At 41.4% G+C, this 228,478-nt stretch overlaps 8 protein-coding genes and 1 long non-coding RNA gene across 23 annotated transcripts; 4 read left to right on the top strand and 5 right to left on the bottom strand.

Annotated features, from left to right (window-relative positions):
• Positions 1–10,307: 10,307 nt before the first annotated feature.
• Positions 10,308–12,298, bottom strand: LOC115335924 (cytochrome c oxidase assembly protein COX19). Its single transcript, XM_030002279.2, has 3 exons — positions 12,080–12,298; positions 11,812–11,923; positions 10,308–10,842 (listed from the first exon to the last, which is right to left on the bottom strand). Exons 1-3 carry the CDS (start codon positions 12,159–12,161, stop codon positions 10,755–10,757), a joined length of 282 nt encoding a protein of 93 aa, XP_029858139.1. The 5' UTR covers positions 12,162–12,298; the 3' UTR covers positions 10,308–10,754.
• Positions 12,299–16,463: 4,165 nt separating this feature from the next.
• LOC115335663 lies at positions 16,464–33,380 on the bottom strand. The gene is made up of 4 exons (XR_003921493.2): positions 32,456–33,380; positions 26,436–26,719; positions 19,490–19,639; positions 16,464–19,099 (listed from the first exon to the last, which is right to left on the bottom strand). It is a non-coding gene; the product is annotated as an uncharacterized LOC115335663 (long non-coding RNA).
• LOC115335657 (cytochrome P450 2K4-like) lies at positions 19,237–29,479 on the top strand. The gene is made up of 9 exons (XM_030001668.2): positions 19,237–19,598; positions 21,743–21,905; positions 22,105–22,254; positions 22,541–22,701; positions 23,950–24,123; positions 24,654–24,795; positions 25,350–25,537; positions 26,018–26,159; positions 26,542–29,479. Exons 1-9 carry the CDS (start codon positions 19,401–19,403, stop codon positions 26,727–26,729), a joined length of 1,506 nt encoding a protein of 501 aa, XP_029857528.1. The 5' UTR covers positions 19,237–19,400; the 3' UTR covers positions 26,730–29,479.
• LOC115335656 (cytochrome P450 2W1-like) lies at positions 31,477–43,411 on the top strand. Its single transcript, XM_030001667.1, is given in 10 exon segments — positions 31,477–31,660; positions 31,662–31,865; positions 34,317–34,479; positions 36,383–36,532; positions 36,626–36,783; positions 37,591–37,764; positions 38,769–38,910; positions 39,304–39,488; positions 40,015–40,156; positions 41,917–43,411. Coding segments are annotated over 10 exon segments (1,659 nt in total). The 5' UTR covers positions 31,477–31,510; the 3' UTR covers positions 42,108–43,411.
• A 2,629-nt stretch (positions 43,412–46,040) lies between these two features.
• LOC115335658 (cytochrome P450 2W1) lies at positions 46,041–57,738 on the bottom strand. 3 transcript variants are annotated; one of them, XM_041120280.1, is made up of 9 exons: positions 56,888–57,738; positions 53,221–53,383; positions 51,785–51,934; positions 51,517–51,674; positions 49,440–49,610; positions 48,253–48,394; positions 47,762–47,946; positions 46,998–47,139; positions 46,041–46,481 (listed from the first exon to the last, which is right to left on the bottom strand). In XM_041120280.1, the coding sequence occupies exons 1-9, from the start codon at positions 57,215–57,217 to the stop codon at positions 46,294–46,296; spliced, it is 1,629 nt and encodes a 542-aa protein (XP_040976214.1). In that variant the 5' UTR covers positions 57,218–57,738; the 3' UTR covers positions 46,041–46,293. The 3 variants fall into 3 exon arrangements, with proteins under 3 accessions (XP_040976214.1, XP_029857529.1, XP_040976215.1); XM_030001669.2 differs by lacking the exon at positions 56,888–57,738 and adding an exon at positions 56,273–56,864; XM_041120281.1 differs by lacking the exon at positions 56,888–57,738 and adding an exon at positions 55,004–55,337.
• A 16,097-nt stretch (positions 57,739–73,835) lies between these two features.
• Positions 73,836–209,150, bottom strand: C25H7orf50 (chromosome 25 C7orf50 homolog). 5 transcript variants are annotated; one of them, XM_030001677.2, is made up of 5 exons: positions 208,916–209,150; positions 207,215–207,360; positions 101,435–101,610; positions 79,959–80,040; positions 73,836–75,582 (listed from the first exon to the last, which is right to left on the bottom strand). In XM_030001677.2, exons 2-5 carry the CDS (start codon positions 207,341–207,343, stop codon positions 75,400–75,402), a joined length of 570 nt encoding a protein of 189 aa, XP_029857537.1. In that variant the 5' UTR covers positions 207,344–207,360; positions 208,916–209,150; the 3' UTR covers positions 73,836–75,399. The 5 variants fall into 5 exon arrangements, with proteins under 5 accessions (XP_029857537.1, XP_029857539.1, XP_029857541.1 ...); XM_030001679.2 differs by having other exon boundaries at positions 208,899–209,070; XM_030001681.2 differs by lacking the exon at positions 208,916–209,150 and adding an exon at positions 208,621–208,642.
• GPR146 (G protein-coupled receptor 146) lies at positions 109,042–185,036 on the top strand. 6 transcript variants are annotated; one of them, XM_030001672.1, is made up of 4 exons: positions 109,042–109,922; positions 134,868–134,909; positions 174,600–174,798; positions 181,579–185,036. In XM_030001672.1, exon 4 carries the CDS (start codon positions 181,625–181,627, stop codon positions 182,642–182,644), a length of 1,020 nt encoding a protein of 339 aa, XP_029857532.1. In that variant the 5' UTR covers positions 109,042–109,922; positions 134,868–134,909; positions 174,600–174,798; positions 181,579–181,624; the 3' UTR covers positions 182,645–185,036. The 6 variants fall into 6 exon arrangements, with proteins under 6 accessions (XP_029857532.1, XP_029857533.1, XP_029857535.1 ...); XM_030001673.2 differs by lacking the exons at positions 174,600–174,798; positions 181,579–185,036 and adding exons at positions 147,685–147,793; positions 160,184–165,027 and having other exon boundaries at positions 109,242–109,922; XM_030001675.2 differs by lacking the exons at positions 174,600–174,798; positions 181,579–185,036 and adding an exon at positions 160,184–165,027 and having other exon boundaries at positions 109,242–109,922.
• On the top strand, positions 189,007–195,366 carry GPER1 (G protein-coupled estrogen receptor 1). The gene is made up of 3 exons (XM_030001671.2): positions 189,007–189,526; positions 190,078–190,224; positions 191,598–195,366. The coding sequence occupies exon 3, from the start codon at positions 192,027–192,029 to the stop codon at positions 193,098–193,100; it is 1,074 nt and encodes a 357-aa protein (XP_029857531.1). The 5' UTR covers positions 189,007–189,526; positions 190,078–190,224; positions 191,598–192,026; the 3' UTR covers positions 193,101–195,366.
• Positions 209,151–212,848: 3,698 nt separating the features above from the next.
• Positions 212,849–216,094, bottom strand: ZFAND2A (zinc finger AN1-type containing 2A). Of its 4 annotated transcripts, XM_030002438.2 has the most exons (6): positions 215,935–216,091; positions 215,186–215,280; positions 214,416–214,547; positions 214,063–214,214; positions 213,441–213,530; positions 212,849–213,004 (listed from the first exon to the last, which is right to left on the bottom strand). In XM_030002438.2, the coding sequence occupies exons 1-6, from the start codon at positions 215,987–215,989 to the stop codon at positions 212,995–212,997; spliced, it is 534 nt and encodes a 177-aa protein (XP_029858298.1). In that variant the 5' UTR covers positions 215,990–216,091; the 3' UTR covers positions 212,849–212,994. The 4 variants fall into 4 exon arrangements, with proteins under 4 accessions (XP_029858298.1, XP_029858297.1, XP_040976298.1 ...); XM_030002437.2 differs by lacking the exon at positions 212,849–213,004 and having other exon boundaries at positions 213,030–213,530; positions 215,935–216,094; XM_041120364.1 differs by lacking the exon at positions 212,849–213,004 and having other exon boundaries at positions 213,469–213,667; positions 215,935–216,093.
• Between the last annotated feature and the right edge of the window lie 12,384 nt (positions 216,095–228,478).

The raw sequence follows: 228,478 nt of genomic DNA, 5'->3' as shown, positions 1-228,478 counted from the left end.
CTGTCTCTCGACTGCTAAGTGACTTGTTAAGTCTGATATAAATTTATATACATATGTATATAAATACTTACATATTTATGTGTAAAATGTGTTTGTTTGTAAACATGCACACTTTTAACTCAGTCTTTTCTAAATCGCAAGGTTGTTGCCTTAGAAACGGACGTTATTAATGCAATCTCCCGAGGTGCTAAGCACAGTGGCAGCAAGGGCAGCCTCTGGAAATGCCAGACGCTGAGGTCAGGGCAAAGGATGCTCAGAAATTCCTGGAAACCTTTTCATCATCTCTGTGGTGACACCCTGAAAATGCACAGACGTAACTATACCTTTTCCTTGCCCCTCCATATTAGCTCCTTTCACCCCGGGACTGCCTTGTTTTGTTACAAAAGACCTGTTTACGCTGCTTTTTAGTTAATTTTGCAGCCCTAGCCCTGAAATGGCCAAATCAACGTCACAACCATGGAAGTAAAAGGGTGTCAAACTCAACCCTTTATGTGACCTGGGAGCACATTCACAGCGTAACGTGGGGAAGCATTACAAATTCCTGCTTGAACAGCAAACCTTAACAGAAATATCAATAATTCATGCCACCGCAACTGCATTCAAGCAAAACTCTCTGGAGTAGTAGATACACCAGGCTGGATGCTTTTGGCTTCCTCAACATTATAGGGGAGGCAGCTTTCGCAGCCGGAGGTTTGTGTGAACAAGCCATAGCACTGGTCACCCGCACCCATGCTAAAGCAGCTAGTTTCCGCTGCAGTATGGTTTCCTGTTCAAAAGAAAAAAGAAAAAAAAAAAAAAGAAAGAAAGAAACTGAAATCCTAGAGTTTTTTCTTTAAAAAAAGAAAAAAAAAAATCTCTTATTTTCTGAGTTATCCAGTTAAATCAAGAGTGGCTACAGCTGGGAGGGAGGAATGCCACAGAGCAGAGAGCTCAGACCGGGGCAATTAAAAACTCTTGAACTGAAAATCCGATACTGATGCTAATTTTCTCCGATTTTGAGAAAATTGCTTTATGGACCCTGTGGGATTTTTCTCCTGTATAACAAGGAAAAGTACACTCACTGCATCTGCATGGTTAGGATGCATTGGTCGAGTTGAAGAGGATGATGCCACCGAAAATGATGCAAGGGTGCAGAAATAACAGACTGAAGTCCTACGTATGCAGAGCTGCTCTGCACCTGCACTGACCCTCAAAGAAGAAAAGGTGTTGTGCAACTCCAGAAGTTGCGGAGTAATTTGCAGATCAGGGTTTCATTACATTTGCATAGTGGTTAACTCTGTTGCAAAGCCCAGTGTGAAAAAAGGGGAGTCCTTTACTCCCATGATTTAATAGCTGAGCAAGTAACAGCATGCAGACCAGACCACAGAGATCATCTGTAAGGGAGAAGAAATGGGGAGAATAAGGACAAGAAGGGGGTGCAGAGCAAAATCTCTCTGCTGATTGATTTAAACACCATTTTTTTAGGCTTCTGCAACATCCTGGAGCTGGGAACTGCTCTCTCGTGGCCACGCCACAGCAAAAAGGAAAGTAGCTCCAACCACTTTTCTGAGTCTGCCCATCAAGTGCTCAGGGCATCCTTTCAGTTTCTTTACCGCCTGCGCCCTGGCCAGGCTCGCTGCAGCAATGGGCTGGTTTGGGAATCGGTATACGGTTGCAGGGGCTGCTTAGTTGCTCTGACAGGGTGGTTGGGAGCCAAGAGACATCCCAGAGAGCAAAGGGGTAATTGATAGCTTGAGGATGTTGGATATTTGTACGCTCCACGGCACGCAGGGAAATAACGCAAGGAAAACCGCGCTGCGACAGTCCTGTTGCTGTTGTACCAAACCCATTTCATACGATGTAAAATATGACACGGAGGGGGCACCTGGGGGAATTGGCTCCATGGCAGCTACCAGGCACCTGACTGGAGCTATGCTGATTTCTACAGCCTAATGACAGGCTCTCTTCTGCTCTCAGAGAAGATGAAATTAGACCAATGAAGTCAATAATTCACCTACGCCAGTGGTAGACCACTGCTTTTAGCATTATTCCTGATTTATACTAATTAAAAGACTTAGGCCTGGGGAAATTCTGTACGGAGAAAGCCAACATATGTGTGAAGAGATTCATACGTCAGGGTATCAGCTCTTCCAAGAAAAGTCAAAGTGATTATTCAGAGCTGGCCATCATCAATTCAGTCTGAGTCAGAGACAGCAGCAGGACAGGTTCGACGTGCAAACCGCAGGGCAAGCGCTTATCATGGAAATTGCTTTTGCTCAATTCCAATAATTTAATCTCTTCCTGGCTCAAATGGCTCATCCTTCCAGGAACAGCTTGGAGACATTCAAGCGGGAGCCTGGACCGCATGATGTCCCGTTTCAGGGTGGAGACAGAAGCAGCCCAGCCAACTGCTGCCTGCTCTGGAGGTCCTGGGAACCGGTGGCTGCTCCTCCCGGGGACCCACATCACTTCTGGTCTGCAAGTCTCTGCAGCAGAGCCCGAGTCCCTCGGAAGATAAACCATTTTAAAAGGGCACAGAGGAAAAGAGAAAACAGTGCAATTATAGGTCCCAGCAGTCAGTCTCGTATCACGGACTGCTGCCTTCAGCTGCTGGTCTGGCTCAGACACCTGAGACCACATCACTTTCTGTAACATTGCTCAGCTGTGATTTGAATAAAGCATTAGATAGAAACAAAGCTGTGTTTTTTCTCTAGAAAGAGATTAGAAATGATGGCCTGAAGGAAGCTGCAGAACAGCTGGAGAGGGTAATTAAGCCTCCCCCCAATTAACTTTGTCCACAGAAAGTTGAGGACCATGTCCTACCCTTCCTCTGGCTGCTGATGGAACTGTTTGGATGTCACTGCATGCCTCCTAAAAGCTCCCACAACATCGAGATACAGAGCATGCTGCTCACTTACTTATTTCAATATGTTTTGCCAAAGAAAAATCAGCAAAGAATTAATTAACAGCAATTATTTCTAGCAACAACAGAGCAGGCCTGCTCCAGAAGCCATGAAAACAACATCATGAGACCCCTGTGGCCGAAAAGCCCTTATAAACAGGTGCAAAAATAAACAATTTTATAGCAGGCTATAAAAAGAGTCCAAGCCAGGTTGGGGAATGGCAGAACAGCCATTTTGATGGCTGAGTCAGAGCAGCCACCCAGGTGACTTTTGTGAAGGAGCTTTAATAAACAAACCAGAGCAGAAACACCAACCTGAGTCAAAGAACCGGCAGGACCAGGTTACTGCTGCAATAGAGGGTTTACTATACCCGTCACTCTGTGTTGTTAGTGCTGCTGAAGTGATTTACTGTCTAAGTCAGTCCAACCGATTAGAGCTGTGACTAGCCAGCTCTGCTTTCAGTGATAAGCATCACCCCCCTGCCTATTACTTGCTAAAATAAGCTGAAATAAAGCCATAAATCCAGACATCTCTCTGCTCAAATGAGCCCTCCTAGCTGGCACCACCACACCTGCAAGTCTCCCACCGTGCACGCTGAAAGGATGGAGGTAGATGTTCCAGACACCCTCTCATTTTTCACCCACCTGGTTCTTTTTCAGCAGCCGGTAAACTCGGTGTTTCTGTCCCTTCGACCAGAACTCGCACATCTCCTGTCACCAAAGCCCTGCAGTGACCTGGTTCCTGTTACATCTCTGTGCTGCACATGCACACGCTGAGCATCTCACCGCGCGGGGAGGCCAGGATGCATCTCCTGCCAGAGATGTTCACCTCCGTGCTGCATCCTAGTAGGTGGCAGTGGACAGTCCCTCTCTTCCACCGGACTCTGCAGCACAGTTTGGGGAGGGGGGGAACTAAATCGAAACCCACTCTCCGTTCACCTGTACCACGCACGCTGATGTCTGTGCGCACAGACCGTTAACACCTGATCCGTGGCATCGCCTGTGCTCTCCCATACAGGTACCGGTCTGGGACTGGGCTCCATGGACCCAGTACACCTATACCTCTAGATCAGACAGAAAATTGAATGCAGAGAGAGGGGGGGACAGACTTACGCTGCCTTAGCAACCGCTCTGAGCATGCACAGGCACACCGGAGATGTGCCGAACAACAGGCACACCCCGGAGCATGTGCTCTGTAAGGGCTGGGAAGCAGCGATGGGTGGTGAGGACAAGGGGTTAAAGACAGCCTGCTAAATCCAAGGGTTGAAGTCAGCACAGCCTAACTCCCACGTCCACACTAAAGAGCAAAAGCTGAGGGAGGCAACCCCAGAGATGAAAGCAACCAGCCTCATTACACTCCTGAGATTTTCTCTTTGGTACTTGTTCATGGGGATGCAAAGGCTCATTTATCAATGGGGGGGGTTTGCTCCTGCTTGGTTCAGCATCCTGAGTTGCCAGCAATTTTCTCAGCACTGATCTGACCCGCAGCTTCTCTGCAATTCCTGATCGGCAGTGGGAATTTTTTTGCCCCTTTTGGGTCTGCCTGCCCAAAACCCGCCTTCTTTAGTATGGTGAAATCCTTTTGACCATCCAGCAAGCCATGCTACCATGGGGCTATCAGAGCAACCCAGAGAGAAAAGCCCTCTGCAGATTGGCAGCAGATTGCTCCTCTAAGCAGGCTGCAGCACACAGCATCACATCAAATCCTCAGGGTAGTCCTGGTGTCCCAGATTCTGCAGTGCTATCGTTCTCCTGCCTTGTCCACTAAGGAGAGATTCAGTGCTTCCAAACCCTACTGAAACCCAGAACATGGTTTGATAACAGAGATAAGTAAATTGAGCAAACAAAACTGGGCCTGACTCCTTTGCAGAGCACCTCCTCCCATGCAACTGCCTTCCCACATGCTATCCTCGATTAGCAGCTTTGCAAGCAAGATCAGAAGGAGGTGTGTGAGCGGGTTCTTGCTGAGCAGGGCTTGCTAGCAGGGAAGAAACTAGAAATCCTCCAGAAATCAGAGCTGTCAACTCCTAGAAGGTTACTAAAATAGTCAAAGGACTCAGTTGCCCAAAGGGGCTGCAGAAGCACCCCCCACTGCCTGCTTTTTAAAACCGTCAAGGTGAAGTTAAAAGCCTGGGTCATTCTGGGTAGTCTCATCGATTTCTTCACACACACCCCCGCTCCCTTTTTGCAAGGCTACTTTCCACCACTGCTCCTATCGGAGTTTGCCATAATTCATAAGGACCTGAACAGAAAAGCATCTGCAATACTGGATGGTTTAAGGTATTGCTCCTTACCAGGCAGCAGGACACACAGCCAGATGGACCACAACATTCCCCCCCCCCCCCCACTAGTGGGAACCTACCTTACTCTGTGTGGGAGGTGGGAAAAGCTGCTTGTGCAGACAGCTACACATCCCACCGGAGGCAGGGAAGCATGGGAGAGTAAGGGGGGCTGGCTTCAGCCCACCAGATTTGATGCACCTGAACTGTTTTGCACTCCGAGATAACCGTGGCCTTTGCCGGGCTATATAGTGAATAGCCAGGTTTGTCTGGGGTGTTTTTCATCCAGCCAAGCTCAGCAGGAATCAGGAAGCATAAGATTGATGCACCTGCTAACGCAAGTCCCAAGATCTCCTGGAATAATGGGAATAAACAATCCAGTGGTGAAACAGTCTGCGCAATGCTGGAGAGAGAGCACAAGCATCAGAACCTCTATGAAGAGCCATAAAAACCTGTTCCTGTATCATCATCAGGCCCAGGAAACAAAAAAATGCATCAAGGTCTATCAAGTCCTCTGCACACACACATTGGACTTCTAGGTGACTTTCTATGAAGCTCCTATTTTGAGCAGTGATCAATTATGCATTTCAAGCCATATGGCACCTTCATTCCAGAAGGAAGGCATTTTGTCCTGAAATCTGTAAGCTAGAAAATCTGCTGCATCCTGACGGAAATGCAGCATTGCCAGCTATTCACAGAAGCAGAATCATTAAGAGAAAAAAAGAGAACCAGGATAAGATTAATCAGACATGCAATTTCCATTGAAATACCCTGAAAGGGGAAATGGACCCTTGCATGTGCCCTTCCAAACAGTCTTTTTTTAATTAATCTGAGTTAGAGCTTTGATTTTTGTGGGAAACCTGACAGAATATGCAATGTTCCCAATTTAGCAGAAGGATCTCTTCCAGAAGGGATCTCCTCCAGGCAGAAAAGTAACTAAAGTCCTCTGGGGTCACTGGATATACTACCAGAAATGACTGCACCATTGCCTAGTAGCAGATACATCATTCCCTTCCCAGGAATCATGGAAGAGAAATGTAGAAACATACTGCTCTCCAGCGGAACCAGAACCCCCAAGGCACCTTTCAGAGCCTACAGCAATAAGTGATGCTACAGACAGTTTTTGCGTGGGGAGCAGGCTGCTCCTTCTCTCATAGCCTCAAATATCTAAGGTTTAGTTCCAGCAGCTTAGTGGAAATGGCATTGCCTCCCAGTGTTCTCCAGGCCTGCTTGGAGTGAGATAACAACGGGGTGAAACTCAAGAGGTGCTCTAACTGATCTAGTTCCTCCCACAGTTAGCGCTGGTTAAGCCGAGCCTACAAAAGCAGCAGTAAGTGAAAGCTATTTTGATTGCTGCCACGAAGGGCAATTAATCACCAGCAAAGGCCAGCAAGTCTAGTCTCCAAAGGAAACCAAGTGGGTGACTACTCACCGTGGCCTTGAAGCTGGCAGGACAAATTGGGCAGAATGCTTTGGAAGAAGACCAACTGTGAGGGTCAGCTGGCTACACCCATTGCCTGCCTGTAACTGTGCTCAACCCCAAACACTCACTTTACAGGTGCTGAGAGATGCGACCCTTCTGCTACACCAGGTATCCCGCTTCCATGCGGCAGATGCAGCAACAATCCTTCCTTAGCTCAGAGGCTCAGGCTCATTGTGCTCCTACAAAGGACTTTGGACCATGGCCCACTTCCAGCGCAAGCACAGGAGGCTCTCTTTGTGTAGGCTTTTCTATGAAAGAACACCCAGAGCTTTGGAAATATTTATTAAACCCTTTCTTCCTCATTCTGCAGGTCATTGCAGTTGTTTGGAGAGATACACCTAGAGCTCAAAGTCTCCCAGGAAGACATAACGACGGTTGGCTTGCAGCAATGTTCTCTCTGTAAATAAATGCGGCGATCAAGGTTAAGCTCTTTGCGGTTGAACGGATTCTAATCTGAGCAAAGAAAGGGGAAATGTGTGGGCAAGGCTCTCCTAAGTGCCAACATGCAAAGCTCTGCTGACCCGGAGCCCTCCGGGGACTCCCCGGGACAGGATCCCAAGCAGCAGGGTGCCTAGAGTCACGGTGTGAACGAGGCTTTGCCAAAGAAAAGCTACAGGAAAGACAATTGCAACTCCCTTGCTTATTGATTTCTATTGCTGTGTTAACAACTTACATAGCTCTTCACTCCAACACAGTCAACGCTTTCTCCCGCTTCGGGCTATCCCTTCCACACCTGTACAGTTACATCCAGGCCGGCAGTTTGTAGATCAATCCGAGCCAAACCTTGTTTCGCAACTGTTTGCATTTCTCCAACTCCCAGGGTCTGTCAGCAGGTGGTGCTTTGTGGCAGCGCGGGTGGAGGCAGCACGCAGGCAGGCTTCTCACATGAAGATTAATGCACTTGTGTGGGACTTACCTTGCTCCCAGTGCCACACGCAGCAGAGCAGCTCATCAACTCCAAACTGCTCCATAAAGAAATCAATGCCCCTGACAAACCACCTCCCACACAGCACACACGCCTCAGCTCAGCCTTTCCAGAATACAGATTTTCCCAACTGGGTGTCAGGCTTCTGGAAAGGTTCCTCCTTGGTACAGGAACAGGAGAGAGCTACAAACTTACAGCTTTCCTTTGGCTTATACACCGGGAGCACAAACCTGGATACCACAAGCAAAGCTAAAATAAAGAGGTTTTAAATGGGAAGGCTTTAATTTAATTAACCAACTGTACGTTGGCAGGAATAAATTGAAGAGCATTCTGGGAATCCTCTTCTCCCAAATGACTCCGGTGTTGCACGGGCTTGTCCCATAGAGCAAGTTGGGAAAATTGTTTGACCCCAGGCTCAGCATTAATGACTTGTTTTTCCACCACTTCTCAGTTACGTTAGATCTCAACCACGATCAACTGATGGCCCTCACCAGCCCTGAGCTCACCTTACAGCTCCACTAAACGTTCTCTTCTCCAGCTAATGCCTTACAGCCAGGAAGTATGTGCCTCTGCCAATTCCCTGAGTTTTCAACTATCCGCTCACAGCCCTTTTCTTGTTCTGGCATGAAGGGAACAGCGCTGTGAAGCTCACTCACCATGCTGGGAGGCAGGATGAAACATGCCCATGGATCTGGACAGAATGAGGATGTTCTCTTCTTTGGGTTGGTGAAAGGTGCAAAACCCTCAACCCAGCATTCCCTATTAGGGTGGCAATTATTATTTCTGTAGTTATTTTGTGAAGGATGAAGCGTGCTCTGGCCGTTTTGGTGGCTCAGCAGCAGTCAAGTCTGTGCTACCCAGGGTCCTGCTGGCTACATCGCTGTAACGCTACAGGAGGACTCCAGGCCTACAAGTAGCACAGAGCACTGTTCACTTCAGCATGCCATGTTTTTTTGAAACTGCTTTTTTCCCCACCATCGCTCCTGCAGCAGGTCCAAAATTTGGGCCTTGGTCACTATAAACAGAGTCCCCAGTGGTCCCTCCTTCAGTGTGTAATCTGAGACATTTCATTTAAATGGCAACTATCGCTCCAGCTCAACAGTCAAAATTCACTCACTCAAGACTTCAAAAACTTCACCCCTTTTACTCTATAATAACCTGGAGGACAGAGCTGGTATCAACCGTCTCAGGAAAAACATGCATCTAACTCTTGAAGTAATTGTTTGGCCAAACAACAGTGCAGAGTAACACCCAAAAGATGAAACTACCACCGGTAACAGCCCGGATTACTCCACCACCACTGGTGGGTTCTTTCATACCTACCAGGGATTCACTTCACCTTCTAATATTCAGGGAGCAGAGAAGCATGAAATTTGATTTCTTTCTTCCGAAGATGCTGGAGATTATTTTAATAATTCTTACTTGGTATCACTGAAAGGAAGCTCTTGTTCAGTGGTTTAATATGAAGTCTTTTAATATCTGTTTCAGCAATAAAATCTCTGCTTTCTTTTCTATAAATGTACTAATCTCACCAAAGGATATAATTTAAACAGTAGAATGAAGTAGAATAAAAATATGCAGCAGCAAGTGAACATTCTTTTCAAACATGAACCCGCTCTGAACTATGTGCAGTCTGTTCAATCAGATTAGACCTGAGCAACAATTTAAATCCCAGCTCCAACCTTCAATATGAAGAGCAGAAAACGTTCTTTTACCCTTTCCTGCATCTCTGTGTGAACAGATGCACAGTGCAGAGAAGCAGGAGCAAAAGGAATAATAGCAGACAGCAGGAAAGGTGAGATGTATCAAACAGAGGACACCAAATAAAGGAGAAAGTGTAGAAGAACTGCTTTGGCAAACAGTGCGTGTATGACTATCTGTAGGCTCTGACCCTAAAGCTTGCCGTTTGAGAGCCAGATACACAGAGAAATGATTCACTGGGTTAAAAAAAAAATGACAAAAAAAAAAAAGAAGCAGGGGGGACAGGGCAGGAAATACAGTGGAAAATACATCCAGAGGATTTACAAATGTATTGTCTGCTTGAAACATATTTCTAGGGGGCTAACAGGCCAAATTATTTTGGCTTGAACTCAGTATTAATTAAGAAAGGCTCATTTGCATTAGTGTATCTTAGAAATGTCACTGGGCTCTGATAATTCATGATGAAGTTATACAACACCTATCAGGGATCTTAAAGACATACTCAGACCTGATAACTCACCTACTGTATGGCCTGCCGCATTACCTTCTCAATGTATGGGCTGCAGCTGTGTGTTTTGGAAAGAAATACAATATTTCTTAGATAGCCAACTCTTGATCTACTCTGGTTTTTAACATAAAATATTTGTTTTTAAAAGAATAAAACTGTCCAATCACATTAATATGTACATTTCACAATTCCTTAGAATGCAAATAAATACCATTCCTCTCTCCACACTGATTTGCCCATAAAGTTATTAAAAAAACATATGGCAGCTCTACTTGGAGAAATTAATATATTCATAATGAAAGATTCCCAGTTAAATGATGAAATAAAGTTAGGTGAACACTGTTGGCATGGTAAATAAAAGCAGAATCACCACCTGACTTGTGTCTGGAACTAGAAATACTCTCCCAACAATGATGAAGGTTAAAGGACTGAAAAAAACCCCACCCCAGTACCCAAGTACTTTCTATAGCAGGGCGAGGAGGAGATCACCCCAAAGATGGGGATTAATATCAGTATTTAATAAAAAGCAATTTGCAAGTACCACAATAGCTTTATTGCCACCTGACAAGTAATTGCTGTAAGCATATTAGTAATGCCCCCATAAGATTAATCTATAGCTCAAGATCTACACAATAAAGGGTTTGGGGGTTTTGTCTTTTTAAAATAAGACTTCGCTGTTCTTACAGAGACATGGAGAACACTTCAGGCAATAATTGCTTACTCCGAGGCAAAATTTTCTTATGGATCTTTAAGAATAGGCTAGAGAAACCAAAAGAAAAAAGTTAAGAAATACTTGAAGAAAGCAGACAAAGACAGTACTTTTGCTCATTTAAAAAAAAAAAAAATCTTATTTTAGGAAAATTAAACTTTGAAAAAAGGTTCCTTCAGGAAACACTTCCTATTGCAACAGAACGTACAATATGTACTACATAAGAGTTATGCTTTCCATACATGAGGAGTGAAGTTGTCTGTCTTCATTACAACTTTTCAGGTTTTGCTTCTGATTTCTCATCTATCAGATCTTTAAATCCCAATTTTTCCAGTGGTTCATTTGCCATAAGTTGCCTAAGTTAAAAACAATAAAACAACAAAAACATTATGCAGAACACAGTCTATAAGCAAGAGAACAGCAGCATTTTCTCTTTCATTTAATATTATTTACTCTAAAGAAATCCAAGACATCCATACAGAGCGACTGCTGTTTGGCAAAGCCTCAGAAGCTTCAGTTTTGGGAAGGCAACATTCAGGGATTTTTTTTTTCTTAACAGCAGTTTTCCAATTAAATCTGTTGTTTCCCAATATTAGATACTGAATAAGAGTTTCCTCTGAAACTGACCTGACTCTTGGTTATCTTTAATTAACAGACCGCACAAGAGCTTCCTAAGATTCTACCGGTGTCATTTACCACATTTTTAAGTGAACGTGGTTTGGAACAGCATTTGTGTTGCTGCTATACTTTGCTGTAGTAATTTTCAAATGGTTTTTGATTCGCAGCCTTCCTCACCACCAGCCCATGCAGCCTATGCAAGCGTCCTTGTATTTAAGTGCACTTAATAACGCCCTTCGTGCGTTTCCCAGTGAGCTCCCTGACTCACCGCTGAACAGAAAGCATTGCAAAGCAATGCAAGAACAGAAACATCCCTAGAAAACCAACCACCAACACTTTTTTCAGTTGAACTGAGGAACAAGTTAAACTTTTAACTTGTAACTATAGCTAGAAAAAAAGAAAAAATAAAGCTTCACATTTGAGAAAGTCGGTTGTGCACAGTGGAAGCTGGCTAAGTCTTGCAGTTACGCCACCCTTCGGGCAGGATATCTACATCCCATCAAAAACATAAGCCAAGTAAACTGCTGAAGCCACAAAGGACACCTGCTCCTTACAAGCACACGAGCCTCCCGCACGAACGCCTCCACTGCGGGTTCCCTTCCCCTCCCCGCAAAGGCAGCCCCGCTGCTTCCCCACCCCGGGGGCCACCCGGCTGCCCCTCACACCCCCCCCCCTCCGCCGCCGGGCCGGGCCGGGCTCCCACTTGCCTCTCCATGCGGCACTCCAGGTAGGCCATGGCGCGCTGCCGGCAGGCCCCGCTCTCGTAGCCGCTGTGGCGGAGGCACTCCATGAACCGCTCCTTGAAGGCGCTGCACTCCCCTGAAAGAGACAGCGAGGACCGCGCTACCGCGGGGCTCGGGCGGCGGCCCCGGGCCCGCGTCCCCCTGACCGGGCCCGCGGAGAGGTGAGGGGAGGCGGGGGGGGGGGGAAGGCCCGGTGCTAGGCCGCGGGGAGGCCAGGCCCGCGTTACCGCACCGAAGTGATCCAGCGGGAAGGCACCCTTGTCCGGCGGCCGCGGTTTGAAGCTTTTGCTGCCGAAATTCATGGCGGTGGACATGTCGCCGGCGGTGGAGGGGACGGACAGACGGACGAACCGGGGGTCCCTCCGCTCACACACTGGCCGCCGGGGGGAGCCGAACACCGAGCGTCGACAGCTCCGGCGAGCGCCGAGCGCATCGAGCGGGCCACGTGACCGCTGCCGCTCCGCGGCGGGGGGGGGGGGGGCGGAGCCACGCCACTGTGGCAACGGCATCGGCGTTGCTGCGGCAACCGGAGCGGGGCCGCCGCCTTACCCGTGCCGGGGGGCAAGAGTGACGTCACTGCCGCAGGCCTCGGCCACCCGCGCGGGTCACCATGGAGACGCCGCCGCTGGCCGCCATGTTGGCCCGGGCCGGCGGCCTCCGGGGGGCGGCGGGGTCGGTGCCGCCTGAGCGGGAGGGTCGGGCCCCTGGCGGTCCCGCTGTGCTTCTGCCTCCCCGGCGTCCGGGGCGCGATCAACCTCTGAGAAATAAACCCATTTCTTCTCAGAAAAACAGTTGGTTTTTCTCCTAATTCGCCTCCGGATTCTCTAATCGGGAAGGGTGAGAGCGATGGTCAGGGGCGGCCTGCCTGCTGAGGGGCAGGGAAAAACGGTTTGTCCTCTCGCGTGTGTTCGTTTGGAAACGAAGGGGAAAAGAGCAAAACTCAGAACGTGGTGTCAGCAAATCGGTTTATACAGGATCCAGCCTCATCCGAGCGTCTCCCGTCTCTGTCCGGGAGCCGACGGACAGGGCCCGGGCTGAGGCCGGGCTCCTCCTTCCCCTCGGCCACGAAGAACAAGTTCCTCACCCGTCACTGCTGAGCAATGGGGCTCGACTTAAAACCACATTTTTCAGGACCCCGCTGTGGCTGGCGGTGTGATCCGAGAGCCCCGGGGATCAGCACACAGAGCTGAGGCACCCCCGGGAAGCGAGGACCAACTTCCTTTAGAAATCCAGCAGGATTTCGGAAAAGCCATCCCCGTCCCACTGCAGTGACGTGAACTCGGCCATCAGCCGCCATGGCGGCAGCGACGTGATTGTTCGTCCCTCGTTAATCCTCACGGTTTGACACCTGTGCGCAAACCTGACGGACAACACCGAGTTATTTTATGCCTCCTACAAGCGATGGGTGAGCTGGCGGCTGCCCATCACGCGGCACGAACGCCGATAAGGTCGGTAAAACCAAGCGGTCATCGGCAGATGCTTGGGAAATGGTGAACTTCCAGATCCTCAAGACAGCTAACTAAGAAAAACACCCCTTTTGCCCGCAGGTTTACAGCATGCTCTCTACAGAGCCTCGGATCTCATCCTGAAAAGAGGATGAGAAATGGTGTTAATCTAACCCTCCCGAGTGTTAACCGTGGATTACACTGTTAGAGTCTTTTTTCTTCTTTGCCCATAGCTGCCATTGCTTTAAGATGGTCTTTCATCTGTTTTAAGTTGGTTTTCTTTTAATTAAATGACTGAGATAAGTAGAAAGAATTTGAGGCTGGGTAAAAAAAAGAAACAGCTGCAATTGTTAAGGACAGCCATTATGGAAATATTACCTGCAGCCCCATTTAAAGTGCATTTTTTTTATGCTTTGATTGCTTCCTTATTACAGTATTGAAATTGTAAATGGAAAATTACACCATGTTCTATTGTATAAGCAACTGGTTTACACAGCCTGAAATATAAGGTTTTATTTATTATTATGTTTTCAGGGCTATGAACAATAGATTTTTTTATTATATAGTAAATAGCACTTTTCCACTTGACTTCGTTATAACACTTAACAGTAAAAGGGAGATACTCCTCTTTCATACATACATGCAGCAAACTGTCTCCCGGATCTCGGGGGACTGAGCAGCAGAGAAGCAGCTTTGGTTTATCTGGACAAGTTTAACTGAAGCGTCAAGGCACTTGATTTTAGCAAGCTGCCCAAATTACGTTCCTTAGTTTCTGGCACAGTGGTTGACTTGCCGATTGCCCATGTGATGAAGGAAGAAATCAAAGGAAAAAGAGATGCAGGGATCCCACAGTGGAATTATTCCCAAACAGTGACAATCCTATGCAAAGGCTATATCAACTTGCTGTATTACATTATATCCGAATGTTTTGATTACCTATTGATTAACTCGGTGTCTTTCTTTGACGTCTTAAATTTTGTAGTTACCCAAATTCAGGTCAGGTATAGTAGCAGGTGTTTGGTTATGCTTACTTAATGTTTTTATTGCAAATGTCAGTTGTGTCTTCTAGAGTTTCCTTTAAAAGTACAGTTTGTCTTAGAATCTAATACAAGTACTTTAGCAGTTTAGTATGTATTTTTCCCAAGGAGATCAAATGAAACCCCCATTAGATAATCAGTGTGAAGGAAAAAAATCTCATTTGCAGATTAAGCCAAGCAGTTCCAAAAGAATTCAGTAAAAACAGTGCCACAAAGAGCAGTGCCACAAACAGAGAATTAAATGCTTTTCACATACTATCTTTCAAAGAAGTGAGAGACTTTCACGGCATCAGGGAAATCTGAAATAGCTGTTTCAGTAAAAAGGTGCCCATTGTACAAGAGAGATCAGATAATTTGTAAAACATGCAGTGTTTTACAGTATCTCTAGTCTGGAGTCCTGAGCCCTTTCCAACAGTTAAAAGGCTCCCCAAACTAGGGAAAATCTTGGATCTCCCCCTTTCAAGTTACACAACTTGATAGATTAAAAAAAAAAAAAATTCCTTTGGTTGAATCAGAGTTGTTAGTCATTAATTATGGACTAAAGAGTCATTAATTATGGACTAAAGTAACATTTAAAAAATGTTTGCTCTTTTACAATGTTGTCAGATCACACTGAAAACTTATTCCACTATTGGTGCTTATCCATCAAATGTACCCTCAAAAGGAGTTTTTACACACTCAGCATTACTATTGGAAGCACCAAATTGAATAATACATCAGAGCAGAACCTTTATTCCTTTTTATAGGCAGGGTGAAGTCCGGGACTTTCATTATTTTCTCTCTCTCACCATGCTGCATCTTTTAAGAGCCTTCAGATTCAAATTATCGGGTAGTTAATTTGAAGATAATTTATTGACAAGCCATGAAAGGCTTTGAGTAAAGTACTAGGGGATTTTGTAGCTTGATTTGGGATAGCTGTAAGAAATTAATCAGTTGAACAAGACCAAGCACATTCAGACGCTGGAATTTGTGCCCTTGAGACTGCTGTTCCCAGCCCAGGCACAGAACACACCTCAGAGAAACATCCTTCCAGGATCACTCATTCCTACGCCTCACCCTCGCGCGGCAAGCACGCCGCCAGCTCTTACATAAGGTCTCTTGCTACATCACTGCCACAGGCTGTTGTAAACCATTTTTCTCCCTTTTAATTCAGGTTCCTAGACAAGCAAAAATGCAGAATATTGCCAGAATAGTCTGGGGAATGGGGATTTCTGTTGTGGATGATTAATGAAATATTATTGTTTTGCACTTACAGGGAAATCATAGTTTCATGCCAGTAAGGTCAGGGCCTTAATACGTTATGTGCTCTACAAAGATGTACAGAATGATAGCTCATTTTCTGTTATGACTGAGCCAAAGCCTCATCAGGTTAGAGGGTAATGTGGTAGAAATAGTAACACTGCGCTGAAAGCTAAAGAAAGCTTTTTTCTTACATTGCTAGTTGCAATTCTGTTATATCTAAATCCACATCTCTATCTGCATCAAGACGGGGGGCCCAAAAGTAAGATGCTGGGACCCTGGCTTGGTAGATACCTACCAACTAATCATCCTTTGTGATATGCCCCAAATTGCCCTTGGATTAATATAATTTCTGCAATACTGTGGTGAGACAGACTTGGAGCTATGTCGAGGCATTTGGTCTGTTCAGTTATATTTTGAAAATACATTCTTCATAACCTGACCTCCTCACTGCTCACTTCCCAGGTCAGGCTGCCTTGGCTTGTTGGCGTAAGTATGCGGTCTGGAAGATCATGCTTCTGGCTATAGTCACAACGGATTTTACTGCAAATATTTTTATAGATATGCATATTATAAAGTACATTGCCAGCACCAAATCCCAGGATCTCCCACGTATTTTGTCACTGAGTGAGAATCATGAAGGAATGACATCTATTCAGTCCAAGAACAAGGCTTTTAAAAGCAACAAAGTTCCTGAGAATGGTTTGTTGCTAAAAGGGGTAAATGCTTAACACGAGTGGGAAATACTGTCACCTTAGGCTCTACACAGAGACAATGCACTAATACCATGCACAGATTTTATTTTCTTCTCCCAGTGACCAGGCCCATCACATACAATCTTTCATCTCAGAATGGAGAAAACCCAAGAATCTTTCATTGAAATTTTGCAGTGAAATAATGATTTTTAAAAGTATTTTTCAGGAGTCTTTCTTCCCAAAGTAGATGTGCAACACACGCTGATTTGACAGATAAATTAAAAGTTATTTGTATCAAAATGAAAGTAACGAACACTTGAGATACTGATCACTACCCTGAAGTGATCCTATCGAAATACCAATTTGCAGGATGGGAAGAAGTGGATGTAATCCAATAAAACAAAGCAATAATTATGAAAAAATTGAAAGAGGTCAAAGTCAGAAAGCTCTTGACTTCTTTTTGCACTGGCATTTGTCAAGGTGAGCAAAATCCATTAGCAAGGAGCAGCCTGAGTTTTAACACATCTGAGTCTTTAAAAATGTTAATGTTTAATAGGGTGTGCTCATGCTTTATATATCCCTGGTAACAATGCACAGGCTGATAGGAATCTCTTGAGGTTGTAAATCAGTGGCAGAGCCTTGCAAGGCACACAAGCACTTGCTGTTCACTTTCATGGTTTATTATGTTATCAGAACTCATTGACTGAATTATGGCCTTATAACAGCTCTTTCTCTGCATTATCCTACTATTACTGTAGCATTATTGACCTATGTCCCATTAGAAGATTATATGCCCTCCAAATGAGCACACAGAAGTTAGATGACTCTGTGGCTGTTTAATGTACAGGCTCATTTTCTAGGAGGAACCATTTCCCTGATCTATGCCCACAAAATCTGCTTACCTGAAGATGCTATCGGTTCTGTCTTGGGCTGATAGAAAGACAAAGACTTGTGAGTGGGGAGCAATGTTTTCTCCCCAGTCCTGTGTGGGATGCCTCATCTGCAAGCCAACAACTCAGCTGCAGGCTGTGTTCAGGATTGCATACTAGAAGCCAAGGTATGTGAGGAAGAAATGGAGGTGAGGACATCACGTTAGTTGGATTTTAAAACTGCAATGATTCCCTCCCATTGGAGAACTCGCCCATCATTTCCCAGAGTGCATACATCAGTCCAGCAGGTTGCAAGTCCATAGGTTCACTACTTGAGAAAGGATTTCACCCTATGTTATCAGCAGGTACAACCTGAAGCTTTAAACAGTCTGAAAGCCCTTGAGAAGGTGCTTTTGCTTTCTGTGGCCGTAGCCAGCTCTACTCCATCAGAGCAGTGATGGCTATATTAAACAGAAACAATAAATTTCCTCCATTGGTACCCAACTGGGCTCATGCAAGGTTTTTTTCCTCACTCTTACTGTACCTTATAAAGTCTCAAGAGTCCTGGTAGTTTTTTCCATTTTTTTCAGGGAAGAGTCTGGCAAAACAGCATATTTTTGGAAATGTCTGGGAGAAGAGGGTGCAGACCAAGACCTCATAGTTGTGCAGCAAATCTTGAGATGGACATGACCATCCATTGCCCTCCTTTCTTTGCCCACCCTGCCTAGCCCTCTTCTGCACAGGGTAATTCCCCCTTGTGAAAAACTCCACTCCTGATAACAAGCCTTGGAGAACAGGCAGACATGCAGGCACCTTTTTCATGTCAATCTAGTTAGAGTTTATTGATTCCCCTTGCCTTCGGCTAATGTACTTTTATTATTATTAATAAATAATCATCATTTTTTCCATCAGTGGAGCCTGCACCCGGGAGCCTTGGAGGATTCTAGCAAAAGTATTATTAAAACTAAAGATTTCTAAAGGGTTGAACAGCAGCATGGCCAAGTAATCTGACAGAATCTGCAGCTGGGGAGCAAAATATCCCCACCTGAGAATATGTGATAGAGCATCAAATTGACTCCTTCCCTCAATGCCACCATTTAAAACCGTGGCCTCCTGTTCATGATCACTTCTGCTTTGTTGTCATCCCCCAAGGATGCGGGTGGGTGGCTGCTGGGGAGCTGTCGCCCAGGCATGCGGGCTCTTGCAGGACCCTGCCCTGGCATGGTGCATGACTCAGTACACCTGGAGTGCCAGCGCTGTTGCTGTGTGCTCCTTCTGGCTGGCACCCCCTCTGCAATAGCTGCCCAGGCAGCCCCTGTCCTCCATCCTCTGCCTGGCCGGCTGCAGAGCCTGGTCCTCGCTCCTCCCAGGTTACAAAGATCCGGGATCTCTTTCCCAATCCAGGCAGAAGGATTACCTGGAGGGGATGGTTTCTGCTAGAGGATTGCATGCATCTGCTCATAAACAGGCAGGACAGCGGGGAAGGAGTTATCACCAAACTCAGAGACGGAGATGGACATGGAGGCGCACAGTCCTCTGGACAGTAAGCTGCAAAATAGTGACTGAAGTGATTTCAGGGGCATTTGGGAATTACCGGTAGAGGATTTGGGGGACAAAGATCAGTAACAGTGTCAGCAATGAAAACACGGTGTTGCTCAAAGAGGTGATTTTACTGGGGTGGCAGGCAAGCAAAGAGAATTAGAGCTGTCACCTGTAAGTAGACCTACTCCCGCCTGCAATCCTGAATTAGCACATCTTCATGCCACCATCGTTCCAACTCCTCCTTGGTCAGCCTCGTCTTCCCTGAGGACTTTCTTGCCAGCTGCACTCTGGGCCATGCATTATTGTGGGCTTTCCCTGCTGCGTCCTGCAGGATCAGGACCATTGCATCACCAGTGGTCCAGCTGAGTCCTGTGACCTGGCACGTGACAGCAATCCAGCACGGGTCCTGTCCCTTAATGCTGCCACTGAAATCACATAGACCACAACATGTCCATAACACAGATTTTCACTGGAAAACAAACACCTTGCCCCAGTGTTGTAGATGAAATAGGAGCTCCAGATTAAGATAATCCGTGTTTCAGAATAAAATAGGGTGCTTTATTTGGCAGGAAAAAAAAGTACATCTGGTCCAAATGGAAGTAAACAAGACCTCAGAGTCCTTTTCTCTGTGTAAAGCCACTTCCTCAGAAGGTGTGTTCAGGCAATGACAGAAGGGCTATAAAGGGAACCCAAGATGCTCATATCCATGCTTTCTTTGATTTAGACATGGCCCTACAGAGTTTGCTGCAGTACGTGGGCTCTAGCTCGCTGCTGTATTTGGCAGCAGGGCTGGTTGCTCTTCTTTACTTTCTTACCAGCTTGAAGAAGTCGGTTCGCAGTTTGCCTCCTGGGCCACGACCTCTTCCTCTGATCGGAAACTTGAATGTGGTGGACCTGAAAAAGCCGTTCCAGTCGCTGACAGAGGTAGGGTCTGAGCGAGCAGGCAGGAGGAAAACAGGCAATTCCTGAAGCAAGAAATGCAACTAGTGAAATGGAGATGTAATTGTGTTTGCGTTGTGTGGAGGGCAGAAATGAGATATTTGGCGTATAGGCAGACTGGCAGAGTGACTTTACCTTCAGAGGTATACACACATACATATATTTATATATATAAACATAATACACACATTCCTTCCTTCATACACACACAAGTGTAGACCCCCACCTCTTGCAGCTCCATATTGTTGGTTTTTTGAGCCCCTCAGAGGCTGCAGGTAGAAGACTCGAGTTGGGCCAGCCTGCTGACAGATCAGGACTATTTGCCATCAAGAGATGTCTCACTGCAGACAGACCTCTCCCACTGAAGGCGGGTAGGAAGGAAGAAAGGGAGGAAGGAAGGAAGGAAGGAAGGGTATCATCCCCTGCAATGCAAAGCTCAACTCTGCCTCCCCAACCCTTCCCCTGCACACACACACTGGCCAGGGTTATTTAAGATTTGATGCATGGCTTTTATATGTCTAGGTAAACAAATTGCTTTTTCTTATGCAGCTCCATGGATACTTATATTTCTAAAAGAGAAAAAAAAAGACTTAACTAGTATAAAGCCAGGTGCAATGCTCGTTTCAGAAAGTGCCTGCTGTGTTCCCATAGGGAGGTGGGGACAAGCCAATGTGAATTCAGATTTCTTCTGGTTGCTGTAGGGACGGTTGAGGTGCTGTGAGTGAGCTGTGTGTGTGCTTACCAGACATCTATGACCGGGGAAACCCAGTCCCCAGTGAACTCCTTCAGCCACCTGAACCGCAGTGAGGGGGCAGTGCAGACACTGAGGTTCTCCAGTTAGTCATAGAAGAAAGGGCATCCTGGGCTGCAAAAGTACAGAATTCCTATAACAGTAATGCAGTATTCATCTGCCTTGATTTACGGTGCAGAGGACTGTGCAGAGCACAGTTTTGATGGGCTTCTGGTTCTGAGCTCCCATCTGATCATAGGTATGTTTGAGGCTGCTGGTATGGAAGAAAAACTGGTTTTGGTGGTACTGGAGGATTTTATGATACAAATGTCACAGGAAGGCACCAGACTCATTTCCTATAATCTGCCAAGCAGCTTTCTTTAGCCTTTCAGGCCTGCCACATCCAATACTTACGTTGCTGAGAAAAACCAGGTTTGATGCCAAGAAGTACTAATGCAAAGAAATGACCGAAGGAAGGCTACGAGGCAGCTGTGATTCCCTGCCTCTGGCTCTGCCACACACTCTGTGAGCTGATGGGGATGAAAGAACCAGTGTTAATATTATCTCCCAAGCCGTCAAACCACCGTTTGATGAAAACAAATTCAATTTGTCTGGTGTAATAACAGGAGCTGCTTCTAATCTGAAATTCAATTTTCAGAATGTATCTAATGCATAGCAAATGGTAACCCAGGCACATCGGAAACAAGAAGACATTTGGAGCGGATGGCTTGCAGTGTGTTTAAACGAAGTCTAAAATACCGAGTGAATGATTAGATTGTCAAAGCCACCCTTCTGTGTAACAGATGATTCATATTTAATTTGCTATAAAAGCCTAGAGCTCCTGTGACATTATCTACAAGAATATGCTTCCTAGCTGGATTCAAGTTTCTGGTGGCCAGCAAATAATTTTGCAATGACTGCAACACTACCCGCCTTGCCATAATTAGAGACAAGTGCTGTCCTGAAAGAAAGAGTTATTGTCTAGCTTTGTTTTTGTAGTGTTTGTGGCTTCAGCCTCAAAGATGTGTGCACGCCCGCTTGCCTCAGGTCAACAGCATTAAAATAAACAGGCCTGCCTGCTACAGCATTTTCTAACCAGCCTCCGAATGGCAGTATCACTACGCTGGCCTGTTACTGCAGAACACCACAGGAATGCAATGGCATTTTATTGACTTCTCTGATAGAAGCAGTGATAGCAGACACCTTGTTGTGCAAACAGGGTGCAAGCAGAGATGCTGGCAATTGATAGCTGTTGCTCATTAGTTGCATTACGGCAGCGCCTGGAGACTTCAGGCAGGGCTGGGAGGCTCCTTTTGGGCTAGAAACCATCTGGGGTGGCTAGTGCTAGCATTTGGGTCCAGATCTGGTTTTGAAGGAACATATTTATTCACCTTGACAGCTCTCCAAGATATACGGCAATGTCTTCACTGTGTATTTTGGACCCAGGAAAGCTGTAGTACTGGCTGGATATGAAACCATCAAGGATGCCCTTTTAAATCATGCTGAAGAATTTGGAGAGAGGGCAGAAATACCCATATTCAGGAAAATGACACAAGGAAATGGTAAGTGACTTTTTGGTTGGTTAGTTTTTGCAATTTGTATACGTTCATTATATTTTTACAGCAGAGAGTATCATCCTCTTACAGATTGCTTTTTGTTTATCTAACAGTATATCAAGCAGCTTTGGTACCAGTGTGTAAGAAGGCCTTACAAATGTTTATTAACCACAGGTAACATAAGGATGTTATCCCTTTATTTTAGGCATAGCATTCAGCCATGGAGAGCTATGGAAAACTATGAGAAGATTCACCTTGTCCACACTGAGAGATTTTGGAATGGGAAAGAGAACCATTGAGATCCGAATCCTGGAGGAAGTAAATTCCCTTATCAGATATTTTGAATCCTATCATGGTGAGTGTTAAGACTTTCATCCAGAGACAGAAAACTTGTCTAGCAGAACAATAAAGATTAATGAAAGTTTAACTCGGAGCAAATGGTATCTCATGGTTAAAGTTCAGCATACGTTGAAGTAGGTTATTAAACCAAGGCCTTAAAACATTGAAACCAAGTTCCCTGCTATGCATTCTGGGTGGTGAATGAGTTTTTTCTTTGGGAGCTCAGGACGACATTTCCATAGGAAACCACATTGAAATAAGCACAATCACACCATCATTTGTTTTCATTGCTTGAAATACAGGGAAGCCGTTTGATACGAAGATGATACTCAACAATGCTGTATCGAATGTCATCTGCTCTGTATTGTTTGGAGAGAGGTTTGAATATGATGATCCTGTATTTCTAACTTTGCTGAAGCTGATAAATGAAAACACTAAGCTGTTGGGCTCCCCTATGGTGCTGGTAAGAGCTTGATTTTATGTTTTAGCTTTTAGGTTTTGGGGGGATATCCGGTTGCCCACGTTTGTCCTCCTGGCCTCCCACATCTTGCTTCTTGAGAACAAGAACATTATCAGCCAGCCAGCAGCCTGTACAGAACACATCTGCAGTTCTGTATCCACAATGCACGTATTCCCAGGCTCCTGCGCTTAGTCTGTGAAGCTTATTAGTAAAAGCAAAAACCCAAAGCCTTCACAAAAGGAACTACTTCACCCTCTCTGAAGAGCGGAAGGACAATATGTCTTTCATATCAGAGATCGGCCTTGAAATGCCATCTCAAATCTGCCCACCTTCTATTATACCTTCAGCAACTGTCTTAGTTCTGCCTCCCCTAGAACCAGGTTTGACAAACTTCTTTTTCTTTTATTTTGGCCACTGAAACTCAATCTTAGCAAACTAACAGCTGATATAAGCCTGTTCCTTCCTGAGACAAAGCTTCTGCTTTGAACGACAGTGGAGTCGTCTTTCTGAGCCGCACTGAAGTCTGCAGCTGGCTGTAACTCCAGACCAGCTAAGCCCAAAAAGCACCACCTGAGCACAGGTCAGAGTTACACACCATGTACAGACACTGTCCCAGGACGAGGCACCAGCTAACATCGGGTGTTTGTTTAATTGTCTGGCAGGGCAGCTAGTGGTCTCCTTGAAGATGTGCACAGCTCTCATGGGATGATGGGGGTGAGACCCCTCCCTTCTCCTGACAGCACATATCTCCATATGACATACCGCAATGCTGTGCTCAGTCCAGCTCCTAGAACAGTGTAGTTGGGTTAGGTCGGTGCTGTGCCTAAGTTAATTGGCTTGGAAAGCACGATGTTGACCTAGCAATATTGTCTGTCTGTGGAGGTGGCCAGTTCTACTCCCTTCTGCCATAGGATGTGACACACCTGAGGGCTTCCCCTGGAATAGGTACAATTCTCACTTTCCAATCTTTCACATCTGAGACCCTCTGTCCCACCACCTACACAGCTGGAAGCCCTGAAAGAAGATTAAGTTGATGAGTCTCCCAAAAGTCATGGCGAGGACCCAAGCAGAGGTGTAACAGAGAGAACACTATTCCTGCAGCAATTCATAGCTCTTTGGACTGTACAAGAGAATGTGAGGGAATTACAGCCTGAAAAGTCAGGGCGTGGGACAAGGGACCAGCAGTGTGATTTGAGATATCAGTATGTGTTCAAAATGCCAATTAACAGTAAGACTTCTCTTGCTCCACAGTTATATAATTTCTACCCATCCCTTGGATTCCTCTCTGGAGCTTCCAAGACCGTGCTACAAAATGTCAGTGAACTGAGCGCTTTTCTCCAGAAGCTCTTCCAGGAACACAAAGAAGAGTTTAATGAAAATAACTTAACAGGCTTTGTTGATGCCTTTCTGATGAAGCAACAACAGGTACTTTAAAGCTAAGTCTCAGAGTCTTTCTATTCTCTTAGCTCTGACTTAATATTAGGACTGACCATCTGTCAGGGACTGGCAGTGAGTGGAAACAGAAGAACTGCAGTAAGCAGAATATGTCAAAGCTCGTACTCACAGTGAGCTGTGCTGTAGTTGCTCCATAGCTCCACTGAAACTGCTGGTTAAAGGGATCTAGTTGTCAACATGTCCCACGTGGGGGAAATAAGTTACCATTTATTGGGAGGAGATCATCCCAAACCTTCCTTCAGGAATGGTACAGTGATAAACTTCACTGCAGTAACTAAATTCCAACTAACCTAATATCTAGACCTGGGGATTGCACATACGCTTGGGACCAGACAAATTCCATACAGCATAGGCCCTAATGCTAAAATGCTAAGCATTTCATTTCCCAGAGCATATAAAGTCACAAAAAGCTAAAAATACAGATAAAAATGGTGGCAACACAGTCACATATTGGTATCACTTGCTGTAGAACTTATGGCCATTACCTGTATGTTTTGAAGGAGTCAAAGAAACCCCACACTATGTTCAACAACAGAAACCTGTTGTTTTCAACCCTGGACCTCTTTGCCGCTGGGAGTGAGACTACTTCTACAACTGTGCGCTGGGGTCTTCTTCTGATGATGAAATACCCAGAAATTCAGAGTAAGGCTGAGAAGTCCTCTTGTACAATATACTGTTGCATGCTTAAGGCTTTGGTTGTGGAAGGGAGTGGAACTCATTCAGTGTTGTCTAGAGTAATTATTCTGAGTACTCTGAGAGAGATAACAACCGTTGACTTTACAAAGGAATTTTATTCAGCTGGATTGCAATAAACCAGCCCAGCCAAGTGGGAAAGGCTAAGGGCCAGTCTACAGTTACAGTAAAGCTCCCCCATCGTTATTCTCCTGCAGGCTATGGGCTTACGTCACTAAAGGTCTCCTCAGGAGCTGATTCTGATCTGGTTTCTGTTGAAGGCTATGGGGTAACAAAGGTGTGTGATCAGAATCAGGCATGGAGTGTGCTGTAGTGACTCCATTCACGCTCCCTTGGCTCAACAACAAACCTGAAAAAACCACGCCATGCCCTGACTTACCCCCTTCTGCTCTTCCCAAACACCCCTCAAAGTTTTTGCTTTTCTTCATCTTGGCCAAACTGGAGGCCATTTCAGTTACAAGATAAGAGGGTTATCAGCTTCTTAATCCCTTCCTCCCTCCAAGGAAAGATTCAGGAAGAAATGGACCATGTCATTGAACCAGGAGAGCTGCCTAAGTTGGAGGACCGGAAAAAAATGCCTTATACAGATGCAGTGATACATGAAATACAAAGGTTTGCCAATATTGTACCAATGGGTGTATCACGATCAACTCCTACCGATGTGAATTTCCAAGGCTATGTGATTCCTAAGGTGAGCTTTGAGGCTAGCAGCTTACACTGCACAGATTGCTTACAGTTTTAGTTAAAGCAGACAGGAAGAAAAATATAAAAATCTAAAGATAGCGTGATGTGTGGTTCAATCTATGATGTGATCCTTTGTCTTGGATCCAGGACAGCTATTATAAACATGCACTGGACTGTGGTCTGTTACAGCTGTTTGAATCCAGAATAACCAGAGAGTTAATTACATGCCAAATATAGAACCTCTACTTCAGTATCTTTCTTGAAAGATCTGACTCTGTAAGAAGGGAATGTTTTGTGGTCCAAAAGGAGAGCAGCAGCTACTGATAACAGGCAGAGCCACAGTGGGGCAGGGAAGCAGCCCCCAGCTCTGTCTGCCATGGGTCAATCTTATTTGCCTCTTCACATTAGAAAAAAGAAAGCAGCCTGGATCAACTAGGAAAGTGATCTGCTCTAAACAGCTACTGTGAGTTTCTTTGATCCCTTTTAGGGTACAGAGATCATTCCGCTGCTGACCTCTGCTCTGAATGATGAGTTACACTGGAAAACCCCGGATCAGTTCAACCCTTCCCATTTCCTGGATGCTGATGGGAACTTCATTAGGAGAGAGGCATTTATTCCATTCTCCATAGGTGAGAGGGGTAATGTGTGCACCACCTGGGGCACAGTTCCCACGGATTTTAGGAAAGTATGCAAGTTGGGGATACAGAACATAGGATAAGGGATTTCTGGTAATTTGTCCTGTCGACCACTGCTGTAGGTAACCACTTCTTCCTTGGAAGATCTGGGAGACACCGGTTTACCCATGGTCACTGAATGGTCTCACATACCTACAGGCTTCTGTGTGGTTTGAGACCAAGTCAGTAGCACCTCTAATATACAGAGAGAAGGAAGGAAAAATTTCCTACCTCAGCAGCCTGCTCTTACAGACTGTACATCCAGTTTAGAAGGTCTCAGACATCAACACTAACAGTTACGGTGCTGATCATTTACTTCTCTCCTGGTTGTTTTCAGGACGAAGGGCTTGCCTTGGAGAAGGACTGGCCAAAATGGAGCTGTTCCTCTTCTTTGCAGGCTTGCTCCGCAAATTTGTTTTCCAACCCGCTCCTGGAGTGGATAAGTCAGACCTAGATCTCACCGCTGATGTTGGTTTTACCTTGAACCCCATGCCTCACCTGGTCTGTGCTGTGCCCTATGAATGATCAAATGACATGGAGTTAGAGTAGTGAACACTTCAAGCTTGAAAGCAAGTCTAGTTACAGGGGAAAAAAGCTGTCTGTACCTGAGCTTTAGGGGAATGAAGACACCGGGCACTGCTATTTTTCTCTCATTCATGCAATTCTTTCCAACAGCTCTTGCGGTGCCTGTATAAGGCAAACCCTTCAGACACCCCTGAGTACTGCTCTCAGAAACAGTGTGATTCATTCCTGGAACAGTCCATCAGAGATGCAGTTTTCAGGGCTGTTTGAAAGAATGAAATGGCTTCAAGCCTCCTCTATAGATGTAACCCATTAGAGGCTCTCCCCTGAGAGCCTCCACAGAGAATTTCTCAGCCCAAAGTCCAAGCTTTATAGCAGAGCTGATTATCGATGGCCCAGCTGGAGACAACAGACACTTAATGGATCTGGAAATCTCCCCAGGACGGTTGTTCAGCTGAGCCTCAGACTGAGCTTCCATTGTGCGATACAACCTGCCTTATCTTTATTACAGAGTCCCAGACACGAGGGTGTAACGTGGGCTGATGCCAAGAGCCAGGCAAGGGACAGTTATCAGAAAACATCTAAGTGGTTTGGGAAGCGGGTTCATTCCAACTCACACTAGGCACTTTATGCTGAAGAGCCTATTTATGATGGGGCCAATCTAGCAGCTTTCTGCTTCCACTAAGAAAGGCATTTCTACCACTCCGTCACCTCTCCTGGCTTCATGCTGGCCCTGGCTCTTGTCTGATCCCTTACTGGGCCATCTTAGATCCCTAAACTGGCAAAAAATGACCAGCCACAGAAAGTGAGGAGTTTCTGAATTGGCATGGCTAAAGCTGAACACAAGCCCGAGGCAGTGTGAGGGTGATGCAGCCTGGGGCTGGACCGCAGGACTGCCATGCTCCCATGAGAGAGCTGAGAGAGGCTCAGCCCTCTTCTCTGCTTGCACCTTAGGAGCCGTAGTTGCTCTCTAGATCCTCTCTACCCTCCACAGAGAGAGAGAAGATCCTTCAGTGGATGATTTAACTGCCATAAGGTCTGAATTGCTCACTCTCTCCATTGCCTGCAGGGTGAACCATCATCCACAGGCTCCTAATTCAAACTTCAGTCTCATGTATCAGGTGTGTTGAGATGAATAGGGACAATATTTTCCATTTGACTGAAAATGGGGCTTCAACTCTTTAGAAAATGTTGCTGTCTGTCTTCAGCTCTACACCAGATACATAGCCCCTGGCATTTCAAGCTGTCTTCCTCTCCAGACATTCCTTGTGTCAGGGTTAGGCAGCAAGGTCTCCAGGCAGAGTAACAGATCAGCCTGCACTACTGAGCAAATACCGCTGCCACAGGCTCCCATGGAAGTTATATGTGCTCAGTACTCAGCAGGAGCAGGGCCATTGCAATAAGAACTGCAAGCCAAATTTTGGTACTTGCAAAAAGTGCTTTGGCCACTTACATAGGAACCGAAGTCAACAAATTCAGAGCTGATAATGCTCACGTTCTGCCAGCAGAGATCCTGCATCACTCTCAAGGCTAATAGGATTTTGAATGTAGTCACTGTGAAAATAGATGTAAAAACTGGTAATAGAGTCTGGAAGGAGAAGCGGGTTAGACTTTGTTACCAAGTTGCTCACCTGTACCATTAACTTGTCATATGGGGGTCTCTGTAGAAAGCTGGTGACACCCCAGAGACTGCAGCTGTCCTAGAGCAGCTGTTTGATTACTACAATTAATGATTTATTTCATGTAGCAGCCATTAGGAGTAGGAACAACTAGCTGTACCCGCAAGGCTACACCCACTGAGGCAAGTGTGATATGTATGTGAAATCTGAATGGTGGTGCAGGTACAAGAGAGGAGGCTGCTTCATGTGCTGTGAAACAGGCAAGAAACCACATGTGGGCTAGGGAGCAGTGAGTCACTGAAGATCTTTTTGTGTTGGTTTGGAGGGAGGAAAGGCAGGTTAGGCTGAAAAGAAAAAAGGGAGAAACAGAAAGTTCCAGAGACTGAGGGGGCAATTACGGTAAATCTAGAACATAAAACTAAAGTTGCTGTCATCTAAAGCTGATCTGTGCTGCAAATGGAAAGAAAGAAAGGAAGAGAATATGAAGGGATGACAAAGTAGAGCAGTCTTTGGCCAAGACACTGACTCTTCGCACTAGCTTTAGTTCACGCAAATAAAGGCAGCACTCTAATAGTTGTACTGTACCTTGTACTTGTACGGGTATTGCACTTCTACGTGCATTGTACCACGGGTACAGCTCCAGCTTCTGGTTACATCTCAAGGAGTCTGCTTGACAAGCTATGTAATAAGAAAGCCTTTGCTGCTACACTTGCTTACGTTTATTTTGCTGTTGCTCTATTTGCAGTCTAACTACTGCAAGCCTGACCTTATCTCCTACTTAATAAACAAATATTTTACTCTGTTTCTGTTGATCTATCTGGTGTTGCAGGATGAAGTTGATTTTGGGTCAAACTGATAAAGTTGGGCTGTACCACCTTTAATACACTCACACTAGAGAGGCGAGCACAGGGATCCCTGGGCAACACGCAGCCAAGACGTGTTTAGCAATGCAAAGAGCGAGCAGTACTTATAGCCGCAAACAGCTCAAAGGAAATAATTGAATTTCTAACTCCAGAAAATCACAACTGCTGTCTGAGACAGGACATGGCTCTGGATGGCTCTCTGATGTGGCCTCTTACAGTGATTCCTGCCCTTGCTTAAAAGGAACTCATCACAGTAAAAGCCAGCAGGAGTTATCTGAGGCTGCAGTCCTGGATGCACTGCTGGTCAAGAATGGGACTGGCAGGGAAGGCACAGAGATTTGGGGGGATTTAAATTAATTTAAAGGATGCAGGGCTGGCGCTTTACTGGCTGGATCTCCCCAGGCTGGCTAACTGGCAGCAGAGTGGCTGCGCTTCGGGGTCGGTGGGTGATGCCCATGCTCCACGTCCTCACCAGCACCACCTGGTTCACATGCTGTGGCAGGGGATCGCCCCGTGGCACGGGGGGACCGAGGACAACCCGGCTTCGAGCACCCTGAGGGGCCCGGCTGCCCCAGGAATGCACCCGGAGCGGTGTCAGTGCCTGGCAGGTGTTTTGTGCTCGGCTCTGTGTGCTCGGGCAGGGGAGCACGTAGCAGCCCGGCTCCAGAGCGAAACACGTACCAGACACATTACTGAGACAGGAATTTCTTGTCATCGCAAGAGCTTGACTTACCTTTGTCATTTTAATGCATTGCATTCAGAGCCTGGTTTAAAAAACCCCAATACGCTCCTCCCTGGCTTTTCAGAGATAATTTAAGTCTCTTTCTGAAAGGCCTTTTTATGATTTCAGCAGCTCCCAGGGCAAGGATGAAATACCAGGAGAGTGGCAGCAACACGTAACTTTTGCACTGCAGGGTGCTGCCGGTCAAACAAAACCCTGCAGGAACAAACATTTTGCACAGGGCGCAGAGCACGTGCCATTGCAAGTTCTCATCGCAGTGCCCGCGTTCTCCATCCTGTGCCAGCCCTGATCCTCCTTGCCTGTCTTTACAGCCCCTCTGCCGCTTTGCTCACTTGAGCAGGCAGGGCTGAGTCATCCTAGGCATGCTCTGGGGGAAACCGTTGCCTCCAGCCCATTTCTTGGAAACTAATAAAAAAAAATGCCAGAAATGTTGCGACACACTTGCTTCTGCTTCTGGGCAGCTGGTGTGCTGTAACATCTCCGCACCGCGCAGGCAGCTCCAGCGTGCAACCAAGCAGCCGTTTGGTCTGGGACCGTGCTAACCATAGCTATGCCCCAGTTCAGATTAGGTTCACTTCCTTCCCTACCTTTGCATTTGCAAGGCTGAGGACCCATATTTGCTGAATAATGGCCTTTATATGAGCTAACCTTTGCATAAATGTACCTTCAGCCTTGCATTTCCTGATCATGTAAGACAGCTCTTTCTTCCCTGAACAACCTTATTCCATTGGCTGTTTATTCCCAATATCCTCCTGAAAACGTCTATTCAACCCGGTAGATCTCAATTTTTTTCTGTACAAGATTTAAACCTTTATGAGGGATGCAAGCTCCAGGTCTTTCGTATCTTTCACTTAAAATAATGCCATTTTCCTGTCTTGTTCCCTTCTGAAGCCTGCCAGGTCAGCTGGCTTCATTAATTTCATTAACTTCTTCCCTCTATCTCTTAGAAGCTGCTCTTGCAAAATGAAGAATCCTCCCAGAAGTTTCAAATCTAATTTTGTCTTCCCATTCCACTCATGAATCCAGTCATGATCACTTGATCCAAGCTAATTTTCCATGGCTAGCTATTACATGTCCTCTACTTCAGACACAAAGTCTGAAATCACATCCCTTCTGGGCAGTTCAGAGCCGACTTTATGAAGAAGTTTCTGGTCTACAACCCCCAGGGATACATGGGCTTTACCATTATTAACAACCTTTGATCTCCACTTGACATCAAGAAAGCTTAAGTCTCCCATAACAATACTATTTTTCTCTCTAGTAACACAGAGACCTCAAACCCTACCCAAATCTGAATGTGGAGGTTTCTAATAGGATTCAGAGAAACCTTTTTATTTCCCCGTGTCAGCGGAGTGTTTGGAGGGTCACAGTACTGCTAATAAAGGACCTTGATGTCTCAGGGGGAGGAGGAGGTTATAGAGGAATGCCAAGCACCTTTTCCCATGTATATGTTCTTGCACACACATGCATGGGTTTGTAATTTGAAACTCTCTTTACTTCTGGACAGGCTTTGCAAACTGCTTAGACCACATTCTCTGAGGTGTTTAAAGAGGGTGGAGTATGCAGTATTTATTTAGGTACTCTACAAACCTTAATAAGAATCGAGTGCTTGTAGCAATCGCAGAGAGCAAACAGAAAGCCAGCTGGCAGAAACTGAACAGTGCCACTGCATTTTTATTGCTTCTAACCCCCCCAAAACAGATTATTACTAAAAAAAATGTCTTTTTTAATTTCATTTATCTCTGATCCTGCATTAATTTGTCTGCTATGTGCAGCGGTATTATTAGCTGTACTCTATTTTTCAACTGGCTATAAAAATTCAGCTTTTAAATTTCCTCCTGGTCCAACTCCTCTTCCGATCATTGGTAACCTGCACTTGGTGGATCTTAGAAGGCAAGATAAATCACTAATGAAGGTAGGACAAAAACTCCCAAACCCAGACCCTCATAGATTTTAAAGCTGCCTGAGATGTATCAATGAAAGCTTTTTGTCTTTTTTTAATTCAAACTAAATTGTAAAGGTGTGAAAATTGCTTTGTAATATTTTTGTGGGCTTCTTCCAGCCAATGTCTGTGTTGATGCAATGTCATTTATGAGCGATGAACCATTAAAAAAAGACCTCTGGGTAATATGGGATTTCTTCATGTAATTGTGATGAGGTACATGAAGTATATAATGCTTGTGGGATTTGAAATATTAATTTGACAGCTCGGACACCCAGAAATCTTTTAAAGCATTAGGACATAACTAACATGAAATGAAATTGCTTCCCTCCCCTCCGCCCTGGAGAACTGGCAAGGGGAATTCCACAATGCAGTGACCCCAAAACTGCTTCGGAGGCGGCCAGATCTAGATGCCCCACTGCAAAATCCAATTCCCTCTTGATGAATTGGATATGCATTAAAATCTCGACGGCAGCACAAGCGAGGGATGGAAAAGTTGCGCTAAGGAACCAGAACGAATAGCCCGTAAGCTCTTCTATTAACCTGTAATTAAGACAACTTACCCCACCGACGGTGGTAAACTGTTCTTCGGCGCAAGACGAGGCTGGCACAGCCCGGGGTGTTTATGTCAGGCTGCCGAGCGCTCCCCCCTTGCTTTAGCAGACTGCACCCTCGGGGATCGACGTGCACCAGGGTCAGGGAGAGAGTGAGCAAACAAACAGCGGCGGTTCATGACCAGGCGTCGACACGGCTCCCGTAACACCGGTGCTCAGCAAACACCGGCGGGTCTCGGGGAGCAGCCGAGCGGGGGGTTAGCACTGCCGTGGGGTGAGGCTCTCAGCACCCGGTGGTGTTACGGGCAATGTCAGGGCTGGGGTCAGTTTACCCAGTGGGGCTGGGCAGACGATGCTGCAGCCTCTGAACGGCAGTTTGGAATTACCTCCGCATGCTTTCATCACCTGCTAGGCTATATTTCGTATTGCCTATGTTTGCCTTTACTTTCGGATTACTCCAGAGGGGTTATCCCTCCATCTCACCCCACAGAGAGCAAAAAACGGGGATTGTATTGAGCAGCAGGCACCAGTGTTTTGTTGGCTGGGCACCCTGATGGGGTGCTCCCCTCTCCCCTGCGAAAGCTGACGGTGGACTCGGCGCGAGCTGAGGGTGCCTGCATACACCCTGTGTTTGCTTAGGCGGCAGATTGGGACTGTGGCTTCCCATCACCTTGCTCGTGCTCAGCCCAAACTCTTCTCGGCTGTCCCCAAGTTCTGTTTTCAAGCTGCCGGGGAGCAAGGTGCAGCCTTGGGGGTGGAGGTCGGCAGGAGCAGTCAGCTTCCCACGGTCCCCAACGCAGCGCCGAGGAGATACGCAGGCAGGGGCTGGGGGGAGACGACAGTCTCACCCTTGTAAAACACGGGCATGTAGCAGCAGGCACACACACGACGGTCCTTACGGAGCGTGGATTCCTCCGTCAGCCTGCCTCGCTTTGCCACAGACCCCTTTTCTCGGCACAGACGAGCGGGGATGTGTGCACAGCGCAGCGGCTCCGGGGGCACATGTAGGATGTGCCAGCGGGACTGTATGCTCCTGGAGGGATTTTCAGCCCCCTGGGGCACTGTGTTGCCTTTGAAAACTGCCCAGCAAGGCAGAGCTTTGGCAGGGAGCTGCGGAGAATTTGTCCTGGGGTGTATGGCGGTGAAAGAGCCTCTCCGGGTTATGGCAAAGATACATCCAGAGCCGCCTTCTGTGCAAAACGAGCATCACTTTGCGTGCAAGCATGGGGACAGCCAGCAGTTCGGGCAGCGTCCTCTTCCTGCTGTGGGTTTCCCTGCTGTGCCCGGCTAAGCTATAGGTACCAAAGCCAGGTCCGAGCAGAAGGGCATGGATTTGCAATTTGCGGTCATCCAGGGCAAACTAAACACCTGGCATGGGGCAAGCAGCTCCTCTTGTTTAATAGCAGAGATGCAGGAGTGCTTTGGTGCAAGAGGAGCATCGTACCAAAGCTTTCCTGTGCGACAGCATCATCATTTGCACTGAAATGTCTTCTCTGTTTTCGTCTTTCTCTGATTTGCCAATTTGTGTTGCCATTTGAGGTCCAGTCTTTAACTCTAGGTGGTTGTTTTTTGTTTTTCGTTTCCTTTCTCCTTAGCAGCAAAACCAGATTAGTAATGCATTAATGGGGGTGGGGGTTCTTTCATGGCAAGAAGCCTAAAATTCATACGGATGCCAGCCAGGCATCCATACAAAATGCCTTGTGTTTGACAGTGATGAGCTCCGGCTTACAGGTGCCGTTCTGCAGGTAGCGGCTCTGCAGCCGTTCCCCGCAGGATGCCAGGACGTAATATGTCCTTTCAGAAAGCAACGGGCGTTTACCCTGTGCACGCTCCTTCCCTTCCTGACCATCACAGCTCACCTCTTTTTCAGCTTGCGGAAAAATACGGCCCCATCTTCACCCTCCACTTTGGGTTCCAGAAAGTTGTGGTCCTGACCGGGTACGAAGTTGTGCGGGAGGCGCTTGTGAACTACACAGAGGAGTTTGTAGACAGACCATCCATCCCAATATTTGACCAAATTCAGAACGGAAACGGTACTAGAGAAATGAGCGGGGGCGGGCGGGAGGGACGACACCGTCGCTTAGTGCCAGCCTAACTGTGCATCCCTGGAGCCCGGCTTTTAAACATCCCCCTTGGACCCTTCTGAAGCCAAGCTGACAGAAAACGTTTGGCTTTCCTCGCTTGCACGCAATGCCTCCTGGCTTTTCGTCGTTTTTGCTAATGCGCTTGCGGCTGATCCATATCCTAAACGTTTGAGGGTGAGGAGTGGGATTTTTAAAGGCACTGTGGTAATTCTGGGGTTAATTTCCATAAGATGTCAATGAAAGCAGCTCACCGCCACCACCACATTTACAGACCTTCCCCACGGTCTCAGGGGACTTTGGACTAACTGGTTTGGCTGTTTGGAGCTGTAGGGTTTTTCCCTTTCTCCCACTGCCAGGTGCCACAATTTTGGACGTCATCAGTGCCCTGCGCCTTGCCTCCCCACAAAGGCTCTTGGGTGGACCGATGTGAAACAGGTTGAGGCAGAAGCAATAGGCTGAGGCTGGAAGTTCACCTCCACAAACAATCCCATAGTTTTTCCAAGGCAACTCTGTATCCCCGAGTGTTTCAGAGGACTTTTTGCCTTGGTTTTCCATCCTCTGCTTCAGCTGAAGCTTTAGCTTTGAGCATCCAAAAGGCAGCTTTATATGCTGGTCACAGGCTGAAGTTGGGATTACAATTAGAAATTAAATTACCCAGCCATAATATCAATAGATTAATTTATCGCTACATAAGGAAAAGGAATCGATGGGGAGAAAAGCATTTTTCAGAGCTAATTTACATACAAAATATCCCTGTGGGAGACTGTCGGTATTGCGCTATAAGTCCTTTCACACTTACCTTCTCAGCCCAAGACTGAGCCACTTAGAGGTGACCCAAAGCTGTAAATTCCCAGGGACTGTTAAGTAACAATGGTCACAAATTTTCCCACAAAACATTTTTTCTTCAGAAAATGCCAATTTGTTGACTCCAAAGCTGTTTGTAGAAAAGGAATGATCCAGATAAAATTGCATGAATTAAAGAAAAATTAAAAATGAAGTTTGGAAATTTGCTTTGACATTTTTAGAGCAAGAAGTTTTGCTTTCCAAATTAAAACTACACTGCTTTAAAATAGTGCTTATTCTAGAAAAAGCAAACACATTTAAAAACCTTGCAGCCAAGATGGAGATGTGAAGTGCTGGAGTCCAGGCTTTCGACTGACACAATCTGAGATAGTCTTTGGATTATTGGCACAATTTTTTCCTTCACTATTTCCAACACTCTGATGGCATGAAATACCCATCCCTGCTTGGTGGTGTTAGTGATCATCAAGGCATGAGCTCAGCAACCTCCACAAAATGATAGTATTTTTGCCACTGCTGAAAGTACAGTGTTGCTGGGAATCTCAATAAAACAGTTCAGCACTGACCAGGGTTGAGGAGACTGAATTATCCCATCCCACATAGACAAAATATCTTTATGACTGTAATAGAACAAAGGGAGAAGCTTCAAAGATACAAGGTTGTTGCTTGAGGCCTTAGACTTGCAGCCAAACAGGGTCAGAAATGTTGCATGATTGACTTAGACCAACATCTCTACCCAGCCCTACAGCCAACCCGTACTGGTCTGAAAGCCATACTTGCTTATCTTGCACTCAGGAGAGGGCTGGGGTGAACTGGGTTGGGTGGGAGCTTGTTTTTCCCAAACTACAGGCTCAGTGAGACTGGGAGAATGGAACTGAGAGGATATGGATGGGGCACACAGAAATGGGAGACCCGTAGTCCCTAAATCCATGGGAAACTGGGCAGCAGAAACACTTGTGGAGATCCCTCCTCATCCAGTCCCCTATTTTGTTTCGTGCGGTGGGGGTCCTCTGTGCATGAGCCCAGCGGCGATGTCTCACGGCCTCCCCAGGTTTGTTCTTCTCTATTGGGGAGCTGTGGAGAACAACTCGGAGATTCACCGTGTCCAGCATGCGCAACCTCGGCATGGGGAAAAAAATGATAGAAGGGAGAATTTTTGAGGAGCTTCACTTCCTTATCGAGATGATCAAATCCTTCAAAGGTGAGCTGGAGACCACCACGGCGCTTTACAGCCTCCTATGCGTCACTGTTGCTGCAATGTCGCACTAACATTTCCATCCTCCTCCCATTGCAGGGGAACCTTTTAGCCTAACGTCCTTCAACTGTGCTCCAATCAACATCACCTTCGTCATGCTGTTTGGGGACAGGTTTGACTATAAGGACCCAACATTTCTCACTCTCTTAAGACTCATAGATGAAGTTATGATTCTTCTGGGATCTCCATATTTGAGCGTATGTAACCTGTCCCACAGATTAACTTTTTTTTTACACTGGCACATTACATTTGTGAGCTACACAAACCATAGGATTTAGTTCAGCAGTTTTCAAATGTTCAGAACCAGCCATTACACCTAAAATGTGACAGTTCTCCACGTACCACCTTGGTTATCACAAATGTGCTGCCAGATTCCCCTTTGCTACTCTCCGTTTGAACCATCCTGCACATCTGTGTGGAGCTAAAATGAGAACTCACCTATGGTTATTTTAGCTCCACAGATATTTTTTTTGGCTTCTTCAACCTAATTACACCATCTAGGCTTTCTTTGCCTTTCTTTGCCTTTGCTGCATTTTCTAAAAATTCAACATTCAGTGTTGATGTCTAGGTGAGTGAGATTTCACAGACTGCATTAAAAATGCTTCCTTGGAGAGTGCCAAGAAAACTTTGCTTATCTTCAAACTATCGTACCCAGTCCTTCATAACTGATGTTGGAAAAAACTAACTAGTCTCATACTGATCTAAACTGGGTGGTGGCCTGGCACACTGGAGCCCCAGCTGTTGTGAGGCTGACCAGGCTGTTACTGGTAGAGGATCTGTTCCCACAGAACAGCATAAATGCTTAAAATTAGGTAGCACCAAATAAAGGCTCAAAGGTTGCAAAGCCCTCGCTTATGAAAATCTGCCCGGGAAGTCCCCGGAATGCTAAGATACTACTACTACAAGACAAAACTCAACTGATCTGTCATGCCTTCGGAAGAAGCTGTTTCAGCATGCTGATATTCCTGCAGACTTAATGCTTCTCTTTTTTAATTCCTCATTAGTATTTCAACTTCTACCCATTCCTTGGATTTCTTTTCAAAACCCACAAGATTATGCTTGGGAAAATAGAAGATGTGCGCGTCATTTTAAGGCAATACATGAAGGCAAGCAGGGAGGATATCAATGAGAACAGCGTGAGGAGCTACATTGATGCACTGATATTCAAGCAGCAAGAGGTATTTGACTGCTTAGTTCTGTTGACTGTTTGCAATGTCTCCTTTGGATTTTCTAGCTAAAACAGTTACTGAGTCTTGATTTCAGTCTTTGCATGTAAACCTATTTGAAATCCATGCTGTTATTCTGGTGGTATTGAAATCAGATGCCAGTCTCTTACAGTTGGTGTTATTTACTGCAGGGATTTTTCTATCAAAATTAAGATATGAAAGCCACTGTCTCAGTCCACTCCTGAAACAGCAGCACTAATAATGTGAGATCAACTCCTTGTTCCTAGTAGAAAATGCATGAATTCACATGAAAGCTGACTCTGCCTTTCTTTTTATGACAACAGATCAATTAATCATCTACACTGTTGCTCCAAGATGAATGATACACTTAAAGTACTTGAATGATAAATCATCAGTACAAGTCCTAGCCCTGCCCTGCATCTTGCTTTAGTAGAGACTCAGCAGTTTCACACATCAGTTGATTTTGTTCAACACAAAATATTTGGGCTCTGAGTTTTTTCTTCTTTCCAACTGGATCTGGGCCAACCTTAGGCGCTAAGTATTCTACCCAGCTACGTGGAGGAAGGATCAGTGCAGTCCTAAAGCCCAGCAGAAATGGCCTGAAAGGTCATTTTGAACATTGCTGGGGATTCAAACCTGCCCTTGGGCAGGAGGAGTTCCTCGCAGCTAGGCTTAGCTGAATCTCCTGTACAGGGGAGAGAACAGGCTCTTTCCAAACGTGTGAGGCTGAGTCCGTGAACAGCACCTGGCCCTGGGCTTCAGCCTGCTTCTGGGTGGAGATCGATGCCGAACCCAAACTCCACTCCAAACCTTCCATCTTTGGTGCTCCCATCTTTGGCAAATGCTGTGCATTCAAGATCAGGTCTATTTTATCACCCGGTTCACAAACACAAGATCATAGTCAACAGCGTTGTAGGCTATGCAGTATTTCCCTAGCTTGCTGAATATGAAGACTGATGGTTTTAAGACCTTTCTTACTACTTGTGTTTTTCAAGGAGAAAAACAAGAAAGACAGCCTCTTCCATGATGACAACTTAATAGCATCCATACTTGACCTGGTCATGGCAGGAACAGAGACCATAGCCACAACGCTCCAGTGGGCCATCCTGCTGATGATGAAATACCCAGAGATTCAAAGTGAGCTCCTTTTACCTACTCCCAGTCTGTGGCATGGCTGATATGGGGAGGGGAGAGGCCTGGCCTCAGATCCACAGAAGCTCTTTTGCCTTAAGAGCTGAATCCCATCTCTTTGTTGTTATGAACTCCTGATGTAATTAGATGCTGATCAAAGTCACAACAAAATAGTCCCTTTGCCTTGCTAGGAGAGAGGATGAGTGGAGATCAAGGTATGATGCCGGGGAAACAACGCATCCATGTGCCTGAACTAGAAATAGAGTGGGGAAACCCAAGCTGTCGTTTTAAGAATCCTCTCCTTCCAGACCCTGGAAAAATATGTTTTTCCCAAAACCGAATCTGAGGAGGGAGTTGGCTTCCTTGCTGGGGCACATCCCCTTTGTTTGTTCCTTCCAGAAAAGGTGCAGGAGGAGATTGGGAGAACCGTCCAAGCTGGAAACTGGGCCACGTATGAAGATAGGAAGAACATGCCATTTACAAATGCGGTGCTACACGAAGTGCAGAGGTTTATCACCCTCCTGCCCCACGTTCCCCGCTGCACTGCTGTTGACACCCACTTCAGGGGCTACTTCCTTCCCAAGGTAGGTAACTGCTCCATCTCAGGAACACGCCACCCTCCTCATTTTTGCTAGTGCCATTAAAGACTGGTTTCTTTAGAGGGAATTATAGGACTGAAGCCCAAAGCAAGCATCCAAAATCACTCCTAGAAGAGTTTCTTCCTCTCCAGTGACTATGCTGAGTCCAGAGAGACTGGTATTGTAGGACTCAATTCAGTACTTCTCATGCCAAGGAGTTCCTCACTCCACGAGTGACTCTGGTTTACCTCCTTCATGCCATCTGCACAGTGAAGTATCTGCCAGGGAATTTACAGGATCTGACCCTCTGCTTGAGGTTTTCACAGCACTTTGTGGGGTTTGGCTTCAATCCTTGGCACTGCTGGGAAAATCTCACTGCCTTCTCTCTTTACTGGCTGATGGGATAAAACCCTCAGGGTCTCCACCTACCCCAGGTGGAACAAATCTCCTGGGACACTGAAGTCTGTGTCACAAAATGAACTAAAACAGAGCACTTTTGCTTCTTTTATGCCTTCATGTACTTTTCTTCCAGGGTATAATTGTAATCCCATCACTCACCTCAGTGCTGCTGGATAAGACGCAATGGGAGACACCACATCAGTTCAACCCCAACCACTTCCTCGATGCCGAAGGGAATTTTGTAAAGAGAGAGGCTTTCCTGCCCTTCTCCACAGGTAACTAAAGGGCTGATCTGCACAGAGATGAGGCTATGGCAGGACCATTTTATTACCATGTACACGAATGGGGTCTTCATGGCCAAGTACTGCCTTTAACTCGGTCAATAAGCAATGGAGTTAATTATTCTGCATCCAGGCAAATGGCTCTCAGAGCACACCTCTCCCATGTTGGTTCCCAAAGGTTCAACAAGAGAGAAGACAGAGAGATATATTGCATCCAAAAGAAGGTGGAAAAATGCCTGAAAGCCATCAGGAGTAGGTGGATAATCAGACAGGACTGGTGGGGCTGCCAGCACAGCTATGCATGGGGTTTCAGGAGCTCTCCTGGAAGTGAGGGTACAATCCAGGGACCCTCAAGTCCTGTCTTGAGGCAAGGCTCATGTGTGAGTGGGTCTGATGGACAAGGCCTCATCCACTGCCCACCAGAGCCAAGGAAGAGAGTCCCAATAAGCCTTGCACCTTGGCTGGGTATTACAGCCAGCAGAGACCCAATATAGGACTGAGTACACCAAACCGTATTGCTCTCACTGTGAAATCCTAAATCCAAGGCCCTGGATTGTTCCCAGAAATCACCTTGGACTGTGATTCTTCCAGGGGCACTTTTGAGAGCTGCCAAGGATTTCCAGCACAACCTGTTCTTTTAGAGGAAGAAGCACAGCCCTGTGGTTGGGGGAGGTGATAGGACACTTGGCATCCTGACGCTACCTCCAACTGTCGTTTTGGTCAAGTCACAAAGTTCTTCTTTTATTTTTTTTAATCTCAACTTCACCTGCAAAATACAATTAACGTTCTCTCCCTGGAGGCTTATAAACCCAACCCCCCTGGGACTTAAACTGAGCTAATGGTAGGAACAGTTGTTAGATATCAGAAACTCTCCCCTGAGCCATCCTAAAAGAAATATCACTTCCACAGTGCCTTCCTGACAGCCATAAGTGCTTCCAAAGGTTGCTTATTTCCAGAAATGCTTGCCTCCAGCCCATGCCCTCCATGGCTGCAGCAGCGTGCATTACGAGAGGGGATAGCTGGATGGAGTAGTCTTGCTGGGAGTTTAACAAATCCCAACACTGCAGGTGCCCGTAAGTGCTATAAAGGGAGATTTCCTGCAGAATCCTACAAATCCTACCATGTAACCTTACACCTTCCAGCTGTTCCTCTGAAGGGATGGCTTGAAGGGATTCCAGAACGTGCTCCAGCCACAGACCCTCAGCAGTGACTTTGGTCGTTAAGAAGCCAGTTCTCGCTGTCCACCGAGTGCTTCAACGGTACAGAGACCACCATGCAAGGGCTGGGAATCTAGCACAAAGAGGGGGTAGGAAAGAAGAAACACAGTCTTTTCTAAAAGTGGGATGTTAGGAAAAATTCCACAGGAAAAGTGAGTTTCAAACCATTCCACTTTGGGAGGAGGTAGCATTTTTCTATCAGGCTGCTTTTCAAAGAGAAAGGGTTAAAGATGCTGAGAGGGTTGGAAGAGCTCAGGAGAGGAGAGGGTACCTCATAAATGCATAATAACCCTGTAACACGGCTGTGACTTGCTGCTGCAGGTAGCTGTGTGACAAGAGAGACCAGGCAGGCACAACGTGCCAGTGGGACTGGGACAGCAACCTTTAGCAACACAGGCTCCTCTACTCCAAAATGCCCTGGTGCCTTTCAAGGTTTCACTCCTGCTTCCATCACAACATCTCAGATGCTAACATGTCCATGGCAAACATTCTAGTTTGGTCTTTCCATCAAGTAAATACACTGCTTTCAATCTGCAGGGCGAAGGAACTGCATTGGAGAAAGCCTGGCCAAGATGGAGCTGTTTGTCTTCTTTGTAGGGTTGCTTCAGACATTTACTTTTCAACCCCAGCCAGGAGTTTCAGAGTCTGACTTGGACCTTACCGTCCCCCAAACGACTTTCACGTTAAGGCCTCAGCCTCAGGCAACCTGTGCTGTCCTGCGTGAATAACCACAGCCCTGCTGAAGAGCAATCCAACAAGTGGGGCACCTGCTTAGACCCAACTTAGCTATGCTAGGACTCGCCATTCCCCCATCCTGGCACACCACCCTCTTTCACATCCCCTTCCCACTGTCTCCATCCACTCCCACTCCACTGCTCTCCACCGCTACATCTGCCCCATAGGTTGCTGACCCCCTCTTTGCTCCCATGCTGTGAGGAGGTGCGTATGATCAATTAGAAACCATGATGGTGGTTGACAAACACACACTTCTTCTCAAGACAGAGTGCATGGAGCTGATGGAAGGACCACGGAGATGGTCTGGTGAAGGGAATGTAGCCCATGAGTAGTAGGTATGTCACCCAGGCTCCCATGGCAAAGCAGTGAGGTTCGTAACATCACAGAAATCTGCCCAAATCCTGAGGAAAGACACACTGCTCTTTGCTGGAAGCCACAGAAATACACTGTGGGTCACATACTTGAACCATCCGTAGGTACCTCCTGAACTTTTCCGAGCTCACTAAAAATGCATAGCTTCTAGCAAAATCCTACCAGGCTAGGCAGCCAAGTCAAACACTGAGAGTGAAAAAACAGATCGATTCGTGATTTGAGGACAAAGTTATTTCTGCCTTGGAACAGTGTCCTGAAAGATGCCCCAGAGTCTGCAAACCTATTTAGATAAGCAAGTGCTGCTACCACCAAGTTCAACACTGCTCCACAGTCTGAATGAAAACAAAATCTACATTTCCAAGTTTGCAGTCCAAATCATAAGGCCACGTGAGATTTGTACCAGCAACCAATCATAAAAGGCTAACCATACAGAAAAATAAACTAGACCTATTTCTAGTTTTATGCATCTCTGTCTTTCCTGATGTTGTTAAATAGGAGCAAACACTGTTCCTCTCTTCAGACCTCCTGGTTAATGTTAAGAGCCAACATCAACAGTCAGTCTAGTATTTGGGATGGTCTGGCCACTGGAACCAGCCATGCAATTTCCCTGCAAATGACGTCTAATTTCACAGTGCTTGTATTGCACACACATATGCAAGGAGAATTGGGATCAGGGATTAGACAAGACCCAGTTTTGGTTGTTTTCCTTTCCGCTGAAGCTTTGTCTGGCTGTTGTCCCTGTCTGTAGCACTCTTACCTGCCATCATATTCCACAATCTTATTCCAGTTGATGTATAGCTCAGGTGATTTTTCATCCGTTTATCTGCCTGTGAATTGCCACTTCTCCATATGCATTTTCTTATCATGTACTTTATTGTATCGTTTGTTTCCCTCTTCATGGGAGTTCAATAAAGTTTTAATCCCATGCCTTCATTATATTTCATATGCCTGCCACCCAACTTTGCATTACACAGAAATGCAAATGCAACGAAAGGTTGATCCTGAGACCAGGGTGACAATGAGTATTATAATTTCACTTGTATCTCACAGGTGAGAGGTTCTGCATACCCTCATCCTAGTAAAGAACAGCTCAACAGGAGACCCTCCATATCTGCAGAGTGGCTTCTCCAGGGCAAAGAGCTTTCCCTTTGTGCTCAGCTATGGGGATAGTCCTGGGGATAGCCTTGGTTTTCACTTTTATGTCTTCAACTCCTGCTTGCAGAGGCTGAATGAAAGTTTGCCACCACAGCTTCACTGATGCTGGTGCTGTCCCTCTGCTTAGCGCCTTGGACCCTGAGCCTCTCCCCTCTTGCCCTTCCAAAGTGTCACCTGCTGGCAATGTCACTCTTGAGGAGTGGTGGCAGCAGGATGGGGTCTTCTTCAGGGAAGGCAGGGAGAGACAGGTAAAGCGACTGAGGAGCAAGCCACGTATCAACTCAATGAAGGAAATCTTGGCCTTCCTGAAATAAAAAAAAGGCTTGCCTTTGGCTTCAGAGAGGCTAGGACTTTTCCTGCTCTAGTCCCCTCCAAAAGTAATATGAAAGCAAAAGACAGGTATGGCAACAATCTGGTGCTCCGGGGGACAAAACTGGGCTGGGTTCAAATCTGCACGAATTTACTGGTGGAACCTCAGACCCGACCCCTTGCCATGGGCTCTCGGATTCTTGGCTCTGAAAGAGAGAGGTGGATCCCTTCCTACATGACATAGCAGTCTTCAGATCCTGCTCTTTTTGGACATCACCTTCTGCGCTGGCACTGCCCGGCAGGCAGAGCAGAGCCTGCAGCAGTGCTGGCCGCATACAGAGGTTCAGCAGACCGTGCAATACCCGTGCCTCAACAAGAGCCATGAGCTACCAGGTGCAAACATCCAAGGAAAACAGGTTTCTTTGATTCCTTTGAAAAGTGCATCCTCCTTGTGCCTGCGTTAGCAGATGGGTGGAAGTGATGACTCCCCAGCACACTGAATTAGACAGCTGAATATATCTCCGCAAAAGAAATTGCCTGCCTCCCATTTATTTGTTCAGCCAAACGATGGCAGAACATTGATTATGACTCAGCTACATATTTATCTAGCAGAAAACATTAGCTCTCAGGGGTGGAAACACCATTTCCACATTCCTCAGTGGCCCCAAGGGTCTTCCCTCTAGCTGCAAAACACATTTATGCCTTGCGACGCACTGACCCGAATTGAAGGCAATCATCTTGGGGCAGGACAGGTGGCTTCGTTTTTAAAGTACAAATCCGACTCATGCCACATGCAGCTGGGGAGCACGTCCCACAGCCCAGCCTGCCATCCCTAGGCTGGATGATGCTGGGACCAGGGACTCCCGCTCTCACAGGGGCAACGGGCAGGTGTAAGGATTGCAGCAACCGTATAGATAATGTAAAACGAGGGCTGCCTTGTATCTGCAGCCCCTCTGCGCGCTGGCCAGAGCAATAAGCGCTGTGCAGAATATAATTTCTATTTTCTTTTTGCCACGAGATGGCACCACGATCCCTCTGAGTCACAGAAAGCCCAGCCCTGCAGTCCTTCCTGGGGTAAAACACCCTGCCAGCCACAAATTCCTGCTGTCTAAGGAGGGCAGAGCTAAGCCTTGAGGCTTTATGCACCCCCAATCCAACTGCATTCATCTGCGAGCAAGGCTGGGAGCAAAGACATATGCACTATTTCCTTACCATGGACCTGGAAGAATCAGGTAGTATGCAGGGAACAGGAGGAATATTCTCCTCCCCATCCTACAGCAGACTGGGATCCCTCCCAGGGCTTAACCGGCTCAAACACTGTGGAGCAATGGCTCAACCCAACTCCCACTGCAGTCCTATCAGCATTTCAGACCAAGGAAGAAGCCAGCTGCTGTAAAAGCAGCCTGTTGCCTTCACTGATGAGGGAATGTGATGAGGCTCCATCTCTACTCATCTCAGAGGAGGAGGAGAAGAGATGGGAATGCTGGGAAAAGATAGGGTCCTGACAAATCTCACAGAAAGCTGGGAGAAGTAAGGAAAGGGGACATGGACAGGTTTTCTGTCACTTTGCCTGGATCTGCGCGGCTTCTGTGCTGCGTAAGGAAAGAACATTTTAGAAGTATCTTTGCAATGTTCGCACTCTTGCTTGTTCACACATGGTGCTCTGAAAAGAAGTTGTGCTTACGTATCTGAGCTACCTTTGTAAAAATGTAGGGGAGGGAGGGGAGTGTCTTCACTTCTCTGGGGAGAGCACATCAGTGCAGGCGTAGCAGAGCCTGTACCCAGAAAGGGCCAAAGACTCCCAAGGAACCATGCTAAGGTTCCTTGAACCTTGCTCAGAGCAAGGGGAACCTAAAAAGTCTGGCGTTTGGCATCTGGGATTCAAAACCAGAATTCTGGAAAGTGTTGGAAGAGCATCCATCAGACATAGAAAGAGCAAGTATCTGGGAATAATTTATCCCATGTGCAGTAGGGAATGGGAAAAGAGCAGGGGTTAGATGACGACCAACATTTGTATCTAATATTGCTCTCCAGACGAAGAAATGATCCACTCTTGAGAAGCATCCTCTCCCAGAAGCTCAGAACTAGAGTAACTTTCTTATGTTTTGTATTTGATGTGTAAAGTAGTGGCTGTTCTGTCATGTATCAGGCTGGAATTTTCCAGGTAACCTTACCCACCAGCCCTCCTCTGCTTCTTAGAAAAATACTTGTTCAACAGGTATTTTAAGCATATAGCCAGTACTTGCAAGGCTTTGAGTAAGAAGACACTACCTGTCTCTAATGCGTCTGCTACGCTCTGTACGAAACTACTACGTGGATTTGTCTCAGTTCAGAGCCTTGGCCTTATTGGCGTAGCACAGCGCAGACACACTGTGGATGGGGTCTCATGGTGAATCCAGCCTCTGCGGTCGTGTCCAGCTCAGATTCTTTGACCCCAGGTGGAGGCTTAAAAGTAAATTTCTGGATCAAGCCTGTGAAGAAGATGAAGAGTTCCATCGTAGCAAGACTTTCTCCGATGCAGTTTCTCCGCCCTGCAATGCCAAAAGCATGGCTGTTGGTGGAATGATTGGGTAAGTGGTGGCTCAACCCGACACCTCTTGCCAGCTACTTGGTAGCAATAGTGTGAAGGACAGTATAAGCCTCAGAAATGCAAAATAGCATGGCATGATATTCAGCAGCCATCACCATTGGTCTCCTACAGGCATCTGAACAGAGGTGTTTCACTCTGAGCCTGCAAGGAATTGATCTGGGACACCCTAGAAACCAGCCTTTCCAAGGCAGAGGGAACGTTGAACTCCTGCTTGAAGGTGTTGAATCTTTTGGAGGTCCCAGTGATGTCATTAAACACCCGGGCCCGGTGTGCCTGCCGGTGTGGGCTGAGGGGCTGTCTGCAGGTCATCAAACCCCAGGGCAGGCATTTCTAAACCATCCCCACCACTGATGTCTGTGCTGTTCCCAACAGAGGCTCGGATCCTGCCACTTGGCCAATATCTTCTGAGGGGCACTGGGAACTCAGTGCCCTGTGCGGGATCAAACAATTCCGTTACCTGTGGAGAAGGGCAGGAACGCTTTCTTCTTTACGAAGTTCCCATCCGCATCAAGGAAATGGTTGGGGTTGAATTCATCTGGCGTCTCCCATTGCGTTTTATCCAGCAGCACGGAGGTGAGCAGAGGAATCACTGTTGTTCCCTGCAGCACAACCACGCTCTGCTTTAGCATGTGTGGATGTAGCAAACTTCTGGCTTTGCCCATTCAGCCACATAACCGTTCCTCCCTTTGGGCTGTGTCTGCAAACAAACTTCTATCTCTGAAGAACTAATTTCTGGGCTTGCACATGACCAAATGACCCTTAGTTAGCGTGGATACCCAGTTCACTGGAATTACTGACTAATATGTAATTAAACAACAATGGTTGTTGGCTGTTCCTGAGTTATGAAGCAGAAGAAAGACGTGGGCCAGGCTTCCTTCCTGCCCAGCTGCTCTGCGCTTGCCTTAAGCCGGCAACGAGACAATGCCGTGGGACTTTAGAGGCAGAAGTGCTCTACAGGGATTGAATGGCAATGGAGAGTGAAAAGGATAAGGAACAGACTCCAGATCACAAAGATTGAGCTATGGGAAATGGGAAGTTGTGTGCATAACGCTAAAGTCACACTGACATCAGCGTGAGCACAGAGGAGATGGGCGATTAGGGAACTGGCTCTTCCCCACCAAAAGCCCTGTGCTTCAAGCTCCCCCACTCCTTGTGACGTTTTGCCCTGTGGGTCACTGGTGTGCTGCACCCCCCTCTCTTGGTCCGGAGAGCAGCAAGTACCTTGGGGATGAAGTAGCCTTTAAAGTGGGTGTCAACAGAGGTGCACCGTGGAACATGGGGCAGGAGGGTGACAAATCTCTGCACCTCGTGGATCACCGCATTGGTAAATGGCATTTTTTTCCGGTCCTCAAATGTAGGCAAGCAGCCAGGGCCAAGAACTCGCTCAATCTCTGCGTGCACCTTTTCTGCAGGGCAAAGGAAAGGCACAAAGTGAGTTTCCCTCAGTGGCAAGGCACCTCCAAATCCCAACTCATGCTGACTGTTAGGAGGTTGCCCAGCCCCCTGGGAGCAGAGACAGAAAAAAACCCTCAGATCCTTCGGTCCTGAATGGCAGCATACAATGCTTGGACAGAGGTGGACAGGTTCCAGGTGCTCAGATTTCGGGTGCATGAGAGGCTACGAAGATTTTACAGGTGAGCATCACTTAGGAAGTCACTGCAGAGTACTTCAGTACCCTATGTAAGAAAAGCAAAACCATAAAGGTGTCCTACTTTGAATCTCTGGGTACTTCATCAGCAGCAGAATGGCCCATTGCAATGTTGTAGATGTTGTCTCAGTGCCAGCCATGAGCAGGTCGAGTGCAGAGGCCAATATATTTGCATCGTGAAAAAGTGTATTGCTTTTATTTTGCTCCTTTAGGGAAATAAAAAGAAAAAAAACCACTGCTGTTAGCATGGAAAGAGAGAACTAGGACAGGTAACCTAGTCTTCTGAGACATTACAGTGGGATGCATGTGAATTACTAGTGCCAAGATGCACCGCGTTGACATACCATTAGAGAAATCCTTCAGTTTCCAGCAGAAATATTTCCACACTTGAGATTTTGTCCCCCAAAAATGAACTCACTGGACAAGTTCATTGATTTTCCGACATCACATGACCTTTATCTGCTCTGGGCAGTGGTTATCTGATCGACTCAGGACTTCCAGCCCCTGCCCACGGATTCTGAGAAGCTGGAAAAATTGATGAGAGGTGCAGGACAGCGCCTTCCCGAGCCAGGGAGCTGAGGTTTGCCCGGGTGTGTGCCAGGCCCTCCAGGAGCCGCAGGAAAGCCCAGGACACCACTGGCACATCAGCTCCGCTGTCTCTGCTTCACGCTGCTGGTGGGAAACGCTTTGCCCGCTCCTGCGTGCCACAGCCGAGGCACTCGCACAAGGCGTCAAGCCCAAGTACCCGTCCTGCCCACCACCCGCCTCAAGTACGCGGATGTAAACGCTTGGAGAAAAAGGGCAAATACAGACTAGTCCCTCCTTTCTATACTCCCACACCATCATTCCTGTTGGTAAATCCACTACGTGGGAGCTGGTGATGCGTTTGCACAAACACCGTAGGAACTTGTGCATCTCTGCAGCTGGGAACGTGTTGCCTCTTCCCAAGCCCGTAGGGAGGGATGCGTCTGCCTGGTGTTGGAAAAATGACATTACCTCTCTCTCCCCAGCAAGGAAGGGACTGTAGCTGACACCTGAGGACAAGTTTTAGACATTCATGTGATACAGTCTGCTTAATTATTTCTTGCTTTTCCTTCAGTAGGCTCTATTTAACGTATTAAAATAGGAGGATGTTTACCCCAAATTTAAATATTTTTATATAGACCATAGTAGAGCATGTTCATTAGACAAGCAACACAGAGAATCTCTGTATAAGATACTGCATTAGGAATTGTCGTATTGTTAAAATACCTCTTGTTTGAATACCAATGCATCAATGTAGCTCCTCAGGTTGTTTTCATTAATACTTTCTTTGCTTTCCTTGATGCACTTCTTTAAGATCACACACACCTCTTCTACTTTTTTCAGTATCATCTTGTGAGGTTTGAGGAGAAATCCAAGGAATGGGTAGAAATTAAATAACTAAAAAGTAAAAAAGGGGAAAAAAATCACAGAAAAAAAATTTAATTCACCCATTACTTTGTAAAACTCAAGTAGCATAATGAAGAAGTCATTTATGTGAGGAACCAAATGACATGTCATTGGAGTCTCTCTTTTTTGGTAACTAAAAAGTTTTAATGTATAAAAATGCGTCCTCTTATTAAAAATTCTCTACAGAAATGAATGGAGCCTATCAGACTTGTCTAGACAGAGCCTATAAACACGAATTAAAAAAAAATACAATTAAGGGAAAGTGATAGTAAACTCATGAAACAATGAAATTACATTTTTAAAGAGGTAATAAAGCAAAAAGATAAAGCATTACGCATTACGCAATGAAAATTCCAAATGTTTAGCAATCCAAAATACTTACGTTTTAAAGTTGTTAGATCATCATTTTTAACTTTCACATGAATTATAAATCAATTACACTCAGTTCTCAGCATCGTTAAATTTCACAGCACAATAAACAGTTGCATTTTATGTGCAGGGGGGTTACTTACACCATTTCTCAATGTTATAAATAAACTGGCTGCAGAATAAGATCCACAAATCTCTTGCTTATGCTAACTGGTTATAATTTTTGCTGTTTTCTGCAAAAACTAAAAAATAAATTCATCGACATCTTTTTTTTTAAACAGCTTTTTGAATGACTCTTTCAATAGTACCTTAAGTAACTAATACTCTATTCCTTGTGATGGAGGATTAAGTTTAACAAGAGCTCTTGGCTCAAATGAGAGCCTCTTAGCTGGAATGCTCTTTTTATGAAGCTCCATTGAGCAGGTATTGATTTAATGCCACGACAGGAGGTATGAGAGGTCCGTATATAATGTCTGCAGCTCTGTACTTGGTACTACTACTCTGTAATTTCACTAGTTTAAGAAACTGTAGCAAGAGACAAAAACCTAGTAACCCCCAAATACACATGTAATTGTCCCTAAGGCAAGAGGTCACTTTTGGGATGTTCACACAGCATCCAGCAGGAAATAACTGAAATGAGTGTGGCTCTTTTTCTTTGTACATCCACAAATAAAGTCAGTATTTCAATAGTTTTATCGCTGGTGTGTTTCTAAAGAAACTCTGGCCATGCCCTCCAAGGGGGAACTGATTCCCTCCTGTCTCTGCCACTTGAGCCTTGTTTGAACTGAAAATACTAGGGAGTTGAACATGCTGGCATTTTGTGTTTTATTATGGGTACTGCTGGAAAAATACTGACAAAACCAAAAAAACCTTCAAAACCAGGAGAGTTCAGAATCTTTCTGAACTCTTTGCCAACACTGCTACAAACATTTTTGAGACAGGCTCCAGGAACATTTTCCTGCAGTTGCTGTGAAACACCAAAGACAAAAAGTTGCCCACATCCCAGTCCTGTATTAGGGTCTGTTTTCTCATGGGAGACTACAATTTGCCATAAAATGTAAAGTTTGCTAAATAAAGTGACTAAAAATAATAACATAGAGGGCAGCGTCAATAGCACTTCTGTGGATTTCCATTAATGCTCCTGGATGCTACCCACCCCAAGTCCCACCGTGCTGGAAGCCTCCGTTATTGCACTTTCTGGCTCTAGAAGAATCAAGCACATCCCTTCTGCTGGCACGGTCACATCAGCACCTCAGCCCAGTGCCACCACGTGATGTTGGATCTCCTTCACAAGCAGATTTCATGAAGGAAGAAAAACCCAAACCAAAGAATCTTGTCCCTGCCCATGGCAGGAGGAGTTGGATTAGATGATCTTTAAAGCTCCCTTCCAAGCCACACCACTCTATGATTCTATGAATCTTGTTTCAGTAACCTAAAGAGTCTCCAAAAACATCCAGCAATAGTAAATTGGGTTGACCTACCAACTCTGATGAGATACTGGAGCATCTCAGCACAGATGGTAACTTACATGCAAGAATGGAGAGCCAAGAAGGTGCATAACTTCATCTATGAGTCTTAACAGAGTGAGAAACGTTGGGTCTTCATAATCAAACCTTCTCCCAAAGAGAATAGCAAAGGTGATGTTGGTGGGAGCCATATTCAAAAATCGTAATCGGAAAGGTCCACCTAGAAATGAACAAAATCATAGCTGTATTGGTCATTTCTGGAGCAACCCAGAGGTCTTCGCAGCGGCTTTGTAAAGTAGCATGAAACACCCGCTGCCACCTCCAGCTCACCTTTAAAGGATTTGATCAACTCGATGAAAAACTGAAGCTCCTCGAGCATCATTTCTTCTCCAAGACTCTTTCCCATGCCGAGATCCCGCATGGTGGCTATGGTGAACCGCCGTGTCGTCTTCCAGAGCTCTTGAGAAGAAAAGAACACACCTACGGAGGGATTGCATGCCCTGTTTGCTGAGGCGGTGCGAGATTTTCTCAGAAACACCAAAAGCACAGCTGGGAGTGCAGGTATTTTGCAACCTGGAGGAGCCTGCTTGGGAGAGGACTGGGGGGCTTGGTGGGGGGCTGGCTTGGGAAAGCACTGCCCCAGGTAGGTGCAGGAGGGCAGCAGGCAATATTTTAAACAGTTGGGTGCTGTTCACACCAAAGCTCTAGGTTTGCCTTGTTTATAGCTCTGTCTTTTTGCAGCCACGCAGAGTAAAAAGCTCTATGCGTGTTATTTGTCTCAGGCTGACTTGTTTTTCCTTAGAAAAAAAACCCAGCTGTTTCAGAGAGCAAGGCTAGGAGCAGATGACACCGCTCCGTCCCTGTCATGAACAGGACAAATGATTTCACTGAACAACTTTCATTTTAGAGGATGAACTGTATACTGTGCAGGGGGACACGGAGGGGTAGCAGGGAGGTACCTTTGCTTACAGCTTGGGTATACCCCCCCAGCTGGCTAACCCACCGGCCAAAAAAAGTGCTCAACCGAGAGGGCACGGAGGCATTTGGGTACAATTCAAAAGTCCTCCCTCCCCAGGAGGGCTTCCAGGGCCGAACGTAGTCTACATCTTCATACGGTGGTTGGGAAAGTAGCGCAGTGTACCCTTCCTCACACTGGGCCTCACTCTTAAAAACAAGATTAAAAAAACCCCACACGCTGTATGCATTATATACATATTAGGTCATCAAATCTTTTCCTTTCAGCCCTGGATTATTCCCTTCATTGTTTTTCAATGTCTAGTCTTGGGCAATATATTACTTTTTAGCATGCAATTCAGAAACATGCCAAAAATCTGTTTACAGAAGTAATTGTTTGAGGTACAAACAGCCCGTGCTATTGCACTTTTGCCAGTTCTTGCAGTCTTTATCATGAGTCATGCGTGATCCACGCTTTGTCTGAACTCCCAGTAACTGTAGAAAAGAGATTGCATAAGGACCTCAGCCTTCACATTGTGAAAAATAATTTCCTTCCCTCTGCACTGCAAAGAAAACCCCTTGAAATGTGACCCAAGTGCCACTAAAAGCAAAAAACTGATAAGGCAAATAGGAAGATCCCCAGAAGTGTTTTTCTTAAGAAAACAAACAACTACCCGCAAGCCCCATAAAATGTAGCCTTCGACGATAAGGACGCAGATCAAGACTCTTAAATACTGGTGCAATTGAAACAACGCATTTGAGAAACAGCAGAGCAAGCGCGTCCTTATCTTTTCAACCTGCCACCAAAGTACCGTTTCCACGCTGGATGTGATAGAATATGGGTATAGCCGGTCTGTCCGCAAACACATCCGCCGTGTTCAGTAGGACGTCATTTACTGCCTCATAGCCAGTGAGCACCACCACCTTCTGAAAACCCAGATGGACCGTGAACACGGGGCCATATTTCTCTGAAAGCTAGAAGGAAAGAAAAATCAGAGCATGGAAGTCGTCAGCGGGAGCAGTACGTCCTGCTGGGGCGGCTGAAGAGTTGCCTGCCCTCCTCCTTCTGGGGCCAGACGGGAGGGAGGGATGCCAGAGATAAAGCCCTGAGACGCTTAAATGAAAAAGGAATCAAAGCAAATAAGCACTGGTCTGTTTAACCCAATAGCTTCCGTAAAACTACTGTTATTCTGAGCTGGTTGGACTCAGGTTCCAGTGGGTTAAAGGGGCAGAAAGTAACAAGACACTTTGGACACCATCAGCAGCACAAAAGCATCACTGAGATCTGCCAGGCAGCTACCGAGCAACTGCTGTAATGCTCCAGTCCTCCACAAGAGGATGGAAGAGCAGAGGTGGCCTTATTTATTATTGTCCTGGTTTTGGCTGGGATAGAGTTCATTTTCTTTCTAGTAGCTGGTATAGTGCTATGTTTTGGATTTAGTAGGAGAAAAATGTTGATAACACACTGATGTTTTCAGTTGTTGCCAAGTAGTGTTTAGACTAAGACAAGGATTTTTCAGCTTCTCATGCCCAGCCAGCGAGGAGGCTGGAGGGGCACAAGAAGTTGGGAGGGGACACAGCCAGGACAGCCGACCCAAACTGGCCAAAGGGGTATTCCATACCATGGGATGTCACATCTAGTATATAAACTGGGGGGAAGGCTGGCCGGGGGCCACTGCTCAGGAACTAACTGGGCATCGGTCGGTGAGTGGTGAGCAACTGCATTGTGCATCACTTGTTTTGTATATTGCGATTCTATTGTTATTTTTATTGTCTTTTTATTATTATTATCATTATTATTTTCTTAGTTTCTGTCCTATTAAACTGTCTTTATCTCAACCCACGAGTTTTACTTTTTTTTTTCCAATTCTCTACCCCATCCCACTGGGTGGGGGGAAGTGAGCAAGCGGCTGTGTGGTACTTAGATGCTGGCTGGGGTTAAACCACGACAATTATAAAAAGTTAAATAAAAGCTTTGTTGTAATTAATGCAAAGAGGTATATAATATGATTCACCAAGGATGGACGTATGAAGGCATAAGAAACCATTGCTCTTTCAACTTGCCTTAGAAAATTACCACAATACCACACTGTACTTTTTATTTCTGCTATACTGTAGTGTTCAAGCCACTGCACTGCAGGACTTTATAGTGAGATGCGAGATAGTGGGTAGCAGGAGCTCTCTGGAGGCTCACAAACATGGTCCTGCGAGGCCTTACAAGGAATTAAGGCTTGACTGAGAGCAACGGAGTTGAAACTGCATAAAGCTATGGTGAGATCAAGCCTGGTGTCCCATAAAAGGAGACCGGTTCTGGCAATGTAAACCAGAGGAGGCTCCAAAGCTTAGCAACCCCTGCTGCTGTACCAAAGCAAACAGGCAGCCCAGGGAGAGTCTAATCTGTGCTTCAGCAATATAGCCAGACTTGTTTTATTTATGAAAAAAAAAAAATAGTTCACAGGACACTGATTTCAATCATTTGTTCAAAGTAATGTTTTGGTTGCTGCATCATCTACCGTGCAACTTTCATGGGGAAATCCTTTAGGGATTCTCCTTTTGGGGAGGATTTTCTACTCCAGGTCACTTGTTTGCTAGTACCTTAAAAGACTTGTGGCAAGTCAGGCGTGAGATCATTATTGCAGTTCCACAAACTCAGTAGAAAATCTCCCCCTACCCATAGCTGACTGCAAAGGGCAGAGGATGGCGAGAGGGTCCCCCGGGCTGCAGCTGTAGACCCTTTCCTGGTTGTTTTCAGCAGTAGATCCCTTTCCCAGTTGGCTTCTTGATCCTATAGTTCAATGGGGGAAAGAAGGCATCGGTCTGGCCAATGTGCCCAATACCTTCCCCCAAGTCTGCGTTTCACCAAGATGCTCTCACCTTGCTCCCAGGTCCTCAGGTCACCTCCTTTTCAGCCTCTGCTTTGCTTATTCTTCCCAGCATGTCCATGCACCACCACAAACCCCCTTGTCCCCCACCCTCCTCGGCAGAAAAATTTCTGGTCTTGCCAGAAACAGGAACCACGGTCCAAACCGCTTCCCATCTCCCAAGCTCTGGGTGTTGAGCCCACTGTGAGCTGGCTGGGGTAAGATGAAGATGCATCTCCACAGGCATCTCCGAGGCCCCTTGCATGGCACGGTGATGGGAATGAGACAGGGAAAGCCAGCTCCTCTCCCCTACCTAGTGCTGAGAAGGTCAGAGGGCTGCTGGCCACCTGATGTTAAAGGGCTTGGTGTAAGGTCCAGCATATTCACACACATGTCCTGACATGGGGAATGCCCGCTGAGCCACATTTTGGCTCTGAGAGACTAAATACATTGAGATTTTCCCCTTTTTTCTGGAAGACAGATGTGAGGCAACTGTGATTCCTACAGAGAACCTTGTCTTGCGTAAGTCCGAGTCATTCACTGTTTCAAATGATTTCTCCTACATTTCTTCTTCGGGCTTTGCTATATTAATTCCCATTCTCATGAAAAACTGGCAACACGAGTAAGAAATACAAGCTATTTTGGCAACCACAATTAAGCATCCATCTTTCAATTTGGCTACATGGACACTCAAATATTTTAAAGTATTTCACAACACAAGGAAGATGCCAGAATTTAGGTCCATCGGTCTGATCTGATGCGGATACTCATAGTTTTCAATGTGTGAGTAGTTCTCATGTAAGCACTGCTCATATTTAACATCACCCTTTGCAGAGTTGGGATTTAACAGTTTCCTTGGTCGTTCTGAAACCTTTAAAACACCACAGTTTTTTAAGAATGCATTTGGCACTGAAAATCATCTCAGAACTCTCAGCAGAGGAGAATTTTAAATAGGTACATGCTGACGTTCAACACCCTAGAAACAAAGGACACTTGTTCTTACCTTCATTAGTGACTTGTCTTGCCTTCTGATATCCAGCAAATGCAGGTTGCCAATGATCGGAAGAGGAAACGGACCGGGAGGCAAATTTAAAGCTGATTGCTTAAAAACTTTTAAAACATAGAGTGCAGCTGATAAAAGCAATGCGCACACCCCACAGATGAAGAGGGCTGTGAAGGCAGCCATATTTTGGTGGAGCTTGCCTTTCTGGAAAGCCACCGAGACACCTTTATTAGAATGCTCGCATTATCTCATATTTATTCAGAGTAAATGATGTCAGGGGTTTTGCTGCGCTTTGCACAATCTTCCCCTCCACCCCCAGCTCTCCACAAAAATTGGAATTTATGTCTGCAAAAGGCAAAGTCCAAGCACAACTCGTGGAGGTGCAGGATCGCAGGCTCCCTGCCGAGTGCAGCTGGGCAGGTTTGCTTCATTTCCAAAGCCTAGCTCAGATTCTTCTGCCTGCAATAATTTCCCAGAACCTGAGAGTCCCATATCTGCTTTACTATGAAGCATCGATCATGAAAATTCTCTTAAGATTTCCACTTCATCTCTCTCACATCTAAATTCTTCTTTGAACACAGACAGCTATTTACTTTCTGCCTTCTAGCTCTTTACCTTACAAATGCTGATGCCCAAATAATCCTTCAGGGTAGACAAGCATTGCTCATCCCATGGTACAGTGAAGGAGAAGCAGGTCCTGCAGGTGAAGAGACTTGCACCAGGCCATGCGTGAAGCTGGGTGGACAGCCTCTTCCCTCCTCTTCCACCTTCTTGTGTCCTTGCAGTGAAGCATTTTCTCCCAGCGAAGGGAAACAGAACTGGGCAATCTTCACATGCAGAAAAATCAGGACCCATTTGTTGCCTCCGGAGACTGGGAGCTCTGTTGCTTATCTCTGTGCTCTTCCTATTTATTGACACTTTGAATCTGGGCTGTCCTAAAGACATACGTGGTATGCAGACGGAAAGCTGCTCCTTATGTCAGGGTAGCCCTATAACCTGGCTTGAATGATTCGCCAGCCCAGTGTAAAACACCTAACAAGGCACTCGAACAGTTCTTGCTCTTCCTTACTGCAGGCTACATTAGAGAAAGCTCAATAAAATGCAGAGTTGCTGACCTCCTCTTGTTTTTTTTCCCTATCAGAGGCCGGTGAAAACCTAATTCACTGCTGCAAACTCCAAAGGTGTAACTCAGTGTCATGCCCCCCCCTCTTTCATGAGTGGGTCTTTTAGTGAGGGGCATTTCTTCCTGCTCCCCATCCACTGTCAACTGGTACCACTTTCACTCTATGCACAACAAAAGGGATATAAAAAGCATGACTTGGAGAGCTGGATCATTGAATCAATATGAATGTGGAAGGCTTTGTAAAAGATCTGCTGTTCCCACTGGTTTCTGGCAATGTCTAACAGAGTGAGACCTGTCAGAGACATTAGTGGAAACACGCATCACTTTTGTAAAACTACCCTGATCTCACAAACTATACAACAGGTAGGAAAAGAGCATTTGACATCTTTTTTTTTTTTTTTTGAGCCCTTTTAGACCACAAGGATTTCGTACTGCTGCATACTGTGGTATGAGATGGTATCAGCCTTGAGGATGCTTTGGGACTGTTCCGAGATGCGCAATGTTCACACTTACACCGGACACAACGCTCATTCAAACCTGGACTCTCCCATCCCTCTTGGGCGGGCCACGGACTGACTGGAGAGGACACGATCTCAGCTCATTCCCAGTCCTCTCTCAAGCTCAGGAACCGTCCAACCATCCCAAACCCTCCTGTGTTACAAACAACAGCATCTGTGGTAAGAGCAGGAGACGGGGAGTCTGGATACGCGCCTTTGCGTCCTTGCTCGGACAATGACTCGTCTATGTGGCCCCGAGGAGCGCGGCGCAGGGCTGTGTCCCGGGACGGCCCCGCGATGTGTCAGGGCTGGGCTGTGAATGCAGCCGTTGTGCCCGAGCCCCGCTCCCTGGGGGCTGACTCAGCTCCTACCCCTTCTCTGTAGTCATTTCTGGGAGATCTTTTGGGCTCCGTGCAGAAAGGAGGGAAGCAGGACTCGGTGTAGGAATGGCAACTTCTCACACCATAAGAATTACCAAAAGCTAGAGGCAGAGAGATGTCACTCTGACACTAAAAATGTCTTTCTGATTCCCAAAGAGAAGGGAGCAAGGAAGCAATCAGCCCACGTCTCCACGCAAAACCCGGCTCTCCGCCCTCAGCCTGCCCAGCGGGAGGAAAGGTTACTCATTACCTGCTGGGTGAAGCAACCCGTGAAAAAGGCAAAGCTGGGGAAAGATAACAGCATCTTAGATGGCCTACAAAAACATTTTCACCAAAGAGATTTAAGTTAAAAATTAAAATGAAAATTAATCTTTATCTAGGAGTAAATGATCTCTCTGAAAAAAAAAAAAAAAATCAAAACTTCCCCAGTCAGGGCAGGGTCATGTCACAAGTGACAGGAGAAATTACAGAGAGGGAAGCACAGAAAGAAAAGCCCTTCCACAGAGTGCCCAACACTGAACCACCCACGGATTTGTAGTTGGGAAAGAAAGTAATTCCTCGGGCTGTGTATAATTATTTGGAGGTCGAGCCTTTCCAAATCAGCCACTCCTGGACGAAGAGGACTAGAGAGCAGAAACCAAGGTCTCCTTCCCTGCATCTGCCCTTGGAGCCAGCAATGGGCAGGCAGGGTTAAAATTCAGACTGTAATAATCACCATTTCTGGATGTATCCTACTGTAACTTTGCACAGCAAGGGGCCTCGGGAACAGCACGCTGCTTGAGCCTGCTCCTGCAGGAATCAGAAGGAGAGAGAACCTTCAAAATCTTGCACTGTGCTATTCAGGACTACATTTATCAGGTGGATAAAGCTGTCCCCCAGAGCATCACCTGGCAGTTTTGAGAAGCACCGTGTTATTCACCAGCACGCACGGCAGTCGCACGGAGCGTGTCGGGATGTGCTCTCCAACCCTGCAGCAAAGTCCCTGTCACACACAACTGCGTCCCCAGCCTTTCCCGTAGGTGGGCAGCACTAACGAATTAATGTCCCTTCTGGGCATTTAGTGGTAGGAAAGAATTTAATTTCTGCTTTAGAGAAAAAGACCTCAGTCCCAAGCCAGGCCGCCCATTTCTTTGATTCTAGAATATTTTTGGATGCTCCGTTCCCTCCCCTGGCACACTTGGCAGCTCTAGTCTGGAGCTGCTTTACCTGACGAGCACTGGGCCGAGACATTTAGTCTCTTCGTGGGCCAGCCTGGCAGAAACTCTGCTCTCAGGTCTTTCACTCTTTTCTGAGGCATCAGGGTTTGCTCTTCGTCATCACACTGGGCTCCTCCTTCCCCAGCATCACTGGCAAACCCAGCTGCAGCACATTTTAAAGCAGATTTGCCGTGCTTTTCAAATTCTCCCTCCCTGGCCTTCTCATCCCATCTGCCCATTCTCTGATCCTTGAAGCTTCAATCCCAGGTTTTAGCTGGTGCTTAATTATGCACAAACGCGACATGTTTAAGATAAATACTTTTTCGTTCCTCTCTTTCCGCATGAGGATTTCAGCTTCTCCCCCTCCCTTTTCTCTCTGAAAAAAACTTTGCTTCCCGCCCTGATCTGCTCCCTGATGGTACCCATGGGCAGCCCTGCCCTGCCTGCACGACATTTACCTGCACAGAAAGCTCTGCACGGCCGAGCCTGTGCCTGGGTGGCAAAGCCACGTTGCCGTCCCCAGCACCGTGGGAACAGCCACCTCTGCCGCCCGCATCGCCCCGTTCCAGCCCGGGACGCATCCTCACGCGACCACTGCCTTCCTGGCGTGGACAGAGCCTGAAACTGGCAGTTCTTCCAAAGCAAACATGAAATCACCGGCAGGCAAAGCCTCCTACCTCCACAGTCCTGCGTCGCTACGCACCGAACAAAAGCCAAGATAAAAAGGTCAGGTCTCCAGGTTGGGTTTGTCAGGTTGCAACCTTGAAAACACCATTCCCTCTCTCCGTGAGTGGGTTTTTCCTCCCCATCCCCACCTCCACGCAGCCCCCCTCAAGCAAGCACGAGAGCGCCGGGGGGGGGCCGTGCCCTGGGAAGCCGGCGGGATCAGCGGGATGCTGCAGGACCCGCGTGGAGGGCAGGTCAGCCGGGAAGGAGCCAGCAGCCCTCCGGCGTGGGTGGCCTCGGCAGCACTTTCTCTGCTCCGCGGCCGCGGCTTGGAGGCGGCCACAGGAAAAAACTAAGCCCTTCTCCATTTATTTTTCTTGCGAGCTGTGTTTTAAATGTTACCCTGAATGGCCCTTTGAAGCAGCACGAGCTGCCTCAGACCTTTCTCTTCAGCTAATTAACACGTGCCGACAGCCGTGACAGCCTGGCGCGGCCCCGCGCAAGCTCTGGCCCAAACCCCACCGCCCAAACCCCTCCACGCCTTGCACAGCCAAAATGCTGTTGACCCTGAAACCGGCAAGCGCCTTTAAGTCATTAATCCATGCGCAGGCTTTGTCTTCCAGGTTGGAGCTGTCTACCGTGAAGTCGTGTCTCATAACAGAGCTCGGGGGCACCGGCTCTTGCTGGGTTTGGAGAGGTTTGGGGTTTTCTGTTCAGAGCTGGAGGCCAGGCATTTGTCAGAGGAAGGTTAAAGTGCTTAAATGGTGTTAAGTGGGATACAGGCTTCTACAGTCCTGTGTAGATTGTCTTTTAAAAAGCCCCATCATATTTCTCGGTTCCTGGGGTCCATCACTCATTTCAGGGATGCTAGTTGCTCTCCAGCGGCAGCACTTTACCCTTCACTTGAATGTGAAGTGCACTCCAGCTAAAGAAATGCCATTATCCCTGGTTTATAGAAGGAAAATCCAGATGGAAAAGGAAAAAGATTAGTTCAAAGGCCGCATGAGACAGTGATGAGCAGAATTGCAATCATCGCTAACAGGCATACCAAAAAGGGCAACACAGTAAACGTGCCCCCAGCAGATAATAAAGTAACTCAATCTATCACAATTCAGATATTTTATCACCCATGGAGCACTTGAAACATGACTTGCAGTTGCAAAATCCAGCCTGTAGTTTTAATCCTGTAGTCTCAGCAGTAGTAATACTGAGAAACGAGCCCATCTCCGTTCGAGAGCCATTTTAAATGAACCCAGACCTCTTCTGGAAGCACTTTAGGGATTTGCAAATTGTGGGGTTCGGAGATGCTAACATATCACTGCACTGCATCACCAGCCAAAGGGGTACCATGCTCCTTTTGAGGTTACAGATTAATATTTAATCTAATCAGTAATTTTAACTTAAAACGTAGTAGTATTATCTGATGAGCTTAAGAGCATGGACAGTTACCAACCTGCAGTATGTGAATGAGGCGCTTGCCCATTTTAAAGAAGGATTGCAGCGCTAGCCAGCTTCATTTCCCTCTTGCTAGTGATTCTTCAGAACCAGGCAAAAAATCCTTAGAGGTTTGCTCCATAAACCATTAGCCAGTAAAAGTCTAATTAGGTCAGAGACATATGGTCTTGAACCAGTAAAAAATTCATTGGTGGCTACAATATTATTAACCTCACGAAATGTGGATGTATTTCAGAAGCTGCTGGCTGAGCATTGAAAATTGCGTCACGTTCAGTCTTCATCAGTGAAACTTTTGCTCTCCTAAGCCAGCAAAAAAAGGAAAAGGCAACAGTTTTGCTAATGAAAACTGCTTTTTTCTTGCTATCATGCCAACTATGAGCATGAAAGGAAAAGGCAACAGTTTTGCTAATGAAAACTGCTTTTTTCTTGCTATCATGCCAACTATGAGCATGAAAGGAAAAGGCAACAGTTTTGCTAATGAAAACTGCTTTTTTCTTGCTATCATGCCAACTGTGAGCATGAAGATGACACAAAAGATCTTTTCTGAACCAGTTTTTCCCAGCCTTTAAAATAGTCTTGGAGCTCCAAAGCCTTAGCGAAACAGGAGATGATGGGAAGCGAAACCAGTAGTCAGCACACCTTATGCACTGCAATTCTATAGTTATGATAATGTAAATCTAGTTGTTGTAATAAAATCTTCTAAGTCACTGTGAAGTATTTGCACGCATTCTCCCTTTTATAAAGAAGAGCCCACTGTAACCTCAAAAAAAAATTGCAAGAAGAAATTCCGAGGTCGTTATCTCAGCTCTTGACTGGCCTCACAACCAAAGCTGGGCACATCTCCGCAGGTTAGCCAGGTTATTTTGGCAGACCTGTGAACCATGAGGTGTCACTCCCACATCACCACCACGTCCCCGCTCTCCGGGCAGGTGAGTGACCTGCAGGAAGCACCACTTGGTCCCAGAACTCGTTAGATCAAGGAGCTTCCTAATTCCAGAGAACAGGGGATGGCCTCAGCTTGCCATCATGGTTTAAATTTCATCTCACTTACTTTGGGCTTCTGCTGAGCGGAAAGGGATTCAGAAGCAGCTGAGCTCTGGGATGACATGTCTTAGGGAAGATGCATCAACTTCACTGTCGTGGTTTAACCCCAGCCAGCAACTAAGCACCACGCAGCCGCTCACTCACTCCCCCCCCACCCAGTGGGATGGGGGAGAAAATCGGGAAAAAGAAGCAAAACCCACGGGTTGAGATAAGAACAGTTTAATAGAACAGAAAAGAAGAGACGAATAATGATAATGATAACACTAATAAAATGACAACACCAATAATGAAAGGATTGGAATGTACAAATGATGCGCAGTGCAATTGCTCACCGCCCGCCGACCGGCACCCAGCTAGTCCCCGAGCGGCGATTCCCCGCCCCCACTCCCCAGTTCCTATACTAGATGTGACATCCCATGGTATGGAATACCCCTTTGGCCAGTTTGGGTCAGGTGCCCTGGCTGTGTCCTGTGCCAACTTCTTGTGCCCCTCCAGCTTTCTCGCTGGCTGGGCATGAGAAGCTGAAAAATCCTTGACATTAGTCTAAACACTACTGAGCAACAACTGAAAACATCAGTGTGTTATCAACATTCTTCTCATACTGAACTCAAAACACGGCACCGTACCAGCTACTAGGAAGACAGTTAACTCTATCCCAGCTGAAACTAGGACATTCACCAAGGCCAACTCTTGTCCTTCTGACATCAGCTGAGTTTTACCATTAGTTTACATTCCAGCCTGCCATTAACAACAGCAGGAATTTGGGGCACGCTGCAGCGGGGCTCAATGCCCTACACAGGCTCCAATAACACCCCCTTTCTCTTTCAGGTGTCCCAGTGATGATGTGTCCATAATCCCGCTGTGCGGCATTCACGGTTTTGCTGGACACACGGGTGAATCGTGCGCTGCTGTCACCGGCTCCACGGGGGATTTCTGAACCAGTGCAGCTACATCTCATACGCTACTCATACGAAGACATGCGCAAGAGCGAGACAGGCCAAATTTAGCCCTAATTTGCAGAGTTACGGCCCTGTAATGAGCACAGGGAAGTGTCTTTAAAAGGAGACTGCTTTCTAATTGCTTCTTAAAAAAGCCTTTAACATGGACTCTCTTTGGCGTGACTCAGGGCTGCATTTCTAAATCCAGTTTCTTCCATGAAGTTTACCCTGGCTGTTTGGTTGGGTTGCATCCACATGCTATTTTTACTTTTTGATCATGAAGCCTGTTTACAGCATAGAGGAACAATATGGGAACAGAAATAAAGCTGGGACAAACCCAAAGGAATGAGACCAGTAATGGTATTGCCAGCATCTCTGGCTTGAAGAGCAAGAGGCCCTGCAGCTGCGCAGTATCTCAGTGAGACTCAACTCACTACTCCCTTCTGGTTATGTATTTCAAACCTCAGTTGTGTTTGATTTACCCATCATCTGCAAACTTAATACCAAACAGTTAAAATGCCTGCATGTCCTTAAGCTGCCAGCTTCATATCTGCAGTACATTATAAGAGAGAGTATTTTCTAGAATACAAAGGCTGAGGGACTGACTGTCACAACAGTATCACTTTTGGCTTCCTTAAATACGGTAATCAAAGTATTTTGAACAGTAGCCTACAGCTACTGAATACTTTTCTGTCTCAAAATAGACACAAGCCTCCTCCCACCTTCTGCCATGAGCTTTTTGGTCACTCTGAGGTTTCGGTGGTTCAGTCCAGTTTCCTTTGCTATATTCGGTGAGCGCAGCCCATCTGGTTGCTGAGTCTTTGATCCACGCACTACCAGCTTATGCTGTGAAGCACAGAGTCAAAAGGACACAAAGTGTTAGCGGGGAAGGTTTGAAAAAGGAAATATTTTCTATATTTGCATTTACATTTTTAATATAGTCATGTTGTCTAGAGGCCAGATTTGGGGAATGGAAACCAGGAGCCTGGTTTCTATTTTCAGCACAGCCACTGATTGCTCTGGGTTGCTGGCAAATCTTTTAATCTCTTTCCCTCTGTTTTTCCCTTCTGTAATAAAGGGATGATCAGACCTCCCCAGCTATGCCTTGTGTGGCAGCATCCTCTGATGAAACACAGCAAGGACAAAGTATTAATAATCACTCCCTGTAGAAAAGCCAAGAGGTCACAGGTATTTAAGTACAGTTTAGCTATTCAGTGCTCCTTTATGCATGCACCATGCCTTGATGTTAATAGAAGTTACATATTAATATGGAATAGAAAAGTAGGCCCTTCAGGGCACAAAAATAACCATATCCAGAGCACCACTGAATAAATACAATATAAAGATGAAATCACTCCAAATACCGAACAAATTGAAAGGCAAGGAGATATTAAACAGGAAAAACAAAGTCACCCAGCCCTCCTCCCAGCTGGCATCTAACTGCCCTCAACACAAAAATGTGGATGAAAAGGAGCGTCAGGTACCAAGAGGGGACGCTACAAGCGGTCCCATAAATGGTTAAGTGTTCCCAGTCCTCCGCTTCTTTACTCCTCCGGCACCTTCCTGAGGAGATATCAAGGGGGTGGGAAAAGGACTGAGGTCCCTAATTGCGATAAAGCAAAGCATGTGCTCAATCCCACGTGGAATCGACCCTGTAGGTTACGCCACCAGTCTATGCCTGCATCCTCCACGTCTGCCACACTGCCACTTGTCCTTTCCTCCCACAAAACTACCGCAGGGCTCCTTCCACGCAGCCGTCCTGCACTGCCAGGTACCAACCCCCCTTTCTGGGCTGCTCTGCAAAGCCGCTGCCTTTTGGATCCCTGCAAGCTGGTCACGGCTGGGTTACGGCTACCTGGGATCTGCCAGATCTTCTCAGTCCCCCGCCTGCTTAATGCCAACCGCTGCACCTATGGCCAGATGCACATAGGTGCATCTCTCACATCCCTCTCCTCACACCCCCTGTCCCCATCCCTTGTGTGAACGCTCTCTGGCGTGATCTCCGCCGCTGCTGTCAGGACCAGGGGATGAGCGAAGCCCGGCTGTTCCTCTCAGCTAAGCCACCTTTGCTCATTTTGTTTACATGAGCAGCTGCACTGGCAGATTTGGGGGAGGATTGGGGGGGGATCTTGATGATGAGCAGTCTGCAGCAGAGATCCACTGGACCACTGCAGCTGCAGGAGGGTGGGTCTTTAAAACCTTGAGCATCCTCCCGTCTATTCCTTCGGTCCAGCTATTAAAATGATTTCCAAAAAATCAGCGTTGCATGACGCTGTGCAACAGGCAAGCTGCTTATTCTTTGCACAGCCTCTTGGATCATGCTGAAATAACATGCATATGCTTTTGGGGCAGAGACCAGCGTTTATTTTAGGAGGTGCTTTAGGATCAAGACAGTCACCGCTAGCTCGTTGCCTTTACTGTTCGGGATTATTGGACCACAAGTGACCTTTCAGATTCTTAAGACTTGGATTACGAAGGGCTTTATATACTAAGCCTAATGACTTGAATTATAGCCTTAGCATCCTGACAATCAGAACAGGACTATAAGCATTTTACTTTCTTCTATCCACAAAACAGCTTGGGCTGGATTTTGAATCCATTTCAAGGGTATGTCAAACCAGTGCCCATCATAATCATCTAGCTGAGTTGCAAGAAAGATAAGATGACCTAGGTAAAGGTCATGTCTGAGAGAAACGGCAGGATTTTCTAGGTAAGCCAGCTGAGACATCTGTCTTCCTTCCTCTGAGACAATTATTTTATCATTTCCAAATATTAAAAAATCACTCTGAAATGCTACAGCACATTTTAATCCGTGAGGCTGCAGTAACAGGACACAGTATTTTGTCATTTTCAAATCTCTGCAGCAAATAGCTTCGTGGGACCGATAATTATCTTCCTGTAACTGGCTGAACTGGAAATACCTTTCAGCTCTCCAAAAAAAAAAAAACCAAAACCCAAGTATCAGCAACTTACATGGCGCCTGACATCAAGGCATGCATGCTGTAGTTGCCATTTTCAATCACCGTTCGCACAGTTCAACATTCCAGTGAAATTTGCTTCCTGTCTAAAATGCCCGAAGCTCGTGTTCTGCGTTACCTGCGCTCAGCTGCCCTTTGCCAGGACCGGTGCTGGAGCCCACAGAGGATCCTCCGAAGCGTTCCTGCAGACAATTCAAACCACCAGTGGCTTACAGCTGTATAGCAGGTCAAAAGTTTAATTTGACCATTAAAGCAATTTTATGAGGTATACAAGACCCACAGCCACAGCAATGATGCAAATAAAGGTTGATTGATACATTCTGCTGGCTGAAACGCCGTTCTATTAACAAGCAAGAGGAACATCGGCACAAGTAAAGCAGAAAAGCGTGCAAGACGTGCTGTTTGCAGAAGGACTGCATTTGTCACATTCCCTTCGTTCTTCTCTTGAAGCAGCAACCATCTGTAACACTCGTGCGGGAAGCAGCATAAACCAAAACTCACCTGCCATGCTTTCATCTTCTACTGGGACCCCCTAAAAAAAAAACCCAAACAAAAATGAACTGAGACACTCTGTCTGCTCTGCATTAACAGGGTAATTCAACAAGAGTCATATTTTCTCATTAAACAATGTCAAAGATGTACTCTTGATCTCTCTGCGGTCACTTTTTTTCCCCTCCCTTTGTCCAAAGACAGCTGAAATAATAAAAAAAAGGATTTAGAAAACAAAAGGGGAAGCCCTGGGTTTTTTTAGAGAGCCAAGGAATATTTTCTAGGACTGAACCAATCTCTGGAAATAATTGTCAAGTTCACTGTAGTTTTCCTTCCACGTACTGGGTTCTACAGTTGGCAGTCTTGGCTGTTCAGAAGAAAAGTAATACAATATAAAAAAGTGCAGAGACCCATTTCATGCCATATTGCTGCACAGGTGATAATTTTTGCATGAGTTTTATTTAAATATCACAGACTCAGAATCCAGATAGCTATACCTGGCCTATTTTGAAATAAAAGTTAACTTCTGCATTTCCTAACTTTGATGGGCTGTTTTCCTCCTCATCTTGTTTGCTAATTCAGCCAGCTGAAATTTTCTGTGTATCAGTTAAAGTGAGTTATAATCTGCTCAGGAGCTTGTACAGGAAGGAAAGAAGGATGCTGGCGCAATATTCATAATGCAACCATCCGCTCAATGCAGAATTTCCATTTCTGAGATTAAACAGCATATTAAAAGCACTGGAAATTAAAATTACCTAAAGGGTTTTCTTCTTTCTGATAATAAAAATATCTGACATTAGACCGAGTTCTTTGAGGTGCATGCCCCATACAAACTGTACGAGGAGATCATCATTTCAAAGAGCAGCATTTCACCCGGACTGCACCTTCGCCCCGTTTACCCTTCAAACCGCTGTAGCCAACTGTACAAGGGGTGGAGCGGTCTCATTAGCAACTCGGTAATTTGGGCAGTGAGTGTTCGTTTATATGAAGGGACAGTCTAGAGAACAATCCTCCTGAAGGTGATACTGTCTGGAAACCTGAATCAAGGAGCAAGGGGAGGTAAACGCAGGGACTGAATGCTGGAAAGCACTGGCACCTTTCACTGCCCAAGCAAGAGGCAGATGCTCACAGGCGTTATCTGAGCACCGATGACCTTTTTTTTGAAGGTTTCTTTTTAGTCTTCTAAGGCAGTTTTAAAAGTGCTTGAATAATCTCTGCCATCTCCCCCGACTTCTACAAGTCACACGCAGTCTGGGATGAGGCTCAGGCTGGCATCACCTCTTCCAAACAAAAGCACGCTATACATCCACATGTAAGGTCTGAATTTGCTTGATGGGACATCTCTGCAGGGAAGAGCTGATGGAGTTGGAAATCCAGAGCCATCTTGAAAGAATTTGGGGTGAATTTTAAGGATAATTCAGTTCTTATGGCTATGATATATTGAGACCTTTAAATCCCCACAATGCCTTCTGCTATCCTAGCTGAAGTGGCAAGCACCAGAAAGCACTTTTTCACAGAAAAGATGGATGGTCGAAGCAGATTATTGGGTGCAGGGAGATGGTGTGAGTAGAGCTGAAGACCTAGAAGGGAAGTGTGAGGACCACCTGCTGATGAATGCTCCTGCTTACAACTGGAAGCTTCCAAAAAATTTTGGTAAGGGTTACCAAGTAACACCTGTACTGACCTGAAAGGCATCGTAATCCACAAAGAGGTGACAGGTACAGGCAGAGCTGTGCAGTCAAACTGGAAGTTAAGCGCTGCCTTTGGCAGTCCTCAAAGCTGCCACTGAAACAGGAGAATTTGGCTTGGATGCAGGCTGCAGATTCATTACAGACAGCGTCTCACCCTGAGCGTGATCAGAAGGAGGAGAAGGTAGCGGGAGTCGAAGGAAAACTTGAGCATTACTACCGTTTCAGATTAATCCTTTAACTGAAACCAAAGCAGGCGTTTCCTTTGTGGGACTGGAAGTGACCTGCAGGTAGGCGCAGTGGGGTGAAAACAGATCGCACTTCTGGGGTGAGTTTCAAGTTCATCCACAATAACTTCAACAGCTTCTCCATTACCTGTTTTATTGCAATAAGCAGCAGAACGTAGCCAATGGACTGCAGCCGTCCAGAGGGTTTACAGGCTGCTTTGAAGACACAGATACTCTGTATTTACGTTACAGTAACACAATCGTCACAAAAAGGCACTAGAAGTCCTTCCCCGGGGCTGAGATGTCACCGGTGCAGTGAACTGGTTTGACGCTGCTGATGAGCACGCTTAGACACCAGAATTTCACCCAGATTTCGCCTGTTTAACGCCAGCAGTTTGTACACGGGGCCCTGCTTACAATCAACCCTGGTATTTTCAGCTGTTTTGGCCCCAAGCACTAACCACAAGTAAGAGTTCAGAGAAGTTCTGTATTTATTCTTTCCGGCATATCATAGTGCCCTATTAAAGAAGGACAAAAGATTTCCTTATGTAATAGGGATACTATTTGTTATTTTTAACCTTATAGCAGCCAGGATTTGTGCCAGGTGGCATTTTGCCTTAACCAGGCAACTTCAGGAGGTTACGTTCCCGACTGTCATCCTTGCCCTCTGGTATGTTTGATGCCCATACATGGTTTCTTGGCTGTCTGTCGTTGTGTCTGTCTGCTGGCATATATTTGTGACAGCTCACGGAAATACCAGTCTTATTTAACAAGGTAAATCAGGGTGCTGGTCAGTCATTTCCAGGATCCTGCAAGAGCTTCTGCTTCTAATAAAGAGTACTATCTTTGTGAAATCCATAAAGTCTATTTCCATGTATCTATGCTACCAGAGAAACACCATCGCCGTAGCTTAAGCTTTCAATATGGCAAAATAGCTTTAAAACAGTTTGTTTAGTCAAATTAAGCCCACAGAAAGTAGACAAATAAAATGGTTGCAACTCTCAGCAGCCCAAGACTGAAAACGGGCAGCAAGGCCCAGGGAGGCATTAAGCTGTGGGCTGAGCATCCTGAGCAGCTGAGACCCTGCAGCCTCACATTTCAAAGTGCTCCACAGACAAACGCCGCTGCTCACTCGGCAAATTCCATAAGCAGCATCAATGTACCAGATTCGGGCAATTTCACGGAGCTTAAGAAAGCCTGGCTGATACAAAGGATGCTGCCAAAGCCTGTTGTACCTCTGGACCAGTACAGGGAAACACAGTGTCAACATCCTTCTTTGGGTCCAAAGGAACTCGACAGCAAATGATGATTTTCACAGTGCTGTAGCTAGGTCTAGCTATTTATAAGCAAATGAGAGTGACAGATCTTGCGTCCCATGGCTTACAATCTTATACACATGGGACCATGAGGAGAATAGATGTAAGTTGTTAAGCAAAAAGTCTATGTGATATTTCAATTAGCAGCAAACCTTCTTCAAAAAAACTGAGTAACTAAAGCTAATAGGAAATATAATTCCACCTTGCTATGAATAGAAGGGTAACCGGTAATCTTTAACTATGTGCTCACATAATTTACGGGTTTTTGTTTGTTTGCTTCTAACACAAACCCCCTTCATTCAGTCTCCAGGCTGGAGGCACAGAGCGGTAGAATTTGAATTCTTCTGGCCATTTAAATACATGTGGCATTTCTTGACCTTTAAGGATTTCATATTGAAACCTATTTAACTTTTTGACGTAGGTGTTTTCGTGGGTTTTGTTGGGGAATGCCAAAAATTTTCTGCATGTAGGGGAAAAAAACCAAATCAATAAGAGCAACTGTATGACTGTTCTTCTGTTTTTAACCGAAGGGCCCTCCCTCTGTGTCTGTAACACCAGTCAAACTTTCTTAGTAGCACAAGCTTCTTATTCAGCTTTGTTTTGACAAAGAAAGATAAACCACTGTTTTGCTTTGCCCTTCCCCCACCATTTACACATTAGTTTTATTTACTTTGGTACTCCCTGCTCCTCGTAGGAGGAAAAAATATATTTTAAAAAAATAATTCTTTTTTACTATATTAAGTTGTTGACTCTGTATGTTCTTACGAAGAATTTAAAACAGAATGTAATTATAAATTGCTGCTAAAATGAGCTTGTCCTGCAAAGGCAAGGACATTTAATTGTGTCCTTGTATGACTGGAATTACTGTAAACAACTAATATTCCTATTTGCAGGGACAGAAATAACTAGCTCATTCAGCTGTACAGAAAGGAAGACATAAAAGGAAACCAAAGGCTAAACCAGAATAAGCCACTGGAAAGTTTTATGTCAACAAAACTGGATTTAAATTAAGTAACATGAATTCAGTATTTTGACTGTAAATGAATCAGAACATTAGAACATCTTTTAAAGGGAACATTTGTGATGAAACATCTATGACTAGTTCCTATACCAAATGAATAGGAAAGTTCCTACTTATTTCTTCTGTGCAGGATTGAATCCACACAGCAAAGTTATTTCTCTAGCTTTAGCACTACTTTGTAGACCTAAATTCTGAAAATGACAATAGCAGCAGAACTGCAAGGAAAACACTGAAGAAATGGCTTATCAGTTATACACACTGGAAAATACAGCACTGATGACATAATTAGAAGTTGCATCATACTACATATGCCTGAAGGAGTAAAATTAAAATTACACAGACAATTTCCATTCTTATGTTTTCTAATTTTCTGAGTGCTTGACTTTGCAACTTAAATCTCTTTTATGATTGTTTTTTCTGACACCGATTTGCAGAAATGTGAGTAGATTTTAACATTCGTTACTTTGCCTTACTCAGTGGCAAAAGTTTAAAGAACACGAAACAAAACAAACCAAACCCAAGCTCAAACCAAAGTGCATTTCTAAACTCTTTGAAATGATGGGAGATGAGTCAAGACTCACCTTGCTTTAAAATCAACAGAAACACAGCCGAGCCATCCTCCAGTGAGAGGAAATAAGGAAATAAACTACACATTCACCAACTACGACACACCCTTTCCAAATAACAACAGAGAATTAATTTACCCAGTAATTTTACAATGGTGATAACAAATTAAAATTGTGGGCAGGCAGCGGAGAACCAAGAAGATACACAATCCATAGCAAGCATCAGCCAAATTAAAGGGAACTTTTTACGTCGTCAAATTTTGAGTAATTAGTGCTTCCATTAGAGGCACAGTTCCAGCTTTAAGCAATTCTAAGTAATTAATGTTCCTTGATTTTGCCTAGAAGTCCTGACTTCAGCATTCTCTTAGGATACAAATTCTTCTAGCCAAAGCTACACAATACAGATTAACTCAACTAGAAGACAATTAGAGTAGGCAGATGAAGATGTAATTTGTCAGTCTGTACACGCTGTTACTTCTAGCCTTGGATGCAGTTTTTATTAACACAGTAGACTGATTTAAACGGAGGCAGAGACATGATTTTTCCTATCTGTATCCATGATTGCCTAAGCTCCAAGTGACGTTGAGATTTGAGAATTCTACGTGACCAAATGACAAAATAAAGTGAATGAAGTGCCAGATTATATCTTCCTGTACAGCTTTGACCAGCTACAGAAATTCAGTAACTGATTATAAACTTAATAATTTAAAATACATCATTTAAAATACACGATGGAGGAAATCTTGCTATACTTATTCATCACGCAATGTAAATCCCTCGATTAAAATGTCAAGCTGAACAGGAAGCAGAAGCTGGCCTGGTGGCTAGCATATGGAAAAGACAGAATTTGATTGCCAGAGACATTATTGCATTTGCACGCTGTGCTGAGTAAGCTGTCTGGGTCCTCACAATCTTGTCCTTAAAATGGGCCTAGCAATACATGTCTCCCAAAATAGTGTTTGGTTTTGCGTTTCATGGGTGTTTTGAAGATGATTTGTTTGCCAACCAGTTGAAGATTCTTTAAGAAAAAGGGGCAAAGTAAGAAAGCAAAATGCAATTAAGTGTCCTTTCCTATTTGCACTACAACATCAAGTCTAAGAGAACACTTAAAATATTTCATATTGAGCTTTGAAACGCAAGACATATACAGTAACAATAAAAGGCGGAAATTTTACAAGCCTTTTACCCAATTTTGACACACCACTAACCATTGAACAGCACCATACACCAAGAGACATGTGGCAGAAAACATCATACTTTGCTTTCTCTACCAAGCATAACCATAGCAACAATTACCTTAGCTTTTAGCTTCTGAATTTTCCATAACAGCAAGAAGCATGTCCTTCACCCAGTAATCAGTCACACTGAAGGGAAAGTTAGAACTGTGGCTGAGGAAGAGGAGAGTGGAGCAGGACCTCACTCACAGAGGTCTATTACTGCACTGCTGAGAGTCTCTAACTTCTTTTCCAAATGTTATTGTTCACATGGACTCCAGATTGGCAGGCCTTATGTGCTTTTAATATTAATTGATATAAAAAGAAATATGACGTTCTTGATCTACAAAGCCTCTGTTCTCACAGATTTGTCAACATTTGCACATGGTCAGAACCAAGGTCCAAGAAAGGCAAATCTTGCCAAATCTGTCAAAATCATAGAAGGTTCACATTTTTTTGCCTGGACCTTACCTTTACACTCTTTCTTATAAGTCTCTTCCAAAATACAGTTGCAATGTGCTTTTGCTTTTGAACTACAGGGTATATTAAGTGCGCAATGAGGACCCACACTTTTGTGTGATAGGGAAATCAAAAGTGGTGATTTTCAAATATCTTAAGAAAGAATACAAACTCTTCTCTGACACCTAAAATGCAATCATAAAGTCGCAAAAAGACACTTTGAAAACTTCATCCCTGAGAAATTCCTATTTTTCCTGATTGAAAGAAAAAAGTATCAGCTTCTGCTTGGAGTGACAGTAGTTTTTCCCAGCTGCATATTCTCAGACATAAGATATAAGATCCAATGATCTTTTATGAGTTCACTAAATGTCAGTATCACTTCTTTTTATTACAGAGCCTTTTCACCAGCTTGTACACTGGAAGATCAGTTTTATATAGCTTTGGGCCTCAGAAAGGCTTTGACACTGCACGCACGCACCCTCTGCAACCCTCCTCCAACCGTCGCCCCATGGTACAGGATCAGCACCTGAGCTGCTGACGAACCATCGGCAGCTCTACTGCTGCTGAATTCTCTTGCTGTTGCACTAAACTCCCATCACAGTTGTTGTGTTAGAACAGGGCATGCTGCTGTCTAGTTTTTTTTTCGGCTGAAAACATCATCTTCAAGAAGTCAGAAAGCATGTTATTTGTTACTAGTAATATGTTTCATACTTTTAAAGATTTGTAGTAATCCACGACTGCGAAGGCTGTCAAATCCACTCAAATGCTTCTTATTGAAAAATTAGGCCTGCATATCCATAGATCCTCCCCTCCTCCACCCATCCAAATTAAAGCTGTAATTCCCCAAGACAGCCACTCTTCCAAAACACTACACATCTATATAGTTGTTATTAATAAAGTATGAACAATGTTTGCAGAAACATTAAAGAATCAGGTCAAGAACATTGTCTGAATACAAGTGTTATTAAATAAGCCAATCATCTGACTTTTGAGTAATTAATGTCCTTGGTTTTTACTTGAAAACCTCATTTTCAGCATGTTCATAGGAGACAAATGTCCCACGTCAAAGCAAATGAACACAAATTAACTCTTTTGGATGTCAATTACAAGAGAAAGATGAAAACGCAGTATCGGCAGGCTAGATACGAAACGTTGCAGCCCAGCACTTTGCATCATCGGGTAAGTTTATGTACAACCAGATGATTTCGCTGCATATAGTCAAAGGATTTGATCTGCTCCCATCCATGCATTATCTGAATATCTAAACAATTGCCATAATGAATTTGAAAACTTTAAAATATAAAAGGAAAACTAACAAAGCTGACGGTATCTCCAGATCGCTGTGTGAAGTACTAATAAGCAACTGTGTTATACAACCCATGTTCAACAGACTGAAAATGATCTTTCCCAAATCCAAATGACATACTTCTAAAGCTGAAAGTGATAGATTACAGCTGGCTGAGCAAGCACTGTACTGTATGCTCATTTTAAAATCTGCCATTGTAAAAGACCCTCCAGGCTTTTTGTTGGTTCCTTTGCTCTTCTTATTAAGAACTGCAAAGCTCCTCTTATTTAACAGTAATTACAGAGGGAGGTAGAGAAAAACTAACAAGAAAGAGAGGTTTATTTTTCTAAAGATACGCGGTAAGATTACTTTTAATAGCACGTCTACGGCCCAAATGTTATTTTTATTTCATCACCTCAAAACATGATAAATATTTGCAATTGGAAAAAATTATGGGTAGAAAATCTGAAAATTTAGTATTAGGATTCCTATTAGAAAATATGTCTTTACAACTAATTTACAGTCTCTGTATACGACATCCTATGCTTCTCTCCACCAGACAATCATTAAAACACAAAAATACTCTCAGGACAGCAGCTGCAGAACTTGTCGTATGCGCTCGCACTTCTCCAACAGGTTTGGGTCTTCTGCATCAGAACCATCAAATTCCTTCATAAAAGCTTCAGCTTTCTGCACAGTTATGTCTCGCGCACCACCTTGAAGCCCTTGCAGATAATCCAGTAAAATGGTGAAATACTTGTCTGGAACCTTTAAAGAAAAAAACAAGGAAGAAAAAAACCTGCTTTATTTTCTTCTCTCTCAATACTCATTCACAATCATGTCAAACCACCACCTGGAAGATAATTAGGAGAACTGCATGGGCTTTTGCATTTGCCAATGCCCACCTCTGAGTGGAAGTGTTTCTGGCCAAGGTTCAAACTGCCGGGAGGGATGGACCGTGGTGAGAAGACTGTCATGTGCTCAGATGGGCAAAGCATCTGAAAGGAAATTCTAAGCAGATGTGGAAATGCTGATCAGCAAATGCAAACACTCCCTGACAGTGAGCTCAAGGCTGTGAGGGCTGTTGGAAGAAAAAAAACCACTAGCCAAATCCTACTTTTGGAAATATGTGTGGAAACCTGCTAAAATCAGTGAGAATTGCATGCATGTGTCTGAGGAAAGAATTTTGCTGGAATTACCCTTGCCCCTACCCAAAATTATTCCTTTGCTAAGATGAGATACCACCCACCATCAAGCACTTTGACAGAATGCTTATACGAAGGAACAGAATTTAATTTGAAAAACAAATTGAATTCAGACATATGGAAATAATTTTTAAATTATGCTGGCTAAAACTGATAGGCTTTACTAATATGTCTAACATTAAAAGCAGTTTAGTCATCTACAGTTGCATTACCCCCATTTCACTCCCTTTCTAATTAACTAGTCATATGTTAAATTTTAGCTTATCGGGTACAACATAAAATTTAAATGATCATTACATTAAATAATCTTGGCAATAAGCTAGCAAAAACTTCTGAATGATTTATTCAGTATTTCAAACCAATGTATTTTCAAAAGTACCAGGTTGAAGCGTATCTTAATTTTATGTTGTATATCTGTGGAACAGGTTTCAGCCAATAAGAGAATATTTTTGCTGTGAATCAGGAGATGTTAAAATGACCTAGTCCTGCAAGTATTTTTCTCCATGTTTAACTTTACACATATAACTTTAAAAGGCATACTTGACATGAGTCAAGTTAAACACATACGTAAGTATTTAAAGGATTGGAGACTAATTATTCGAGGGCTGTTTCAATTTTGCAAAGTATCAACATTTCAGAGAAGACAGAGCTTCAACAGATACTTAATTTACAACTTATTTCTCCATTGACATTTGGCAGCATAACTTTGATCACTAAAACTTCTATCACTCCAAAAGAAGAGGAAGAAAGAATATTCCAACATTGCCTTCATCAATCAGGGATATTACAAAGTAATAAATCAAAACTGAAGTCTGCATTCAGCCTCGTAACTTACACGCTATGGAAAACCTTCTAATTCTTCACACAAACACTCTTGCATTAAAGAAACAATACAGATATGAAAAAAATATTAATTTTAGGGCGACTAACACTGAAGTGGATGATATATGAAGTGTTGCTATAATATACAAATCAAACACATTTAAACATAATGCAAAATGTTTATATTTTTGAAACCTTTTTACTCACAGTAAACTGGTACTAATAACAGACAAAAACATTCAGACACAATTTCAGCATGACAGTGCTCCTTCAATGCAGATGCTCAGTACCAGGTTTTTAAAGCTCAGCAACATTTCTGTGTTTCAAACCTCAGCCAAATTATCTACGTAATTTACACCTCTTGTTCTCAGACCTCATGGTATAGTCATAACTCACTCTGTGGAATTACAGTTATTATTATATCATTTAAGCAAAGTGCTTGAAGGAGCAATTAAAAGCCTACTCTAAACTTAGAAATACTAAGTGTGCAGACAGACATGTGGCTGCCTGAGGCATAGAAAACATTTAGCATTTGGCTCTAAGGATAAGTGCTCAAGTGTTAAAAAAGTCTGATTTTTTTCTTTAACACAGCTATTAGGTTTATTTCAGCAAGAGTTTACAATACAGCACCACGTAGGCAAGATAATATCATATTTCCTCCTAACTTACACACACAATAGAGCCATAGCAAGGACTGGAACATAGAAAGTGCCAGCAAAAAGTTAATGAAATCCAAATTTTAATTCTTCAAATACAGTAGGACAAGAGCTGAAATTTCAGGGACCGTTGGAGAGGTTTTACAAGAAGGAACACAATCCTTCTAATATCACTTTTTGGGCTGGCTTGAAATCGGGCGTCAAGATCTCCCACCACAGCTCTGGCAAGCAGAAGTGATGCTTACGGGATTTTATTATTATTCTTTTGTTAAACTGTTCTGACGTTTTTCTTGCTTCTTTTTCTCTCTCAGACTAACCTTGCCTCTGTTCTGCCTAGCTAATATGCACTGGAGCTAACACAGAAATATCCCAAAGTGAAATAATTTCCGTCATAGGGAAAAGGGGACACACGCTGCAAAATAGTAGCAGGAAAAGAACAGTTACCACTTTTAAATTATACTATGTAACTCAAGAGTTTTCAGACTTCTTAGACTTGCAGATCCCCACATATTTTGCAAAGCAAATACAGATATCTGCACAGAGAACTTCAGCTTACTGCTGCCAAACTTGCTTTTCTCAGTTACCTTCTGAGGAAGCTTCAGAAACCCCTCCAGGGCCTTGCAGTCCAGAAGCTGAAGACAGCTGATACAGTTACTCTCTAAAAATGTGCCAGATGACAAAGATCAACAACTGATCTAGTGTTTATTTTATACCGGGTCCTGAAGAAGTATATATTGGTAGGTACACAGGCTTGGCTTGGAAGCTGTCAGCCAACCACCAGATGGATTTTCAAGGGACTTAAAAAAAACCCCACGCTGCAAAGAACTTTAAAACCTCAACTTATTTCTTACAGAAGGAGGCCTATCAGTACGGGAAACTCAATTCGCTCCTTTGCATGGCTTTTTAGTAAGCATCCAAGTGACACCATGAGATCAAAGATGTGGCTTAGGAAGGAAAGAACTCCTGTCTCCCTTTGTATTTTAGTCATGCTTGGATATCCGACAGATTTTATTCTGTAATGGACAGGAAGTTGAATTTGGGTATAAAAAAATATTCAAAAGAAGCTGGTCTGCCCTCCCTACAGCCCTGATGAAGAAAGAGGCTTCATCACATGCTTAATTATAAGCACTTGAGCAGTTCTACTAACTTTACTGAATCTGGATGCAGATGTTAATCATTATCTAAAGCTCACATTCAGTGCATCTCTGATTATTAAACTACAAAATATGTGATTTAAATAAATCATAGCACTTTCATCAGATTTAAAAAAAACAGAAAGGAAGTTTCATTTCAGTGTTGAGAAATAAGGAGTTAAGCTGTGTTTTGATACATAAAACAAATGCTACTTACAGTTAATTATTTCCCAGTATATTTCCACATAAAACCCAAAGTAAACAGGTAAAAAAGTAAAAACATCATTCTGCCTGTAAAACAATTTCTAGGTAGCTTTAAAGAGCATACATTGATTTTGAAAGGTTGATAAAGACTTTTAAAGGAGAAACTTAAAAATAGAAGACAGTGCAAACAACCTAGTTACCTATAATCAAATTTGTATTCTGCAACTAATCTTTTTAAAGTATTATACTGTGTGAACATTTTTGCCTTCATGAAACTCTGCTTTTAATTATCTGGTTTTCTAAAAGTATTTTTAATCTAAAGTTAACACCCTATGTCAGGTGATTGGCTTAAGAGCTGCTGAGTAATTTGGGTCAGGAAGATTGGTATGCTTAAGTGTTTAAGTGCACACAAAAAATCAGCAAAAACTAACTGAATGTCAACTAAATGAATCAATAAGAAAGGCACTGTGCAAATGGCTAGATGTTTGTTCTATTACACAACAAAATGAATGACGTGAAACCCCCATTCAATACCACGATGGTCAGACGCTTATTGGAAATTCAATCTATGTTGTTTTTTAAGTTATTAAATGAATGGATTTCAGTAATGATGCAAGCCTAGCTTCTGGTTATACTTTACGCTTTTTACAATCAACATCAGGTTTCACTTATGTTTTAATGAGAAAGCTATTTTAACATCTTGGCAATATGGCTGTACATCTTAGATGGAGCCAGAGATATCTGCAGCAATATGAGAATCCTGGTTTACAGTATTGGGTTCCACACTCAGAAATTCAAATTAAGGATATGACTCAAATTCTCAGTAAGCTCCAGATTTATATAAAACATGAATCTGCTTTATTTATGCTTGACATATATCAAGTATAAAAATGTAGCATACACAGGAGAATGGTCACCAACAAAATAAAAAGATTAATTACAAGCAATTAAAATGATTCAGCATTTTGGTTAAAAACAAAGTAATTGATTTATAAACTATTAAAAAATTACTAGAAAAGTGCACGGCTAGTACTAGCGACTTTTGGTTAATAAAGAATAGGTACAACTAATGTACAAATCTTTATGTCATATTTGTTCTGACAAAAAGCAGCGTTAATACAAACCTTCTCTTTATCATACATGTGCAAGAGAAGCCAGGTTTGTCTTGTCTTTTGAAACTTCCATTCTTCTGGGTTTTCAGACCAGCTGTAGTAAATTAAAAAAAAAAAAATTGCTTAAATGAAATACTGTGGGATCAAAACATTCATTATTCATACAATATTTCCTACAATGACTCCAAGTGACTTTGTATGCACGATATGGAGTTACATGGCATTGTGTGAAACAGATACTAGCACACATTTTGTACAAGTGGCAAAAAAGAACACAAGGGACAGCTACCTGGCTTCTGTGCAAAAAGTGAAAAGATTATAGGAGGACATTGTGGCCAAGAATGTTATAAATTTTCATCAGAAAGCACTGATTCCTTGAAGTCAAAAATCAAGTCCCACTCCTCAGCTTTGACCAGCCCTTTATGAGAGGTCATTGCCCTCATTTGACCCACAACAACCGAGCACCCCAAATCCTTACCCCAGCTGCAGGGCTACCCGAGCATTTGGGGATGTGGAGTGGACAAGGAATCAAGTTTGGGTTTCAGAAAGTTGGTATTTCACAATAAACTGCAATTCATATGAAATTAAGCAGCCTCTAAAGGACTGGAAGGAGAGTCTCGTGCTACAATGGTCACCTGGCTGAAGCCCATCACAGATGACTGCTCTAGAGCAGAGAAAATTCATTTTTCAGGAGCATATGTTTTAAGGCTTGGATTCATCTAAAGGTGTGACTTAAATATTGACATTTACAGGATAGAAAAATCCTTTTTATGTCTCGGTCTCCCCAGGAATCCTGATTCCAATATTTAGCTCAAAACTTCAAGCTGCTTCAATACTGTTAAAAGTGAGCAGGTAAAACAAATGATTAACATCTGCAAATATTCTTTGACTGTTTAGCAAACATATTTTAAATATGCAAAATCTTAGCTGGGTTAAAATGGCACATTTATGTACATCTTGAACATGATTTTAAAGCTGGTATATTCTGTTTCAGATGAAGAAAGAGACATTTATTTCTATAAACAAACGAGCAAACCAGCAAATCTCACTATAAAATGAACACTGCGTTTTAAAAGTATATGCTTGAAAATTAGCATCTTAACACATACAAAATTTGTCAGTACACTGAAACATCATTTAAAGATGAAAAAAATATATGAGGAGAAAACCCAGAAAATTTGACACTTATTTGATATTTCTGTAAAGTAAAACAAGTCTCCAGAGGGTAGCATGCAAGATGTCTTTAATGTTGTGGCTTGTTTTACACAGCAACAGAGAGCACAGAAATCAATTGAAAAGCCAGCTGGGTATCAGAATTAGTATTGTTTAAACACTGTCAAGTCTAATAAAGCGAAAGAGTCCTCATATTCGGTGAATGCTGCACCAGCAAAAACATTGTTCAGTCAATTCAATGAAAGAGAAAAAACAAAGACCACAAATTTGTACAGAAGGGTTTCATAGAAGCCTCTGCAGAAAACCCAAAAGAAAAAAAAATACCGTCTTGACTTTCAAATTCAGGATAAAGAAAAAGCAGCAACAACTCATTACGGTTATCACTAGCTAAACTCAATAAAAATGTCAGTAACCAACACATAAAGTAAAAATCAGGCAAATAACAGTAAACCAGGAAGGACAGACAAAACACTAATAACCACAATACATCATATTTTACATGCTCAAGTTAAATCCACAAACGAACTGATTTAGATGTCTCTTTCGGCACATTGTCAATAAACAGGCAGAAGTTTGCAAAACAAATATTGCACAAAAGCAGGAGCCCAAAAGCTGACTGCCAAAAGTTATAGAATCAAATAATAAAATATTGTTATGGGGAAACCATCCTTCTCCCATCATCACCAACCTAGCAACCAAAGTACTTGCAAAATAAAGATCGTTCAACCCTTGGTGTCACTTGTCTTCGCAGCCAGGTGCCCAACTGGACAATGACTGTCAAAATTACAACCTGTAATGCAAGGAGCTGACAAAGAATGAAGTAAAAAGGGCTTTTCTTGAGGGTGCAGTCTGTGGGGCGAGCTACTTGCTCATTTGTACCCAATCTCTCTGTTTGCCAGGCAAATGCAGTAGCTCCTAACTGAGAAACTGTAACTTCTATAGGAATTGGCTTAACTTCTAGAAGTCCTTAAAAAAAAAAAAAAAAAAAAGGCGATAACGATGACGATACTGATGGCGCTTGCTGTTAAAAGAAACCCGTTCTTTTACAAGGTTCATCCTTCTGAAAAATTACATGAAAGATGTTTAAGAAATGCTGTCTATTTACACAGTACGAAGAAGAAGGTAAGTTTAAAATTCTTTTTGACATTAAATAAGCCTGGAAACAGTTTACATTATAATCTTTGCAAGGTGACAAGAACAAGATGAATGACAGATCCGTGACTGCATCCTGTGAAAACAGTCCCTCTTCTAATGAAAACCTGTAACACATGTTTTTATTTCTTTAAACTATACTATGTATTTATACATTTGCGATTATATCCATTGGTTAGACACACCATATAGTACTCTGAATACTTTTTTCTCTGCTAATTTTATGTTTCTATCACTTACGCTGTCACCTGAGTACTGTTAGGCATTAACTTGAAAAATACAACCCGATTTCACTAATCTCCTATAAAGCTATAGGATGTTAAAATATCTTTATTACCTAGTTTATAAACAACTGAGACCAACAAATGAGTGCACTGTAAGGTTAATTGCTCTTATTAGCCTATTACCAAAACCATATGCTCCCTTCTACATGTTAAGGCAAGCCATTATACTCCTGCATCTAAGATCCCACATTGACTTTCACTCTAGCAAATTCTCTTGTAGAAACAAACAAAAGTTTCACCTAGTCTTCCTGAAAGGTTTCACTCCATATACACCATAGTTATTCATATAAACAAGAAATACTTTAACATAATCAACTGCAGAAAATACATTTGTGCTCACTATAGCACCGGAGCCTCACAAATCCGTTTCTTTCGGTTTGCACTCCGTCCTATTAGAATCAAATGCTAAATGAGTATGGTAAAAAAAAGTAGTATTTCCCTTAATAGACTATGGGTGTACTCATATTTTCAGAAAATGCTCCCAAGTTTTTAACTGGTACTCTATCCATGGTTAAATCAATTCCTATTTCTCCCCCTTCAGGAAAATGATCCTTCTCTTGACCTTAATTCCTATCAAACTGTGGGCAAACCACTCACGATAATAGATGCACAATCTTTAAGACAAATAACGTGGCAGTTGCTCCCTGTAACTGGACCCCCCAACAGTTATTAAAATAAAAGTTTTCCACTGATTCCTATGACTGCTTTTTTCCTACTCCTATGACAGCTTTAAAACCTATGGAAAGTATCACTCCATGACAAAGTGAGAGGGGTATCTCCTTTTATCAGAATGACATAATGAGTACCTTTTTAGAAATGCTCAACTTTTAAGCTACAAAAGTTAAAGCTTTGTAACATGAGAGAGGTCTCATTTTGCTGTTTATATGCAGATAAGCTTCCTTGACATACTACAGCAGTAGAAGAGGCTTTTCCTTTGAGTGATTAAATATACAGAATAAGATCAACTACATTATAGTTTAAAAAAAACTTTTTATAGACAATCACAACCCCTTTCACAGTTTGAATTAATTTGGTAGCCTTCAGAAGTATGTATGTCCAGATCTAATATAAACTATGGAATTGGATGGAAAATATACATGTGTAAAACATGTATTTTTCCAGTATGCCTCAGGCTAATTTTCAATATATTGTACAAACTCTAATTGCCTTCTTTACACAGTTAATGTTTGAATCTTTCTTATGAGCTCTAGCTCATTGAAAAAACACATTGGTTGACTTTAGTTAAAGAGAACTTTTATGTTTGTGCAAATGATCTTCCTAAATGGCTTTGAAATTGAAGATACAGAGGAAATGAATCAAATTAATCAAGCGGCTTATGGAATTTCACATTTGGACTTTTGGTTTTTAGCATGCGAGTCTCATGTAGAAAAGCTGCCCAAGATTCTCAGTGGTCTATCTCAGAAATGACTTTGAGTCTCTACATTAAAGTAATTTCACACAGATCTATTCCCAAAACGTGGGAATACGGGCAGCGTAAGTAGGCAGTGACAGCTGGTAGCGTGCAGGGCAGAGCGCTCTCTCGGATGTCCTAGGAGAAAGAGAAGGGGAAGGGAAAGTAGTCAAATTGGTTCCAGAAACACAGTAAGAGAAAAACATTATTGTTACAAATTGGATTCAGGAAGACGACACTTTTGCTCAGACTACTGGCCAGGACAAAACACTACAAAGCTGTCAAAATTATAAAATAATGTCCTACGTGTAGAAAAGCACTGTGCTGAGAACCAACCATTTTATTCATTCAACTTGAAAAGATTATTGGGTAGGAGACAAGTCTCGAGAAACCAGACAGACAGACAGACATGTGACTGCTGATAACCTTCCAGAAGACATGAGAGCACTGCTGCATGCCAAATGCAAGGACACTTGGACTCACCTACACCTACTGCTCCAATTTTGTGTCACTGACGGTCCAGCCCACCTTGGATACACCTTCCAGCCCGCGTATCTGTCCAAGGTAAAGTAGACTGCCACCAAATTCAGATTTCTCCACCATACAGCCCAGGCTTAGCATCAGGGAATTAATCTGAAAGGTTTCTCCAGCCCTGAGGACCAGGTCGGTGCAGCCTCCTCTTGCTCCCCTGTGATTTACCCATGAGGACCCTTAGGTCTCACTCTCTCAAGCTTCACTGAATCTCAAAGGATGGACAGAGCAACGGATCTGGTCCATTACACCACATTCAAGGCTACATTGAAAAGATCTATTGAAAACATTAAAAGCAGCATACTGCAACACTATACAAAAATTGTCACATTCTTCCCACCTCATTTATCTGGGTACTTTTCTGATTTGATACACTCAGTTATTCATCACCCTGAAACCTGCCTTTAAGGATCACCTATGCTCTTCTACGTGCCCCACAAGGAAGGCTGAACAGAAGTTACGGCACATGATTAAGGCTTGCAGGAATTAAGTTAAGCACGTTATTCCCCAAGTGCTCTGCAAACAACGTAAAAGGTATCATTTCTGCGCTCACTGCCCTATCCGTAAAATGTGGATAACAGGTGCTTCCTCAATAAAGAACAACCACACCAAAATTCCCTTAAAGACACTTAATGCCTTGCTGAAACACTTGGCACTCAAGCGCTTTGCTGTAATATTTCACAATGCCATACATACAATAGCAGCGACTTTAAAATACCATGCACTTATGTTTAAGGCAAGCTCACTGCCCTTACAAGGCCCGAATTTGGAAACTCTGAATACTGTTATCAAGTCAGTTCGGCGGTGCGTGTAGTGCCACATATGGGCACCAGGTGAGCACGGGAACCCAGCACCTCAAAGGGCTCCCTGGAACCACTGGAAGCAGCATGGAGGGAGTAGAAATTTGGCATAAGCTCTTTCTTGTGGGAGAAGAGCCATTTTATGGATGGAGATTTTATATGGATATATAAAAAATATATGGATATGGATGGAAGTTTTATAATGTCCTATAGTGCATATAGTGAAGTAGGAATAATAATTTTTTGTCCAGTTATAACACATACAATTATTTAAAGGGAAATGCAAAAGTGTTTATTTTTATTGGGGGTATTCAGAATTTCTATTTCTCTCAGAGGCATTTAAAATGAATTTACTTTTTAACAGATAGTTTCTGAATGTCTGTCTTTGTCAACACCTGCATGCCCAGAAAGCTGCCTTGCGGTGCACTTCAGTGCTCAGTGCAAGATAAGAAGAAATCTCATTTCAAGTGTGTGTGATGCTGATTCTCCTCATTTGGAAAAAATATCCAAAATTTCAATTTGAAATAGATTTTCAAACACTTGACTGGAGTGGCTGTAGTTAAAATCTTAGACACACTAATCTGTGTCAGGACTCAAGATAGAGACATAAGAGAGAGTCATAGTCTTTATTCTTAACTGTCTTTTTCTCGCATTATGGATGACTCTGTTTATTTCCCAACTCCAATTCCTGGGGACAGTTAATACATTTATACTGATATTCTCAAATCCAGTTTGGAAGCTAATTAAATTATGACTCAGATAAAGATTTTCCTTATTTTCCTGGAAGAGAAGAAGAGATACTAATGGAGCTCTTTTGCCAGAAGAAAACTTTCTAAAATCGTCAACAGATTTTAGAATCAGTGCCACATTTTTGGTTTAAAATCCTGGCACCATTTCTCAATCTGTGGTTTAAAAACAATTTTTAATATATTCTTCCATCTGGTTTAGACCAGCATAATGACTGAAGACTTGTGAAAAGGCGAGGGGAGGAAGCTTTTATTTTTCATCTTTTTAAATTTAGGAATCACACATGCAGGAAGAAATAAACTTGCTTTTTAGTGTCCCATTTTTGTCCTGATGTCAAATATAAGGACAGATTGTATCTGATTGTGCACTCTACACAGGTCACAGAATTTTCTTAGAAAGTATTTATAAAGCAAAAGGAAAGGGCCTTTGTGCCTTAAAGCAAAGCTTTGATTACATCTACATAAAATGTTTATCACAGTGTATCTTTTATTATATGTACTTTTATCACTTGCCATTATTTGTAATGTTTGATATTGTGTTTGCATCCTGAAGCTTCAGCCAAGCTAGAAATCCCTTTCCTCCCCCACTATAGGCACTGTTCAAACGCAACATGAGACGTTCCCTTGAAGAGCTTCGAGTATAAACAGATGAGACAGATGATAAGTGGAAAGGAAAGTTGACCCAGAAAATTGTAACAATGCTTCAAAATCATACAGCAGGTCATCAGTAGAGCTCCTATCTCTTATATATGGTACAATACACGTAGGGTATCTTACTGTGATTCAACTTGTCAACTTTTCATAGACACCAACCCACCTGCAAATGCCAAGAGCATTCCACTGGGAAAAAAAACTTTACAATTTTTTTTAAATTATTTTCCTAGTACAGTTATTTAGTTGCTGTATCTGTATTAGCCTGCCTGCAGCAAAATTGCATTTTGATCTGAAAATATATATTCAGCAGTAATAATATGCTGAGAACTTTCTGTTGTTTTCAGTAATAACAAAAAGGTCAGCAGTAGGCTTGAAAGCCCACAGCTAATATTACTATATTATTACGCTAAATGTGCTTTTTATTTTACATACATTCATAAAAAGAAGGCAAAGCAGGAGTTGACTTATCACAGAAGAAGAATAAAAACCAGAATTTGAGCCCTTCACAGCCAATTTGTTCTGCTCCTGCAATGAATATACAACTAAGTGCTACCCCAATGCTGTGCTGAAGTCCCATCTCCTCTCCAGATGTCCATCTTTTCTTGCACTTAATTCTGGTCACACTGATGCCCAGACCAGAAATAAGGGAAAGAGAAAATGGAAACAACTGTTATGCCTCCCTCCCATGACGAACATCCTGGGGGGTATGAGGGGATAAAGAGGGCCCCATAGTCTGTATGAAAATCATGTAAGAAGCCAGCTGCAAGTAAAATAATTTTCAAAAGTTGGCAACAATCCATTTATATAAATGCTTTCTGATGATCAGATGTGGGATATGCTACCAGACCCAGAAAAAAAAAAAAAAAGTCACTTCTCTTCTGCCTTACCATTACACCACATAAAGTCCAACTGTGGTACAGAATACTCCTGCCAAGGCATGGATTCAAGCTGAGTTGCAACCAGTAGCTCATTTTCGTTGCTTTTTTTTAAATTTTAAATCAGCTTTTAGAACTTTTAAAGGTTCCCCCACCCCAACCATCTCAAAGAAGAAAAGAGTAATAGACAAGATTAAACAATTAAGAACAAATGAAAAAATTTCTTAATCTTAAACTAACTGTTGCATTTCAAAGGAGGGATTTGAAGAGCATGTAGATTGAAATCAGGCTGAAATCACTGCTTGTGACTCTGTAATTCCATGTTGTTGGGAGAAGACTAGGTTCTGGAGTAGCTCTCAGCTAGAGCAAATAATCACTGGATTTCACTGCTCTCCAGGATAAGCAATGCAAGTCCTTTCAAGCTAGATCTAGAAGATTCAATACTATTGTTCAGTGCCACAAAACTAGAAGAGTAACACCTAGTCATGGGTATACAGCTAGTGGAGCATTAATATACCCTAATCTTGCTCTGGGTATCAATACAAAAAATTCTATAGTTTCAGCAGTGCTGGGTCATACGTATACTAGTTATACTTAGAATATTACAGTGTTAATGAAAGAATAATTAGACAAGCTACAAAAAGCTGCTATGAGAAGTCAAATATTTACTAATGTAACTTAAAAAGTCTGTAAAATTTTAAGGCCTATCTCAAAGCTAGCAATGATTAAATTTAATAAGAAAACACCAGAAACGTATGAAAGTGTCATGGTTTTTCACCTAGTGATGCTGAAAGAAAATGCTGGAAGAGAAACCAACTTCATGCGAAAATTTATCAGTGAAAGTTTTTGAGGAGGGATGAAGAACTGACCACTTGGAGAAGGATTTGAATACTGAGGATGTTGGCTGATTGATTTTGCTTTGAACCAGCCAGGATGCCAAAGTGCCAATTTATTGCTTGGTGTACTGAGTTGAAAGTTTGTGTTATTTACTTATTATGCATGAGCTATTTCAAGAAGCCCTGAAGCTGCAAAGTGAAGCTGGCACCCTATGAAGGTGTCTAATCCAGCTGGACCTCTGATGAGCAACGCTGCTGAAAATGCGTTGCTTTTTTTGTAACCAGATGTCTCTAATTTAATTTCAGGTTGGGTGTTTCTGCACTTTTTCTACCTTTGCAAATACCTCGTGGACTTCCATAGCCAACAAGATCAGATGTGCGCTTCCGCAGTTCCAAACTCCAGAGTAACATTTGACTATAACATGAAAAAGAAATGCTCTCTCATTATGCTAACGAGATGCCCACCTGCGCTAAGTCCCAGTACCATGCATATTCTTCCCTTCTGACTCTCAACACCCAGGACATCTAGCCCCAGTTGCATGGAGCCCAACTGGCCTCCTTTCCTCCCCACAAGATTCAAATCCTGTTCCTGAAGACTTCCCAACAGGGCTTCCCCGCATCCTTGAGGAACAGGAGCCTCTTAGACTGTGGAGCGCGGTGTCACTGAACTTGAGGGATACAAGGGGTGCAACCCACCCACTGCAACCTGGAGCACGGCCAGGCAGGCTGGGTGCCAGCAGCATCGGTGAAGAAGTACCTCCCGTGTCCTCTCCTTCCTTGACAAGCGGAGATACTCATGCTGAAAAACAGCTGGCCTCAAATCAATCCCATCCGTTGGGGTATCCAGGGGCTCTAGCTGAAGCCTCCAGGAAAGGAGAAATCCCTCCCTCAAAGGCAAGCAGAACGTTGAGCCTACGCTGTAGGACTGGCCCCATACCTTTTCCACAGCCTGGCCTGTTCTGTAGGCATATAGAAAACATCCTGCATTGTCAAATTCTTACCTAGCCCCTTTACGTAACTGAGTTCTCTTAGGACAGTATTGAAGAACAGGCATTTATTAATTTGGATACCAGCCCTAGAGGCACAGTTACAGAAATTACATTTGCGGGCTTTTTTTTTTTTTTTAAATGAAATCCAAGTATTTTTATTGCTGGCTAATTAGGCATAGCTCATCTTTGTTACAGGAAGCCCCGCACAGCCCTCTTCAAATAATGCATCACACAGACATCTTACAGTGCATCTGAGAGGATACCACATTTGGGGTTATTCTGGACCAACAGCAAGAACCTATACAGAAGTTTGGTTTTTTTTAAAAAAAAAAACCATCTTTGTCATTTTTTACATCCCAATTTCGACATCCGGTGGCTGCATTCATTAGGAAGCAAAGCAGAGGTAGAAGGAGAGAGAGTGTTACAGACTCCTGGCCATTTGAATCTCCTAAGTTATAACGTTACAGAATTATTTACTCTTCTTTTTGCAGAAGAGTTCTAAAAAGGGACAAGCCAATGAAAATATCAAGATCAACCTAAAAGTGTATACCAGTTGACAGCCCACTTGCATTTTCTTGCTTTAGCTGATATGTTCAGGTATCTCTCACTGAATAATAAAAACTGCCACTGCACTACGGTATTCAGGACAGCATCAGATTCTCCTCTTCTAATATCCTGCCATGTGCATTGCACTATTAAGATTTTAAGTAATCTACACTTAAAGAAACTGATCTGCCAATTACTGCTTCCTGCAGATGGCTCTCATTCCAATTCAATTTTATTCATATAAAGGTAATTACTGATACCTTTTTGGGCATCATCATATTAATAAATGTGTGGAGCAGGAGACAAGTTTTATTAAGGATCCAGTTTTACTATTTCAAAAATATTGCTTGTTATTCTAACTCTGGCTAGGAAGCCTTGACGGCTCCCTGGAGCTAATTGATTAATAATCATTGCCAACTGCATTTTAAATTTTAATTTTGGCTTTGGCTGACTAGACTAAATGATTCCCTAGAGCTATGAAACTACTCGCCACTATTTTGATTATTTGGGCATTGGATGAATAGTTTGAATGTGTTTGAGGAAGTGAGCAGCAGTGTTAATTCTCCTAGATCTAAATTTTATGACACAGAGAAAACATAAACCCTTCCTTTTGCATTTCTGCCATGAAGAAGATGGGTGAGTACAAAATGCCTTTTCTCAAATCCAGAAGATGGGTTAAGGATGGGATGCCTGGGCTCAGAGCCAGGCGCTAGGCAAGGAGTTTGGAGAGCCAGGGGAAAGCAGGCTTCAGAGGCTGGGAGGAAAAAGCTATGCCTCACACTCCTTCAACGAAGCCTCACCGCAAATGAAATTTTACTAAAATAAAGTAAATAATCTCTGCAATCTGCTTTTAGTTTAAAAGTATCAAGAGGTAGTTTGTTGTAATAGTTATATGTGAAACGGGTAATTTTAATTATTCTGGTTTTATTTGGCCTGAATAGTGCACAAGTTTTCCTCAAGACAAATGGAAAAGGTCAAAGTGATTGTGTGAAGTGTTGAGCACTCACAACTTCAGTGAGAAATGAAGGTGTCTAGTTACTGTCAGGATACGGTCCTGAAGCAGACTGGCCTGTTATTAATGACTTCTGCTTCTGAATCCCCTTAATATATCTCACAAGGTTTCTAAAAGTCATTTCAGATGAAATAATATCTTAAAACTGCTTAATTATTCAATTAGATGCAATCTCTTTTGTATAATACTATGGACAGATGAAAGCTGGATCTCAACGAGAAATATCTAATGGCTACATTTAATAAACTGTTAAGAAAATTCATTTATACTAAATTTTATTTTACTGGAAATGAGAGTCATTAAGAAAGGATGCATTAAATTTTCTTAACTAGGTTTGGAAATAAAGACGTTATTTTACAGGAAAGAGAATCAGGCAAAGAAACCCTAACTATTTTTGCCCCAATATTTATGCAGTTAACACACATAATCTAGTTTTCCCCATCTGAGGAAGCACTTTACAGCACGATGGTTAATTACCACTAATACAATTTATAGCTGTGACAACATATATGTGAAAATTTATGAGGAATCTTAAAAACCTTACTGAAAAAATTATAAACAAATAAAAGCAAACTAAACTTTGAAAAAAACCAATTTACCAAGAATGCATGGGAAGCCTCCTCAGGCACGGGAGAACGAGCCGTCTTAAGAGCCACCAATCTCACCTGATACAAGATCATATGCAGGAGAAAAATCTTATATATGTGACTGAGAATAATAAAAGTGCTGGCTGGCTAACTCGGGAATTTTTGTTCCTAGTTTTATCAGCAGCAATAAAATGGAACAAAGCTGCTCCGGTCATTTGCAGCAATACCACAAAGGACCACAACTGCAAGGAGACCCCAACCATGGAAGACAGAAATCTCTCCCAAAGTAGCTAAAAGGGTTTGGAATACTAACCCATACATTGCATTCCCACCCAGAGATTAGTAGAGGTGCTAGTGGCCTTTAGGAATGTCTTGAGACGCCCCTACAGAAAAAAATCCATGCAAACTCCTCTTTCAAAATAAGGAATTGAGAAAAATCCTACAGGTCTGTTGGGACGAGACATTGGTATAGGGCCAAAGAAAACAGAGCTTGTGTTCAGATGAGAAGAAAGCTATGTCTAGTTTCCCTTATGTCACTTGCTTGAAAGGAGACCTTTGGATAGCACAAGGACTTTGGTGAGTGACAAACTTCATCACTGTTTAATTTATCCATCTGAAAAACAGAGTAATATAACAATTTCTCAAAAGCTGTCATAACAAGAGCGAATAAATTAGCGTCAAAATATTTTTCATTTACTTTGTCAAAATAAAGTCATGATATGCTATCAGGAAAGGTATTATGGAAAAGCAAATTACCATTACTATGACGGGGAGAAGATAGAGAAAATATTAAAAAAAAAAAACAAAAATAAAAATCCCTTTAAAGATGGGGCTGGTTAGTCGATAACATATTTTTCAGCTGATCCTGTAAATGATAGATGTCAGATGAAAGGATTTGTGAGTTCATGTTAATGATGCTATTAAATACAGTATTTCCCTATGAGAAAGTTTGAACCAAATGCCCAAGTAAATATTTTGACAGCTTTGTTTCACACTGAAAAAAGGGTAGAAGTGCAAAGAGACAGAAAATTTCACAGTAAATCACTCTGCAGCTTTTACTGAAATATGCTTTGAGATATGTACTTGTGACCTTCCATAAAATTAATTCAAAGATTTAGAAAGATGAATCATTTGATTTGGAGACATAAAGCAGGATTAGAATTTGCTAATCTACTTCTCCCTTTTTGTTAAATTTAGTGACCATTTATGGTTATGGAAATTACAAGAAGAAATCTCCTTCCTCTGCCATAAACTAAATAGGACAATGAGCAAATTTAGAAAGATAGAACAGCTACTGACTCTGACTGAGAAAAATTTAGCATGGACATGAGCTTCCCTTGCTTTCTTCTCTTAAGCCATACCTTAGCACTAAGCAAAGGGTTAAGAAAGCTACTCCAAAACCATTCCCTGTAGAAAGAAGTTTATCCAGAATAACATTAATAACTAAACCATAAGAGGTTTGGTTCAGGGAAAGTTGTGCTAGTCCAGCTGCTTTTCCAAAGCTCAGTTGAATGAATTGCATCATAAGCATTTACTAATTTGGCTGGGAAATCATGCAATCGTTGATGTTTCTAAAACTTCCTACTTCTGAATGAGTTGAAAATACCACAGAAATATCTGCAACATCTGAGAACTTCCACATATAACTAAGCTTAAAAGTCTTAGAACCTGACATTTCAGTATCTTCAAAACAATCACCTGTTTTGTCTCTAGAAACCAGAGTCCAGCAAGCTAGAAATGGCAAAATACATTAAAAAACACTTGTAAGTACCTAGGATCTTCATGACTTGATACACCACTATGGAGAGGACTTGCTAGAAATGACTGACATTATAAAAAAAAAGTAATTCTGTCCATCTGGAGCATTTCCAGGATAGTATTACAGATACCCAGAATATATTCCTATGGTTCATTTTCTTCCCAGAAATTCGTGGTAAAAATAGCTAAGATTGGCTCTGAGCTACTTAGAGTTGTTTTTTGTTCTTACTTTTGGTTGCTGTTTTTAGAATTATGTAGTAAATAATACTATTATTTGTCAGCATTATCTTTAACTGACAAGTTTCTCTTCAGTAACAGCTGAAGAAGCCGCGGTGCCCGCTCTGGCATTGGAAGCGGTGTAACTTATAAATGACCTCTGTGCAGTGCCTGAGCTCATTTGCAGAGAGCCATGACTTCTTAATTCAGGCTCATCTGGGTGTTGTCCTGGTTATTCAGCTTCCAGAGTCGAGTCAGTACTTCTGCACAGCACTGTGCCATGCAGGCACCTTCTGCTGCTCAGCACCGGCGCAGATATCTCTTTAACCATCTGCATTGCAAAGCTGGACTTGCATGGAAGAGTTGCAGACCAAAATTGTTGCCTTCCTTTTTTTGGTGAGTCTTCGTCAGGCAAAGCCTGGATCACTCAGTCTGGATAGCTGTCATATTTATAGCTGGAAAAAGAGATGAGATATACATAAGGAACAGTAATCTGCATGAACTCACTAAATTAAGAGTAAGATGTTAATGTGCTTCTTGCGAAGCAGTGAAATTGTTGTATTAGAACCATAAAAAGCAGCTAACCCACCAAGAAGTTAATAACGGTTTAAAAGCAATTCCTGCACAATATGACATCCTGTGGATGTCATGCAGGGGTTAGAAAAACACAGGCATGGCTCCAACACAGTTCCGCATATCACTTGCCATCAAGACACAGAAAAGTGAATCCAGAAGTCAATGAGTGTATCATAGGGACTGAAAATCATCAAGTTGGGCTGCTGTCAGACATCTTGATTAAACAGGCAAAAACTGTATGCTGCTATTACCAAGACTGTAACGTGACATCCACAGAATCCTAAATGCATAGTTTGACTAATCAGATGATAACGAGGACACTAACATCTGGAAATATATATCATAAAGCTAACTCTGAAACAGTAGAGTATCTGACTTGCTGCAGCCAGGCTGAAGTAGAATGAGAAGCACTGTCCCTTTTACAGTCAGTGAAAAATTTATTATGGCTATAGTTGCCATGTTCATGCCAACGCTGTCATTAACACAAAACTGAATAATAGTTTTGGGGGAGAAAAAAAAGTAAAGGTTTTTAGTGTGCAGCAAATTAAACGTGAAATCGCAATGCGCTATGGCTCAAAGATGAATCCAATGTTGTTTGCCCATAAACCAAGCCAGAGTGATGCGGAGCAGGAAGGAATCGCAGACTCTCAGTCCCTTCTGCGTGAAGCTGGAAGGTGGCTCCAGTAAAACAGCGTGCTTGCTTCCAGGTCTCGCATTTCCAGAACGAGCACAGACACAGGAGTTCAAAGAAGAGCAATAGAACACATTAGTGTCTGGAAGGACTAGCAACAGATGAAGGATTACAGATGTACTGCTTCACCAAAGGGGCAGTGAGATTGAGAAAACCAGTAACAGCCATGTGAAGGATGTAAACACCAGGACGGGGAGAAGTTCCTTACAAAATGTGGGGCAATACAACGATCTAGAAAATCTTGCTGAATAACAGGTCCAAGATAGCAGAACAATTTTTCTGCTTCATATACCCTAACAGCAAGCTTTGCCTTCTGCAGAAGATAATATGTTTGAGTATGTTTACAGAATAGCCCTAAGCAGCACCAAATCTGTAGAGTGAATAGGACCTCTTCACCTACCCCCACAAGAATAACTGCTGGCATACCGGCACCCTAAAAATAGGAAGGCGTGGGCATTGCAACTGAGAGCTTTGTAGAGTTTCTGAGTAATGCTGGGGCTGCTAGGGAACTGCAAACAAACTGAGGTGGCTTCATCAGATGCCATGGGGTACTTAAGTTACACAAGGGAGTGCAGGATAATGATAAGGTAACTCACTCTTAATAAGACGAGACTACTTTTCTCTGCCACAGAGACAGTGGCTTCCTTTAAAATGAGGAAGATCTGTCCAACTATTAACATCAGTTGGAAAACATTCAGTTTAACAGACACGCTGATTTAGGTCAAGGAGAGGAATCCCACTTAGAGGCAGGTCAGGCCCTGTTAGAAGTTAAAAGCCAAGCAATACAGAAAGTTGGAGAAGTACTAAAATTCACTGATCTCTAGAATCTTAGGAAACGTGCAAGCCTTTGAAATCAGATGGTAGCAAGTGCCTGCCCGAGTTCACATAAAACAGCGACAGAACAACGCCAAATGCAAATTTATCCTGTATGTGACTCTCTGGATTCATGAGGCTTCTTATGGAACTAATTAATTACATCCATAGTTAATGCTTACCCCAGAACCTTTAAAAAATAGCCCTATGATTATTAAAGCAAAACTAGCCTCCATCGCTATTCCCCTAATCTTCAAGGAAAAGCTGCTCTTTCAAGACACCTTAAAGCCCCACTTGTTGAAGGGAATTCAGCAACATTTCTGTGTCTAATTACAATGGTTTCTCTTAAGTTCACATACTGTTTTTGCTACTGGCTAATTGAGATTTATCACTTGAGCAGCTCTCCAATATTTTATGAAATTCAAGATAACTGATGAGCTTTTATATAAGCTGCACCTCCCTATCAGGAAGGAAACTCATTCTCCATCCCGGAGGGTGGGGGAAGGAGAAATGACACTAAGTGCTAATGTTAGTTGCTATCAAACCAAAGGAGTCTGTCTCTGGAGGAAGAAAAAAAAAAATCTGTGTATGTTTAGATTTCTAGTGCTTCAGTTACTCTTAATATCTAAAAGCTTAAGCCATCTATGGTGAAACATCAACACCAGTGCCAAGTTTGAAATTAATAAAGATTAAGGCCAGCAGCAATGAGAATGACTTAAATAAGTTCAGAATCAAACATCAAAAGTCATCACTGACCGCGGCTAAACAAATACTTAACCTGTGAAAGGTAAAACAGCTTCAAAACATTATGGACCAACAAAGTAAACTGAATCTGACACAAGCCCACTCAATGTATTTTAAATTTAGAAACTGTTTTTCAACATTAATGAGTGTGGTTGTATTTGTGCAGAAGCTCTCCCAATAGAGTCACCTGGCCCCAAATGTGGTAGGATGAATGGTTTTGTGATTTCCTGAAGGGCCACCGTCATCTCAGCTGTTTGGCCACAAACCTCAAATGTTGCTGCCCTCTTTACAGCCCAGCAAAAGCATCTCCTAGTTCCTTCAAAAATCAGAAACTTCTTAGATGCTAACACAAAGTGAACACTATGCTACCTATTAATGCTCTTCTCCAGTTGGCCTCTGCTCCAGTAGGAGTAAAAACTTGATATACTTTATACATGTTATTTTTATTTATATCATATATATCTATATAATTTAGATAATATATTACATATATTTAAAAATATCAAAGTATTCAAAATAAATGCTTACAGCAACACAGCTCAGATTTCTGTATTCTTTGAAAGGAAGAACAATGTTTCAGCTTTAAAATCTCCCATGCTTGGCAGCGTTTGTAATAAAGTCTGACCGAGGACTGGGATCTGTTTCCATCCTGCAAACACAGCAGATAAACAACTGCCCTGGGTTGTACACTGCTTTCAGCAGTACTGCCACTGCGCTCAGCAAAAAACACCTTGCGTTCTGCAGAGTCAGACTATTTCCCCACTCGATGGAAAATTCTGACTGTCTCTCACTTTTGTATTTCTGTAATGTCCCCTTGCTTTGCATTATTCTTATAAGCATCTTTTTTTTCTTTAAAGAAGTCTCTGACATTCTCTGAATCTCACCTATATTTAAATTAGGGTTGAGGACAGTAAGATCTATAAAGAAAACTGAAAAGACAATGCCTTGGGAAACATTCTGGTGACATATATTACTACTGTAACATAAATCATTACAGAAAGAAAACAAATGTACTCCAGCAGCTTATTTTTTAAATTTTAACATGTGATAAATAATATTGCAGGGCTTAGGTAATTCACAGCAATATCCAGATAACGATATTACCTATTACTTCTACTTCAGATGATATCAATCTTGTAATTCCACATACTTTTAGTGACATCTTTTCAGATCTCTGTCTATTCCTTTGATGGGTGATGGAGAAAACCATATGTGCAGATCCATATAGCAATGAACTTTCTAAGCCAAACACAAGAACAGCAGCGTTTCTAGGAGAGAGTGGCTTGCCAAGACAAACAAGTTCTGCCAACATTTTAACACCACAGAAGGTCAGTTAGGTTATAATTAAGTCTAATTACCATTCTCATGAATTGCAACATCTTTTCACATGAAGGCGCTTAGTGCTCAGAAAAGGATGAATTTTTATTTTATATTTTCTAAGAAGCACAGTAATGAGACATTCTAATCTTGGCTTTAAACCTGAATCATCACTTACCATCATAAAGAAAAAAGGCATGTCATCATTAAAAGGAAGAGATTTGTGCAGTTTATTCAACCACTAATACTTCCTCACTCCTGCTTTTCCCTATTCCTCTGCAGTAATTTTACAGGGTTTTTTTCTCTTCTGTTCAGTACCACTCCGTTTTTTTTTCATTATTCCACATTTTCTTTTTTCCTTCTCACAGTTTTATAACCTTTCTGCTTCCTTTTTTGCTTTAGCTCCCTATTTTTAATCCTCTATATACCTTCAGATCTTCCTCTCAGCTCCCCCAGCAAGCTGGAGAATCTGATGGTAGTAGACTTTCTTCTGTTTCCGCAGGCATGCTGTGATTGCTGCGTTAGAAAGAACTGCATTGGGAAACGGCCTGAGCTTATCCCATCGAGGGAAAAGGTGAGATAAAAATTGGTGAAGCAAAGACATTTTTTTCTCGCCCTTTCTTTTTCCCAACAGGCCAGTAGAAAGCGAGAGAGGAAAAAACCAGGAGCCATTTGGCCGCTTCTCCTCTATCAGGAGTGCAAAACCTGGTGCATACTTGTCCTGGTCTCATTCAAATGAGAAAGCTGCTGAAAAGCCTGGGCTATCAAGGTCACCCAGCTCACAGGGGAAACCTTCAGCACCCTCAGGTCTGGCTGGGGGCTGCAGTTTGCTAGTTGGCATCAGCTGCTGTTGCCTGTGGGCATCCCACACCCATGGGGAAAAAGCACCTCTCAATTGCTAGGGTGGTCCTCCAATAAAATGATAATTTGACCTCTCCGGAGGCTGGCAAAGCATCGAGGGCTATTTGGTTTTAGACTCAAATAACAAACCTGGAAAATTGGAAGAACTGGTCAGCTTGTAGCACACCGTGCCCAGCAGTACGGAGGTTTACAAAGACCCCCGGCAGCAGGGGCACGCATCGGCAGTGCTATCAAAGACAGCCACGTGCCTCAGCCTACCATTGCTCTTCGCGCGAAGCATCGCTCCGACTCCAGCTCCGTTGCTGCGGTGCCGGTCTTAAAGCCGTCAGGAAGGGCAGTATGCAATTAGCCTGGTCCTGCCCCCCGCACCCCGCATGCCTTACTCCCTCTCATCCATGCTCTCTTCATTAACTCATCTCGACTAAAAGAATGAGGCATGTCTTTGTGAAAGTCACCTTGTGCCTCAGTGAAGAGAGGAGTGCTGCCTGTGGGCTGCCTGCTACTTCCATTTTATTTTTTAAATGGAACATCTAAAGCTATCGCAGAAGCAGGGCTTTCTAAGCACAGGAACCCCCACAAAACAGTAACTGTTATTAACTATGTTTTATTTCCTCCAAGTAAAATTTTGTTACTTCTCCCCGACCTTACTGCTTGAAACAGAAATTCTCCTCTGTTCTCTCTTCTTCTCCTGGTGAAGAATTCCACATACCAGAAAAGATGATTCTGCACTCTGAGGGAACTGCCACCTCTTAAAATATGAATGACTTACAAAATAAGTTTAATTTTCCCTTGCACATCAAAAGTCTAGATGTGTAACAAAAAAATCTTTCACTGAATGCTTTCTAACATTTTTCTTTAAAAGTTATCAAACAAAATTTCACTAAAACAAATCCAGTATTTTCCTGTCATAGGCTAAAGCCTCATAGAGTTGTGCTCTCACACTGCGAATAGTCTCTCAATAAATAAAAATGACAGTTTTAGTTATCATATGGTACTTCAAGTTCCACCTGTCCTACAGGAGATTCACGTGCCATCAGGGAATTAAGATGCCACTTCACTTAGCAACCCTTATGTCATGCAAGGCTTTTTATTGTAGGTGGGTCAAAACATAAATCCACAGCACCCTTTTGTTTACTTCCAATTATATTAATCTCTCGCATCGCTAAGATTAACTTATCCTCCCACATATTATTCACACCTGTAGCCCTACAAAAACATGTAGACTGAAATCCTTAACCCACTAAAATTGCTGGGGGTTTTGCAGTGGACTTCCAGAGCTTGGATTTTCGTTTCCTTTCCCCAGCTAATATATTATTTCTTTGATTACTTTAAATCCAGTTGTTTCTTTTTCCGATCTTGCTGGGTTGAAAACACGTCTGAGGTGTAAAAGGATTAAGCTGTTTTTCTGTAATTTACAATGGTGCAAGATGGTTCCAGCACATTTGAGGCTAGAACGGTGTCTACGGTTATGTTTGCTTGGCAGTTCAGCATCTTAGAACTATCCCTGTTAAGTCTACAAAATTCAAATTGTCTGTTGCTGAAATAAACCCTCACAACCTACTGCTGTATATATAGCCCTTGGACTCTGTGTGAGACCAAATGACATTGCAGGTTTACTATTTCAAGGTAATTTGGTACAGGTTAAGTGAAACTCTAGAGTCAAATTGGTTCAAATATTAGTTCAAATGCAGTTTCACATTCTCTCACCTAACAAGGCAAAAATCCATACAGATAACAGTGGAATATCAAGCAAAAACCCATAGCTTGTTCCTTTGCTTTCCAAACCTGAAATCCGTTATCCAGAGATCCACCACTTAGTATAACACATACCAGAGTATAGTCTGAGCAGATGGTTCAAAGCTAACTGTCAATCCGTTTGCAGTTCAAAACAGTGGTGAACTACTCCAGCTGTTTTCCAGATCAAAAATATTATTGTCATTTTGCTATCGCTGCGTGCTGAGGGTTATGTAACAAAAATGCACATGTCCCTCTGCCTGGAATGCAATTAATTTCCTCCCTCCCCACTGAGAGTGGTAAGTAACAATTCAGACAGTCTGGATGCTTCAGTTTTGAGCATGGCCAGAGATGCAACCCTGGAATTGTTCCACGTGGTAACCCAGTATTTGTAACACGCCTCTTCTGGAGGTCTTACAGACAGGGTATATTTTGCAGTTTGGAAAAAAATAAACACTATCGTCCTGTTTATACATGACCTCTTACTGTCTGTAGGGTCCTATGAATGCTTTCCTGTAGTTCTTTAGTTTAACCATAGCCTTTGCTTTATGTTGGAATTTTAAGTATTATACATAAGTGCACTAACTAGATGAAGTAATTGCTTCTGATCTGAAATCAGCCACCATACTTGCCATATACTTTGGTATGCAAAAATAAGGCATTGTACACTATTAACTTTAAAACAGTGGCATAATCCCATCTCAAGTTACAAATATCCAAACGCTATGCAGGTGGTTAAGTTCAGACTCCATAATGCTTAACCATTTCATGCGATTTGCTTATATAAAAAGAACAACTGGAACTCTTTCGCTTAGAACAGCGTACTCAAGAAACAAAACTAACTTCCGCAATGCAATCTTTTCTACCATGTGCCTTTCATCTTTGTAAGTGCAGCTAACCCAGTGGTATTTATATATCAACTATAAGATCTTCAGGACATGAGCTGTCTTTCTATAAAATGTTTGCACTATACTTAACATCTCTCACTTGTTCCTGTGATATAAATACAATGGGGTGATCAGCCATACCTGAGGGTGTCAACTGAGATGAAACATTAACTTAACACTTAACTGCAGCAATTTCCTTTAATGTGTTATTACTTGGTTCAGCTTGTTCTGGATTTCTGGCATGGTTTACAGCTTACTTCGTAGGGAGCACCTGCAGTGGTTTTACTATTCTTACCTGGTTAAATAGGCCAGAGCCAGCTCAGATCCCGACTGCTTTTTGGGTTCCACCTTTTTAGTAGAGATTCCAGCTTCCCTCATCAGCTGTTTTTCCTTCTTCTTGCGCTCTTTTTTTAATTTTCTTTCCAGTTTCCTCCTTTCCTCTGCGGTAAGTTCTTCCTCTTCTTTTGTCACCTGAAATAATCAACATTTAAATAAAGTGTTTATATTTCTATAGGAAAGTGAACAAAATATGCATAAATGCAATTGAAGGGTACAGGTAATATTTAAAACCAGAAGCTTCAAGCTTCATAATTTTACTGTTCACTATACTTCCATCACCTCTCTACTCTGCTCAATTCACAGAACTGTAAATACTGCACTTGCAGAAATCTGTAGAATTGCCCTCTGTAGATGATTATACTGCTCTCAGCAGTACAGTAATGTGAGCACCTTCTAGCTATGTATTAAACATCATATCTCAAATTTGTTGTGCTGTTTGTTCTCCCATACTCAAACCTGAGGGGGGAATGCAAACAGCAGAGGCTGTTCCATAGTGTAGGGAGGGTATGGATTGTTTTTAGCATACACACATTTACGTAGAAGTAGGGTTTCCTTAAGATTCTTAGTTTCTGGGGCTGTTTGCTGTGTAACCTCACACCTCCCTGGACAGAGAAAACCTCTGTCTGCCACACAGGGGCTTCATCTCCATTATGCCAAAGGAGATGTGACAACTACCATTTTCATCCAAGACCTCTTGAAGATCCTTTAGCAATCTTGGGTAAACATATGCACGATCTTCAGTAAACATATACACATATATCCCACAAAAGTTAAAGTTGCTTTAGGTTTGCAGACAGAACAGTTAACTATTTACATCTAAAACCATATTACTATAAATACATGCATAAGCATACCCCAAATGAAAGTATTTCACACACAGATGAAGAGCATTAAATAGATACACTGAGTTTATCAGGGAAAATCCAGTGTGAGATCACACAGTGTAGAAATAAAATGTTGTTCCACAGCAAGATGAGATTGACTCCAGGGACTCCTAGACATCTGAGAGAGGTTCATTCATATCTTTCCAGGAAACAGTCTCACCGAATTGTTAAGTATCAACTAGAAGCATAAAAATTGCAGCTGGTCTAATACTAGATGGCTGTTTATTCAATGTCCTCCCCAAGATTTCCCTGAGAGAAAGATTTACTCTTTACAGAACCCTAACTACTCTGATGATCATCATACATAGACCTTCATGAAACCGTAGACAAAGTATTTTCTGGTTACCCAAACCCCTATGTACCTCGGGAAGCAGAAGGGATTTGGACACTATGAAGCCACCTCTTCTGTACAACCTCCCAGTAACAACTGAACAATGAAAAAAGTATGAAATTCTGCAAACAAGACTCTTATGCTGTATTGGTCTTGCTTTTAGGTATTTCCAAGTCCAAGATTAAAGGGGTGGTGCTAATTCTTAGCTTATATGATAGTTACAGATCTCACACAGTCCCAAATAAAACTTAGATACCTTCATCATGGTTTAAGGAACTGCTGCTTCTCAGCCACCTCCATGGGTCAGGCACTGCGATAAAATGCAGGCTAAAGGTATGCACAAGGACCATTTAAGTATCACCTTCTCTTCCAAGAACAGAAATCCAGTAGCAAAAGTACTAGACGTATTAGCTCTTGTGATGAGCTCGGGGGTTTTAGCTCCTGTTTGCTGTGCTATACTACTTCCCTACTATCATTTGTAGCCAAGTCAAAATTGCAAACATTGACACAATTCCAAATTATGGGCTCAGACTGGAATAGGTCGTCAGGCTCCCATTTTTTTACCTAACCCTATTTAGCACCTTCTGTCAAGATGGTTTAAACATCCTCCTCATGACATTTAATGAGAAGAGATGGGGCTGTGGACAACGCTGTGGAAACAGCGTTTGCAGTAAAGTGAAATGTGATAGAGATGCTGCCTAAGCAGTAACGATTTGTGAATGACTCCATTAATTAATCCACTTCCTCAGCAACAGTTGTACCGAGTTTGTTAAGACAACCTGAGCAAGGAACAGATTCCTGCAAGGCCAGGCTATATTTATAAGAAGATGGGGTCTCTGGGTAGGGAAAACCCACCCACCGACAGCAGTGGAAATGGCACGGATGTTAAGGTGGCCCAGGTGGATTTTGAAGCAGACTCCTATATGACAAGGACAGAAAAATGGGAGATTGCATGCAAGCGTTTGTTGAGTTATTTAAATCCATAATTCTTCTGCTGAAAATAAATAAAGTACACTTTCTGATGTTTCTGCCAAATCTGCATGCCCTCGGACACTTCAACTATTAGCTGATGAAGGTGGAGTATACAGAGACAAGTAAGGCAGTCCAGAGAGGCCACCCATGCCTATAGCAGCTGTATTAGCATCTCACATCCCAAGGCTGGGGAAGATAAAGGAGTCTAACTGCCACCAACATTTCCAAGAACGAGAATTACATTCACAGAGCAGACTTGGTTCAGGTCCAGCAGCTTTACTATATAGCATCGTACTTGCCAGGTGAGGTCCTCTGCTAGAGCATCAGAAACTCATGGAGGCCAAACTGAGTGCAGAAGAAACGCTGTTCCTCCTCTCTCTGCTCCCTCCTGACCTGTTCAAGGAACCCATAACTGAAACCTGAATGCACAAGATCAACTGCTTTACGGAAAGATTGGTTAAAACCGCTTTATAAACTCACAAATCCTTAGTGTTACATCAATTTGTGTTAGTCAAGTGCTTTCAAATGAAAATCCAGACATGGTGCTAAATAACATTATTCTTGCTGACATTCGAGCAAAGGATGGTTCAAGAAGACAATACCTGAACACAATCTTATTTGCCAAAGATACCTGCTGAGGACTAAACATTTGTTCAGTGTCAATTCATGTATCATCTAAGTTTACTCTGACTCATCTTTTCAACTTGCTGTTTTCAAAGACCAAAAAAGGGCAAGAAAGCAGAAATTAGAATAAATGGGAGTGGGACAGTAAAGAGGATTTGCCTTTTTTGTTTAAAATATTTTTTAGCTACTTCTGTGGAAAAGCCAGCATTCATGTGCAAACACATGCAAAAAAGCAACAGATGTTGCATTTGTATAGAAGACGTTTTATAACACATGCTGAGAATATAATAATATTTAGGGTGAAGGTAGGTACGTAATTGTTACACAGGAAACAACGTTTTCATTTGAAAAGCCACCCTGGTACTTACTAAAATAACAATCCAGCCACACAAAGCCCAGGAAAACACTGAGGGTGGTCATTTATAAAGTGTTTGTAAAAGATTACTACAGCAGCTGTCCAACAGACGACACACTACAGTTAATCTTCCTTTAAAAATAATGTAATGAATTTGTTTACTTTTCTGTGAGCCATGAAGCTTTCAAATAAAGTGACTGTAGCACATCATTAGAGCCAGTCTGATAAAGAGGCCTCTGCTTCTTCATACTTACAGTAAACACGTATCTCTGTACTTTCCCTTCCCCCCCACATTCCTCGCATTATAAAAAGCTTTTTATCCCCCTCCCCGGCTGCTCCATTAAAAACAAAACAAGTTGCTCCCTCCCTGTAGGTCCCAACGTGTAAATACCGAGCCCTAACAACATTTGTTTCCAGCATCGCAATTGATGCACCATCGGCTGGCTGAAACAAGGACATTGTTCTCCCTGCGGGGCTGGTGCTGTCCCGGGCGTGAAAGAGTCAGGATTTACAGCTGGAGGTACCTTCTGCTAGCCCACAGCATCATTCAAGGAAAATCGGATTCATCAGGCTTCTGTCTGGGACTCCCAGCACACATACTGTGAAAGAGATCACAACCTCACAGCTCAAACAACTCTTCTAGTTGCAACTCTACTTTTATCCATCCACGTCAACTTGATTAATCTAGTAGTACGTACCACCATCTGTCCTTGACTGGGTTTTAATTTGAAAGCCTCAAGTTTTATGTACTTCATAAAATACCTACACTTGGTGGTATATTCTCCACTGAATATACTCCACTGAGGGTAGTTTTATCGCAACATAAAAAACCCCAACACAACCAAAAACAACCTTCCCCAAAACCTGGGACTCGAAAGAAAACAAAACCAAACCTTCCACTGGAATTTAAAGCCTAGCTGTATTTATTTTAACTTGGATGACCTCTGTTATGATACTTTACTGATGCATCTCTCCTTTCTTTAACTCAACAGCCTTATTTTTTAATTTCTCCTTCCCTGAACCATTAGTGTGACTGTTTTCCTGAAAGATGTGTCCAGAGTTTGTGAGCCGTTTGGATTAAGAGTTTTAGTATTATGTCATTATTTAAATTAAAAAAACCCCAACCAACAGGACTTCATTGTTTTGAGGTCATAAATATTCCACGTTGTCTCCTTCTATATTTATAAAGTGACATCACAATTTGTAGTGCTACAATTTAGTCTTAACTACAACATTGTAAAGTCCCTATTTGAGCGTGTGAGACACTTGTTTATTGATGTGATAAATTTAAACCACATGCATACAGAAAAACACAACACTTGCTTATTTGCAAAGCCTGCTGAGAGCTACCACACCACCTTGGATTGTGGGCTCATTAGATCTCAATCTAAACAAGGTCAGGCTAGGTCAGTACACTTGAATGAATGACATTCAGAGGAGAGCCAGTGTTTTCTCGTGATTAAGGAGGTGGGAGTCTTCTATTTGGAAACTTTCCAGAAGGCCTCAAAAGGTGCTAAAAGGCATATTGCCACTGGATGCCACATTTTGAGTAAAAGACAGAACCCCAAGTCTTTAACACTTATGCTCATAAAAACCCATGTCATCTTTGCAAGGGCATGGAGATGTGAGCTCAGACATCTTTCAGCAAATTCCCAAAGTCCACACCATACCATGTCCATCTGCATGCGAAGTGCTGTGACTGCCCATACAGTGCCTTTCATCAATGCCAGGCTCTAAATTTCGGAATTGTACGCAAACATAGTAATATACTGTAAATAGTCTAAGACATCTGACTCAAAATATCTGGAGGCTTCAGCTGTGGCAGTTTTAGATACCAGTTAAAGTTTTCCATTTTTATTTGTAATCTGGAAATATTGCACAAATTGTAACATTTTGTAAGTGATCTTTAGAAATGAGTTTACCCATCATAAAAGGGGAGCCATCTCAAACAGAAGTAAAGCATTTAATACTGTAAAGCAGTCCTGCTAAGCAATTCAGAACAGTAAAAAAGTAACTATAACTGCAAAAGAAACTGGCAGAAAGATGTACCCAAGACAGGATTTCTTGGAGATACCTGACCCTTTTTTCTGCAGCAAGAGTGGCAAAACCAAACCGGTGGAGTTTTTCAGAGACTGCATCTGCATAAAATCTTATACTCTGAGGTGACTATGAACCATAATGGCTGGGCAACCAGTACCAAGATGGTATTAACAGCACACATATTGTGCTTCAGCAGAGCAGTAAGTGCATTTTTAAATTTGTTTCCAGATTTATAGGTACCCAAATGTCCTTGACTGCCTCATGCCTGAGTAGAATTGAAGACATCTTCTAAAGACTTCCATTCCTCCTCCTCACTCGTCACTGTTTCAAAGACTCCTACATTTGCATCCCTAGTTGTCTGTTGCCAACACAGAATAAGGTTGACAGTCAGAAACTCTGAAGAATTGCCACAATGAACCAAATACTCATTTATTACAAATCTGCCTTTGGGACTCGCCTGTGTAGGTCTGAAGTTTCCACCTGTTCAGGTGTTCGGCTTTGCTGCCAAACCTGTAGCAGCAACCACAGATCAGCCACAACACCAAATTTACTATTTCTTAGTACCAGTGAATCCAGCTCCTGCAAAAGCCAGTAGGCTTTTGTCCTTTTCTACCAGCACAGCAACACAAGTCTGTACAAGAGCAAAGCAAGCAACATCAGAAATTCGGAGGAATAAATTGTAACTCAACTAACAGCGACAAACGTGTAAAAAGGGCATCAAATTTTTGAACTCCAAAGAGAAAGATGGGGAAATGGACCATACGGCTTATTTCATAGTAGGAGCATTGTATCGCCTTGTTTGTTCATTAAGCTCATGTTATTTCATAACTTTTAACATAGAGAAATGTCAAAAGGTGCTTTGTTCACTGACCAAGGGCTGACGAGGAGCTACCAACCCGTCACGTAATGGATTCTGCTTACAAGTAGCCTTTTGCCCCAAAAATGCCCCGTGCACAATATCAGCATGTAAAACGTTCTGTTTCTGTCTTACACAATACATACGAACCCAGATAAATAACTGGCCATCTGCCAGCTCAAAAACAAAAAGCGGAATCTATAAATACAGTTCAAAACCTATAAAGAAGAAAGGCTGGCAAATCCTTAGATGCAAAGTTCGTAAAAGAAAGACTGACAAATGATTTACTATCAGAGGCTTGCCAAAGAACTGTGCTACAACTACAGCTATAGAATTTGCATAAAATAGTTCATGGCCATATTGAATTTAAATAACTATTTTCTATCATTTAGCACCTTATGAAAAGTAGCAGTATGACCAGAGAGGGCATATGAAATTTCATTACCATGCAGAAAGCAAATTTTGAATGAAAAGTAACATTTGTAGAAGTATACCTCCTTACATCATGTCTGTAGCACTTACAGAGGAAGATTTTTTTTTAAATTATACATTGCTCAAAGAAAAAATTAAAATTTTTCATAAAAGGTAGGTGGTTTTAGAATCTCAATTCCTCACAACAAAACCACTGGGAGTAACTTACAATAAGTTGATTTGGAAAGGTTTCTGTAGACGCAAGCCAGGCAGAAAAGCCTCAGACAAGTTCTGCAAGAAGCCAGATTTAAAAAAGAACAAGCTTTTTATCTTTCTGATCCAGGAAAGGATTCTCCTAGTGCCTGTGTAAATGTTTTTTACAAAAGAAAAAAGCAGCCTTGTGTACACAGCTATAATATCTCATAAGCACAAGGGATCAGGTAGCACCCTAAATTTGCAGCTGTAATTTAGAATAGATGCACCTTTATTAGCTTGAAACTGGGCTTAATTTGCAACTATGTGATCTTTACATATTTCATAGATTTACAGCCAATTCTGAAGAGCACATAAAGTGTTATCATTAAGAACTGCTGAATAAGAAGAAATTGAACAATTTACCAAATTAAATGAAAGCATTTATAGGCACATGGAACAATACGATTTACAGAACCTAGCTCACTGAATTCCACTTTATAGATTGTTTGCTCCTGTAAAATACATACTGTAGTAGATTAAGTTCTAAGGCATAAATTAGTACCGTATTTTATTTCTCATTTTTCTTCACCAGTATCACAGTCCTGAATACAACAGAAATATTTAAGACAACACCGCGACTGCAGGCTTGGAGAATGCAGTTTTGCTTCATTTGCAACTACAGCACTGCCAGGAATTTTCACATATTTGTCGAAGGATTTTGCTTACTCTCTTACCCTTAATTAAACCACGTTAACCAATCAGCAGAAGATGGAATTAAAAAAAAAAAAGGAACCCCCTTGGAAATAATTTGTATCCACATCCCTGTGGCTTACACACAGCCCTTTTAACCCCTCCCCAGAAACGCACAGAGGAATTTTAATAGAAGGAGCACGAGACAGTCGCAGCACTCGGCATTTTCATCGCCACCAAAGTCGTCCCCTTTAGGGGTGCTGACAATTTCTTCCAAAGCTTAAAAAGGCTTTAGGCTGCAAGAGGAGGTAGAAGCACAGCATAGGCTGTTCTGAAATCCTTGCTGGAGGATTAAAAAAAAAATAAATAAATAAAATAAAACAACCCCAAACCACGAGCTCGATCTCCTCCAATGAAAGAGGTACCACAGGGTGTAGGCAGGTTGCCAGGCGAGCTCGGCAGCGTGACCGCACTGCATTGAGTTTCTTTAATGAAAGCCAGGAAAGAACACATTACACAGTGTTTCTTCTGAGAACCAGCTAGCCTCCAGTGATTGAAATCAATAAAAACAGTCGGCAAGGGGCCCAGTGGGGGAAGAGAGAAATCTCCACTACAGCATTCAGTTTGCTTTCCACTTTCTCCCTCCCCCCCTAAAGTTAAACTCTGAAGATCACCATGACAAGCTACTTCGCTTCCAGCGCTGGGAAGACGCTGGTGGGGATTTAAAGGAAGCGAGCGCTCTCCTTCGCCTCCCTGCTTCGCTCCCCCCCGCCCCGGCGCGAAGGAAATGAAAGGCTTGTTTGGAATCTGAATCCTGCCTGGAAAAACTTCATCGGACAAGTGCATCGTTCTGCATTTCAGGAAAGGGATGGATTTTACAGTCAGAGAATGCTAAAAGGTGAGAAGGGAAAGAAAAAGCAGGAATCTGATTCAGCCAGAGCCCCCGTACAGGCTAGGATGCCCACCACGGCGGAGGGGACCTCTGGAACCGCGGGAAGGACTGCAAGCAAGTGCCTGAAATTGGCACGATCCACATCCTAAAGCAGCCGAAACGTTAGGGAACACGTGACCGACGCACCGACCCAGGTAAGCAGAACCCGCTTTTAACAATTCCGTGTACCGCGTCCGAAATCAGAGCGAGACCCTTCTGCTTCAGCCTCTGCAGATTGCCCCATGTCCTTCCTCATTAACCTCACGCAAGTTAACACTAAGCTTGTCCCGTCTGAAAATCGTGTCGGGCCACTAATCCTCACTGAACTATAAAACACGCACAAAGGCCCTTTGTTTACCATTTTTGCGTTGAATTTGCTAGTTGACAAGGTAGGACGGGGCCATTGCGTAAGCGCAGCCCCTCCAGGAGCTCACGCTCCTGGTCCAGGAGGGCCCGCTCTGAGTAAGGAAACACGGCTGACACCGCACGCTGGAGCCGACTGTGATCTGAGAGAGTGCCAGTAATGAATTTCTAATATGGTCCATATTTATCTATTTTATTTATATATTTTAATCACCATAGCAGCCACATACAGTACATACTTGCAGAGTTCCATGTGCTGATCTGTACTACAAATTACAGCAACTTGCATGCACAGGGGCTCGCCCGATTGTTTTGTCGAAAAGAACTTTGCAATTACTTGTTAATACAGCCAAGGGGGATTTCCGGCACATTGTTTAGGAATGACCAACATAGGTTTACCCAGCACGTGTATATTCTGCCATTACCCTAATGCATGCAGTTTTTACACAGACACTCCTATAAAAATGGGCAAGACACAGATCGCAGCTGTAGATCACAACATTCTTCTCAAGTTTTTGGCCAACTTCAGATGATTTATCTAGACTTCAGTGAGACACAAAAGGTGAAATCAAAGCCTGCCTTTTGCAAGGCAAGCAAAAACGATGATAGCTACATCCTTTTTCCAGCAGTGGCAGGAATTCAGCAGAACAGATAATAAATAGGTGCCTGTGGAGCAAGAGCAACCATGCTTGCTCCCCCGTGCTGGTCATCGTTAGATGTTGACAGCAACACACACACTCACTGCCAGAGAAGGCTGGGGAGGGACTGGATGCCTCCACTTCCACTCAATGTTTGGGCACCACATTATCCCAAAACCTGTAGGGTACGTAGTCTGGATGACTCCGATGGTAGAGAGAAGAGACTTCCCACCACCTCCTCCATTTCAGTACCGGCAGAGAGAACGCAAGAATTTAGTACAGCAAGTGCACACGTATTTCTGCAGGTGCAATGTTGCTCTTTCTTTGGAAAATGCAGCCTTTTAAGAGTGATTTTACTATTTTCGCATCACATGGAAATGGAAATGAACCCCACACTTGAAGAGTGCCCTGGAGAACACCTCCATGGCAAAAGTAAGGGACTGTTATTTTTGCACAGAAGTTTAAGCATTTTTAAAGCATGAACTGTTCTGATCAAGCTATGAAAATAGCCAAGGCAATATTTAAATAGTAAGAAGTTTTTACGCTGATTTTATCAGTCCAGTTTTGAACTCTTCACACAAAACAGTTGCAAAATTATAGCTGAAGATGTAATTAAAGAACAATAATTTACAATAAAAAAGCAAAGCTGTGATTCATAATCGAATATGGCCCGATATGAGTTTTTGGGCATATCCACAGACCCACGATTCACCTTTTCAAAATCTGTTCCATGTTTTGCCTCTCCCTGCACAGATCCTTTGGAGAAATGACAGCACCTTCATAGTTCAGGAATCACAGCAATCACTCCCACACCAATCAACAAGTCTGTTTTGCACTGCTCTTGAAGCTAAATTTAACCTTATGCAGAGGAACTCACTGAAGTCTTTACTTAAAATTTCAAACAAGGAAAGCTTAGGTGGGACTTAGACAATGCATATCATTTGTACCAATGTTCTCAAGCTCAAATGATACTCCTCCCCATTACTCCCTCAGCAGAAAATATAAATATTATCTTTAAAGCAGAGTGCAGGGTATTTGAGTTCATAGTAATGAATTTTTCAGAAGCTAAGCAGTATGAGTTTCCACAGTATTTACTGTTAATGGAACGTGTTCTTTTCAAACACACAACATAGAAAAAAAAGTATTTCCTCTCATTCAGAAGTTTTGACCAAATACAGATATTCTAGCAGTCATACCACAAGGCAAGACTTGTCAAAGATTTTCAGTTACGCCAATGTTATTAAAGCAGACTCCCTGAACAGTGACCCAGTCCTTCGGCCTCTTCCTTTAGAGTATGGAGATCTGGAAGAATCCCACGTTGCTTTGCTGAGTTGGATACAACAAAACAGAACTAATGGGAACCTATTTCTCACATTTCCACTAGTCTTGATAGTCCCATATCATCGGGAGTACTTCATCCTCAACAACAAATCACATCTTCAGCACAGTCAAGAGTTCCTAATAGTTCATGCCAATGTCCTTACAGCAACATATGTTGGTAAAAGAGCTTTTTGAAAACAGTATATAAGGTTTTGTAACAGTCAGCAAAGTAGATGAAATGATTCTAAAGGTGGAAGGACAAACATTTTGTTTTAATCTCGCCTATCTAAATCTTTATGAAGGGAAAGATCTGGGATTCCACAAAACAAGTGGAATGGCTATTCAAAAAATGCTGAAATTCAACAATAGAAGTGCAAACATCAGGGTCTGCTAAACACCTGGATAGCCCATCTTGGGTGAAACACAATACTTGTGTCTGCACTGGTGGAAAAAGTGTTGCCATCCCTTTCCAATGAACGTGATCTGACACTTCTTGAATACTCTAAAGCTTTCAAGGTATCTCCTTTCTTATTCACACCAGTGGTTCATGTTCACAGTACTGGATTCATTCAGCTGCGTATATTTAGTTTGCTGAAATTGACAGCTTCTCTGTAACATACCCATTCTGACTCAAAAATGGAACACAATTAAGCATACAGTTGGAGAAGGTACATTTTTCCCCATCTATGGGAAAGACTAGTGAAGCAGAAGACTAATTATTAAATGAAAAAAATAAATGGTTATCAATCCCTAGGAAAGGTGGCTTTCCCTACAATTCAAACAGGAATCCTTATGTTTGACTTAGGAAGACATTTTTTGTTAAAAACAAAAAAGCCATCAAAACCTGTAGAAAAACTTCAGACCTCTTTACCAAGAAGTTGTCATTACCTCCAGAGTTCAACAGGATGTATATCTAGAGGGAATTAATGTCCTGGTGTATATACACTCTACTTTCAAACCCTCTGTATTCTCCGAGACCTCAACAAAACTTCTATTCATTAATTTATTATTAAATAAAACTAGCATCACTTGTAGCTTGCTATACTAAGATCTTTTAAAAAAACTAGCTAAATATTCCAGAATGTATTTCATACATACACACATTTATATACACTCAACTGCACACACACATGTATGCAGAAACAGGCAATTTTCAATTTGTGATGAACAAGACCCAAAAGGAGACACTCAATAAAAGGGAGTGGGCAGGAATAATTTCTTTAGCAGAATGTGTTCGTGATTCAACAATCCTAAAATAGGCAACCACAGCAACACCCAGAACACAGGCAGGCCCTCAACTGTACCATGACAACTGAGCGTAAAGCTATCAACAACCTCAACCCATGTTTTGCCACTTGATTTGCTTTACAATAGGATAAATGGTTTGGGAGACAGAGAATTGGACCCTAAGTTTGGTTATGAAGAGAGAGACATCTTAACACAAAATAAGGAATGAATATGATGGACATTACAGATTTTTGCATTTGACTTTATGCCCAATGATAACCAGAGATGAGTGACTTAGACTGTGACAGTTAATTTCTGTGAAGTGATTATTCTTGTAAATATATGTAATTTCCATGAATAGACCTTTGAACACCTGTATGCAGAATCTGAACCCGTTTAAAGAAACAAGTACTATAAAGCACCACTTGTATGTCATCTACAGTTCAGTTCCCACTGAACATCTTATCCTAAGGAGTTTTATCTCAAGGAGGAAGGTAAAGAAATAAAGTTTCTAAGACTTGCACGAATTACACGATCTAGCTTTCCTTCAGGTCTGCTTGCTGTTCTTCCAATCACAATGATCAAGTGCAAGTAGTACTGTCTCATTAAACATGACTGGTAGGAAGAAAGAATTTGAATATATTGTTTGTCAGTTTGAAATGGTCTCCTGAAAGTTCCTTAAGAAAATGTCATCCATATTTTCATCATTTTGAAAGTCGCTGAAATTAAAGTACAATCCATTCCCCAAATCCCATTTATTTAGCAACGGTTTACATGCTTTCTGTTCTTGTGAGCTCACCGATAACTATACACCTATGATACTAACTCTTAAGCTCTCCAGATTTATCACACAGCCCTGGAATACTGAAATGACATCTGGTTTTTATAGCATCAGGTGTGCCCTCATTATGCTTTTGTGAGGCAGAGCAGAAAATTGAAAAACAATTATGATTTAAGACCCTAAATTAAAACCTGTCGACTGTTTAGTAAAAATACTCCATAAAACCTGTTTGTATTTCAACAGACCACACTGAAGGATATCATTGTAAAAGCAGCACAAAAGACGGTGTTGGTGGTGTTTGCTTATTTTGGAATTAAGGAACATAGCAAGTTATCCTAAAATAAAGTTGTATTAATCTACATTTCAATAATAAGTAGCTTACACATATCTATAAAATACATACTATAATTTACATGGATTGAATTTACAACTCATGTTAGTTTCAAAGTCAAGTTTACATGCAGAAGTTACATTTTACATCTTTGACAAACCAAATATAAACACAACAGAAAATGCTAGTTGCCCACATGATTTTAAAATGAAGTATAAAATAGAGTGGATAATTACAGATAGAATAACATGTAAAATACAAGAAAGCACGGACCAACGGACTAACAAGAGGATTAAGTTTATCACATACCTGTTCTGTTATCATGTCATTTTGCAGGGATCAAAAGAAAGGAAAGTTTTAAGGTAGGAACAACAAGCAACTTCTTCATTGCACACAGGGCAGCCCAGCAAAAAGCACTGGAGATGGTCATTCGAAAATGCAGACCGCCAAAGGTAAATGTTTGAATTGTTAGTGAAAGAAGAGTCAAGATTTCCATAGCGCATACAGGATAATGGCTAGGGTGGGAACAGATTGCAAAGCTTTGAAAGTGAAGGAGTTTATGCCTGGCAGAAGGAAAGGAGACCAAAGGAAGAGAGAGATTAATAGGAAATGGAAGGTCCATCTCAAGGGAGATTCTGATCTTCAGGAAATTTTTAAATAATTTTAACTGTTCTGGAAAAAAGCCAAGACATCAGAATTCTTTTTTGAATGGCAACAGAAAAGCTTTATATTTTTTTTTACTTGCCAACAATACAACATACTTTGAAACAGAAAAATCAAAGTAAAACCAAAATTAAAATGAAGATTCTACCTTAACATGAGACGTTCCGGTATTATGAATGTGAAATGAGAAAGCAGATGTCACACTTCTCTGTTGAAGATTAAATTTAAAGTCAAGATGTCTCCTAAAACACTTTACATAAAATTGCAATCTCCAAAAGAAAAAAAACAACACAAGTTTGACAAAGAAATTTTCTCATTTTTTCCTTTTCTTTTTTTAAACTTTGTTTAGAAATGAGTACTTTCCCTTGGAATACTGGGAGCTAAAATCATACTGGAATGTCATAAGGTAGAAATGGAGAGACGACCTCCTGCCAGTGATGCAGGCAGCATAGTTACTGAAATGTGAAGTCAAGGAGAATAGGGAACACTGGAAAAGTTAGAGAAGCCAGGAAAATCAGCGCCTGTTTTTCTTTCAAGATAGCAAAGACAAAACACTGTAGTTCCTGCACAGGATTCTTCCAGATTCTCTGAATGAACTCTTCATTTATTTAATGCTTTCATAAAGTCTGTCATTGACCCTTAAAAACTTCTATTAATTGACTCCAAAAATTCTAAAGCAGTTTTGAAGCACTGACTTATCTCCCACTGTACATGACCAACCAGGCATCCAGTAACAATAAGAGGTGCAAATTCATGATTAATTCCAACTTTCAAGTTATAAGCAGGAGCATGATTCATACTTTTCCTGGCTTTGAAAATGTTTACAGCAGTATTTTTTTTTTTTACTTCTACACCCAGATCTTGCTATGATTAGATTTGGGATACAACTGGAAATGAAAGATAATAATCTGATTCTTCAAACACTCTTGACAACTTTCATGGCAGGAAGTATGGTTCATGTTGGCAGTTTTAAGCCAAACTTTGCAACTTGCCCAAAGTAACATAAATTTAAACCAATTGTGGAACTTCTCAGCTTAAAAATTTCTAGCTTTCAGGCACATGTTCAGCACAACAATATATCATAGAACAACATTTTCTCCTTTCATACAGTATGTATTCATTTTTACATACATAAAATCAAAAGGGGTTACAGCTCCTAGAGCCTCCAACTGGATAAACATTCCCAAACTATTTTGTTTTGTATACATTTTTGCATGTCAGCTCTTTTGCACATTTATGTGTCTGCCCGACGTAGCTGCAATTAGCACGGCCCAATGTGGCAAACAGAGCGGCCAGCCATTGCTTCCTGCAGCCCACCCAGGGGCTTTTGCACTCCCTGTCCCTTGCAGGGAGCCCTCGGCTCAGGAAATACGGCAACAAAGCCTAAAGCGCCGTTGTGCTTGGCAACATGACGGAGAGAGTTCTTCAACAAGGTGGAAACGCTGCTCAGAGATTAAAAAAAAAATTAAAAATTAAAAAAAAAAAAAAAATCAAAGAACCTTAAAGAATTAGCTATGATGCTATTCTGTCCCCAAAGGTGATACAGCTCCTCTCTCGTTCTAGATTTGTCACATCAACATTTACATAATTTGATTAAGAACTTGATATCTTAAATCCACTATACCTTATGAACAGTAGGACTAGAAAATCTGAAACAAATACATGAAACCACCTGGGCAATATTGCAGAGTTTTCTGCACCCGGACCCAGCAGGAAGGCCATGAGAGGTGACCCTCGTGCAGAATGACGATAGACCTGGGCCCTACAACTTCCACGCAATGTAAAGCTGAGCTTAGCTGCCAGGGGAATTCTGCAGGAGTGAAACATAGCAAGCAAAACTCCAAGTAGTAGGTAATACAGTTTGTGTAACATTTTTCAACTCTCAGCTGGTAGTGATTTTAGGGAATCCGAGAGTTCAGAAAGGTACCATACTGTGTTTTAACTACGGTAATCAACATAACTAACAGTTCTGGTCTATGCTTTCTAAAGCTTAGATGTACGATACAATTCTAGTTGCAGTCAGGCTTTCTAATTTTCATATGTTTTTACGCATCAGCAGAGCCTTCTATTACTACACTGCTAGGCTAGCCTTGGCCAAGGGCGAGATGTTGTGGTTGGCAGATCTTATACATTCGTTTATCTAATGACTAATTTGAGATGCAATTTCATAATTACTTTGAAGATTCCTGCTGCTCTAAAGAAGGCCATGGGACTTACTCTAATGACCAGCCCAAAGAAGAATGGTGATACACACTGGAGAATTCAAACGGCACACAAAATAGAGCAAAAAATATAAACTCTGCATACATGAGGCCCTCACTGGCAAAATATATAGAATGTTCTTAAGTTGACAGTTTTATAACTCTAAATGGTTTCGCAAATGAAATCCAAACAAAAGAGCAGAGACGTACCCTAAATCACTCAGCAATTGCTGCTTAGAAAAACCAGCAACCACTAACTCCAGCAAACAAAAAGAGTTGCTTTAAGTAAGCTTAATGAATGGAAAAAATGTCAGCTTTTTTCTTGTTGTTCTTTCAGCTTTATTTTTCTATATTCTTGAATCTATACACGTAATGATTCAGTTCACCCTGACAAATATGGTATAACCAACTATCAATCACATCAACTTTTTATATGTTGAGAGAAGTCAGATACCAAATGATAAAATGAGTTCAGGCAGAGGGCATATGTTAAGCAGCTGTGAGTCCGTTTAAGCTGTCTATATGCCTAAAAGCTTAATGTCGTTACACAGAGCTCTGATTTCTTCCTTTCCCGCCTTACACTAGAATATCCACATTATATATAATAGAAATTATTAACTTACTGGAAGAAATATAGTAATACAGTGACTGTAGCAGTACAAACAATATGATTATAAATTAGATGTTGTATTTTGCTCACAGTGAAAGACTACACAACCAAATACTTCTGTTTAGGCTCTAAGGAAAGCTTTACTTCGGAATAAAAGAATCTCAGGTAATAGTTTCAGGAACAATTTAAACCCGCATAAGTTAGTACTGCTGCCAAAAGACACACTCTCCATTTTCTCCCACCTCTTCCTTGGGTTGGCACAAGTGCTTGTACAGTCTTGTAAACTCATCTAGGTTAAAATTACCTCTCTATCCCCCCACAAAGGTTACTTTAAATCCAAATCAGTTCCTTAATGCGATTCACTGTGAATATTTCTGCCAGTAAAAAGAGGAGGTGATAGAAAGGTGGAAGCAAGTGCCTGTGCAGCTTGTGGGATCCCATTTTTTGCAGCCTCTGGCTGAAGGCACCATTCCTTAAAATAAATAAGTGTAAAATACATAGTGTAATAAATGTAAGTGTAAAATACGTAATGTTGCTATGTGTATCCCACCTTTTACGTATAGGGGTGATGAACTTCAGCTTGCCAACTCTCAAATTATCACAGAACTTTTGGTATTTGCTGCTTTTCAGGAGTGCCATGCATTGCACAGTTTTGGGCTTTCAATTATTTCCCTCTAATTTCAAAATGACAGTAGAGGCCTCGTAAAGGCAGAAAACAATTTTTGCTTCCGAGGGCCTGAACTCAGGCTGTTCCCATGAAGCACGAGGGTACGTCGGTCACCAAGAGTCTAGTTCCGTTATCAAGACCGGTGATAACATTTCCAGTGACCTCAGTCAGAGGCTGCAAAAAACTAAGACAAAGGAGGCAGCAGGGAGTGGGAAAGGTTTTAGCAAAAAGGAACAAGAAACTGAAGGGAGTCAGAAGGATTAATGTTTATACACAGGAGGAACAGAAGGAGAACTGAAAGTACAAGGAGCAGGAGTATCTGGTAATTGCACAGGAGGGCACTGCGGGGCAGGAAGGGGGACCGCGTGGAATAGATGGGGTAATACAAGAAGCAAAACAAGGTTGACGGATGTGCTAAACCACACGAAATACCACAAAGGGGGAGTGCAATGGAAGAAAGGGAAACAAAGGCAAAAGTAAACACATGAGAAAAGTGGAGGACATAAAACCCTTGAGCACATAAGTAATATGACTGGAATAGCTGCTGTTCTTCTATGTTTAGAGAGATGGTCAAGAGTAAAAATGGCATCTCCCCAAACAAAGCACAGGACAGAGCAGGTAAACAGAAACACCTCCAAATGGAGAACAGGCAGCTCTCCCTGCTCGTTGCTCAGATGTGGATACTTAACATTGAGTACAGAATCTGAGAACATCACCCAGAAGGCAGCTACTGTTTCTCAAAGTTAAGCAAACCAGAAAGCAAACAATGAGGTGGTATTTTTAAATGTATGATTTCAATTTGTGATTTAACCCAAGACTACCAATAACATATGCTTCATGTTTTTATTATTCAAAATGTGTTAGGCAAGAATCAGTCTGTTGGGGATCCAAGAGAACCATTTTCCTTCTACACAGAGGGTAAGCATTTGCCATAGGACCGTAACAACATGGACCAAATACCTTCACTAGGTATTTGATAATTTTGATAAAGATATTTTTCTTGGAGACACAAGAAAGTAAATTTTAAAAAAATCAACAGATAACCAGTATAGCAATTTAGAAATTTTTATAGTGTACAGAACTCACATTTTCACAATACTGAAAGTATTAGTATAAAAGAGAAGTCCCTCTCTGTTCTTCATCCTCTTAGGTGAGCTACTTGTTCAATTATATTCTCCCTTTAGATGACATTCTTTGGCTGCTAGAGCTGTTATTCCTTGAACCTCAGTGTTTAACTGTTCAGCACATACACTGACTTCCTGCCCATCAAAAACTGAAGCATAGCCAGGAAACAAACAGCCAGGGAAACAGATAGACTAAAATTGGAATTGTCAAGTCTTCTAGCCTTTTCAAATTATAACTGCAGTGAGAAGATGCTGGTTAGCTTCCTGCATTTTAGAATGAGCAAGAAAATCCCCTTCACTTACTACCTAGCGATCAGTGGTCAACAAACACATCAGAAGCAATTTTTTGCTTTTATTGCAAAAATTCATGGTTTTGCTTGCTAATTCTGGGATGGGTAATGGTAGCAGTCAATTATTAAATTGCTCCAGTAGTTTAACAGATGATGACTGAGTTCAATACAAAAATTTTGCTTTTATTACTTAGCTAATTAAATAAACAAATGCTACCAACTAATAATAACCCATACCCATAACTTTATTAAGATATCTAATCGAGAAAATAAATTATCTTCACATACTGTACAAATACATGACAAGATGTGGTCAAGGCAGTTGAAGACAGAGGAGAACAATTTGCATCACCACACTGTCCTTCCCTTTGCATTTCCTCTTGGAGTTGCATCATGTCTGAAGACATCATTCAGTTCAGCAATTACTCAAAGCAAGCAGCAGTACCCTGTTAAAAGCTAAACTCTAGCAACCTTTTTAAAAGACTTACAATTATGTAAGCAGAACACACAATAATCACTGAAGTCTGTAACCTCACAGCAGATACACACTGTGGTATGCTATACTACCAGCAGAACAGGGCACAGAAATCATAAGAATCAACTGAGAATTTGAAATCTTATTGCAAAAACTTTAATTTGGTCTACTTAAAACTCTTAGTCATAGGAAGCATGAAAAAATGTCTTTTACATGCCTATGTGTCTCTGAGGACACTCACATTATTAGCTACGTAGTACAAAGTTTTACACTACTGGTGCGGAAAAGGAGTTCACACCTTCTACTTCAAGAATAGGAAGAGGAATGGTATCTAATACTAACAGTTTAAATACTACGAGGATCTTGAAGAACAGCCATTGAAATAGAAGGTAATGAGACATCTAGATCCAACACCCCTCTGAGAAAACGATATGGACAATTTCCACCTGGGAACTGCTCTTATTTAGCGTCAGGACAGAAGACTGCTCTGCCTTCTTAACCCACCCACTTAGAAATGTGTTTATCTCAAAATCAACTTGATGTTCAACTATCAAGTTATCTTTTTGCCAAAAATACATAGCTAATATAAAAGTAACTCAGCGAATCACTGTATCTACAGCAGAAGTAATAACTTAAATTTGACACACTGGTGTGCCTTCCTCATAAGCAAAAGGGTAAAAGAAAATGAGTAAGAACTTCCATAGCTTAGCTGTTTTATGCAGAACTTTAAAAAAAAAGAAAAATCAGTAAACAAGCTAGTTTAGTAATTTTATTCACCTTTGCTATAAAATTTCTCCATCTTACACCTTTGTTTTCTCATTTAATGTTACATATAGGCATATGAAACTGATTTCACCCTATACTGATGGACTAACAAAACATTGTAATTTTAACTATTCTTTAAGTTTTCAGTTCCTTCAGAAAGAAATTTCCACATTATCAGCATTAGACAGCACTACAATTTGACTGGTCTTTCCCTAGTGAAACTACTAGAATTTAAACATAAACCTGTGCTATTTTAATGTGAATGCAGAAGGGTCTTTTATTTTGACCAAAGTACTTGGGGTCATTGGTACAGAAGTAATGACACAGAAAAGTGTTCAGGTACAAAATGTCTAATTCTTCAAACATTAGGTTAATTTGTTTTCTAAACCTAAACCAATATTTGATCAGTCGAGCAAATATTTGAAATGCATTTGACTAGTTATCTATTTAGAAAGAGAACACATTTATTTAAAATTACACATTTTCCCCTTCAGTCACCACAGAACAAAAGTTAGATCAAGCTCACCAGATTTTAAGATTATTTCACCTGGTCTCAGATTAGACCCCTCCTAACAGATTATTGTTGTAAGGACACTAGTGGTAAATGAGAAATGCTTTAGGAATAGGAGTGCTTTAATAGAAAAGAACAGATATGCTGTAAGAACTGATATTGCAAAACACTCTTCATCTACTACTTAAATAACCAAGGCTTAGTTTTACCCGTAATTTAGGTACTAGTTTTACCCCTGAATTAGGTATTAAGTATGAGCTGTTCTTCATGATGAATTCTGCTGTAAAAGTAACATCTGGAGGAATCATGATGTCTTCCAGTCACGACCACAAGTAAAATCTGTCCTTTTGTTTAAAAGAAATGCTCAGCCTCTATGTTCCTTGTAATTCCCCTCCAAGCACATCCATGATATTCTTACACATTTCGGGTTGTCTCCACCTGTGCAGCTGATCTCTTTCCCCTCATGTCAGGGCAAAGTTCAGTATCCCAAGAACAAAAAATTAAATTTGGTCTCAGACCAATTCTTGGGATAGAGTTTTACGTTGCAACGAGATTTCATTAAAGACAGTTTTGATAATAATCGTGCGAAGGCGAGACATTGCGCGGGGAATTTGAGCAAGGGGCGTGCAGAAATCAGGATCCTGTCCCCACTCTTGGTCCAGCAGTGCTGGCTGCAGGCGAGATGGCTTTCTCCAGCTGGGTGTGGAATGCCTCCCAGAGCAGAGAGATTCCTCGGGCAATGCGCTCTGGTGCTTAATTACAGTGAAAAATGTTTTCCTCATATTCAGATATAGTGCCCCGTTTCATTTTATGACCACTTCTCATTCTCCTGCTGTGCACCTCAGCAAGGAGCCTGGCTCCAGCTTCTTGGTGACCTCCTCCTAGGGAGGGGATTTGGCCCAAGTAGAAAAGGAATTATACATCAGTTATTACGTTACTATTCTACTAGACATTTTTTATCCATAATATTTAAATAAATATCCTTTTCAACAATACAGTACTCAACAAGTAAATACTTTAAGTGCAAATCTATAATGTTTCCACAAAAAAATTAAAGATGCAATTAACAACACACAGCTCAGGTACTCCTGAAGCTTTATTAAAGTGCAGGTATATACTACTACTTGCTAAATTTTGAACCAGAGAACACCCATCCTTACTGCAGTGGAATACAACACTACACCATTTAGGTGAAAGGAAGAAACATTTGACAGTAGAAACATTCATATTAAAATCTATGCAAAATTTCTGACAGGCTGCAAAAGACAAAGTCTAAAGAAGCAAAAAGCATAATCATCTCAAGGTTTATCTTCAGTTTAAAACTGGAAGCATGATCAAAAGACTGAAAAAGAGCTGTTACTTCCAAATGAATAAACTGTTCAGCCTATAAATTTATTAGAAATAAAAGCAGAAAAATAACTTTCTAATACAGTTCCTCTTACATGCAATTGTCAAGTTTTTTAAGCATTTTTATCTGTTCAAAGAGTAGATCTACTGCCAAACTGTTTGTATATCTTGCCTTTTAAGTAAAAAAACTGCTTTAAAACCCACACTGAGAGGTGTCAGAAACATAAAAGAGCACACAGACCTCTAACAGCTTCTGAAATCTTCCAACCATACCAAGAGCCTTAAAACTTTCATTGCTTTCTTTTTAGCTTTTTAGAATAAGGTTGTATTTGGATTTCAATCAAATTAGGCTTAATGTTCCTGGTACTGTAAAAATTTCAAATATTAATAATTTTCATAATTCTGTCCAAAAAATTTTACTCATCTGCCTTCCTTACAAAGTTACATGGTTACAATAGGACACCAACTGTAGGTTCTCTGAAATACTTCAAAAGTTACACTGACAGAGATGCCATTTGTGAATTCTGCTTTAGCATATGTTCAGTATATAAAGTTATTTAAGTGCTGTACAATAAATAATCCAGCAACATATGCTTTCAACACATTTGCAAGTAAAGTCATAAAAACAGTCTTGTTTTGGCCAAAGTGCAAAAATTTACATGCAACAAACGTTGCAAATAGGAAGCTGCAAAATCCACTACAAAGATAGAAAATTTTGTAGCATTTTTGTGGCTCTTGAGCGATAATCAGAATTAAAAAACCTAGACCATGAAATACCTAACTTGCTTGGTTAGCAGGGTCTTTTGTAGCTGGGTCGCCATCTCACATGCTCGTCTGTACATGACAGCCAGCAGCATGAGGAGTAAGCCACAGCAGCACTTCAGTACCTTCATTAACACAGAATCCAGAATACAAAGGGCTCCATAAAAAGTGGAGAGGAAAGTGGATTTATGGTATTGGTACAGGCAATACATTTTAAAGAGCTGTAGTGGCTCCACAGTAATTAACAACTTCTTGGGATAATTGTTCACAGAATATTTGGCTTGCGGTGACTCTCAGGCAGTGATCTTGCAGAAATGAGTAATTAGAAACTATTACAATAAGACTAAAATGGCTTTGCCAGAACAAGCGTTGGACATAGCATCGTCCTTCAGGAAGAAATGATGGGTGAAGGTATAATCTGCACTCCTACCAGTTCTTCTGTAAACTCTTAGATGGAGATACCTTTGACAAAGCTACAAATATTCTTCCAATGCTCGTGAGAGCACTCCGGTCTGCACAGACGTGCTGGTCGGTTCTGCAGTTGGTTGGTTGTTTCATATCCATGTCCAGCAGGGCAGGTACCACCGAGGGTGGGAAGATCTCCAGGGTTAGTGCTAGGAACACTGCTCCTGGCACATGAGGTACCACAGGGCTTCTCGGTGTCTTTCACTAAGAGCAGTACTGTTCAGTTTTGGTAGCGCTGAGTATCGCTATACTGGCTGGTTTGATGCTAGCATTTTGTATGATGCCTGGGTCATTTGAGAAGCTTTTGGTATGAGATGTCAGCTGGATCACTGCATTAAGGCTTTCCATTTTTGTCTACTGAAGGAAGAGGTGTCTCTCCAGTCGCTCAAGGCCAGTGCTCCCTTCTTCTCAGCTTTTCAGTGAAGTAAATTGAGGAGGGCGAAGAGGTAAAAATACATGGAAAACTTGTAATGATAATTCAGTTTTGAATGCTCATACAGCTCACATGGCTGACATAAAATCACTCACAGTTGTGAGTAATTAAAAACTGTAACTCAACAAATAAAAAGCGTTTGTTGGCAAAACCACAATTGGATCTTCCCTTGCAGTTTGTAAAACTGTCTAGTAAGGTCTGAACTTCTATATTTGCCCATATTATATCTGAAGGCATCACAGTTCAAATGGTTTCCTGATTAAAGATAGCAGGGACCAAAAAGAAATTAGTCTCTCCCAAGCTGTAGAATCATCGCACGTTCGGCACTGAATCACTACAGAACCCTTTAACAGGAACGTTATTGAAATGCTACGTCTTGCAGATACCAAAACTAAACTATACTTGCTGTGCTGTGCCTAAAAACTGCAACAAATGAAACAAAAGAATACATATGCTTTACAAAGAGAATCTCTGAAGGGCACTTTTACCCTGGGAGCCAGCTTATCAAATACTGTTCCAGTCTGGAAGTTCAGAAAGGAAAGGAAACGTTAGCATTTTTCTACTTTAAGAAAGAAGGGCAAAACAAAAATCTTTGAATACAACTCCCTTTCTCAGCACTGGTTTCATTATACCAAGTCACCATAAACCGGTATATTGCTGGTTACTGAAACACTGGTGGGTTAATATAGGGGGAAAAAAAATGCACTAAGGAAGTCAGAGTTTATCCATACTGTTTTTACAATGTGGATGACATAATATAATGATTTGAATTTTTTCATTTTCAATATTATCTCTGATACAGTTTGTTCCTTCTGCTCTGATTCACAGTATAAAATCCCCAAAATGATAAAAATACATTTCTATTCCAGTCTTTTTGGTTTTGCTGTATTTTTTAATTACTTTATCAGGCCTTAAATCCTAGGAATGCCCTTGCTCTGTCTGAAAGAAGAAAACGAAAATGCTGTTATATACACGCGCAAAAAGAACATTTAGTATTCAATCCTTTTAGCTGCAAAATCAAATGCACCCAACGGAACACAAAAAAGAATCAACATCAGACATACATTTCAAACACATTACACCAGTGATCAAAGAAAAAAGGGAAGAAATCTAAAGTAAAGCTACTTGCATAACAGACTGTGCATAAACGGTTGAGTCTTTTGAGTGGGATAAATATGTTTCAGACTGTACCACTAATGTGAAGTTTTAATGGTGTGAGAACTATAAACAAAACTTCTTAAAGATAGATAATAAACTATGAAGTCTGCTGTACCATTTAAAGGACCAAATAAACAAATATACACCTTTCCTGCCAAAAGTAGACATCACAGGAATCCTGGTGATGGATGCTAGAGAGTTGAGAATGTTGTCACTTTTTCTGGACAATGAAATGAAACCACAGAAACCAGCAGGAGAAGCAGCCAAGTTTAGCCACCATATTTGGGCATCACGATCCTATAAATACACATGCGGCATCTAAACAAGGCTACGATTGTCGTTCCCCTTGTAAGAAAATGATTAGCTGTACTATGCTAATAATATACTCTGAAATACCGAGGAATCAGAATCAATTTTCCTGTAATAATACCAGAATGTGATTCCACACTTCGGTAATAACATTCTGCTGTAAATGTGCAGCAAAGATGTGTGCAACGAAGGCTCGGTAATACAGATCCGGAGAATTATGCAGCATCTAGTCCAATGCAGTTACCAGTGAGGGCAGGGGAGGAGGACACAGGAGGACACATACTGAGCTATGATGGCTTATGCTGATAAAGGAGCTGGCTGGAACTACTCCTCGTATGAGCTCATTACATACTGTGAGCATGATGCTATCACAGAAGTGCTTAAAATGAAAGCCGACAGCACAGATTCCTGTTATTTTGCTTGACCGGAAAAAAAAAATCATTTACACTGAAAGCTTTGTCTTCATTCATATCACGAAGAGTGCAATATACAATATGTTATCACAAGAAAAACATGTCACAAGAAAAACCTCTTGATTTCATTTAATTTAAAAAGAGACAGAACTGGGTCAATTTGATATACCATCATGACTCTGCTTTGTTTATCAACAAATACCACGTACTACTGCTCATAATTCAATGTTAGGAGTGTATTATCTAGCAGTTTTATAATCAAGATCATTTTTACTACTGGAAATTATATAAACTTGGACAAGGATAACATTCAACATTATCAAATGGGAGGCATCAGAGTTATGATTTCTAGGCACAAGTAGTAATTGGATTGGAAGGCAAAGTTCAAGAAAACAGTAATACTCTTGTGTATTAACAGAAGGCCTGTTCTGCTCCATAGTGCACTACCCAAGGCCATTTCCTTCCTTAATATTAAAATTCTAATCAGCCTTCATTTCATCTACAGAAATTTATGACCTCGTCCAAGTTCTGTGTATAGCTTTAGAAACAAACAGACCTGGAATATGAGACCCAGCATGTTATAAATTCTTAATTCAACTATAAAAATCTGTACATGCACAAGTGGAGAATGTTTAAAACATGCTGAGTTCCACATTGTGAATTATTGCTATAAACACTGCAAATGTCTTAGTCTCTAAATGCAGCTGTATTAATTACAGATCTGATGTTAAGATCCTAGATATCAAACACTGAGGAAACTGGGCCCACTCTAGATGAAAAATGGAGAACTATAATGACAAAAAGAAATTCTTTACAAATTTGTCTTAAGCAGTGCTTTCCAAACTGTGGGGCACTTGCTACAAGCAATATGCCTGTTTTTCCTAAGTGGCTTGTAAGCACTGCCAGAAAACCTGAGCACATTCTCCTAAGCACTGCTGCTGTTAAAGTCAGTGCCTTTGGCAGGACCTGTGCTTGAGGACTTGCAGAATACCAAAAAATAAGCTGTTGCTTCTCAACAGAGAAAATAGTTCGCTCATTCAAATCCTTAGCTGGTTTTTTCTTTCGCTCCCAAAGAGACACTTACCTCTGACTTGAATATTGTATCTTAAAATTAAGCCAACAGCAAAGAAAAGGAAAAGGAAGTCTGGAAAACAGAACGAAAGCGTGTTTACTCTGCAAGGTAAATCAGGGAGATGGCTAGAAGGGCAGAATTATAAATCTAAACGCTTAAGTCTCCAAACAAAATATTAAAATGTCAAGCTCAAGCTTCAAAGAGCAATAACAAACCCTGGAGACCGCAAGTCTGAATGTATGCATCTAGTCTTCATGCCTCCCCATAGCTCAATAGTAGGTATTTATGTCAAAACAAATGGGTGGGCTACTGAGAACTGTGATGTAGCAATATCAACCACGCTACTTCCTCCTCATTGCAAAATCCCATTCTTTTCTGCCATAACAACACTTTCAGCCCACCTCCAGCTTCTCCGTTCATGAGCACTACAGCACTCGGCGTGCTTTCTTCTGCCTCCTTTCTACAATCCTTACCTCTAGTAATGCTGATTACTAATAAAAGACATAAAGACAGCTCTCTTCTCTTGCTCTGTGTCCTAGTAGCAGGTTAGCTGAGAAATAATCCCATGCCATCAGGCACATACCAGAAAGCCAGGCAATGCAGACATCCCAGCTGCAGCTTGTCAGGAGGTGGTCAAGTTCAGATGGGCCAGCTGCTTGGCAGGAAAATGCCCATGTTCAAATCAGCTCGCAAGCCAGGAGGCACAAATGTTCCCTTTTGGGGAGCCGCTTGGCCAGCAATGGTGCCATTGAGCCCAACAGCACCCGCCGCCTCTCAGCTGCTGGGAGGTTAGAGAAAGCACTCCTCTAGCTGTCAGCTCTGCAGGTCTGACTTAGAGAGAGATGTGAAACGTAAGCTTTGTGTGTGTGTACGCGTGTGAATATAAATAAAGTCAGATCAGCCTACGAGGTTGGGACATTGCGCAAATATAAAAATGGGATGGGCAAAATCCCGTTGTCAAAAAAGAATAGACAGTGAAGCGCAAGAAACCGCTCCAGCTGGTCATGTAGCCACTGCTAAGGAATTCAGCTGATGTCCCCGGGTCATAGCATTGCCTTCAGACACCAAAACCAGCTTTTAAATCCGGAATAGCTCCACTGTCTTAAACCAAACTCAGAACCAGTTGTGGTGGGTTGACCTTGCCACACAAACCCAATACACCAGTGTACTGCATTACCCTGGGAGAGAGGGGAAATAAAAGGAGGAAGAAAAACCTCACTCAGTCCATGCAGTTTGGCAGCAAGTAGAACTGCCTAAATCCATCAAGTAAAACTGCATCTTAATCGTAAGGTCATTTTCAGTATTTGAATGCAATTTCGTCAATACTTTTCCAATCCGTAAGATACGCCTGACAAACAGAAGCAACTCTGCAGATGCCTGACTGATCCACCTCTGCATGTTACCTGAACAAAAATCTTGATTTGCCAAACTTAGCATCCTCTACATGCTGTACTAGCAGGTGCTGCTTGGGCTACTTTTATTTCAGATTGCAGAAGCAGTTCACTGATTGACCAACAGCTCTAAACTATATTTGGGAAAGCATCCCAGCTCTCAAATTTTCTGTTCAGTCTCTCTGAGCATTTATGAATAAATAAATAAGAAAATTCACAAAATAACCACTACAAAATGGCAATTATAAGAAGTGAAAGTAAAGAATGTAATTAGATTATAAAGTTTATAAGCTTAATTGTAAAAGATTTCTACATCTTCATTTAAATAATGAGTAATGACAAAAACCTCATAGGACATAATGGCAATTTAGACTGATCTTCAGGAATGGGGTACACCTGCAGACCCTCTTGGATGACTTTCCATTTTTTCTGCTATGCCTCAATTTTTTTAATAAAAGGGGGGGGGGGGTTGCAAGTTTTTGGTTTTTATTTGTGGGTGTTTGGTTTTTGTTGTTGGTTTTTTTGTTGTTGTTTTTTAAACAGGCTACAGCCATGGCAAAGACTGTTTTTCCATGTTTTTTTTAAATTTTACATTTTTAAAGCATGCCATCAAGTATCTTCAGAAAGGATGTGGTACAGCATTTATTCTGCCTGCTTACTCTGGATTAAGTTACTCTTAAAAAAATAATTAAAACAACCAACAAATAATGCCCTGCTCAATAAGCACATACATTTCAATGGGAGACAAAATGCCGAAAAGAACAGGGAGTTGAGAGGAGCTGACACACACTGTACAGATGAACCTAGAACTGAAAAGTTTAGTGCCATATTAAATTTGTCTGTCAGAGAAATTAAGATTTCTGTAATGCAACAAGTTACATGCAAAGGCACTAAACTGACACTAATATTTGCAGTGACTTTATTTGTGGAGAGTAGACATACAGGGCTACAACACAGTAGCAAAGGCAGCAAGCATCTGCCACTTAGAAATACCAGCTGAGTGACTACAAACCCAGCATTTGTGCAGATCTCTGTGTACTATAATCTAAAATAAAAAATATTAATTGAGAAGCATATCGAGTTAGGCTTGTCAGCCTTAATATTTTCTGGTGATTTGAACAGGGCCAGAGAATAAGATAAACATCTTTACAAATCCAGTTGGCTTTACTTCAAATCCAAAAGCTTGTTTCTAAGCTGCACAAGAACAGGAGCCCACGTAAAATTAAATTTTGAATGCAAAGCCAACCCAGTTCTGCTCATCATCCTCTATTCTGAATCCTGTGTGCAGCAACAGTTTTTTGTGAGCTCACTATCCTTCACTGAAATACTGAAGAACATGCAATTATATTTGTAAGATTTTTTTTTTTTTTTTTTTGCATCATAGCTTATCTTAGGGACAATCTGTATTTTTATTTTTAAAAAGTTTTGCATTTTTTAAGTTTACACTAATGAAGTATCTTCATTGGCACTGATGAGTTAAAAACAACTTCAGCTTCATTTGCAGGTTTTAGGGTTTTTTTTAATCAAGCTGATAAGTATTCCTCATTTACCAGCGCAGATCAGCTTAATTTGCTTAGCAGCTAAAACTTGGAGCAAACAACAGTATTTTCAAAACAAATACATCAAGTTAAAGCTAGGGCAGTTGTGGTTCGTCTGAATCATATGGCTCCAGATTTCAAATCTAAGCTAAGGAAATAGAGGTTATGACATCCTGCAGCTGGGACAAGTAGTGTTCATAAAGCAACATTAAATCAAGACCACTTGGCCAGTTCAGGCAGTTGCTTGTGTGGAAGTGAAAGATCCCATGAGAGCATTAAAAAAAGAAAGGTTTTGGTGTCCTAGCCAAACCCCATTCCTTCACTTAGTGCTACCAGGGACTAAGTTTCTTCAGAGAAAATGACCATGGAAGGTTGCTGCCAAGTAATTGCTACTGATTTATTTACATCCAATCGCAGAGAACAGGAATTAAACACTTTGCAAAATACACGGGCAAGTTAATTACAAAAGGTCTTCCCATACTACGCAAATGCCAAGTGACTGAGCCTGCTGCTTGGTAGGTTAGTTTTCAGAAAGATCAATTCGGTGATTTGATTCACCACAAGGCTACGCAAACGCTAGTACCAACACAAAGACAGATACAGTGGCAGGGAGAAGTAGCTGGGAGCTTTATCAAGGCAGTGGTACACATGCTGGTAGTAGGGGCATACTCAGATAAAAGTTTTCATTCAGTCTGGGAATCTCAGGACACAAAAAAGGATTGGGTCCAGTCTCCCATTCAGTATCATTTTAAGATCTATTTATCGATACAATGGGCATTGATAACATACCCAAGAGTTGGCATTTTCATTTACAGCAGATGAAAAAGGTTCTATTTCTAAACTTTGTGAGACAATACTGGTGGCTGAAGTAGAGAGACCATTCACTGCTTCCTTGAATACCAGAATAACTGTGCCTGTAGCCTTTTTTTTTTTTTTTTTTTTTTTTTTTTTAAAGCAGGGAGGAAGCATGAAACAGTAGTGCTGATTGGAGACTTTCAGGACACTATCTGGATGCCAATGTCATGCTGTGTAAACATGTGGATCCTTTAGACAATTGTTGGAAGCAGTGAATTCTAAATTTGATCTAGTGATAGGACTCATGCTGTTTGGGAAAAAAAAAATACAGGGTTGCGAAACCACACAAGGAAAACGTTTCAGACTTGTTAAAAAAAAAAAAAGTACAATGTGAACAATGATGTATTGGATGGCCTGCAGATCTCGGCCTCTGGAGAGTCTTGCCAGGCAGAAAAAAACCCACCTGAACTCTTGGCTCTCAAACTGTTAAATAAGTTTATAAAATGTATTCCAACCTGAAAGGATAAAAACATTTTCATAGAGAAAAATTTATATTCACATGCAGAATACAAAAGATTTTTCCATGCTAAAGACAATCTGCAACAATGATTTATATCTTCTTCCACATTTCTAGTGCACACTACTGCCTGAACTAATGAATCACTTTTAGTGAAGCCTGAGCTCTACGGTATCCCCAGCGATGCTGGTCCGGGGAAGGGAGTGGTAGTTAACCGCCTTCCTTTGGTTTGTGCTGGCAGCGCAATGCTTTTTGCTTTATAGTACTTAATGGTCTAAAACACATGTTGAAATTAACTCCTTCATTAGCTATACAGCTGCCACTCCTTATCTCTTTCATTTTTCTCAATTATAGCACTGCAAAATTTTATGTTGTGATTCGGAATTATATACGATTAATACGACACGTGATTTATATTTGCTAGAATATAGAACACAGGCCTCATGAATAAAATTATATATTACATATGACACTTGAAAACGTACTCCGTTCTTTAAGCTACCTATGCTCATTCTGTCCATGCTACAACTTCATTTCAAACTTATTAACCAGCTTTTTATTCCCCTCAAGTTGCTTACATTACAAGACAAAAACCAGTAGGTTCAGCTCCCAGCAAAACTGCAAACCCACTTTAAGGCTGTCACTACAAAACTTGTTATTCATCTCCACAGGCTTATAGATGTGAAGAGCAGTGTGTATAGCTCAGCATTTCAGTTATGATTCATGTTGTGATTTAATCATTCCTGAAACATTGTTTGCTACATAAAAGAAATTGTACTCCAACAACAAGGATCGGAAAGCAAGAAAATCAGATCAATCCAGAAGAGGTACTGAATCACTAAGGAGGAAGGCAACGAGATACACGTTATCCTTGTGAATCTGGAGTAGGTCAGTAGAAGCAAAGCTTCTCTTTGGTGACTGCTAGGTGACCACTGTGGACAGAACCTTTCCCCAACCCACACCCAAGAGCTCCGCGAGCACACGACAGCAGTCCTCGGAATGCAGACCTCAGTACTGCACCTTGCCATGCGTGTAAATAAGTTTGTGCAACTTCGCCAGCTGAATTCAACGACGATTCACGTGCCTAATTCTAGTCATATCCATACCTACATGGATATGACGCCACAGACCACAACCAAGGCACCGAAGGACCACGTTAGTCAGGAGAAGCCATCTCCTGCGGCCTGTCCCTACACGGCAGGAGCTCCCAAAGCTCCAGAAGGTATTACAGCTGTTCCACAGGTGGGACTTCAGCAGTGAGAGCTATCAGCCAGCCCTCTTCACATCCACCAGTTTAACTACTTAAATCCTCCTTCCCACCTAACACACACAGAGGACGAGAGCTATCCACGTCCATTCTCTGCTCTAATGCACAGGGCAGCTGTCTTAGTAGGTCCTTGAACACAACTTAAATTTGTATGAAAGTCTAAACAGAAGATCCGCTGTTTCTTTGCATGAATTAGTGGCACATTCATTTCTGTTCTTGAGAAGAGGGGCCAGCCAGAGACTGCAACCAAACAGCCAGCCACTGCAGCATAGTTTTGAGACCAGTAGAGCCGGCGTTAGGTGATTTCCACCTGTGTGACACACCACAAATACACATTGGCCATAAAAATCCCTTTCTCTTAAGATCAAGACCACATAATAGTAACAGTTTGTGCTTCTATTTACTGTTCTTCATCAAATTATGAAACTAAAATTGCAAGCAAAATACTGGTTGCACTGTTTATTTTTCTTGGGCCCTTAAACGCCAGCCACAATATGTGAAACAGAGGGCACAGAGAGGCCAAGCGGAGCGGGGGAGCTGGGTGGCTCGGACTGTGACACGTGGTGGTAAAGACCAGAACCTGTGGCAATAGCAGAGAAAAGGGGAAGGAAAAATGTGCACCAGAAAGACATCAGATCTTTTACAGACCGTTACTGCACCTCTCAATAAAACTTAAATATAAAAAGAATGAAGCGGCACAGGCTGCTATCTTAAACCATTTTTTTCCCAAATAAAGTATTCTGCTTACCTTAAAATTCAGTCATAATTAAGTAGCCTTGAACTAGCTAATTTTGCTTTTTAGGGGAAAACTCATCTATTCTTAAAAGTTATCTTGCTCTCCAAATATTACTGTTCAATCATTTATCTAAGCTAAAACACTTAAACCTCTTTAATGACTATATATGTGTGTGTATATATATTTTTTTTTCACTCTAAGACATAGGGAAATTAGTGCTTTACTTCATTTTTCTTCTCCTTTAGATAAGTTACATCTGCATATTAAAATACTAGTTACAAATTTTGAGTGGTCAGATGTATTATACTTTTGTTTTTATAATTTAATAAAATATACTTGTTCCCCACATTTTTTTCCCCACAATGCGCAAAGGAGCAAATATATACTCAGTAACCAAAGTGAATTAGCATAACACAGTATGCCAAAACCACTACTTTTTACAATAACAAACCAAACTGGCATTTATCATAGTATCATATTACATGACAAATAGTTCCTATCAGGACTGCTATGTGTCAGTTTTAACCCACCAAGCATGACATTTTCAATGAGAAGAAAGTTATGTTTCTGTTTTTAGATCAATCTACAGCTTTTATTCAAGATCCTCAATTCACCTTCACAAATGTAAATAAAACCATCAACACCACTGTGATACATTAATTCTATCAACTTTTCAGCTACAGTCAAGCCAGTACATGCAGCAATTCAACACCAAACATCATGAACAATTGTTATAGATTTTTCTAATCACTGAGCAAAAACATTGTGTATTGTAAACGCTACACAGAGCATGATACAGTGAGATGTAAGACAAAAAAATGAAAGTTATCTGTATTTATCAGAATTGATTATATTTTCTTTTAATTTCTTTCAATCACCTACAAGCAACTGTTTCACCTTTTCTTTCTTTTCTTTTCTGTTTTCCTCCCAGTGGCTCAATCTCAGACTGACATTCTCCTGGGCTGCACCTCATGTAAGTACAGCTATAGCAATACAGTGTGACTAGTATTGTATACATTTATTTCACCAATGCACAACAGTGAAAATATTTACCAAAATTGGGACTTCTAGACCTGCTATTTACTTCTGTGAAAAGGTACTGGATTACTGAATCCTCACTGAAAAGTTAGCTAAAGCAAGCAGTATCTACCCCCAGATTGTCCTTCTTCTCAAAGATCACAAACTGGCCACCTAAGTAGTCTCACACAAAGATACATCCAATTTACTACGCCTTTACAGGTTTGTGAAATTTGGACTTCATGGAAGAATCCCATGATTTTAAGGCGCTCCAGGGCTCCTTGCCAGGCAGGGAAACCTCTGTCATCCAGAAAAACCACAGAAACAGACTGGAGGAACATCAGCACTCAGAAGGTTTAATTGGCATTATTTCTGGAAACTGCTTGCCAATCCATGTGAGGAAGGAATCAAAGATTTTCACAGATTGACAAGGGCCGATCAGGGAGGAGGCGAAAGGCAAAGCCAACACCTAGTCAATCAGCTTGGGCTAACCCTGCAGGAAAGACACACCTTTAACAAAGCCAAACAGATTAAAAGGAGACACACACAAAACCTGGTCTTCTCTGCGTGGTCGATACCATTCATCTGAGCACTGATGATGCAAATACCGTCAATACTCTGAGGGTGTATTTTCATGCAGCCTGAAGAATGTGCTCAAGTTCAAGAGTTAGCAACTGCTCAGAGTGGTGGGGAGTAGGTGAGTTGTTCAACCCTGTCTAGTTAGTGAGCAAAGGACTAGAAGCCAGGAATTATTTAAGGTTAACACCAACTCTGCCAGTACCGAGTGCTGTTCTGTTGCTCTCGGCAAGTCGCTTCATCTTCTTCATGTTCTCCTATGTACGATGAGCGTAACATTTTTGTGCCCAGTGCCCATCTCCCCAGTGTTTAATTCCCAATTTAATATTCTAGTCATAAATGCACTGCCTCCCTTTGATAATGTACAGTCAGTATCAATAGGTAACACTTTTTAAAAACTTATTTCCAACTATTGTGAAACAGGAGCTGAATGTTTATGGAGTAGTTATTTTTTATGCCAGTTTACCACAGGGCCTCTTTAGCCACAAGCTTACAGCCAGAGGCCCCAGGGCATTTTTGGGAATGGAAACTTTTTGAGTTCAGCTCTTAACAAATTTCCAGACTGCAGTATGTTTTTCATTAGTCTACATGGTGTTATAATAAATGATGCACTTCCTCTTTCATTTTATGATTTTTTTTAAACATGCAACAATTTTTCTGTGTCTGTTTTTTATTACTTTCAATATACTCAACCACACTAATCTTAGAGTCTATGTATAAAGACAGAAAGGATATATTGAGTAAGATATCAGCTACAGCAAGACAAGCTTCTAGTTTAAATTCTTCACTGAAGGCCGATCATAAACCCATTACATGTATGCAGCTCCACGGACAGCCATCCTTTTAGGGGCCATTGTTTAAAAAAAAAAAAAAAAAAAAAGTCCGTTATCCCAAAACCTAGAGTTGGCCTAGAAAAGACTCCTCTAAGGTATACACCTGCAAGACACTCAACTAAAAAAAGTTTGATCCCATTGGCCAGATACAAAACGTACAAAAACGTCCCTAAGCCTCCAGGTAACAGAATTACAAAAAGGTCTTTTTTTGCATAAAGACCAACCTGATACTTCTCTGTATAGTTTTGGTCTCCCCAGTACAAGAAAGCTTTCAATAAACTAGAGCAAATTGAATGGAGGAACACCAAGATAGCCAGGGGGCAGGAACACTTGCCCTGTGATGAGAGGTTGAGGGAACTGGGCTTGCTCAGGCTGGAGAAGAGAAGGTGTTGGGTGGACCTAACAACCACCATGTTGCACCTACAAGAGGCTTATTGAGAAGCCTGATTGAGGCTCTTTACAACGATGCATGGTGGGATGAAAAAAGGCAATGGGCGTAAGTTGAAAAACAAATGGATTCCAACATATAAGGGAATATCTATATTTTTTTTACCATTAGGACAGCCAAGTGTTAGAACAGGTTGTCCAGAGATTGCACAGTCTTCATCCTCAGAGATTTTCAGGATCTGGTCTGATCTCATAGCTGACGGTGCTTTGGGCAGGAATTTGGAAAGATGACCTCCTAAGGTCCTTTCCAACCCAAATTATTCTATGATTGATTCAGTCCAGTAAAAAATAGTTAAGATTTTAAATACCAGAAACAGAATGCATCCGGAATTTATTCAAACTGTCTTTTTATTTTTTTCTTACTATCTATTATAATCATAGGCATATTGGTTTGCTAATACTGTGGTGCAGTAATTTTTTTAAATAATCATAGAAAAACAGCTGTGGATAGCATTTAACCTCAGACTCCCAATTTCTTAACTGAAATCTTAATTGAAATCTTCCACTGGTGGCTATAGCTTTTTGAAGCAAAGTTCAGACAAGAGAAAAGAGGGCAAACAAAGATTTACCTTAATGAGTTTTGGACATATAATGACAACAGCCATCAATAAACTTCATAGTGAAATACCAGTGCCACAGTTAAAAGTGTTTTTTTTAAATTACCTCAGCTGTCTTTCCCTGAATGCAGCTCATAGAGACGCTAGGTCTAATCTTTCTTAGGGTGAAGTACCATGATCCTTTGATTGTCACATTGGATTCTTTGTAACACAGTATAAACTGGCCCCAGCAAATACAAACGTACTTATAAACAGCAGGTAACAGTGACCCAAACAACATCCCAACTATTTTAAAACTAGCACTACAAACAAACCATAGCGTAAGGGGAAAAGAAAGTTTCTTAAAAATAAAAATTTAAAAAAAAAAAAAAAATCAAACACCTAACATTTCAGAATTTAAGTCTCCATCCTAAAAACACAACCACCCACATTTAAATGAAGCCACAGTTCTTCGTGCTGTCTTGTCTTACCCAAAACTAGTTTGGTGAGCTCTGCAGGAGGTCAAAAGCAAATCAAAAGCAAATGCTTTTAACATTGTACTCTCAAACATCAGCTCTGAAATGTTTTCAAGGAATGTTCATCTCCTTTCCGGATGCATTTCCACACATCTTTGCTAGTAATTTAACTCAACACGTACATAACACAGACACTGCAATAATTCAAGATAGACAAGATGAGCATGTCAAAAGAGTTACAATGCTTCTAAGCTCACGCAAGCCAAGCTCACTACCCAAACTAGGGATTCCCTCGCATTCCCCTGTTCCACTCCGTTGGCTTGGTACATGTGCCACCTTCCCACCCACAGCCAATACTCTTCAATAGTTAAAATCAATGCTTATTATCACTTACTGCCATTTACCATACCCAGCGAAAGAAAGAAAGAAAGAAAGAAAGAAAGAAAGAAAGAAAGAAAGAAAGAAAGAAAGAAAGAAAGAAAGAAAATACAAGATTGTCTATACATTTGTTTCAAGAACATTGGGGAGGTCTTTTGGAGAAGGAAAGCGGAGAGATTTGAGAAAGAGAATATGAACTAACATTAATGAACGTTAACTAAACTAACATCAGTCTTTAAGACATATTATCCCAGCAAAATTCACACAGTTGGGGAAAAATACAGAAAATACGTATCTTTCTATAGGGTATATACATCTGGAAATACAAACATTATTGCCTCTGCTGATCCTTCCAAGGAAGAGCAATTCTCTACTACATGAGAGAAAGAGATTTGCCTATTTTAAATATGTTTTATATATAGTTGATACGCACAGTTTTTTTTAAGATAGCCTTTTATATTTTCCCTCCATACATAATTTTTAATAAGAATGTATTCCCAGGGGCTGACAGCATCAGGAAAACTAGGCTATGCCAACAAGAAGGGATTCCAGTCAAACATCATCATGTCTAGCATACTGTATTTCATTTACAAATCTTTGATTTCTAAATGAATGGCAGTTCAAAGTACACATTAAACACAGATACTTTCTGCTTATGTATGTAGAGATTGTTAGAGATTAAGCCACTTTTTAATTAAAGACTTAAGCAGGTGTCAGTTCGTGATACTCTTTGAATTTGGTTTAAACAGATACATGTTCCATGATTACCCAGCAGCACACTTTAAATACAAGCAGAATCAAAGAGATCTTCCTAAACAAAGCAAAGGAAAGCTGCTTTGTTGGATGGTTTGAAGTTTGGTACTAGTCATCTGTCATATATGGAACATCATATATTTAGTTGGAAAAAGCATTCTAGAACACTTCAAAAATAAACAAAAGCACTGCAAACAGCTATGAGACAGAACCCCAGGCCACACAAGACCTATTAATTTCAGTGGGGTTTTGTTCTGCCTCTATATATGCATCTAACTATACAAAGTTAATTTGCAGTATCAAGGCCTAAAACAGATAATTTAAAAGCATTCTAGACTCAAATAACCAGAGCTATAAACACGGAAATGGAATTATTTCTAAGTAATTTTTCTCTCACTGTCATACTTCAGAGTGATAGCCATGTGAAGAGTACCCTGTTTCTCCATTACTCGAAGGTTCTTTATTTGCTTTTTTTAAAGGAATTCCCAAGATTAAATTAAAGCCATCTGATGAAAATACCTTAATATTGACCTTCATATTTTGTTGTAATATATACTGAATTCAAGTGATTTCAAAAATTGTCCTGGATGCTTCTCATTTCAAGATGTTAAATATTGCCTCTTACAAATTTCCATTACACATTGTCCAACAATATTTGCTGCTCTGGACTACATGAACAGGGTAGTGAGGCACTAGAACAGGTTTCCCAGAGAGGTTGTGGATGCTCCATCCCTGGAAGTGTTCAAGGCCAGGTTGGATGGGGCTTTGAGCAACCTGGTCTAGTGGAAGGTGTCCCTGCCCATGGCAGAGAGGTTGGAACAAGATGATCTTTAAGGTCCCTTCCAACCCAAACCATTCTATGAGTCTATGAACTGACTTTTAATTCTTATAGAGGTAACGATAATAAAGTTTGTAGAAGTTGAGCACAGGTGACATTTTAGAATTTCATACTTATTACAAGTCCCTCCTTTCCAGGTCTCATTTCACATAAAGTGTAAAATATGGTTAGAACTGCCAAATGCATAAATTCTCTCAATCCTTTTTACCTGTCATATCATCAGTAACAGCTACCCTCAAACTGGTCTCCTAATCATCCTTTAAATGATGGCACTATACTTTAACATCTCTCCAGCGGTGTTTCATTGTCTTCAGGTGTCAGCTGTAAGAGCACACATGTAATCCCAGAATTTCGTAACTAGTAAATCACAAACTGAAGTCCCAAAGCCAAGACAAGGCCACTAGTAGAGCTGCGGGAAGAAAATAACAAGGGAGGCAGAGACAGCAATCTGCCAGCTGACTAGGTCAACGCATGGCGTGCAGCGGGTAGCAGGGAGGATGGCTAATGCAAACAGGGAGGCAGCACAATTGCCAAAACAAAGGACGCTGACCAGCTGGAGCTGTCATCTACAGGAACAAAGTACCAGCCTGCATCTCGGATGCTGGTTAATGGAAGCTACAGCATGACTGCAAAGTTTAAAAACAGCATAGCATGATTAGCACGAAAGCACAATTCCTGGAGCTTCAACTGACCCTAAAGAAAAGGCTAAGCACTCTCATAATAATCAGGTTTCCATTTTCAGATACTTTTTTCTACTTCTTTAGCATTAACTACAGCAATATTGCATACAGAGAAATCTGAAAAATAAAAAATGGTAGAAACCAAGACGTGTTTGACTGCTTCAGCAATAAAGTATAAATCTGGAATAACCACGAAGGCTTGAATCTCACAATATGCACCAGGGCAACTGAGAGCTACAACTGGCTCCTGAATTTTACCAGATTTTTGTCTGGAGACAGTGTGAAGAATCTCCCTTAGCCAGGAAGGAAAAATTATTCAAGTCAGGTAAGACTCTTTTAGCAGCTACAGTAGGCACAGGTTGTTAAGTGGATCTTTGTACGGCTGCTCCACCTCCAGCTTTATTTGCTGGGAGCTGGTTATGTAACTAACACAAGAGAAAATAACCATTTCGAGGTTGTTTTCCTTTGCAAGCTCTGGGCTGCCAGGAGGAACAGAGAATTCAAAAGCAGCTTCCCTTCTGTTGCTCTTTTGGGTGTTTCTCTTTGAAGTGGCACCCTAAGTGGCTGCTCATTCACCAGTTTTGTAGGTAGTCTTTAAAGCAATACTTTCCACCCTTCAAGCTTAAGTACAGAAACATACAATTAATTAAAGCAAGTTAGTGGTGTTATTATTTCAGCCTTTTATTTCTACTTGGTGTCAGACTCTAAGACTCAAGTCCTCTTTGTAGTAGGATTTCAGACACTCTGGAGAAAATGCTGAACTTTACAGACTGATCTGATATGGTTTGTGTAACACACAATCTAAGAAAAGCACTTAGCTATCGCTTAAAGGAAGAATTCATTCTAAAAATCTAGAAACAAAGAGTCAAACTCCACAATGGCTCTAACTACTTTGCAGTGTTACTGTGCTGTATTTAACTGATGGTTTAACCCTTCGTTCTGACATGCCTTTTTTTTAAATCACTTTTTTTCCCCCAAAAAAGAAGAGTAAGCCTAAAATTAAATTTTATACGGAATGATTGCAAAGTAGACTGATTAGGAAATCTTCGTATGTTAACAGACAAACGGACCACTTACCTGCCAGATGGCTTTAATGCAACAAAAAATGCATCTAATGCTGCTTACAATAGTAGTGGCCAAACACCACATTACTGGTTTCCAAATATTTTCCTGGTGTGGAATGTTTGTAAACCATCCTCTTGCGCTGCTGCCAAACTCCAGGAACACTCTCCAGGACAGTTTTAGTCCGTAACTAAAAAAATATCCCCACATTATTAAGAATTATTATGGAGAAAAGATTTCAGTGAATCTGTCCTAATAGAAAGGCGCTCTCCCATTTCCACATAGCGTGTATGTTGTTTATTTTCATTCTCTGAGCACAGGATTTTATAGCCATAATTACCTCATTTTCTCATAGTACAAACAGTCCAATTTTTATTCATTGAGGTCAACATTTTTGTTGCATTCTTCCTCTGTTTTTTTTTCTTCCCTTTAAAATTTGCTATTAACAACAAACACAATAGATTTATGCTATCAAAATACCTGTTGGGGTAGAGATTTATTAATAAATCGTATTTTCAAATGAACATGGATCAAAAGTAGCAATATTAAAATGGACAGCTTGAGGAAATGATGTTTTAAGTCCATTTCCATTCTCCACATCCTGTAAAAGAAATAGTTCTTCAACCATGCAACCTCATCTTAAAAGATATTTGTGCAAGAATTTTCACCAAAATCTGGAAGGCTTCAAGAAGCAATGTTCAGTCAAGCAGACTTCAGAAGATAGGAGTGCTTCGTGGTCAGCTGGCTATGAAATCCTGCTAGCTAGCCACTGTCTTGAGCATGCAATCTTGCTGCTTTACATCTTTTTAAAAGGGTTGAGGGGTGGGGAGGCTGCACCCAAGCATTTAGTAAGGAAGACAGTAAGGCCCTGGACTTTTTCCCTTCTTATACATCTCCTCTCCTGTTTCTCCTGTGCTGCAAAGTGAGCTGCAGTGCCTTCAGCCTGTCCTGTAGTCTTCACCAAATACACCCAGAGGGTTAAGGCCCTTCCTCCATCCCCACCACCTGAGGTCTGCAAAGGGAAGAGCTGCTGAAAGCCTGGTAACAGGAAAAGGTCAGGAGCAGTGTATTATATTCTGTATGTTTGGATTACCCCACAGTAGCTAAACAAACTGATTTAATGTCTAACGACATTTTCAAACAATAGCTAATAAAATTATCCAAAGTATGCAGAGACACAAGATGCACACAGATGCACCAGAATACGTCTCTAATACATCCACACAAGCAACGATCTAACAGTGAATTTCAGCAGTTTGGCCATTCAAATTAGAGGTCAAATACAAAGAAGCCCAAGTTAAAAAGCCTACTGACTAGAAAAGACTCAAATACTCGTGCCTTGCCATTATTATTACTCCCATTTGTATGCAACTATCAGTTTTCATCTTACATTTTTAGCATAGAACCACGTTTTTGAAACAGAATCATGGTCTTTTCAAAACAAGTAAATAAAAGGCATGCTACTGAAGTGAATCACAAGCTCTGAATACTTTTGGAAAGCTTCTCCGAATTAGCTGGGTTAGCAGGTCTGAGGGATTTTTGCTAAAACCACATGAGGATCCTGAGTCATGTCAGCAGAGGAAGGAGCTGCAATGGATCCAGATGGTATCGCTCCTCTCCCAGCCTGTTTGCCACCGACCCTCTGTTGGAGGTTCCCACTCCTGTAACGATGGAGCTGGCACAAGGAAAATCAGAGTCGTGCACCCGTCTCAGCAGCTCGAGTTCACTGCAATGCCCCTTAAAAGCGCGCACACCTTCGCGGTCCGTTTTGGAAATCAAGCTGCGAGAGCGCAGACGCGCGCGTCCCTCACCAGAAGGGAGCCTGCGTCGTCCCGCCGGGGCCGCGCAGCATCCAGCTACCGCAGCAAGTTTCACCAGAGCTCATCGGCGAACGGCCCGTAGGGAAAGCTGGTTGAATTTCTCAAACCAGAGACGCTGGTTCTGAAGAATGAATGTATGATTAATGGGGTTGCAGCACTGGTACAATTGTGGTCGCCTTTTTAAAGTTTTCCATCAAAGTTCTTACAACCTGAAATATTGTAGCAGATTAAAAAATGAAAGGGACTAAAAGCTGTGCTCGTATAAAAGGCAGTTCTAAAGCAACTCCTCCGAAATTTTCAAGTAAGTCTTGCTTATTTGCACATTCAATTTCCTTTTTTTTTTTTTTTTTTAAGTAATTACCAAAGCATTTTCGGGCATGTTATGACCAAATACAAACTTGCTGAATACTCATGCTAAGATAAAACACAAATAAACAGTCCTGAATGAATCCCATTAATATTACATCTTGTTTCTACGCTTAAAACAACAGTACTGAAAAATAAGAAGAAATGTCAGTGGGGACTGGCCACATTCTGTGCAATGAACGAGGAGATCTTTGCCTACAGCACAGTATTTTTATCATGTACCACCAACTGTTTGCACTCCTCTGAAGGTACCATCATTTCAGCTTAAGATAAAAGTATACTGAGGAATATTTCGGATAATCCTTTTATATAAATAACTATTCTTTATAGACAATTTACACATGGGTATGAAGGGCCCAAATGTACACCACTAATTCACTAATGCCATAGTGATGCTTCAACAAAACCACTTCAGCTCATAAAAATAATATTCTGGCAACCACAATCCTAAATAACTACTTTCACTTTAACCTTGTGATTTGTTTAATCCATCTGAATCAGTAACTCTACCTAAGTTACTGCACAGAGCACTCCTAAAAGATGAACTTTTGAAAGTCATTGTATTGCCAAACAAAATTGAACAGAACTTCCTAGTTTTTGCCTTATTTAGCTCCTGTAAGTAAAAAAATATTATCAGAATTATCTATCAATTCATATCAGATGTAGCAGCATGTCAGAAACATCAGCACCTCAAACATATGGTGGCTTCATCATCTGAACTACTACAAATTATTCTGTAAACAAAACCCTGCACTGCTCGAATACAACTTTTATATTAACAAAGTTACTTGTAATTACGAACTTTAGGACTGTGCATTAACTTCATAGAACCATCAGCAATGAGAACTGTATTTGGGGGAGGATGGGCAGGGACCTGCCGTATTTAATTCAGCATATTAATCAAGCTAATAGCAACAGTATACTGCTTCGGAAAATTAAGCATGTGAGGAGACCCCCAAGGCTTCTGTGATCCCTGATGCTTAGTGGTGGTAAAGAAAAAGTGCACTGGGTTATGTATGTGTTTCATGCTCATACTGGACTCCTATCCAGCTGAAATTCTACCGTGTGCACAGAAAAAATATCTGGCTTGTGTTTAAAGGTGTTTTACGTATGGGCTAATTCTCCTGGCAGATCACAGAAGAGGCTCCATCTTCACTGAGGCTGGCACTTGCTTACTTTGCAATGAGGCAGAGTTAAAAAATAAGTCACTAAAGTAAACCTCAAACATCCTTGTTCACCATTTCATTCAGTCCCCTTGCACTGCTGTCTGGCCAGGACCGAGTCTCAGCACAAATTCCCCTGGGTCTGCCACAAGAAATACCTGTGCAAGATCTGCAAGTATGGATATTGTTAAAATTTGGACCTTTTTGGTCAAAGCATGACAGTTTCCTCTGCCCCACAACTACCCCAAGTTACTCCAGACAATCAGGGACAAGTGATACTTACGTAGCATAATTGTGTAGGTGATTATATATCTTTACATTCAAACAAGCCTTGGGGAAAGTGTGCTAGACAAACCCGACCAGGATAATGTAAAAACTATGAGGCTGTGGGCACTGCAAACTGAAATAAGTGATGGACTGGCGGGGCCTGTAAGAGCAAGCAGCCACCTCTATAAAACCAAGAGAGCACCAGACTTGAAGGAGCCGCGTTATTACCTTCTGCTCTCCCTAGAGACCGAAGGAGTACTATTCCATCTCCCAATCTCTGCATTTTTCTCCTGCAAAAAGCCTATATGCTTAAGTTTATGAGGTCTGAATTTCAAAAGGAAAGCACACTTCACCTTAAACTCTATGCCCAACTGTCACTAGTATTTTATCAAATGTAAATCAACACAGTTTGGGGGTTTTGCTCTGTGTTTCAAAATATAAACCATACATAATGGCTTAACCAAACGAGTGATAAGCATGAAATATTACAAACCATTAAAAAAAGGAAAAAGCATAATCCTGGGCTGCCCCACATCGTCTCCTCATAGAAATATTACCTCTGAGATTAAAGAAGTGCTTGTTTATTTAACAATTTGACCAATGTCCAACAATAGAACATTTAATGGAAAATATTAATGTAGGACCTACAAACAGAGCTGCTATGTTATAAAGATTGTAAATAGAGACTTGGGGGTTTTTTACTTTAATATAAACAATAAAAGCTTAGCCAAAAGGAAAAAAAAAAATAACTGAACTAGGCAACAAAAAAAAGAACTGAACTAGGCAACAAAAAAAAGAACTGAACTAGGCAAATACTCCACCTGGAGTACTGCGTTCAGCTCTGTGGCCCCCAACATCAGAAGGACATGGACCTGTGGCGCAAGTCCAGAGGAGGGCCACGAAGATGATGAGAGGGCTGGAGAACCTCCCCTATGAGGACAGGCTGAGAGTTGGGTTGTTCAGCCTGGAGAAGAGAAGGCTCCAGGGAGACCTTAGAGCAGCCTGCCAGTACGTAAAGGGGGCCTACAAGAAAGCCGGAGAGGGACTTTTTATAAGGGCATGTAGGGACAGGACAAGGGGTAATGGCTTTAAACTGAAAGAGGGTAGATTTAGGTTAGATGTAAGGAAGAAGCTCTTTATTGTAAGGGTGGTGAGGCACTGGAACAGGTTTCCCAGAGAGGTTGTGGATGCTCCATCCCTGGCAGTGTTCAAGGCCAGGTTGGATGGGGCTTTGAGCAACCTGGTCTAGTGGAAGGTGTCCCTGCCCATGGCAGGGGGGTTGGAACTGGATGATCTTTAAGGTCCCTTCCAACCCAAACCATTCCATGATTCTACGAAATACTTAGATTGTAAATACTGACAATCAAAAAAGTTCCCAGGCATTAACCCTAGAGTCTACCTTAGAGTCCTACTGTGAAGTTTTAGCTTATAAGATACTGTAAGAATAAAAACAAGCAAGTAATGGTATAAAATAAGAAAACACACGTGTATTACATACACTAAAGAAAATACACATGCTACATACATGCCTAACATGAATAACAAATTCTTCATTCATTTTAAGGGTCAACTCCTTTTTGCTTGATAAATAAAAGCATATATTACACTTTACTGCTTTGGGGAGGAAGGAAAACACATAAATTAGTACTTCATTACAGTTTAAAAAGGCAAATTATTTAAGGACTATTTGTATTCAAGCTAAGTAGACAGAATCATATTACATGCTTTTTATTCAAATGGAAAGAATTTACATTTACCTACCATCTCATTAAAACAAGATGATATAGCAGTAGCATTTTCCTTAACTCTTTTTTTTTTTTTAATTAAAATGTTCTTTTTGAATGCTTAAAATAATTCTGAGGTTTACAGTAAAGTATTTTTTAAAACATACATTGGCTCTTTTTCAGGTCTAATGTTGGTTACTGTCTAAACTCTCCAGAGACCAAGTGGATGTTACAGGCTTTTGCTAAATAGCATTGTTTTTCAAAGGCGGGAAGGGATATGACTCCTGACAAACACAGCTGTGATGAGTAGCTCCAAAGAAAATCAAATTTTACTAACATAATATTTTTGCCAGTTTGGCTTATTTTGCTTCAAGTTTATTACTCTGTTAACATGCACAGCTTTGCAGAATAGTACTCCTATAGTAAAAATTCTTTTTTTTTCATACCAAAAAGCTCTCTCTGTTCGATATAGCCACTATTTGTCTGCTCTTACGTAACTATACCAAAGGTTGAACTGTTCTCGAACCACAGTAATGTCCTTTCAGTTTGTCCTTTCCAAAAACCGACCCCTAAAAACCCCTTTCACAATTACGAACACAGTACGCAGAATAGTCCTTACGACAGGATCAGGCCCCCTGTTTTTGCAACAGCCCTCTGCGCCAATAAGAGCGTGCAGCTGAAGCTTAAAGGATTATGTGCATCTATGTGCAGGGGAAGTCACGTGTATACACAAAGTTCGGTGCCCCTACCGAGGGCAGTGCAGCGGCATCAGCGGTCTTTTTCTAAGCTCTCCCATTATTTCCTCCTACTAGAGAAATGAGATATTGGAGTTTCTGCTGAGCTCACTTTTGAAAAGGGTCTGACTTGATGGGCAAAATGTTTCTGCCAACCATCAAGGGACAACAAGGCACTGCCTACCAGGTGAGATTTTAAGTTCACCTTTTAGATTGCTTTCGCTTTTTAAGAGCCTAGAAACAATTCACATTAATGCACATAAACCCTGGATCAGTGAAAATGAATAGTACCATTGTTAGAAACCAATGTTCAGTTTTTAGATAACAGTTCTTTAGGAAAAACGTCATTGTTTAAATTTGTCATGCTCCTACTTTTTTCTGGTTGTCCAAAAGAAAGTTACAGTAGGCTTTTTCTTATGCGTATCAATTGTCATGCTCTTGCACATTAGGCTGGATTTGTCATTTACTGTATCTTTATGTACTGAGTATGAGCTTTTAAGTTTTTTATTAATTGCTCTGAATAGATGAAATATCAATTTTTCTGTATATTAAATCCAGAAGTATAACAGTATAGCCAAAGTATAGCAGAGGAATTGATCAAAAGTTAATCTGATTAGTCTTTAATAAAGCAAAAAAGTTTTCAAACTGAGATACTTATGAATCTTCTATTCATAGCATAATAATAAAACACACAGCAAACCATACTGTGAAATATTACTGCAAAGCAGCTAAAAGACACAGCAGCAACTAATTAACTAATTAATCACAATTAAGCTGCATTTTCATTTATATTATAAAAGAAGGTAAGCCAAAGGCAAACTTCAAAGCACCAAAAATTTCCTAACTGCTTTCAGCAGAAGCTTTGAATAAGCAGAATGACTGCTGTCCTTTTTAGCCTCCATAAGCATTTTTAACTACGCTAATCACCATGATATTTGCAAATCTGTTTTCTACTCTACTTAGCAAAAGACCTACTTTCCTTTAGGGCTCTGTCAGGTGCACTTTATGCCCTTTTTATATAAATGCTAAAGCAGCATAAAAAGGCAGCACCCTATTTCTCTTGCCAGCATCACATCCTTCAAGTACTTGATTGGCCCCATCATTTAAGTGAAAGCAGTATCCCATGGATTTCAACATAAGTTGGACTGATTCTGAAAGGATGAAAAAAAGTTAGTCAAATGTCTGGACAAAGTGATTCATGTGAACGTCTATGTTTGTGATCTGCACATCAGAATGATTCATTTGAACTTCTGCGTGCAGGATCTGAACATCAGATAAGAGTTTATCAGAACACTCTGCATATTTTCCACAACAGCTAAAACATGTAAGGCTCATTTAAGTGAAGATAGACTAGTAGGCTCCAGTGACCTCCCTACAAACTGCGGTTTACTGTTGGTATGCACTCTGTGTCTGTGTGGGCTATGTAAAAACAACCATTTATCAATCATTACTAAGAAGCTGGCTCTGTGACAAACTAATTACTCCTCAGGTTTCCACCCATTAGCACAGGAGGAAGCAGATTATAAATTTATTTTATATATCAAGGCTCTATACAGCTCCTGCAGTAACAAAATCTGCTACATAATCATGCTTTCTTGCTGTGGTGTGCAAGATTTTTAAAAATGTGTGTACATATCAAGGACACTTAGAAATCTTTAAAAAAGAATCTGTTCAAATTAAAAAAACAACCAGTAATTGCTGCATGGCATGTGAGTCAATACACTGCAATTAGTAAGCACTAGTATTTATTTCAATGTAATTTATTTGGCTGTAGTCCCAGGAATTTGTACAAATCCTAACCATGGCTTCCCAAAATACCGTGGATTGGAAGGAATGTGCATAACAGGTGGCTACAGGTAATATACTCAAGGTATAACTTCACAGATGTTTTTGTAATGGGAGACTTCAGGTTTAGAGAGTCCTGGTTTACAGAGGTCCCAGACTCCTTTCCACATTTCTTCCCCCAAAATTACTTTTGGTTTTTTGCCCTTGGAAACATTTGCCCAGTCTCATACTGGGCTGGAAAAAACACCACCTGTTAAGACTATCTAAGGAAGCATCCCCACACACACACCTGTGAAAGTATGGCCAAGGACTCAAATCAAATCATCAATACTTAAACCTGTCAAACTCTTTGCCAGCATCCTAGAACAGAAAGTGCTAAAGGTTATTACTGGCTTTTTCAAGTTTGATGGAAGGGTCATTCCATACATATAGGTGCAATGGGAAGCCTTGTAAGAAATCAAGATTATTGGTAGAAAATGTTGATGAATAAGGGGTTAAAAAAACCCCTGTCACTGATAAAGTGGAGTGGGAGTGGCACATGACAAGCAGTAGATGGACAAATCAGAACCCATCCATATCAGTAAGATGCCTCTTAATTTCAAGCCCCTGGTAAATGAAAATTCCTACTCCAAACCTTACAGTCTAATAATAGCCACCCTTAGATCAGAATTACTATTATATTAGCCCTCCTAGAATGTAAAATTAAAATATTTTATTCAGACATTATAAATGGAATAAGATGCAAGCAGTAAATATGCAAGTTCATCCAAGAGGCAGCTAGAAAATGATATTTCCTTCACCAAGCAATAGAAATTAAAAGCCACAGGAGTATCAAGAACAAGATGTTTCAGACTTGTGAACAATTATCAGAAAGATACCTGTTTATCTCCAACGGATGTGACAAATTCTGAAGTCATTTCAGCCTTAGCACAACTCTGCTGAGGGCCAATTTTCCCCTTCAAACTCTAAACTCAAACTGGTTTTATACTCATTCTTATAAATGTTATCTGAGAAAGAACCATGTTGGTATTTTTGCATTTACTGGAAACCTGGTCCCTGCAGTCTGAGTCTGTTTCACAAGAGTTTCCTACATGGTCAGCGTGATGGCTTGTTGATAAGTCACCGGGTCAGCTTTCACCAATGTTTCTAATAGGAAATGGCATTACATTATAGTTTCCAGGAAAACTACCATCTGTGTCTCCTGTCAGTCTTTGCAGTTGGCAGCAAAATATCTGTGGGGAATGCTTTCATACTGCCAAATTTCAGCAACGTTCCCTGTCACAAGTCCTAAGCATGGGTGAAGCTAACAAACAGTGGGTTAAGATAAGAGCTGGTGTTTCCACCCTGCCAACGCAACGAGCCAACTCATTTAGAGAGTGATTCCATCAGAGTCGGTGTACCTTTGACGCTCTGTCCCTGGGATAAATTCAGTCTGCAATATCTAGAATAGGGATAATTGCCATTAATTTTGATTGGCAAGAATTCGTTTTCTTTACTGGAGTGATGCTGATTTACGTGGACCAGAAGCACAATGTTCAGTTCATATACCTTCCTTACCTGGAACCTGAGCAACTCCAAAATGCTGGAAATGCAGAGATCTAGCCACTTGCCATCTAGTAAGAGGTGCAAATGATCTGTTTGCACCTATGATCTAAACAAAAATATTAGCTAAACAAACAAATTTACAAAAAAAACCCTGTCCTGTAATTTTATATTTTCTCAAATATTTAGAAGGCCTCAGCAGAAAATTTTGAATTTGTCTCCATGATCTGATGATCTTTACATAAAAAAAGGAACGTATAAGTTTCATAAACATTTTTTTCCCAAAACCAGTCTTAACTGACTTGTTCTACAGTTTAAGTGTCTGTAGATACTGGGGGGAAAAAGACCCTGTAGTTAAACATTGATGATTATCATATAAGGTCGATCCTTTAATGAAATCACCCACCTAGTGTATTCAATTCCTTAAGTCAGAAAAAATGAACTAAATACTTTCATTAAAAACAGCAGGACAAAGTGCATCTAGAGTATAAATCTACTAAGTCCCAGCTATTCTGAACATCAACATCATGATAGTAGGAATGCTTTCTGAAGGTGTGTGTAATCCTTGTGAGATCCATTGAGTTGAAATATTTCGTATGAAGAGAAACCGCAACTTACATTCAGTTTTAAATTGAATGAAAATATTTGCTACAGTTAATGGGCTTGTGTGCTCTCCAAAAAACTGGAATTGCATGTTTTAATTAAGTCTTTTGGTTTCTGTGGCTCACCAGTTATAAGCACAGTGGAAATTCTGCCACAGGTTAAATTTTTTAAAATATTTTTTTCACAGAATCAGTTAAAAAACTGAATATATATAGCAACTTTCAATCATCCCGATACTGAATTTTATTTAAGTTTGTTGCCACTTAGTTTTAAAGTAGAATAGCTACATCAAAATCAGCTTCCAAGTGCTCTGAAAACATGGACCAGGAACTGCAGTAGTGCTAATGGGCTGTTCGTATTCGCCACTCTGAACGGCACTGTCTGCTCTGCTGATGCTTAAAAGCTGTCACTTCTTGTATTCCAATTAGTCAACTTTACAAAATCCAGAACTCAAAGCATCTTATGAAGCCTATTTTCTAATATTACATTCATTCTAATTATTCCTGTTATTTAATACACCCGTAAGTTACTGGAAATGAATACGAACACTAGGAAAAATACAGGGGTTTTATTTTGCATATAACTCCTTTTTTTAAGAAGAGTATTACCTAGTGGATATTTGGGTCTCTCAAAACTGTATCTCATTTCAGAAACCCAGTCAGCTAAGGCTTGTAGACAAATACAGGTAACTGCTGCATAAATTCATTCTGCCTGATGGAATACCCTATCTTTAGAACTGCACAAAAATAAGATATTTCACTTTTTGCAGCAATGAAATCTTAAACCACAGCACGCCTACGATGTATTAAAAGCTGCACCATTCACTCTCTGGTGAATCCTTTCTCGCTGTGCATAAATGTTAAAAAAGAAAAGATATGTCAGGTTTTCCATATGGAGGCTCTTTTGGAATTCAGTGATAAAGCTAAGTCAGGAAGAGGTGGAGCAGGAGACCAGTCACTCTCATCTGATACTGGGACACTGAGAGAAGTTAACAAAACATGATCGAGTTTATAGAGTTAACCCATGCAGAGCCCCCAGTGCAGCTGCTCCTGAGCAGCTGTGAGGAGGGCACAGCCATCGGCAACCTAACTCCTGCAGAGGCTCTATTACAAAGAAATAAACAGCATAAAAGGAGAAGGATTTATCTAGAGTGGCAGATATGCCTGGCAGATAGCATCTGTGTCTGAACAGGGGACTCCTTCCACACAGATCTTTAGGGCCCTTAATGCCGGACTATCTCCTCTCTACAGAACTCAGTCTCCCCATTTTGCAGGAATTTAATTTGCCTCTTCTACCCCACAGCACTTGGTTATTACAACCTTCCAGACCACTACCACACCGCCACTTTTTAACAGATGTAACAGTCTCTTAAAAACACGCTTTGGCAGTTTTTATTATGGTTTCCAGAGTAGTTGATCTTTTTTGTCTGTCTTTATTGGAGTGTATTATCTGTTCTCATAAGGTTTAAGCTGCTTAAAAATTGAGGGGGGGGGGGAAGAGAAAAGAAAGCAAATCCAGTTATCTGTTTCACACATGTTGTTTTGAGCCATCTTCTATGAACTCTGAAGACTGAAGAAATTTCTTCAGTTCTAACCTAATATACAGAAAATGCGCATCATGAAAAACAGTTGCCATAACCTAAAATCAAGTTTTCCTCTCTTTCTTCCAAACCAAAGGAGAATCTGAACTCATTTGTTGATGTTTACTGATCTGTGACAGCAATTTGCAGAGACTTACTTCTGACATGGCCTTACACAAACTCAGATTCCCAAAGAGATGAACAATCTAAATAGAAACAAAAAGTGTGCATCTGACATTGTTAATAGTTTTATATTATATGGAAAATTATTAGAATAACAATAATGGTGATTGTGATGTAAACAAAAGGTTAAAACAGAAAAAAAAAAACTTGCATCTATTTAGTAGGTTGCCAAGAGGCCGGGGCAGTAAGCAGATTATCATGGCACAAGTGGGATTTGAATGACCAGGTAGCTGCTATACGGATGATTCACCACAAAGGTGGTGCTTACAGAATGAAAGAATAAACAAGTGACAAGTGGTTGCCAGCATCTGTGGAACAATAAAAAAAGTCACCTAGCAAGTGAGAGGCAGGCCCACAGGAAGGAGCTAAGTTTTGAAGTGCTCTGAAGACAACATATATTCAGAATTTCTGGAAAAGCAGAGAGTGAGCAACCTCAAAGGATGACCAAAACAAAATGTGAAAACTGATTTCAGAACCATGAGTATCCCTGTACTCATTCCACTTGTAACAAATACACCCTTATTAGTTCCTGAAAATTCAATTTTTATTGTTGACTCAACATGCCTAAGAACAGCCTGAGATGTCCCACGGGAAAGTAACAGAGAAGTTAGAAGGGAAAGAATACCATACTTGGAAACCTTGTGATACGTCTGATATGATATCGTGTATGTGTCATATAAGCAAATGATGATGAGGGTGCAGCATTAACTGTAATAGAGTCATCAGGGAGAGATAAAGAAAAAACAAGGGCCAGGCAGATGTGAAAAAAAAAGTTTTTTAAAAAAATGGGGAAATGTATATAAGCATTTATGTCTGGACAGGACGCTGGACAGGAATAACACTGGACTTGGACCAAGGGGAGGCAATAAGCTATAAAACTGGAAGTGGGCTCACAGCACTCAAACTGTGCAGAATTAAGCAGGAGTAGGCAATAGTTGGGTGGTATAAGTCAAAGGGGTTTTTTAAAGTTTTTAAATTAATGTTATGCTGCTACTAAAGCAAGTTCATACTGCAGAGGGAATGGGTTTAGAAAACCAAAAACTGAGCCTAATGAGGAGGGTAAAACCAGTGAGACCAGGAGGCTGGGCACCTGCTCTTCCCATGAGTTCACTCACCCAGGGTGGCAAACTCCTTGCTCCCTCTCACAGGACCAGGGAGAGACAGTGCTACTGTAGAAAGAAAAAAATACCCCTCTTCCAACTGACCTCCTCTTGCTTTTTTATTTGCACGTTAAAATTAAACATCCAAGACAGGCTTATATTCAATGCTATTTTATATCAATTACTCTTGTTATTTAGTCATGGCTTCTTTCACATTATATTGTACTGAATTAACTACATTATAAAATGGAACTGGTATCAATTATAAACATACCAGCTGCCAAACTGGTCAATGATTGCACCACAAAGACATAAATGATAGGGTTGGAAGGGGCCTGTTTTTCAGCCCAGCACCCAGTATCAAGCAGGATTTTCTTCTCCACTAATGTTAAAAGCATTTTATCTGAGCTGTATCATTACACTATAAACAGCAGCAACTCAGCAACTAACTGCATAAGGAAAGTATATTCTGAAACCTATTTGCCTGCACTGCTGCATTTTTTCCCCTCACATGCAACCTGGGCAATCTAGTTTTCTGTATATCCAGCCAACAAGTCTTCTGTTAATCCCTATGGTATGTATATAAGCTAGTAAGCCTAAAAAAATGTCATGTTACCCAGACGGAGAGGTAACAGCAGTGCGACACTTCATTTTCTCATACTTGAGAGTTCAGAGTGTGTTCCCCTTGAGGTACAACTAATTGCAGGTATGCTGTTTTCCAGAAATACCAATCATCCATTATTTAAAGTTTTAAGAAATAATCCATAAGCAATATTTAGCATGACACTTTCAAAAAGCACCTTTCAAACTCTGACGAGTAGCTGACAATCTACTAAGTCGTGGTTTATGCATATATGCAACACTCCTGGCCAAGCTTTTTGGTCTTCTCAGTCTTGATGTGAAACAAACCTGTGCTGTCCAGCAAAGCTCTATGTAGCGCTCAGCCTTCCCCTATGCAGTAAGTATCCTCGGGTTTCAGTCTCTCTAGGAATTAAGAGATCTGTGGAAACTGTAGAACACCTGATGAAGGTAGGAGTCTTAGGCCTGTTTAGAGTCTTACCTTGTTGGCAACAGCTTTATTAGCTATGCGTGGTTTATAATGGTATTGCAGCTTGTGAAATTCAGAGGTCAGATAAATCTAGATAAGACCTCTTTCACATATAGATGATAGGAGAGCAAGTAGACAAATCATTTATTGTCTAAACAAAAAAAGAGATAGTGCTGCAGCTGGATAAAGGTTTGGGTTTTTTTTTTAAGTCAAATAAAATAATCAGCTCATAGAATGGTCATGCTTGAAACTGTTAACCAACCTGCTCTGCAACTTAGTGCTGCATTGTGAATGAAAATGTCTGAAAAAACCTCACTGCAGCTATGGACTCTGTAATACAACTAAGCAGCACTTCATTTTTTCTCATTAATTAAAGTTCATTTTATGCATCTTTTCTAAAATAATCTTTGGCACCAAGTGCTCTTAACTTTTTCTGCAGTGTTGGAAGGAGTTTTTCTTAAGCACTTCATGCAAATTTTTTGTCTAAATAAAACCACTTTCAACTTTTATGACATGTAATGAAATTGGCTTTCGGCCAAGTATCAGAACTCTAAAAGTACTTCTGTGCTACCACCTTTCCTACGTTGCTACTTCTGCAATGAACTCATGATGATTAAAGTCCTTCTGCAGTTTTGAGGCAGCAAAGACTTGATGCCACAGTTTGTAACACAGATTTATCCATAGCACCTATGCAATTCTGTCTGCAGACTATGTATCAAATGGGAACATAGGAATTTTCTGCCATTTGGGAGTTGCAGGGGTTTTACAGTATCCATAATGAATTGTTAAATACAAACCAAGAAGCACAGACCTTGCCTAAAAAAACCAAACCGCAGTCAGATAGAGTAACTCAACACAAACTGAGTAACCATTTTTAGTGCTTCTCTGGTATTTATTCCGTAAACACCTGCTAAATTTTTAATTGAGGGATTTTTCATTGGTGTTTATTTGCTACGGAATAAAGCTTCAGAATCTCTAAATATAAGACAAATTATTTTGAAAACGTAAGGCAGCTCTCGGTTTTGGTTGACAATCAGTTAAAAACATATTTTGAAGGTAGTAACTTCAGTTTATTAGTCTGAGGAGCTTCCACGTAAAAACCAGACCAACCACAGTACAAAATTCAGTATGGGATAAATGATCAACCTACAGTTCAAAAAATCTTTCAAGAAATGATCCATTTTAAAGGCGTAGAGAATATAGACGCTCACATCCCTTAATTGCCAGTGACATGCAAATACTCTTTAGAACAATCGTCTTTTCAACTTTTCAAAAAAGGAAACAGAATGGAATCCATAATACCATCCCCAAATGAGGCTCACATCGTAATGTCCTTTCAGAACAAACAATCTCCAAATTCAAAGCAAACTCTTCTCCTAGCTTGTATTGCAAGCTAGCTCACCTTCGCAAGCAGCACAAGCACCTGTGCACTTCACAGCACAATAATTTTTAAATACCGGTTGTTTAGGATGCATGGCCTGCAAAAACGAAACCTCAAAGCTACATATTCTCATCCCAGGTTAAAAATAAAACCACGCTCTTGAACGAGAGCTGCTGATTGCACTTGCAGGGAATGGAACGGCCTCTCCAACGTCCCTGGAGAACCCCAGCACAGATGACAATACCATAACAAACCCGTATATTTGAAGTAGTAAAGCTGAAACGCAGAGACTAAACCCAGCTGGCTCCAAGCGCTCGCTCCCCTCCGAGCACAGCCTCTCACTTCTTGAAACTGGCTGTAAACAGGGAAAGGGAGGGGCCTGCCGCCTGCCAAGCCAAGCAGAAACTTGTGAGTAAGTTCCAGAGGAAAAACAAGTGCAGCGCAGGCAGGCCGGCAGAGCAGCGCGCTGCCCGGGCGCTGCCGAGGGGCCATCACCATGTTTTCAAAGAGAACCGAGCCAGGGCTCCGCAGCCGGCCGCCTTCCGCGGAAACGCCGCTTAGCAAACGCCCGCGGAGCCACGGACAACGGGAATTCAAGGTAAGCGGCTTCGCAGCACCGCGCCTGCGGTGGGGGCCGTGGGAAAGGCGGGCAGGCGGCGCGGGGGGAGAGCGGCGGCGGGCGGGACGCTCTGCCCGTCTGCGCTTGGAGTTCCGACCTCGCTTTTCGGTGCGATGTACAAGGCTAAAAGCGGACAGGAGCAGGGGAAGGGAGGCGTGAGGGAAGGCTGAGTCAGGGCACGGTAAACAGGAGGGCTGCAGCGCTCACTTACGCAACGGAGGCAACCTGGGGCTGCGAAACTACTTTGGACCGGGGAAGGGGTTGGTTTAGATCGATCGAGTAAGAGCGCCGCGTCCGAAGCATCGTGAGGACTTAGGCAGGCACGGTCTGCGAAGACAAAACTTCCTTTAAAATGACAAAAGGCACGGCCGGGTGAGAAATGCTGAGCCGGGCCTGTACAGCACAGCAAACAGGTTCAGTGCCTTCACAGGTAAGTGACAATTAAAAATGGGTCATTTCTACGTTAGTGGCAAAACCACCTCATCTGGTCATTTAGAAGTCATCAACGAAATTTCTTCAGAAAATATTGTAATTTTGGATTTTAGCTTTGCTCGTTTCGGAGGTAAGTTTTGTAATTTCATAAGATGACTATTTAACACAATGAGTTACCTACCATTTCTATCATTAAAATAGAATTGCCATATTTCACTGCAGTTAGAGGATGTAAAGAAAAAAAGAGGTAATTACTAAAAGCACTCGTGAAACCAGACATCCCCCTGCTCTATAAAATATAAAGCGTGGTAGCAAAGACTGTTGATCTTCTGAGACAATATACAGGCAAGTATTCTGCGGCTGATGTAATTCAGTCTGGAGTAATCAAAGCTACATGCTTAAGGATAAACCTACATAATGGAATTACGTGATTGTATCCATGCCTGTGCTTAGTCACCCTTCCACTCACCGTAATGCATGCATTTGCAATATCTGGTTCCAGTCAGCTGCTTTGGTCGAATCAAGTCGTAACAGTTCAATGAGATGTGATTTCGGTTGCCTTCAACTGTGCAAAATAGCTTTTCTTTTTCTTTCTTAAAAACTTAAAACAACAGATGCTTCCTGAAAATAAACTGGGTTGTTTTCAGTGCTCAAAAATAGTATGAGGATTGAAGGACAACATAAAGATACTATACTTTCTACTCACATGCAATACTGTAGCTAAAGAACTGATTTGAGAAAACAAACAAAAAAAGTAAGTTTTTCCACAAAGGTGAAAGAAAGGTTTGAAAACAACAGAACTGCATCTTGTGCTGCTGCCACAGAAGCCACTTCTCTGAGGAAATCCAAAATACGACAGTGGAATAAAAATTTGTTTGCCCAGCTAAAATTACTGTGTTTTCAACCTGTTTTCTGGCACAGGCTATGGTATTTAGAAAAAAAATGTGCACAAAACAATGGCAATGGAAGATAAAAAATGGAAGTTGACACGATTCTGGAACAAATTCTGTACTATGGCTGAAGTATCAAAGGATTAGCACTAGAAAGATGCAAGCGCATATCCGTATGCTTACAAAACCCACACTGTATAATTTAGCTATATGGTTCATGGAGTATAGCATGTTGTCTAGTAACATTCATTTTAATTGCACAATGTTTATTGTGGATTTGATTAAATCTTGTCTCTCTCTGGAAAGAATGCAGGTACGTGTACTTATACTTTCCTATACATGCTAAAAGGGAAGCACACAATACAACGCTGAGTATGTGACAGTATCAGAGTACATGTGACGTGGGAAATCACCTGCTGCATAAATTCTACACTGTCCTAAAAATGGCCTGGCAGGAATAATAACCATGATTTTAAGGCTGTGGATGTTTTCAGTTGTACTTCAGAGATTACTTCAGAGATTACTTCTTATTTCTGCATTTTGGAAAGAGACTTTTCATGATTGCTTTGAAGTTCAATGATTTCATTTAAAAAGTTATCTCTTTACTGATGATAAAGCAAAGATAGCTGGACAATAACTACTGATATTAGCATACTTTTTAAAGAATTCAAGCTATTTTGAGAGGAAATGATAGATAATTCTTGCCTTTTTGGAAAGTCAGGCTGCCCTGATATTAGGTTCCCTGTACTACAGAGGTCCATTGTTTTTTCAGAACTAAGTGGTTATAGGTTGGAAGTCTGAATACAAACTGATCTATAAAAAACACCCCCTTTGCCTCATTTCCCAGTTTTGTCTAGTCTTTGTCAATTTTATCAGTGATCCAGTATACATCCACCCTACTGCCTTGGACATGCCTCCTAAGAAACTATCTTTTCAAGAGAGCTTATTTAACACCTTAGAGAACTCTATTCTCCATCTTATTGCTAAGATTTATGCTTCAGCTTATATCCATCAATTCTTCAGCAGCTACTCTTACATATGATTAGCTATATAAAAGGTATTGTATAATAATTTTTAAAAATGTTGTACTAATCTTCATGTATATTACATTGGTTCTTATTTTAAAGATACACAGTTTATTATTTACTTCTGTTGAGTGTCCTGTATCAACTCATTTGCTACTAATTTAATTTAAATTAAAACTTCAGAACATTTACTAGTGTCATGAAATTTTGAATCACAGATTACTTTCTTCTAGACTAACAAGACCAAAAGGCACTTCAGTCACTGACCTTAAATTGATTAGTTACGTGAAGCATGTAATCTCTATCTTTAAAATGTTTTCTTCATACTACATTGCATTTCACTTAGAATATAATATTTCAACAATACTTTCGCTATTTCTCTCTCTGCAGAAGAGCTGGTAACCAGCGGAGAAGATACAAAAGCTAAAATCACTATGTGGAGCTGTGAAACCTTAAACAACAGTACCGAGAACAGCGAGGACCAGCACCTCTGCCATGACTTCCACCTTGTGCTTTCCATCTTTTCCCTACTCTACCTCATTATATGTTTCCCAATTGGCCTTTGTTACAATGGCTTGCTGGTCCTAGTTAATCTCTATAACAAAGCTACTATGACTATGCCAGATGTTTACTTTGTCAACATTGCCATTGCTGGTCTCATCATCAATGCTCTGGCACCAGTGTACCTTCTAGGTCTTGCCAATACGAAATGGGCCATCTGGAATTCCAACAATGAAGTTTATATTACCTTACTTATTTTATTCAACGTCTCATCTTTAGTTACCATGTACTCTACTACATTACTCAGTCTGGACTACTACATTGAACGTGCTCTACCTAGAACTTACATGTCAAGTGTGTACAACACCAAACACGTTTGTGGATTCATATGGGGTGGTGCCATGCTTACAAGTTTTTCATCTCTCCTGTTCTACGTCTGCAATCATGTATCCACTAAAATAATTGAATGTTCCAAGATGCAGAACAAAGAAGCAGCAGATGCCATTATGGTCTTTATCGGGTATGTTGTACCAGCTATCGCTGTACTGTATGCACTTACATTAATCTTGCGAATACGCAAAGAGGCTACACCACTGGATCAAGACACTGGACGATTAGATCCATCGGTGCACAGGCTTCTGATTGCCACAGTCTGTACGCAGTTCACATTATGGACACCCTATTACGTTATTCTTTTGGTAAGCACATTTACTAATGCACAAGGAAGAATTGCAGATGAAAACTACAGTCGAATATTACATTTTACCAAGATTTTATCAAAATTCTTGGCTTTCTCAAGCAGCTTTGTAATGCCTCTGCTCTACAGATACATTAACAAAAACTTTCCCAACAAATTACGACGCTTGCTTAAAAAGATACACTGTGGGAATCAAGGGTGTTCTCATGAACGCACAGTAGTACAGCAAGTTATGACGTAGGTATGAAAGAACACTCTGGTGCTCTGTTACTGCAGTACTTAGCATACTTAGTACTGGGACTGTGATATTGCTGTGGAGTCATTAATGTGAGAGTCCCAACCAAGAAGCTAGAAGGAGCTTTCCATTACAGTTAAATGAAACAGTCTTAATTTTCAAATAGTTAATTGTTCGCTGAAACCTTGTGAGACGCTGGCCTATGTGCTGTAATACCTGTGACATCTAATACTTGCCGTGCACTGAATTAGTTACAAAGCATAAACTCTGTCTTCATTGCTCTAATATTCCTGTCTGAAGAAATCACTAAGCAGTTTATTGAAGTCTTGACTGAAGACACAGCACCTTGTATCTTGTATAGAAAAAGGTATTGCCTTGTTTTCTGTACAAAGAAGTAATAGTGCTATCCTTGATGAAGTAAATACCTTTTTTCAATGAAGATGATACAGATGATCTTTACTAAAGATCATAATATCCAATTATACATGTCCAAATAGTAAATGTTAATTATAAATTATTTAATTTCTTTCTCCATCACTGAATCCCCTCTAAAAGAAGCCTAAGTTACCATTTCCAGAAAATATTTTCTTGTACAAGCTAAACTAAGTTTTAATGTTTAAATTGATTTTTTCTAGAGATAACAATTAACAAAAACATGTTTTATTTTTCCAGTACTTTGTTTGCATCCTAAAACATTTCAAGAATTCAGAAATATTTATTAACTAATTCTAAGGGAACAGAGAGATGTTTGTTCCATATATTAAAATGAAGGACGCTGGTTTACAAAGTTCAATCAAAATCTATCTAGTAAAGATTGTCTGGCTAAGTATTATGGTCCACGTATGTTCATGTAATGAGAGTAATCTTAAAAGTATCTTAAAAATAAATATGTTTATGATTAACATTTTGTATTTTCAAGGGATATATTTGCAACAAATAAATTAAAATCTCTTTAACCTAGGGCATCACTGGAGGTTTGGAAGCCATACAAGATCCCTCAATACATACAGGGTTTTAGAATGGGCTTATTATATAGGAATCCCAGTCAGCATCAGCTTCTTGCTGACCTCTCAGAGATAAGAGTGCCTCCCAATGTGATTCTTGAATACACAGTAAAAGTAGAGTTTCTGTATTTCACAGTGGGGATGAAGAAATCCAATCCAGACTGCCAAATCTTACCGAGTGTATGAAATACGTAAGAAACACAAATGTGCTGCGGGAAGCAAATTAACAGTTACCCACAACAGCAAACTATGAAAAGTTGACCCAAGAACTACCTGTTCCTATGCTGTTGTTGCATTATTAATGACAGAGGGGGGTAGAAGTTAAACTCGTATTCTCCCACTGGTTTTGGGGCAGTAAGACATCTTTGTCACTCGCCCTGCAACACAGCAGAATCATTTCATTGCTTAATCTGTCGTAACTGAAATTCCACATGACTTTATTCAAAAAATGTGGCTTTTCAAGCCTCTGGTATAGAAAAAACATGGAGCAAAACCAGAATTAAACCTTTTCCTTTGCTTATAGCACAATCTCATCTGATAATTGGTCCTAATTTGTCAGCATAGAGACATGTTTAAGTTCTAAGTGGGAAGCAGGTGAGGAACAGCCTTTTCAGATCTTTTCCCTTCTTTTCAATATTATTCAAGTAATTTCTTCTCATAGCCATCTTTGCTTATCTTCTTCATATACAAGCATCTCTAAGTTATCAACATCCTGGTTGGAGACTCTCCATTAATCTTTACTTTTTTAATAGGTTTTCATATTTTATTGATTTTTTTTTTAACCCTTCAACCCTATACAGTAAATCATCTGTTTCTGTGGCGCTTTCCCCACACAAAAACTATCCAACACAACTACATCAATTTATTGTTTTAGCCTGTTGATGAAAACGACGTTAAGGAATGAAGCCTTTCTTTATCATTGTGTCTGATTCACACACTAATTTATAGTGCCTCTATGCTGACAGGATACTGGCTGCTTTGGTTGGTTTTTCTTCCCCTTGAGAGGTGTTCTGTGGATTTCTATGCATCTTGAGCATTCAAGCTCACTTCTACACAGAAGTGCTTAAGAAAGAAATCCTTCCTTACAGCTGTCAAGCAAATAAGCTCCTCTTCTTCCCAGCTGAGGAAAATTAGGTTTCCTAATACACCACATTAAATCTCTCATGTAAAATCTGTTAAAGAAATTCTGTCCCATTATGCAGGAAAAATTCCAGCAGGGAGGAACTGGCTTATCTGGTGTGAGTAGAGGCTTCCAGAACTGGGATACTGCCAGAACAGTGTGGCTGAACAGGCAGCATTAAGTGTAATTTTAACTTCCATGTTGCTTTCTTACTTCTATTTCCCCCTTCTCCTAAGACATCATACTTTCTAACAGGACTGTTGCATTTATTTCTGTTCCTTTCTCTCCATGTTAAACTCCCAGTTTCAGGTCACGGCTCTTATAATTTCTCTTTATCTTTTTCTCTCATCTTTTTCACTTCTCTGTGCTATTTATTTAATTTTCATTCTGCTGTTCTGTTTCCATCCATGCTTGGTCTTGTACACTCGGTACCGTTCAACCACTCACTTCATTTGACTCCTTTATGATGACCCAAATCTTACTCAATGATTTGACATTACAAATGGATTTATGTAGTAAAATGGAAGCTGCTGTTTAAGAGATGGAGAAAGAACAAGTTTTTATATAATTTACGCTTGAAATACCAATTTTTATTTTTTCTCCTAATTTTTTTATTGCAAAGTATGTTTGCGTGTATCCTTGATAATATACTAAATGTGATGGCAATCATATAGACAACTTTCATAATTTAATGAACAAGACTGATATCCACTCAACTTCTTTTAGGAGTTAATTTGATATATTAGTTGCCTCAAAGAAATGGTGCCACAGAGCTGCCTAACTGCTATTCTCTTAAGGAAATTCTGAACTTAATTGCAGCACCCTCACATGGTATCTCTTAAAAAGCAGTATCCCAAAAAACTACAACTTTCCAATATTTATGTAAAGAACGGTAGCTGAGCAAGTGCAGTAAAATCTTAATGAAATACATGGCATCATAAATATGGAAGAACTTTTATGAACAAATCTTTAATATACAAAGTTCTCAAGAATGGGGCCCTTCCATTTCAAATACCTGAAGGTTTCTGATGACTGTAAATAGGGGCTTATCTATTTTGCATTTAAGTAAATATGAATAAAATACTGTATATATGCAAGATAAAAATCAGCCTACTGATGTAAAAAGAATTTGCAAAGAATTTATTAAATTATTTCTTAAAGTGTATCATTTAAATGTAAAACTCTGAACAGTAAAGTGTACTGTATGTTTCTGTATGTATATACTGTATACTAGAAAGTAAGCACTAGTTAAGTGCCATTATTAACAGTGTTATTTTCTCACAAAATTAAACTTAATATTTGAGTTGATCTATGGCTTATAGCCCTCTTGCTGAACTGCCAATTAAGTCAAATCAATGAACTAAAAAAAAATGTTGTGCTCTGCTTCTGCTTGAATTATTAACACAGCTAGCTCAAGACAGGTCCTTGTTGACTAAGCTAGTAGAGGTCCTCGTTTCAAAAGTTTCCATTTGAGAATCAAATTGAGTTGGTCTCTGAAGACATAATTTCAGTTAATGAAGGAAAGTGATCAACCACTAGAAAATTTCTGGTTCTATTAAAATGAAGAGATGTAGCCTCCAATATTATGTCAAAATACTATAGAAATGGACTTTCTGCAAAGCTTCACAAAGGAACTATTGACTCATAATAATTCTTAATAAAAAGTGTTAAAGTGTATCTGGTCAGTAAGATGTGTGATTTTTTTTTTTTGGCCTTGATAAAAACATATTCTGGACAAGGTTAAACCTGTGTTGCTTCACTGAATCAAAACAACAAATTGCATGACTTAGATGTCAAAGGAGACGTGTTACCAGATTTTCCAGGCCATAATTTTGACATCATTAAAATCTCATTATTCATCAGCATGAAGTTAGCCGAGGCAAAAGCAAAAAGGCACATCCCCTCCAACTTTTTCAGCATAAAGAATCCTGCATAGAATAGAGTAACAATGCACTACAGAAATACAAGGCTGGTGATTAATGTGTACTTCGGCCATGTCCTTGTCACTTCCTCTCCTTTGTGCTGCCACAAATGAGATCTCGGAAGTCAGCTCCCTGTAGAATTTCTCTTGTTTCCCAGAAGAACATAATATAATAACCCATACCTTTGGCATCCCAAAGAAAATTTAGCCTTAAGAATATAATGTACCTCATAATACATTTACTGCCGTAACCACTGCATATAACCAAAAGATCACTCACCATGGATCAGTTAGTTTACCCCACACATATGAAAATATTTTCCTGGCTATACTTTCAAAATCATTAATTTGTTCCCTTTAAATTTTCTGTAAAGTCTGGGAAGACAGCAAGTAAAAGCAAACTCTATATAAAATGGTTATTGGTGAATTCCTTAAAGAAAAAAACTTAGTCCAAGGCACTTCTGAGTGTTAAGTTTCAGTGAGAAATAAATGAAAATGGCAACTGTGAAAATGGAAGTTGAAATACTATATCATTTAGTCAAAGCCTAATATCTGACAAGATGCCCTTACCTCCATACAATGGTTTAAAGAGTATTTTCTATTACTCCAGTTGGAGAGCCAGCATCTCTAAACAAGAGAGTAGTGATTTTCTGATGCTTCATTCCTCCAAGCTTTAAGATATAACCATCATACATAAAAAGGCTATGTTTCTCATCTGGATTAGTAAAACCCCTTTCATACAACATAGACTTGAAGGATCTTAACAAGAACAGAAGTGGTTAATAAGCAGGAAGTTAACAAGCCTGCAGGTCTGCAAAGGGTGAGCTACATAAATGCAAGTAAAAAAAGTTAACAGGTACAACCAAGTCAATTGGTTTACACTAGTACAAACCAGGCCAACATGGCATCAGACTCTGCCCTTTTCTGTCAATTCAAAGAGATTTCACTGAAGACAACCACGTTTTGGAGCACTCGCAGAAAATACACATTTAACTATCATTATATAATGGGAAAACAGGCCCCAAGGTTGCCAAGAAAATATGACACTGCTACCAGAAAAAAAAAAATCAAAGGGGAGTGACATCTTTTTTTTTTTTAAACAAAGATTCAATTAAATTGGGTTTGTGCTATGGATAAGTACATAGCTAGAACCTCCTTTATCATTGCTCATTAAAAATGAAAGCAGTACAGTGCTCAGGCTAGAGACCTTCTCATGAGCTTTACTGCAGCAGCACAGGACTGGTGAGAGAAAACAAAAGCAGAATCTGGCCACGTGCTGCTCTCAGTTCTGCTGTTAGCCGAGGACTTTGAGAAATACTGACTTTTGCCTAAGTTCCTGCAGCTGTAAAGTGCTTAATGCACTGATGAATCTGAAACATACGCTCTAAGGTTAATTTTTCCAGTTTCTTAGTAAGTGAAACCTTGGGTATTTCTTAACTATCTCACACAATACTTTTTCCAAGTGAAAGCAATCTAAACATACAAACCAGTTGTGCAGACTGCCATGGCAACAAACTTGAAGTGTGAAATGTTTCCTCTGTTGCATTTCCTTTAGCTTTCCAGTATATATCAGAACACTTTAACATATGCTGAATACATTCTTTTTCCATCAGGAGAGAAGAGGATCTGTTATCTACTTTGTCATTCCACTTTCTTCCCACCAAGTCCTTTCCTTACCTTGGAAGTCCATGTGATTTCCTTATATTCCTTCCTTCTAAAGAACTGACACTTTTAATTACATTCACAAGAATGGTCAAAATTATTCACAGTCTACAGCAGGCAGAATTCTTGTATTATTACAAATCATGACAGTAAAAGATTTTTAAAACACCAGATTCTTATAATAGTATTTATGAATTAAATATACAATTATATTTAAAAAAAAAAAACTTCCTACCAAAAGTTCTTTAAAACAAATAATTCGTAACCAGAAAGAGAATCCATTTTATCTAGTTTAAAAGTACTTGATAATGCATTATGTTAAAAAATAAATAAGCAGCAGCATAAATAGTCCCAACTCAGAGACCTGGAGAGAAGACTAATAAGAAAAGAAACAGATTTACAATTAAAGACCTCTCGCAGGAACTGCACCTGCAAGCATACTGCCCAACAGTTGGAATAATTCTCCCATAAAAATGCAGAGAAAGTGCTCAACTCTGGATAAAGTTAACCTTCAAAAACACAGAATTAATCTCCTAAATTAAAGTGGTTTTATCACAAATCTCACTGATATCGATAGGAAGTTCTACGCATTACTGTGGTGGGTTGACCCTGGTTGGATGCCAGGTGCCCACCAAAGTTGCTCTACCACTCCCCCTCCTCAACTGGACAGGGGAGAGAAAATATAATGAAAGGCTCATGGGTCGAGATAAGGACAGGGAGAGATCACTCACCAATTACTGTCATGGGCAAAACAGACTCCACTTGGGGAAACTGATTTGATTGGTAATAAATTAAACGAGAGTAGGATAATAAGAAATAAATCCAAATCTTAAAAACACCTTCCCCCCAACCCCTCCCTTCTTCCCAGGCTCATCTTCACTCCCAATTTTCTCTATCTCCTCCTCCCAGCAGCACAGGGGGATGGAGAATGAGGGTTGGGGTCAGTTCATCACACGTTGTCTCTGCCACTCCTTCCTCCTCAGAGGCAGGACTCCTCACTCTTCCCCTGTTCCACTGTGGGGTCCCTCCCATGGGAAACAGTCCTCCACGAACTTCTCCAATGTGAGTCCTTCCCACAGGCTACAGTTCTTCACGAGCTGCTCCAGCGTGGGTCCCTCCCACAGGCTGCAGTCCTTCAGGCACAGACTGCTCCAGCGTGAGTCCCCCGCAGGGTCACAAGTCCTGCCAGAAAACCTGCTCCAGCGTGGGCTCCTGTCTCCAGGGGTCCACAGGTCCTGCCAGGAGCCTGCTCCAGTGCGGGGTTCCCACGGGGTCACAGCCTCCTTTGGGCATTCACCTGCTCTGGCGTGGGGTCCTCCCCGGGCTGCAGGTGGAGATCTGCTTCACCGTGGACCTCCATGGACTGCAGGGGGACAGCCTGCCTCACCATGGTCTTCCCCATGGGGAAGCAGGGGAATCTCTGCTCCGGCGCCTGGAGCACCTCCTCCCCCTCCTTCTGCACTGACCTGGGGGTCTGCAGGGCTGTTTCTCTCACATATTCTCACTCCTCTCTTTGGCTACAGTTGTGCACGTTTTTTTTTTTCCCCCCTTCTTAAATCTGTTCTCCCAGAGGCACTACCACCGTCACTGACGGGCTCGGCCTTGGCCAGCGGCAGGTCCGTCTTGGAGCTGGCTAGCATGGGCTCCGTCGGACATAGGGGAAGCTTCCAGCAGCTTCTCACAGAAGCCACCCCTGTAGCCCCCCCGCTACCAAAACCTTGCCGCACAAACCCAATACAATTACGAATTACAAAATGAATTGAAAAGCCCAATTTTAGCAACAGCATTTGCAAATTTAAGCTAAAATTTATCTTGAAGCTGGTAGAATTTCCACAACTGTTTCTTAACTCATCTCCAAAACCTTTAAAAGATCATTTTGGAATTAATTCTGGTATTAGGCTATCAAAGCTGTTTTAGAAACTCCATCTGGTGGTCACTAGCAGAATACTCTTGCAGTTCCCAAAAGCAAGGAGATCAGTAAAACTAATTAAACGATTTAAGTTAATCATTAGGAAAAAAAAAAAATCAGTCCCAGTTTCTGGTTAAACACAGATTTGTACTAGCTGGTCCTGTTTGCAGGCAGTAAGGGTATTGCTGCAAGTATTTGTAGGAAGAAACAAAATAAACTGTAACTTCTACAACAAACTGCTGCTGTGAGGATGAGGCAGGTAAGAGAAAATTTTGTTGCAAGAAACAAATCTCAACAATGGTTAATTTTGGTTTTGAACCTCACAGAATCATATTTAACCATGCTATTAGGTCTGATCATTCACAAGACAGAAATACTTATAAAAAAGCATATGTTTCTTGTATTGTTTTATGAAACATCTGGTACTAGTCATTGTGGTTGACAAGATGCTCAAAGATCAAAGGAAGTGCCATTCCTATTCAGCTCCAGAACATTGTAATTCTTTCTAATTAAGTTATGGTTTCACTAGTTCACAATGAAATAGATTTCATACTTAATTAATACAGCAGTTTCTGAAATTTTTCAGGTCAGCCTATGTGCAATTAAATAATCATTCCAGCACCTGCACTGCTATGCAGAGACCAGATCTCTTATAAAACTTGACATTAGGAAAAGCTTTTTTCCACCCTTTTATAGAAGTAGAGTATTATTTGGAAATACAGGCAATTTTTGAGCTCTCATAGCTGAGTTACGTAGATGATCTACCCATACTGAGGAATTTATTTTGTGATAGAAATATTAGTGTATAGTAATAATAATAAAATACTGGTTTTTAGAAAACAACTTACATTACAAACAGTGCCCAAATAAGCCAGTATAAAATCACTAATAGCGAATCATGGGCAAGCAACCCTGAGATGTGAAGGCAGCAATCACACAGCACAGAGCATGGCTGTTCTAGAATAAAAGGAAGAAATGTTGATTTACGACCAGCCTCTGAGGCATAGGTAATTATTAATACCAGTGCTTATGTATACACATCTCCAACTTGTGCTTTTTTTAACCCTGTCCAAGCAGAGAGTTCCAAGCAGAGGCAGTAAGACTATCAAATTTTACAAATTCACATAGCTCCATGTACCTTACAAATCACCATAAGCACCTGAATTCCATTTAAAAAAAAACCACTCAAAAACCCCTCCCAAAGCCAAACATACAGGGAATATAATACATGCAAGGTTTTTTATTCTAAAATTCATCCATAAACAAAAATCCTTTAACTTTCTTCAAGCTAGCACTTCTTGGGTTTATGTACAACTTCCCTGCTTCCCCCCCCCCCCCCCGCCTTTTTTTTTAATGTCAAAGGCCTAATCTTCCATGGTGGTTTAATCAACGATGCAAATTTGCTTGCTGTCAAGCAATAAAAGACTAAACATGTATAAAATTAAAAGCAAGCCCTTTCACAAGAACAATTTTACAGAGTGACTGGCGACTATGCATCAATATAACAAAAGCCTTAGAATAGATGCTCTTCTCAAAAAAAAATTTTTTTTTCGGGAATTTTGAGTTATTGCATTAATACAAGTAGCCTTAAGGTGCTAAAATGCCACCAAGAAAAGCTTCCAACATGTAAGCTCAGGCCTTGAATAGAGTCAAAGCAATCTTTGACTAACTCTGTAGCTAATATCCCACAGTCAAGTTGGGGTTTTTTTGTTACATAACAACACTAGAGGAAGAATTAAGATGGAAATACACAGTAGTTTGTGGGAAAGATCTTTGAAAAAAATTGTAGATTATTTCACAATTCAAAATTCCAGTAACACAGCAATTGCTTTTCATCATAGTACACCGGGGAACGGGCAATAACAGCCATTTAATATTCCAAAACAATCCTATCATACTACACAGGGACAGTTTTCTTAATAGCATTACATAAAAAAGGCAAGAAAAGATATGCTAATTGAGAGCAGAAGACAACAGCATAGTCTAAAAAACAGACTTCAGGTTTCTCATGCAGCATTAGTTCCCTAACAATAATAATTACCCTAGAGCAATCCAGTCCAATCCTTAGACTAACTGCAAGCTTACTGCAGCCTTTGGTTTCTGTCCTTGATGACTGTGGCTATTTGATGCTCCACCCAAGCAAACAAGCTTTTCCGCTCAACTGAATGTTGTGACTCTCTGCTGAACAACTGACCACGATAATTCAGAAGGAAGGTGAGCAAGACAGAATCACCATGTCCGTAATACTTCACTGGATGGATCTGCTTTAAGCCAGAGAATAAAAAGACTGAAATGTCCATGGTTTCAGCATCTCACAAGCCAGAAGCATTGAAAGATGTTTGTTACGGAAGACGGAGAAGTTTCTCTCATCTGGCATACATGTATATGAAAGAAAGAGACTTCCCTTCAAATGAAACCTACCGTCAGGGATCTGTACTCTGCTAAACACATCAGTAATACTGGTCAATTAAGAGAAATTATTGGGTTTGGTCAGAAGAAAAGTGGCTCACATCTGCTTTCTTTATAATAACATCTGTCACTCGGTACTAGATATATTTATTTTGCCATAGGAACAATAAGATGTGTTAAAAAATAAAAAAGAGTTTTGCCCAGCACAGCATACTGTAGATGGCTAGTGCAATTGTATGTGTTATCAGCCAATCCTTAAATACTGTCACAGCACCTCACAATTATTTAAATTCTGCAACTTCTACCTTTCCTGCCTCTGCCCTATCCAGAACATCATTATCATACATCATCCTTTTCCACTGAGAGCATGTATACTAATACATACTAATCACCATGAAATAAATCCATAAATCACTAATAAAAATAATACTAAAATTATGCATCATCCCAAACACAGTCCCTTAAACACCATTTTTTGCAGTTTTATGAAACGTTTCTACAACGAAACAGTAGTCTGTTTGCTACTGTTCTCACATGACTTGCACCCTGTGATCGTTTAAGTAAATTAAATAAACTGTTTTATTGTTTAAGGAAAGACACAGCTGGTCACACAACAGCAATATCTTGCTTTGCTTTTAGTAACGCATTAACTGTGACAATAACAGCACAGTGAGCTGCTGCCAAAACCACACCATATAGCTGTTAAGATACCTCAGACTAAGTTTTGTCTGTTTCCACAGAGGAGGCAGAATTGCAGCTATCAAGATGGGAATCAGCATGGTCTAAACAGAATAACAAATACAGAGTTGGGAAACCTTGATTTTCTAACCTCTATTTCTCCTCTGGCTTCCAATTTATTCCATCCACTTTGAAGAATACATTTCTCAGTAACCACATTTCTCTACCTGTAAAATGGGGGTACTTGCTGATACGATTCTCTGAACACGTTCTGGAATTGTAACGTACTACTTGCTCCTGATTCAAAGTACGATAAATGTTCTCGCCCTCTAAGTACCACTGAATAATGAGGCTTAATACAGATTTCAGTCAAAGTATGATATAATGTTTGTAAATGTGAACATAATCTTGAAGATGGGAGCTTTCTCTAAGCTTATTTTTATTTTTTAAAGATGGGAGGCATAAGAAATAGCTTTCGTCTTTTTGCTTTTCTGGTTCTATTTATATAATTTTTCTCATTAGAGGATAAGTTCCCTTGGAGCTCTCTGCTTTACTACACCTTGCATTGTCAGAAAGGAAGTTACTGAATAACAGGAAGTGGAGTCTTAACACTGCTGTGTTAAGAGTTTATCTTCACTTGAGTTACTCCTTGCTCACTGATTGCTAATTAACTCAGAAAAATTTAAACCTTTGTAAAGAGTGGTTTGAATATTCCTTAAACTTTTGGTGCAGCCATTGATTTGCTTTTTACTAATAATGACAAAGGGCACAGCCAGATAACCTTGTGTACATCCACCCAATGCAACTTCAAAAAAAGTACAAACCCCAGCTGTTTGCTGGTGGCCCTCAGCCAAGACATAATTTTACTTCCTCCCTGCCCCCCAGCAGAGCCATGGTTATCAATCATGTGTCTATTCAGACCACTTCAGTGGAAAGTACAGCAACAAACCGATGCCATAACTGTTTAGCATTGCCTCATGTGCACACTTCATCCATTCTGGAAGCTAAAAAGTCAAGTTAGTATCTACCAGTTAATGACCAAATACTTTCTGAAATTTTACTGCAATTTCAAAAACAATCGTTTGACTATGCTTACGTAGTTTAGTGTACTCTCTGCACAGCCCTAAGTCCTAGAAAGAATAAGGTGACACTTCAAATTTGCATCTTTCATGAAAAATCAACAGAACAAAAAAGTATCACCTGACTTGCATATGATTACAATGTGTATTTTTTTCTTCACCATTCTTAACTATGAGAAATTAATACCAACAAAATAAACCTGGATTTGGGTATACCTCAAAAGTGAATGCTATATACAAAACACATACACTACACTGCCAGCTTTATCCAAGTTTTTCAGTAACAGTTTGGAGGAATTACTGTAAATAAAAGTAAAACAATATACCCACTCCAACAAACTTCTATGCTAGAAGGATCAAAACCAAAGTCAGTATGGGAATTACAGTATTCTGAATAACATGTGTAAGCTCACTGGAAACCACATTTCACAGAGCCACTGAGCTACAGCAGGGCTGTTTTGGAGCCCAGCTACTTCACAAAGAACATGCACCTTCAGCCTGAAAGCTGAAATGTCTCTGGGCCACCGCTGCAACCCAAGATCCTCCACGTGCATCTCTTGTTTCAAAAAAAGTATTTGGAGCAGTAGTGCTAAACTTCAGGTGGAAATGTAGACCTAATGCTGAATATTTTCTCCAGGTAACCCACAACTCCAATTTTGAAATCTGGACTCATACACATTTGTCTCATTTCATTTCTTTGAAGCACTTTGGCTCTTTCCACATGTTTTTCAGCGAAGCTTGTTAAAGTGCAACAAGTAAGTTGCCGTGAAAACAGAGCGCTGATCAAACACTGCTCACAAGTTACCTTCTCAACCTACGAAAGCCACTGCAGATTATTAAAAGATTACAATAAAAATTGTTCTTCCCCATGTGCTGGTATGAGAAAACATGATGCTACCAATGCATTCCAGACAGCAAGGCTGCATGCACTAAAAAAAAAAAAAAAAAAAAAAAAAAAAAAAAAAAAAAAGGCAGCGAACCCTTTCTTGCTCATTTATATCTGAGGTTTTAAGAACACTATTCAACATAGTCACTAAGAAAACTGATGCTGAGCCAGACCCAAAACATACTACAGACTCAAAATCCTGTCTTTTAACACCTCATGGTCATTGCAGAGCATCTGGAAAAATAATTTATTGCATATGTACAATACTGGGAGTGTTCTAAGAGCCCAGACCCATGGAAAAATAGAAATATACCCTATTTTTAAGAAGGGATCTTAATATTTTTGACATGCACTACTTTTGTGTCGAGTTTTTGTCTTATTAAGCAAGGGTCCTTGCTTGGTATTTATTCAACAGGCTGTTCCTTTCCTAGACCTCTAGCAGTTAAAACAGCACACTAGAAAAAAATGTAATTGCAAAGGCTGGCCAATACGCGTAGGAATACTTCATGAACAGGAAAAAAAAAATCCACTGGATGGCCTCACATACTTAGAAATGGCAGGGATAAACACTACTTTTCTGTTCTAAAATATCTCACTGCAGAGGATAATTTGAACTTTAAAGTCACATGATGAAACCATAGGTTTGCTAAACATGCAACGTGTATGGTTTGAATGACTTAAACCAAGTTCCTGTTTCCTTTACAGAACTGTATGTTTTTGTAGTCAGCGAGCGTCTGGATTTTTCATCTTGATGTACAGCAGCTAAAGAAGTTATTGTAATATATACACCCAGCTTTCTACATAAATAAAAAGGGCTATATGCTCCAAACAATAATTGTATTTCATCTGACTATTCACGGTGAAGTCTCAGCCCATTGTATCTGTGGAGCATTTTCTTGAAAAGGTAAGTGCTTTATATTACTTTGAAAATGCAATGTTTTATTCATCACAAGAGGCTCAAATTTTGAAACTAAGGCTATAATTTAAAGTTTTTAGTTATCCGTTCTTTAACAACATTTGAACTACACAAAGTAAAATACTGTATCTGGGAAATATCCTCAAAAAGCTGAAATGTATAATAAAGGTGAGCATTAAACAGAGTAAATGTGAAGACTGTTTTCCGGTAAGTACTTAACTCCCATTGAACTGATGATAGCTAGATGATGAAATACTGTTCAGTGGTCTGGACAAAAGACTCCAACGGTTGCCTAAGAGCAGTCTTTTAAAGGATAGACATTGTTGGATAATCCTAACCACACTGCAGGAATTGTATAGGACAGGAAACACGTCAGCTATGCTGCTTGGAGATTATGTTCAGTTACTGCAGATTCATTTATATTCTGGAAAAGTAAAAATAAAAGCTTTCGGTTTCTCAGAAACTGGTAGTTTTTCAGAAGTTAAGGGTAGGATTTCTTAAATCTTTACAACCACAAATACTTGCTCACGTGTAGGAATTTTGACATTACAAGAAAGATGAATATAGTATTTTACATTTCAGTCTTTCATATACTGAAAGCTGCCCCCATCTTTTAACTTGGCAGACATACTACGAACAGAAAGGACAATTTCACCCCCCAAATTATATGCAGTGTTTTCATGGGTCGATGCAGGACACGTCCACCAAGAGCAGAGTTTCACAAGCAATATTATGCGTATTGCTTTATGACTGGATGAAAGAATATTTTCCTTCTAAAGGCTGGTGACAGAATGCAGAAAGATTGCCCTGCCAAACCTTTTATAGAGGAAGAGTTCTGGCTGCCAGGGAGAAACTCCCCATTTTAGGAGCTTTTCTTTCTAGACTTGAAATAAACAAAAATTTCCTTGAAACCAAGCTCTCCATTTGCAAGAGGTAACCATCAAAGTGGGGATGGGGGACCAAAAGCAAGGAAATCTTAGAGACTAGGTGCTCTCAGTACTGAAAGTAGTCTTTTCATAACTTGCTGTTTTTAAACTGCCTGCTGAACACTATGCTCATTTGCTCAGCTCCATCTGTTGGAAGTGAAGTATAACGTTATCTGCTGTGCTTCGGAAAGTAAAAATGAAACGTATTTGCTTCAACTGCTGACACAAAAGGCAGAGTGGATGATAGTGGGGAAACAGGGCCAGAAAGAAAAAAAAAAAAACCAAGAAAAAAGTGGGGCTGCATGAAGTTAAGGATTCACGTGTGAATGATGGTCAACTAAAACAAAGTGAGGAGGAGCAAAGGTAAAAAAAGGGACAAAATATTGGAACATGACAATACAGGAAAAGATAATGCAAGTAGCATATTGCAAATTTCCCTCATTAATTAATCTTAGGAGAAACAGGAGTAGGCCTGGCTTCTGCCATAGCTTCAATATATGTGAGCTTTGACACACTATATATTACTCTCAGTTACCAGTGAGTAAATAGAAATAAAGTCAGTTTACGTCATCGTATGTTGTGAGAAAAAAAAATATAATTCAGGTCTCGAGGTGTTTGCACTTTAAGCTGACAGATTCCACTAGAAGAGTAAAGGACTCAAGCCCCCCCACCAAGCACAGCATAAACATTACATGCAGTTTGAAATAAAATTTATGTCCCTGCAGTAAATCCAAGAAACAGCAAGAACTGAGGGAATACCAGATTTTCTCACAGCAGAGGAAAATGACATAATAAATTCCTTATTTTTTTTTATGATGGAAACTCAATGTATTTTGACAAAAAAAAGTAGTTGGCTGCATGGAGATTATGAAATAAAAGATGTGAGAAATAAACAACCCTCCGGTGCCCTGCTGCTCCCGTGGAACATATCTTTTTATTTTAAATTAAATTAGTACTACGAAAAGTCTATAAAAATTCACAAATATGTTCATCTTACTACAGCAAAAGTTGTGAGCTCCTTCATCCCATTATTATTCTAAGCATACATTTACTTCAGTGCAAGGAATGAACGTAACACTTTGGGAATGTTTTAAAACTGTAAAGGCTTACAATTTCTAAGAGTTGCTTTACATGACAGATGAGCACCTTACAGTCATAAGACTTTCTAAAGCTATCCATTCTGATGTAAACAAATGTATAGAGAGGTTATGCCATCTGTGACTATATTCAATCAAGCAGCTGCAGAGGCTGCAAAGGAGTCAGGCTTTTCTGACTGGGTCCAATTTATAATCTCAGCTAGAAAACCCTAATGCAGCGACTTCATGAGGTGATGAGCCATACATCTTGTAAAGTGCTATATATCCTCAAGTTTCACTGAAATAGCTATGAAGAGACAAAATATTGCAAAAAAAAAAAGTTAGATTGTAGGATAAGGTCATAAGTCAGAAATATATATCTAGGTGGTATGACCATGTTAGAGAGAAGAATGTACATGTATTAGCTTGTACAAAGTATTAGGTATATTTGATTGCAGCCACCTGCACACGAGCCTTTCCTACCACAATCTGAACTCAAAATTGCCATTTGCTCTCTTTCAAATACTTAATGAGACGCCAGAACCAAATAAGAACATAGTCTGACATTATCATTGTGATTTTTTTTTTTTTAAAGCAGAATAAAAACTTCTAGGAATAATTTAAGGGGGAGGGGGAGGGGGGGGAATAATGTCTACAGCATTAACTTTAATCTTATTTGCCAAACCAAAAATATTTCAGAATAAGCTACAAACTGCTAGCAGATATTTTTTCTTCTGTGTTGAACACTTTATTGAATTCAAGCAAGCATTATGCTCATACTGGCTAACCGTAGCATAGCTGCAAACAGCTTGTTTTGTTAAAATTTTGTTTGTGTGGGTAACCCTAAGGTGATTTTCTGGAAGTTCCCTTTAAAACAGCACACCTAGAAATTTTTCCCTAAGTCAGAATTTTAATACTTACACTGATTATAATTATACACATATAGTTGCACTGTTATTTCCCCCCAAGTGAGTATGTTAATTCTAGATTGAATAGCTTTTGTTTAGTTTAAATCTCTCCCCAGATGAGGCAAGTTAAAAGAGACACACTTATGTTAGAATAACAACGTCTAGGTGGAGAGCAAGAGTGACATTAACATCGTTATTATTTAACAGTAATGTTAAATAATGGTCTGTGGTTATAAACAGGAGTTGTAACCCAGCTGTAACTATTCCAGGCATTCCTTGACACCTATGACAAATGAGGCCTAAACACATCGGTAGCCTCTCTGTAATACTGTGCTGGTCCATCGTTAAAATATCACAACATGCAAACTGGCAGGTACAGAAAGAGAAACCAAGATGATGCACGCACTTACACAGTACGTTGCAACTACTGGAATATGCTGCATTAAGGCTAATGTTCCTTACTTTGTCTTAAATGCCCAAAGAGTAGCTAAATAAAATAAAAAATACCTTGCTATGGTTAAAGATGAACCCAGTATCAGTACCAAGGCCAGATCCTGAGCAAATTTAACCAAGTTTTGGCATCTTGTTTTTCCTGTAGTTTGATGTAAGGCCATATGATTTCCTGTGAAACCCTAAACCATGTCCTTTGTTTCCTTTGCAATTATGCTACCATAAAAGTCCAATGTTGCTTAGCTATTCTGAGATTCTCTGCAAGGACACCAAGCATGGTTAGTTGGCCCATCATGTAAAAGTTGTTGAGAAGATAATGGAGACTTTCACAATACCAGAACTAAATTCAAATGTTCAGCCCTGCAAAAGGCCTGATGGGACTAGAAGGTTACACTGGAGACTCTGGTGGAAGAGCTCAAAGTGTAAATATTTCTTAACCTCCTGAAACTACTGTGTAGGATGGTAACAACAAGCTTTCTGCAGATGCTCAAGTGGTCCCACATTCTCTTTCTCTATCCATCACAAAGTACCTATTCTTCACCAGATTAAGCTTCAAACCTCTCTTCTAATAGAAGGCCAAAATTTTACTTACAGTTTCCTTCATTCTTGAGATTTCTCCTGAGTATTTAAGAGATCAATTGTAGAAGTTAGAATTTCATGGTCTTTAGATTTCCAGGAAATAAAGAGAAATCAAAGCAGCAGAAGGAAGCCAGAAGAAGTAAGTCTGTCAAGCTCTATGGCTGCAGCTGACTGAATAGCACAGTAGATCACTTTCAGCCATAGAGACAAAGGGAAGTAGAGAGTACTTGTGCTACTTCATTAATGAGAAATTCAAATATTTTTTCCCCCCAGTGCTTCAGTATTAAGCACAGAATGTAATTTAGAAATCAGACTGATCACCTTTATTTCAAGAGAGATACTTTGAAATTAAAATCTAGAAGGGGGAAATCACTAGTATGAAGAAATACAAAAGGCCAACCAGTTGACTACAGTTGTGAGGTTTTGCATGTGTGGTTTGGGGTTTTTTGGTTTTTCTTTTTAATTATTCTCACTCTTCAATGTAAGCACTTTAGTACAAACTTGAGTCCTTCTTAGTGGTTCATACTATAAATCAGCTGAACAGAAACAAAAGCTCTACTGCAAGCATTTAAGATAGATTTCCTCAATTAACAGGACAACAATATTTCCTCCCAACACCTATCATCTTTGAAAAGATTTTCACTCCACTTTTAAGATTGTTCATATTTAACAATCTATTTTTAAGCTTCAAAATTATATTGACTCTTAATTTGCTTCAGAGACTTCCACCAGTTTTGCCCATCAATGCTTTCCTACATGGTGTACTCCAGTTCAGAGGTTAGAACACAGCCAGAGTTTGACCAGCCAACTTTTCCCCTCCTGCAAGTGTACCTGTAGCACAAAAATTCTTGCCTGGGTGTGTCAGTCCTTCCTGTAGTGGAATCTCTCCAAAAATAACCTTTTCTAGAAAGGAAGAAACCGTGTCTTTGAAATAGGACAAAGAACAGTGCTGAATCAAAACATAACTCCACAGTTTTATATAAATGAAATTATAATTATATAAGATTATATACACACTTAATCAAGCCACTTTGATAAGTCAACTTTTCTAATTAAAACCAGTATTAGAATTCCAATTTTGAGGAGAGATTAGAAATATCAGAAATATGAAGTAGTGTCAGAGGTAACAACCATAAATGAACTGTCAAACAGTATTAAGACACTGACTTATCTATAATGAACATTGGTTAAAAACATTAATGCATCTTTATGAACTTTCACCAATTTAAAGTTACTTTCACTTTAAGAGTTAACATCACCAGAATCCCTTTATGGAAAATGCATCATGTACAACTAAGTATATCAGTCTTGTTACTAATACAACTGTATAGAAACTTCTATAAGAACTCCACTGCTCTGTCTTTGCCTGATGTACTGTCTATGTACATTGCTTGTACAGACCAGCTTTGCACACAACAGAACAAAGTAAAAACACCAAACTCAAATCTAACACAAAACTTAAATCCTTGTGAATAAAGAAGGATTATTTTTTTTTGCCAGAGAACAACATTCTACACTGTAAAAATGCCTATGTATTTAACTTTTTCCGGTACTAAGGACCTTAATCAGACATTCAAAATTCATTAGGAATAGTGAGTTCATTACCTTATGTTTAAAAATATTTATCCTTTGTAACTAAAAACCAAAAATATGTTATTTTCTGCATCAATCAGTACAAGGTACACAAAATTTTCTTTTAGAAATTGAGTTAATTATGCTTTTAGGTGGTCTGTAAAATTTATATATCCGTATCTATTACACTCAAGTTTTTCATGAGTACATATTATGTTCTCCGACAAAGCTTTTTGGCTTGAAAAAGGATCCTCCAAACGCTTATATGGTAGCAGAATTATTATATCAACATATCATAGCGTCATTACAGCTCACAGCCTATCCATATTACTCTTAAAATTCCCTATTTTCAGGAATTTACAACTCAGCTGTAGAAAAATGTCCCTTGCTAAAACTTTATCAATAGGCTTATAATGCACCAGTAATCATTTTCTCAAATTCGTGTATGCAGAAAAGCATTTTTTTCAGTTTTATGCAACAGCTACATCTAAAAATGACAGTGTTATTAATGTATAAAGATGTTTTAGTATGAAAGCAGTTTGTTCATAACAGTTCTTAAACATCCACATTAATTTTATATGGGCTCCTCAGTGCAGACTGCAGTTATGAAAGGCTTTTTTTCATAACAGAAAGGAAGCAAAACTAAAACAAAGAAAGGAATGCGACTCTTGCCTCATATTGTGATTATCTTTGCATTTTCCTCAATATGCGGTGTGAGCCCCGAGACTGTCAGCTGGGTTCAAATTATACAAAATTCCCAACCTTGCAACAGTACAGTGAAGCTATTTTGTGGCTGTAGCTGGAACCCACGCACAGGAGTTGCCCTGCGTACTGCCTTATCTTTTTTTGGCAAGATGGTGAGGAAAAGCGGCTCCACCTAATCACAGAGCCAACTCCTTCCTCACCTGCCAAACAGCCAACTCTTCCATTTATTCTACAGGCAACATAAGTGCGCTGAATCCTGGCTGTTGTCTACAAAACTGAGCTGCAGTAAAGTCCTGTCTGTATCAAGTGAGGAAAAGGGGGTAGTGGTGAGAGCAGGAACCAGATAAAAAATAAAAAGGCAGATTTCTCTGGCTAAAAATATTTTGCAAGCTAGCTTAAAATTAACATATGAACATAAAATCCACCAAAAATTACTACATTTCTTCTGAACAAATGGTTCATACTCCTGACTGCGCATAATATTTAATGCACAAATTAGAGACATTACAAACTGTACTTTAAAACCTGCTTCACCTTCCTTTTCCATTTCAGTTTCAAACTCCATTGAACAGGAAATAAGCACGGTGTAGAAGGAAGGATGACTTCTCACAACATGACATGGATCAGCTACCCAAGCAAGAACTTGGCTTTCATCTCCCCAGAAGAAATTGAAGCCTTCATAGCTTCTCAAAACATCATATCAAGACTTATGCACTGTTATATCGCCTTTTTTGTACCAACAGGATTAATAGCTGGCATATGTATTTTGATTGTTTTCATAAAGAATTATTTGCAGTACAAAGTCATAGAAAATTTAGACTTACTTCTTCTACACTTCACCATCAGCAATATTATAATGATTTTTTTATCATTTACTGTCATTACTAGACCTGACTACTTAAAAGCAACCCACTACACGTGTAACGTACTGTCATTTTTTTTCAACTTCAGTTATTTCAATTCTCAGTATGTTTTGATTTTGACACTTCTCATACTATTACTCAAGAGATTTCCACCAAGGACTGCTCTTAGCAAAGCAATGCAAAGACCCATATTGTGTGTTGGATTTGTACTTATATATGCCTTCTGTTTGTCACTGACTGAGGCAGTACTGGTTGGCACAGATAACTATCACTTGGAAACAGACTGCCAGTTAGATCCATTATTTGCATGGCCTGAATATGAGATCATTAAATTCACCTTTGGATTTGGAATCCCATCATTTCTTCAGATACTCTGTTTTACTGTTCTCTTCGCTAAAAAAGCGCCTGCTGAAGCTCCAGCCTTACAACAGCACATTCGTACTTACCCTGCTGCGTACATTATAAGCATAACAATATTTATATGCCACCTATTTTATAACATTATGATTCTCTTCAGGACAACACTCAAATTACAGAAGAGCATTGGAACTCCAAAGAATGAGCTTGTGATGAATATTGCAGAAATAGTGCTGTTCTGTGAGAGCTGTGTTAGTTTGGTATTTATACTTTGTTTTCATAAACCATGCAAGGATGAAATACTTAAAGTCATACAGAACTGCCGAAGGGAAAACACTGCCAACAATCACCTTGAAATACCAGTAACAACTATGACCCATGAAAGTGGGTCTCAGTAATACTTCCTGTTCTGAAGAACTGTCAATCCACTTTACTTTTGGTTTTGGTTTGGTTTTTTACTTTTTCAAAAAAGGATAATTGTTCCTTCCTTAGAACCCAAACTTGGACTATCTTACAGCTAGCAGTACTGGATGAAAAAAAAAAAAGACATTTAGTTCTAGTATTTGCAGTGATCTATGAGAAAACATGCAGGGTCTGGGGTTGTTTGGTTTGGTTGGGGGGGGGGGGGTCCATATATGTATTTAAATCGCCTATTTTCTGCAAGTGTTACTTCAAAGCCAAGTAGAAAGAAAAGTACTGTTGCCATAGAGGTGTGCTTTTGTAATAATATCAAATCCCCGGCAAAGATGCAAACAAAACCAGCAGAAAGCAACTTTGAACAAAGGTAAAAATCTGCAGCCAAAGCATTTTCCCAGGTGTGCTTCCTCTTTTGACTTCTTACTTTACAAACTACTTATTTTTATAACAATGGTAAATTTCAGTAGCAGCAGCAGTGAAGTATGGCTTAAGACCCATTAGGATTCTGAAATAGTATGTGATACTGTAAGTCTGCTCTTACATTTTTTTATATTACATATATATACATGCACACAAACTGAGCATTTTTTCCCTTTTTCCATTTTCCTCTTCTACTTTTGTTTGAACCCTTAAGGTTTTTGTCTCAACTCTTGTGCCAAAAAAAAAAAGATTCAAATTAATGGAAACACTGGTCCATAAAGGAAAGCTTCAGGTCCTTTGTGAGGCACTGAACTGGAACGATCAACAGGATGGCTAATTAAAATTTTGTGCAAGAATGAAGGCTTTTTGTTAATGTACTCTCAGCTTCAACTTTGCATTAAGACTTACAGCAATTATTGATTTAAGCCATTCTTGATGAGTTCATTCAGAAGTATGAAGTTGCATGCCTTGGAAGAGTCACATTCAATAATATACTAACTAAAAAAACCACAAAACAAAACGAAAAAAAGAAAAACCAAAAAACCCCACAGAAAAGCCAGCCCAGAACAGTATAACTAAGGCATGTCTTTAAGAAGGCAACAAAAGCAGAGCCCCAGTTCCAAACTGAAATCAGGGCTCTGCTGGAGACAAGATAGGAGCATCATACAGTTAGATGAGAATTCATAAATGGTGCAAAATGGGGAAAAAAATCTGAATCAGAGAATAAAACAGCTGTGATAGAAGTTCAGACGTAGCCCTGCAGAATCAGTAGCCAATGCAGGCTGAGAGGTAGGTGCAGAGTTTTAAATGAGTGCTTTGAGCACATTGTTACTGTAACCAAATTTGGCCAGGAGCCATCTTACACATTTGGCTTCAGTTTCAGCTTTTCCCCTCATAGAGGTGGAGAGAACGGAAACAACAGGGAAGGCACAAAACTGTACTAGATCTTGGATAAATACATAGACTTAGATTGCAAAGTTATAAAAACACAGTGATGTGACAAGGAAGGCTTCTGAGAAAAGCCACTTTAATGCTTAAATATGTGCCTTTGCATGACACCTGGATGCTAACGGAACTGCTAGATTTTTTTTGCAGTTCTATGCTTTGGAAGGTCTTCCTGACGGGGTCCAGATTTGCGTGGATGGCTGGTGCAAATCAGCATGGACTGCCTAAGACAGAGAAAAGTGAGCGCTGATTGATCAAGAGGAACACCTTCTGCAAAACAACAGCCAAGTGCATAAATGGAAGAATAAAGGACATTTGTTCAATAATAATACAGTATGTAGATCTAGTATCTAAATATATGGATCTAGTCTTACACATCCAAGTCCTGAAGTTTATGGACCATGACTGTATCACATGCAAATAAAGGGCAATATGTAGACTATGACCATAAGGATCAACATTTCTGCAAGATGTAAAAATCAACTGGTAGGATGTCTGCATTGTATTATGTCAGCCTGTTTTCCAGTTCAATTTTGTTCTGCTGCCAGCATGAACAGATGGATAATTAAAGAACACTACATATAAACAGATCATTATAGAACCTGGTCAGGAAAGAAGTACATAGATAAGAATGATCTCTTTGAATACAAGAGCCAATTTCATACTTGTGAAAGGATTTCTCAGCTGGCATCAGAGGTTTTGTTTTGCACCTGAGAAGAGGGAGATTCAACAACATGGACCAAAGATCAGCCCTGCAGAAAGAAGTTTGAAGAGAAGAGTTGCAAGAGCTGTATGTTGGTGAAAAAGCTGACAGACTGAGTGAAAGAGTATGTCAGAAGATGCAAGCTGTTTATCCCAATTCAGACAGAGTATCATAGATTCAGCTGCGCCATGGATAAGTCGGTTATCTTCTAGTATGGGAATTATGCACAAAGGATTCTACTTTATTCACTGCTTCCATATATTTTATATTTGAGGATGAAAGAATAAATATTGTGCTGTTTCTGAGTCCTGAGTTACTGTTAAAGGTGCCTAAAAGAAAACCTAGTCAGTAAATGTTGGCTCTAGTTAATGTTGGCTGGGACTTGGAAACTGGTCTAATGGTGAGTGAATCACAATAACGCACCTGTAAGGAGCCTGAAGGTTCAACATGGGTGGAAGGATGCTTCATGATACTCTCAGCAAGGTACACAGCTGAAGCAGAACCATAACCAAATGTCTCAGAGAAATAAAACCTGCAGGGGCCTACTGTCAGGTCTAGGATTTGGGAACGAGTACATCTTGTCAAGAATGAACTGCTATGTATAAGTCTGTGAGTACTTCTGGGTATAGCTTCTGGCTGCCATCTGTGAGATCCAAGCAAATGTACTCTGGTCTATTCCCTGTCCACGGCTACTGTCGTGGGAAAAAACAGAGTATTTTCTGGATGGCTGGTTATATAGTCATAAAGGAATCTCAATGTACAATGTAAAGACTTTGTAACTGAATAGGAGAAAACAAAGGTAAACGGGAGAGAAGAGGTTGAAAAAATGCAGAACAGTAATTCAGTTATATTAATAACTTACAGTAATACAGAAATGTTTTGTTAAATCATTCTTGATAAAGTTATTCAGAGCTTACATTAAAATTCAGGACAAGGAATGTGCAGTTCTAGAGAAAATCTACTTGCATCCAGCTAGATGGAATATGGTGGCAAACACCCCTATGTGCAGTAGGGGAAGGAACAGAAACAGTCCCCAAAGTGCATTCTAAATAGTCTGATGGGAGGAAGAAAAGAGCAGCTTTGGCTAAGATTAAAAGTAATAATTTTTAAATTATTAATAATTTGAAGTGTATTTTTAAGAACCAAATAAAATCTCCCTGCTCGGAGAGATTTTTTTTTTCCCCTACACCAGCAACAGCTTTGTTGAACACTTACTTCTTCCAAGCTTCACCTAGTTTTGAACAGTATGTTCCAGCAGAAATAGAGCATATATTTTTATAGGCATGCTGTCAAAATTAACTAAAGGGATATACTGGAAAATTCAAAGAAGAATATTTTACTTTTGTACTGGTAATATTCGTATCTTTCTAAGACTTTGGCCTGCTTTTGAAAAAACCCTTCCATTCAGTAAAAGAAGATAAATCAGCAGGCTGCCTAAGTTTAAGCATGAATTTCTGAGTTGGTAGCGTGTTTTGGAAAAGAACATGTAGAGAGTAAGGACTCGTCTTTGCTGAACCAGCTGGCTCAAATTTGATCTGATCCCATTGCAAAACAACATCTGAGCTAAAGAGAGACTGGATTTGCACACTTGAATCATAACTCAAGCTGCTACACCCCTATATGTATTACTAAGCCTGGCCTTAGTTCCATTCTGATTTCAAACTTAAAGACCCTGAAAGGGCTACAGCATTATTTATCTCAGTTTTGAGGTAGTTGCAGATCTGGGGTACAGTGAAAGCTTAAGCAGTTCAGCCAAAATAAATCCTCTACATAATGTTTACACCATATATGTTGCATGACAAATTGATTCACTAATGGCTAGAATGAAAGAATACGTTTCACTTCCATGGTACAAGTGTCCAGCAAAGGACTGCCAGACTCAACTACTAAAGTAAAAACAAGTGATACTTTATGAATTTTATTTTTTAATCGCGTTTGGATAGAGCCTGAAGTCCTATGATCAATCATCTTTCACTATACAACATTTTGTGGTCCAATTTTGTAAAATTTTTATATTATCCCCCAAGAGTTTTGTGATATGCACTTTAAGAAAAATTAAAAGTTTTTACCAGAATAGTTTGAATGGATACAGGTGTTGTCCCTGCAAAAGAAAAGGCTGAACTTTTAAAAATTATTTTTAGTAAAAAAATGCATTCTCAGAATTATTGGCAACTGAAAAGCCTAAACGCACAAAATACAATCTATCCAAGGTTTTCTGCAGGCACAGAACACAATTAATTCCAACTGAAACTAAGTTTGATTATTTGCAAGACAGGGAAAGTTACTGAGGCTGGACAGGATAAAGTACGAGGGTGCTTTAGAACAGAGTAATGGATGCAGACAGATGTCATTCAGTGGTTAAAAAAAGGTCAGAGTCAGCATCCATGCTAATAGAAAGTTGAGAGAGAATTTGGAGGAGGAGATGAATCTGCTTGCAAAACTTCATGAACTTCATTACAACAGCATCTGTATTTCCTCTGGACATAATTTCCATAGAGATTCTTAAACAAATCTTATTTCTTCTGCATATGGGTATGTTACACTGTAAGCATTCCAACACAATTTTAATTTATGCTTCCTTCCCCTTCCATGCAATACAGTACCTTACTTTCTTTCAGCTTTATACACCCTGGCCCTGATCTAATTTCTCCAGGACTCAACAGCTTCATACCCAAAGCACTTCCACACTTCTGACAGAATCCAACAGCTCTTACATCCTACAGGGCTTATCCTGCTTATCGTCCCGCTGGAGAGGCTGCCGTAGAGTGGCGGCTCAAGAGCTGTGATACACCAGACCTCTTACGTTGTTCTCTCCTATACTCACACCTCCCACTTTCTTCCTCTTCAGCTGTCACCCTTTTGCAACACAATAGCAGGCACATATGTCAAAGTCTGCTAAATTACACAGAATAGCTTCTATTAGGTATATATTGACTACTACAGATTTAAAAATAAACTGCTAGAAAAACTTTAAATGCTGAATTATTGAGGTCTGACATTATATGAATGCTATCGCACCAGTTGCTTTCACACGTTCTCAGCAACAATCGAGATAAGGTACATCAGGCTGAACTGTAATACTTAATACTCTCACAACTGTGACTAAGTATGGATCATTAAGGCACTCCCTATAAAGTCCCCATGGAATATCAGCAACTGACAGGGAAAGAGAAAGGGTACAATGTTCAGAAGCTGCTAAAATTAGTTTTAAGCATTTTCTGGAATATGGAAGTGATGAACAGTGAGATTAAGATAGATTAATCAGTAACAATAATTTGACTGCATAAACAAGAGCCTGAAGGTGTTGTCATCTGTTTTAGGAAACAGGATGCACATGATCATCTCATAATAATACAGAACTCACTGATTACAATATAAAAATACAATATAATAATACTAGATTTGGCCTCTTATGTTTCGTAGTTCCACTAGCAGGAAAAACAGCTACTTTGTGGGTCTTTCAAAAGAGAATTTCCGAACAATTCTGGAAGCATGGCACAGTGACATATTTCTTATCATTAATTCAAACAAGAAAATTAGCACTCAGAATTATACATTTTAATAGCAAATCAGCTGATATTCACAGCTAGGAAAACAAGGACAGACAGACCAGATGCTTATCAAATCCAGGCCCCCATAATTACAAACAACTAACACCCAGAAGCTAACATTACACATAAAGGAAAGTAAAAAATCCTTCTGGCCCCTACAAGATCAGTGAAAGCTCTGAAGGACAGAATTAAGTACAGCAAAACCACATGATCAACAAACAACAATAAAGACTCTTTATAATCCTGTTCTTTGGGACAGCAAAAAATTAAGACCTTCAAAGCTGGTATCACAAGATTTTTCCAACATTATAATTATTCCAGTCCTATAACGCAATCATATTTGTACACTTCTCAAAGCAAAACACTTTAGGCTCTCTGCTCTCATAACCCTGTAGAAAGACACTCCAGAAAGCCAATCCACACAGAGTGGAAGTCCAGAAAATCTTCACCAACACTAATTTGTGCAAACTTTCCTTTAAGCTAAGTAATAATCTATTCCAAAACTATTTATGAAGAGCCATCATGTAAGAACATCTTAAAAAACATTTTGAGTAACACTGCCAAAATCCTGTATTCCTATGCACAGCGCGTTACAAAAAAATCAGCAAATAATATATTTGCCTCACTGGCACTAGAAGGCAAAGTGCCTTCTATTCCCAAAGCCACTTTTGTAAAGACATTTTGCTTCACTTTTCTACATACGAGATCTATTGTAATCTAAAAATATTTGACCACTGTAACATATGTAACACATCCTTTATAATGACATGTTAATTGTTTACTCCACACTTCTGAAACTGTAACATTGTCCTCTCAAAATCCTGAATGCTGAGATCCAATTCATCTTATTCCAGTAGCAGTAGAATGCTGCATCAATGTACAGCATATCCATTCATGCCACTTAACATTCAGGTATCAGATCAATATAATCATAAAAAACAACTTACACAAATAAAATATTTCTCTTATGAGAAAGGTTTAACTTTCTTCCCGTTCCAAGCATTCTGGCCACCAGTAGGTGGTGTTTCTGGAAATGTCAAGTAGTTTTTTCCCCCCTACAGATGAAATGCAAAACTCCACCTGCAATACTGGTGTTTTTATGCAAGACTGAGGCTCCACATGCTCTGCAAAATAAGCTTATTTTATCCATGTGATTTTGAGCTGAGCAATTCTAAGAAGTGTGAGAATGATGATGTGTACCTGAAAATTTTAATACAAACAGGCAAAATGGGATCGACTTGAAGGTAGGAAAACTGAAATTTATATTGTCAGTTTAGCAAATGACCCTTCTCACCTGCTAGATTTCTCTCAATCAAATATTTCTCTTTAGATTGTCCAGAGGCTTTTAAAAAATACCATGTATAACAGTAATTATTGCTTTATAGCTCTGTAAAATATGGTTAGTTACAATTTGCAAATAAATCTCAATTATTGATCAGCAGAGCTGTAGGTTCGAATGGACTATATAATTTGAAAAAATGCTAGAGGCAGAAAGGAGGGTGAAATGAACATTAGGCAAAATAAAACTGACAAATAACGAGAGGAAAGATGCTTCACTAGTTCTAGTAAAAAAGAAACCAGCAGAAACGGGGTTAATTCTAGCCTTATAAGGCTGTTCAGCAGCACTTCAACTGCACACAAATTAGAACAACCCTGGGAATCTATAAAGCTTGTTTTATTGCCAAGGACATGCAGCAAGATCTGCATTTTGCTGTTGTAAACTATCCTTTATTTAAGACGTTTTAAAACAGAATAGACTTTTATATGATTTTTTTTACTGCTGAATCGTCAACAGGTGGCATTCACTGCAGCTTTGCACACCTAAATACAAGTTTTTACTGACACGACAGTCGAAGTTGACACATCCATTAAGCGTGTACCCGAGCAAGAACCAGCCTTCTGTTGTCTGGAGGAAAATCAGCTCTGGAGAAATGGAATTAAGGTAAAATAAAGTGTTTCAGAGTACATGGTTACTTGTAATGCTTGTAATTGCTTGGCTTTTGGTGGCCTTTCAGATGTAATTAAAATCTGACCACAGACCGACCTTTTAAAATTAATTGCTTAGACTGTTAACTTATCTTTTATTGTATTTAAAGCAGTTTTACTGCCTTATTCAAAAATAAAAGGATTTTACATAAAAGACAACAGTTCATGTCTGACTTCCATAGCTGCTTGAAACAAACACCGAACCTTCTTCAATAAGTGTAATTTCATACGGATATGTTAGCATAAAGGTTTACATTATGAAAATTATTCAAAACATAGCAACAGCTACTGGGTACTTATGCCTATTTCATTAAGAAATAAAAACTTTGGAACTGATATCTTTATTTAAGTATCTGCCAGCTACTTCCAATAACTTGAACACATTTAAGCAAACTCAGAGCTGTATTTCTAACTGAAAATATTTTAACACCCCTACTCCATTAGTGGTTTGCTCCTTTTTCTCCCCAGAATGTGTATCAGCAGGATTTAAGTCACTAAAATATGTATGAATATGCATAAATTTTACTAGTAAACAACTTAACTTTTTTTTTTTTAATATGTTTTAGTGTAATTAAAATCAAGGTTTTGGTGGTAAGATGAAGATTAAAGCAATTCAAAATATACAAATTTAACACAAAATACCCTGAGATATCACTTTCTTGCTGTTTTATTTGTTTGGGGTGTCTTTTGTTTGTTTGTTTTTCTTTTAAATAAACTTGTAGCAATGCTTCAAGTCCATAGCATTCAACATTTATAAGTAAACAAATCAGATAACCGATATTTTCCATTCCTATCCGGAAGTCAGTGCAATATAATTAATCACAAAGAAAAGCAAATTGAGTATAATAATGTTGGTGTAAATCAATATGTTGCTTGTATTACCTTCATTTCTAAAATTTGCTTTTTCCTTCCCACTGAAAGCAGAAGGAACCAACTGCTTTTCATCTCCGTTGCCTTCTCAGCCGCAGACTCTGCTACTTAATAGCCTTACAAGCTGATGATGGAATAAATATATATTTTTTTTATATATGTATATATTAAAAAAATAAAGTTTTTCTTCAGTAGGCTAAACTCACTCATCTGATTTTCTATATTTCTACATTTTCCAATACTGAATCCCTCAAGGGTACACAAAATTTTAACAGATCTGCCTTCACTTTATATTATCATCCAGAAGAAATATAAATTCTTTTAACTGAACTTTTGTATATATATTCAAACATGATGTTTCCTACAACCTCAGCTGTGTATGTTAAGTTAGCAGAAGCATATGGTACATGGTACAATGCTGGAGTATGAGATTAATCGTTTTCCATTTACAAATTGCAGGTCCAAGGATGTTCATTGATTATTAAAAGAAAACAAATGGAGCTAAAATTCTACTACCTTCCAACCTGCATGAAGAAACACTGTTGATGAAAAGCTTTTATTAAAGAGACCCAAGTACCATAATGGTAAAAAGATTCCTACATCATCTTAAGGCATACAGGAACTGCAAATTCTCTCATTTGCAATGTATATAGTGTCCTGTAAAAAAAATTAAGAAACTTACTATTTGTACTGCTATATTTCAGTCAATTTTAAGTCTAATTAATTTGACTTCTAAAGAATTTTTATTCCTATACAAAAGTGTACATCTTTTTCCATTCCAATCAAAATGTTTACTATGAACTTAGCTGAAAGCAACCAAAAAGCTGATTTTTTTGGCATTACCACCAAACTGTGAGTACTAATAACTTTTCTGCAGATATTTTAACCATGGAAACTTATTCTGCCTCAATATCACCTGTTATATGTAACAGCACAACTTTTAACCTAAATGGATCACATTTGTGTAATGAAAGCATATCTTCTAGATTAGCTGATAAATCAGAACACCAACAGTATGTTATTGGTCTTTTCTTATCATGTCTTTACACAATATTTCTTTTTCCTATTGGTTTTGTAGGAAACATTCTGATACTGGTTGTCAACATAAGCTTTCGTGAAAAAATGACTATTCCAGACCTTTACTTTATAAATCTTGCAGTAGCTGATCTCATTTTAGTTGCTGATTCTCTCATTGAGGTTTTTAATCTTGATGAAAAGTATTATGATATCACTATTATTTGTACCTTTATGTCTTTGTTCCTTCAGATCAACATGTATAGCAGCATTTTCTTTCTGACATGGATGAGTTTTGACAGATACATAGCACTGGCAAAAGTAATGAGGTCCAACATATTTCGCACTATGCAACACGCTAGATTAAGCTGTGGTCTCATATGGATGGCGTCTATTTCTGCAGCACTAGTTCCATTTACAGCTGTGCATTTACAACACACCGGAGAGGTCTATTTTTGTTTTGCAGATGTAAAAGAAATCCAGTGGCTAGAAATAACCTTGGGGTTTATTATCCCCTTTGTGATCATCGGTCTTTGTTACTCATTAATTGTTCGAGTTCTTATAAAAGCACACAAGCATAGGAGTCTTCGTCTGCGGCGACAAAAGGCTCTTAGAATGATTTTTGTTGTTGTCTTGGTTTTCTTTATCTGCTGGCTACCTGAAAATGTCTTCATTAGTGTTCAACTTCTTCAAAAGAAAAGCGAGCCTGTCTCTTCAAGCAGCCCATCCTTCAGACATGATTATCCTTTAACAGGACATATTGTGAACCTAGCAGCTTTTTCTAATAGCTGTTTGAACCCCTTAATTTACAGTTTTCTAGGGGAAACCTTCAGAGACAAACTGCGGCTGTATATTGAACAGAAAACAAAAATGTCAACATTACATCGCTTTTGTCAGGCTGCCTTAACGTCTGTCATTCCTGACAGTAATGAGCAATCAGAAGTCTGATTAAGTAGTGGTTGTCTAAAACATATGACTGTGAAGTTGTGCAAATAGTGAACAAAATGCTTGCTACTAACGGAAAAAAGTGCATTTGTATATGTATAGTATCACTCTACTGAGTATTGAAGGTTTATATTCAAAATGTTTTTATGACAAGACTTTAATGTAGAAGAATATGTTTTAGTCAGATTTATATTTAATTATGAACAGGATTATTAAAAGCTGAGCACTGAAGGAGCTTTATTTTGTATTATACATGTATGAATGACAATATAGGAGAAAATTTTATCAAGTTAGGAAGACTCTAGATGTAACCTGATTATCAGAGATGCTACTTCGCTGGTGTATATAAGGTACTTCCAATGAAATAATGAAGCTGCCATAGCAGTGGGGAAAAATCATTACAATGTATTGATGTGGAGATGCAGAAAACATTGATTTTTTTCATCCAAATATGTTAAGATAAATTACTTTGCTTAGAAGAACTACATAGTAGTATCGTCACTGTATTCTAGCATGTCTTCCACAATTAACTTTTTTTAAAACTTAATATAATCTAGCATGGTGATGAGTTTTCGTCTCAAATGTAATCTACTGTTTACATCAGTACTTGATCAAAACTGAAATCACCTGTAACTATATTGCTCATCTCAAAGAACTTCACAGAAGCAAAATGTAATGCTTCATTCTGTCTTCTAAGGATTGCCCAAGACAGTCTTTCCCAGGACAGACATAATTGGGCCTTTTGTCAAAAACGCCCGTGGACATTTATGTACATTCACATCTGCCTTCAGATTTAAATGCAAGTTGGATGAGATCTCTTTACATTTAGCAGGCCTATTTTGATTGCCAGAACAAAATGCTGTGGCTTTAAAAAAAAAGCCACATCCTACAAAAGAGTATAAAAATTGCTTATGAAAACGACAGAAGCCTCAGTTTTTAGAAAGGAAGAACTTATGTAATAGGGAGTGTGATTAGCTATTATCAGATTTGCACTTCGTGCACCGTCCATCCCACCTCCAGAAACCACTGGGCTTTCAAGATTTTAAGATGCATGTTGGTTGCTTTGTTCATTTGTTAATTATACTAAGAAAACAAGTGTTAGCACCACATATTGAAAACAATAGTTTTTAATTTCTACTAGAAAATAACTGGGGTTTAAATCTGATTGATTTTTGGCACAGTTTTCTGCTGAACTTGTTCAGAAGAAGCTATAAAGTTCCTAGAGATCAGTGTGCAAGATCATTAAAACATCACTTGCTGCATCTCTGAAGTTAACAAACTCATTTCACCTCTGTGCTCATTGACTTAAGCACCAGAACTCTGCAGAATAAGATGCTTTGTCTTATTTTCAAATGTCATATATGAATTAATTAGCACATGAATGGATTTTAAAGGATTTTTAAACATAGACACTTAAACAATGACTGAAGTTACTCAGTAATAAAGAAAACAGTGAAAACAATGATTCCACTCATATTTCTCATGAAATATTTTGAGTTTCCTAGTGGAAGCTTTGGCCACAAAAGACTTGACCCATAAACAGAAAGGCCACAAGATGATGGCTGAATTTGAAATAGATAGCTAGATATTCCTGCAACTGAAACAGGAACTGCAGGGTGGAGTTTGCAGCAACTGCTGATTATTTGCAAGTGACTGCTAATCACAGTCTAAGGAAAAATGTCATTTAGTCACATCTTCCCTGTAGAACACCAAATATATCTTCTCTCAAGAAAGATGCAAGCATGGCCATGCCTTCTCTGCATAAAACAAGTTGCTAAACACCACTGAGCAAGAAACCTCACACCATTGTGCTACATCACACATAGCCCTTTTTCTTCATTATTTTCACTTCTGGAATTAGCCCACAATTACTCATATCCTATTGACTGCCAATGTACATTAATCACACCTTGAAAGATGGCTATTTCAGACAACACAGAATTGAAGGAATGGATAATTCTCTTGGCAATGCAATTCTGTGAAGACACACCTTCTGAGATTACAGATATATTAGGTTTGTGTAATCTTGACACTTGCCATGAATAAATAACTTATTTGAAGTTACAGGAATACACTTTCCCAATTGTAGTTGTTGCTTATTTTGGTATTATAGGAGTAAACTCCTTTCCCCTCCTCCTCCTTTCCAATATAGGAATATGGGTTTTGATCAAGGCTATGGTAGAAGCCCTTTCATCACCACTGTAGATAACAAATCAAGAAAGTGTCTTTGCTCAGAAGCTTATAATAATAAACAGACAGTAATAGCAAATGCCTGCTCATACATACTATGAAAGAGTTTGTTTCTACATGATCGTATTCAGCAATATCCTGATATCACAGTGAAATCTAGAAAAGATCAAATTACTATAGTATGAAGAAAACCGTATTTACTCAACCTGAAACAACCTATTGCATGTTCAAAACCAAATTACAAATCTAAACTACCTGATGAATTTCCTACTGTTGATATTTTAGTCCAGACTTATGAACTGTGCCTGAAATGACTAAATTTAAACATACTACTTTAAATAAAAAATACTCTCCCAGATGAAAAAATGGCACACTTCTTCCTAACACTTTTTTTTTTTAACAGTAACTATGTACAAAGTAATATTTACAGAAATGCCATACAGCTTTCATGTATTTATATATACAACATGCTTTCTGCAGCCCATCATCTTGCAATAACTCATTACCGTGGCTTACCATGAACCAAAAAGACCTCTGCTTTATGTAGTTTCCTTTAAAATTAAAGGGCGTGATCATCAGCAAACAAAATCTTTTCTGGAGCGTAGGGGAAAGGGGAAATGAGAGTAAGAATTTTGATAGAACATCTTCACTTAACTTTTCTCTCTGGTCTCTCACAGATTGTTCAATTTAAGGAAAGGATTCCATATGCCTTTCTAAAATGCTGGACTGATGACAACTATGAGATTTTAAAACCTGTTTATCACAGATGCTTACAATCTTTGCTATAATAGTCTATATCAAGCCTCCAGACAAGAAAAGTCTAGCATTAGGAAAAGCACAAGGGTGGGGGGACGGGAATCAAAGAATCCCTGAAACCGTTAACTGCTTTGAAAATACCTTAACACAAAAATGTCTTGAATGCACAGAGTATTATTGAATATCTACAAACAAAACAAATCCAAACAGCACAAACTAGCACCAGTCTGAACCTGATGCGACTGAAAGCAACAGTCTTCCCTCAGCTGTGTAAAAAAGATATGAGAAAAATAGTTATCTGAGACCATTTTAATATGTTAAAGAGATGCTGTAACTTTGCATTCTTTTAACAGTTTTAGGAGATACATTAAATACCAACTGTGCAGGCACAACACATCCACATCTAGAAAAAAGCAAAGTCAGCCAGTCTAAAGATAAAGCTTGATTAATTTAAGAAAAGCATTACATGATGTGAGGGCATGTGACAGGGAATTTTAATCAATGAGTCAGGCGATCCCATATTCTGTGCAAGATTTTGACATAATACGGGCAAGATGCAAAAAAAGTCACCCCTCCCTTCCCCTTTCAGCTCCACAGAGAATCAGAACACTAGCATTCAGAACAGTCAATCCACCAATTCCAAAAGACAACATACACTATAAAATAAATATATATTAAAAAAAGAAAAAACAGAATTCTTAAAACATGGTTTTCTTCAATATTGTTTCTACCAAATGAAAAATGTGCAGGTTCATCTTATATTCCCCTAATGTAATCTGACATTTATATTATTAATTGAAAATGGCTTATCTGGCATAAAAAAATCCATTCTACTAAACTTGCAAATAGGCAATCTTTAAAAAAAAAAAACTAGACCACAAAGTTTTAACATGAAAATGCTTTTAGCATTTCAGACTAAGTATCTGTGTTTTAAACAAAACTCACTGGCTGTACAGTGCAGGCTCTAATCTTTTTTCCAGCCATCAAGTTATGTTAGAAGCTAACTGAATTTTTTCCCGTGTAAGGATTTTGCTGTATTCTCTCAGCTGTTGACTAGATTGCGAAAGGGAAAAGGTTGTCTGGACAATTTTAAATGGTTAGGATTGTCACATAAAAATTGTGTTAAAAAGTGGTTTACCGTAAGTAAAAGCGTGTCAAATTCAACGCTGATTATCATTTAATTCCGTTTGAACTTGTTTCTGCATAAGTAGGAAAAACAAGTGAGTGTATGAAGAAGGCAGGTTTGAATTTTAATAGCTATTCATGAAGGTGAATCAATGAATTAATTTGATTTTGATTGAAAACAACAAAGATAAGGGTTTGATTTTAAGGGACAGTATCCTTCCCTTCTACTCCAAAAGTCTTACCTTACCCATTCAGACCATCAGACAAATATTTAAAACTTTCATCATAGAAGAGCATAGGGCCAAATTCATTATTTAATTCAATAGATTGAATTATATCTTTGCAATAGAAGTTTACACTCACATTACCAATTATATCTATAGCAGCCCATTGGTACATAGTTAGACCTAGCCATTCCTCATTCAGAGCCTGTTTACATTAAGAAATTATTATGGTCTTTGCATTCTGTTTAATAAATGTGTCACCAATAAACCATTTCCACCTTGGAATTGCACTTTATCTTTTTTATGTTAAATCTGCAACCACATATGATAGGGAACAAGTCATTTTTAGGACACACGTACAGACCATCTTTTCTGTATACTCTTAAGCTCTGCTGTCAGGGAGTTACATTGCAGTACACGGCCTGCGCTGTGTTTTAAAGAGAGACATGCTGGATTTGAAAATCTTAACACCCTCCATTCACATTCATAATTTAGGTGTCCTTTCTTCAAGAGTATTGTCCAAATTATTTATTCCACATTGACATATGATACACCAAACTTTTAGCCCTTGCTTTTGGCTTCCTTTTAGACTTCCATTCCATCATACGGCAGCACGACACAGCCAGGAGCTAAGAATAAACAGTTGCATACTGAGACAGCCACCCAAGATGACAACAAAAGAGCAATGCCTTCTCAGGACTTCTGACAGTGCAGGATCAGCTCATTACTTTCAACTGAGTCTCTTACATGCTACTTCAGTTATTTTACATCTGTCCAGTGAATTCCACTACAAAATTTAAAGATGATTGTCTGAGTCTCACAAAGCAACCTGTGTGTTTAGAATGGCTTTTGAAGTTGCGTGACTGCGGTGATAAAACCATATTCAAGTTTCCAATTTATTTTCTCAAATTGTTCAAACAGTCTGCTACAGGTATATATAGAAGTCTTTAAGTTCTAAATTAACAAACTACTGAACTGTTCATTATCAAAAAGTAAAACCTAACTTTTTAAATATACCTACTCTAAATAAATATTTAATGCAGCAGGGTAAGCCTTTCCAAAGCAGCAGCTTTGCTTACAAGTCCCAACTCACTTGACCTGCAAGCAAAAACACTGAAATGGCTTAAAACCTTTTCAAATTGCATGGAATGTGTTTTCTGGAAGGACTTTAGGAAAACTGTGAAAAAAAGACATACTAGAGAAACAGGAAAATTATCGGAATATTGTTGAATTATCCTTAGAAATTGGAGTTACGGCTCTTTTTACAGAAAGAGCTCAGTGGTAGAATTGCCTAATAGTGGTGGAAAGAGATTTGTTTTCTGCCTCAGCAGCAGAAACATCTCCTTTCCCAGGCATTCTCTCACTAGAAACAGTAATATAACGGCAAATAAGATTTTCTTCCTTTCATTCTCTCTCATTCTCTCTCCATTCAGAACTACAGAAGAGAAATAGCGTTTAGCTGACCATAAGAAACCTTTTAACTCTTGTGTTCCAGTACTTAGTTATGAGTGAAGTGCACAGAGCAAATTGAGAGAGAAATCAAGGAAAGAGCTTACTTAAACGATGTGATGATACTCCAAACATCCATCTGATGATTGAGTAGCAAGACAGGAAGAAGATACAGATAGATAGTGACACCTGTGGGAACTTCATTTATAAACTTGCTTGGCTTTCAAATACATAAAGTCAGAAGAATTACTTCTGATATTAAAAGCTTACTACTCTTAGAACAGTGAGAGACGCGACGTTATTTTCTTACTCTAATGTAAAGATGCCTGATGATAGATGACACGGTTGAAGTGTCATGTGATCAGAAGGGCAAACTTGCTGGCGAAGGTGCTTCTAAAGGTGACATCAGATCACACAGAACCCAACTGTATGCTCAGCCCATTACAAGGGGTCCACAAGGATCCGTGGAAAACTATCCCTTGCAAGATTTGTGCTCTTCTTGACTCTCACTGGTACTGAGTGAGACCTTTTAGGTCTTGGCCAGAAGATTTCATTATAAGACCTGCAGGATCAGGACAGTTAGCCACTCCTAAGTCCAAACTAGACCATGACTTAATCTAGACAAATCTTTGTAAAGAAGATAATCATGTTTTAAACGAAGCATGGTAAACTTTTACCATTAAAACAAACAAACAAACAAAAAAACCCTACAATTTTATTAAAAATGCCTTTAGAAAATCATGGAGCTACAGACTTGGATGCAAGAATAGCCATGAAAGATGGGACTTTCATAATAAAATAGGAAAAACTTCTCTATTCCAAAGGTAACTAGAAAAAAAGAACCAGCCAATGAGGTACATGGAGGCTGCAAAGTCTACTCTGAATCCACAAAAAGGCCATGACCAACTTCAGTGAGCTTTGTGTTACAGTTCAGTATAACAGTTCTGTAGCCACCTAGTTATTTTACAAGTGGGTAAATATGAGTAACTCCCATTTATCATTCAGCACATAATGTAAAGGTAGGATAGAATGACAGTTTTTAAAAGCATGTAAGCATACTTAAGATTTTCTATTCTCTTTCATATAACCTCCCTGCTCCTTTGTTTTAAGCAATGCACCTCTAAGTCTTTGGTACGTTCTCTGAACAGTTTTGACATGTTTCAAACCATAAGATGGCAGGAGCAGAGCTTTGTCTTCCCATGTGTATATATGCTGTTTGCAAAAGCCTGGTTTACAGATGCAAATTATTAAGATAATGCTGAGAAATTTAATAAAACATTGGTTGATGATCTTCTGTTTGATGCCCTGCAGAACTCTTGTGGGATTCAATTAGAAATAGGTAAATGCATTCAAAGACAGAGTCTGGTTCTTTAAGCAAGAGAGGTTCCCCTTCATGCTTGTACCCTCCTTATTTCAGGCAGCTTCTAAAAGTCAAAAGATTAATTTTCTGTTCTAATTACCTGATGGATGTAACAGACAAGCACTTTGCAAGTATTTTTTAATCTGTGTGGCTTTGATCTAATACCCAAGAACCATTTTATCTATGTTGTAACTTATTAACATACATAAATATACACTAATCTTTCATGTGGTTCACCATATTGCACATAAACACAAAAGATATTTTGGAGGAGGACATTTCTGGTGAAATAATTCTATTTCTAGTTTCTCATTCATACTGTGGAAACAGCCATCGTCCCCCTTTTCTCTGCTCAAAAGTGGTTTTGGGTTTTTTCAAGTTTTTAAATCTATTCCATCAACACACAATAATCTGTATTTTATAAAAATCCTTATACCAGACTCCCACGTTGTTTAAAGCAGTAGCATTCTGTCAAGGACAGGGAAAAGTGCTGCTTTTTAGAATAAACATATTTTAAATATCCAAATCTGTGCCATTTTAGGTTTTTGAACAAATTAACAAAATAATACCAAGAGCAATAAAGAGGAAGTAACAAATCCACAAGAATCAGGCTTGCATTAATATGTTATACTGTACGCACTTCCAAGTTTCAAGCCCTGTCAAGAACAATTGCTTTTGAATGTCCATTTCTCTGCTCTATCCTACATCAAAACATAGCAAATATCCTTTCAAGCTTACAACTTAATTTCTTGCCAAGTGGAATGCATTTTGTGAATTCAAACATGTAATGGGACTTTTTTTTTTTTAACTGAAGTTCTACATATTTTGATGTTTTATGCCAAATTTTCTATATTCAGCAATTTGGGCCTTTTCCAGCAATTTTCATTTATGATGCCTCTCTCTATGATGAATTAGAAGTCATTAACATAGAACCAGAAAAAATCGTAATTGACAAAGGGCAGAAAACAGTGTTCTCACTGGACTGGAGCTGGGTGACACGTAGTCAAAGCAGACCTAGCCTCTGCTCCTTACTTCAACAACTGCTCAAAGACCGTTACTCAACAAATTCAGCCCACAAGTGGGAATCCTGTGCTGAATTTCAATTTTGTGAAGATATTTGCTGCTAAGTCATGGAAGCAAGAATTTATACTGGAAACCTAACAAGAACCATCACGGAAGGTCTCACCACTAAGTAAAGAATGGGAACTGAGAGGAAACATCAAGTATGTGCTCCAAGAAGAGAAGGAAGAATTTTCCCTCTTGATAGCAAAGAAGGTATGGTTGCATTTCACCACCAAACTGCCCATCACTTTAATACCCTGGCTATATTAATAAAAGTAAGGAATTAACTCTGAATATATACAGATTAAGGCAAATACATGGAATTAGCATGAAACTCTTCCTGGTTAATATGTAATGAAGAATGCACAATTCCTTTAAACAAAAGTAAGAAATACACCACATATTGTTTATACCAAACACAGTTGGAGACGTGAGCCTTTCGCCTGGGAAAACCATCTTCAAAGTAGCAACTGTTTTCCCAGCTGTGAATACTCTTTCCTGGGAAATCTATTCCTACCATTACAAAAATAATTTTCAAAGGAATGTAAAATTATTCAGCCTAATCTATGCGTATCCATATTTCAGACACTATTTTGTAACTTCTTAGACATGTCTGTTTACAAAAGGCCTACTATTCTCTATAAACACTATATGGTGTCACAATCTAATCTACCTCTTTTAAAAAATAAATAAATGTATGGTTAATTTAATGAAATAATTTAAAGCAACCCCATCAATATTCTGATGAAGAAGTGTTAGCAGGAAACAAATGTTTCAGTCCCATAAGCAGCTGCCCTCAAAGTTTGGGGTTTTTTTCCTTCTCTTTTTCCTAATTTGAGAAATATTGCATAGATGATACGAAAGCAGACAAACCAAGTAAGATGTCACACAGTAAGTCATAAATGCCAAATGGGTTTATAGCTTCATAATTTTTTTTCAACTATCAGAAGGCCATTGTACAACAAAGCAATAAGAAGCCAATGGGCCAGCAAATTTGTCTCTTGGTGCAAGAAAAAAAAAACAAAAACAACAAAAAACCCCCAATAAAACAAACACTCAACTGAAAGATAGCCCAAAGAAAAGAGAAATAGGCCCAACATTTCAATTATAGACTGACCAAAACCAGCAGACTGAAAAGAGCGCACTAATATCCATCCTGACATTTAACTTCGCCATTTTGAGAAATAGCTAGCATCTCCCCTTTATCACTAGAAAACTACTAACTGCTGATGTATCTTTACATCAAGGTGGTGGGGGGGGGGGGGAGACTGAGGGATGAAGGGAAGATGAAAGATTATGTCATCTTCATAACATGGACAAAAGTCTATTTGCATGTTAGAGATACTTTAAAAGCAGTCAAAAAACCCAGTACAAGACAAGATTCTTATTTTAGGAGGCTATGCTAAATAAAATTAACTTTTTGGAATTCATTTTCCTTTTTTCAATATTTAAGATTGTTTTTCTACATATTTCTTAAACAAAAAGTAATAACCCCAGGTAACACTAATGCATACAACAGAGTATTAAGCTAGTAAAGCAAAACTAAACAAATGCAGGAAGAGTTGATAGCACAATTGCAATGCAAGCAGTTTCCAAAATACATTTTTAATATATCTAAGATACAGCTAATATTGGTAGCCTGGTAATCAGAAGAAAATCCTGCAACATCACGGTAAGTTGTAACTTCGTGGCATTTTTTAGGATGGGAAAATACAAAACAAGTTATTTTGATGGTTACAAGATAAGCTTCCTATTAATTAAAAAAATAAATTAATGGAACAATAAAGGATTACTGAGTTTGGTTGCAAATCATCCACAACTCATTATTTCAACAACAGGCTTTGGTATGAACTAGTGGGTTGTCAAATAAATAAATACACTTTAGCTTTACAGTATCTGCTTGATTGGTTTTGTAGCATGAATGTCTGATTTGCCTTCATTAAACATTCAAATTACTATCCCAGTTACCTGATTACAAGCAGCATTAGAGATCGTATCAAAGTAGCATTCCTAGCTATTCCCCTAAGCTCATGCCAAAACGTTTATCTTCACAGCTTAAACATAATTTTATGGGGTTTTCCACCACTACAAGCAAACAATGATTTTAAAGAATTGTTTTTTGTGGTTTGCTTTGCTGTAGTACTAGCTTAATAACTCCTTAGTGGTCTTTATGATAACCTCCAAAAAGCCAAACATAAAAACCTCTTCCCTACTAATTTTGCCATTTTCCCTTTAGTAAACGGATCTTACTGTTTGGGCACCTGCACACTAGCCCTCTGATTAAAGAAACACCATGAGCTACTTGTTTATTTGCCATTGTTTGTACTATCTGTATGGAATCTCAAAAATTAAATTCCTTTCCCACTGATTTTGCCTTTATCTGGAGAAAATGTTGATTCCTCCTCCTCCTCCAACCATTTGCAATGCTGAAGATAACAAGGAACATACAAGGAAACACCCACTGACTGTATGAGCATTACCTAAAGTACCCTTCAACCATGAACAACAGGATTCAATTTATAAAGATTGATTGCCTCTTAGTCATTGTAATTTTCCTTAAAGTTACAATGTTTACTAGACTAAATTGGGAAGGAACAGGAAATTAATATTGGTTTTTATGGATTATGAATTTTGAGTCTTCCCTAATAGATGTTCAACTCTGGAATAATTTCTTAGTCTCCTGTAGAAAGCCTGCAGCTCTGAAAACAGCACTGGAGAAACAAGATCTATCCTGAAATTACAAGGTTAAAAGATCCTTTGATACAGTAAGGTCATTCTGGGTAGAACTCAAATAGCCTTCATAAACAAAGCAACCACAACATGTTGTTCCCTATATAGTGTTGTAAGTGTCAGTACTGCTGTTTCGATAAGCTTTGTGGCACTAAGGCTGCTGAAATTTTGAAGGGTGAAGAAATCCACAAAGAGAAGCAAGACAGGGGTAATTGCAAGCAAGCACTTCTAATGCTTCTGTTATTTGTTAACAGTATTGTAAATTTTTTTTCCAGAGAACTGAAACAAAATTAATTTGTGTCAGACAAGGTTATTCAGAAAGTTTTTATTTAAGAAGCCAGTACTTCAGACCACCAGTCTCTTTTCCTTATGCCTATGTTATGTGACAATTCAAAAGAATAAACTCAAACTATCAGAAGTATGTTTGTAAACTACAAAATCATTAAAACCCAAGGAAAACTAATGTCCAGGCACTTAAAAAAAAATAAAAATCCACGTTTAAAATGCAGGGTTTATTGCCAAGCAGCTAAATAAAACAGTAACATTATGAAAATCTGTCAGAAAAAACACAAGGCTGAATTAAGTTTAAAAATTTTTATTGCTCAGCTCCACTAGAAATGTGTGGTTCTAAGATCATTCATGAAAACATTTATATTGGTCTTGAATTGCTCACTGTTATTTAATGTAAACAGAAGAAACCAAGTAGATGAAAATCAATAAAACATCAAGATTACTCTGAAAGGTCAAGTTGTTCCAAGGAAAAATGTTTTAGTCTTAGGCTGGTAAGAATTTTTGAAACAAATTTCATGAAGGAATGATCAATGTACACTAAATCCAGTCACTTAAGGCACATTTCAACTTGCCTGCCTGCGGCTCTATAACAAAATCAATTAGAGATTTACATTTTCCACTTTGGAGACTAAAATTGCTGTACTAGAACAGAAAAAAAAGTAAATCACAGGGAAGTAAAGTGACTTAATGAACCAGTGAAACCTCTCTCCCACCAAAAGCAGGAAGTTATATAGCTATCTTTTTACTTCTTTCCATCACATACAAGACTCCTTAGGAGAAACTGGAGTCTACCCATCCTTACTTTAAGAATGCAAAAAAAAAATTTCCTTTAATTCAATTACTGCATTAAAAGTCAATCACAGCTCATCAGAATCCAGTCATCATGATTCAGGAATTTCTGTACATCTATCAAGGTTCTAGCTTATTTTAAAGTAACAGAAATAAAATTTAAGTAAGTAAGGCTGTAGAATAAACACTCTCAGCAGTTGCCTTAATTTTTGTTCCAAATTTCTTCTTTAGAACTACCCAGACTAACGGACCACATCACTGCAGCCTCAGAGTTCCTCCTGTACACACAAAGCAATTTTACACTCCTTTCTACTACATTTTCTATGCTGACAAGGTTTGATGACGAAAAGCATTTTAAAGTGTAACTGCCATTGTGACTTAACCAAGTATTTTACACAAAGCTGGGAGTATACATGCTGAATAACAATCAAACTGGTAAACAGCTAACTTTCATTAACCATTTCTGAAGTAAAATTTTTTAAGATCTGCCTAACATTTTTCATTCTCAGCAGCCATTTCAAACAAAAAATGTGGTCCACTTACACTTTCCTACTATCAACAGTTACAGTTTAGAAAGCTGATGCCAAAAAATGGCTTGTCATAGACCTTATATGGTATTCCCTAAAACTAACACTATATACATGTCTAAGCCACCCACTGACACCAACTTTAATAATTCTAAGAACTGTTGTGCCTAGTGGCATTCCCTAATAGTATTAAGGATTCTTCTTTCCATTTAATATTTGCTCTTTCTTTCACAGAGTCCTACAGTCTGCATGGCCAACAAAAACTAACTTGGGGGTTCTAAAAACTTATCACTTGACATCAGATGGTCCAAAAAGGCCCTGCTTGCTATGAGTTTGAAGCCCACTTGGGAATTTTTCTGCTTTTACATTAAATTATACAGATGTCACAGGCAATAAAATTTTAATTTTGACATTTCAATTTCACAGTTTCATCCTGGAAAATTATTTTCACTCAAATTGAATTATAGTACTGTGAATATAAAGTCTATAATACAAACCCTACAATGGAAAAGAGAAGCATTCCCTCTTACTAAGCTATGAATACCAGATTTTCCATTCTTGTTTTGATACAGACAAAGATGCAATCTTTCCCTTCTTTAGTTAGGAACATTTCTGCTGAGTTCAAAACTGCAGAAATTTACAGACCTCTGAATAGCTACTGCCAATAGGTTGGCTTTTCTTATATTATGCTTCACAAACTCTAAATGTAATAGCTAGAGACACTTATGCATGCAAAAGCTCTCAAAAAATATTCTTACCAACAAGCTTAAATGAAGTCTAAGAACAAAATAAGAAGTACTACTTTTTAATTATATGATCTCCACTGAGCTATACATCTCATGATAAATGAAATAGCAAGCAGCTTTCACATCTATTTTATGTTAGGCCAGGAAACATAAGAGTTTTTAAGACCATGGCTTAACATCACCTCAAGAAATTCCTGAGGAAAAAACCTTTTCCTTTCCCTTTCCACTTCTCAACAGTATCAAACTGCTTCATATTTCTTTGGTCCACCTTCTACAGGAACCACCCAGAACAGCAGAATTGAATCATCCTGTTTATGTATCATTTGCATGACAAAAAACCTACAGCTGTAAGTTTCCACTTAAATAACATCTCAATATTGCTAATTTCATTCTTATAAAATTAATTCATAAAATGTTTCAGTAATACAAAGAGACTGCTGACACCTTCTGGCCACTTGACATTCTGTCCAAAAATCAAGAGCATTTCCAAGAAAACATCTTTCATGTTTTTCCAACCACTCAGGATCACATGAAGACTTAAGCTATGCCTGTATTGCCATATGACAGTTGCTTAAAGCCATTTGGTTTGCCTTTCACTCATATTCTCTCACCCATTCTCTGCCTTTCACAGAAGCATCCGAAATAAACAGAGATCATGTACTCTGACTGCTACAATCATGTCCAGATTTGGCTTAATTTATCTTCTCCTTTTAACTTTCACTCTAGGTACATCGCATCCAAGGAATCATTGTAACTGAATCAAATAGTACATTCAGATTCAGTACTGAATCTCTAAACCCCATCACATCACGGGTATCAATATATCCACATTTTATTGAATTAAACAGTCAAAACTAGGAGAACCTACCTGCAGATTTTGTTTCTTTTTCTTTGGTTCAGTATCCGATTCCAGCTCTCCCTGTTGGGCCACACGTTGCTTTAGCTTTTTTCTTTTTTCTGCCTTCTTTTCTTTTTTTTCCACATTCATTTTCGGCATTCTAAAATAGAACTATTCTGTAATAAAAACCACCAAACTGCAGTTAAAACCTTTTTTTATATTTAAGGTCAGTCTCATATACAGACAGCGTTACACTGTAATTATACTGGTACGACAATTGTTTGTGACTACTTAACTATGAAATGTATGTCTGCACTGAGTCTTGATCCATTTTGGAGAATTTTCATCATGCTTCCTTTAGCAATACATTATAATTAAGCTACTGTAAAACTAGAATGTCATTCTCCTCTAGGAAACTCAACACCTCTGTCGTCTCAGGCCCCATTGTGGAAAATGCTTCACTGACCCTGCTGGTAGTGATCCCCCATAACTGATGCTGTGCTTTCTGCAGGTTATAACGCACCACATTGAACTGCTTGATCAATTGTCTACTTCAGCTAACACCAATCAGGCCTCTCTCTTCTCAGAAGACATTAATGCAACTCTTAGTCATCTCATTAATATACATATGTGTGCATGCCCACAAGCAAAAAGTAAGCCTACTTGATTACTAAACAGGTAGTTTTAAACCATCAGTTCTGTTTAAACTGCAAGTTTTCCTGTTTTCATGTAGATTAATGTGGAAAAACCATGCTTAAAGAATTATGTCTCATGAGTTTTACCTTTCATTTTACACTGACATAAGGGCGAAGGCAAACAGGAGTTGGAGAAAGCCTGGTTCTGAAACCAGGTCTAGTTGTAAGTGTGTATTATTTCTCCAAGAGAAAAATCTGATTTAAGTGGCTTTCAACAGCTGCCCCCACACAGTCACTTTCTGCATAACAGCACAAGCGCAACAGTTGACCCAATCACAAATATTTAGCTTGAAACATGCTCTGAATGATAAAACGACCCACAAACCCACTTTGGCAGGCACCCCTACAGCTGAACCCGCACAACCGATGGGTAGAAGCCACCTGTGCCACCTGACAGAGCAACAGGGACCCAAGTGCTCGACGCCTCTGCCGCAGTGGCACCTCGTTAGCCATAACTCTGCCACAGTGGGACCTCGTTAGCCATACCTCTGCCAGGGCCAGACCCGACCAGGCCCCGGGCGGGCAGGCAGCGCCTCAGCCAGCGGGCAGCACTTGGGAGGCACCTACTCCCTGGCTTCCCAACACAAGACCTCTGGGTTTGCTTTTCCTTTTATTGAGGAGTGAGTTAAAACTTCGTGACTAAAAAGTTCATAAATTTGAGTCGTATGTTCTCAAGAGCAGCCACCAGAGCATCTTTCAGGGGAAAAGCAACATTACTGTCCCATCTTCAGCACTACCCACCAGCTCCTCCGCAGCGCAGGCCCGGCACCGAGCTCCCACCCTCCGCGGGGGTCGGGGCAGGCGGCGGGGGGACGAGAGAGGGAAAGCTGCGCCGGGGGAGGGGAAGCAAGCCCCTCAGTCACCGCCGCCGCGCCTGTGGCCGGGCCACCCCGACTCTCCCGCAGCCCCCAGCCGGGCAAGGAGACCCCCGGGGCTCCCGCCGCCCCCCCGAGGCTGCTGCCGGGCGCCTGACGGCGGCCCCGTGGGGTGGGGGCACAGAGGACGCGACCGCCGCTCACCCCCCGCCCGCACGCACCTCTCAGACCTTCCGCCTCTGCACATTTAACTGAGCCCCACGCTTGGCGCCGGAGCCCGCCCCCTCCCTCTCACTGGCTGCAAGGAGAGAACGGAGACGCTTGGTTGGTCCTCGGGATGCCAATCAGCCGGGCGACCAATAGGAAGTCTCGCTCGGACTTCAAACGCCCACCTGGTACACGCGTGCTGAGGAGTGCTCGGCCGGCTTTTGGAGGCGCGCTTGACGTCACCGTTGTGCGCCGAGCTCCGCCACGGAAGACGACGTCCCCGCCTCCCGCGTAGGGGCGGGGCCGCAGAACGTGCCCCGCCTCCCGTTGCCGGGGTGATCCCCGCCAGACTCGGAACCGCCCCCAGGTTCTGACAGGGACCCCCAGCTTCTGACTGACTGGGATCCCCCTGCACCCTGACAGGGATCCCACCAGGTTCTGACAGGGACCCCCAGCTTCTGACTGACTGGGATCCCCCTGCACCCTGACAGGGATCCCACCAGGTTCTGACAGGGACCCCCAGCTTCTGACTGACTGGGATCCCCCTGCACCCTGACAGGGATCCCACCAGGTTCTGACAGGGACCCCCCAGCTTCTGACTGACTGGGATCCCCCTGCACCCTGACAGGGATCCCACCAGGTTCTGACAGGGACCCCCCAGCTTCTGACTGACTGGGATCCCCCTGCACCCTGACAGGGATCCCACCAGGTTCTGACAGGGACCCCCCAGCTTCTGACTGACTGGGATCCCCCTGCGCCCTGACAGGGATCCCACCAGGTTCTGACAGGGACCCCCAGCTTCTGACTGACTGGGATCCCCTGCACCCTGACAGGGATCCCACCAGGTTCTGACAGGGACCCCCAGCTTCTGACTGACTGGGATCCCCTGCACCCTGACAGGGATCCCACCAGGTTCTGACAGGGACCCCAGCTTCTGACTGACTGGGATCCCCCTGCACCCTGACAGGGATCCCACCAGGTTCTGAAGGGACCCCAAGCTTCTGACTGACTGGGATCCGCCTGCTCCCGGGACCCCCCCAGGTTTCCCCCAGTCACCCTGACTGACTGGGATCCCCCTGCACCCTGACAGGGATCCCACCAGGTTCTGACAGGGACCCCCCAGCTTCTGACTGACTGGGATCCCCCTGCACCCTGACAGGGATCCCACCAGGTTCTGACAGGGACCCCCAGCTTCTGACTGACTGGGATCCCCCTGCGCCCTGACAGGGATCCCACCAGGTTCTGACAGGGACCCCCAGCTTCTGACTGACTGGGATCCCCCTGCACCCTGACAGGGATCCCACCAGGTTCTGACAGGGACCCCCCAGCTTCTGACTGGGACTCCCCGGGTTCTGACAGGGATCACCCTGACAGGGACCCCCCAGGGCCTGGCAGCACCCACCCCTGCTCTGTCCATGAAGGACAGCGGGTGGAAGGCCAGCCCCGGTGTTCCCCACACAAGGCAGGATGCTACTGGCCACAGCAGGCTGACATGTTGCCCCGTGGGTGCCGTGCCAGCTGCTAACGCAGTGAGATGCGGCTCTGGAGAATGATGGTGATTCCTTTTAACCAGCAGATCCTAAAGGCTCCGTGTCTGAGACAGTGTTATCTGCTGTCCTGATCGGGGCTGAGGGAACGCGCTGGGAAGAGGCAAACGCTGCAGTTTGAAGGGACGAGAAAACCATCTCCTAGCACGAGGTTTCCAGGGAACAAATTGGTTTCCGTGTTTTCATTTTCTATAAATACCATGTGCACAAACATTTCCATTTCCCTTGGTAATTTAAGGGCAGGAATATTTACCACAAACACATGCATAGATGGAGCATTTTTTTCGTGACAACCTGAAACAGGGGTTTTGTTTCCATTTGCTCTGATCCCAGTAGCAGCTGAGCTGCTGGCTGTGGTAGCAGATGCTGGTATCAACAACCCCCTGTACCGCTATACGCACCGACGGGCAGAGGTAAACCTTCACACCTCTGCTTCCTTCTCCTGCCCGCAGCAGGGTCACACCTTCTGCCATCGCTCTCCTTCCACCTCCTCCCCACGCTGTGGGGTGCCAATCCCGTCGCCCACCCATCCCTGCTGGGCTGGGCAGAGCCTCTCGGCTCTGGTCCATGTCCTCACGCCAGTCAGCACTTGCTGTTGCTCTCCACTGGAAACCCCTTCCCAGACCACCAGTGGGGTGCACCGCATCATTCGGGGACATGTGGCCGGTTATATATTATACAGAAAGATTATAAAAGTCCTAGTACTGTAGCAATGTGCTAGGGCTGAGTTATGGCGTTAGAGCACACAGGATAATCAGTAGGTGGTGGCATCTAAAATTAGACTTGTAATTTAAGCTTTTCTTTCAATGTGGATAGGGAAAGCATGTTTTTTCGATGTTTAGACTTTCTAAAATAATGACTGTTTTATTACATATCCTATTGTGACATCCTGTGGTTAAACACAGTATTACAGATACTGTCAAATCACAATTTTGATCACGATTGCATAAGGTTAGACTATATGGAATCAGCAGCAGTAACTCATACCTACATTACATATTCAGTTTGGCCAACTACAGCCTTCTGTATAGCTTTGATCTTCCCCCAGAACTTCTCCTGGATGAGAAGAAATCACATTGGGCCAAACATGAATATGGGATAGCATGGCTATTTTGTTCCGCATTGGCCAGAAATCACATTATCTCTGCCCTTTCTGATGAAGAGCCTGCATCTCAATATGGCAATTGTTTACATGCTATCCCTGTGAAAGACCATAAATCCACATTTCCTCTTTAGGCAGCATTTGTACTCTACCTCTTCAAAGAGAAACAAGAGGCACAGAACAGTCTGCGCAACTGCAGTACACCTCAAGGTTGTATAAAGCATATGCATTACCTGCACTTACGCTCACATCTCTTACAGTATTATCAAAGATTATTTTTCCCAGGTCAAGGAACACAACATTCTCTTCTACACAAACTGCTCATCCTCCCACCTCAGCAGAAAAGCATTGGGCACTCATAGCTGCAGGTGATTCAAGGCACTGCAATTACCCTTCAGTTAGTCCTAAGCCAACACTTCAGCCCACCAGCCCCAGTGTGCAGAGGAACAGCTCCAATGACACATGAAATTGAGGTCTTGACCCCCTGACATCATCAGTAAGCCTTGGCATTTTTCTCACAATTAGCTGGATGAGAGGTCTACTTAGATCCCAGCTGGGGAATTAGCATTGTTCATTAACAGCACATTTCCATTTCATCAACCTACAGTATTTCAGGCCTCAAGCTAAGCAGCTGGATATTCATGCAGTTTTAAAGAGCCAAGATAGCTGATCAGGATAATAGATGGAGCGTATCTGTTATGTCTTCACTTGTTTAAGCTTTTCAGGAAGACAGCAAGAACAGCTTCCCTAGACAACGCTCTATTTTGGCTTCATTCTCATTACATGAGACACAAAGAGTTGATGCTACTTTCTCTGGCTTCCTTTTCCCCTCCTCCCAACTGCAAAAAATAACCATGCAAATCCAGGTTTCAATCTAAGGGGCAATAAATTATGAAGAATGATACTGTGCATGCCTCTGTGAGCACTAGCCTTCAGTGAATTGCTTAGGGAGGGCCTAGAAAAAATAGGTATGGCTTTATAAATCAAGTACTTCCAATGACATCCAGAAACCAAGAGGTAGCTTATATAAAACTCACTTCATGTTGATGTATGTTGTTTGTCAAGCAGAATGCTGCACTGTGTGCCAGCTCACTTCCAATAGGACTGAGACATGTAACAGTAGCTCATATTTCAGACTTTCATCTTAGGAGACTCATAGTTCAGACTTAGCATGACCTAAGCAAAGCCAGCTGTGTTTCATAGTAATTTTACTCTTCCTACCTCCATTCCCAAGTTTCCTCCACCAAGTATTTTTCAAAGTATTAAAAGTTTTATTCCAAGTACAGGAACAAATAAAGTTGGCTTGGAAAGGGCAACAGTTTATTGAATGCATACAACATTATGATACAAAAATAAATTAGTTGCATAGAAAATTTTAACAAGCTATAGACAAGATTAACTGTAAAGTAGACAAAAGGTTTGATCCAGATGTGAAGAGCCTCTACTATCTGCATCTGAAAGACATAAGAATGCACTGTAAGAGTTACACAACTAAAATTTTCAGTCACAAGGAGATACAACATAGCGGGGAAGGCCTTGTGCCATTTATGTTAATTCAGATGCTTGCTATGCTTTCCTCAGCATTCTGATGACACACCATTTTTCCAGAACTTGGCCAAGCCTCACAGTGAGCAGGTGGGAGACCAACCTGCTGTTACAACAACTTGATGTCCTAATGCTTGTGTCTATATAGCTATTTTAATCACTACAGTACGGAGAAGTAAAGATTTACTTGTGCTGTCAGAACCCCTCTGCAGCATTCCCAACACCAATTAAAGGTCAACTACAAACTCTAGAGCAGTTAGAGGTATGACAGTGGCACTCCTACACTGTGTTGACACAAGACTATTTTTAAACAATGTTTGTCTTTTCTCCTTCTGCAGCTTATACCTGTTGTGCTGAAGACTCCCATTAGATGGCACTCCAATTGCTCCCGTTGACTTGAAGGCAGTTTGAGAGGCTCTCATCAGAGCTGCATATCTACAAAAAAATACAACCAAGCTCAGTACCTCTTATGCACACTGCCAGTAGTTTCACTCTTCCATCCGGTTTAATTATCTGCATCTGTCACACAAGTCTTACAGTCCTATTGCACAGAACAATGAAGGTACATCTGCCTGCAAGAGACAGATTTTTATTAAAACTACATTGAAACTTGGCTTGGCAGGGTATTGATTGTTCTTGGTTACTTCAAGGCACTGGGCAGAACTTCAGGATTCTAGTATTTAGATCCAGACCCCAAAGGGTACTTGAGTTGGCCAGTGCCTATTCTTAATTAGGTGAGGCTGACACAGGTAAGCTTGAAAGAATTTTAGGAAAGCATTTGACAAGCTTTTATCTTGGCTCACAGACTTTCAGAAATTAAGCCCGAGATACAAAGAGGAAATAGTGGCTATTTTATTGACGTGACCAGTAGTTTACACAATTCCCTATTTGTCTGAGCTCCCCACCAACCCCCAGTACTAGGTCTGAAATTGCAGCTTGAGCTCAAAGTATCACAGATAGATCTTACCCTGCCTTGGAGGTGGGGTGGCTGCTCCCTTTACAGTCATGATCCAGAGGATGCCGATGTTTTATGCAGAAGTTGCCACCGCACTGTTCACAAACTACCTTCATCATCTCTTTCCTTTTGCAGCCTGGCTTTAAGCACTTGTTTGTGAAGATCTAAATAACAGAGGACATGAAGTTGGCAATGCTTGCTTTCTGTGATCAGCTTCCCAAGTAATGACAAAGCTGAAGCACGAATGCTCAAGTGCCCTTAGAATTAAGATGAAACAGAGCAAGCTTCTACACATTCTGTCATCAGGAGACCTAACTTCACAAGCAGTAGGCAGGCAGTTTAGACTTCAGCAGCCATTTCCTTACCCTCTGCTTCTGCTGTGCTGGATTGTATTTGCAGTCCTGATCCATGTGGGCTCCAACCACAATATCTGGTATTTCCCCCTTCTGTACTGGGATAGGTACATTACAGAGCGGACACACTGGAACCTGTACATTCTAAGAACATACAACACCGATTAGAAGTCCAACTCAATTATTTTTCTGTCCTTCCCCTTCTCTTACCCAAGGGTGACAGCAGTGTATTCACAAGTGGTTTATGTTCTACTCATTTACTAGTGTTTTTAAATAAATACTTCACAAAGGTAACTGCAAATCATTATCCAAAAAGGACTCAGACATGCTTTGCCAAATCAATTTGTAGCAACATGTTTGGTAAGCTGACTTTAAATATGCTTCTAGGCTTTCAGGAATTACAGCCTTTGAACACTTCAAAGCCCAGAGATCAAAGTTAGGCCCGACTTATTCTATTTCTTTCTTCTGTAGGTTCACGTTTGCTGCCCTTCAACTTAAAGGACTGGGACTGCAGAAAGTTTTAGGCCACGATATATTACTTAAAGTATAAAGCACTTCTCTCTGGGAAGATGCGGTGTAAGTGACAGAAACTAGAATCTAGCAGTACTGACCTCTGAAATGTTATGTTTCTATATATTTGAAATTCAGCTGTATCATTAACTTGCATCTTGTGGTTCTCCCATCTGCTTCTATTGAAACCACAGGTCAAGTTTCAGAGCTGCCTTTATCCATGACTTAGCAATTCTGCACTGTGAATTACTGACTCACATACAGGAACTTACTTTCTTGTAGGCAGAGCTACACTTGTGGTCATCGTAACGGATGTGATCTTTACAGAAGACTTCCCCGCACGCATCACATTTCAGAGGAAGGAAGTCTGGGAGAATAATTTAAAAAAAAAAAAACGATTCTCATGGAGCAGAGCTAGGAGCTGTAAGAGTACTCACAAAAGACTACAAATAAATTCTAAAGCAAGTAATTTTTGTCTAGTCACAATCCAACTACCTCTAGAGAAAGTACATCATTTTTCACAAACATTAAAACTAAAAAACTGAGTGATAAGTTTTCCCTCTTTATCCACAGCGTTAGACTAACACAAGCCATAAACACCCCGGCAGCTCCTTGAGTGCAGGCGCTTTAGTGAGGCATCAGCCAAGAGCTAGGAGTTGAGTACAAATCCAAAGCCCAGACTCGGAAGTCTTTTTATTCTTTAAAAAGCATCCCTTAACAGTTTAACAACATACGAAACCAAAACGCACTGGGCTCAACTAGTACTCTTTTACTAGACCTACGGGTGGGGGAGATTACGGAAGCAGCACCGGTGCCTGCTACTAAGCAGAGCACGCTGTACAGACTCGGGGTACAGGATTTGGACCCCCCCAGTACACAAACCACCCATCCCTTACGAGTGCCACCCGCACGGCTGCTGCCCGGGAGAAGCCAGCCCCCCCTCCCGGAAAGCCGGTCGCCGCTCACGGCTCCCTTGGGGCAGCGCAAGAGCCCTCCACCGCGCCCCGAGGCCGCTCCTTACCCAGCTGCTTGCAGGTGCGCTCCGAGCAGTGCTCGCCCAGCCCCGGGAGCTCCATGCCGGCCAGGGCAGCGCGACCCCCGTCCCGGGGACGGGACGCGCCGCCGCCGCCTTTATGCGCCGCCCGCGGCCCCGGCCCGCGCCCACGTGCTGAGTCACGCTCCCGAGCCCGCCCCGGCCACCGCGGATGACGTCGCCGCGGGCCGAGCCAATGGCGCCCCCCGCCCTCCGTCGCCGGCTGCTACGCGTTCTAGGCGGGCGGCCAATCGGCGGCCGGGGGGCGGGCTGAGTCATGCGCCGGGGGCGGGGCCGTGACGGGGCAGATCTGGGAGGAGCGGGGGGAGAGCGGGACGGGGACGGGGACGGGGACGGGGACGGGGACGGGAACGGGAACGGGAACGGGAACGGGAACGGGAACGGGAACGGGAACGGGGATGGGGATGGGGATGGGGATGGGGATGGGGATGGGAACGGGAACGGGCATGGGGATGGGAATGGGAATGGGGACGGGAATGGGGATGGGATGGGGACGGGGACGGGGGAACAGGAATGGAAGGCAACAGGGCGTGGGGAAGGGCATGGAGATGAGTTCACGGTGGGGGTGAGAGAGGGGTGATGATGACGACGGGGGCCTCTCCCGCTTCCCCAGGGAATCACGTCCACGACACAAGCAGTCCCGCTGCTCTGAACACCCCGTCGTACAGGCGTGGGACGCGTGTCTCAAATAAGGACACGGCGGGGAGTGCCCCTGAAAAGCCCACGTTGGACTGGTTTGCTCCTGAGGACACAGGAGCGTCTCAGCCCTTTGCCTCTTCCATTTTCATTTCATTTTTTCATCAGGGCTTAGGCTGCTACGCCATCCCTCTGGATTGCGGTGCTTCACCCACGTTACTTCCAAACTTTAAAACAAATCCAGAGAGCTGGGTGAAAGAGGGTTTCCTCGTCACAGCAGGCTGATGCTCAGGGCCCCACTGCAGGACTTCAGCATGTGCTGACTGGTTTGGGTGGACAAGCCTCAGTGGACCACAACTGGTTTGAGTGGTCTGTGCTAACCGGTTTGGGTGGACAAGCCTCAGCTGCAGCTGTGGGTTCGCACAAGTCAACCGAATAAAAAGTTTCCCAGTTGGTCTCTGGTTTTAAATGCTTATCTCACTTTAACAAGGCACCTCGAGATCAAGGTGTAGTTTAGAAATGTTGATCTTTGAATGTGTGTAACAATACTGGCTTCGCACAGAGAAGGTGAGGACTATTGATTTAATGACATTTGTTACAGGATTGAGAAAAGACAAAATGTTGTTCTGTCTCTGCTCTCCCCAGAAAACACTTGACTTTCTCCTGTAGTACATGACTCAGATGCAGAGTGGAGCTATGAGATGGAAGAGGAGCTTTAGGAAGGCATGTGGTGACTAACTGCGAAGGCCAATTTGTGCTGTCAAACTCTGGGAATGGTATGTACCACTCATCCGTCTCCCACATCACCCGGCCACATGGTGTTCGCGTGACTCCTGCTGTGCGTGCCAGCTTACAGCCAGCCACACTGGTGTTCTGGTCTTCCCAACGCACAATCCTGCTGGATTAAATGATACCACGTCATCAGCCAGACACTCTTCCCAGGCCTTCCACGCATATTAATTTTCCCTTCTGGACCCATAGAATTACCAAAGATCCTCATTTAAAGCCCTTCCTCCAAAGAACAACTGCGATGACAGAGCATTGCAGTCTGCCACAGGTCTTTGGTTTGCAAAGGGCAAACTGATTTCATCTCCTCCGTTGCGGCACTTGCTGCATGGGGTCTTCTTGACAGCCGTGCCACGTCTATGCTGGGAGCACCCACAACCCACCCTGGGGACACCCTGGGGGTGTGACGTAGCCCCACAAGGAGATACCAGCTCAGGTCTGGGAGCAGTGTGAAAGGCAGTGCTGTGTCAAGCAGACCAAGTCCTGCCCCTCTGCCTGGCGTGGCTATAGACACATAGACTTTGGAGACTGATATGAGAAGAGACTGTCTGGGTCATGCAATTCAAGTCTTTGTTAAAATATAACTACTTTGCGTAATGCCCTTCATAAACAAACCAAACCCAATGTTAAAAGCAGTTTATTCCCATCAGAAGGCTGTCCCACAACCCCACTGCTCTCAGGAAAAAAGGACAGCTTCAAGTTTCTAGTGTAAAAGTTTCCCTGGCCATCTGCCTTCAAAGCAGTGTTGTCCTTTGATTTACGTGGTTTCTTCTCACCATGTCTGTATAGCCAGCAGCTGAAGGAACCAGGCTGATGCTGCTCTGAATATATGTTAGAGCCATCACAGTCCAGCTGTGTCCTAGAAGAGCGTTCTGCAGCAGTGGTAGATGTTTCCATCAGACGTCGCACTGTTCATCTGCTGATGGTCCCATCCTTGCGCTGTGGCTGCCCTTCTCCCTGCCAGCAGAACCTGCCTCTCGAGTAACGTTTGATGCAGACCCTGGTGGTCTCAAGGCCAGGGAAAGCTTTAGCAGTCAGTGCTCCTTTTAGCACACAGAGATGCCTGGTACTTGGCAGTACAGTCATGCAGCATCTTCCACCAGGTTCCTTTGGCCAATGACATGTGATTAAAAGGATTTCCCTTGACAGAGCTGAGCCAGCTACCTGGTATCCACCAGGGCAGTGCAGGGGCAGCCAGAGCATGGCACTCTCCCCCACTTTCCTTGTTCCTCTGACCTGGTTGGTTTTGACAGCTGGGGACAGGGGAGTGTTAAAAAGAAGGAGGAAACAGCAAAAAATACCCAAATACAAACAGTAATGGAAAGCCCAGTTATACAAGGTACTTCAAGACTTTGCTCCATTATGCATTTATACATCAGGTCTGTTACACTATTTACACAACACTCAAGAACTTGGGAAGTGCAGAGAAAATCACATGGCCTGCTTGGCTCACAGGCTGATTTTTTTTCATACAAAGCACCTACCCAGCACCCAAGAGGAGTGGGACCCCAGTGATCTCCCTTGGAAGGCTTGCCAAAAAGCAGCAGCGTGAGCTAGGCAGAGGGGGAGAAGCTGGTGTCTTCGCTGGCTGGCTGATGCTGCCCTGCAGACTGGAGAGCCGCTGCCAAAGGGATCATGTTTTATGGTGGGGAAAGGAGGAGTTTGCGTTTGGATAACAACAGAAATGGCTCTGCGCAGATTAGACGCTCTTAAGGAAGACTGTAAATCCCAAGTCTGGAAACCCACATAGTACAGGCAGCCATCTTAATAGAAACGAGGATTAGAAATTAGCCGAGTTCTTTAGTGATATTTTTAGAAGGTTGCTCCTGACAGGTTAGGCTGCTGAGAACTGGAGGAAAGTGCCGAACCCCCTATTACTCGGGAAAGGATCACACAGTGCAGCAGTGATTAGAGGCTGGCTAGCTTAGCGACAAGGGGGATAGGTGGGTTAGAACTGATTCGGGAGGAATTAGCAAGGGAAATTGCTTGAGAAGCAGAATTTGATTAGAGGCAGCCAACATGGATTTATGAAAGGAAAGCTACGTGTAACTAACTTGCCAGAGTCTGGGGGAGGTACCATTCCCCGGCAGCCTGCGGTGTGTTGGTTTTATATAACCTGATCTGCAAAGGGAAGGCCTGGCCTCTGCCACCAGAGTGGTGGCATGGATGGGTGTCACCTCCCTTCCTTGTCTCTGCATGGTCTTGCTGCCTCCTCTTTTCCCCTCCATCCCTTTTACTCCTTTTCTAGTTTTTTAGGAGAGGAGGGCTATTGTTTTTTCCTTTGTCCTGTGGTTCTGCTCTTTGTCCTTCCCTTTGTCTCCCATGGGACCTGGATTGCCACTTGGTGGCTCTGCAGGGGGTTAAACGCCACCATCCACCCCACCTCACCAGCATGGTCTGCCTTAGGACGCACACTGCATCCTAAAGGGGGAATAAAACACCTCTGAAGAGGATCACAGCCTTCCTTAGCTTCACAGATGTTTGCTCCTTCAAACAGGGCCCCCAAGAGTCATTATTTTGGAGAAGGCCAGAATTGCTCTGCAGAAAACAGAAAATCTTCTGACAGCCTCAGACTTGCACACCACTGTCCTCCAGTATGGCCAGTCCAGCCTGGCAGAGGCCAAGCATGGAGGAGCAATGCCCAAGGGAGTCTTGACCCAGCTGAAGGGACTGTCATGCTGCCCAGAAGAGACAGAGAAGGGCTTCAAAGGCCTTCCCTGTCCCCTCTGTCGTGGCAGCTCTAATTGCGTGGCTGGAAAAAGTCCTTGCTGCTTTTCAATGCCATGGCTGACACAACGGAAGACCCAAATGGGACAACTGAAGCGTGGCTTCGTTTCCTCCTGTGCTGCCAGCCTGCGAGGGCAGGGGGTCATTCGTGGGATGGCAGGGGGACGACTGTCCCGCATCGCTGCCAGCTATGGACGCGGCATGGATGGGGAGCCAGGGATGTGGCTGGCTCCATCCTATCTCTTGGGGCAGGGTCTGTCCCCTTCCCACCAAGGTGTGTTATGACGGGCAGCACAGCACAGAGATGCCCGTGGCCAAGACAGCTGGGTCTGTCCACCTTCTCCCTGCCTTGTGTGCCCCAAACTACTCCCAGCACCATCCAGAAGACATGGACGAGTCCCCTGTCCCCGGGGCCCCCAAGGGCCACCCCATCGCCCACGGTCTTCCTGCACCAGCTGGGAGCATCCTGCTTGCTGCTCCAGCTGCGGAGCCACCGCTGCAGCATTAACATTTGGGTGACTCCAGCTCACATTTGCCTCTTCCAGGTCTCTGAACTCCAATCCCATCGTCCTGCTTTTCGGCTCATAATTTTGTACCAGGCTCTTAAAACTGAATTTTATTTTTATTGCTATGACCCTGTAGTGCTGCCAGATCCCTCTGTGGAGGAGACGTGACATCTCCATTACATAGCTCAGATAAGTGTCTTAAAGAGACCACACACAAAGGAACCTAATGGTACCTATTTTTATTAGGTTTATTACAGGAGGGGAAGTAAAGCAGTCCGATCTCCCCACAGGATACTCCGTTAACAGCAGCAGACAGAGAGGAGAGATCTGTGGAGGCGGATCAGTTTTCCAAGAATATTAGCTACTGCTGCTCTAAAATTAGAGTCTAGGGAGAGCAGACAGGTTGACATAATTGAAAGGGCTGTCTTATGGGATGACATAGTTAAACGAGCCCATGATCAGCTTTAGAGTGACAGCTCAGCGACTTCTTCTAATCCCCAAAGGAGCACTGAGTTGCGAGGCTGTGATTTAACTAGTCCTGGATCTTATCTTGTGATGATGTCAATATTATTAGAACCCATTTCTAAAGAGATGCCTCCAAAATCACTGTACATGAACCGACTGGTTTTACAGGCATGATTCTCCTGCAGCTTCACCCTGCAAAGCCCGTAGTTGATACAAAGGCTCCTCTGCTGCACTTCTTACATACCCGATCCTGTCCCTGTGGGCTGGGCTACAGGGGCAGACCCAGAAACAGGATTAAGAACCTCATTTCAGGATGGAGCTGAAAAATGTCCTTGAGCTGCCCATTTTATTCAACATAATTTAATATCAAACACAAACTAACAAAGTTAGAGGTGAAATATAATAGCAGGAACCCCATAAAAAGTAACCTAATCTGTAAGATAAATAGACAACACTTTAGCCTGGGGAGATAGGAAATAAAAGAGAAATATGAGCAGAGCCATTCTCAATTCATAAGTAACCTTAAAGAGAAATAATGAAGATGAGTCCTCCAACTTTTAATGTCTTAAGATTCTTCTCAACCAGAAAAAAGGCATTTTTACTGTTTTCCTTATACAGTCTCACAAGGTGAATGTCCCCAGCCAAATGCCCTGGATCATTCCCACACAAGCAGACACCCATCAGATGTGGAAATGGTTCGGAGGGGCCATCCTGCGATTCCTGATGGGATGGGAGACATCAGAGGTGGAGTTCTTCTGAACCCTTACACTGGTGGAGCCTCTCAGTTGCCTTTGGTGGTCTTGTTTCGGGTGCAAAACTCAGAGCACCCATTGGCTTCATGGCGCTGTTAGCCTGACTTTTATTTTTTTAAATTTTTTTAGCCATTTTTTGTTAATGCCTACTTTAACTTCAAAGGCCGGGATTTTCCAAGCAGCCTAATGCATTTAGGCACCTAAATCCCACTGAGTTTCAAATGTGTATCAGCCCTTAGGCTCCTTAGCAAATCCTTGCTAAGTGCCTAAGGGCTCATCGGCGCAGCCACTGTTATGCTGCCGGATTTACACAGATACCATTATACCACCATTTCTTCAATAGAAGAGTCTCTTGTTTAAAACCCCCTTCCTAAATGGTGAAGTAAACTGGAAAGGGCCTCCTCTGATGGTTAATTTTTGTTAATATATATACCTGTATGAGAATATTAAATTCTCTCCTTGGGTTATACTAAAAAAAAGCTTTACTTTGTAGACTGAACTTGAATTAGAGACCAAGTGCTTCTAATCCCCAGCTCTTGGCCCTGCAGGGGAAACCTCAGAGTTGGTGTTTTAGAGGTAAAACCCACCAGATACCCCACTGCTTCTGATACCCTCTACGTCTCCAACCCCCTTTTAGAGTGTCCAGACAGGATGCTCTAAAAGGAGCATTCTTTTAGAAAGAAGAGGCTTTTCCTTCTTCAGTATCACTGTGTACTCTATAGGAGGAACAAAAAATCAGCAGACTCAAGCCATTTGCTTTGCTGTTTGGGAATGTCCCAGTCCAGAAGGAAAGAGCACAGACGGCAGCCGAGCTGGCAGCATGACAGGTACACAGGGCATGTAGCTCTGAAAAGGCTATCTCAAAGGGTGGGAAACATTGCAACAGCCTTTCTAATAATAGTGAAAAAATAAATCCCTTATCAGGTGATTTCTGGTCACAAATCAAACACTAATGTCTTGCAATGTCAGCTGCCGGTACCTAGCAGAAAACAGATTAGGGGTCTCCGTGACAGACTTCCCTGGAATAACAACGGTCTTTTTGTTGAGTCCGTACTGCAAACGGCACAACAGGACACAGTCCACGACTACCGAGACCCAGATTTCCTAGGCACTACCCTGATGCCATCAATCAGCAAGGGAAGTTAGACCCCAAATCCACCTTACTCATTGCATTGCTGGTTTCAAATTAAAGCATTTCACTAAAAACTGAGACTCTATCCTTAAGTACTTCAACTGATGATGATTTAACAGCAGTGCCAAACCTCAGCATTGTCTTTATTTTTCCTTTTTTTAAGTAGATAAATGGAGCCATCCTTCTTTCCCGTTTTGTAGCACTAAGAAATAAACCTGAACCCTCATAAGTGGGGTTTGGTTTATGCTGTAGGTACAGAAGGGGACCAAACCCATTTCTGATGCGGATGAGCGGGTCTCTTGCGGGTTAGCAGGGAAGAGATGTCAGGGGAGTCCTGGTAGAGCTTGGGATCCAGAAGAAAAAGGATAGATCCGGAGCAGGAATAGCTGAGCAGAGGAGAAGCCTCCCTTAATGCACGGATCCCGCAGGAGGCAGATGGCCCTAAAGAAATCATCTCCGAAAGCGATGGCTCTGAGCCGGACAGCATGAGTTTGGGTCATACCCTGCTTTGCAGCCGCTACTCAGACTGGGGGGGTAGGACAACAGTTTTAGCTATTATTTCCCTTGTTTTCCAGAGAGTAGTCCCTCACCCGTCGGTCCCAACCACCCATTTACTGGTGGCCTTTACCAGCCCACTGGGCAGCCACGTCCTTGGCAGCCCTGGGAGGTGGTGGAGCACCCGCAGGGTGATGCTCCCTTTTGGAAAGATGTCCATCCCACACGGACAAGGACGTGTGACACTCGGAGCTGCGTGCCACGAGGTGGCACCATGTCACTGCTAACCCGCACGGCGGGGTCACCTCTGCGGCCAGGCAGCTTCTGCAGGACCCTGCTCACCTGGCAGGCCTCGGGCTTCCTCGTTAAAATCCCCCCACTGAGCTTTTCTTTTTAATAACTGGGCAGCCCTCCTTTCTGTAAGACCCAGCTGAGGGAGGAGGTGGTGCCACCGCCTTGTCCCATGGAGCATCCTCCCTCCCAGCAGGACCGCTCGCCTGGGAGAGCCCTCTGCATCTCCTGCAGAAATCTGGTCACCCCACAGCCAAGGGCACGAGGTGTGCAGAGCCGCGGTACCGTCTCCCGCTGGTTACAGCTCTCCTCAGGGGGGTCCTGGACTCCTGTCCCAGCCGTCCCAGTTGTTTGTTGGCACTGGGAGAGACGTCAGTGTCACAGTGGTGGTTGCAGCCGGCTGGTGTGTGCTGACCTGGCTGTGCCCCCACCTTCCAGGGACCTGCATGCAGGAGGGCTTGTTTCTCCTGTAGAGCTTCATCATGTCAAGGTAAGGAGGATTCAGGTGAGCCTATGGCCCTGAGGAATTTTAAACTTCATGCCTTGGCACATTCAGGTCACCTCCATCTTGGGAGCACCAGTGCGGAAAAGAAATGCAGTGGGTTACAGTCCCCATCCCAAAGAACTTGCCCAGCACCTGCTTAGTGCCTTGATTAGGCTCCTGAGCTCCTGATTGCTGAGCTTCCACAGCCTAACCCAGTCCTTGGGGTCCTTCGGCAAAGCCCTGCAGCTTAATGCCCTGTTCTGCTCGGGGGGGTACAGCCCCAGGACCTGCCTGTCCCCACCACACTGCTCTGAGCTCTACTGACACAGATCTAACTTTGGCGACAGTGGGACGGACTGCTGAGATGCTCCACGGAAAACAAGGTGACTGCTGCACCCAGGTCTTGCCTAGTGAAGGAAACACAAGTACAAACCACAGAAACCTATTAGCAGAAAATTCCCCGACGGAGGAGAGTTTCTGCACGTGCCAAGGAAGCTCCAAGTAGCTCCTTCTGCTCTTGCTTTAGAGCATGGAGCAACCAGCCAAAAAACCGTGCACTTCTTTCTGAAGAGGAAACGGAGGGAGCTGCTCAAAGGGAGCTCTCCTGCATTGGTTCACTGTCCCTGGCAGTGCGCTCAGCGCTGTAATAGAGAGACTGGTAATACCTACATTATTCCTGACACAATGCTTTGCAGCTGAACAATACATTTGCCAATTCAATTTATTCAAACAAGTTCCTTGGGAAGACAGCAAAGCAAATCCAGGTGGCAATTACCGAATTCAGACTCTGCCCTGGTCTCGGGGAAACAAAGGGGCAAGATATGAGAGAAATAGCAAGTTCTGCTGGAAATCCCACAACCGCAGAATCCTAAGAGCTTTTAATCACGTGCTTGCTAGTATTCAGCTGAAAAACCCCTGTGTCATTGGGCAAGGAGACAGAGCAGCATCGCAATTGCTCTGCTGTAGCACTTAGCAATTTGGAGTATCTTTGCTACAAAAATTAAACGCTTTTTTGTTTTCTTTTGAAAGCACAGCAGTATTTGGGCTCCACGGCCCATTGCAGTGGCATGTAATTGAAGAATAAGTACATTCAATAGCTACCAAGACTGACAGTGTTGCAAGTCCCACTGTGTTGTATACTGTCTAACCATACTGCAGACGGATGGGTTGGAGGTTGCCTACAAGCTTAGATGAACTGTCTAACCAGTTCAAAGCTTGGTTAGATGCCTTCAGCCATGTGCTGAGTCTCACCAGATCCCAGACCTTCTTTCCCAGCACATCAGCATGGACACAAGCCCACAGCCCAGCACTGGTCCCTGTGCCCGGGATACAGCTCCAAGAACAGCCTCCTGGATGGCTGGAGGGAGAGAAAACCTGCCGGGAACCTCTGCTTCGGCTCTGGATGTGCAAGAAGGAAACTTCTGTTTCAGAAGCACAGCTATGGAAAATTTCCTCTTGCTAGAGCCTGCAAACCCCACAGCATCAACTTCCCATACCCCATTCACAGCCATGGGATGAGCCCCCCAGATCATGCTTCCTCTCCCCATCCCACTCCATCCCTCACAGCCAGCCCCAGGGCAGCTGTAGCTCCTCTCCCAGCAAAGCAGTTACACCAGGGATGAATTTGGCCCCAGATGTAGAATTAGGTTAAGCCAAAAGGTGGCAGCATCTTATTCAGTATCGATTTTGCATGAATATTTCTCCTATTAGCCATTTTTCTTTCTAATCATAGAATGTAAGTTTGTAAATTACAGAGGTGGAGAGTAAATGTATTGCAACCTCTGGCAAATTGATATTTTTGCAGCAATGGTAAACTTTTTCTGATGGCAGATAATTGAAGGGAGCAAGCGTCAGATAAAATTCATAAAGATTTGGACCTACTGGAATAAGACAAATGATATTTAATGTTCAGAGTTGTAAAGTAATTACCCTGGGCTCCAATATAATAAATACATAGACACAGTAAATGGAGTTTGGCTGACCAGGTGCCTTTGATGCGGCGCTGCGCAGGGCCCTGTGGCAGCCAGGGGGATGGAGAGGGGACAGACCCCTCAGTACAGGGGGACACCTTGGGTTGGTGTCACCCCCAGAAATGCCCTTCCTCAGAGGAAGGAAGGAGCTGTCTCCCATACCTGCAGCAAAGCCCTGCAGCCCCAAGCCGTGCTGCTGGCAGTGCAGCCAGGGAGCCATCATCGCCCACAGCCCTTCTACATTTCCAAAGGCAGAAGAAGCCTTTGGGTGCCCAGCTTCATCCATACCGCTCAGCAGCGATCAGCTGGTGCAGGTTCTCCAGCAAACCCACAGCCTCCTGTTCTCATGCTCCAGCCAGCGGACATCACCACTTTACATCGATCTCTTCCCCTGGTACCCAAGAGAGCAGCTGGCAGCTAACAAAGAGGAGGGTGACCCGCTCCCTGGGGTGGTCACTGCCCTTCACCCAGGAGGGACTGACCCCCGTGGGGATGGGCATCCCAACCAGAGCTTGATGCCACTTCTGGGCATATCCAGACCTCACAAGAAAAAAAGAAAAAAAAAAAAAAACGCTGGCAGTGCCCTATTCCACTTTTCAAAGCAGGATGTCAGCGTAAGCTTCCCTGGCAAGATACATGCAGTGCTAAAATGCTTTTAATGCAGGCACCTAGCATTGGCGGCTGTTTGGCAAGCACAGCCCAGCCACCCCAACGGCGAGGAAGAAAATGTGCTCAAACACACACCGAGCTGGGAGGTTCCAAGCCAGCCCTTCTTTCGGGCTCCTCAAACACCATCTCTGAGCAGCTGCTGGGAAACCATAAGCCAACAACAGGCCTTTTCCTGCTCCACCACCAGTACTCCTACTGCTAATGTGCCTCTGCCCCTTTGAAGAAGTTGCTTAGAAATTCAGCAGCAATTATGCAAGCTTTAGTATTAAAAAATGCACGTGGATCTGAAAGCAAATATGAAGCTGCTGCTGTAACGCTAGCTTTAAGCTGTCTACAGTCCCCAGAAATTCTCAGTGGGATGTTTGAGAAGGATGTATATGTGTTGACAACATTAAATGATCCATGGCTCAAGGACAGAATTGAAACCATACATCTACTTCATACAGGCACTGATCACTGGGAGAGTGTTTTTCTTAAACTAACCACGGAAGGCCAGGCACCTCATCCTCCCCAGAAAGGCAGGGATGGCTCAGGGAACAGAAGGTGCACACACGCTCATACCACGTCCCGGTGTGTAACAGAGCTCCAGTGAAAAGGGAGAGACACATGGACGCCATCAGCAGGAAAAATGTTATTGTGGCTGCACCATCTTTGAGGGAAATTGAGCATGTCACTTCGGTGCATCACCCTCTTCTCATCACCTCCCAAAGAGGCAGCGCCGCTCGCACACAGCCGTGCAACATCTGGCGAGAGGGCGAGGAGGGGCAGGATGCTGCGAGACTTGCCGGGGTGAAAATTTGCCTATTCCGTGTTACGTGCCCCAGAGCACAGCCTCGGATGCCCGCGTGCCTCGGTGCCGCCCGCGGCACTGCAGCAAGCTGTGAGAGCCGCCAACGGCGAGTGCCTCGCTCTCAAAAGCTATAGCCTTTTCTATATGTGAAATTCCCAAGGACAAGGAAAAACTGGCAGACAACAAGGAGGATTAGGTGGTTCCCCAAGGAACGCAAGAAACGCTGCAAGATTGTATCGTTGCCCATTTCAGTGGGGTGATTAGGCAGTATTTGATGCTGGGAGGATGATTTCTGTTAGGCTATTTTGCGAGCGTTAGCCCAGTTATTAACAGCAGGTGGTGGGAAGTCATGTTTCCCCTCATGCGATAAAGCCACACTCCTTGAGACTGCAGTCTCCTTGCCCCAAAATCGAGGCCTGCCATGGCCAGCACCCTGCCCCAGGGAAGCTCCCTCTCCAAAAGCTGGTTGCTGATGCTTTCTAGTTCTTGCTGCTTTGCAGCACACTGCTGTAAGCTGCTCGGGAGAAACCTCCCCCCTGGCTCTCCTGCTACTCCAACCCCATCACCCTGGTCCCTGACTCAGGTACTGGTTTGCATCATTTCAACTATTACCAAATTAAAGGGTATTTCTTTGCTCCCTCGTTTACGCTGAATGTTTATTTAATAGGCTGGCCAGCTTCAATTAGGTCTGTGATTACTCACAGATGACAGCTCCAGCATAACAATGTTTACTCTCAAACTCTATCTCCAAGTGTAACCTGTGATATATTTAAGGAGAAGGTATAAAACCATTAATGTTGAAATAGCT

The sequence above is a fragment of the Aquila chrysaetos genome, chromosome 25 (genome assembly GCF_900496995.4).
Source record: "Aquila chrysaetos chrysaetos chromosome 25, bAquChr1.4, whole genome shotgun sequence".
Classification (NCBI taxonomy): Eukaryota; Metazoa; Chordata; class Aves; order Accipitriformes; family Accipitridae; genus Aquila; species Aquila chrysaetos.
Note: the sequence above shows the minus strand (reverse complement) of the source record. Positions and strands in the feature narration are given on the sequence as shown.

What these genes read in the sequence shown, in the direction of transcription:
- LOC115335657 (XM_030001668.2), top strand. Translation starts at nt 19,401, where the DNA reads ATGGCCCTACAGAGTTTGCTGCAGTACGTGGGCTCTAGCTCGCTGCTG. An exon ending in GAAAATGACACAAGGAAATG is followed by an intron (nt 21,906 to 22,104) that starts GTAAGTGACTTT and finishes CCTTTATTTTAG; the next exon opens with GCATAGCATTCAGCCATGGA. An exon ending in TGGGCTCCCCTATGGTGCTG is followed by an intron (nt 22,702 to 23,949) that starts GTAAGAGCTTGA and finishes CTTGCTCCACAG; the next exon opens with TTATATAATTTCTACCCATC.
- GPER1 (XM_030001671.2), top strand. Translation starts at nt 192,027, where the DNA reads ATGGAAACTTATTCTGCCTCAATATCACCTGTTATATGTAACAGCACA.
- LOC115335658 (XM_041120280.1), bottom strand. Translation starts at nt 57,217, where the DNA reads ATGTCTTTAGGACAGCCCAGATTCAAAGTGTCAATAAATAGGAAGAGC. An exon ending in TTGGCTCTCCATTCTTGCAT is followed by an intron (nt 49,611 to 51,516) that starts GTAAGTTACCAT and finishes TTTACTTTTTAG; the next exon opens with TTATTTAATTTCTACCCATT. An exon ending in GTTCCTGCCCTTCTCCACAG is followed by an intron (nt 46,482 to 46,997) that starts GTAACGGAATTG and finishes TTGGCATTGCAG; the next exon opens with GGCGGAGAAACTGCATCGGA.
- LOC115335924 (XM_030002279.2), bottom strand. Translation starts at nt 12,161, where the DNA reads ATGTCCACCGCCATGAATTTCGGCAGCAAAAGCTTCAAACCGCGGCCG. An exon ending in CTTCCCGCTGGATCACTTCG is followed by an intron (nt 11,924 to 12,079) that starts GTGCGGTAACGC and finishes TGTCTCTTTCAG; the next exon opens with GGGAGTGCAGCGCCTTCAAG. An exon ending in CTGGAGTGCCGCATGGAGAG is followed by an intron (nt 10,843 to 11,811) that starts GCAAGTGGGAGC and finishes TTTTTAACTTAG; the next exon opens with GCAACTTATGGCAAATGAAC.
- C25H7orf50 (XM_030001677.2), bottom strand. Translation starts at nt 207,343, where the DNA reads ATGCCGAAAATGAATGTGGAAAAAAAAGAAAAGAAGGCAGAAAAAAGA. An exon ending in AAAAGAAACAAAATCTGCAG is followed by an intron (nt 101,611 to 207,214) that starts GTAGGTTCTCCT and finishes TGATTATTTCAG; the next exon opens with GTGACAAAAGAAGAGGAAGA. An exon ending in GCTCTGGCCTATTTAACCAG is followed by an intron (nt 80,041 to 101,434) that starts GTAAGAATAGTA and finishes AATTTACTACAG; the next exon opens with CTGGTCTGAAAACCCAGAAG.
- ZFAND2A (XM_030002437.2), bottom strand. Translation starts at nt 215,989, where the DNA reads ATGGAGCTCCCGGGGCTGGGCGAGCACTGCTCGGAGCGCACCTGCAAG. An exon ending in GCGCACCTGCAAGCAGCTGG is followed by an intron (nt 215,281 to 215,934) that starts GTAAGGAGCGGC and finishes TTATTCTCCCAG; the next exon opens with ACTTCCTTCCTCTGAAATGT. An exon ending in GTAGCTCTGCCTACAAGAAA is followed by an intron (nt 214,548 to 215,185) that starts GTAAGTTCCTGT and finishes GTATGTTCTTAG; the next exon opens with AATGTACAGGTTCCAGTGTG.
- GPR146 (XM_030001672.1), top strand. Translation starts at nt 181,625, where the DNA reads ATGACTTCTCACAACATGACATGGATCAGCTACCCAAGCAAGAACTTG.